Genomic DNA, 232,320 nt, shown 5'->3' on the forward strand with positions numbered 1-232,320 from the left:
ACAAGTTATAAGCACAAGCGAAAGGAAAGTGGCCCCACAGTCTCCGGGCACCATCCCAGCCAGAGCCTCCTTCCAAGTTAAGAGCGGGGTCCACTTGGCCAGGGAGGTTGACCAGGAGGTCCCAGAGTTCATCCACCCGGATGCCTGGCACCCCAGCTCCAGGGCTCAGTCAGGCAACACCTCCCATCATTTGATGAATTTGGAATATGACACATTACACGCAAAGTGGGAACTTCCTGCTCAGCCGCAATGTTGTACTTACAGCTAAGAAAGGAAAGAAAGGAGAGGTACACAGTTTGCTGCCAACCAGTTATAAAGGTTGTATAAAAAGTACATCTCCCAAGAGACATGCAGTTGTGCCAACTCTCATGATTTTTGGCCTTGTTCTTAAAGGCCGGGTATAGACAAAACAAGAGCCATGCATGCGCAATACTTTCAAGTGGGCGAAATGCTTTTGCCATGCTTTAATGGCATTGGTGTTTGCATGCCTTGGCAGTACACTGAGCAGTAATTCCAGCCACTGTAGGAAATTCGGCCATGTAATGCTCCTTATATGATTTGGGGCACAGCAAACTGAAACTCCTTCAGGGAGTTTTAGTTTGCTGTCCCTACAACTGCAGAGCGAAGCACCAGGCTCCGTGCAGCTCTGCAGAAAGCCCTGCAGGCATCCTGGCAGCAGCCCAGGAAAGCAGGATCCACCCAAGAAAAGCAGTGAGCCTGATCTTTCCCCCATCTACCCCCACCGAAGCCTGCCTGCTCGAGCTGCATTGAGACCTGGTGTTTCCCTCCGTGGCTGCAGTGCCCCCCGGGACCACCCAAGCTGGGTGCCTGTTGGCAGGTGCCATCGGGGGGGGGCACTGGCACGGAAGGAAACACCAGCCCCCCCCGCAGCCCAAGGATTGCTCCAGCCACCAGCAGCTCACCCTCCCCTCCCCGCCGGAGAGGAAGGTAAGTCAACAGGTGTGTGCATGACACGAGGTTTTTTAAAAACCCACTGCTTCAATTTAGGCCCCCTGTTTTGTCTACACACGCCCGAAGTCTGTATTTCGGGAATGTGAAAAACTTACCTCGTCCTTTCATATATATGTTATACACATGGAAGGAAGAGCTAAGATTTTTACAGTCCCGAAGCATAGGCTAAGAACAACACCACTGATCAGGAGAGCTGGCAATACCGGGCAGATGATGTAATCACCCCTCCCCCCCCCACCCCGAGCATGTATCGTAGTGAATGTTCATGCCAGAATATGGATTAGGAGATGCCCAGGGAAGGAGACTAAATTATTTTCTATTCGCAGGACAGTTTAAATACTTCATTGTACATAATATTTCTGTAATCGTCTGTGGACTCCAAGCATTACAGAGTAGTCTCACTTGTTCTCCTCACCCTCTCGTTTTAACCCTTCCAGCCACCTGCTTGCTGAAGAGAAATGGATTGGACTGATCCCGTTCCGATGTTTCTGGCATTTGCCCTGACTCTCGTGGTTTTTACAAAAATTGCAAGTTTCTGGAGTAGCCACATCAGACAGGATTTTCCCCCAGGACCAAGGCCTTTACCTATCATTGGAAACCTGCACATCTTCGACCTGAAGAGACCCTACCGGACTCTCCTTGAGGTAAATCTTTCTCTTCTCGCCTATATCATTACGGATCATTACACCACCTTGCTCCAAAAGAGAAAAGGATTTTCTGCAGCTTTTGTGAATGCCTTGTTTTTGTGAATGCCTCGTGGGATTAAGGGGCCATTGGCACATTTCCTGCATTTCAAGCTCGTGTTGCCTCTCTCCTTCCTCCTCTGCTTGCTCCGGCTGACACCGCTTTTCTTGCAGCTGGTGCACTCAGTTGCTTTCTTCTTGCTAGCTGTGTGCAAGCAGCAGTTGAGCCCTCAGCCTGGAAGTGCTCCCCCTTGACCTGCTGACTTTTCCACTTCATCTGTAAAATAGGGGACATTCAGAGCAGACGAAGCATAGTTGCTACGTTTGGCATCTTGTATAATGCCTCCCACTGGAAAATTGTCCTCCAGTTTTCCCCCAACAGATGGTATCTCTGCCAAGGATCTGAGAACCTCTAATGGTCAAGGACCTGCACTCAGTTTGTGGTGCTTGCTATACAGGAAGTCACTGGCTGTGCTCTGCTAGCTCCTGAGAATTTAGTTCTCTTAGTCATGTTGAGGAGTTCGTGACCCCTTGCGGAGCTATTCCCAAAGATGCAGAGTCGCTGTCTGTCTCAAAATTAATTCAGCATGCTGGGCACCCTGAGCGAACTCAGAGGCCCCGAATAAAACTGTTAGAGGCATGTTATAGTTTACAGACAAGATGCGCGCGCAGGTGGGAATTTTCCACTGTGAAAGAAAACAAGATATCAGGTCAGTTTGAGAGACCCTTAATTGGTTCAAACTGGTTTTTGGCTATGTGCTTGTTTTTGAAACGCTAATTAATCCTTGATTGCTTCAGACCTTAAGACGACTAAGGGTTAGTCATTCCAGAGTCTTATCAGGCTGTGTTCATGAAATGCTGAGTCTTGCTTTGTAGTTGATTTCTACAGTATTATCTATGATCTTGTTAGAAAATGTCTACAGTCGCACATGCTGGTTTTTTTACAACTGCTCATAACTCATCTTTCCCATACTAACTTGTCATGGTTCCTTTTCCAAAATGCCTGCAATGCATTTTTTCTCTCTGATTTTTATGTTTGCAATGCTTCCTTTCATCATTCATGACCCTTACAAGAAATCTATTACTGTCACTCAATCCCACATATTCTGCTAACAAAGATGGTACAGCTCCTGAGCTACTTGCACCTCTGATCACTTTGTGACCTTCTCAAGGGCACCCTTTAACTCACAGGCTACTTTCTCTGCATACACATCCCATATATCTAGCACAAATCTGAATGTGATGCCTCATCCTTCTCATATCTACTAATAGGTAAAATCAAAGCCTGATTTTAAATTAGATCTTCATTTTAATTCCATTTTTAAGTCCACATTTGCATTGTTACAAGATTTGCCCGTTACTTTGGGGTGTGCTCATATATTTGGGTCTTGTTAATTCTATCAGTGTGCTGCTTGTGTTACTTGTGTTTCTACACGGAGCTGTATCTCTCCCTTCCTCAAGCCCTCACCCCCAATGAAGCTATCTTGCAGGACTCAGTTTCAGTGGGGCTGGGTTCCTCCAGTCCCCAAATCAGTCATACACACAAACACACACAGATTAACATGACACACCTGACCCGGCCGGGTTGATCAGCATGGACAGGCTGACACCATCATATACCAAGAATCAGTTCATCAGCGCAACAATAACTACAGTCAGACACAAGCACACAGTTAAACAGAAGACCTCTGAATCCGGCTGGGTGTCCAGATGACACTGTCATGGGCCAGCATTCAGTTCATTAGGGCATGTCTGAGCCAAACTGGGTCAATCAGCCTGTACAAGCTGATCCCCTTATGTGTTTCAAACTCAGCACGTCCCAATCTTTTAGCCTCTTGATGAACAGACCCCACACAGTATTTTTGGGCTTCACAGGGATCTTTAGCTTAGGTAAAAAAAGCGTTGCTGCAGAGCAAGTAGGGAAGGAGAAGCAGAGAAGGAAAAATATACCCAGTTACCACCAGTTTGACTAAAAAGTTATTTATTGCTAAGTATATGAAATATACAACAGCACTAGTAGTAATAGACATGCAAAGGAAAGACAGACACAAACCGTTACAATATTACCCTGGTTTCACTAAGTATTAGGGGGAAACTTAACTCAAGCTTAACTAATACAGTTCAGATTCAGAAATCTCTGCTTAGAGAGAGAGAAGAGAAAAGAGAGAGGGAGAGAGCTGGGATCTCCCCAGTCCAAGGCACTCGGGTTGCAAAGCTGACAGGTCAAAGATCTCAGCACGATCCTTGAAGGGAGACGATCTGCCTCCTTCAGCCTCTTGAGAAGAAAGCAAGTGGTATCAGCACACACACTGCTGCTTCTTTTACAGCTTGTTATACCCCCAGTTCAGTTTTTTTCAAGCATTCTCAATAGTGTAAATCAAATTGTCTTTTCTCTTGACAAGGGGTTATCTGGTTGGAACATCTCAGGAAACTGATTGATACTCAGGAAACACCTACTTGGGAGCCAGCTTGACATTCCTATGGATAGCAGATATACTGATAGGATATCTCCTGGTGTCTTCAAAAACAATAGATAGCTTGCAGCATCAGGGTTTTGGATTTTTACTTGCTGTGAACAAGCCTCAGCTTAGCATGACCTTTCCAGATCTTACTATAGTCTTTTAACAGACTTAAGGCAATTATTGGAGTGTTCATAACCTGTTGTGGAGAGGACTTCCACCAATCGTCTCAGGAAAAGTAAGACAACACTTGTGGTCAGGGCTCCAACGGGCTGGACGCTGTGATGAACCCTGTACCATTGTTCAAATGTTGCCCATACCCCCGACTCAGTGTCTTGCCTCAACATTCCCTAACCCGGCAACCGAGTTTTAGCCAATTAAGTTTAAATAGGCCTCCCCTAGTGGGACCGGGGAATGTATGGCCCAAGCTGCCTATTAACCTTACTTCTGCTTAGAGGAGGGAGGGGTGGGGGGAGGAGGAAAAGTCCTTTGCAAATCCAGATTAGAACTGGTCTGATAAATGCTGAGCTGGGTGTGTGTAGATGTGGGTTGATCAGCATTTGGAGCACAGATTCCCCATCATGGCGCGCTCCCCTGCTTCACTGATCCCAGAATTCACTGCAGTCTCTCATCCAGAGTTCTCCATCTCTCATGTAAATGACTGGTCATCTGGTTCCATCTCGGATGCAAATGAGACCTAGGGCAGTTGTTTCACTCTTCTCACCCTTATCTGGAGGGTTTTAGGTGTGTCTCTCACTGCATTTTAATCAGTTTCTGTTTAGGTGGGGGGGGGGATTCTTTGTGAGTCACACAGGCTGCGTCCTGTGTCAGGGGTCCCCAGGAACATGGAGCTGAGAGGTAACAGCATTAACAAATCACTCCGCCCACAGTGGTTTCCGAATGCAGTTAACAGGCAGATCTTTATCCATGCAGCTAACATGTACAGATACCATAATGCCTCCCTAATGTAACTGAAGGGGAAAACCTTCAGGTGACACTATTTAAAGGTATGTCCTTCATAATGTTCATAAAAATGAATTGATTTCCTATAAATCAGTCAAAAGTGGGCAGAGTGATAATGGATTGGCATGTCTTTCTCTATTTGTCTAAAGTATTCTTTCCATAATGTCAATTTTTTCAAGCAAACATCTCTGCTGTAGTTTTGTTGACTTCAGTAGGTGAATTTGGCCCACTCCTTGAAATACTTGTATTTTTTTCCCCATTTAAGCTGTCAGAAACCTATGGCCCAGTCTTCAGCATTCAGATGGGGTTCACAAAGATGGTGGTGCTCTCAGGCTTCGAGACAGTGAAGGAAGCTCTGGTGAACCAGGCGGATGCATTTGCAGAGAGGCCTAAAGTCCCACTTTTTGAAGAATTATCCAACGGAAATGGTGACTTACATTTTATGGTTGCTCTTAAACTAACTTTATTCAAGAAAGTAGAAATGTTTCTCCATATAAGAAACAGATGATTGAGGTACTAATGTGCCTGTTTGCACCCTCATCCTTTTAAATTGCACCCTCATCCTTTTAAATCAGTTTTTAAAAAGGGACTTCAGTGTAGTCAGCACATGTAGTTGAAGACATAATTGGTGTGGGTGAGAGTAGAAACAACCATACTGAGCGTCATGGAGAAATAGGACTTCCTATATTTATTATACATGCCTCCCTATATGTATGTAGAAATACCTCCCTAAATTTATTATACCTAAATGTAAGGAAAACTAAGGACTAACTCATATTTAACTCACTACATGTATAATTTGGAGCTAATGTAAGGTCCTAATATAGATAGCCAGGGTCAGAGAGGCATCCTACCCAACCTGTATCGATGGTCAGTTCTCCTACACTTTCAATGGAAAGCCAGTACTCTGTGTCCCGCTGAATCCTACTTCACTCTGCAGGTGCTCACAGATCTCCCATTCATTCCAGTGAGCAGCACTTAGATGCCTCCAGATGTGAAGCCTCAGTTATGCAGTAGGTGCATGGCTTTTCCTTCACTAAAATGGGAAGTTTTAACCTGTGCGAAGCTACATCCAACATTCAACTACTCTCTGTTTGCATAAGGCATATCTGTCTTAGCAGAGCTTTGTTGGACCGGGACAGATTAATGGCTCTGTAAGAAGCATGAGACAGTTCCTCCTGCATGAACTGTCTAATGGTTAGAGCATTTGTGCAGTACATGATAGACCTGAGCTCTTCTCTGAGGTGTGCTTGAAGGAACCTTCCTGTTGAATTCTTCTGTGCAAATTGGATGTGTAGCAAGAGGTGTCACAGGAGAAATGTTTCTTCAAGAGAAGTCTGCCATTGCCAGAGGGAAAAACTCTTGGGGCCAGAAGGCGAGCATGCCATTTCGCCTTGTGGTCCAAGGGAGCTGGCACACCTGGGGAAAGGAGGGAACCCTGGTCTCTGGTCCCTGCTTCCTCTGGTCACTTGTTTTAACACCAAATGTATCACAAGCACAGATGTATGTCTGGGATCATGGGGCACTTGTACACATAATCCTCATTAAACTAAATAGGTTTATTAAATTTATAATTATTTATTTTAAAACTTTGCATCAATGTTTGCACATAATAGCCTTTCCGATGATGTAAGCCCGGTGTACAATTCCCAGTAAATTCCAGCAGGGAGAGCCACTTACCAGTCCAACTCACTGCTGGCTTAGCGACTCGATTACACCATGGGGCAGCGCCGTCAAACCAGTGATCCCTGGACCACCGGGGGGCCAGCGCTGTCAGCTTGCTCCAGGAGACCCTCCTGGTGAGCTGGACACCCGCTCAACCCTTGCCCATGCCTACAGCCATTGTACCAGCCCCAACCCCAGCCCCAGCCATTTCTCCACATACCCCTACTGCACCTCCAAACCACATTTCCCCCTTCCTTGAACCATGCGCCCCCACACTGCACCCTCAGACCATGCATCCCCATCCCTGCACTATGCGGCCCCCTCCCTCCCACCACAGGCCTCCCTCTATATCCATGCTGCACAACTTCCCCCACCTGCACCTTGCAGCCCTCCTTCCCCTGCCCAGCAAGTCCAGCTCACATCCATCATTGTGGGTGCTCCAGGTGGGCCATAGCTGGCAGGGATCCCCTCACCACATTGCCTCCCACACTCCCACTCCACTCCACCTATGAACAAAAAAACAGCACATCTTCCTTTTGAATTTTTATATTAACTTATTTTTATTCATCACGAGTATAAATTTTCAAGGAAAAAGGTAGTATATACAAGTTAATATAAAAAAGCAGCATTCATTCAGGGCAGGGGCAGGGGCAGGGACACTTATGGGGTGATGGTGCTGTTGTCACCCTCACCAGGGCATGGCCACGGGAGTAAGTGAGGGGAGCAGGGCGAGCACCCACACAGGTACATAGATGAACATAGGTACAATGAACATAGATGTTGGGCCGGGTGAACCACAGCATCTGGTGTGCAACGCCTGGCATCCAAAGAAACACATTACACCCAGTTATCAAAACAGGGCAACTAGCCTCATCCACTAGGATCTGCAATTCAAAGCAACATCTGCTGGACCAGGGGGTGAACTACAGAAAAAGTTGGGGTGCCATTTGGTGGACAAAGGGGCTCATTACACATCTTTGAGTGCATTTATATTTGCATATAATGAATCCACGGACACAAAGTTTTAATTCATGGTGACCCAAACTAAACTATGTCTGGATGAGTTTTATTTTAAAACACGAGGAAAACTTCTTAAATGTCAGGAAAACCCACACCTGCAAACAGTAACACCATTGAAATGTAAGAAAGGGCAAATTTCATTACGAGTACAAGAGCCCATGGAGTCCTAAGTCATAGCATTATTCCAGATTGCACTGTGCCAAGTCCTGTCTCTCATGGCATTGCCTCTTTTTGTGAGAGAGTCTATGGGTGTTTTTCTACCCAGGCACTAATCTAACCAAACATTGTGAAAGGAAGAGTGATGTTTTCAACATTTCTAAGCATTGGTTTAAATTATTCTTCTGACCTGAAGTCTTTGCTTTACTTTAGGAATTATTTTTTCACATGGTAAAAACTGGAAAGTGATGCGAAGATTTACCCTCTCAACCCTGCGAGACTTTGGAATGGGCAAGGCAGCCATTGAGGACCGGATAGTTGAAGAGTGTGGATATCTGATAGAAAATATTGAATCTGAGAAAGGTGGGTGGGCGCCTAACTTCACACAACCTCTACGATTTTGCTTCATGCCTCTGAAGATGCATAAAAGTACCATTGTTTCATCAAATGTTTTCCATTTAGGAACTGACCCCATAAAATCCGGCTAACTCTTTTTTCAATTGTTTGCTAGAGAAATTAAAGGTATTTTATGCAGCAGTGAGAGCAGTAGCTCTGGTGGTTTCTCTCTTCTCCTCTTCCATGTCCTTCTAAAGTCAACCCTGGAACTTCAAAAGCCCATGAACACAGACCCCCTCCATCCCTAGTCTTTGGGACCAAGAACATTTGGGAACAAGGCACCATGAGCTTGAATGGGGATCCATGAATCTTGAGTCACACTGTGATGTTAATGAAAATTGCCTGCTCCCCCAGGGCAGGTCCTCCATCAATGATAATATTTTCTCAATTCACAGCCATCAGGGATTGAAGTGGAAAGTAGCATTAGGGACAGATAAACTAGGACAAATAAAACTGACACCTTCATTCCTTATTTCAAGACAGGTCTCTCTAAATGAATTGAATGTAATGTCTCCCTGACTAGTGAATATAATATGCATCTACAGTTTTCTTCAGAATAATCCACTATAAGTTCTTACTTCTTCTTGGCTGAAGATGATTTTATGATGGTTGGAAGCAGCTTTCAATGTCCAACTCCAGGTTTCTGTTTATGATCTCCATGATTCAAGCTGATTGATGCCTGTGTGTTTGCCTCTAAATGGGGCAGACATGAAGGATCAACAACAAAAACAAAAGAATAAGAGGAATATAACTGAGCAAAACCAGTTTTTCAGGTCTAGATTTCAACTGATGTGTAACCAAGCAACTGCTGAACTCATCAAGTAAGGGGAAGAATGAGGTTGAGCATAATGGAGCAGAAGGGACTGGAAGTTATTATAGGTCAGGCTGGGCTCTGAGCAACTGTGTATCGTAGCCCAGAACTAGAGGAGAGGAAGAGTGAACCAGAGATATGATGTCCAGGAAAACTAGACCTAGGATCTGGAAAGGACACAGTCTAAATTTGAAAGAGAGAGCTCAGGAGTGGTGAGAAAACTGAGGCAGCAAATGGCATACAGGATTTTTTATTATCATTATATCACTTCTGCTTTCTAAAACAGCAACAGGTTTAGAATTGCTTCTGCATATACACTCATGCTTGCTCCAACAGTCATTATAGTTTCATAGTTTCGTACATGGGCTCTACATGCTGCATATGAATAAACTCTGGAGCTGATTACATTCAAATGGTGTGTGCAGGAGCAAAAAATTCTGGAGCACTAAGCCCCGGAGTTTATTCATGTCCCCTAATTGCACATGAAGATGCACCCTGTCTATACCAAAAAGTTTGATAGCTTTTTGGTTCAGGAGAGCAGCCCCAGAAAAAACTAGAACGTACTACATGCATCTACATCTTTGCTTTAATGCCCAGCAGCCTATTTTACCGAGCTTTAAAGTGGCCTGTAAAACAAGTGTGCTACTTTGCTACTGCACATTAGTGCAGCCTGAGGCTCATTAACTTAGTACCTCACATTGGAGGTATTAAATTGAATATGCATTAGGGAAAGTGTTTTACCTTGCCACTGCAAACTAGTAACTGGTGGCTGATGTGTAATCTTGTACCCCCTTTGGCTCATGATCTCACATGAGGCTGCTCTCTGCCCTGCTTTCAGAGTAGGTAGCTTGGGAGTAGCGAATAGAGCATTACCAGGTCTGAGGACCTGAGCCTTTGTCTTTCAGTCTTGTGTTGTAGACCAGTCCCTGCCTTGTTACTAAGACATTTCGTAGTTTCATGGTTGTTAGGGGCTGGAAGGGACCTTACAGATCATCAGGTCCAGAACCCCTTGCACTGGAGCAGGAAAGACTGCTGGGATCAGATGACCCCAGCAAGATGAGTGTCAAGACACTTTCGAAGATCACCAGGATGGGTGAATGTACCACCTCTTAGGGGAGCCTGCTCCAAACCCTCGGCACTCGATTTGTAAATAAGTTTTTCCTTATGTCTAGCCTGAAGAGATCTTCAATCACTTTGTGCCCATTATTTCTTGTCCTCCCCTGAGGGACCTGGGTGAACAGATGCTCTCCCAGGCCCTGATGTACGCCCCTGATATACTTGTAGGCTGTCACCAAGTCCCTTCTAAGTCTTCTCTTTTCCAGGCTGAACAGTCCCAAGTCTTTCAGCCTCTCCTCATATGACCTGGTCTCAAGGCCTCTAATTATGTGCGTGACCCTCCTTTGGACCCTGTTGAGCTTCTCCACATCCTTCATGAAGTGCAGTGCCCAGAACTGGACACAGAACATCAGCTGTGGTCTCACCAAGGCCGAGTAGAGAGGGAGAATGATGTCCATACCCCTGCTCGTGATGCCTCGGTAGATGCATGCCAGCGTGTGATTAGCTCTGCCAGCTACATTGCACTGGTATTCATTTTGTTGTCTATCACGACACCCAGGTCTCGTTCAGAAGTGGTGCTGGCAAGCGTAGCACTGCCAACCTTATAAGTGTGTTGTGGGTTATTTCTCCCCAAATGGAGCACTTTACATTTCTCTGTATTAAACAAAATCAGGTTGAGGTCTGCCCACATCATGTATTCTCAGCTGATTAAACTGTTACCCAGAGGAACCCCGATGTTCTGGGGAAAGTCTGCTCCATCTCTTGGAGAACCCTGGGACCTAAGACAGATGGATTGCTGATCCCACATCTAGTAATGGGGACCACACTGCGTATCTTTTCCCTTAGCATTAAACCAAGAAGCCATATAAGACAATGCCAAGAACCTGCACAGACATAGCAAGACCAAGGGCATGTGGAGCCAAACATGCTAGCCTCATGAATAGCCATCAAGGAAAAGCTCCGTGAGATCTGTACCAGTGGTAAGGCTGTGTCAGGGAGCAGGAACTCAGTATGCCTGGACTAAGTTCTTCATCGTGCCACCAAGCTCTGGTGTGACCTCAGACAAGTCACTTCATCTCTCTTGGCCTCGGTTTCCCCTCTGTAAATGACAATGATAATATTTGCTCTAATCCACTCTTTTCTGTGACAGCTTAGATTATTTATACACATGCTCTGGGAGTGTGGAGCAGAGGCGCTTTAATTAGAGCAGCTCCGAGAACCACTCTAATTAAAGCTGCCAGAGCATCTCATGTATTAGCATCTCCATGCTGAAAAATGGTGGCAGGGGCACTTTAACTAAAGCTCATTAAATTAGGTAGTTAAAGAGCCCCCACTGCCATTTTTCAGAGCTGGAGTCTGCTGGAGCTCAGTAATTCCCCTGCTCCAAAAGACTCAGTTAATCAAATATGCTCCAACACATCATGATTACAGCACATCAGAGCAGCCTTGCTGAGCATGTCTAGGCACCCTTAAATCGCAATCTCTTTGGGCCAAAAAGTATCTCTCATTTGCATGTACAGTAACTAACAGAATGATGTCCTGAGTTTGGACTGCAGTCACTATGTGCTATGGTTAAATAATAAACGTGACTTTTATTAATTATGCTTTTCTACAATCTCTTCTTTGTTTTCAATTTCTTTTTAGGCAAACCCTTTGATCCCACAATAATAACGAATGCAGCGGTCGCTAATATAATTGTATCCATATTACTTGGAAAGCGGTTTGGCTATGAAGAGCCCCAGTTTGTTAGACTCCTAAATTTGATTAATGAAACTGTCAGGGTTGGTGGATGGCCCTCCGTTGCGGTAATTTTGAGTTACTTAATCTCACTGTTCAAATACAGGCATGTTGTTGTATGACTTGTGCAGAATATTAAATCTTTCCTACGAATCAGAAACCGCTGAAATGTAGGTCCACCTGGGTATTTCCTCTCATATATGTAGCTGAGAACTTCTCGCTTTACAAAACTGAGTGAAGGATGAGAATACGTACATTTTCTGCTTATATGCCCCAACATACACACAGGAGAAAACTTATTGTTTAAAAAAAAGTCAGCGCCCTAGTTTCTGTGATGTAGCTGGGTAAGTGAGCTTGTGTGCAGCTCCCTCCTCCCACAGCTGCTGTAGGCCCTGAGCTGGATCTTTGAGAACTAGCTCCATTACCACTCCATGGCCGCCAGGTAGTCCAGAGTGATAATTAGTCAGAGTGGTAATTAGCTATCAAAGACCCTCTTTCATGCATGGCTTTATCTATTTAGAGCAAATGACTTCCAGGGAAAATGTATCTTTGAAACAAAACCCCATACAACATGCAGGCCTACTTCTTCCCTCAGGCTCACCAGTCCCTTGACCTGAGGTCCCTAGTTCCTCCCAATTTATCCATGGATCCGGTCTGTAGCACCCTGCCTAATTAGGCAGCTACACTCCACTGATCTATTAACCTCTCGACAAACACCCTACCACTTCTTGCAGGGTATTAGCTTTCATGCTGCTTTCATCAGCACTTCATTATCCTTTCATGCTGCTGGAACATAGCCCAGACAAACAAGGCATATGAATGGAGGCAGGGTTCTTGAAGCTACACTTTGGTGCATTGTTCCTCTAAATCATACCTGGGTGCTCTTACTCGGGGAGCTCCTCCATGTCTCCCCTCTCATTTTTTTCCATGTCACTTAGTGGACTCAGGCATTATGGCAGAGAGGAGATATTCTACTACTCTCATATAAGTTTTATGGTCTCTCACATACTTAGGTCCTTCCCTTGCATCTCCAACGCAGTTTACAGTGCTAGAGCATACCAGCCCCACTTCTCTCCCAGGGAACTTAAAGAAGATTTCTCTTAGATGTTCCCAGTTCAGTGTAGTGAAAAATGAAATCAGGTAAGGTATGTTTTTTTAAACTGGATACTTCCAGACATTTTGACTAGCTCTGTTAGGTAGCTTGGAGGAATGGGTCTCTCTACGTTGCCTCTGTGCCAACTCTGGGAATTACAGAGAAGCAAAGCACACCCACCTACCCGCTCCTGTCCAGGATGCGCTGAATCCTGGATGAGGCAACACAGTGCCTTGGAACAGCTCTGAGAATATGCCCCAAACACCCTGTCCCTGCATGATTACTGGTGAGCATCCAGGGTCACTTTTAGGGCAAATGCATTGCTCCATTTCTGGGACTTCTTTCACAAGAAGCAGGAGTGAGCAGGTGAAGGGCGCTTCTCAGCAACATGCCTGAGGTCTGCACAGAAGCAGAGGTGACACATCACAGGATACTCAGCGGAGCAGTTCTGGTTCCCTCTGTGTTTACACTACCAAAACGAGGCCAAATCTCACATGAAGACAGTGTTATCAGTGTCTAAACTAGTCCAGCCATGCTAAATACACGTTAGCTTGGAGAGACGGTGGCATGTAGTATAAACGGGTTGAAGAGTAGCTTTGCAATTATTGCTTCCCTCCTGTATGCTCCTAGATAAGACAGGGTCAGCTTGTGAGTGAGGGCTTAGGAGCTGTTCATACCCCAAGTGCAAGAAAAGAACTCCCTAGTGCCTCTGTTAGCTAGTTTGCAAATTAAGCATGCAAGCATTCACTCAGTTTTGTCAAGTACTTTCAGACCTTTGCTTTATTAGTATACATACATAAAGTATTCCCAACGCTTATTTTTCCTTTTTGTATCTTCTCTTCTTTTTTAGGTCTATAATATGTTCCCAGCCCTTGGATTTCTCTTGAAGGGTCACAAAACTCTTCTTCGAAATAGAGACGAAATGCGTGCTTTTGTACAGGTTACTTTCATAGAACACCTCAAAAACCTAGACAAAAATGACCAGAGAAGTTTGATCGATGCTTTCCTCATAAAACAGCAGGAGGTAACTAGGCGTCTGAAATTTTTTCAGCCTTGCATGTTTCCTTCCTATATATTGGAGTTAAAAGCACAGCTGCAAGGTAATCTAACTTGAGTGAAGTACCTGCCTGACAAGGTAGCTGAGTTACCTACATAGCTTGCTTCTGTTAGCCTTTTTGCAACCAGGGGGTTCCCTAAAAATGTTGTCAGATTTGAGGAGGGTGAGGATAGTCAGGTACTGTCGTTTCAACCCTGTTTATTTACAAATCCTGCACAGAATCCTGTTCGCCTGAGTACAGCACGAATCATATAGAAAGCGATGGTCTCTTTGCCTGCAGCTCCAACCTCCTCTCTGTCATCTTAAAGTGGTCTCTCTGAAGAATTCCTCTAAAACAAAGTCCCGAGCTTGACCAGGAGTTCGCCTGGGAACTGACTGAGGCCGCTTGCTCCAGGACCTTGGTTGTCATGGGTGACTTCAATTACCCGGACATCTTGTGGGAAGATCACTCAGCTAAATCTGAGCGGGCGCAAAGCTTTCTCTCGTGCGTGGATGACCTCTACCTGACTCAAGAAGTCTATGGGCCAACGAGAGACAAAGCGCTGCTTGACCTGGTACTGGCTACAGGGGACAACCTAATCGGCGACCTAGTGATGGATGGGAAGTTGGGTGACAGAGACCACGAGCTGATCACCTTCACCATCCGCCGTAAAGCTGGCAAGTCAGTCAGCAACACAGAAGTCCTTGACTTCAGAAAAGCCGACTTTGATAAGCTCAAGAGGCTAGTCGGTCAGGCCCTCAGGGACCATGACCCCAGGGAGATCAGAGTTCAAGAAGAGTGGTTGCTTCTCAAGGAAGCGATCCTCAGTGCACAAGCTAAATCTATTCCAACACGGAGGAAAGGCAGCAAGAAGGCACAGCAGCCCCCCTGGCTCTCCAGAGACCTAGCAGACCTACTGTGGCTAAAAAGGAAAGACTACAAAGGATGGAGGACGGGATTCACCTCCAAGGAGGATTACTCCACGCTGGTCCGGTCCTGCAGGGACCAAACCAGGAAAGCCAAGGCTGCAACTGAACTCCAACTAGCTTCAGGCATCAAGGACAACAAAAAGTCCTTTTTCAGATATGTGGGGAGCCGGAGGAAAAGCAAGGGCAATGTTGGACCCCTGCTAAACCAGATGGGGCAACTGACAACTGACGCCCAGCAAAAAGCCAACCTATTAAATACGTACTTTGCGTCAGTCTTTCATCAGTCACACGGGATGCCCATGCCTGCTATGGGACAGGGAAATCTGGGTGAGGGGGATCCCCTACCCTCCATCAATGCTGACCTCGTGAAGGAACACCTTGAGAAGCTGGACACCTTCAAGTCAGCTGGCCCTGACAACCTGCACCCCAGGGTACTCAAGGAGCTGGCGAGCGTCATAGCCCAGCCCCTGGCACGGATCTTTGAAAACTCCTGGCGCTCTGGTGTAGTGCCCGAAGACTGGAAGAATGTGGTGCCGATCTTCAAGAAAGGGAGGAGAGTGGATCCGGCTAACTACAGGCCCATTAGCCTGACTTCTATCCTGGGGAAGATCCTAGAAAAGTTTATTAAGGAGGCCATCCTTGAGGGCCTGGCCCAGGCTAACATTCTAAGGGACAGCCAGCATGGGTTTGTTGTGGGTAGGTCTTGTTTGACCAATCTCATTTCCTTCTATGACCAGGTGACCTATCACCTGGACAAGGGAGAAGAGAGTGATGTCATATATCTTGACTTCAAAAAAGCTTTTGATCTGGTATCCCATGATCACCTCTTGGCCAAACTGCCCAGTTGTGGCCTTGGCTCCACCACGATCCGCTGGCTGGGAAATTGGCTTCGTGGTCGGACCCAGAGGGTTGTGATTGATGGCAGTCATTCATCATGGTGCCCTGTGACCAGTGGGGTCCCTCAAGGCTCTGTCCTGGGACCCATCCTGTTCAACATCTTCATTAACGATGTGGATATTGGAGTCAGGAGTGGACTGGCCAAGTTTGCCGATGACACCAAACTTTGGGGCAAAGCATCCATGCCAGAAGATAGGCGGGTGATCCAGGATGACCTGGACAAGCTCAGCAAATGGGCAGAGGAGAACCTGATGGTGTTTAACACCGAAAAATGCAAGGTTCTCCACCTTGGGAGGAAAAACCTGCAGCATCCTTATAGGCTCGGCAGTGCTACATTGATTAGCACTACAGAAGAAAGAGACTTGGGGGTCATAGATTCATAGATTCATAGATGCTAGGGTCGGAAGGGACCTCAATAGATCATCGAGTCCGACCCCCTGCATAAGCAGGAAAGAGTGCTGGGCCTACATTACCCCAGCTAGATAAACATCTAGCCTTCGCTTGAAGACCCCCAGGGTAGGGGAGAGCACCACCTCCCTTGGGAGCCCGTTCCAGACCTTGGCCACTCGAACTGTGAAGAAGTTCCTCCTAATATCCAATCTAAATCTGCTCTCTTCTACCTTGTGGCCATTATTTCTTGTAACCCCCGGGGGGGCCTTGGTGAATTAATACTCACCAATTCCCTTCTGTGCCCCCCTGATGAACTTATAGGCAGCCACCAGGTCGCCTCTCAACCTTCTCTTGCGGAGGCTGAAAAGGTCCAGTTTCTCTAGTCTCTCCTCGTAGGGCTTGGCCTGCAGGCCCTTAACCATACGCGTGGCCCTTCTCTGGACCCTCTCCAGGTTATCCACATCCTTCGTGAAGTGCGGCGCCCAGAATTGCACGCAGTACTCCAGCTGCGGTCTGACCAGCGCCCGATAGAGGGGAAGTATCACCTCCTTGGACCTATTTGTCATGCATCTGCTGATGCACGATAAAGTGCCATTGGCTTTTCTGATGGTTTCGTCACACTGCCGACTCATGTTCATCTTGGAGTCCACTAGGACTCCAAGATCCCTTTCCACTTCCGTGCCACCCAGCAGGTCATTTCCTAGGCTGTAGGTGTGCTGGACATTTTTCCTCCCTAGATGCAGCACTTTGCATTTCTCCTTGTTGAACTGCATTCTGTTGTTTTCTGCCCACTTGTCTAACCTGTCCAGGTCTGCTTGCAGCTGCTCCCTGCCCTCCGGCGTGTCCACTTCGCCCCATAGCTTAGTGTCATCTGCAAACTTGGACAGAGTACATTTCACTCCCTCGTCCAAGTCGCTGATGAAGACATTAAAGAGTATCGATCCAAGGACTGAGCCCTGCGGGACCCCACTGCCCACACCCTTCCAGGTCGAAACCAACCCATCCACCATGACTCTCTGGGTGCGACCCTCCAGCCAATTCTCCACCCACCGGACTGTGCAGTCATCCAAGTCACAGCCCCTTAACTTGTTCACCAGTATGGGGTGAGATACCGTATCAAAGGCCTTCCTGAAGTCCAAGTATACGACATCCACCCCTCCTTCTGCGTCGAGGCGTTTTGTGACCACAAGATGAACATGAGCCTCCAATGCGATGCTGTGGCTAGTAAAGCGACCAAAATGCTGGTGTGCATCCATAGATGCTTCTTGAGCAAATCCCGGGACATCATTCTCCCCTTGTACTCGGCCTTGGTGAGGCCTCAGCTGGAGTAGTGCGTCCAGTTTTGGGCTCCACAATTCAAAAAGGATGTGGAGAAGCTTGAGAGAGTCCAGAGGAGAGCCACGCGCATGATCAGAGGTCAGGAAAACAGATCTTACGATGACAGGCTGAGAGCCATGGGACTCTTTAGCCTGGAAAAGCGCAGGCTCAGGGGTGATCTGATGGCCACCTATAAGTTTATCAGGGGGGACCACCAGGATCTGGGGGAACGTCTGTTCACCAGAGCGCCCCAAGGGATGACGAGGTCGAACGGTCACAAACTCCTGCAAGACCGTTTCAGGCTGGACATAAGGAAGAATTTCTTTACTGTCCGAGCCCCCAAGGTCTGGAACAGTCTGCCAGCGGAGGTGGTTCAAGCACCTACATTGAACACCTTCAAGAGTAAATTGGATGCTTATCTTGCTGGGATCCTATGACCCCAGCTGACTTCCTGCCCTTTGGGCAGGGGGCTGGACTCGATGATCTCCCGAGGTCCCTTCCAGCCCTAATGTCTATGAAATCTATGAAATCTATGAAACAAGTTCCTAGTGCTTGTGCAGACAGTGTCTTGTGTCCCTCTTCCCTCTTTCAGAGATTCAGAAGCCTTCACAAAGCAATAGTCAATGGAACACTTCTGTCCAAGGTCATTTGTACATGTAACATGTTTTTATCTTTCTTGGGCTGCAGCACCATGACTGTTTGCATGCGTGAGTGTTCCAGAAACTTTAAACATCTTTTTGGTCCATTAAACTAAAAATCCTCAGCTATAGTTTAGTTTGGCTCGCTGCTAATTAAGGTGTCACCTCCATGGATTTGTTGCATGAGAACACAAAGGCATTCAAACACATGTAATGAGTCTCTTTGCCCACTGGATGGTGCTGCAACTTTTTTTGTAATTCACCCCTCAAAATTGCTGCCACTTTTGAATTGGTGCTGGGTTGCTGGGGGGGGTTGGGGGATGGGATAGTTCTGCTGCCCCTTTTTTCTTGTGCTGTATGTTGGCTTCCTGCTCCCACAGCTGCGGGACAGGGCATGGGGAGTGGAGCCTCAGGCTGGGGAGCAGTGTGGAACCACCCCACTCTTCTGTGGTGCCAGCTGGGGACTGGACTTAATTCATTCAAAAACCTAGTATGTGCAAACGCTGATGCAACGTCCCAAAATAAACAAGTTTAAATTTAATAAACCTATTTAATTTAATGAGAATTAAACCCCGTGATATGTACAAGCATCCCATGTGTCTTGCAGATGCCTTTGTCTCAGGAGATGAGAGGTGACTAAGCTGCTGGTGTCTGAGTTTCATGGTTCCGCAAAGGACCATAACTGTTTTATAAAATTATCATGAGTGAAGGACAAATTCAAGACTCACCGTATAACTCTGCATGGGTTGACACCTTCCCTTTCTGATTTTGGAGGCATAGGGATCCACATGTGCAGTTCCCCCTGAAGCAGGACTGATACCTCCCTTGTTGCTAAGGAATTAGCAACAGGCTAATTTCAAGTTCCTGAAAAGTGTTTCTCTTTTAATGTATTTGACAGATGCTCTTTCACTTGTTGGATTAATCCATAATAATTTGGAATTCTAACTGCTTTGACTGGCTGTGGTCAGTCAGATTAGACAGAGTGTTTTCCTGTTGTTGCTACTGGTGTTACACCAGAAACCCTGGGCTTGGACAAGGACACAAAGATGATTTTGATTCCAATGAACTTAAAGTCTAAATATAAAATAAGGGACAATGAACAGGATGTGAGTTTCCATGATAGACAGGAGTCTTAGAACACCAGTGGCTTAATGTTGTCATGCTCATTGTGGATATCACAGCAAAGGAGAGCTCCAAGGATGTATCTGAAGGACAGCAATGATTTGGTTTTGTGGATGCTTATGGGGAGGAAGCCTGAAGGGACTTAAATGAAAATTGAACAAGTGGGTGATGGAGGCTGGATAACACTGAGCAAGTAGGTGCTGTGCTCCTACTTACCCCCGGCTGGGAAGGACAGAGCAGGCTGTCCTTCCTCCATCCATCTTGCCTTCAGGATCCGAGTTGGCAGGAAGTCTTGAGGACATGGAGAGCCTCACAAAAATACAGCTCACTATAACAGCAGTGATAGTAGCCTTTTTTCCTCCAAGTGCCTAATGGCTATAACAGCTGCAGAAGATACAGGAGTCCTGGGGTTAGATACATCATTTGCCTGAAGGGACATGAGTTCTTAAGTGTTTGTTGTCACCCTCTAAGGTACAGTATATTCTGGGGTTGGGCTCACTCACTATTTCCTCTTGAAAATGATCCACATTGTAAAAAATAGTTAAATGTTCATCGGGTCCTAGAGACAGAGAAGGACACTGTTCCTTAGTGATTGGGATGCACACATAGGTGGAGAGAGATTACAAATCAGTTCCTTACTGCAGGGAATATTTAAGCATTTTATACAACTTCAGCAGGAAGAATTAGGAACTGTCCATACCAGAGTACACAATATCTTGGTAGTTAAATTCCTCTTCTGTAAGGTAGGAGAGGTAGATTGCTGAGATGTGCTGAGAGGAGGGATTTGTCAATAGTTTGGCCAATAGATTATGATGGAGGAGTCTGTGATGTTAGCACCTTCTATCAACCATCTTTTGCCAGAAATTTCTTGCTTAACTAGCCTTCAGGATATTCACCACATGAACCCCAAGTGATGGAGGGTACTTTCCTACAGCCTGGATTTGTGCCTTCAAAACCTCTGTGAGAAAAATAGCTTAGGTCACATCCATCTCCCTTGCATGTCCTCCCTTCTAGCTTTCAGTGTACTCCCTTTGTGGGTCCCAGTCGTCAGACCCTGACCCCTTCTAGGTAAGAAGCAGCTGGTCAACTAAATCAGGGTGGACAAGTCCATTAAACGTCAGGCACCAAAACGTCTGTGGCCAACACATTGTATGTCATTGTGACCAAATACTCTCTGTATCTCACCCTAGCTTCTTAAAGCTGTAGATCTCAGGACTGTTATGGTTATAGAGGGAAAATATCTGTATCTACAAACTCAGTCCTGCTAAGAAGCTGAGTATGTCAACCTGATGCAACAATAGACTTAAACACGAGGACACCTTGAAGCTCAGCAGACATCCCATTGATGCTGAATTATTTTTAGAATGTCTCCTGCCATCAGTGAGTTTGATTATGTGTTTAAATCAAAGCACATGCATACATAAATGACCAAACTGGGGTCAGGATGCTTAAGGCCTGGCAGACTGAGTTTAGGTAGAGAAATCAGTGTGTTTCTCAGGGCATCTGATCACAGCCTTTTTAGTTTTTCCTTGCACTTAAATAATACAGACCTTATTTAGTACCTATTTCTTGGTTTGCTAAGATGCAAACTTCCAACAGAGACGTTGTAGTTTTAATCAATATTTCCTTTCCACTTCTTAGGAGAAAAATGGCGATGATGGTTTTTTCCACAATGATAATTTAAAAAGCCTTGTAGGCAATTTGTTTGCTGCTGGCATGGAGACCACTTCCACTACACTACGCTGGGGCTTTCTCCTAATGATGAAGTACCCCAAAATTCAGAGTAAGTGTTCTTGTAACAATTGCCATTCTGAACAAACACCATACCTGGAACTGTGGAACTCCACAGTTAATTTATGAGCTGCTACAGGTAAAATAGGTCAGGAGTACAGTGGAATACCCAGTTACCTGTGGGGGCACATTTCTCACAAGAAAACGACTCTCCCTGCAACCTCACAGTTCTGATACTCAAAGGGAATTTACAAAATACCTGTCACAGATGAGCATATGAACTTCACTTCATCAACCTACTAATACAAAAAACCATAGACTAAATATAGACATCGGATTTATGACACACTATAACCTGCCTGACATCTGACTCCCCAGGTAAAAACCTCCACTTTTACCAGCTATTCTCATTCCCTTCCCTACCACCCTCCAGTCCCTCATTCTTTGACTACAGCTACATTCATTCTCCCCTCCTGCCCCACACCGCACCATGGGTCTCTCACCTGCTGATCAAGTTACATTTTAACTGATCGGCTGTCATGCATAGGTACTGGCCTCTGGCTGTTTTACCACTCCATCCAGGAAGAGCACAGACCATCTGCAGATGGTTCCTCGGCCTGACAAAGGGTGTTTGTGCCTGAAACCTTGCTAAGAAGAATTTATCCAACTATTTGAGTTGGTCTAATAAAAGATATTGGATTTACCCAAAGAATCTTATTTGCCTATGTCCTTAGGCTACAACACGGCTACAACCTACACCCTTGGATAAAACTGCACATTCTAGAGTACTATGGCTCCATCAAAGTCTTTCTGTCTAGTACCTGTTAAACTATGGTATGATTTGGCAATTTAAAGAAGGAAGTCAGTTACCCATGTATTTTCAGAAGCTCTATATTTTTCTTTGAGTGATGAATACATGAAAATATCTGATGTTATTTGCATCACATTAAGTATAGAGGGAAAGATTTTTAGACTTGTATCCATTTAACCTATGAACTTATACATTTTATGCTGAACACATACAACACTTCTTTGGGACTTGGACGTACTAGTTTCCTTCTTAAAGGGTTAGATTTCTTTGGCAGAAAAAATCCAAGATGAGATAGCAAGAGTTCTCGGATCAAATCCGCCACGAACTGAACATCGAAGTAAGATGCCCTACACAGATGCTGTTGTCCATGAAATCCAGAGGTTTGCCAATATCCTGCCATTGAATCTACCTCATGAAACTACAGTAGACGTCACTCTCAAAGGCTACTTCATTCCAAAGGTAAGGTGCTTGTAGCATTGTTCTTCTTACCTCTTCTTCTGTGACATCCACACTTTAGGATTCCTGGCTTGGTTGCTGCTGTCAAATCAGACAATCAAAAATCAGCTGACAGTATCCACCAAGTATTCCTGCTATACCATTAATTGCCTATTACCATAGCAATGATCAAGTGGGTGCAGATGGTGTGGTGCGTCATCACACAAAACACAATGCATATTTTACCACTTTACAAAAAACTAGAAGCTTTACTAATAAGCTAGAGGCCTAGGGATGTATTCTTCATGTTAAGATCAGAGCAAAAACAAAAACAAAATGTTTCTTGGAATGTGCATGAATTTGTTATATCATATATTGTGAATAAAAAACAACAAACAAGGCAAAAATAATCAAAATCCCAAGTTTCATTAGTCCTGCAATCATTAGAATTAAATATACATTTCTCTTTCAGATTCATAAAACAAAACCTAGCCTTCATGAGCATCTTGACAGTGCATCCAGTGCTTCACCAAAAGTTATTTCCATACCCAAGTTAATTTTTTTAGCTAGAGTTAAAACCAGTCTGGAGGGCTGTGGAATATGAGCTTCATTACCAGGAGCAGCTAACAGACAGCAGCATTGCAGAAGGAAGGTTAGCCTGATTAGTTGAACATCAAGACCATTAAGGAGGGAGGCTCATTAAAACCTGTGGAATGAAATTTAGAAGGAATAGGGTAGATGATAATGAGCCACGAAGTCAACTGACTCCCTCAGAGCTCCCTGACGAGAAATGCTGCTGCTGCCAGGCAGTCGGTTTTATACTTTTGGTGGACCAGGAATGAAAGGGAGGTGGGGGGGTGCAACTGCAGCATTGTACATGCCCCTCCCCTACCCAGCCTGCATCAGCCCCAGATCGAGTGACCAGATGCCTTCACAGGAAGCTCCATGGATCTGTTTTTCAGAATACCTACATCATCCCATTGCTGGCCTCTGTGCTGCGAGACCAGTCTCAGTGGGAGAAGCCAGATGTTTTCTATCCTGAGCATTTTCTTGACTCTGAAGGAAAATTTGTAAAGAAGGAGGCCTTCATGCCTTTCTCAGCAGGTACGTTCTGTTTTCTGCTTACTGCTGCGATGAAAACAGAGCTAAAATTCAGCAGATTATAGCATAAAGTAATGGTTCTTTGCATTTTAAGCTTCATGTCCACTCACTGTACCTTGCATGGACCAGGTTTCCCAGTTTGGCTTAACTGTCCTCCTTCGCCCCACCCTCCACCCACTGATGTAAGGGCTGTGATGGCAGAGTGGTTAAGCTGTCTTGCCACAACTCCAGATGTGTGAGAAGGTAGCTTATGCTGGATTTTTCCATAGTCTGCCCCCTCTAACCAAATCAGCTGTAAGTGGGAACTTGGTTATTTGGGTTGGGGAGTCAGGTGGAGAAATGTGATGCTAGCCACATTCTCCTTCACGCGCTGTTGGCTGTGAGAACCAGGACATTTAGCCCTGCTAGCACAATGGGCTAGTAAGCCTCAGTAAATCTCTGATCCTAAAGAAATTTGATAGCCTCTGTTAACCAGGTGGATCAGTCCATATCATTATAACAGCTTCAATAATTCTATTAAAGTTATCAACCTTTAATTTATAAATTGCAGTCATTAACAGCCAAAATTCTTCCCCAAGACACTTGAGTAAAACTTCCCCTAGTGATCAGCTGGCCAAAGGCAAATGTAAAGGAACTTGCAGGAATACTACAACGATCTGGGGAACAGCATTCCTGGGAAAGGTGCCTTGTTTAGCCTAGCAAAAGGCAGTCTGAGCAGGAATAGCATGGTTGTATGTAAATGTAGTTGAGACGCAGGACCCAGTGAAGGAGAAGGGTTATATTGGCAAAGGAAAAATGGGTATCAACTGTCCATGAATAAACTTAGGCTGGAAATTAGAAGAATGTTTCTGCAGCAGCCTCCTGATATTGGAGACAAGAAATCTAAGGGCCTTTAAGATGGCCCTTAGTCATCTAATGCTGAGGCACCTTTTGGAGACACCAAACTGTCCCCAGTGGCACCATGAGGACCCTAGAGACTTATCACTTTCTAATAGGATTACCCTGGTGAGTTTGGGCACTTAGGGCACGTTTACATGTGTCCTGGGCATGGGGGCTTGAGAGCAGTGCTTTAATTAGACTTGATCCAAGAGCCAGTCTAATTAAAGCAGTGCTGCGTCTCCTGTATCAGTGTCCCTGCACTTCAAAATGGCGGCGGAGGTGCTTGAACTAATGCTTACTGAACAAGCTGTAGCTCAAGCACCTCACTACCACTTTGAAGCTCAGGATGATGATAGATGAGGTGCAGGAGGCTGCTGGAGCAGGGTTATTGCGATGCTCCAACAGACAGGTCCGACGTGCTAGAATTCCAGTATGTCGGAGTAGCCTCTGCTCCCGGGTAAAGGTGTTCTTAGTGTTTTTAAGCATTCCAACAAATAAATGAATGTAACCTGTGCCAGTATACTAAGGCACGGTGATCCATTGGATTTTGGGCCTTTAAGGTGCCAGTAGCGTTGGGAGCCCCTCAGGCAAACTACTGACTGAGAGGTCCTGTGGAGAGGTGTGTCCCTCACCACCCAGGAATTTGCTCTGAACCTGATGAACATGTTATTCTTAATTATACACAACAATTTTTATATCGTATGGAAAAAATAAACAAACAGAAAATAATAACAATAGTTAATAACAAAACTAACAATTTAGACACAATTTACAACCGCAACGTCAGGTGCATTATTCCAGCACACTTGGTGATCCCATTTGTGTTAAACAACTTAAATAACAAAATTCACCTCATTATAACCCTTTGAAATAGATTCATCCCCATAACCCAATTAATTTTCTTCTGGTCACAATCCACCCCCCATGAGCCACAGTACAGCTATAACCATGATCCACCACTAACTAGATGGCGAAGGTGAGGCTTCTGCTCCTCTGGGGAAAATGGGCTCCTTTACCCATTCCTGGTAACACAGTGAAACAAACTCTGAACAGCTGTCGCAGGTAACAGAATCTGCTTGTTTCCTTTATTGGCAGATTGTTCTCTTCAACAGTTTCCTTCTGAAAATACACTTACTCCAAACACTAGTGATTAGGTGTCCCCTCACACACCCATGCTGGTTTGCTTTCTCTCATCCCACTCCCTCTTGAGACCATCTCCCCCACCCAGCACGTCCACCTGCAGAGGTTTTCCTCTGCAGGTCTCTGACTGGGTGACTCAAGCCTTTCCAGCTGGATTTCATCTCCTCCCCCTCCTCCCCGCCCCCAGCATCTCAGTCAGACATAGCTTATAGCCTGGTCATTAACCCTTTAAGGGCTCTGCTTCTTCTCCCCCGCAAAAAACTTACCTGCCTTGTTTACCAGCCCCTCCCCACTCTTACCCTGGAACTGTGTCCCTGGTTGCACAGCTCCGAACCCACTGGGGAATCAGCTTCTCATAGGATGACACAGGCTGTCCCTCATCCTGATGCCTACTCCCTGGGCAAGCTTCAGCTCAGCCTTCCTGGCATGGGATGAGTCTGTGCCCCTTCTCTCCAGGGCTGGAGTGCCTCCTCCAAGCTTCTCTTCTGCTTTTCTTTTTTTTCCTTTTCCCTCCTTCAGCTCAATAGCAGCCAATCAGAGCCCCCTGTGTGAAATGTGGGCTCTGGTCACAATTTAAATGCTCCAATAAGAAGCATGCACCGTGCACTGCATAACCTCATGTCTGGTAAAGCTTATTCACTCTCTGCTAAGTTTGCACACTTTTCTTGTAGAGCTCTTAAGCAGAGCTCACCCACTCAACTTGCAGCCACTTGCAAACTTTGCAGCTGTTCAGAGATGACCAATCTGGATCTGCCCCAAGTGTTTGAGATCTTCAGAATCCATATTGCTCCTTTCGCTTCCTACTAATAGAGCTGTCTACTCTGATTACCGGGCAGAGACAGTGCAAAATGTTGAATGCTCTAACACTAAACCAAGGGTGCTCAACGCTGAGCCCACAGGCTTGATCCAGCCCCCAGCAATGTCATCCAGTCTGTAGGAGCCCCCAAGGTTTACTAATATTTACAAAATTTGTGAAAGTAGGCTCATAGTGTGGAAAGAGACACACATTTTTTAAGATCTCCATAGAACATGTGTTGATGATTTTAAGTTTAAAAATTACAATTCTCCTAAAGAAATTTCACACATACAGGTTTGAATGTTTATTTAAAAAGTTTCAGTTTAAAAAGAGACACTCTTTGACCCATCTGATCAACCATTAAACAACCCAGCCAAATAAAAGCCTGAAAATAGCAGAAGAAACAACAACAACCTGAACATTATACATGAAAAAAGTCAAAGGAAAAAAAAATTGTGTCTGAGGGCCCTCTCAACATTCAGGTAATGGAGTGCTAGGAACTGAAGCATGAACACAATCATGCCTCCTGCCATGCCACACATGCATGTGTCCATCCTATCATACCTTATTGCTGGTACAGGGGAAGCCCATGCACAGCTGGGGTTGCACCTGTAAGGACTCTCCTTCCCAGCAGTGCCTCCACGGCATCAGTGGGACTCTCAGTCCCAGTGCTGTGGGGTGCCTCCAGGACAGAGAGTCTTGCATCTGTGGGCATCCTGGTCCCAGTGGCCATGAGGGCACCACCAGGAGTAGAGTCCCCTCAGTTGCAGGACTCCCAGTCCTGGCTGTGCATGGGACACCTGTGTCTGGGAGCCTGTCAGCTAACGGGGCTCCTAGCCACAGGGGCAGAATCTTTTGCAAGTGCAAATTAAAGCTGGATAGCAGCCAGCTATAACATAAATACACATTTTCAAGGTCTAACTTTATACCTGACTGGACCTTTTAATGGTGTGATAGTCACTGATCTCAGTTAATTGTGCAATTAATCAGTTAATTGTACAATACCTGTAACATGTAGAGAGGGCCTGAGAAACAAAAGAGTCTAGGACAAAAAAAAAATTCTAAATTTCTGGACAATATAAATATTAAAACAAACAGAATCAAAGTAAAATGATGCCAACATTGTATCTTCTGTTCCACTTTCATTGTTCTCCAGGGCAAATTTCTTTTTCTTTCAGTGTTTCACTTACTAACTGCTGCATTTTTAGGAAAAAGTCCTGTTCTCAGCTCCATCCCTTTAAAGGGAGCTAGGTCTATCCAATCATAACACCCCATTGGCTTACTGTGGTTAAGGCATCCAGTTTCTGTGACGAATAGGCTACAAGAGAGTGATGTGAACTACACCTCAGACAGCCACCTTTAGCTTCCCTAGCCTGAATGACCTAGTACTTGTATACCACTGGGTCAACTGGGAACAGCCTCTGCCATGAGTTCTTGCCAACCTGGAATGCATGTCTGTGGAGCTGTAGCAAAACACGTCTTGAAATCTGACATAACTAGTTGTTTATGTTCTTAATACTGGTGTTTCTTGAGAAGAAAAGCTGACCTTTCCCATTTGTCCCTTCTTAGTGTTAAAGAGTCTAAAAACTGCTTTTGAAATACTTATGCTTGTTGTGCATTTCCTTGCAGGCCGCAGGATGTGTGTGGGTGAGAATCTTGCCAAAATGGAGCTCTTCCTCTTCTTCACGAGCCTCCTGCAGAGGTTCACACTTCACCCTGCCCCTGGCGTTTCCAGCTCCGACCTGGACCTTACCCCTGCAGTTGGGTTTGCTACACCACCAATGCCCCATCAGATCTGTGCAGTGCCCCGGGCTTAGGGCTTCTGCTCTGGCATCCATGTCTTACCTGTGTGGTTTCATTCCCCTCCATTCCCCACCACCCCGCCTCCCGCCACACACATCTGTACAGCTCATTGCTTTCTTCTCTGCTTTCCACTTTGTATAGAGGGTTGTTGCTTGGGTTTTATTTGGGGGCAGAAGAGGGAGGTTTATCACCACATTAGTGGCCTGGAACAAAGCCATACAGAATTTCTCAAATAGAATTTGCAATTAAGTTAGTTAACTTGACTTGATTGCCACAGACAGCAGCTGCCTATGCCTCTTGTGCCAAGTATGCCTTGAGTTGGCCACTCCTGGTCCACCACTTTTCGACCTAATAACTGTATGTAAAATGCTTATCTGAAAACCCAAACATTTCATGGTTTTCTTTTGCTTCCAGTTGATTTAAAGAACTAGTGCATGGCACAGCACATACTTTTCAGATGTTTTGAGGCTGGAAGATACTTTTAGGTAAGCCCCCCTGTATATCACACAGCTTTAACTGTCTTTTTCTGTACACATCCCAGTAATCTGTCTTTGGCTAAAGCATATCTTCCAGAAAGACAAAGGGACTGATACATGGCAATGCTGAGCATCACAGCACATCTCTTCAGGTGCCTTACCCTCCTAGCAAAACCTGCATCCCCAAGATAGATATATAGGCCCAAATGCAATCTCCCTTTATCAGGGTAAATAGTACATCCATGACCACTATTAGACATATATGTGGCATTTGGGTTTAGTTAATCCATTTTAGATCTTACTCCCCATGTTCCCAATAGCTTAGTGGATAAGACATTTTTTTAGGATGTAGGACACCCATGTTTTAAGCCCTCTTCATCCATGCAGGGTTTGAGCTTATCCCAGCAAAGTCCTTATCCAACATGTATGAAATCCAAAAGCTCTGCAAGAATAACTCTTTTTCTGGCTTTTAAATCATGATTATGCAGAGTCTATTCCAAAGTATACTTCAGTTGCAGAGCTGTTACAGCCACTTCTTGGAAACTCGAGCTCGTCCTGGACAACTTCTGTGCAGACCAGATTTGGGATGATCAATGTTGTGTACTCTTTGACCCTGGATTACCTACAGTTGTGACCAACAGAGATAACCATTGAGAAGCTTTTGAATTTGCTTCAAAAAAACCTGACAGAAGCTGATAGGAAGTGCTCAGTCAGACAAAAGGAAGTACTTGCCTGTGTATGGGCTACATTAAACTAGAGAATGTGTTCAGGTGCACCCTTCCTGGTGCTGGGGCCTCTGCACAACACAGCAGTGTGCCCCAGTGAAGACTCCTCCTCCCCTACAACCTCACCTCAGTCTACCACTATAAATGATGGCAGGTAATGATAACATAGGTGGCTCAGCATCAATAGCACCAGCAGTATCTAAGGTAGGCAAACTGAACTGTCACAGAGCCTTTTGTTTTATAAAGGAATTGACAGCAAGAAGTAAAGAGGTTGTGTTGGATATATGTTACTTGTGGTATGTGATGGCTTATCTTGTGTTTTTATATTTATATGTTTATTATGAAAAAAATGGAATAGTTAGAAAAATATATCTTAGCAGGGTTTTGGGTTGAAAAACCCTTTGTCAGATTGAGGAAGCACCTGAAGTTGGTGTGTTTCCTTGTTCTGGATGGAAGGAATAGTAAAGAAGCCAGAGGCTGGTCTGGCATTCATTGCAGACAAGAAAGTCAGTCAGTAAAAATGAAAATGGAGGAGTCAGGGGGCGAGGGGCAGGCTGGGTTTGGGGCGGGGGAAGAGGGGATGTAGCAGTACAGGTAAAAGTGCACAGGTACCTGGGGAGTCCATGGGTTTTTGTACCTGCTACCTAGGAGGCTGATGAAACACAGTTCATAGACCCAGCTCTGAAAAGTGGTTTGTACATTCAAACAGGAACACTGATCCCCTGGAACTTCTCCATTTGGTTCTCAAGTTCCCTCATTATGGGGATCACCTGGCTAAGGAGGGCATCACCAGCACTAGGGGTCTTGGTGGCCTTGAGGAAGGGCTTGAGGACCACCAAGATCTGGGAGATGGTACCCCACTCAGCTCTGTTCAGGGGACCACTGATCCTGATCTTCCCAAGCAGGCCAATCTCATGGATGGCCTTCTGTTGCTCTGCCAGCCTTTCAAGCATCAGGTATGTGGAGTTGCACCAAGTCTCCACATCCTGCATGATTTTGTGCTGCAGGATGTTCAGCTCTGTGTGTTTCTCCTGCAGCATTTTGCCCCCCTTGATACTGTTGTGGAAGTAGCCAGTCACCTTCCTGCACCAGCTGGCTTGTAGCAGTAGTGGTGGCAGTGCCATCACCAGCAGCCTTGTCTCCCTTCAAGGTATTCCTAATTATGAGGTGCAGCCTGTTTACCACACAGCGGATGCCAACAAAGTCGGCATTACGGACAGCCTTGACCGTATTGGCTGCATTGTTGGTGACCATGAACCTGTGGGTGAGATCAGCCTGCCCAATTAGCCACCCCTGCACCATGCATTTCATGGCCAGCATGATCTCCCTTGCCATGTGGGACTCATCCAGCACCTCAGCTTGGAGAGGAGCCCACCGACAGCCTGACTGATCACACCAGTGCCCTGTGAGGGAGAGGTGGGCATGATCACCACCCTGGCTGCTCCAGATGTCCGAGGTAAAATGCAAGGCTACCAGTGGACCTGCCTTCTGCAGATCCTCCTTCAACTACTCCCTGCATGCCTCATACAGGGAGGCCCCACCATCCTGCTAAAGGTGGTACGTGAGGGCACTTGGTAAGATGGGGCCGCAAGTGCCATAAGCCGCCTGAACCCTGGTCGCTCAACTACGGAGAAGGGCTGGCTATCCAGAGCAAGCATCTCCCTAATGCTCTGGGTGATTTCACTTGCCTTGGAAATGTGCCCTCCTCTGTCTGCAGCTTTCCCCCACCGCTCCAGGGTGGCCTACCTCTGCTTTGGGGTGACGGTGGCTTTGGAGTGAGCAGGGGACTTCCCTTTGGGCGTGCTCACACTGGTGCCAAGATAAGCAGAAAGAAGGGTAAGGGGGTGATACTGCAGTAGCAGTGTCATGGTGGCGAAGTGTTTCACCAGCTTGCCCCAGCTGATCTGCCTTTGGCAGCACTGGTGGATAGCAAACCTGGGATCATCTGCAAGCTCAAAATGTTCCCACACTATGCTGCTTGCTTGCTTCTGGATTGAAGGTGGCGAGCCTGCCCTAGCTCCCTCCTCAGCAGGCTGAGGCACAACAGCAGGAGGAGTTGCCTCAGCTGATTCACTTGCCTGAGTCTCCACAACCTCAACCTCCTCTGAAGTGCTGCTTTCTGGAGAAAGAGACTTGGGTCTAGGCGAACTTTGAGGGTTGTGGAGCACAAACTCTGATTCCCCCTCGGTCCCCAGAATTGCTTGAGCCAGGGTGCTCAGGACCCCTGGTTCCAGCTCCTCCTCTGGCAGTGGGAGGATCACACTGGGAGATGACATTGGGGTGGAGGAGACAGTGATTCTGGTGCTGGTGTCTATTTCTGGAGTTAGAGGAGGTGGTGCAGGTACAGGGATGTCAGGTACAGGTACTGCTCCCACTTTCATGCTTCCATTAACAGCAGAAGCCTCATGGCTGCTTGGGAAAAGAATGTGTCTATGTGTGGGGGGGCAGGGACTTGCAGCTGTAGCTTCCCCCTACCCGCTCTCCCTCCCATGCCAGAAGACCTGGCACTTACTTTTCCAGTACACTTCATATTAATCTTTCCTATGCTGCAAAAGGTATGTGTGTGTCTTGTTCCTTTTGTGTTATGCGTTTTATTCCCTCTGTGTTGTGTGCATGCACTGGACTCTGCTTTGATTATTAATAACTATAAATGATGTCTTCTTCTGTGATGTTCTATTAATGTGAATATGTGACTACTACTGTACTTCTTGTTTTTCTTGTTGTAATGTGCACCTAAATTAATATATCTCCTTCTTCTAAGACCTTGAGTTCTGTGTTAGTCTCAATCTGAATCTCTATCTGACTTCTGTGTTGCCTTCAGTCTGTCTGTATGTAAATTAACTATAATAATATTAATAACTAATAACTATATATAATCTGATTCTGAATCTCTTCTCCTGGCACCGGAGAGGGCGCTGCGTTTTGGGGTGTCCTGACCCCGGCCCCAGTGTAGGTGATATCAGGAGGAGCCCAGTGTGGGCGTAGGCAAGAAGCCCCAGTGGGGCGTAAGACCCAGGAAGGGGGTCTGGGGGCCAAGTAAGGCTGAGGTCGCCTGAGCCCCGATTGCAGGAGTGCGAGCAAGGCCCCAGTGGGGGCAGGGGAATAGTGAGTCGCGGGCAGCAGCGCGAGCAAGGCCCCGGTGCAGGCAGGGGAATTGCGAGTCACGAGCAGGGCCTCAGTGCAGGCAGGGGAATCGTGAGTCACGGGCGGGAGCGCGAGCAAGGCCCCGGTGCAGGCAGGGGAATCGCGAGTCACGAGCAGGGCCCCGGTGCGGACGGGAGCACGAGCAGGGCCCCGGTGCGGGCGACGGTACAAAGGCAGGGCACCGGTGCGGGCTGCAGGAGAAGCGGGGAGACAGGCCCTGGTGCGGACAGCGAGGGCCACAAGGCGAGACAGGCGGGCACGAGCAACTGTGGGACTCACGTGCAGCCCCAAAGGTCGGAGTGCACTGGGCAATTAGATTAGCCAAGACGCATCAAGGCACCGTGCCAAGGAGGGCAGGAAGGCAGCCTCCCTTTAACAATCAACACCAAAGATGTGGCGGGCAAGATACAGAGGGTGCATTTAAGATCAATTTGGCATGGTAGGTAGGGTGCTAGGGGAGTTCACGGCACCCCTAGGTCACCCTGCCACAGTGATGGAATCATACTGCCAGGGAAAACACCGAGCTTTCTTTTTAAAAAGTATTGCAAAAAAAGAGAGAGAGAAAAAAAATATAAATTGAAAGCAATGAATTGGATAAGTATTAAGTAGAGAGATTCTATGCTAAGCTAAGCTATATCCTATCCAATCCTTTTTAAGGACAAAAAAGAGCAGGCGACTGACTGACTAGGAAGCAAGCCAGGCAGTCCAGTACCTTTCTGACACTGTTGCTCACTCAGAACCAGCTCACAAAAGGCACAGCAAGCCTGCAGACAGAGGCTTTTATGCTGTTTCTATGTCCCTCCCCCCAGATACTGTGATTGGAAGGGGAGTCAGAGATAAGTCACAGTCACTGGCCAGCTAGAGATGTCAGTGCTTGCCCCCCTGCTCCCCCCTCTCCCTTTTCTAAGTTTCTGTTTTCCCCATAAGACTGCCCCCTGAATCTCCGAATTGCCAAATCTTTTCCAAATCTATTTGGAGCCTTCGAATCGATTCAGAAAGGTCAAAGCTTCTAGCAATTTGATTCAGATTCGGAGACTTGGCCTCCAAATCGGGCTGAATCTTCTCCAATTCAAAACACGAACCAAAGCTTCCAAGAGCCATACAGAGGACTGTCGAATGAAGTGACAGCGAGATCTGGGCAGGTGACGGGGACAGGTTCTCAAGTGGAGGCTGCTCTAAGATTCTGTGGTTTTGTTGGACAAATGACATTACTGACCCACATACAGGTCCATCGTACCCAGCACTCTGCATCTCACAGGTCCCTGCCCCATGTTACACTTAAGATGTGATTAACCAGCAGATGGGGCTCCCAGCTGAGCCAGACAGCAGGAAAAGAGGGATAAATACCCTCATGGCATGACCCCCAGTGGTTCTGGCTGGGTCAGTGGGGGGACCTCTACTCTACCCCTATTCCCCATCGCAACAGCTGGCAAGGGGGAGGGGGAGTTGCATTTCCCAGCCCAAGCTGGGCCAGTCAGCAGAAGAAGGGAGAAAGCCCCACACAGTTCACACCCCTGCCCAGCAGTTCTGGCTGGGGGAAGCTGGGATAGAGACCTCCGCTTTCTCCCCCATCCCTCCTTCCACCGCCGTTGGCAGCTGTGTGTGTGGGTGGTAGGGAAGCAGGGCTGGGGAGAGATTCTCTGCTGGCTCTCCCCCTCCCTATTACTAACATCAGGAGGTGGGGGCATGTGCCCAGCAGTGGTCTGCTGTTTGGTTGGGCTCAGGTGCCTTCAGCTGTGTCTCATGGTAGAAGGCATGTGGGAGCACCCCCAACCTGCCAGTGCAGGCATCTCTGTGCCCCCATGAACTGATGGGAGAAGCTGTTTTCTGTATCTTCCAGATCTGCTTTTTGCAGCTTTAAAGAAACCTGCAAAAGTTTGATCAATTCCACCTTGGGTTTTTTGATTGTCTGTACTTAGCCTTAGTGGGTTTTTTAGCTTTCAGTGGCAATTTTAGTACTACAGTACAAAACTGAAGAGTTGGGAACTCACTAGTTTGCACACTGTAAAGGGAAAAGGCAGGCAAGGTTCGTTGGGTAGATGAGAGAGCTTTTATTAGACTGAGTAAATAGTTGGAAAAAATGTTCTTTGTGAGCTTTCAGGCACAAATCCCCTTCTCCAGGCATAGGGAAAACATTTCATCAAAACACACCCCCCTCCTGAACTTATACATGCCTGATTTTGCAGGGAAGTCTTGAACAGTCATGCTCCACCTCCACAAGGAGTGCTCTGAACACCAGGCTAGGGACAAAACTGGGGAAAGACACTGCTCAAGACGGGGCACTGCACAAAGGAACAAAAGAGGCCTTGGGCCAGAATGCAAGCAAGCAAAAGGCAACTTCCCTCTGCAGCCCAGTAAAAAGGACATGGTAATCACCCGGTTCAGTCAACACATGAACAAGAAAAACTAAACAATTAACTCTATCTGTGGAGCGGTAGACAAGCCTCTGCAGGTCTTTAATCTCTTACTAATCAGCTAGCTAACTACTGCTTGAGGCACCATCTCCCAATTCCCAGCTCCCTCAATCTCCTTTCAGGGAATTTCTTTAAATCATAACTTTTTATCACTGCATCTTCCCTCTTAACAATAGCTGCAAAAAATCAATTCACCCAAAAAAACCATTTGCAGAGGAGAGATTACTAGCATGTCACTCTGGACTGACTTTGTACCACTTATTTTCCTATTCCTCCTTTTTTCAAGCTCGTTTAATAAGATTCTGTGAGTCTGTCAGGCTGTTTCACTTTCCTCCCCGACCAGCAAAGTATCTGACCTTCTAAGGCATGTGAGGGACCTGCTTGTTGTGATCTGGTTCTGTTTCGACGTTCAGTGCTCATGCAGGAGATCTCAGAACGACCGCAGAGCCACCCTATGCCTGAAGAAGGGTACTTGTGCCCAAAAGTTGCAAAGAACTTTGTTCCAACTACTCGGTCAGACTAATAAAAGACATCCCATCTACCCAAAGGTCCTTGCCTGCCTATGTAGACCAACACGGCTACAACCAAAAACCCTTGATATGCCAATAACGCCTTCAGAAAATCACCCCCACTGTCATATGGTTTCTTCAATAGGGGGTTTTATGGTTCAAGAGACCATTGGACTAAAGCCAATTAGAGCTCAATGTACTATGCTGAAAGTCCCAATCTTCAGGAAATTGCCCCGGAAAAGTGAGGCCTGCTGTCAACTAAACACTTCCCCTGGAATCGCCTACTTTACAAATACGGTCTTGAGGCTGGCTGTCACCGACTTCCCAGATCTACTGGACAAAGTGCATACTTCCAGATGCGGGGAATTATTGTTTGCGACTATTGTTCTTACTATATTTACCCAAATACAAAATGACCCTGAATGACCCCAATTATTGGATTCCACACATGGAAAACTTATACATTTATAAAATAATTTTCCAGGTATGGAATCTAATTATTGGAGGATCATCTTAAATCTTCTCCCCCCATTCCCCCCACACACATACTACTGCAGGTGGTGGAGGAAGAAGTGATGTGGGGGGCAGTAATGGGGCAGGCAGTTGGGGACAGACCATGGGGGTGGCAATAGTTGGGGTACATGAAAGTCCAGGCAGGGGTGAAGTAATGGGACAGGCAGTGGAGGGGCAAAGGGGGGCCAGTGGTGAGGACGGGTATAGGGGAGGTAGTAGGGCAGGCAGTTAGAGACGCAGGCAGCTTGCCCCCTGCTGCCTGTCCACCCCATACTTATCCCCTCTTGTGCCACTAATGCCCCTCGCTGTAATGTTTTCTACTAATGCCCCTCACTTTAAAATTGAACCCAAGGTAGCACTGGGGAGGTGGGGGGTGGGGTGGGGGCAGGCATGGGGGTGAGATTTGGGGTGGGGCAGATAGGAGGAAGCAGCGTGGGGACCTGAGGTGGTGGTGGGCAAAAGTGGGCATGGAGTGGGGAGAATGGGGGAGCAGGGGAACAGGGAATCGGGGCAGCCTGAGGCTGCAGGTGTGGGGGTAGCACAGTGGGGGATAAGTAGGGGTGGACAGGTAGCAGGGGGCAAGCATCTCTCACCACCTGCGCCACTACCTCCACAATACCTGTCCTCACCACTTCCCCCCTCTGCCCCTGCACTGCCCGTTCCATTACTTCACCCCTGCCTGGACTTTCATGTGCCCCCACTGTGTTTGCAATGTCATGGTTGAACCTGGGCTCGCACATCACTTCCCATGCTCCCTTTTTATGTTTCTCAATTCCAAAATGGTCCTCATGGATCTTCTGCAGCATTTCCTTTCTACCTTTAAAAACTAGCCTTTCAACGATTGAAAGTTCACGTCTGCTGTTCTAGTAAACTGTACATTGAACTTTACTTTTGTATTCTGGCCAATATTTATCTATCATTTCTTTCAAGAATCCCAATGAATTGTCCTTTTCTGTTTCTGTGGGTTGGTCTTTTTTTATTTGCTGCAGTTTCCTTTATGCTATCAGGAGCAACTTGACACTTAAGTCTACACAAGCTTTCACATCTGTCTCAAAGGTCTCTTGTAGTTTCATAACCAGCTGTACAGCTCCAGAGAGTGCAACCACAGCAAACATAAATTTACTTTGTGTGTAGGTCACAATTAGTCCATACTTTTGCACCCTGAGTATTGCTCTTTGAATCCTAAAAGCACAGTCATTTAATAGCTATGAGGGGTTCAACAATGTTATGAGGGGTTTGTACTCTATTTCTATATATGCTGCCTAGAAATTTCTTATAGGCAAACACTTTTCCACTCTCCAGTATTCAAGGATCCTGATGATTGTGCCTCAGCATGCCCCCCTTCTCTCTTTGGACCAGGTTCACCCAGGGATTCACTTGGCCCTTGATAGTACCCTGCTGATCCTATGTATCTGAGATGTAATTCCTCAGACTCATTATTCCCAGCAACTCCTCCTCAGTTTTTAATTCAGTGCCCATTAAAAAGCCACCGGATTTATTGCCAGAGCACAATAATCTGTCACCAGGATGTCTGGGTTTCTTTTCAGAGGCATTTGGCCCATGTGTTAATTTAAAGGCAATGGATGCAGGTGTTGTCGTGGACGTAGTCTTTCTAGACTTCAGCAAGGCCTTTGACATCATCTCCCACCCCATCCTCATTAAAAAACTAGGCAACTGTGGCATTGATGCCTACACAGTCAGATGGATTGCAGATTGGCTGAAGGGTTGTACTCAGAGTGTGGTGGTGGACGGGTCATATTCGACCTGGGGGGAAGTGGGCAGTGGAGTCCCCCAGGGCTCAGTCCTGGGGCCTGTGCTGTTCAATTTCTTCATCAGCGATTTGGATGACAGGGTGAAATGCAACCTGTTTAAAGTCACTGATGATACCAAAATTCGAGGTGAGGTGAGCACGCTAGCAGGGAGGGAAAGACTGCAACAAGACCTGGATGGGTTACAGGAGTGGGCTGACATAAAGAGGATGCATTTCAATACTGACAAGTGTAAGGTGCTGCACATGCGCAGTAGAAATCAGCAGCACACTTATAGAATGGGAAACTCCCTTCTTGAGAGCACGGAGGCAGAAAGGGATCTTGGAGTCATTACTGACTCCATGATGAACATGGGCCGACAATGCGAGGTCACGGTTGGCAGGGCTAACCGCGCCTTGTCATGCATCCACAGGTGCATCTCAAGTAGAGCCAGGGAGGTGATCCTCCCCCTCTATGTGACACTGGTCAGGCCACAGCTGGAGTCCTGCGTCCAGTTCTGTGCGCCCCATTTGAGGAGGGATGTGGACAGCATGGAGAGGGTCCAGAGGAGGCCACCCGCATGATCCAGGGACTATAGGGCAGACCCTACTTTGGAAGACTGCGGGACCTGAACCTGTTCAGCCTTCACAAGAGAAGGCTGAGGGGGGACCTGGTGACTGTCTATAAACTCACTAGGGGGGACCAGAAGGGTTTAGGGGAGACTCTGTTTCCCCTCGCACCCTCTGGCATGGCAAGGAACAATGGACACAAGTTATTAGAGAGTAGATTTAGATTAGACATCCGCAAGAACGACTTCACTGTCAGGGCGGTTAGGAGCTGGAACCAACTTCCTAGGGAAGTGGTGCTGGCTCCTACCCTGGGGATCTTTAAGAAGAGGCTTGATGACTACCTGACTGGAGTCATTTGAGTCCAGTCTTTTTCTCCTGCCCAGGCGGGGGGGGTCAGACTTGAAGATCTACAAGGTCCCTTCGACCCAACTTCTATGATTCTATGAAATTGGCTGTGGGGTGCAACGGTGAAAATCATGCACATCGAATTATCTAACTGTGTGAACTGTAGCATTTGCTATAGGGAGGCTCTTGACCCACCTACTCTTTATTAGATAAAGAAAAAAGCCACTTATTGGTCTGAAATCAAATCACGCTGATGTCATTACTTTCAAAAGGCTTTAGCTCAGATTCTGAAGGTGTATACTCACAAGAAATTAATTCCCCAGCACATTATCTAACAACTCCTTGAAAACCCCAAGCTGCATTATAGCAAGCCCATGTGAAGAGCTGAATTTGATTTCTGTACAGAATCATAACTGGGGTTTTTAAATGGCTCAAAGGTCCCCTAGTTTTGCTCTCTCAGAAGCCCAGTGGACTTCAATGGGAGCAGAGTTATTGCAATGCATTTTTAAGCACGGGTTGACAGTGTATTATTTAACCTGCTTGGATGCATCTCACACCCCAGCTTCAAGGGTGTGAGACTAGTTTTCTCAATCTGGAATTGAACTGATTACCTATAGCAACAAGAAAAAATGTTGTGTATCATACACTATATGTTCACACTTGAATGCAAGCGAGGGGGAAGGAATTACATTACTTTTAATCCCAAGCTAATGAAAAGCCTTCAGTAAACATAATGCGCATGTGATGGCCTCTGGGCATCAAACTGCATACACTGAAAACAGATTAGCAAGGCTGAGAGGACGAAACTAAATTATTTTGCAATCACAGAAGAGTTTCAATCCTCCATTGTGCACAATGTTTGTGTACTGGCTGGCTGGCTTTACGTTACATCTAGTGCTCTACCAGTATCTCCCCTACTGCTTGCTGAAGAGAAATGGACTGGTCTGAAACCAGTTTGATATTGCTGGTGCTTGCCCTGACTGTCCTGTTTGTTATGAATAGTGAGAGTTTCTGGAAGAGAGGCAGCAGAAAGGACATCCCCCCAGGACCGAGGCCCTTACCTCTCATTGGAAATCTGCACATCATGGATCTCAAGAGGCCCTTTCAAACTATCCTAGAGGTAAATCCTTTTTTTCGTATATGGATCACTGAATCACCTTGCCTCCTAAAGTCAAAAGAGTTTTCTACAGTTTGTATGGCTACCTGGGGTCTGACTCCATGTGTGTTATTTGGGGACTGTTGGCACTGCCCCTCCATTTCAAATTCTCCTTCCCCTGGTTGTCTGCTTCCTCTTGTTTATTTTGACACTGCTGCATGACGCACGGTTGCTGACTCTCTCGTCTCCCTTAGAAATTCATTCTCCAAATTTCCTCTGCTAGTTGGTATCCCTGCCAGGGATCTGAGGACCTCTCATGGTCATGGACCGTCACTTCTTTTTTGGTGTACCTTAAGTCATCTGTTGTGATGTTGCCAACTCTGGAGAGTTGAGTTTCTCTCTGAATAGCTTCCCATGATGACTTCTCTACAGCTGGTCCTAACTCAGCTTTCCCATCTTGGCTTTCCATCGTGCTAGCTCCAAAATACCCACAACACATTTTTCTCTTTGCTTTTTTTTATTTTTACAGCACTTGCTTTCATCACTGTTGATACTTATTAGAAATTCACTACTATCACCAGATCTGACACTTGCTTCACACAAGTATGATACAACCCCAGCACTACCCAAACCTCTGACCCCCTTCTGACCTTCTCAAATGCACTTTTTGCATCACAGACTCCTTTCTCCAGACACACATACCATCTATCTAGCAGATCTCTCAATGTGATACATCATCACTCTATGCTGTGCTAGTCGCAAACATGAAGGTCTGCATCTTCATTTAGATTCAATTTTTTGTGATCCTGAGTTTGCATTAATGAATAATTTCACCCATAATTAGCTTGAGTCAAAATAGCAATTTATTGGTACAAACAGTTATATGACTCTCTGCTGTAATGAAGGGGGCAACAGACTCTCTGCTGTAATGAAGGGGCCAAAACGTCACATGAGAAAAATTGAAGGTGTATTAATCTGTTTAAAAAATAATTTCCATTCCTAAAACCCAGTCCAAAGGAGACTGTCATTTCTTTCTATATTTCTCTTCAGGGCTCTTTCTGTAGTTTCAGCTTCAAACAAACTAAACCAAATCTACCGCTGGTGTAGCTCTGCCGACTTCAATGAATGCATTTACCCTAACTGATTTTCCTTTCTTCCCGCTTAAGCTGTCAGAAACCTATGGCCCTGTCTTCAGTATTCAGATGGGATTAACGAAGATGGTGGTGATCTCAGGTTACGAGACAGTGAAGGAAGCTCTTGTGAACCAGGCAGATGCATTTACAGAGAGACCTAAAGTCCCATTTTTTGAAGAAATATCCAGAGGAAATGGTGATTTAGTTTTATTGTTCCTCATAAACTAACCTTACGCAAACAAGTAGAAATGTATTTCCATAGAAGGAGCAGATCCCTCAGCCACTAATGTGCCTATTTGGACAAATGACCTTGGAAATCAATGTAAATGAAGGGAACTTCAGTGAAGTCAGTAGGTGTGATTTAAGGTGAAATGGGTGTGGATGAGAAGAAACCACAGTGAGTCACATGCAGAGATGGGACTGCCTACCCTTGGCTGCAGCTGGAGCAATAGGAGCAGTAGCAGCCAGGTGGGAGCCAGGGGACCATGTGTTAACAACCTGAAAACTGCATGCAACCTGCAGGCCACCAGTTGGACAGCCCTGAATTAACTGGTACACTTCCAGTGCATTGAAGGGATATGACTGCACAGGATGAAAATGCAGTCATATATGGCCTTTAGCCATGTATATAACCTTGTGCCTAGGTGACTGGTAGGGCTATCCCCACCTTCGACACTGCTGGCAACTTCTGCAGGTGCTCGGCAGCCCCATCCCTGATGCCGCCGGCAGCTTCTTCGGGTGGCCCCCCAGACGCAAGAGGCACCTGTTGCCTATGCCCTTGTGATCATTAAATGAAGCAAAGTAGCATATTATATGAGGATTAAAACTGTCCATCACCTACAGACTTTAGCAGTGAAAAAGAAGTCTGCTTTAAATCGCTATCACTTACAGAAGGGCTGGAATAAGGTGCAAAGAGTTGAACATTAAACATCACAACAGTAGCATTGCCATGTCTTTCTCTCTCCCTCCCTTTCCCCACCCCCAAAGGTTCAGCTCTTAGTTAGCTTTCTTTCCCAAAAATAAATCCCTACTCTGCTGAAGCCAAAGCATTGACCATCTGAATCCTGAAGTGTGCGTATGTTGGAGGGAGTGGTGGGGGTGAAGCATATTTTCTTACACACATCTTTTTTTCCAAAATGTAGCTCCTGGAAATTAGAGTGGACCTTAAAGTTGAGGAAATACAGTAATTACAGTTTCTGCCTCTCCCAGGGGGAAAGGGAAATTGATACTATAGTGCTGTACCTGGGGCTTTCTGGAAGTTGGATATGAACACTCTCTTCCCTCCCCTCCTCCTTCTCTCCCCACCCCTTCCCCACGTGGCGGGGCACTGTTTGTGCCAGCCACTTTAAGGGCCAGAAGACAACAGTGGGCAGGTACCTGATTAGGGCAACCATTTTAGATTCAGGGCTGTCCATATAGACAGGGCATTTTGCTGCTGGAAGGCCAGGCTACAACATTGCCTGGTTGGAGGGCTGCTGGTATCATCTGGAGGTAAGGGAGGAGCTGTAGGGGATGGTCAGGAGACTCCTGATCCTGGGCATGACCTAAAACTGCACCCTGCCAGGAATGGGCGGCCCGGTGGGGCTCTCAGTGGCACGGGAGCCCCCAGGAAATGCCAGGCCAGTTACCACCCCAGTGAAAGGTGGGCCAGGGCGCCTTAACCCCAGCTCCCACAACCAGATGGGTTACCCCCTTTGAAGGGTCTGGAAGGTGGACCCCAGTAAGAGAGTAGAGCCATATACTCACACCTGTCTGAACATCCCCTGACTGGTCAATGCTGGGGCCAGGACCAGAAGGGTCGAAGGGCCAGGGGCCCACCGCAAGGAACACCCACAGCCAAGGGCCTGGGGTTTTGACTGGCCTGGAGGTGGGCCAGGGCTAGTGAGCAAAAGGTCCCAGGGGGACCACACCCGTAAGGGGGAAGCAATTCAGGGAGCTATGTAGCCCAAAATGAAGGCAGAGTAGGCTGCCTGAATGGAGGGATCTTAGAGGGGTCCTGACTGGAGGATTTTGGGGCCCAGAGTGGGGCCGCTGATGTTGGTAACATCTGGATGACATCTACAAGGCTTGGGCTGTGGTGTAGGGGAGGAACCAAGCTGCAGATAGCGCCCCCTGGCATCAGGTCAAGAAATGGGCAGCCTCCCGTTTAATCAACATCAACTAATTAATTAACACCAAGGTGTGGCGGGCGATAAGGTGAGCGGTTAGCCCAGAAACAGGTGGGCGGGCCACAGGGAAATCGGCCCCGACAAGGCCCCCTGTTACACTCCCTACAGCAGTTGCTGTTGCAGAATTAAGAAAAGATCTATTCTTCTTCATTTTGCCTTTCAAAAACAAAATGCTTATGCCATTTGGGGGCACACTGCATGCAAGACTATAAAGCAAACAGCTGACTAGATAACCCAGTAATTATTGTCTTTGAAAAATCTTATGATTTGGGAGACTTGTCTCATGATTCTTTACACACGGGGTCTGCAATATTCAAATAGTCCCTACTCACATTAACTTTGTTCTTGGACATCATCACAGACTCTGTTCATATAAGTTTTACATAATGGGCTGCTCCTCATTCAGGACTCATTCCAATACTGGGCTAAAGGATTTCTTAGACATAGGTAGGATGGATATAAACAAGTTTAAGACAGACTTCCCTTTTCAGGAATGTTTGACATACATTAACCTTATGAATGTTTCAAGTTCCATGGAAGATAACAAAACTTGAATATCTACACAATTAAGTGCTTTGTGGATTACATATACCTTACTAAATATGTTTATAAGAAACAATATCATGCATAAGGAAACGTAGCTAATGCTCCATCAGGTTTGACCCCCAGATTTGACCCCATCTTTGCCATAGAAATTTTCTGAACAATTTTGCTTTGCAGAACAATTGCAAATATAAAAATGGTTATATAAAATGTATCTCAAAATGTAGAGACATTCTTTAATTGAATTTAATGGATTACCAAAACAATGAAGGAATCAGTATATCCTTCAATAACTATTTTGATTGCTGTACTTAATACCAATGTCTTTCAACTCATTTCAACCCAGCCCAGACCGATGATTGAAGCAATCAAAAGGTAAGAGATAGGGGCCAGGGTAACGCTGGGACTAGGAGGTCAGTACACACACCCACAGGAGGCCTCAAATGCCTCTACACAAATGCTCGTAGTATGGGCAACAAGCAGGAGGAACTCACCCTCCTACTGGCTGACACCAGCCCGGACATAGTGGGGATTACGGAAACATGGTGGGATGAAACGCATGATTGGGCGGTCAATGTCAAGGGCTATAGGCTGTACAGGAGGGACAGGATAGGAAAGAGGGGTGGGGGCGTGGCGCTCTATATTAAGGAGGAATACACATCCTCGTTAATTAGCAAGGAGCCAGGGGAGGGGCACTCTGAAGTGCTTTGGGTTAGAGTACAAGGCAGTCGAGGGGAAAGGGACTTAACGGTGGGAGTCTACTACAGACCTCCCAGCCAGGGTGAAGAGCTTGACCAGGAATTCTTGGGTCAGCTCACAGAGGTAGTGAAGGCTAAGGATGTGGTTGTCATGGGGGACCTGAATTTCCCGGACATCTGCTGGGAAGAGCAGTCAGCCAGGTCTGACCGCTCACGTAGGTTCTAGGCCAGAGTGCAGGACCTCCATCTAACCCAGGAGGTGCACAGCCCCACCAGGGGGGATGCCTTGTTGGACCTAGTGCTGGCCACGGGTGATGACCTGGTGAGGGGGCTGTGGGTGCTCGACCACCTGGGCGACAGCGATCATCGCCTGCTGGAATTCACCATCCAGCGCAAGGTGGCAAAAGCATGCAGTAAGGCAGCGGCCCTAGATTTTAGGAGGGCAGACTTCAATGAGCTAAGGAGGATAGTTGGGGAAGTGCTGAGGTCCCGGGGGCGAGGGGAGCCAGGTGTCCAAGGAGAATGGTCGCTCCTTAAGGAGACGATCCTCCAAGCTCAAAGGAAGGTAATCCCAACGAGGATCAAAGGGAGCAGGAGAGCACACAAGCCTCCGTGGCTCACCAAAAGCATCCAGGAATGTCTCCTTGCTAAAAAGGAGGCTTATACCCAATGGAAAGAAGGGGTCATCACCAGGGAGGACTATTCTGTAGTTGCTCAGGGATGTAGGGGGGCAGTTAGGAAGGCCAAGGCAGAGATGGAACTGGGACTAGCTTCCCAGATTAAGGACAATAAGAAGTCTTTTTTTAAATATGTAGGGGGTAAAAAGAAGGTCCCGCGTAATGTGGGGCCCTTGCAGGACGCCATGGGAAACTTGGTCGTCACAGCAGACGGCAAAGCTAACATATTTAACGATTTCTTTGCCTCCATCATCCTAAGTAGGGACCAGAACAGCCACCTCCCTGCTGGGCCCCCCTCAGACCCCGGGGGAGGCACACCTGGACCATGGGTTAGCGAGGATTTAGTTAGGGAGCTTCTGGAGGGCTTGGACGTATTCAACTCAGCCGGCCCGGATGTTCTCCACCCTAGAGTTCTAAAGGAACTGGCCGGGGTCATTGCAAGTCCCCTGGCAAAACTTTATGAGCACTTGTGGTGCTCTGGTGAGGTACCGGAGGACTGGAAGAGGCCCAACGTGGTCCCCATCTTCAAAAAAGGCAGGAAGGAGGACCCAGGAAACTATAGGCTGGTTAGTCTCACCTCGATCCTAGGCAAGCTGTTCGAGAAAATTATGCTGGCACACATCCAGGAGGGGCCAGCAGGGGACTGCATGCTTAGGGGCAACCAACGTGAGTTCATCAGTGGCAGGTCCTGTCAGACCAACCTGGTGGCCTTTTACGATCAGATCACCAGATCATTAGACACAGGGGTAGCAGTGGATATAATCTTCCTGGACTTCCGGAAGGCTTTTGACACTGTCTCTCACCCTGTTCTCATTAAGAAACTGGGGGGCTGTGGTGTAGACACCCACACAGTCAAATGGGTCGCTAAGTGGCTGGAGGGCCGCACCCAGAGGGTGGTATTGGATGGGTCCTTCTCAACCTGGAAGGACGTGGGCAGTGGGGTTCCCCAGGGCTCGGTGCTCGGGCCCGCGTTGTTCAACATCTTCATCAGTGATTTGGACGAGGGGGTAAAAAGCACCCTGTTCAAATTTGCTGATGACACTAAGATGTGGGGGAACGTGGGCACATTGGAATGATGCAACAGGCTACAATCAGACCTAGACAGGTTACAGGGGTGGGTGGATGAGAATAGGATGGGTTTCAACACAGGCAAGTGCAAGGTGATGCACCTGGGGAGGAACAACCGGCACCATACCTACAGGTTGGGGAACTCCCCTCTTATCAGCACGGAGGCAGAAAGGGATCTGGGGGTCATCATTGACTCCAAGATGAACATGGGCCGACAGTGTGGAGAGGCAGTCAGGAAGGCCAACTGCACCTTGTCATGCATCCACAGATGCATCTCTAGCAGGTCCAAGGAGGTGATCCTCCCCCTCTATGCGGCACTGGTCAGGCCGCAGCTGGAGTACTGCTTCCAATTCTGGGCAGGGTTTGACTATGAAGACACCCGATTCATTAGACTCCTAAATTTGATCAATGAAAACATCACCATTGCTGGAAGTCCCTCAATTGTGGTATTTTAAGTATTTTACTACGCACTGTTTAAAGTCATAGAAGTTGTTGTATGGCCTGTGCAAAATATTACATCTTTCCTTCTAAGCAGAAGCAGTTCATTACATCAGAGGATAACAGCTGGCTGTACCTTAAGGGTGCCACATTAAGGGTGCCAGAGCAATTCATAGATATTGGGTGAGGTCCCAAGTTATTGGAAAAGAGCAAATATAGTGTCCATCTCTACATAAGAGGAAAAAAAGGACCCTGGGAAATACAGATCAATCAGCCAGACCTTGCTACCTAAAAAGTTTTCCTCAAGATGAACAAAATGAGCAGGACAGATAAGTAGGGCAGCTAGCGTGAATTTACCATGAACAAAGTATGCCTGACCACCCAAATTGCCTTCTGTGATAAGGTGATGGGCACTGTGGATGGAGGAAGGACCATGGATGTGATACACCTTGACTTAACAAGCGCTTTGACACTATCTCCCATACCATTCCCATTAACAAACTAAGGATATATAGAAAGTACTACAAAGGGGATACAAAACTGGTTGGCCATTATGCTCAACAAGGAACCATCAATGACTCAAGGTTTCATTAGAAGAAGATATTGAGTGGGGGCCCCCAGGGGTCCAGTATTGTTTACTGATTTGCACAATGGGATTAAATGCACATTTAACAAATTTATGAATAACAGCAAGTTAAGTGAAGTTACAGGCAGTCCCAAGGGTGGGCTAGGAGCCAGAATGGTTTACAGTCAAGCAGTTTCAATTCAGCAATAGCAAGTGAAGCATGCTACACTTGGGATAGAAAATCGCATGCAAAAATGCAGACTGGTAAGTGATTGACTAGGCTGTATTATTGCAGAGAAGGACCTGGGGGTTAGAATGGACCATAGGCTGAATGTAAGTCAACAATGTGCTCTTGGTACAAAAAGAAGCCAATAGCATTCTGAGTTGTATTAATGGATCATCCAGTCCGAACCCCTGCCATGGGCAGGAAAGAATGCTGGGTCAAATGACCCCAGCTAGGTGATTATCTAGCCTTCTTTCAAAGATCTCCAGGGTAGGGGCAAGCACCACTTCTTTTGGAAGTTGTTTCCAGCTCCTAGCCACCCTGACTGTGAAGTAGTGCCTCCTGATGTCTAGCCTGAATCTACTCTCAGTCAAGTTATGGCCGTTATACCTTTTTACTCCCAGTAGTGCTTGAGGGAACAAGGACTCTCCCATTGCCTGATGGTCCCCCTTGGCAAGTTTACAGATGGCCACCAGATCCCCTCTCAGCCTTCTCTTGTGGAGGCTGAACAGGTTTAGGTCCCATAGCCTCTCCTTGTAGGGCCTGCCCTGCTGCCCCCTGACCATGCGAGTGGCCTCCTCTGGACCATCTTGATGCTATCCACATCCCTCCTGAAGTGCAGTGCCCAGAACTGGATGCAGTACTCCAGCTGCAGCCTGACCAGTGCCACATAGAGGGGGAGGATCACCTCCTTGGATCTGCTCGTGATGCATCTGTGGATGCATGCCAAGGTGCGGTTGGCCTTCCTGACTGCATCCCCACATTGGCGGCCCATGTTCATCTTGGAATCAATAGTGACTCCAAGCTCCTTTTTTGCCTCTGTGCTGACAAGGAGGGAGTTCCCCAGCCTGTAGATGTGCTGCTGGTTCTTCCTCCCTGGGTGCAATACCTTGCACTTGTCCATATTGAAACACATCCTATTCTCATCCACCCACCCTTGTAACCTGTCCAGATCTAGTTGTAGCCTATCCCTCTCTTCTAGCATGCCCACTTCTCCTCACATCTTAGTGTCATCTGCGAATTTGAACAAGGTGCTTTTCACCCCCTCGTCCAAGTTGCTGATGAAGATGCTGAACAGTGCAGGCCCAAGGACCAAGCCCTGGGGGACCCCACTGCCCACATCCCTCCTGGTCAAAAATGACCCATCTACCACCACTCTCTGGGTGCAGCCCTCCAGCCACTTTGTGACCCATCTGACTGTGTAGGCATCAACACCACAGTCGCCTCATTTTTTCATGAGGATGGAGTGAGAGACAGTGTCAAAGGCCTTCCTAAAGTCCAGAAAGACTATGTCCACCACGACACCTGCACCCAAAGATTTTGTGACGTAGTCATAGAAGGCAACCAAATTGGTCTGACAGGACCTGCCTCTAATGAACCCATATTGGTCGACCCTAAGCATAACCTCCCTTGCTGGTCCCTTGCAGATGTGCTCCTGGATAATTTTCTCAAAGAGCTTTCCCAGGACTGAAATAAAACTAATGGGCCTATAGTTTCCCGGGTCCTCTTTCCTCCCTTTTTTGAAAATAGGGACCACATTGACCCTTTTCCAGTCCTCTGGCACCTCTCCAGAGCAGGACGAGTGCTTGTAAAGCTGTGGCAGGGGTCCTGCAATGACCTCTGCCAATTCCCTCAGCATTCTGGGGTGAAGATCATCAGGGCCTGCTGATTTGAACATTTCTAGTCCCACCAGAAGTTCCCTGACTAGGTTCTCACTGACCCTGGTCCTGGCTGCACCTCCCCAGGTCCGTCCGGGATCCCAGTGCCTGCTCAGAAAAATGGAAGCAAAGAATCTGTTAAGGAGGTTAGCTTTGTCATCTGGTGTGACCACCAGATTACCAAGCATGTCCCAGGTTACCAAGCATGTTTTATGCAGGGGCATGTTATAAGTGATAAAATATGGTATTTTGATCCTTTTATGGCATTGCCATCACAATGCTAGGGCATATAAACCCCACTTCTTTGACATGGAGCTTAAAGCATGCTCCAGCTACTCACTCCTGCCCATCACTCTACACAAAAAACTGGAATAGAGCAACAGAGCTACCTCATGAGATCCCTGTGCACATCCCCCAGACCACTCTCAGGCTCTTTGTCCCTTTGTGAGTATTGATAAGCATTTACAGCTACTCAAGGGTACCTACATTGCTGCATTTTAAGGACTCATGGCATGCACTGCAGAAGTGAGGGGATGGAGTGGCATTCTTGAAATCTATTCAGCTATGGGGTTGAAAAGTCCCAGGGTACCCAGCTGTGCAGTTCAGATTCCACCCCAAAGGGAGCAAGAACAATCTGTGGGTGTGTCTACATGAGATGCTAACTGTGCAGTAGCATAAGCTAAGTAGGCCCAGCTAGCTCAGTTGGTAGCACATGAGATTTAATCTCAGGGTCATGGGTTCAAGCCCCATGTTGGGTGTGTGGTACCTTCATTCCCTCATTTTGCTTCTTCCTGCCCCTGGAGCAGGTGACTGGATTTGATAATCTTCCGAGGTCCCTTTCAGCCCTAATGTCTAGGAAGTCTATGAAATCTAATAACACAATGCAGTAGCATGCCAGGCAAAACCGGTGCTAATAAGGTACAGTAGTATTAAGCTACTGCACAGTTAATGTCTATAAAAACCCGTGAGCTGGTGCTACTGCACAGTAGCGCCAGTTACTGCACATTGATTTAGTAATTAGTTACCCAAATGCTATACCTAATGAGCAGTAACTACAGCACATTAATGATGCTCCCTGTTTATACTATTCCAAAATTAGCCCAATTTCACATGCATGTAACTTATTCAAATCATGCTAAACATAATTTTCCTTGTTGATATATAGAGGTAGAAGAATTGGGGTTCAGAGTAACTATGGAATTATTGCTTCCTTCCTGTGCCTTCCAGATATGTCAGGTTCAGCTTATGAGGCATGACGGTTTGTGAGCTATTCACACCTCCAGGAACAACTTCCTCTGCCTCAGTTAACAGTTAGTCTGTTCATAGCATCTGATGAAGTAGGCTGACACCTAGGAATGTTTCTGACCCTGAACAGGTTAGTCTGCAAGTCCTGCCTACCATGTCTTCTGCCTTCAGCTGATCCACAGAGTATATTGAATAAAACAAAGGCATAAAATGATTCACTTTCTTTACTCTTTTTTTTCACACCTTTCATTCATGTTACCCACTTATCTGTTCTCAGTATTTATATTTCCTTTCTCAGACTTCTCTTATTTTTTAGGTCTATAATATATTTCCAGCCCTTGGATTTCTCCTGAAGAATTACAAGATTGCTTTTCGAAACAGAGATGAATTTCATGCTTTTATAGAAGAGACTTTTGTGAAACACCCCAAAAAACTAGACAGAAATGACCAGCAAAGTTTCATTGACACTTTCCTTGTAAAACAGCAAGAGGTAATGGAGTCTCTACAATTTCTTCAGACTTGCATGTTTCCTTCTCATATCTTGCAGCTAAAAACATATCTGCATGGAAGTCTGACTTTGGTAAAATAGATACCTTAAGAAATTTGCCAAGTTATTCAAATAGCCCATGGCTCTTAGCCCTTTTTGAATCAAGGAATTTCTCCAAAATTAGGGTTCCATGTGTTGTTCAAGTTACAAGAATACATTTAGACTTTCTCTCTGCCAAGTTCCCAGTGACTGTGCAGGCTGTCTCAGATAATTCCTGGTTACCTTTTTCAGAGACATAGAAATCTTTAAATCAATAATCTCTGCCCACCTGCGTCTTGCAATTGCCTTTGTTTTAGGAGATAACAGGTGTCAGTGTATGAAATGCAGGCTGTTGGCATGAAAGATATATGATCCCGTAAACTATCTTCATAGAGTTTTTCCAGTTATCTAAAATAAAGGACCTAAATGAAATTCAGATCGCAACAATATGATTCATATACTTGAGAAATTACAGCACAATCTTGCAATGAGATCTGCATGGGTTAATACATTTCCCCCCTGACTTCAGTGGCTCAAGACCCACATGTGAAATTCTCCTTGAAGTTGGACCAATTTCTCTTGTTAGCAGATTATCTACAAGACAATTGCAATTTTATGAATAATTATAATAATAATGATAATGCTGCTGATGATGATGTTATTTCAACTTATTTGACAAATGACAAATGATGTATTTCATCTTATTTGAAAAATGCCCATCCAAAAATGTTACTTGATGGATCAATCTCGAAAGACTTGGAGTTCTAAGTCTCTTGGTTTCTTGTGATCAGTTGGACTAGCTGCAATATTTTTCTGTTACTTTTGTTACACTCATGAACCTTAGTCATGGCACTGCACAAAAAGATTAAATCAGCTGGTCCTGACGATCTCCACCCCAGAGTGCTGAGGGAATTGTAGAGGTCATTGTGGGACCCCTGGCACGCCTTAATGAGCACTCATGGTGCTCTGGTGTGGTGCCAGAGGACTGGAAAAGAGCCATTGTGGTTCCCATTTTCAAAAAAGGGAGGAAGGAGGACCTGGAAAACTATAGGCCAGTTAGTCTTACCTCGATCCTGGGCAAGCTTTTTGAGAGAATTATTCTGGTGTATGTCCACAAGGGGCCAGCAGAGGAGATTATGCTCAGGGGCAACAACACATTCTAAGGGACAGCCAGCACGGGTTTGTTGCGGGTGGTCTTGTTTGACCAAACTCATTTCCTTCTATGACCAGGTGACCTATCACCTGGACAAGGGAGAAGAGATTGATGTCATATAGCTTGACTTCAGAAAAGCTTTTGATCTGGTATCCCATGATCACCTCTTGGCCAAACTGGCCAGTTGTGGCCTTGGCTCCACCACGATCCGCTGGCTGGGAAATTGGCTTCGTGGTCGGACCCAGAGGGTTGTGATTGATGGCAGTCACTCATCATGGTGCCCTGTGACCAGTGGGGTCTCTCAAGGTTCTGTCCTGGGACCCATACTGTTCAACATCTTCATTAATGATGTGGACATTGGAGTCAGGAGTGGACTGGCCAAGTTCGCCGATGACACCAAACTTTGGGGCAAAGCATCCACACCAGAAGATAGGCGGGTGATCCAGGCTGACCTGGACAAGCTCAGCAAATGGGCGGACGAGAACCTCATGGTGTTTAACACTGAAAAATGCAAGGTTCTCCACCTTGGGAGGAAAAACCTGCAGCATCCTAATAGGCTTGGCAGTGCTACGTTGGTTAGCACTACAGAAGAAAGAGAGTTGGGGGTCATCATTTACCACAAGATGAACATGAGCCTGCAATGCGATGCTGCGGCTAGTAAAGCGACCAAAATGCTGGCGTGCGTCCATAGATGCTTCTCGAGCAAATCCCGGGACGTCATTCTCCCCTTGTACTCGGCCTTGGTGAGGCCGCAGCTGGAGTAGTGCGTCCAGTTTTGGGCTGCACAATTCAAAAAGGATGTGGAGAAGCTGGAGAGAGTCCAGAGGAGAGCCACACGCATGATCAGAGGTCAGGAAAACAGATCTTACGATGACAGGCTGAGAGCTATGGGACTCTTTAGCCTGGAAAAGTGCAGGCTCAGGGGTGATCTGATGGCCACCTATAAGTTTATCAGGGGTAACCACCAGGATCTGGGGGAACATCTGTTCACCAGAGCGCCCCAAGGGATGACGAGGTCGAACGGTCACAAACTCCTGCAAGACCATTTCAGGCTGGACATAAGGAAGAATTTCTTTACTGTCTGAGCCCCCAAGGTCTGGAACAGTCTGCCAGCGGAGGTGGTTCAAGCACCTACACTGAACACCTTCAAGAGTAAATTGGATGCTTATCTTGCTGGGATCCTATGACCCCAGCTGACTTCCTGCCCTTTGGGCAGGGGGCTGGACTCGATGATCTCCCGAGGTCCCTTCCAGCCCTGATGTCTATGAAATCTATGAAATCTATAAAACACGGGTTCATTAGAAACAGGGCCTGTCAGACCAACCTGGTGGCCTTCCATGACCAGGTCCAAAATCCTTAGATGCAGGTGTAGCAGTGGATGTAATATTTCTGGACTTTAGAAAGGCCTTTGACACTGTCTCTCATTAAAAAACTAGGGGAGTGTGGCGTTGACTCCTACACAGTCAGTTGTGTCACTAACTGGCTGGAGGGTCACATCCAGAGAGTGGTGGTTTCATAGTTTCACAGTTTCATAGTTAATAGGGTCAGAAGGGACCTGAGCAGATCATCAAGTCTGACCCCCTACTATGGCAGGAAAGAGTATTGGGGTCAAATGACCCCAGCAAGGTGATTGCCTAGCCTTGTCTTAAAGACCCCCAAGGTAAGAGCCAGCACCACTTTGCTTGGAAGTTGGTTCCAGATCCTAGCCGCCCTGACAGTGAAGTAGCGCCTCCTGATATCTAACTTAAACCTATCCTCTGCCAGCTTGTGACCGTTATTCCTGGTCACTCCTGGTAGTGCTCGGGGGAACAGGGGCTCCCCCAGTGCCTACTGGTCCCCTCTGACTAGTTTGTAACAGGCCACTAGATCCCCCTCAGCCTTCTTTTATGGAGGCTGAACAAGTTCAGGTCCCATAGCCTCTCCTCATAGGGCCTGTCCTCCTGCCCTTGATCATATGAGTGGCCTCCTCTGGACCCTCTCCATGTTGTCCACATCCCTCTTGCAATGCGGTGCCCAGAACTGGATGCAGTACTCTAGCTGCGGCCTGATCAGTGTCACCCCCTAATCTCAGCATTGCCCTGGCCCCTGTTGCTTACCTGGGTATATGTTCTGCTCATCAGTCTAGGCTAGAATGTACTTGGTTTGTGGATGCTGCTTGGTTTAGCAGTCCAAGGCTTCCTCCACCCTCATCTTCCCCTTCCCCTGATGAACCTAGTTTAAAGCCCACCAGAGGAGATCCACCAACCCGGAAGAGAACACACGTTTACCTTTAGGGGAAAAGTGGAGCCCATCCCATCCGACCATGTCTCTCATCGTGATGTGCAGGTCGTTGTCAAGGAAGCCAAAGCCCGCCTCAAGACATCATTCCTGAAGCTGCCAGTTGGTCTCTGTGATGCACATCTCATGCCGTCTTCCACATCCGCTCACTGGTAGGACAGAAGAGAATACCACCTGTGCATCTATCTCCTTCAGTACGCCCTCAGAGCGTGGTAGGGGGCATACACTTGATAGTTTGAGTGGTAGGGGGCGTACACATGATAGTTTGAGATCTCTTGAACACCAGTGTGTGGGTCATCACCTTGATCGGTTCTCTAATGGATTTTAGTAAATACAGCATCTGGATGCACACTGGTCACAAGTCATCCAATCTTCCTACAGTGTTCTGCCTGTAAAATGCTCAGTGGAAGCAGGAGAACAATCTTCCTCCTTACAGCCATATTTCTTAGGTCAGACAGGCAAGCGAGTCTGGCTGAGCCAATCTTCTTCCCCAGAGTCCCCCTGAGGTTCCTGGTCCCCCAGCCCTGGGAGTACTATCACTAAACATGGCCTCAGTCTCTGGCTCCAGGAGTAATACAAAAATCACAACAACAACAACAAAACTGAAAAGAAGAATCAGGGAGATAGAGGTCTCTCCTCCCTACTCATGTGTCCCAGCATGTTGTTGTCATATTAGTCCTTCCCTTGTCCAGTGCCTGGTGTCACTCCTGATGGAGGCAGGCTCCTCTTTGGGACTTTACCTGGCTTCAGGTACAGCCGAGTGTGCCAGCCAGGAGCATACAGCTTCCTCCAGGCTGTTCCCAGCAGCTGGCTTTTGAAGCTGACTGCTGTTGTTGATTAATGATGTCATCCCATGCCCCACCCCCCAGGCTCACTGATAAGTGGCAATGAACCATGTGGGTGAGTTCACCTAAGGTTCCCCACTTCTTGCCACCATGTCTGTGCCAGGTAAGTTTTTCTGGGTCACAGGACTTTTGGGGCTGTTTCCTTGGAACCACCAGGTTTTCCCACTGCTGCTCTGCCTGTGGAAAAGAGGTCTCCACTCTGTCATTCTCATTGCCCTGTGACAACCATAATCTGCAAGATGCTTAGCCTATCAACTGCCTGATGTGCCCACATTTTTTTGTAGACATAACAATAAAAGGAGAGTTTCAAGGATGGATTTGAGGGAAGCAATGATTCATCTCTGTGGGTGTGTTTTTGGAGAAACTCAAAAAGGGCTTGCCATCATGGCCATTCAGAGATGTTAGTCAACTGCTAAAAACTGAATTCTAGATGTATTGTAACATTCCCTAATCACCTAAATGGCTACTAGATGTTCTCCTTCTAGGCAAGCTGTTTTTTATAAAATCTTATACTCCTTATTCCTCTACTCTGTCCTGCCTTCTGCTGTTGGAGTGGACAGATCAGGTATTCCTCCACCCATCTCACCTGCAGGGGCTGAGTGAGCAGGCATTCATAGAATGCACCCACTCATTAAAACTTCACAAAAAATTAACCAGTTGAAGTGGTACGAGAGGCCTTTTCCCCATAGTCTAATGAGAGGATTGACAGGGGATGCATGAGATGTGGTTTCACATTCTTCATCTGTCTGAAGGGACTTGAACAAGCATTCCTGATTTCTTAACAGCATACCCTAACTGTTAGGCTAGGGACAGACATTCAAAAATCCTGAGCCTGAATTGATTCAATCTTTGCAGGTTAGTCTAACCTGGCTAGGCTGAACCAGTTTGCAACTGCACAGACACTCCCTCTGAACTGAAGAAATCCAGGAACATGCCTGCAGTGTCTTAGGCTAGAAGCCATGGGCTACTAGAGGAGCCCTCCCTCCTTTCCACAGTGCTGACCTGAGGATGGTGTGGCCAGGCACCAGCAGCAGGCTCTGATTGGGGTGGGGTTCCAACCCCCAACCCCCCACTGCTCCTGACCAGTGCGGAAGCCAACAGGGAGTTGATAGCAAAGCATTGAGCACCCCATCAAAAAATAAAAATGAAAAAAAGGCTCTCTCATTAATTCAAGCTCTTCTTAAACAACTTTTTCCAAGAAAGGAGCAGAGGGACATTACCAACCAACCTTTTGATTAGCTCCAAAAAGCCCTAAGCAGATACTGTCCTGTCTGCCTTTTCCTGTCTGCCTTACACAGACACCTCTCAGCAGTAGCTAGCATACCACATGCTGGCCATGATCCGCGCTGTGGGAGAGGGGAGGGGAGAATCCCTGCTTGAGCAGGGATGGGTGGGCAGGAGGAAGCCAGGCAGATGCTGCTGTGCCTGAATTCTCTGCCGGATCTCCAGCCAGGGAGCAGAGGAGCAGGGTCAGCCCTGCTCTGGAACAGACAGCACAGCCCAGAACTGCGAAGTATCTGGGATGCTGGGGGACTCTGGTTTAAGTTAAACCAGGAGGGGGTCTGGGACAGACATTACATAAACCAGTTTGACCCTAATTAGTTAAGTCTGATAACTACATTCAACCAAGTTTATTTCAAACCAGTTTCAGCCATTTTTGTTACAAGTGATAAAATATGGTATTTAGATCCTTTTATGGCATCTCCATCACAATGCTAGGGCACAGTGATTTCTGTGCACTGAATTTCTGTTCTGTTACAGGTTTAAACCAGTTTCTGATCACTTAAACTGATGTATGTGTAATGTCTGTCCCTAGCCCTAAACAATACAAGATATTCCCGCTGGCTGGGAAATTGGCTCCGTGGTTGGACCCAGAGGGTTGTAATTGATGGCAGTCACTCATCGTGGTGCCCTGTGACCAGTGGGGTCCCTCACAGCTCTGTCCTTGGACCCATACTGTTCAACATTTTCATTAATGATGTGGACATTGGAGTCAGGAGTGGACTGGCCAAGTTCGCCGATGACACCAAACTTTGGGACAAAGCATCCACGCCAGAAGATAGGCGGGTGATCCAGGCTGACCTGGACAAGCTCAGCAAATGGGCGGATGAGAACCTGATGGTGTTTAACACCGAAAAATGCAAGGTTCTCCACCTTGGGAGGAAAAACCTGCAGCATCCTTATAGGCTCGGCAGTGCTACGTTGGATAGCACTACAGAAGAAAGAGACTTGGGGGTCACCACTGACCACAAGATGAACATGAGCCTGCAATGCGATGCTGCGGCTAGTAAAGCGACCAAAATGCTGGCATGCATCCATAGATGCTTCTCGAGCAAATCCCGGGACGTCATTCTCCCCTTGTACTCGGCCTTGGTGAGGCCACAGCTGGAGTAGTGCGTCCAGTTTTGGGCTCCACAATTCAAAAAGGATGTGGAGAAACTTGAGAGAGTGCAGAGGAGAGCCACGCGCATGATCAGAGGTCAGGAAAACAGATCTTACGATGACAGGCTGAGAGCCATGGGGCTCTTTAGCCTGGAAAAGCGTAGGCTCAGGGGTGATCTGATGGCCACCTATAAGTTTATCAGGGGTGACCACCAGGATCTGGGGGAACGTTTGTTCACCAGAGCACCCCAAGGGATGACAAGGTCAAACGGTCACAAACTCCTGCAAGACCGTTTCAGGCCGGACATAAGGAAGAATTTCTTTACTGTCTGAGCCCCCATGGTCTGGAACAGTCTGCCATCGGGGGTGGTTCAAGCACCTACATTGAACACCTTCAAGAGTAAATTGGATGCTTATCTTGCTGGGATCCTATGACCCCAGCTGACTTCCTGCCCTTTGTGCAGGGGGCTGGACTCGATGATCTCCCGAGGTCCCTTCCAGCCCTGATGTCTATGAAATCTATGAAATCTAAGATCGGGTTCCTACAGTCTCTTCATCTGAAGGTCCTCTTGCTTTTGTAAAATACCTAAATGCTCACTGGGCCAGAGACAAAGAAAAGAAGGGAAAGATAGAGAGGAAGAGAAAGTGAGACTCTGTCCCTCAGTGAATAAGGCGCTCACCTAGATGCGGGGAGAATATTGTTTCCTTCCCTGTTCCAGTGAACGTTTATGTATTTTATGCAGTTTCAACAGAGTGGGAAGGTAATATAAAAACTGACTTGGAAGGTGGTTTTTAGCCCCTGAGGATTTTGAGACCAGAGACAGGGAGCAATTCAGATTCAACAGGAAGGAGTAAGAACAGCCCCCTCCAGAGTACACAACAGCCTGGTGGTTAAGTTGCTCTTTTATGGAGTGGGAGATGTATGTTCAAGTATATGTTGATAGAGGAAGGATGTGAGCCTCTCTCTCACAGTCCAGGCCAATGCACTCACCAAAAGATTAACAGGCAGGAATCCACTGCAATACCACATCCTCTCAACCCCCTTTTGTGAGAAAGTCTGACTTAGACACCAACCTCTAGGTTTAGCTTGAACACCATATGAAGGAGTGGTGCCTTTGTGTAGCCTGGATTTGGACTTCTAATTCTCTCTGAGAGGAGGATAACATAGTTCACAATCTTTTACCTCCCTTGTCCTCCATGCTAGCTTAGAAACCTCAATGCAGATAACAGTCTGCAGTGCCCAGCCCCTTCTTGGCATTGTGCAAGAAATAGGTAGATGAAATCATGGCTATTGACATCACTAGGCAGCAGGGAACGGAACAGGTGATGGTCACCAGGCCCTGGGCCTAATTCTTTCCTGGCTATCATTCTGGTTTCCTATGCCTGTAGAACTAGGCTTGTCAGGCTTAGAGAGAGAAAACAAAGGTGCCCTTGTAAACCCTGATACAAGACACTTAAGAACATAGTTAACTTTAAACACAAAGGAAGTCCCATTGATGCAAAGTCTCTTGCCATTAGTGAGAACATATGTTAAAGCAAAGCGCGTGCATATGTATTTAACTAGACTAAGATCAGGATGCTCAGAGCTTTGCCAGCTGCGCTTGAGTAGACCAAATAAAAGTGTATTTTCTGGGGCACAAAGCCTTCTTGGTTCTCTATCACACACTTATACTATAGACTTTATTTAATAAATGTTTCTTAGTTCAACTTCCAATGGGAGACCTTTGAGGTTTAATCTTTATTCCCCCCACATCATCCTCTCTTCCAGGAAAAAAGTGACACAATGGTTTTTTCCACAATGAGAATCTAAAAACCCTTGTAAGTGATTTGTTTTTTGCTGGCACAGAAACCACTTCCAACACGCTGCGCTGGGCCTTTCTGCTAATGATAAAGTATCCCCACATTCAGAGTAAGTATTTTTTGTAGGATTAGTTATTGTGGTCTGCATACATCAGGTGGGATTAGAGGTCCCTAATCTAAGGTATGAACTGCTACAGCCTGAGCTAAGCTAGCCAGGCTGTCTAGAGAGCTGAACAGTTCCCCATAGGCTCATACATAAATGCTTATAAGTTGATGTTATATAAAATATATAAGCTAATGTTAGAAAATACAAGCTTCTATTTATATGTGCTTAACATTGTCTTATATTTTCTAATTTCTTGAATCTAAATTCAGATATCTAGTACATTTTTGGAAATCTGGAGATGTTGTGTTCTTCTCAATGCAAATGTTTTCATCTTGCACCAGAAATTTGCAGGTGAAACCGGCACAGGAGGTCGAGACAGGAACCGTCCCCACAAAGGAAGCCAAGCACGTTTGAATTAAAATCTCTCAGCGCAGGTCACAATATTCTAAGCCTCCTTTATTTTAATAATTATACAGTTGGCTGATCCAGTGGCCTGATCCCAAGACTGAAAACCTGAAACTCCTGAACTATAACTTTAACTGTTTCCCACTCTGCCCCTAATCAAGACATTTTCCTGCCTTGCTTACATTTATCATGCATAAAAATATTACTTCCTGTTCATGGCAAGAGAGTGCATTTTTAGTCATTGTTTATAAGTGGCAAGAAGGCCTAAAGTAGAACCAGATGAAAGAAGATTCATTTCACATAGAATTGGAACCATTCAATAAAAGACTTCCTTTCCATGTCAGACCCAACATCACATTTTCAAAATCCTCCATGAAATAAAATTAGAGGGGGGGAATAGGGATGATCAAAACATTTATCAAAACAAAACAAAATCAAAACAATTATTTTTAAATTTGTATGTGAATGCAACACCATATTACCAGAGAGTACTAAGCATTACAAACACTCAGACAAAATGATATTTCAATCAAAAAATTGGAAAAGTACTGCTACAAAAGCATTACTATTTCCAGTAAAATAGATTCTTATTAAAATAATTAGTAATTGGGGTTTATCTTTTCAACCAAACAAAATATATAATTTAAATTTAGATTTTTCTGTGTTTCATGATAATAAGGAAAAATGCAAAATAACATAATGTTAACATAAAAACCGTAAGATTGAAATGGTGTCTATCAATTTTTTCCTGATTTTGTTCTAAAATACAGTTTTACATCAACTACAGTTTGCAAACCATTCTGATTTTGACAGAACTGCATATTATAGAGTACTATAATAATAATATTACTTTGTATAATATAAAATACCATAAAAGTCTCTCTGTCTTACTCATACTTAATTACTGAATGTTATTATGTAGTATATTAATAAAGTGAGTAGGTTACATGTGTTTTTTCAGAAACTCTCCATTTGGCTTCGATAGTCCTGAGCAAATGTAATAAGGTCCAATATTGGAGGTATACCATTATTTCAGGAAAGAGAAATTTCTGAAAGCTTATTGTATCATTATAACTTGTAATTCTGTGTATTTCATATTGGAAACATAAAACAGTTCTCAGGAATCAGTGAGTGCTGCTCTCCTTTTTTATTTTTATATCTTGTTTTACAGAAAAAGTCCAGAGCGAGATTAAGAGCATTCTAGGATCAAATCTACCACGCATCGAACACCAAACTAAAATGCCCTACACAGATGCAGTTGTCCATGAAATTCAGAGATTTGCTAATATCCTACCAATGGGTGTGCCCCGTATGACTACAGTGGATGTCACTCTCAAAGGCTACTTCATTCCAAAGGTAATCTGCTTGCAACACTGCCTTCCTTCTGTTTTGTTTTTAACATTTCCCCTTTATACTCCTTTCTGATTTGGTTGCTATTAAATCAAACTAGATTGAAAAACCACCACAGTATTTGCAATTTCATCAGTATCTATTGCAGCACTTTTCATTACCTGTTACCATCCAGGTTGCCCACTGTCTGTACATTTACAGCTACTCCATTTTTAAAAATGCTAGAAACACCTGTCAATAAACATTTTTTAAAAAAGAGTCATCCATAAAGAACAAAGCAACTAGAACTTGATTGAAGCTCTGTCCCTGGGAAGAAGATGGAAACAGTGTTGAAGGGCAAACAGAGCACAGCAATGCCACCTAGTGTCTGAGTGGAAGCACAGCACCCTGCCTGGAGGTCTTTTCAAGGCTTTCAGTAGCTCCCTCATGTCCCATCCAGCCAGGTGCTCCCACTGCAGCTGTGTCTTGTCTTCTTGTAACACCGCTAAGTTGCAAATAGGCAAACAGTATTTCCTTGGGGTCTATTCCAAGACAGGGGAAGAAGAGGCATCAAGGATTAAGCTACAGGGTGCGCTAGGGAGCAGCATAGTGTGGGGTGCAGTCTAGGTGTATCAGCCTATGGGATAAGTAGTTGACCCCTGGGGTAGGGCAGCACAGTGCAAAGCATGGGTGGGCAATTATTTCAGCTGCAGGTCTGCTTAATGAGTTTTGGTAAACTGTTGAGGGCTGCATGGATAGCCCTGCCCCTTGACAGGAACCCCATCCCCTGGTCACCGTCTTGGGGCCAGAACTCCTGCCCCTAACCTCTGACCTTTGCCACCAGAAGTCCTTTCTCTTGTCCCCATAAGTATTCCTTTTGGGAGGAGGTGGTTGCCTTCTGAACCAGAAAAAACCAAATCATATACTAAAAGTCAAACACCTACTATAACATATTTTAAGCTTATTAAAAAAAAAGATTTGTCATAGTTTGTGTTTGTGTAGTGTATATGTAGGTAACTGCATAATAGGTCAAAAACAAAATATTACTCTTATATTTTGGGTGTGGTGGGGCATAAGATGTAGTTCGGGAGGGTGTATATGTGGAGGGTTGTGGGGCCAGGGGGTGGGTATGTGGGGTCTTGTGGGGTATGAGGGAGGATTGGGGGTTGGGGGAACCCCTGACATGTTCCCTCCATGGTGCACCACTCCCACCGCTGGCAGCTGCAGTAGACACTCAGGGCTCTTGGGGCCCATGCAGGTGCTGCCACCTGGCAGCATGTGGCTCTGACCAGAGCTGTACATGGTGACAAGGAGTGTAGCCAGGATGACCCACCTCTATTGCTCAGGGCTCCATGAGTCACACGTGCAACTCCTGGTACTTGCGCTCTACCAAAAGAAGCCCCACTCATTGGAGCCAGCCACTACCATGGAAGCAGGAGGCAGGGCTCCTCATCACTTCCGGCAGAGTCCCAGCATGGTGGGGAAGGCAGCCAGCTCCATCGCATGGGGCTTTCCTTGGTGGCACGTGAGTGCCAGCAGCTGCACATGAACCGCACAGAGCCATGCATGATACAGGCTGGCCAGCCTGGCTGAGCTTCTTGTTGCCATGTGCTGTTGCCATGTGCAGTACTGTCCAGAGCCACATGCCACCAGGCAGCAGAGCCACAAGTGCCCCAAGCACCCATTGCCTGCTGCTGCCACTGCCACCAGCAGCAGGGGCTGTGCACCATGGGGGGTAGTGTGTGGGGGGGTGCCCACACCTTCCCACCCTCTCTCACACTCATACCTTGCCCATCCAAGCTGTGGGTAGCTGCACACCAGCGGGTTGGGCTGGCTCCATGCCTCCACATGGTGCTCTTGTCACTGTAGCCAGGAGCAGAACATGGAGGCATAGAGTCCCACAAGCCCCACAGAGTGGGGCATTCACCAGAGGTCTCCACCCCCATCCACCTGTTTCCTCTATGCTGCTCTGCCCCCCACCCTCAGCTGGAGGGAGGGCTGGGAAACAGCCACAGGGTCACCAGGGCAGAAGCCTCTGCTACGGAGAAGCTTCTGGTCTCCAGAAGCTGCTGGGGGCAGGGCAGGGTGGGGTGAGGCCAGCAGGTCAGGTTGGGGCTGGGTTGATCACACAGCAACCAGAGCCCAAGCTGCTTGCTGCTGCAGCTGGCGCCTCCTGCAGCCAGTGGCTCCTGCCTCTGATGCCTCATTGGCTTTTAGACAGGCAGCCAATGGTAGGTAATAATTGTAAATTTTAAGGGGGCCCCACAGGACAGAAAGACTGGCTTGGTGGGTGGGTCCAGCTCACAGGCCATATTTTGCCCACCTCTGGTGTAAAACCATTACTGTATTCAAACCGGGTTACCACAGTTACCAACCCAACATCTTTTTTTTTTTTTTTTTTTTTTTACTGACAATAAAAAACCTTACTGATAACCACTCATTTTAGGTGCCAAATTTGAACCCAGCCCATGTTTAAGGTCTGGCAGAAGGGGAGTTTTCAGTATGTAAAACATGCCAATTGAAAAGTTTGGAGAGAGTCAGTAAAAATATGTCTTTGTTTGGTAACGCTGATTGCCATAAATATAATCAAGGGGCTCTATTCCCCCATGTAATAATTCCACAAATGTGATTTCCAGGGAACCCACATCATCCCCTTACTGTCCTCTGTGCTGCAAGACAAATCTCAGTGGAAGAAGCCAAATGATTTCTATCCTGAGAATTTTCTGGACTCTGAAGGAAAATTTGTGAAGAAGGAGGCCTTCATGCCTTTTGCAGCAGGTACCTTCCATCTTATATAGAGAGAAAGATAGGTAAGATGCAGTAGTTTATAACTTTAAAAAAGTTGTTCTTTCCATTTTAAGCCAAATATCCTTTCACAGTCCTTTATGTGGATAAGTTCTCCCCATTGTGGAATTAATATTCCTCCACTGATGTAAGGTGCTGTAGTGACAGAGTGGTTAAGGCAGCTTACTACAAACCCAGAAGTACAAGCACATACCCTACTATGGTGTTCTACCACACATACTACAGGTCCACCCATCTAACCAAACAAATGGGAACTTAATTGTTTGGGCTGGGGAGTCAGAGAAGTGTGGTGCTGGCTGCAGCACTCTCCCATATGCTCTTTGGGTGTGTCTACATGTGCAAATACCGTGGGGTGGATTTACTCTGGAGTAAATTACTCTAGAGTAAACCCAGCCTGGACAAGCATTTACATGTGCAGGGATGTGGGAGCAAATTTACTGCTCCTGGCAGCAGTCTGCACCTGCTCCCTCTGGCCCTGCACCGGCCCCCTGCAGCAGCGAGTGAGAGGTCCTCTGGGTGTTAGCCCAGGGCCTGGGAGGGAGCTCAGGTCCATGAGACAGTTGTCTCCTGGTGGGCATTGGGAGATTGCTCCCTGCCCCCAGGAGCTGCAGGCAGAGCCCAAAGGGGGACACTATTCCTGGCCCCAGGGAGCTCACTGCTAGCTACCCCACAAGCAGATTGGGGCAGGGGGCTGGGACCTGCCCCTCCCCTGAAACTCTTTGGGGCAGAGGCAGGTCCCAGCCAGCTTCAGGCTCCATGGGAACAAGGTTCAATTGGTGGGTACCTGATGAGGCCACATAATAAGTCAACTTAAAAGGTGAAAATAGTCTAAATCACAGCAGCTTGCTTGTTTAGTGGAGTTTCTCACAATCACAGGGCATTCATTGATCTGCTGTACTCATCTTCTCGGGGAATTGTATGTTGATTTTGACTGAGGCTGGACAAAATAGATTGTAGTATTTACAGATATTCTACAAGTAGATTTATGTTGTCACCATAGACTGTTTCTTTTTTATTCTTTTTTGAAGTTTTTATTAGATTATTTGTTGACATTTTTAAGTTAGAAAGTCTGATTTTCTGATTTTCTTGTATCGAGTCAAATATTTGATTTTGAAAATTCAGTTTAAAAAGTATTCATATTCTGACCGATCACATGAATGAAAAACACATGCCATCCAGGTCAAAAGCTAAAAATAAAAGAAACAACAATAACAACAACAATCTGAATAGTTTAACATTTAAACAGGAAAAATAAGTTTTTCATTGAGAAACAAAAAGTTTCAGAAATTCAACCCTCCTTTCCCTGTAAATTTTGTCAGAAAATAAATGCTAGTAAAACAAATGTGGTTAAAGCAAAGCAAGATAAAAACTGTAGCTGCACCATCACTGTTCTGAAGGACATATGTCCTCTCTTCTACCTACTTCTAATATACTTCATTTCCTTTCTTACTAAGCAGGGCACCGTAGGCAGATACCCTACTCTCGGCTCCATCCCTTAAGTCAGGGGGATCAAACTCAAATCATGAAGCCATAGAAGTAAAATCCATGAACCTGTCCATGCTTCCTCCAAGAGCTGTTTGAAGTGTCAAAGGCTGAGAGCTCTAGCTCAGATAATATTCACTATTGTTACTGCAATATTCGTCATATGGCCTTTGGCCAGAAAGCAATGAAAAGCACCAAGCTCATGGCCACTGTAAGCAAGTCACCGCTTGCTTCCAAATCAGTATTTTCCTCTGAACTTTGCATTTGACTTTCACCACCAATCCTGCCTTCCTTCCCGCTATGGAGTGAGCCTTATCTGTTGCAACCCTCACTGTCCTTTTCCAATCCACTCCAAAGTTATCCAAAGCTTGGGTCAGGCTGTTAAAAATGTCTTCTCCTGAATGAAGTTTAAGATGATCCCCAATGAAGTTGTCTTTGACTGGCACAAACTCCTCTGTGACATTAAGATCTTGATCCAGATCTGGAACAAGCACAGCTCACAAAGAAATGTCACCAACCTTTCTGCTTTCATCAATTGCTACTGCAAAGTTAAAAGCAAATGCATTTGCCTTGTTCTGGAGTTGGTTTTGCAAATTATCAGAGAAGTCACAGATTCTGTCAGCTACTGTTTCTCGAGAGGCTGATATATTCACAGGCTTTCAGCTCTCTGGGCGCACCCTGTCTTCATCACACATTTCTACTAGAGCTCTCTCAGGACTTTGAAGATTTATTTTTTGCTTTTTGTGCTTTCATAACCACTGTTTGAGTTTACTTACTTTGTCTTCACATCGTCTTGATAAACTTGCTGTGCTTCATGCCATGGCACGACTCATGATGTATCTGCCTGGGGAGCTCTTTAAAAGCAGCCACTGCTTATTTACAAGCCAAGCCAAATGCACAGGGTTTCCATTTGTTTCCACAAAGAATTAATAAGATCCTGCATTTTACTAGACAGACAAGGATTGCTTGGGATGTTGTCTTTTACTGGTCCAACTGCTAGGGCTGTGCAAAGCTTCATGTGCTGATTCAATTCGGAGGAGATTCAGCTCAATTCGGTGGCCGAATCCCCAAATCCAAATCAAATCGGGATCAATTAAAAGGTCTGAATTGATTCAAAGGTCTCTGAATCAATTTGAAAAGATGCAGAGAGTTTTGGTGATTTGGGCAGTCCCTGCCTGCTGCAGCAGGGAGCTGGACCCGGACTCAATGCTGGTAAGCAGGGGGCGGAGGGGGGAAAGCTGGAGGAGGGGGAAAGGAATCATGGAGGGACCCCCACCAGGCCCCATCCCCTGCCTGCTCCTGCAGCACTCCTGAGCACCCCGCAATGCCCGCTTACTGTCCCAGCTCCCCACAATGGCTGCCCCACCTGGTCCCAGCTCCTGGTTGTTTAAAAAAAAGCCCACATGCACCAGGTGTTGCTAGGCAGGGGGGAAATCCCTACTTCCCTCTGCTGCCCCACACTGCATGGGGGGCTCTTCCATGAGCCCCCTGGTCCCTACCCACTCTCCCAGCCCCGCCATGACTGACCCGCCCGCCCCAGCTCCCAGCCCTTTAAAAAAAACCCAAACAAAATTGAACTCACTGGCTCCTGCAGCAGCCTTGGGGCTTCTGGGGGCTAATGGCAGAGCCCTCCATGCAGCGTGAGACAGTGGGGGGCAGTGGGGATTGCCCTCCCCACCTGGCAGGAGCCAGTGAGTTGGAGCTTTTTTGTTGTTTTTTTTTAAGGGCTGGGAGCTGGGGTGGCCAGGGCTGGGAGAGTGGGCAAGGGTTGGAGGGCTCATGGCAGAGCCCCCCATGCCATAAGGTACAGTGGGGAGCAGTGGGGATCGCCCCCCTCCAGCAGCAAAGAGCCAGGAGCTGGGGCTGGGTGGGGCAGCCATTGAGAGTGGGTGGGGATTGGGGCCTGTGTAATTCAGAGATTCAGCTGATTCGGCAGCAGCTGAATCTCTGAATCAGATTCAGCCAAATCAATTCGGGACAGTGATTCAAATCACCAAATTGAATTGGTGTCCCCCAAATTGGCCAAAACCAAAGTGAATACTAGCTGCTTCGCACAAGCCTACCAACTGTGTAGTTGGGATAAAGTTAGAGAAGCTTTCAAATGTGAGACATTCTTCCTCCAGTCTCCATTTTTCTTGAAAGAGATGGAACTCTTTGTCTTCTTCAAAGACATGGTATCTGACGTAGTATTTTGTGTTATAGATAACACAAAAATATAAGATGTTAACACTTGCCACACTTATTTTATTATGCAACAGATGAATAGTAACATTGTTACAAATATGGGTATAAGTCCTGTAAATAACACCACTACTGTTGGGTTTTCAAACATTTTTCCATTCCAGCAGTTGTGCTTGTACAGTGTGTCCTCATCTGCACACAACTCTTTGCTTGTGACTGTTTCTTATCAAAAATACAACTGGGTGTAACTGAGGTGTAACTGGCCAGAATTGCACCCAGGGCAGTCCTTCATCTCCAGCACCCCTTCTCCTTTATCTTCCTTCCAGATCTCTGGCTCTTGAGACTCTGGCAGTGGGCGACAACCCAGAAGCTGGGAGCTTTGCTGTTGAAGGAAGAGGTCACCACATTTTTTTGCTGCTGATACTTATATTAAGGAGCCAAAAAAATCACCAATTTTCAGAGGCAAAAACATGCGGTGACATTTTCCCCCAGCAGCAAAGAAGAAATTTTCCAGAACTAAATTTCCCAAAATGCCCTTTGCTCACTTGGATACACTCCTGTGCTACCACTGCTGCTTTGCTGCCAGAGCTGGAGCCGAAAGATGCAGAGGGACGGGGAGCACGGGATGCCTGTTCCTGTCGGGCAGCCCCACCTCAGGCAGAGCCCAGGGCTCACATGGTACAATTTGCACCACTTCTATATCATGCTTGAATATTTCTCAAAATGTCCAAGACATCCCAGTGCTCTTCCTTCCATAAAGATTTGTTCACATTACCATGAATTCCCTGGTGGGGCAGGTTCCCCCTGATTCTGGTTTGACTTTCAGCTCTAGCTTTTGATTCTTCATCCTGGTTCTGTTATCAAGGAACAGAATAGATGGGGATAGGAAAGAGACAGACAGGAGGGCTACAACAAAGCCAAGCTATGCTTATTGGGCAGTGCTAGCACAAAACAAAAGGAGGAGGCAGAAGCTGAGAAGAGAGAAAGAAAAATGGAGACAAAAACCAGGCATACACTGAGGGTGATCTAAGTAACCTTGGTCTAGTTCACTAGAGAACGCTATCATGTCTTACACTGTTAAGGTGAATGAAGTTATCTGCAACTCTTCTTCGACATTGAGCTCAGGGAGAGTCTAACAATCTCAAAAGAGAATTTCAGAAAAAAAGATGATGTGCTGGATGACCCACCTCCCTGGACTGTATATCTGGCTGTATGTTGGAGATCCGTATCTTGAAGGAAGGAAGGTCCATCCAACCCTAACACCCCAGTTGACTCCTACAGTTTAGCACACCAGTCACTATAGTCAGTGGCACACAAAGGAGTGATGTGGCCAGCACCAGATTGAGCCAACTTTAACTTACCCAGCCTAATTGACCAGATAGCTATTTACTGCTTAAACTGGGAACAACCTTTATCATGAGTCCGGAGTAGGACTTGAATGAATGCTTCCGGAGCCATAGCAAGACACCTTAATCTCTTTGATGCCACGCTCCCTAGCCATTGAGACATTGCATAAATAGATGTCTTTGTACTGAATTAACACAGGTTTTCACTGAGTCAAGAAACTCTCCTGTAGCATTTGTTCCATTTTACAGTTAAATCAACAGCTGCTTTTGAAATGCTCATACTTGTCATACCTTTCCTTGCAGGTCGGAGGATCTGTGTTGGTGAGAATCTTGCCAAAATGGAGCTTTTCCTCTTCTTCACAAGACTCTTCCAGAGGTTCACGTTCCACCCTGCCCCTGGTGTTTCCAGCTCAGACCTGGATATCACCCCTGCAGCTGGGTTTACTACACCCCCAAAGCCCCATCAGATCTGTGTAGTGCCTCTGGCTTAGGGCTTCTGACCTGGTATCCATGTATATCTTCAGGCCTCCCATATAATTGTGCCAATAGAGAGAGATACAGGCAGCCTTGAGTACACTTTGATCAGTGCTTTGTTATAGCTCTTTCCTGGCTCCTTTTTTGCCAATGTATAATCCTACTATTCCAGAGGTCTTAATGGGGTTGCAAAGTTATAACTGTGCTCAATATTTTCCATTATATTTTAAAGCACAATCTCTGTGCTTGTGCTTGGCATTAGATTGGTAGATATGGGACACTTGAAAGCAGATAGATAGATAGATAGATAGACATGCATCCATATATACAGGACACAGGGTCAAATTTCTGTTGTAGCTTTGGCATAGAAATCCTCCTGAATCTACATCTTGAGAAACCCCCAGAATGCTGATTCTGTGCCCTCAAAGGTCAATACCCACTGCAGGGATGATTTTCAGCTGGATAGGAAGTGTAATGAATCTGGGCCATAACCCTGCACCCAGCCAGTCCCAATCAACAGAGCAGGGTATGATATCTCCAGAACAAGTACCACTGGTAGCAAGCCCAAAGCGTAAAGTAGCACCTTGGTCCCAGCAAGGCTGAGTGAGGCATCAGGGCAGCCAGTCCCCTGAGGCAGCAGCCCTACCTGCTCCAGTCTTTGAATGCCAAGCCCAGCCTGTAAGCTCCCTGCCCAGGCAAAGGGGGAAGCTCTTGCTGTAGGCCTGCTGTGTGCTTCCTTGCAGGTTTTCTGGTTCTGACTCTTGGCTCTGATTCTGGTAAGACCCTTGTCATTCCCTGATTCTCATTTGACCTTCAGGTCTAGCTTTTGACTCTTTTGACTCCTGGTTAACTCTTGGCTTACCCTGCCTCCAGCTACAGCTTTTGACCCCAGTGTGCTTTGCTTTGCGTATGACTGCTGAATCCAGTTCTGACACTAGACTCCTCCATATCTCCAGCTCCCTGGGGAACTGATCAGGACAACACCAGTGCTTCAGGTTAATCATTAGGCAAGACTACCCATCTCCTTCTTTCAAAACTTTCCTCTCTATCCCTGCCACAAGCTTACTTCAGCTGCTTTAGTCTTCTTTCGTAACTAAGCTGGTTGTGGTGCTTTGCTTCATTAACACTTCTGAGCATGGTCCTCTCTAATATCTACATGCTCTAAGTTGCAGAGCTTTTCTTGCTATCTCCCAGTGATTTGGGGGTGGGGCAAGGCAGGAAGACTGAGAAATCAGTGGTCCAAACCTCCCTTTAAGCTACACCTGTGGCATTTGAGAAAGAGTCTGTGGTTCTAGGAGTGGCCGTCTTCATCATCAACAGACTCATCTACAACCCCTTCCTTGACCCCGGGAGTGATCATCCTTGACCATGAGGGATTGCTGCCACACCAAGGTATATTAGGGTTCCAATTTGCTCTTTACACAGAACTCCAGGCATACTGGCATAGCTAATCCAATGATAGAAACAGATGTCACCAAATGAAGTGGATCAGCTGTATGATGTATCATGGCACAGCTCATTTGTTTCATTGGACAAAACACATGCTGCTCCTTGTGTCACCCTTGATGGTGTAGTACAAGGGGTGATGTTATCTCCACACTTTCCCTTTTCAAATTCCCTATTGATCACCAGGGACAGGTCTAGCCAAGTGGGGAGGAATCTTTCCCTGCCCAGCTAGACTTAGGGTCTAGCTGAGTGGGGGCAACGGGGCAAGCTGGGTCTGGCTGGGCAAAGAAAAGCACTAGTTTCCCTGCTCAGCCAGACCCAAAGCACAGGTCTGAGTGGAGAACTTCAACTTCCTCACTTATGGAGAGACACCTTGAGATTCCCCTGAGTGCCCATCTATAAAACAGAGGAAGCGAGCAAGTGCTCTGGGACCCTGAGGGTTCCTCAAGCCTCCAGAGCAGCCCAGGGCAGTGGGAGGGTGCAAGCAGCTCAGGGCATTTGTACCAGTGGCAATGCATATGCATAAGGAGTGCACGGGGGTGCATGTTCACCCCCTGAGAGCACTGGTGCACCCTCTGACTGGCCATGTTCACTACTTAGGCAATGGGCAAGGTGGCAGGTGGGAGTGCTGGTGCCCCCCTGCAAGTGCTGGCAGATCGCTCCCAGAAGCAGCTGTAGTCACTCCCAGAAGCAGCTGTAATGATTGGCTGCAACAAACAGCCATCATGGGATTGGCTACAGTCACAAGGGGGGCACATGCCCCCCCACCTAAGGCGGCACCAGTCACCAATGACTTGTACTCTTCCACCACCAAGCTTCCTCTATTATAACCTTTTGTTGCACCACTCCTCCTGCTACCCCCAGCCAGCCATGTGGTGCAACAAAGGGTAGCAACATCTATTGCTCAGTATTTGTGCTGATGTAAAGATTCTTATGGTAGCAAAAGTGAGACATCAGATGATGTTTGTTTCCACCCCTAGATCTCCATCCTTCTTTTTCCTGGATCCAGTTGTACCACTAAGTTCTTGGGAACTGCGTAGAGAAAGGCTTTGGGAAAGGATGTAAATGCATCTAAACTGAATTAAAGTATTTCCTACATTATCCAGGAAGATCATTAATGTGAAGTTCATATTTGCACTCATTCCTTTTTAGCCTTTTCAAATCAAGGTATATTAGTCTCCAATTGAAATGAATAGTTTTATCACATAACATCTTAAGTATTGTATCTTATTATTGTATCTATTATTGTATCTCTGGTACTACTAAAGCACAAATTCCAGCTGGCACAAATACTGCTAATCAGAATGTGTGGTACCCTTCTCAGTGGCAGATACTGTGATCCTAATGTAATGATTATAATTAACATGGGTGTGGGAGAGTGGTGAGCTATGTGGTTTTTCTTCGAGCCTTTTTAACATTAAAAAAATATATTAACTCTACTCTAAAAAGATTTCTTTCTTGGGTACATGTTACCATAAGATCTGGTACCACTAAGGCCTATTAATGCACTTGCCTCATGGTAGCGTTACTATTTTACACATGGGAAACTGAAGAAGAGACCACACTGCCCTTGCCTGGTCCCCATGTTCTAAAACTGGGCTTGCAAGGTGATGGGGGCCCTATCTAGCATGTAGGGCAGGGGTGGGCAAAGTCCGGCCCACAGGGTTTGGCCTGCAGCTGACTTCATTTCCCAGCAGTCCCTGCCTATGTTTCTGTAGCTGGCTTCTATGGAAACCCCAGAAGGGGTGGGGCCATGACAGCAGGGCTGGGGTTTCCATGGAGACTGGCCCCAGAGTGGTGGGGTCCTTAGCTCAGCACATGGGGACCAGGCAAGGGCAATGCAGGCCCCCAGAGTGTGAGTGGCTCAGAGCCTTGGGACCTGCTTGTAACCATGCCACAAAAAGAGCCCTGCTGCTCCCCTTCCGCAAGTGTTGCTCTGATCCCACTCCCCATAGACATACCCAATAACATTTGCATGGGATAGAGCAGCACTCTGGTATCTTCAGGGCCTCATGTGGTAGCACCTTCACAACCCATGATACTCACAGAGTGACTTGCACCTTCGGGCACCTACATACCTGGGGCTGTTACTGGAGCATCCTTCTCCTCTCTCACTGGGCTGCTCTTTCAGTGGAAAATATAAGGTTACACAGAGATTTTGGAATCGCCATCCTTGAAGGTTTTTAAAATCTGGCTAGACAAAGCCTTGGTGGGAACTAGTTGAAGGAGGTCCTCTTTTGAGCAGGGGGGTTGGATTTGATAACCTTCTGTGGTCCCTTCCAACCCTCATTTTCTATAGAACAAGGGGGCAGTACCTGCACCTACAGGAGGCCTCAAATGCCTCTACACAAATGCTCAAAGCATGGAGAATAAGCAGGAGGAACTCGCCCTCCTGCTAGCTAGCAAAAACCCAGACCTAGTGGAATTCTACCCATGACTGGGCAGTGGAAATCAAGGGCTACAGGCTATACAGGTGAGACAGAACAGGGGAAAAAAAGCAGGGGGTGTAGTTCTCTACATCAAAGAGCAATCCACATCCTCGAGGATCAGGATAGGGTGAGGGGAGGGGCAAACTGAGGCACTCTAGGTAAGAATGCAAAAGGATCATGGGGAAAGGGACTTGATAGTGGGCGTCTACCACAGACCACCTCACCAGGGGGAAGAGCTGGACCTGTAACTCAGTTTACAGAGGCTGTAAAGTCAAGGGATGTGGTTGTCGTGGGTGACCTAAACTACCCAGACATCTGCTGGGAGGAGAAGTCAGGCAGATCTGACTGCTCATGTAGGTTCCTAGCTGGGATCAAGGACCTCCACCTATCCCCAGGAGGTGCATAGTCCCACCAGGCGAAATGCCTTGCTGGACTTGGTCCTTGCCACAGGTGATGACCTGGTGAGGGGTCTGTGGGTACTCAACTACCTGAGTGATCATCACCTGCTGGAATTTACTATCTAGCACAGGGTGGTGAAAGCAAGCAGTAAGGCAAAAGCTCTTGACTTCAGGAGAGCCGACTTCTGTAAGCTGAGAAGATTAGTAGGAGAGGCATTGGGGTCTCAGCCTCAATGAGATGGGAGTCCAAGATGGGTGGTTATCCCTCAAGGAGACAATCCTCTGAGCAAAAAAAGGGAGTCAGTCCCAATGCACACCAAGGGGGACAGGAGTGCTAAGAAGCTCCCATGGCTCAACAAAGACATCCAGGGATGCCTGAGGGCAAAAAAGGAGGCATACAAACGGTGGATGCAAGGGGCTATCACCAAGGAGGATTACACCTCCATTGCTTGGGACTGCAGGGATGCTGTTAGGAAGGCCAAAGCAGAGATGGAAATAGGGCTAGTGACCAGAATTAGGGATAACAAAAAGTCTTTTTTCAAATGCATAGTAAGAAGAAGGCACTGGGTAATGTAGGGCCCCCACAGGACAGGTTTGGCAATCTGGTGATTGCAGCAAAGGAAAAAGCTGACCTCTTTAATGAAATCTTTGCCTCCGTATTCCTGAACAGGGACTAGGACATTTCCCCCACTAGAACAGCGGACAGACCCAGGGGAAGCATCGCCATGCCTAGAGACAGGGATGACTTAGTTAGGGAACTTTTGGAGGGGCTGGATGTGTTTAATACAGTAGGTCCAGATGCTTTTCACCCGAGGGTGCTGAGGGAATTGGCAGGGGTCATAGTGGGGACCCTGGCATGTCTATATGTGCACTCATGGGGCTCTGGCCAGGTACCAGGGGATTGGAAAAGGACCAGTGTTGTCCCTATTTACAAGAAGGGGAGAAAGGAGGACCCTGGTAATTATAGGCCAGTCAGCCTTACCATACCATGGGCCTTGGGAAGACTTTTGAGAAAATCATCAAGGAGCACATCTGCAAGGGGAGGTAATGCTCAGGGGCAACCAACATGGGTTCATTGAGGGCTGATCCTGCCTGACTAACTTGGTTTCTTTTTATGATCAGATCACAAAGTCCCTGGACAAGGGTCTTGAGGTGGATGTCGTCTTCCTGGACTTTAAGAATGCCTTTGACATGGTTTCCCACCACATTCTCTTAAAAAAACTAAGTGACGATGGCATTGATGCCTACACAGTGAGATGGGTGGCAAATTGGCTAGATGATCACACCCAAAGACTGATGGTGGATGGGTCATTTTCGACCTGAAGGGATATGGGCAGTGGAGTTCCCCAGGCCTCAGTCCTGGGGCCTGTACTGTTCAACATCTTTATCAGCAATCTGGATGTGGAAAGTACGCTGTCCAAATTTTCTGACAACACCAAGATGCGGGGCGAGGTGGGCACACTGGAGGGGAGGGACAGAATCCAGTTAGATCTAGACAGCTTACAGATGTGGGCAGATGAGAATAGGATGGAATTCAATGCAGACAAGTGCAGGGTGCTGCATCTAGGGAGAAGGAACCAGCAACACACCAATAGACTGGGGAATTCCCTTCTTGTCAACATGGTGCCAGAAAGGGATCTTGGAGTCATTGTTGACTCCAAGATGAACATGAGCCGCCAATGCTTGGAAGCAGTCAGTAAGGCTAACTGCACTTTGTCGTGCATCTACAGATGCATCACAAGCAGGTCCAGGACAGTGATCCTTCCCCTCTATGCGGCATTAGTCAGGCCACAGTTGGAGTACTGCGTCCAGTTCTGGGTGCTGCACTTCAAGAGGGATGTGGCTAGTATCGAGAAGGCCCAGAGGAGGGCCACTCACATGGTCGGGGCAGCAAGCCAGGCCCTATGATAAGAGGCTGAAGGACCTGAATCTATTCAGCTTCCACAAGAGAAGGCTGAGAGGGGACCTGGTGGCCATTTACAGACTCACCAGGGGGGACCAGTGAGAACTGGGTGTGACTCTGTCCCCCCCGGGCACCACCAGGTGTTACTAGGAATAATGGCCACAAATTGTTAGAGAGAAGGTTCAGGCTAGATATCAAGAGACATTACTTTACAGTCAGAGCTGCCAGGCTCTGGCATGGACTCCTAAGTGGGGTGGTGCTCTCTCCTACCTTGGGGGTCTTCAAGAGGCAGCTGGATAGATATTTGTTATGACCCTGGCATTTGTTCCTACCTGGGGCAGGGGGTCAGACCTGATGATCCTGTTTAGGTCCCTTCTGACCCTAAGCACTATGAAATGATGAAACTATAAGAAATTATACCTTTTATTAGATTAACTAGGGAATTGCATGTGCCTGTTGCAGCATCTCAAAGAAGTTTCAGACACTGCAGAAGGCACAGCACAAAAATATGCTCCCTGTGCTGCATATTTGCAGTGTGGACTTGACATCTGATACTGGGAAATCCCAGTATCAAAAGAAAACAACCTGGAAAAAAGGGCGTACTCCTGGAGCCTGCCCAGAGGCTGGGTCCTCAATGCTCTAGCACCCAGACAGAGCATCTCTATGCTTGTCGCATGCCAGGGCTGCTCCAGCATGCTACTTCAGTGTGCTGGAACAGATAGAAGTGGGGCAAAGCTGGCAGCAGCGGCTCAGATATAGGCTCTGTCCCCTGTAAGCAGAGACATGAGGGTGGGTGGACTGTGTGGGGGGGCAACTGTGGGGTTTCTGGGAGGGGTTGTGGGTATGGGGTTTGTGAGGGGTATGGAGAGTTTGAGGGGGGCTGCCATGCACAACCCCCCCACCTCCCCGCGGCACACAGCCATGCATGCCCAGCTTGATGGCGCACAATTCCTGAATGAAGTGCCGGGACCCCAAACGGTGGCAGAAGCCATCCTGGTCCTGTTTAAAGGCATGTGCCAGTGGGCCAGGCCAGCTCCATTTTCCATGTGTAGCCTCTGAGTCTCAGGTGGCATCACACCACTGCAGGGCTGTGCCTGTAGCAGGCCATGAGCACCCCAACAGCCTGGCTGGCTGCTGTGCCAGAAGTAGGGGCTGTGCACCACAGGGAGGTGGAGGGTGAGCATGTGGCGCCACCCCACCATCAAGCCTCCCTGAAAAACCCACAAAACCCACACACCCACACCCAAATCCCACCCATCCACAACCACAAACCCCACATCCCCCACACCCACACGCCACGCATACCCACCCATGAAACCCACACACACCCCGCACACATAACCACCTAAGAATTCCACTCCCCGACACCCATTCCCACCCCCACAAATCCCACATCCCCCCCACCACATCTCAAACCCTGCATGCCCAGCTGCTAGACAAGATGGGACCTGCTGGTGGGAGCTGTGCCTGCAGGGGCAGCTGTCCCCACACCCTGGTTAACAAAGCGGGCAGGGGAACCTTTGATTTTTCTGTGATAAATCCCAAAGCAAACACCAAAGTGGATAGATATTTAGAACTTATTTTATTGTGTGGGAGGCACTGGTAGACTTCCAAATTGGTTTAACTGGTTAATATAGCAATAAAACATTGTCCAATTGATCAATCTCTATCTCTTTCTCTGTACATAGATATAGTGATGCTTCATTTCAGTTATGAAAAAATACAGATTTGGGGGTATTTTAATTAATGAATTTGGGATTCTTTATCAGAGAATTTGCCATTTTAAAACAGGGAACACCGGGATTCCCACCAGTGAGGCAAGTGGCAGGACCCAGGCAGAGGAGCCTGCCCAGACCTGACATCTGGGATCCAACTGGAGGGAAAATGAGGTGGTGCACCTTCTGGTCATTGGGGGCCAGGAGGATATGTTTTGACAGTTCAAAGCAGGCCACCACAATAAGTACATCTTTCAGGGGATAACTGCCCAGATAGCAGGGCAGGGGCACACATGGCAGCAGTGCTGCATGAAGGACAACCGTGCAGCCATAGCTCACTGCCAGGTAGTCCAGAGGTGCAGGCAGCTCTGCTGCAGTGCCCATACCACAGTCCAAGTGGCCATGTGGTCCCTGTCCAGATTTGACAGGTGTGTAAACATGGGGATGCAGGTCCAAGGGGTTGGATGTTGTCACAGGTGGCAGCAGGATACACCCAAGGAGCAGTCCCCACTGCCAAACTGCTGTAGTGGATAGAGGGTGCAAGGACCACTCTAGGTCAGGGCTGCTGCAGCAGTCCAGCTGGCACAGGGGGCTAGTGTCCTCAGTTAGGTTCCGGAGCAGTGAGAGATGCGCGGGTGAAAGCCCACTGCACCCCCGCTCCGCCAAAGCCCCCCAGACACCCCCTCAGCAGCCACAGAGCCCCCCACCAACCCCCAGCACACCCGGAGGTAAGCGGGCTCGTGGTGGGAAGGGGTTAACTCCTCACTCCCTGGGAGGAGGTGGCTGCCTGCAGCCGGGCTGAGTCAAGCCCAGGCCCCTACTTGGCCCAGCCCCCCAGGGAGGCACGCGACTGGAGCCACGTGAACAGGCTGCATAAACAGGCGCTCAAGTTAGCGCAGAGTTCGTGCAGGGGAGGGCGTGGGAGGGCACGAGACCCTGCCTGCAAACCCCCCAGAGTAGTCAGCCCCAGCCGTAGCCAGCCTATCACAGCCATGACATGGATGGACACGCGCCGCACCCCGAGGGTCCCCTCGGGCTCTGCAGCCCCTCCACTGGACACCTCAGAGACGGCCACCCAGACGGAGCCCATGGTTCCGGGCTCCACGCAGACGGAGCCCCTGGCTCTTGGCTGCGGGCGCTGCCTGTCCCTTTGTCAGGCACTGGGGCCTGGAAGCATGGCCACCTTCCCGTGCGGGGTCTGCTCCCTACTGGGGTCTCTGGCACGCCAACTGGAGGAGCTCCAGGCCACAGTCCAGAGACTGTGTGTCATCAGGGACTGAGAGCAGGAGATAGACTCCTACTGCCAGGTCCTTCTCCCCCAGGAGCCGCAGGGTAGAGCACCGTCTCCCTCCAGGACCAAGGAGGACTCTGGGACCTCCCGCTCTGCCCAGTCAGGGGCATGGACCAAGGTGGTCAAGGGCCCGAAGGCCCGCCGCACCAAGGCCCCTCCCTCACCGGAGCTTAGCAACAGGTTTGCACATCTTGCAGCCCCAGCAGAGCCTGCTCAGCTGCCAGCTCCCGCAGGCAACCCAGGCGCAACCACAGCTACTGCCCCCGCTCTCCACAAGACAAAGTGAAAGGTGTTTGTTGTGGGAGACTCCATCCTGCGGGCGACTGAGGGGGCAATCTGCCGCCCCGAACCCTTAGCCCGGGAAGTCTGCTGCTTCCCGGGGGCCCGCATCCGAGACATTGCAGAGAGGATCCCGCAGCTCTTCCGGCCCACAGACCACTACCCCATGCTCCTTATTCATGTGGGCACCAATGACACGGCTCGGAGCACCCCCAGCCAGGTCATGAGGTGCTACAGGGATTTGGGAGCGGGGCTTAGGGGTCTGGGAGCTCAGGTGGTGTTTTCGTCGATCCTCCCAGTCTCAGGCTATGGGCTGAGGAGGCAGAGGAGGATCCACGCAGTGAAACAAAGACTGCGGAGCTGGTGTCATCGGGAAGGCTTTGGCTTCCATGACCACAGCCCAATCTTTGGTGAGAGAGGCAGTGAGCTGCTGGGAAGAGATGGCCTCCACCTCTCCCCGCTGGGCAGGAGGCTCTTCTCAGCCAGGCTGGCTGACCTGCTCCACCGGGCTTTAAACTAAGCCCGCTGGGGGATGGGGGGACTACTGCCACTTCTGGCACGCTGAGCAACCCTTGCAAAGCCAGCAGACCAAGGCACTTAAGGGAGCCCAGCCCTGCCCCAGCCCTGGCACAATCTGTGGGCAAGGCAAGAGCCCCCAAGGGGACACTTGCCTGCCTGTGCACTAATGCCAGGAGCCTGGGCAACAAGCAAGAGGAGCTCGTCCTCCTGCTCAGTGCAAGGAATTCTGATGTCTTTGGGATAACGGAGACCTGGTGGGACTCCACCCATGACTGGACCACGGGTAGAGAGGGCTGTACCCTGTACAGGATGGATCGTGTTGGCAAAAGGGGTGGGGGTGTAGCTCTCTATGTGAAGGAAAGCTACGTGTCCCTGCAAGCTGATGTTGGCAACCAGCATGGACAGGTAGAGACCCTCTAACCTAATATTCATGGGGAATACAGCACAGGGGACACAACGGTGGGAGTCTACTACAGACCTCCCACTCGAATTCCTGAGCTTGACCAGGAGTTCGCCCGGCAACTGACTGAGGCTGCTTGCTCCAGGACCTTGGTTGTCATGGCTGACTTCAATTACCCAGACATCTCCTGGGAAGATCACTCAGCAAAATCCGAGCAGTCACAAAGCTTTCTCTCATGCGTGGATGACCTCTACCTGACTCAAGAAGTCTATGGGCCAACGAGAGGCAAAGCGCTGCTCTACCTGGTACTGGCTATGGCGGACGACCTAATCGGCAACCTAGTGATCGATGGGAAGCTGGGTGACAGCGACCACGAGCTGATCACCTTCACCATCCACCATAAAGCTGGCAAGTCAGTCAGCAACACAGAAGTCCTTGACTTCAGAAAAGCCGACTTTGACAAGCTCAAGAGGCTTGTTGGTCAGGCCCTCGGGGACCATGACCCCAGGGAGATGGGAGTTCAAGAAGAGTGGTTGCTTCTCAAGGAAGTGATCCTCAGTGCACAAGCTAAATCTATTCCAACACGGAGGAAAGGCAGCAAGAAGGCACAGCAGCCCTCCTGGCTCTCTAGGGACCTAGCGGACCTCCTGCAGCTAAAAAGGAAAGCCTAAAAAGGATGGAGGATGGGATTCACCTCCAAGGAGAATTATTCTGCACTGGTCCGGTGCTGCAGGGAGCAAACCAGGAAAACCAAGGCTGCAACTGAACTCCAACTAGCTTCAAGCATCAAGGACAACAAAAAATCCTTTTTCAGATATGGACTGAAAAAGATATGGAGCCAGAGGAAAAGCAAGGGGAACGTTGGACCCCTGCTAAACCAGATGGGGCAACTGACAACTGACGCCCAGGAAAAAGCCAACCTATTAAATAGGTACTTTGCATCAGTCTTTCATCAGTCACATGGGATGCCCATGCCTGCTAGGGGACAGGGAGATCTGGGTGATGGGGATCCCCTACCCTCCATCAATGCTGACCTCGTGAAGGAACACCTTGAGAAGCTGGATACCTTCAAGTCAGCCGGCCCTGACAACCTGCACCCCAGGGTACTCAAGGAGCTGGCGAGCATCATAGCCCAGCCCCTGGCACGGATCTTTGAAAACTCCTGGCGCTCTGGTGTAGTGCCCGAAGACTGGAAGAAGGCCAATGTGGTGCCGATCTTCAAGAAAGGGAGGAGAGTGGATCCGGCTAACTACAGGTCCATTAGCCTGACTTCTATCCTGGGGAAGATCTTAGAAAAGTTTATTAAGGAGGCCATCCTTGAGGGACTGGCCCAGGCTAACATTCTAAGGGACAGCCAGCACGGGTTTGTTGCGGGTAGGTCTTGTTTGACCAATCTCATTTCCTTCTATGACCAGGTGACCTATCACCTGGACAAGGGAGAAGAGATTGATGTCATATATCTTGACTTCAAAAAAGCTTTTGATCTGGTATCCCATGATCACCTCTTGGCCAAACTGGCCAGTTGTGGCCTTGGCTCCACCACAATCCGCTGGCTGGGAAACTGACTCCGTGGTCCGACCTAGAGGGTTGTGATTGATGGCAGTCACTCATTGTGGTGCCCTGTGACCAGTGGGGTCCCTCAAGGCTCTGTCCTGGGACCCATACTGTTCAACATCTTCATTAATGATGTGGACATTGGAGTCAGGAGTGGACTGGCCAAGTTCGCCGATGACACCAAACTTTGGGGCAAAGCATCCACACCAGAAGATAGGCGGGTGATCCAGGCTGACCTGGACAAGCTCAGCAAATGGGCGGATGAGAACCTGATGGTGTTTAACACCGAAAAATGCAAGGTTCTCCACCTTGGGAGGAAAAACCTGCAGCATCCTTATAGGCTCGGCAGTGCTACGTTGGATAGCACTACAGAAGAAAGAGACTTGGGGGTCATCATTGACCACAAGATGAACATGAGCCTGCAATGCGATCCTGCGGCTAGTAAAGCAACCAAAACGCTGGCTTGCATCCATAGATGCTTCTCGAGCAAATCCCGGGACGTCATTCTCCCCTTGTACTCGGCCTTGGTGAGGCTGCAGCTGGAGTACTGCGTCCAGTTTTGGGCTCTACAATTCAAAAAGATTGTGGAGAAACTTGAGAGAGTCCAGAGGAGAGCCACGCGCATGATCAGAGGTCAGGAAAACAGATCTTACGATGACAGGCTGAGAGCCATGGGACTCTTTAGCCTGGAAAAGCGCAGGCTCAGGGGTGACCTGATGGCCACCTATAATTTTATCAGGGGTGAGCACCAGGATCTGGGGGAACGTTTGTTCACCAGAGCACCCCAAGGGGTGACGAGGTCGAACGGTCACAAATTCCTGCAAGACCGCTTCAGGCTGGACATAAGGAAGAATTTCTTTACTGTCCGAGCCCCCAAGGTCTGGAACAGCCTGCCATCGGAGGTGGTTCAAGCACCTACATTGAACACCTTCAAGAGCAAATTGGATGCTTATCTTGCTGGGATCCTATGACCCCAGCTGACTTCCTGCCCTTTGGGCGGGGGGCTGGACTCGATGATCTCCTGAGGTCCCTTCCAGCCCTGATGTCTATGAAATCTATGAAAGCTCCTGAGGACAAGTGGCCCTGATCTGCTCACCAGGGCAGCTTTTTATACAGCTGGGGCCAGCACCTGTGGCAATACTGGTTATCCCAGTATTAAAAAAAAAAAAAAACATGCCAGAAAAAAGCAATTCAGGGAACACTGTTGGAGCGTGCCCATTGGCAACCAGAGGCTGGGTCCTCCAAGTAGATACTTTAGCACCCAGCCAGAGTGTCCCTATGCCTGCTACATCACATGCACAGTGTACAGACCCCCTCGCCCCTGCAGGAGCAGCAGCAGTGCCCATGAGCGTGCTCATGATCCATCATTGGCAGAGACCCCTGCCAGCACAACGTCATCTCAGACTGGTGGCTATACGTGGTGCCAGCCTGGCTGCTGGTATGTGCCCTCAAGCAAAACCCGGCTCTTGCTCTCACCTGCAGCTCCTGGCACTGCAAACAGAGGCCACACGCTATCAGGCTGAGCCAGTTCCTGCCTCCATGGAGCCGGGACAGCCCAATAGCGCATAGCTTCTGTGCTGGGTGCTGGGAGCCATGAGTGACAGCGAGAGCAGCCTGGTTCTGTCCAATGGTACACGCTACCAGCTGCGCCAGTGCTGTGCGGCTTGTGCAGCTGCCGGTCTCAGGTGGCACCGCACAGTGCCGGGGTCTCTGCCAAGAGTGGGTCATGGCCACCCTGATGGACACTGGTGCTGCTGCTGTGGGGGGAGTCTGTGTACTGTGCAGGGGGACAGACAGGGGACCCACCTCTCCCAAGCAGTCCCCCCCCATACCCACAGTCCCCTCCACCCAAAATACCCCCACCCCTCCACCCCAGCTCCCCCCACCCCCACAGGATGCTGCTGCTGCTGCTGTGGGAGGGGGAGGGGGAAGAGGCTGTACACTGTGCAGGGGGGTTGGCAGGGGACCCACCTCTTCCAAGCAGTCTCCCACCCCCACAGTTCCCCTACCCCCACACAGTCCTTCCACAGCCACAAACACTCCCACATTCCACCCACAAACCCCACACCCACAAACCCCCCTACAACCCACCCACAAACCCCACACCCCCAAACCTCTGCACAAGCCCCATACCCACCACAAGCCTCATCCCCACAGACCCTACACTTATCCACAAACCACCCCATACCCTTCCCCCCCACCCCAGCAACCCCACATCTCTCCCATAAATCTCATACCCTGTGTGCCCAGCTGCCAGACAGGGCAGTACCTGCTAGCAGAAGCCGCAGGTGCAGAACCAACTGTCACTCTGCAGCCCTGTCCTGTGCGCACACCAGTGCTGGGATATGAAGCCCCAGCCTGGGGGAGCTCCTGGTCTCAGGAACCACTTGGGGAGTGTGATGGGCTGGTGGGAGGTGTGGTGGAGGTAGCAGCAGGGGTGTGCATGTGTGAGAGAGTGAAAGAGGGGTCAGGAATGGAGAAGCCCTCTGGGTAAATGAAGCCTCCAGAGCCGAGCTTAGAGCCCCCTTTCTCCCTAGAGCAGCCTGTGCAAGGGAAGGCTGGCCTGGAAGGGAAGGGGCCTGCTCAGCCCAGTTTCTGAGCCCCAGTTGTGGGCTCCCTAGGAATTTCATGGGGATTGCTGGGGCCTGGGTACAGGCACAGAAAGGAGAACAGTAAAGGCTGGCACTTCTGAGCTCCACAAAGCAGCTGGTGGGACAGCCACAGCTGGACTCATGTCCTGGTGCTGGGACAGAGCTGTGGCCAGAAGGGAGCTAATGAGAGCAGGCAGAGACTGTGGGTCAGGAGTGAAAGGCAAGGGCATGGGTAGGGGCACGGCCCTGGCATCTCAGTGCTGCTCAGTGCCCCACATCCTGGTGAGCAAAGGGGGCAAGGGCAGCTCAAGGATAGCTTCTCAGTGATAGCTGCCCTGAGGGCAGAGCAGAGACACCAGAAAACACGACAGCAGTGTCACACGAAAGCCAACTGTGCAGCTATGACCTACTGGCAGCTGGCCCAGAAGTGCAGGCAGCTCTGCTGTAGTGTCCATACCACAGCCCAGAGAACTGTGCAGTCCCTGTCTAGGTCTGGCTGGCCAGCTCAATATATTCAGTCACATTAATTGCATGTGTAGACATGCTCCCTGAATACATGGAAGTGAGGAGCAAATCTGAAAACAATGAACTTGATATTAAACGTGGCTGTGACAATTGGCATATAGTACCTATGTATTTAAGTCATCCAGACTTCGTGTGTATTATGTTTTTTTGTTTGTTTTTGAAACCGCTGGAGCCTGCCAGACCTGGGCATTGTACTCAGCACAGGTTGAGGGCCCTGGCAGCAAGGGTAACTCCTCCTGCACCCCCCAGTTGCCATGTGCTCTGCCTGCTGCTCACCCTTGGATGCTGTCAGCCAGGAGCAAAGTGGAAGTTGGGCTGCCGGTGCTCTGTCCCCCTACCCCACCAATCCTGCTCTGATGCAGAGGAATGTAACAGGTCCCACCTGCTGCCTACCCTGGCCTGGCCAAAAATGAGCTGCTGCCATCCTGCACCCCACTCCATGCCACCACCAGCCCAGCCTGGCTGTTAGGAACTTGTGGCACTGGCACCCCATGCAGCCAGCTCCACCCATGCCCTGCCTCCACATTTCTTGCTGCAATCATCCCTGCCCCACAACTCTCCCCCCTTCCCTCCTCCCCCCACTCCCATGCCCCAAGACTGCAGGGCTTTTCTGTTTGCCAGTAAGTTGTTGGATGGGGGTTTCTTCTCCAGCAAGCCCACCAGAAGCACAGAGCCTGCACTTTTTCACAGAACCTGTCTGAATCCACAGTCTCCACACAAACTGCACAACTGCAATTTCAATAGATCCCTATTCATAAGAGAAAGGGGGTGTTTTGCATACATGTTGCTTAACCTGTGTTTAACATCACAAGGTAGAGAAAGCAAGAAATCCTCCTTTCAGTGTGGGATCTGTAAAATCAACAGCAGCAGAGACCACATGGTACTGCAATCACTCTGCCTTCTTCTACCATCCTTACTCCTCCTAGGACCTTGCTGCCAAGCTGGAAATCATCCATGCAGAGCACAACAACCTCCAAAGGTGCAGAGTCAGCACTGTGGGGGCTTCAAAGGAGGCCAAAGCTGTGTAGGATATTCACAATGTGTCCTGCCCCTCACGCCTTGCCTAAGCTCACCACTGGTGGGAGCTGGCTCCTTTCTTGCAAAGCAGTTTTAATTGTTGTGGTGTACCAAAACCAAGGAGAGGCAGAGATTCCCCTGCTGTGTCTTACAATAATGACAACTGCACGGCGCTGTTGTATCTGTGGACTCCTACTCAAAGAGCAGTGGGGTTGTGCACTGCCGCGTAAAGGGCCAGGAAAAGGCTTTAATGAAGCATTGGTCTACCTAAAGGACTGAATCTCACTGTATCCTCGGAGCTGCAGCACAGAACATAGATGGGAAGAAAGGGGATTTGCAAACCCTAGGACCGGGGCACTGCACAGATCTGATGGGGCATTGGGGGTGTGGTAAACCCGACTGCAGGGGTGAGGTCCAGGGCCGAGCGGGAAACGCCAGGGGCAGGCTGGAACGTGAACCTCTGCAGAAGGCTCGTGAAGAAGAGGAAGAGCTCCATTTTGGCAAGAGTCTCCCCGATGCAGATCCTCCGACCTGCAAGGAAACACACAAACAACAGGGCACGCTGAAAGCAGCTGCTTCTTTAACAGGAAAGAGAAATGAATGCCACAGGCCAGCTTCTCCTCTCACTTAACTGATGTTAATTCAGAGCATAAACATCTATGCCAGGTATCAAGGGGATGAGAGGTGAGACATCAGAGAAATTAAGGTGTTCTCCTACTTTTTCAGAGCTATATGTCCAAGCCGGACTCTGGAGCTATATCATCATGGAACAGTAGAGCTAGACGGGCCTTCAGGAGGTCATCTAGTCCAACCCCCAACTAAACCATCCCAGTCAAATACGTATCTAACCCACTCTTAAACACTTCCATAGTCTCTGTGCTCCCAGGTGACCCAGCTGTAAATGAGTCCATGGTCATCAGGGATCCTGGTTTTCTGAAATAAAATAAAAAATCCCCGATTTTCAAATTTAAAAAAAGGAACCCAGAATCCACATTTTTCCATGATTAAAATGAAGCAGTACTATACACAAGCACACGTGTGTGTGTGTGTGTCTGGGTATGTAACATTTCATTTTCATGGGGAAACGTGGGTTTTTGTGTTACTTTTTTAATTTAAAAAAAAGTTGTTTTTTTTTAAATCAGAGAAAACCAGGAGCCCCGATGGTCATTTAGCCTGGAGAAGTTAAAGAAGATTGGCTATGGGTCTGGCCATATCATTCTGCTGTGGGCCGTTTGCTATGGAAATAGCTGTTAGGGTCAAATGGACTTTTCTTTGATTATTGATCTGTTATTTTTGGATTGACCAGATTGGTCACATTTTTAAAGTCCATTTGTGAAATAAGCATCCAACTCTGCAGGTGTGTCTACATGAGATACTTTACTGTGTAGTAGATTAATCTACTGTGCAGTAAAGCATCAGCATCTACATCTACACGTATACACCATTTACCATGCAGTAAATTAGTCTGTTGAGCAGTTAGCTACTACCTATAAATACAAGTAGCAAACTAGCTGTGCAATAGACACTGCATGGTAGCGCATGTGTAGTTGCTAACTGGGGCAAATTTGCTCCTGCCCCTAGAGGACCACAGGGGACACGGAGCTCCCCCAGTCATGGTGCTGCTCAGGTCCCAGCACTTCCCAGGAGCCAAGCAGCACTGGGACAGAGTAGCTCTCTGCCCAACTCCCCTAAACCAGCATTGCTCAGCTCCTTGCTCCCCACAGAAGCCAGAAGCAGAGCAGAACCAGCACTGGGGAGCTCTCTGCTTCCCTGCACAGCAAGAGGCTGGGAGCTGTCTCACTTCTAGGGCAGCTTCTAGCCATTCCCTACCCAAATAGGCCCCAGGCACATCGAGAGTGGCCACATACTCTCTGCCAGCCCGCAGGCTAGCACCCCAGGGGAATCCTGGAGCCCCCCTGACTGCTGTAGGCAGGGTAGGAGCAGCCCTGTACCTGGCTGCTCCCATTGGGAGATTTGCTCCCAACAGGAAGCATATGTAGACATGCTCCCAGGGAAGGCTTTCTGCGCAGTATTTTACTGCACAGTAAGCTTTTATAGCATTAATAGCACATGTAGATTTGCCCCACATGTCAGAAATTTCCTATTGGAAAAATCACAGTATTTAAAAATGAAAAAATTTCAACTGTGTTTTATGGAGACCATCAAAAAAAAAGAAAGAAACATGCGTCTATTTCCACATGATGAATCTGCTTTCAAAATCTTTGTAAATCACATTTTTTTGTTCAGTGCTAGTCAAAAACAACATTTTAAACTGCCCTCAGGAGACCAGCAGTGCCAGTCACTGAAAAGAGATGCCCTGCAACTCTGATAAACTCCACCTAACAAGCAAGCTGGCATGATTTGCACTACTTTCACCTATTAGGTTGATTTATTGGGTAGCCTCGTAAAGCTTTACGTTTGGACAGATCTTATCAATAAGAATTGATTTTGTCCCATTAAAGTCAATGCACGCTCTCCTTAAAATAGGGCCACACAATACATTGTGCCAGATGGGCACTCCTAGACATATGCCTAATATATAGTTTCATAGTTTGTAGGGTTAGAAGGGACCTGAGCAGATCATTGAGTCCGACCCCTTGCCATGGCAGGAAAAAGTACTGGGGTCAAACTACCCCAGCAAGGTGTACATCAAGTCTCCTCTTAAAGACCCCCAGGGTAGGAGCCAGCACCACTTTGCTTGGAAGTTGGTTCCAGATCCTAGCCGCCCTGACCATGAAGTAGCGCCTCCTGATACCTAGCCTAAACCTACCCTTAGCCAGCTTGTGACCGTTATTCCTGGTCACTCCTGGTGGTGCTCGGTGGAACAGGGATTCCCCCAGTGCCTGCTGGTCCCCTCTGACTAGTTTGTAACAGGCCACTAGATCCCCCCTCAGCCTTCTTTTGTGGAGGCTGAACAGGTTCAGATCCTGTAGCCTCTCGTCATAGGGCCTGCCCTGCTGCCCCCTGATCATACGAGTGGCCTCAGCAGGACCCTCTCCATGTTGTTCACATCCCTCTTGAAGTGCGGCGCCCAGAACTGGATGCAGTACTCCAGCTGCAGCATGAACAGTGCCGCATAGAGGGGGAGTATCACCTCCTTGGATCTGCTCGAGATGCATCTGTGGATGCATGACAAGGTGCGGTTGGCCTTCCTGACTGCCTCTCCACACTGCCGGCCCATGTTCATATGCCCAATTCAACAATATATGCCCAACATATGCCCAGTAAAACACAATTTATATATATTCTTGCCATTAGGGACATCATAGTGTTCCATTTAGGATCAAAGGTCTGCTCAAGCTTAGAAGCCCATTGGACTAGCTGAGCAGGGGATACCAGTTTTCATAGCCAATGGTACATGACTAGGCAATGTGGCAAGGACCACACTTCACCTCTGACTCCTGAGTCTGAACCACCAATTCTAAGGACAGTTGGTTTCAGCAGAGGAGCAGCCTGTGGCAGGAGTGCAGAGTGAGGTCAGCAGAGGGGCAGCCTGTGGCAGGAGTGCAGAGTGAGGTCAGCAGAGGGGCAGCCTGTGGCAGGAGTGCAGAGTGAGGTCAGCAGAAGGGCAGCCTACGGCAGGAGTGCAGAGTGAGGTCAGCAGAGGGGCAGCCTACGGCAGGAGTGCAGAGTGAGGTCAGCAGAGGGGCAGCCTGTGGCAGGAGTGCAGAGTGAGGTCAGCAGAGGGGCAGCCTGTGGCAGGAGTGCAGAGTGAGGTCAGCAGAGGGGCAGCCTGTGGCAGGAGTGCAGAGTGAGGTCAGCAGAAGGGCAGCCTACGGCAGGAGTGCAGAGTGAGGTCAGCAGAGGGGCAGCCTACGGCAGGAGTGCAGAGTGAGGTCAGCAGAGGGGCAGCCTGTGGCAGGAGTGCAGAGTGAGGTCAGCAGAGGGGCAGCCTGTGGCAGGAGTGCAGAGTGAGGTCAGCAGAGGGGCAGCCTGTGGCAGGAGTGCAGAGTGAGGTCAGCAGAGGGGCAGCCTGTGGCAGGAGTGCAGAGTGAGGTCAGCAGAAGGGCAGCCTACGGCAGGAGTGCAGAGTCAGTTGCACATACACATAACTCTCGAGTTCTAGCAAGATGTATTAACCCCTTCATCACCACACCCCCTTACGTTAATGGGGGGGATACTGAATCCAACATGGACCTGTCCCAAAAAAGGGACAGTTAGGGAAATATTAGGCGTTGACATAGACAGAGCCACTGGATGAGGTTATAACTTGCTGACTCAGCCATCTTTCCCTCTCAGCAGTAAATAGAAAACAGAAGGTACCTGCTGAAAAAGGCATGAAAGCCTCCTTCTTCACAAACTTTCCTTCAGCATCAAGAAAATGCTCAGGATAGAAAGTATCCGGCTTCTTCCATTGAGATTTGTCTTGCAACACAGAGGCCAGCAGGGGGATAATGTAAGTTCCCTGGAAATCAAATTTGTAGAGTTATCCCACGGAGGAATATGGTCATTTGATCATTTGAAAAAGTACAGCAATAAATCCTGTCAATACTGCAGTAGGACATCTGATCCAGTCTGATTTAAAAAGAACTAACTGAGCCCGGACTCCAGAGGGTTTAAGGTTAAGAAAAATAAAGACAATAAGAAAAGAGATGCAAAGCAGTGCTGCCAACAGCTCACCTTTGGGATGAAGTAGCCCTTTAAAGTTACATCTCTTGTAGTCTCATGAGGCAAGTCCATTGGCAGGATGTTAGCAAACCTCTGAATTTCATGAACAACTGCATCTGTGTAGGGCATCTTACTACGATGTTCTATACGTGGAAGGTTTGATCCTAGGACTCTCTCGATCTCCTCCTGGACTTTTTCTGCAAACATTTGTAAATGTTAAAGGAGGAGACCAGAACTCCCTGATTCCAAAGAAATGCTGTATGTTTCTGCTACGGAATACGTGAAATCACGTTGCAACCATACAGACAACTGTCAGAAATTTCTCTACTTCCAGAAATAATGGGGTGCTGACCTTATCGTATTTGCTCAGGACTATCAAAACTGAATGGAGAGCTTCTGAAGATACATAAATAACCTACTCACTTCATTAAATTGCCAAATAATAATATGCAGCCATTTAACACAAGCTGAAGAGAGGGACTCTGATGGACTCTCAGTATCCTATACTATAAAGTTCTGTCAAAATCAGAATGGTTTACAAATTCCTTTTGAGTTTGCTAAAATGTTGCTTTAGAAGAAAACTAGAAAACAATTCTAATGAACATCAAATGTCAGCCTTTTCAGAAAAAAAAAATATGTATTTTTTATGTTGAAATGTCTGCCCTTTGTGTTCTTATGTAGCAAAAAGGCTAAGTTGAAAAGAATATTTTGATGAAATTGAAATGAGCAGCTCACATTGTTTTGGAAAAAATCTACTTCATTAACCATTTTGGAGCAAAAATATTCCATTTTGATGAATAATTGTTTGACTTTTTCATATTTACTTTTAAATATGGTAATGTAATACAGAATTAAAATCAAAATTAAAACTGAAATTGCTTTTAGAGAGATGAAATGTTTTGATCATCTTCTTTCTATATATAAATATATATTTATATGTAAATAGAGAGAGGATGATAAAACATTTCATTTCTCTCTAAAAGCAATTTCTGTTCTAATTTTGATTTTAATTCCACATTTTATTTACATACTATAATACTATAGTATATTATTAAACAGTATATATAACTTATATATATTATTAGTTATATATAACAACATGTATATTATTAGTTATATATAATGTATAATAATATATTATTAATATGTTATTACATAGTATTAATATAGATAGTAATAGTACTGTATAGTAATATGCTATAGCATTATACAGTAACATATAGTAATTACTATTTGGGGGAGAATTTTTAACAGTTGGTTTTTGTTCTGACTGGATAAAGCCTCATATTGAATTCTTGCAATTCATTATGAAACGGATCTTCTGCCACACCAATCTACTTCAAACCTCCTCAATTAATAAATGGTAACTAGTCAGACCTCTGCACCCTCCTATTATGAGCAGGAAGATGTGGTCAAAATCAGGTCAAATTTAGAGCTCAGGAGTGCCTGATTTTGCATCTCATGATCAGCACACTAGATCACATTGTCACAGCGTGGGGTCCTAGGGGTGGCAATGATCTCCCCTAGCGCCCCCTACCGTGCCAAGTTTGTCTCAAAGCACCTTCATTCTTGCCCACCATGTCTTGATCTTTTATATATATATGGGAGGCTGCCTTTTGTCTCCTTCAACACGGTGCTCTGTTGTATCCTGGCCCCTGTTCTGTACCGTGTGACTCGGTGCACCCCAGACCTATGGGCTATGCGTGGCTCCTTTACCATGCCCCAAGCCTTGCTGATGTACCGGACGTTGTTCGGTCAGTCTCACTCTCCGTGCTTTCTCTAGCTCTCCGGTGCCCTTGTCTCACAACTTGCGCCCCACCAGGGCTCATCAATCGTTGCCCCCTTTGCCTCAGGGCTTCTCTCACTGCCCCCTTTGCTCTGGGTCACTTATCACACTGCTCCCTGCTCTGGGGTTACCGTAGCCTTGGGGCTCAGATGGCCGTAGCCATGCCTGCCCCCAACTCTCCTCCTCTGAGTCTTGACCCCCTGCTGGGCTCAGGCAGCCTCAGCCTTATCTGGCCTCCAATTCTCCACTCCCCTTCTCGTGGCTGGGGTCAGTGCACCCCTGAATGCTGTGCCCTCTCTGGCGCCAGGGTCCCCATGCTACTGTGGAGCCCCTATGAGGCCTCCTCCAACCCCTAATAGCCTCACCCAGTCCTCCAGTTGTAAACAACAAACAGAAAGTCAAGCATCTTGGATAAAACATAACTTCAAGCTGCTTGACTATAACATTAGTCCAGCCACATCCCTCCCCCGGTCTCACAGCTATACCTGCGGTCTAGCCTCCCCTCTTTGGTCAGTCCGGCAGAGTTCCTTCCTCTATGGCTGTTAGCAGGGAACTAACTCCCTGTCTGGCCTCAGCCTGGGAGTTATCTAGGAGCCAGGCCCTGCCCCTTCCTGTCAGCTGACCCACAGAGGTTGCCCTAGCAACCCACAGCTGGGCTCCTTACTTACTGCTCCATAAGTAGCAGGCATCTCAGTACCCTGCTACATACCTCCCCTCATTATAGGAGCAGAGCACCGAGGTGCTCTGTGACACACATGACCATACTTATTTAGAAAAAAGACTCTTGGAGTCATGTGACCTGTGACTATGAGGGATTATTTTTCCAACGTGTTTATCTTCATTTGTGGGGGAGATTCCTGTGTTGGCCTCCTCTCAGATTCCCCCATGGTGGCCTGTTCGTGTTTGGGGTTATATACTGATTCTCTGAAGCAGCCTTCAGGAAGGAAGTTCCCTGAGTGAAATCACAAGAGGGTTATCATATGAACTTTGGAAACAGTGTTGGAAAAATGGAAACAAATGTTTCTTTATTTGTAAGAGCTAAAGAGAAATGTGACAGGGAAGGAAATTGAAAAATGGCTGAAAATATAAGGCAGCAATGGCAACAGCAGCAGTTTAGCCAGCTCAAAAAGGGATTGGAGAAAAGGGGAATCAGTAGCTACTGAGCATGATAGTTAGGGATACAGTGTTAGAACTTCCTAGACTAAAAGCTGGAGGCTGCAAATGAGAGAGAAATAGAGAAAGAAACCAGGGGTGTGCAAAGTGGGCCCTATTCGATTCAGATTCAGCCCAGATCAGGGACAGTGATTCGATTCGCTGATTCGGATCACTGTCCCCGATTCGATTTGGCCAAATCTGAATCTGAAGATATGATGCTGATTCTGGGAATCGGTGATTCTGACACAGACACAGTTTTAAACATTTTTTCTACATACCTTGAGGTATTTATGTGGTTTATGAATACTGCAATGCTGGGGCAGATGGAACTTCCCACAAGAGTACGGGGGAGGGGCTGTTCACGTGCTTGGCGGTCAGCCACGGAGTACTTCCAGTCCACTTCCAAGTCCACAGGGGAGCACGCTGGGGGACCCCCCCCATTCCCCTCTGGCTTGGTGATCAGCTGTGGGGGGACAACAGGTGCCCCCCCAGACCCAGGAGGCACCAGTCACTGAGCCAGGGGGTGCCGGGGAGCCTCCCAGCACGTTCCCTGGTGGACCCAGAAATGGACCAGAAGTGTTTCTGGTCCACTTCTGGGTTGCTGCCAAGTGCACTGGGGAACGCCCCCCCCTCCCCCGCACTTCTGTGGGACACTCCATGCATCCCAGCATCACAGTGTACATAAACCGCCTGCTACCTAGAGCTATGTAGAAAAAACATTTAAAGCTGTGTGTATGTCCAAATCTCCGAATCTTTCCAAATCTCTCCATAATGATTTGGAGGGTTCCAATTCGATTCAGAGAGATTAGAGGGTCCTCTGATTCAGTTTGGATTCAGAGATTCAGCCTCCGAATCAGGACAAGTCTCTGCTGTATTGAATCAGGGACCAAAGCATCACACAGCCCTAAAAGAAAACCTGGTCATACACATTTCACTCTCCCTTTTGGCATCCACTCTCTGCCACTGTGATACAGGATACTGGGTAAGATGGACCTATCATCTCACCCAATAAATTGCAATTCTTTTGTTATTTTATATGTCCTTATAACAAAAGCAATAATTGTTGTGTTCAAGAGCCAAAGTCTGGATCATCCAGTGCATTATTGACCCTTTCCTTCAGCAAATGAGGGGTAACAGCCCTTAACCCGGGAGAGCTGTGTTGATGTAGGTAGACTGAATTTTATAAAGTTGCAAGAGGAAAGCACTTCCATTGACCAGCACCCAACAGCTCCATATTTACATAGGTGTAACTGGGCATGTCTACACGTGTATTAATGTGCCATGGTTACTGTGCATTAAGTTTAGTACCTGTAATAACAGGTATTAACTAAATGTGCGGAACCACAGCTTTTGCCGTGATGCGCTAATGCGCAGTAGAATTAATCTACTGCACATTTAGTGTCTCATGTAGACATGCCCACTGAGATAAAAATCTGGCTGCAAGGAAATAAAACCCTAACTCATTCACAAGCTGAGCCACAGAGGACATGGAGTTATTAATGGCTCTCTACTGAAGGGCTTCACTGTCTTACCTCAAGCTACTAGCACCTTGGTTTGGGGGTTCCCCAGTTCAATATGCAGTGTGCTGAGCACCACTGTGTTTTCCTAAAAGCACTTACGCTGAATTTCAGGGTACTTCATCATTAGCAGCAAGCCCCAGCGCAGCGTGGTGGAAGTGGTCTCCAAGCCAGCAGTAAACAAGTTGGTTATGAGGGCTTTTAGATTGCTATTATGGAAATAACTATTTGTGTCATTTTCTTCCTGGAGGCAAAAAATAAGACTTAAAGGTCTCCATTAGAAACAGCCCATGATGGAGAGAGAGAGAGAATGGGGGTACAGTTGTACTGAATCCCCAACCCTGGGAGGCACACACAAATTATGATAATTTTCTTTCTTAATAGAAATTAAAATAATAGTGTAATAATAATTGCAATTTACCTATGTGTAAATAAACCAGAAGCATTATTATTTTGGAAATATGTTATTATTATATTAGTATTAATAATATAGTATGTATTATTAATATAATAGTATTAACTGCATGTATTATTAATAATATATACTAATAATGTATGAATATTTTCTTATTATATTATTTTGGAAATATAAGCTTCATTGCTGAACAAGAAGGAAAGATTTGTTGAGCGTCTCTGCCTTCCTGACACCACCAGGGATGAGAACAACCTTATCTACACATCAAAGACCAACTCACACAAAAGACTCTCACAGACCCAAGGGAACAGACTTCCAGCCTCAAAGCTCCCCTGTGCAAAATTAAGTTTATTTTCTACGTAAGAGGATTATTACTATCTTGGATTTGTCCAGCCTGAAGAAAGGTGTGTGCATCCAAAAGCTTGCAGAAAAAGATTTTTTTTGCGATTTCTTAGTTGTTCTAATATAAGGTATCATCTCTGAACCAAAAGTTCTAGAGTTTTGCATTCCAAGAAATGGATTTCAACATTTACAAACTGAGCGTAGAATTCAAATATGAATTTCTCCATTTCCTGTTTCCAAAAGGGGAGGTGGGATGCTCCCCCACCAGCAGGAAATAGTGAGACCCAAAATCTCTCTCACCAGCCATGACTGGGAAGCTGTAACTTAACAAGCTAAGAAACATTATTTGAATATGTTTCAGTGGTGGCCAACATTTCAGCAAGCATGCCACAAGCCAAGTCCAAAGTATAAGAGTGTCAGTCTAATGAGTGACTTTGACCTTTGACTTGGTGTCCCACAAGGCTCTTAAGGTAAAACTAGGGGACTATGGGCTCAACAATTCAACAGTCAGATGGGTGGGAAACGCTGCGGGGTTGGACCCAGAGAGTACTAATAGATGAATCTATGTTGATCTCGTGGAAAGTAGCCAGGGGGTCCCCCAGGTTTTGGTACTTGGACAAGTGCTTTTCAACATCTTCACCAATGAACTGGATGTGGGGTGAAAAGCACACTGGCAAAGTTTGCCAATGACACAAAGCTCTGGGGAAGTGCGGCCACGTATCAGGGTAAGCTGATGATCCAGGTGGACCTAGACAGATTAGTTGGCTGGGTGGACCAGAACCAGATGCTGTTCAACACTGAGAAGTATAAACTGCTCCATCTGGGAAGGAAAAATCCACAACAAACTTACAGGCTTGGTGCTGCTACGCTAGTTAGCACCATGTCTGAAAGGGACCTGGGGCTCATAATTGACCATAAAATTACTACAAGCCACAAGTGTGATGCTACAGTTTGCAGAGCACACAATACACTGGCATGCTTTAACTGATGTATCTCAAGCAAAATTAAGGAAGTTTTTCTGCTTTGCATTGGTGAGGCCACAGCTGGAGCGCTGCATCCAGTTCTGGGCATCACACTTCAAGAAGGATGTGGAGATGCTTGAGAGAGTCTAGAGAAGAGCCACTCATATGATTAGAGGCCTGAAGAGCAAGCCATGCAAGGAAAGGCTGACACTTCTGGGACTGTTCAGTCTGGAAAAGAGAAGACTTTGGGGGAATTTGGTAGCAGCTTACAAATATATCAGGGGAGAGCATCAGGGGCTAGGCAAACAACTATTCACCAAAGCACCTCAGAGGAAAACTGGGAGCAATGGTTATAAACTCCTAGAAGAAGGTTTCAGACTGGATATAAGGAAAAACTTCACAGTTTATGTAACCAGACTCTGGAACAGCCTCCCAGTGGGGGTAGTGCAGGCATCTACCCTGGAGATCTTTGAAAGGAGACTGGATGCACACCTTGCTGGGGTTATTTGACCCCGGCAGTCTTCCCTGCCCAGAGCAGGGGGGCTGGACCTGATACTCCCCCAAGGTTCCTTCCAGCCCTAAACTTCTGTGAATCTTTGTGAATCTGTAATAATCATCGCCCAGTGCCGACAAATCCCATTGCCACCAGAATGTGGCAACAATGAATTTGTCAATACGTACCCCACAGCTTTTTTGGAGCCAAACCCTCAAGCCAGCAGTGACCTCTGACTTCTGTCCCTTCCCTATTTGCCACGCTGATCCCTTTCCCCTACCTGCCCTGCCCTTTACGCAAGCACCACTCTGATTTCTATCCTCCCTTGAGCATTCCTTTGATTCCCTTACTGTCCCCAAGTGCTCCTTTGACTCCCACTGCTAGCACCCCCACCCCCCTTTAACTTGGTACCCAGGGATCATGTGCCATGATCATGTTCAAGTCTGCTGGTCCGGACGATCTTCACCCTAGGGTTCTACAGGAACTGGCCGAGGTCATTGCGGGACCCCGGCGCGGTTCTATGAGCACTCGTGGGGCTCTGGTGAGGTGCCGGAAGACTGGAAGAGGGCCAATGTGGTCCCTATCTTCAAAAAGGGAAAAAAAGAGGACCCGGGAAATTACAGGCCAGTTAGTCTTACCTCAATCCCGGGTAAGCTCTTTGAAAAAATTATCCTGGCACACATCCAGGAGGGCCTTGCGGGGGAATGCATGCTCAGGGGCAACCAACATGGGTTCATCAGTGGCAGGTCTTGTCAGACCAACCTGGTGGCCTTTTACGATCAGGTCACCAAATCATTAGACGCAGGGGTTGCTGTGGATGTAGTCTTTCTGGACTTCCGGAAGGCTTTCGACACTGTCTCTCACCCTGTCCTCATCAAAAAGCTGGGAGACTGTGGTGTCAATGCCCACACAGTCAAATGGGTCGCCAACTGGTTGGAGGGCCGCACCCAGAGGGTGGTAGTGGATGGGTTCTTCTCGACCTGGAAGGACGTGGGCAGTGGGGTTCCGCAGGGCTCGGTCCTCGGGCCCGCACTGTTCAACATCTTCATCAGTGACTTGGATGAGGGGGTAGAAAGCACCCTGTTCAAGTTTGCTGATGACACTAAGATGTGGGGGGATGTGGGTGCACTAGAAGGGTGCAATAGGCTACAAGCTGACCATGACAGGTTGCAACGGTGGGCGGATGAGAATAGGATGGGGTTTAACACTGATAAGTGCAAGGTGTTGCACATGGGGAGGAAGAACCGGCACCACACTTACAGGTTGGGGAACTCCCCTCTTGCCAGCACGGAGACGGAAAAGGATCTTGGAGTCGTCATTGACTCCACGATGAACATGGGCCGGCAGTGTGGGGAGACAGTCAAGAAGGCCAACCGTACCCTGTCATGCATCCACAGATGCATCTCGAGCAGGTCCAGGGAGGTGATCCTCCCCCTCTATGCGGCACTGGTCAGGCCGCAGCTGGAGTACTGCGTCCAGTTCTGGGCGCCGCACTTCAAGAGGGACGTGGACGATATGGAAAGAGTTCAGAGGAGGGCCACTCGTATGATCAGGGGTCAGCAGGGCAGGCCTTATGAGGAGAGGCTACGGGACCTGAACCTGTTTAGCCTCCACAAGAGAAGGTTAAGGGGGGACCTTGTGGCCTGCTACAAACTGGTCAGGGGGGATCAGCAGGTATTGGGGGAGTCCCTGTTCCCCCGTGCGCTCCCAGGAGTGACCAGGAATAACGGTCACAAGCTGGCGGAGGGTAAGTTTAGATTAGATATTAGGAGGCGCTACTTCACAGACAGGGCGGCTAGGGCCTGGAACCGGCTTCCAGGGGAAGTGGTGCAGGCTCCTAGCCTGGGGATTTTTAAAAGGAAGTTAGATGAGCACCTTGCCGGGGTCATCTGACCCCGGTGCTCTTTCCTGCCAAGGCAGGGGGTCGGACTAGATGATCTACCTAGGTCCCTTCCAACTCTATCTACTATGAACTATGAACTATGAACATCAGCTTCTTGTACTACTAGTGGCAGTTGTGGCACAGGTTGGTCACGACTGGTCTATATAATAAAAAGTGAGAAAAAAGACTTTGATCCAAGAAGGCTTTGATCACATGCCCTGAGAAATGCAATTTTTTTTTCTGCACCCAGGTTTAGTCTACAAAGGTCTGAGCTCTTGACCCCATACAGTCATGGATGTATGTAAAGGCTTAGACTGAAGCACTAGATTACTGGGCATTTTTACACATGCTCCAATACATTCCAATTAAAACACATCAGAGCAGACTCAATTAGTTAGGCTCTGGAGTGGTGAGAGATGCGCGGGTGAAAGCCCGCTGCACCCCTGCTCCCCCAAAGCCCCCCAGACACCCCCTCAGCAGCCGCAGAGCCCCCTGCTGAACCTCAGCACAGCCGGAGGTAAGTGGGCTCATGGTGGGAAGGGGTTAACTCCTCGATCCCTGGGAGGAGGCGGCTGCGTGGAGCCGGGCCAGGTCAAGCCCCCGCCCAGGCCCCTACTTGGCCCAGCCCCCCAGGGAGCCATGCGACCGGAGCCGCACGAACAGGCTACATAAACAGGCACTCGAGGTAGTGCAGAGTTCGCGCAGGAGAGGGCGTGGGAGGGCACGAGACCCTGCCTGCAAACCCCCCAGAGTAGTCAGTCCCAGCTGTAGCCAGCCTATCACAGGCATGACACAGATGGGCACACGCTGCACCCCAAGGGTCCCCTCGGGCTCTGCAGCCCCCCCATTGGGCACCTCAGAGACGGCCACCCAGACGGAGCCCATGGTTCCGGGCTCGACGCAAATGCAGCCCCTAGCTCTTGGCTGCGGGGGCTGCCTGACCCTTTTTCAGGCACTGGGGCCTGGGAGCATGGCCACCTCCCCTTGCGGGGTCTGCTCCCTACTGGAGTCTCTGGCACGCCAGCTGGAGGAGCTCCAGGCCACAGTCCAGAGACTGTATGCCATCAGGGACTGAGAGCAGGAGATAGACTCCTACTGCCAGGCTCTTCTCCCCCGGGAGCTGCAGGGTAGAGCACCGTCTCCCTCCAGGACTAAGGAGGACTCTGGGACCTCCTGCTCTGCCCAGTCAGGGACATGGACCAAGGTGGTCAAGGGCCCGAAGGCCCGCCGCACCAAGGCCCCTCCCTCACCGGAGCTTAGCAACAGGTTTGCACCTCTTGCAGCCCCAGCAGAGCCTGCTCAGCTGCCAGCTCCCGCAGGCAACCCAGGCTCAACTGCAGCTACTGCGCCCGCTCTCCCCAAGACAAAACAAAAGGTGCTTGTTGTGGGAGACTCCATCCTGCAGGGGACTGAGCGGGCAATCTGCCGCCCCGACCCCTTAGCCCGGGAAGTCTGCTGCTTCCCGAGGGCCCGCATCTGAGACATTGCGGAGAGGATCCCAGAGCTCCTCCGGCCCACAGACCACTATCCCATGCTCCTTATTCACGTGGGCACCAATGACATGGCTTGGAGCACCCCCAGCCAGGTCATAAGGCGCTACCGGGATTTGGGAGAGGGGCTTAGGGGTCTGGGAGCTCAGGTGGTATTTTTGTCGATCTTCCTAGTCTCGGGCTATGGGCTGAGAAGGGAGAGGAGGAACCACGCAGTGAAACAAAGACTGCGGAGCTGGTGTCATCTGGAAGGCTTTGGCTTCCATGACAACAGCCCGATCTTTGCCAAGAGAGGCAGCGAGCTGCTGGGAAGAGATGGCCTCCACCTCTCCCCCCTGGGGAGGAGGCTCTTCTCAGCCAGGCTGGCTGACCTGCTCCACCGGGCTTTAAACTAAGCCCGCTGGGGGATGGGGGGAATTCTGCCACTGCTGGCACGCTGAGCAACCCTGTACACTAATGCCAGGAGCCTGGGCTACAAGCAGAAGGAGCTCATCCTCCTGCTCAGTGCAAAGAATTATGATGTCATTGGGATAAGGGAGACCTGGTGAGACTCCACCCATGACTGAACCACGGGTATAGAGGGCTATACCCTGTACAGGAGGGATCGTGTTGACAAAAGGGGTGGGGGTGTAGCTCTCTAAGTAAAGGAAAGCTGAGTGTCCCTGCAAGCTGATGTTGGCGACCGGCATGGACAGCTAGAGACCCTCTGGGTAAAAATTCATAGGGAATACGGCACAGGGGACACAACGGTGGGAGTCTACTACAGACCTCCCACTCAAAGTCCTGAGCTTCACCAGGAGTTCACCCGGGAACTGACTGAGGCCGCTTGCTCAAGGACCTTGGTTGTCATGGCTGACTTCAATTACCCAGACATCTTGTGGGAAGATCACTCAGCAAAATCCAAATGGTCACAAAGCTTTCTCTCATCCATGGATGACCTCTACCTGACTCAAGAAGTCTATGGGCCAACGAGAGGCAAAGCACTCTTTGATCTGGTACTGGCTATGGGAGACGACCTAACCGGTGACCTAGTGATCGATGGGAAGTTGGGTGACAGCGACCACGAGCTGATCACCTTCACCATCCGCCGTAAAGCTGGCAAGTCAGTCAGCAACACAGAAGTCCTTGACTTCAGAAAAGCCGACTTTGACAAGCTCGAGAGGCTAGTCGGTCAGGCCCTCAGGGACCGTGACCCCAGGGAGATGGGAGTTCAAGAAGAGTGGTTGCTTCTCAAGGAAGTGATCCTCAATGCACAAGCTAAATCTATTCCAACACGGAGGAAAGGCAGCAAGAAGGCACAGCAGCCCCCCTGGCTCTCCAGGGACCTAGCGGACCTCCTACGGCTAAAAAGGAAAGCCTACAAAGGATGGAGGATGGGATTCACCTCCAAGGAGGATTATTCTGCACTGGTCCGGTGCTGCAGGGAGCAAACCAGGAAAGCCAAGGCTGCAACTGAACTCCAACTAGCTTCAAGCATCAAGGACAACAAAAAGTGCTTTTCCAGATATGCGGGGAGCCGGAGGAAAAGCAAGGGCAATGTTGGACCCCTGCTAAACCAGATGGGGCAACTGACGCCCAGGAAAAAGCCAACCTATTAAATAGGTACTTTGCGTCAGTCTTTCATCAGTCCCTTGGGACGTGCATGCCTGCTATGGGACAGGGAGATCTGGGTGATGGGGATCCCCTACCCTCCATCAATGCTGACCTCGTGAAGGAACACCTTGAGAAGCTGGATACCTTCAAGTCAGCCGGCTCTGACAATCTGCACCCCAGGGCACCCAAGGAGCTGGCAAGCGTCATAGCCCAGCCCCTGGCACAGATCTTTGAAAACTCCTGGCGCTCTGGTGTAGTGCCCAAAGACTGGAAGAAGGCCAATGTGGTGCCGATCTTCAAGAAAGGGAGGAGAGTGGATCCGGCTAACTACAGGCCTATTAGCCTGACTTCTATCCTGGGGAAGATCTTAGAAAAGTTTATTAAGGAGGACATCCCTGATGGACTGGCCCAGGCTAACATCCTAAGGGATAGCCAGCACGGGTTTGTTGCGGGTAGGTCTTGTTTGACCAATCTCATTTCCTTCTATGACCAGGTGACCTATCACCTGGACGAGGGAGAAGAGATTGATGTCATATATCTTGACTTCAAAAAAGCTTTTGATCTGGTATGCCACGATCACCTCTTGGCCAAACTGGCCAGTTGTGGCCTTGGCTCCACCACGATCCGCTGGCTGGGAAACTGGCTCCGTGGTCAGACCCAGAGGGTTGTAATTGATGGCAGTCACTCATCGTGGTGCCCTGTGACCAGTGGGGTCCCTCAAGGCTCTGTCCTGGGACCCATCCTGTTCATCATCTTCATTAATGATGTGGACATTGGAGTCAGGAGTGGACTGGCCAAGTTCGCCGATGACACCAAACTTTTGGGCAAAGCATCCATGCCAGAAGATAGGCGGGTCATCCAGGCTGACCTGGACATGCTCAGCAAAGGGGCAGACAAGAACCTCATGGTGTTTAACATCGAAAAATGCAAGGTTCTCCACCTTGGGAGGAAAAACCTGCAGCATCCTTATAGGCTCGGCAGTGCTACGTTGGATAGCACTACAGAAGAAAGAGACTTGGGGGTCATCACTGACCACAAGATGAACATGAGCCTGCAATGCGATGCTGCGGCTAGTAAAGCGACCAAAATGCTGGCGTGCATCCATAGATGCTTCTCGAGCAAATCCCGGGACGTCATTCTCCCCTTGTACTCGGCCTTGGTGAGGCTGCAGCTGGAGTACTGCGTCCAGTTTTGGGCTCCACAATTCAAAAACGATGTGGAGAAGCTTGAGACAGTTCAGAGGAGAGCCACGCGCATGATCAGAGGTCAGGAAAACAGATTTTACGATTGTAGACTGAGAGCCATGGGACTCTTTAGCCTGGAAAAGCACAGGCTCAGGGGTGATCTGATGGCCACCTATAAGTTTATCGGGGTGACCACCAGGATCTGGGGGAACGTTTGTTCACCAGAGCGCCCCAAGGGATGACTAAGTCGAACGGTCACAAACTCCTGCAAGACTGTTTCAGGTTGGACATAAGGAAGAATTTCTTTACTGTCCGAGCCCCCAAGGTCTGGAACAGTCTGCCAGCGGAGGTGGTTCAAGCACCTACATTGAACACCTTCAAGAGTAAATTGGATGCTTATCTAGCTGGGATCCTATGACCCCAGCTGACTTCCTGCCCTTTGGGCGGGGGGCTGGACTCGATGATCTCCCGAGGTCCCTTCCAGCCCTGATGTCTATGAAATCTATGAAATCAATTAATCAAGTTCTAATGAGAATGCTCCAGGGTGCTGCAGCATTTCATGTATTCAGTGTCTCCGCCTTTCAAAATGGTGGTGGGGGCACGTTAAATAGAGCTCATCAAACAAGCTTTAGTTAAAGGGCCGCCACCACCATTTTGAAATGTGAGCTGCTGAATGCACAGGACACTGTGGGTGTTTTAATTAAAATCAGCTCTCAGCTGAAAGTCCAATGTGTAACAAGGCCCTGAATCCTGCAAGAGGCTGAACCCTTAAACCTTGATACAATAGAAAACATGTAAGACATGGAAAAGTCGCATTGACACTGAGCTGTTTTTTAATGGTTCTTGCCATCAGTGTCATCCCATTGACACCTATACACATGCTCAGTGGAGGGGCAAGAGGGAGGGGGAGAGCTTTAATTAGAGCAGCTCTCAGGAGCTGCTCCATGTCAATGAGCCCCTAAAAAATAGCTGAGTGTCAATGGGACTTCCCATTGTAAATGTGCTCCTGAATCGACTTACTGTGCAATATTTTTAGTGTGCAGTAAGCCTATTTCAAATTCAATGTGCATGTAGACATTCGCTCCTTGGTTAAAAAAGGGCTAACAGCAGCAAGCTACTTGTGAAGTTTGGCTAGTTTGGTAGGTACATGCTTTCCCTAAACTCTTTACTATCAGGTCTGAAAAGGAAACATGCAAGTCAGAAGAAACTGCAGCGCCATTACCTCCTGCTGTCTTATGAAGAAAGCATCAATAAGACTGCGCTGGTTATTTCTGTCCAGTTTGCTGAGATGTTCTATAAACGTAACCTGTGAAAAAGCATGTAGTTCATCTCTGTTTCGAAGAACAACCTTGTGGCCCTTCAGGAGAAATCCAAGGGCTGGAAATAGATTATAAATCTAAAAATAAAGGAAGTTAGAGAAAACAAAAATAAGTGCTGAGAATACTTCATGAGCAGGTAACTTTTATAGGCCAAAGCACTCCACCAAAGAAAGTGAATGTTTTTATGCCTCATTTGCTGACCATATAACTGAGGCACAGTAAGCTCATGTGTTGAGAACTTGGGGTGTAATCATCAGCCAAGCCCTTACTCCTCATTATGTGAGCCTTCCTAGAGTGGCCCTAGATGCTTGCTAATCCACACACAAGAGCAGGGAGCCTGAGACTGATCAGAAACATTTATTCAGCGTGGTGCTGAAGCAGCTATGTCCCCCCACTTTCAGATTTGAGGTCTGCTGAGTAAGAGCAAGTCATTTGGATGTACATCTCAACGCCCCACCCTGGCTTGGCACAGGAGCTGTGTGGACAGGCCCCATCCCTCCACGTGCTGACTTGAGCTAGCCAAATCTAAAAGTCTCAAGTTTCAAACAAAATCCTTTATCACATTTCACTTTCCAGCATGCTTTATGAGGAGCAGCTGCAGGAATTCTCCTTGAAGGTCAGTGAGACCGATATGCCTTAGAACTGTGAATACTATTGGAGACATCATGGAAAGGTACAGCCACTGGGAAAGACCATATGACTATGATCAGTTGACCAAATATTGTCAACTGACTAGTCAATTGGCCACCTATTATTTAACTGCAGTCAAAACTGTCAAAACATTCCATGAAATCAAAAATTGTGCAAGTAATGGCCTACCATTTTTTATTGCATTATAGTGTTACCTATTAGCAAGAAGAGGCATGAGAGCTCTGTGCTCCTCAGTCCTGCAGGAATCAGGACACACACTTCACTTAGAAACAGACACCCACCCACTTGGCTCCCCTCTCCTGAACATGTCCAGCCTTCTTCCCCTTCCCCCCATTAAGCCACAAGAGGCTGAAGAAGTTACTCTTTGCTGGGGGAAGAACCAAACACAGCAGCATAGAAAAGCTTCTCTCCTGACCATCTGCTGTGACTGCAACCATCTCCAAATACAAACATCAAAATGAAAAAGAGAACTGTTCAGTTTAGAATATCATTCACATTTATACCCAACTAACACCAGTAAGGCTAGGGACAGAAGTTGCCCACAAACTGGTTTAAGTTACCAGAAACTGGTTGAAACCTGCAACAGAACAGAAGTTCAGTGCACATAAACTAGTTTGAAAATAGCCCAAACTGGTTTAAGATAAACCTGGTTGAATAGTATTAGACTTAACTGATATGGGTCCAACCAGTTTATGAAACTTTTGTCCCAGACCCCTTCCTGATTTCAAGTTAAATTGGTCCCCCAGCATGCTTTGCAGCCCTGGGCTGAGCAGTGCTGTCTGCTCCAGCAAAGAGGGGTTTGGGGAGGGGGGAACAGAGGCGAGCACTGTCCCCCTCAGACAAACCTTGGCTGGGGTCTGGTGCCAGGGAGGGGGCTCCAAACCCCTTTCCCCTTAAATACAGAGTTGCCTAGCCCTGCTAAACTTACTGAAGCTACTGCTGGCTGCAACTGTGGACTACAAATCCCAGAGGCACCTGGAAGCGGGAAGAAGTGATGAGCAACCCTGCAGAGTCCTGTGGCTGTGATTCTGGAGCGCAAATCCCAGAGACCTCAAGGGCAGCAGGAAGAGAAAGTAAACGTGCACAGCCCATGCTGGCTATGTGCCCAATTCCACGTATTGTAAGTGAACTTGGCAACACTGGCCTAGCTCTTGCCCCCCCTCCCCCTCCACCCCAGCTTCTGACCTGAGCTACTGCAGGCACATGGCTGCATTTTCTGAATTAAAAGTAAATGTCTGTCCAGTTGTTTCTCAGTTTAATCTCTGCAGCTTAAACTAACCTGCAAAGACTGAATTGACTCAGCCTCAAGACTTTTTGGCTGTCTGTACTTAGCCTAATAGTTATAAAAAGGCATTACAACTTTTTTAATTTAATATCTTAAATAACAATAACAGCTAACTAACCTGGGTTTTTTTGTAATAAGGATATGCATCTAACCTACTGCAGATTAAAGTCTCTCTATTAGGAGGGGAGTAGGAAGAGGTTTTGTGTACAAGATGGGGATTGGGACGCTCCATTGCAGTGCACTAGAGGGTTTGTACTCTGAAGTTAAATTCTCAGAGAAGTGAGAACGAGATGGGACGGGGTGCAGTTTCAAGTTTTAGGTTGTGAACTGAACTGGGGAGTCTGGTGTTGTTTCTTATCCTATGAGCTATTTTCAGTTATTGTGCACTATCCTGAGCCTTTCTGGAGAGACCAAAACATCATCATCATTAGTATTCATGATAATACTGATGATAAGGATAGATAGTGTGTACACACACACACACACACACACACACAAATACACACACACACACTGTTGTTGATGTTCATGTGCTTGTCATTACTACCACTCTGGCTATGACTTCATGATTTGATGCAGGGGCCGTGGAACGATTCTGGAGATACAGCCTGCTACATGACAGGAACTGCAGCACTCAGTTTTGTAAAGCAAGAAGTTCTGACCTGGACCTGTGTATTATCCTCCAGTTTGTTGGACTGCTTCTGATTAATAGGAAAGATTAACGTTCTGCAGCGGCCATACAACAGGATGCATTGATTTGAACGGTAATATTAAAATATTCAAATTTACCACAACTGACGGACTTCCAGTAACCCGCACATTTTCATTGATCAAATGTAGGAGTTTAACAAATTGGGGGTCTTCATAGTCAAATCTCTCTCCAAGTAGTATGGATACAATGATATTACCCACCGCTCCATTCATTACCATAACGGGGTCAAAGGGCTTTCCTAAAAATGTTCAAATCAAAGAAGAGATTATGGAAATAGGATGGTTAATAGGAGGTTATTATTATTCTTCATCATATGACTGTAGCACATAATGTTCCACGGTAAGATCAGGACACTATTGTGCTTGGCACTGTGCACACTCGTAGTAAGAGCTACCCTTGCTCCACAGAGCTTGCAATCAAAACAGATGAGACGTGTATACGAGGAAAACAGGGATCAAGAGAGATTAACAGTGACATTCTGCTCTTTCCAGGTCATCTAAGTGCCTGTGTTTTTCTTGTCTATGGAGAGTTTTTGGCACTAACATGCCCAGAGGAATTCTACGCTCAGCTTTGCAGTCAGGCAGACTAAGCAAGTGTGGTTGTTGAGCACATACATACACGTCTTGTGGACATAAGGGATTGGTCAAAATCCATGACTGCCAGACTTAAGCTGAGGACAGAAGAGGCATGTGTATGTATCCTTTGCTCTCACAGTTCACTGGCCTTGGAAGCTGGAACCCCAAGCATCTTCAGGAATTGAAGCATACCTTCTCCAAAACTCTGCTATCAAGGGGTTACACTGTTTTACAGTTTATTAACCAGTCAGGGGTACATAAGCATTGGCCTTTGACCAGCGGATGTGACCATTACAACCAGTGTGACAGTATAAACAGAAGGAATTCCAAACCAATTGCTTTTTTCAGACAGCACAAGAGAGAAAATAAGAAAAAATAATTAAGAAGAACCCTGCATGCCATGCCTTGCCCCAATTCCTTATCACCTTTGAACAGTCTTGGGGGGCATTTGTACACCTGCTCCTGACATATCACAGGGCACTTTTAATTAGCACGCCACACTAATTAAAAGCACCCACGCATCACATGTATCAGTGGCGTAGCATGCCTCCGCATTGAAAAAATGGCTGCATTGTGCTTTGAACTAAAGCACAAATGTGTGTTAGTCCACAGTGCGCCATCACCATTTTCTCAATGCTGAGATGTGCCGTGCCATGGATACACGTAATGCATGAGGCTGCCAGAGTTTATCAATTTACATGCTTCAGCAGACTCAATTAATCGAATCTAGTCTAACGTGCTGGACGTCACAGCAGCCTTGCCGCATATGTGTAAGCACCCTGGGATTTCAACGGTGTCCTTTTAAGGTTCTAGCTCTAGTCCTCCTGAACCTCATGTCTCCACCTCCGTCTTCTCTTTGAATCCTGAGCTACAAGATGCAGTTGCTCAGACTACGACTGGACCTTTTGTAATTTCCAGTCCACTCTGCTATGTGACTTTCCAGGTCAGTCTCAGTCTGGCCCCAGGGAGGACAAGACCTCCCAACAGATGGTCAGTTTATTTGTTACCTCTAGCTGGAGGCTAGACGTGAAAAAAGTATTTTTCCCTCTGTTACATTCATCCTGTCATTTTCCTAGAGAAACACTTGGTACTTTCTGAACAATCCTTAATGGCTGTACCATTCAGAGCTGGTTATTTTGGCATCAGTATCCCTATACTTAAACTATGAAGCATGGGGAAAGTGCTCAGCAAAAACCAGCCATAAGGGCATACACATATGGAGATCATACAATCAAACAGAGCCCAGAAACTGGACATAGAGAGATGCTCCAAGCCATCACATCTGCAGAGCCATCTCTAATCATATAGCAACTGCTTACTGCAATGCACAAAAATGGTAAGAACTAATACTGCATTATGCTAAGGAAACCTGTAAATCTAAAATATATTCCCCATTCAAAGAGATCTTTCAGCCAGGGGACTTCGGAGGTTTGTGATAAAATACAGAGCAAAAAGTGTTTATTATATTGTCTTCTGCTCCTAAATTTCCTTCCCACTTCAATTCCTGATGGCCCTGAACGGATCAAGATTTATCACTAATGAAAGAGCTGCACCCAAAGGGGACATATCATTTCTGCTAGTGTCACACTCTGGCCCCTGGTTCCTGATTTATTGATCATGGTTAGAAGAGTACAGGGTCCTATGTTTAAGTCCCTAAAATTGGGGATGGAGCAGGGGCAGTGTTTTTGGCCTTTCACAGTTCCATGGTTGGCTGCCCCCGAGAGAAAAATGTGGCATCCATGTGCTGTAAAACTCTCTCTTTCATAAAATGGCTTTCGCTTCTTCCAACAGTTGCAGAAAAAAACCAGCAAGATTCGTGGCATTTACTAAATGGGGGAAGTTGGATGAAACAAAAGCAGCTGTTAAGTAGCACGAGCCAAAATTTTACAGGTTTTCTGAACCTAAGCTCCAACCTACCTTTCTGAGATTCAACCTTTTCTATCAGATAGCCACACTCTTCAACAATCTGGTCCTCAATGACCCTCTTGCCCATTCCTAAGTCCCGTAAGGTTGAGAGGGTAAATCTTCGCATCACCTTCCAGTTTTGCCCATGTGAAAAAATAATACCTGAAGTGAAGGGAAGGTTTCAAGTCAGAAGAGTAATTCAAAGCAATGCTTTCTTAGAAATACAAAAGACATCACTCTTCTATCCACAGTATTTGTTTAGGTTAGGGCCAGATGGTAAAGCAACACTCCCAATGCACAAACCATGTAAAAGTTTGCAAGTCTGTATTTGTTTCAGTGGAGGAAACAAACCCTCAGCAACAGCATGCTGTAGAGCAGGGGTGGGAAAAATACAGCCTGAGGGCCAGATTTAGCTCAAAAGGCACCTGGCCCATAGGGCCTCTCCCAAAACCAAAAAACAATTAGCACTGGCCCTGGCCTTTGGCTGCCCCTCTGAAAGCTGGCACCTCTGTAGAGAAGGTGCCTGTGCCAGTGCCCCTGCAGCAGCATCTCCAGCTCTGCTTCCCGAGCAATAAATCCCGACCCCAGCCTGCCTTGACCCACCCCCAGCTCCAAGGGAGGGGTGCTAGCAACAAGAAGCATCTGCCTGGTGACCCTGTTGCTGTTTCTCAGCCCCACTGGGTAAGGACCCCACTAGACCAGGGATTCCTAGTGGGGGAGGGGGGCTGGGAATGCAGGGAGTCATTCAGTATTGGGTCTGGCAGGGCTGGCCCCACACATAGCTGCTGCTATGTTGGGTTAGGGACTCCTGTGGGAACGCATGAGCCACATGCTATGGGGCCAGGTGGGGCTGCATGCTGCTGCCACGTGGGGCTGGGGACTCCATTGGGAGCATGGGAGCTGTGCGCTATGGGGCTTGGCAGGGCTGGCCCCACATGCTGACCCCACATCAGGCCAGGGACTCGAGCAGAGACCTACACGCTATGGGTCTAGGCCCAGGTAGCACCACACGTTGCTGCCATATGTGGCTCTGGAACCCCCACTCATCCCCACCACCCCACATACACCCCAGCCCCCACACACACCCACACCCTCACAGACATTCCCATGCACCGCACCCCCCACCAGACTCATACATATATACCCACACCCCCACCCTACCCAGACCCCACACACACCTTCCACACCCCACCACATACACCCCCCCACTCCCCAACCCCACACTCCCCCAACCCCACACTCCCCTTGATTTTGAGCTATTGTGCAATCTCCTCTATATTCTCTATACAAACACACATAGATCAGGACAAAAATATTTTTTAAATACAATTTAAATATATTATAGTAGATGATTGACTTTTAGTATGCAATTCTTTTTGTTTCTTCCATTTCCAAGATGGCAACCACCCCTCCCAAAAGAAATACTTCTGGGGCAAAGGGAGGGACCTCCAGTAACAAAGGTCAGGGGTTAGGAGGTGAGTTTTCTGGTCCCAAGATGGTTAGCAAGGGGTGAGGCACCTGTCAAGAGGCAGGGCTACCCTTGCAGGACTGGACAGCTCACCAAAACTGGTTAAGCAGCCCTCCAGCTGAAATGATTGCCCACCCCTGTTTTAGAGAAACAAAGCATAGCCCAAGAGCGATCCAATTGCAGCTGTGTACTGGGACATGGAGCACACTGATTCCAGCCATTATTCGGAAGACAGGTGAAGATGGGCCAGCTATACTCCCTAAGCAGTCTCCAACCACCTGATTAAACTTGACTTCCTTCCTCAACTAAATTTGGTCTATGAAGAAGAAAACTAAGTTACCTTTTCCTTTGGAAAAATCTTCAAATACTGGGATTTTAGGTCTCTCTGCAAATGCATCTGCCTGGTTCACCAGAGCTTCCTTCACCGTCTCGTAACCTGAGAGTACCACCATCTTTTTGATTCCCATATGAATGTTGACAACTGAGCCATAAGTTTTTGACAGCTTAATTGGGAAGAGAAGAAAAGAAAAACATTTAAAGCAGTGGGCCAGATCCATCCATTGGAGTCAGTGGAGCTGTATCAGAGATGGAGTTGGTCCATTTTGCTTGAAAAAGTTGAAATGCAGAAAGAATACCATCTTTTTTTTGCATTTCACACACATCTTCCCCCAAAATCAGCCCCTCTCCCCACCCATCTGCCACAGCCACATGTATTAAGCAGGGAAGCTGATTTTCTGCCCAATATAGAAGCACCCTACTTTGATTTCTGCTCCACAGTGCAGCAGTTGTGGTATTACAGTTCAGGAAGTTGAGAGGGTCACTTGACTTAATGACTCACTCCACAGCTGTTAATGATCTGCTCTTCTTTTTAATGATCTTGATATTCCACTAATCAAGACAACTTTTCTTAGGGAAATTTTGCTTTCTACCAGATGCTCCTGGTCTCTTTCCTTCTATTTCACAGCCCTAAACACTCTTCATCTCTTTTCAGAATCATAAGTCCATCCATAGACACCAGTCTTTACCAGAAGCCAGGGCTTCACCTTTAGTTAAGCAGGAGAGGGAGGGTGAGTCAGCTGAAGATTAAGCTTTGACCCTACTCTATGCAGAATAGAATCTATGATTCTATGATTCTGCTCTATGCAGCCGAACACTAGAAATATTTTTTGTTCCCCGCCTTTTAAAAATAATGCATATAGTATGTACCCAGGTGTGGTCTAGGTGATAAAATACAATAATTCACACACCTACAAGAAATGGCAATCCATTACCACTCTGCCTCCTTTGGACCAGTTTGTGGGAATGGAATTCATGTTTGTGGGCACCTTTAAATATTTTCACTTGTGCTGGCAGGAATTGTAAGGACAGCTCATAAAAGGACCACAGTGGGGAGCAGTGGCTGCAGGAAAAATGGTGCCACCACAAGCAGGGGAGGAGAAGCCAAGGAAGGAGCGTCATTAGGAACTTAAAATAGAGTCACTATCACATTGGGTCCCTAAACCCACAGATGGAGCCAGATCCCAGGTATCCCCAAAAGCTGTACAAAATCCCTTAGCATCTAAATAGTTATGGAGAAGAGAGAAGACTTACCTCAAGGAGAGTCCGGTAGGGTCTCTTCAGGTCTATAATGTGCAGGTTTCCAATGATGGGTAAGGGCCTTGGTCCTGGAGGGATGTCCTTCCTGCTACTGCTGCTGCTCCAGAGCCTCCCAATTTTCATGATAAACAGAAGAGTCATGACCAATGCCAGGCATATCCCAGTGGGATCAGTCCAATCCATTTCTCTTCAACAAACAGTTGGCTAGAGAGGTTAAAATCCAAAATTGAGAGAGAAAGAGAATAAATGGTCTTTGCTGGAAAACCAAATGCAGAAACTCACTAGCAACTACATAAACATTGCATATAATAAAGGACTCAAACTCTCCTGTGACTGCAAAATCATTTAACCCGCTCCCACCTCACCTAACAATTCACATTCAGAAGGGAACAGGCACCACTATGTAATACAAACAGCGTGTTCCTGATTCCTGTTTCAAATAGCCAGCATAACAAGGCAGCAGACAAGTCTGTAAATGTTTCATTTTCTTGGATAAACATGCAGCCTCCTTGGCAGGAGGCTTGTCCAGTCAGCAGTTTGTATGAGAGGAGTCAAATTCCAAAAATTCAGCAAACAATTGGTTATGTTTCCTAACTAGACCCTGAAGCTGGCATGCCAGACCAACATGCACAAGGCACCAAATGAGTGTCTGTTTCCAACTTTTCTCTGGAGCAAAGTGCCTAATTCCCTTAGGCTTCTTTGAGAATGAGCGCCACACAAACTGCACACTCACTATTTTCACTTGCTAATTTTTCAGATGTGGGATTAAAGCTTTTCACCCACGAATCTGCCTGAGTTAAAAGAGCTTCCTTCACGGCTTTGGATCCTAACTGCCTTGCCATTTTCTTGGTTTCCTCCTGAACACTGGATTAAATGTAGGGGGAAGGGGAAAGGAAGGGAACCCATGTTTCCATATCACTTTTGAAAACATGTTCAGGCATCATTTTGATTTCAAGGCATAGAGATTTAAATGTTGGGGTTTTTTTATTTCCTTCTTTTCTCTTCCTGCAAATACATCTGAATGAGCAGGTGCCAGGTTTAGTGTTTGAAGTTACTCGCATGACTGAGCTTCTCCCATTGAGTTTCACTGGTTATTGCTGAATTTTAGGCTTTGCTATAAAGTAGTAGGCATCAAATTTAGAAATACTGGGAGCAGAGTCCGATTCAAAGGTTACACATACCCAGCCACGTAGCCGCATTTTCTGGCTCTTCTTCAGTTTGGGACTATGTCCAAAGTAAGTTTGCCATGTGTGTATCTGCCAAGGGGAGGGTGTTGCAGCCCCCAGGAACACTTCTTCCAGTCCCACAGCTGCAGGTTCACTAGTGAGTAAAAGAAACCAAATAAACATCAGACAACCTTTATCAACTGCCACTTGGTCAATCCACCTGACTGGGAAAATATGTGGGGGACACACAAATCCATAGCTCCCTAGGAACCATACAGCTTTATAATATATACGAGCATCCAATCGCAAGCTAACAAGTGGATGCACACCGCTAGCCTTTCTGTTGCCCATCACTGTATTACCATTTCAATCCACCTTCCACATTCCTGGACCATATGTCTGATTTCCAAATCATTCAGGAGACTCTACCTTGAAGTAAGTGAGATATTATTTATAATCAGCTCTTAGCCACTTAAGTCTGACACCGTTCGGTCATCCCAGGGACTTCACCACATTCTTCATATTTTCCTTGGGTGGGTCTTTCAAGCAGTCTTGAAGGTTTTTTCCTAATTACCAACAGAGGACCTGCCACCAAGTAGCCCAGTAGACTAGTGATTACTAGTGATCTATCAGTGGTAGATCTGGCATCTAGGCCCATTCCTCAGCATAATTCAGTAACCACCATGTCACAATCTAGGCGTTGCCCAAACATCTCCCCAGCCTTCCCCCACTGAAGCTAGCTTTGCCACCTTTTCCTAACATCAATCCCGGACACCTGACCCCCCCCCAAAAAAATCACATTATGTATGTATTACTTGTTGCAGGGAATTGGATGAGACTCGAGATTGGGTTCAAGGGGAGCTCAGGGCTGGGGTGGGAAATCACCCCTGGGGAGAGAGCAGAAGAGAGGAGGCTGCTCCGAGGTGAAGGGGTAGGGATGGGGGCAGAGGGGAGTCTGTGGCTAAGACCAAGGTACATAAACAGTATCGGTGTTGGTGACTGTGGTCCTTAGGGTAAATAGTGGCCGCAGTGCCCAGAACAAGGGAGGCCTTGTCCATGCCCTTTCACAGAATCATAGGAAATGAGGGTTGGAAGGGACCTCAGGATGTCATCTAGTCCAACCCCTGCTCAAAGGAGGACCATCCCCAACTAGATCATCTCAGCCAAGGCTTTGTCTAGCTGGGTTTTGAAATCTCCAAGAAGATTTCACCACCTCTCTGGGTAACCTGTTTCAGTGTTTTACTACCCTCCTAGTGATAAAATTTGTCCTAATATCCAACCTAAGCTTCCCTTCCTGCAACTTGAGCCCACTGCTCCTTGTTCAGTCATCTGCTGCCACTGAGAACAGTCCATCTCCATCCTCTTTCAAACCCCCCTTCAGGTAGTTGAAGGCTACTATTAAGTTCCCTCTCAGTCTCTTCTTCCCTAGCCTAAATAAGCCCAGTTCCCTCAGTCTTTCTTCATGAGTCATGTCCCCCAGCCCCCTCAGCATTTTTGTCACCCTCCACTGGACTCTCTCCAATTTATCCACATCCTTTCCATAGTGTCCCGGAGCTGGGGAGCCAAGCTCACGGCGTCATGGTGGGGTGGCCGGGTGGTGGCGAATTGGACACAGAACAGGCGGGAGTTTCGGCAAGGGAGTCTGAGCGGCACGGAAGCGTAACGGTTTCAAATAAGAAGGTTTATTTACTCACACTGTGAAGCAGAGGCGCAGTGCTGCTTTCTTCAGTTACAGTTGAAGAACGACTATGAACAATTAACAAACAAAGGGGTCTGTTGGCCCACGAGGTTCACCGACAGGGCAAGCCTGTCGGATAAGTCCCAGGGCTGGTCAACAGCTCATAAATGGGAGTAAGCAAACAACAAAATGTAAACTGTAACACGCTGCGCACGGTGAGTCGTGTGAGGCCAGTCCCGTAGGACAACGATGAGAAGCGGTGGTATCGGAAGCCGAGGTCAAAACCAGGTGAGTCAAGCCGAGGTTGCAACCAAAGTCCAACGGGTGATCCGGAATCATAGTCGATAGTCAGTACCAAGGTGTTGCACAAAGGTGGTTCATTTCTTTGGAGGCTTGCAAAGTATCACAGACACACACTCAGCCGCCGGCATAAAAGGTTGTATTTGTTTGCAAACAAAGGTCAGAGCAGAGTCAGGTACTCAAATTACTCTGACCCTGCATTGGTATTTGCAAGTGGAATTTATCTTCTCTCTCCTGAGCACGTGTGCAGACACCGGAACTCTTACAGCTACTTCCGTTTCATACAAGCATACATGTAGTTACATCACTACATACATCGCATGTATAGTATAATTATCTACTTAAGTATGCAGGGCGGAGAGGTAAATATGCATCAGCTAATTAAGCATGCCCAGAAACTACAACAGGTCGCCAAGAGTTCAAATCCCCCCCTTCAAGGACACAGATAATTGAATTCCAGCTTCTGTAATCAGCATGACTAGGGAGAAGCTGGGGGGAGGTAAGAAACCTTGAGTAGCATTTCTTCCTATCAAGAGAGAAATGCAGGCTGTGCATTTCTAACAAAGGTAAGTCAGAAGCCAGGTAAGTAGAGTCAAAGCCGTAATACAACAACACAAGCAACGCGAAACGCCAAGTGAAGGAAGAGATCGATAGGCCCTAAAGCCTGACTGAGAAACAGTCCCTGCAGCACCAGCCTGTCTCCAGCTAACGCGATCTCCCCCCCCAAGGGAGGGGTGTACTGAACTTTTATATGAATTTAGTGGCCAATCAGAACGCTCTCAGCAGAGAAATTTCTAGTTAGATTACCTCATGTCAGGTTCTGACTGAGCATGTTCTTAGTCAGAAGCTGACACAGTCTGAGCACGTCTGTGGGGAAAGCAGGTCAACGATGATTGACAGGTCCGCAGGTCACCCAGGGGGCAAGGGCTGGGTGAGCCTTGGAGCTTTCCACTCACAGAGTCCAATATGCATGTCAGTCTCAATCTTCTGTGTTGGCAGCATTTAATCAAAACTTTGCTCTGACATGCCCCCTTGGTGTCAGCACAGAAGCTAAATGTGCGAATTATACCTCCTCCTCGAGGTTACCATTGTTCCAGAAGTTTTCATACGAGGGAACGGTGGAATACATGTAGACGGATAGATTTGCATGGGTACACTCACACTTCCCACACCCTGCTGTCCCATCTCATCATCCCCAGTGTCATTAGCCCACAATGAGAACAGGTGCAGAATAGTATTTCTCGAGTGATTGAGCTCTGAAGCCAGCCTGATTGGCTGTCCAAACAGAATAATAACTATGTACATTGTCACTATGTTTGCGGTTAACATTCCTTCGTCACGGATTCGCAGGTGCAAGGGTGCAGTGCTCTTCGGCAATTCGGGAATTTGGATGGTTGCTCGGCAAGGTCTGGTCACGCCCTACTCTCAACGGCTTGGTGATTCTGCAAAATAAAACAAAATGGGACAGAACAACCTCCTAACAAAATTATTTAAATTATAAATCTAAGGGCCTATTTAACAGTGGCTGCCGTAGATCGCCTCGCCAACATAGCGTTATACTGCTTTTCAATGGTATTCAGGCGAGGTTACCTCATAGTCACTGGCGCTAAACAGCGTTGACGCATTCTTCGCTAAATACTTTAAGAAATCATGCAGGTACTTCAATAGTAAAGTCAAGCTCTTCTCATCCAGGGGTGTATAAGCAAGCATAGCTCCAATCTTCACAAAGAGTCGTAGCAGATGAGGTGCACCGTAGACCTGGGACATGGGAGCGTCCGGATGCTCTGCTAAGATTTCAGCATACTGGGGCCTCTCAAATTTGTACAGCAGTTGAGTTCCCAGCATTACATTGAAGTACTCCTTAATCCCAGCAACAACTTCATCAACAGCATATTCTCGGTTATCAGTGTTTCCTAGCGATTTTTCATAGTTCACATAATCTTCTAGAATGGAATCAACCTTTTTTTTGGCAGGAAGACAAAAGAGTTGTCTTTGCCTTGTGATCAAATTGCAGTCATCAACAAGCTGTTAGAAATATTATTAAAAATGCATTATGAATAGTGTTGTTAGAACAGCACAGCTGCCAGCTCTCCCTGGTGGGAGGAGGGGGTAGAGGAGAAACTACCAAGGGCTCTTTGTATTAAGGTATCACTCCCTTTTCTTCTTTGGCAAATTTACTATCTCTTTGTTACACTAAATCACACTCCCTTTCATGCTTTCTTCATTTTCTCATGCAGATAAGAGTAATTGCAACTTTTAATGATCCTGTCCTTGGGACAGAGAAAGTTTGAACTTTTGGTAACCTAAAGAGCTTTCTAAGCATGCGTAATCAGCTAATGCATATAAGCCTATCCGCCCCGCATACTTAAGTAGTTAATTATAATACACATGCGACGGATGACGTGACGTCATTTCATATATGTTTGTATGAACCGGAAATGAGTTGTAAGAGTTCCTGCTTTTGCACACGTGCCCAGGAGAGAGGGGATAAAGCCCGCTGAGAAGTTTTCCCAGCGGGCAGAGTGTGGTCTTTTGTCTTCGCTCTGACCCTATTTGCAAATATACCTTTTGTGTTGCTAATAGCATGTGTCTGAGAGTTCTTTGCCTCCCGAGAAACGAACCGCAGCAATTTCTGCAACAAAGCCACGGTTTCAGCTTTTCTGAAATTTTAACCTTTACTTTAACCCTGTTCATAAATGTTTCTTCCCTTTTAACTGTGGGGTCTACTCGAGCTCTTTTCTTCTTAGGAGTCCTCCATTTGTTCTTTTCCGTTTTCATATAATACCAAGGCTTGGTCAGTGCCATTTCAGCCTTCTCTCGGGTCTGTTGTCATCTCCACTGGAGAGTAAGAAGCGTCTTCTGTCGCCTTCGGCAGGTCACAACAGTGGAGCGGGCATTGCACCTTCGCTCGATCGACGTTTGATTATCACACACTTAGGGCTGTTGTGACCTGGAAAACAAACAATACACACACAGCTTTTATTCTTAAGTCTTTGCAACATACAGTTCTTTTTAAATTCCCTCAGCTCCTTAATTTCCTCTTCCAGGACTTCGTTTTTCTCCTTCAGGTTCTTTATAGTATTCTGGGCTTCCGCTAGTTGCGACTGTAGCTTCTTACTTCAAAGCTCCTCCTTCATTTCTTCCTGGGCTCCTGTATCTAATAGAAACTTGGCAATTGTGATATCGAGTGGATCATCAGGGTTCTGTATTTCTATTGAGGCATACAGTCAAGAATCATTATCGAAGAGTCTTGTATGGTTCTTTACTACCACTATCTTCCTTTCCCCATTTCGAGTTTCAGTTTCATAATCAGTTCCTCCAACTCTCTCCTGCACTCCTTTAGACAAAACACTATTGATTGCTTTAAGTTTCATTTCTGGTTCATTTTGCTTCTCTTTATTTCGTTTCAATTCATTTCGTCATTTGGGTTCGCTTCGTTGAGTTTCGCTTCATGTAGATTCGTTACGCTTTAGTTCATTTTGTTCTGGGTTACGTCGTTTCAATTAGGTTTGTCCGCTTAGTTTTGCTTCATCACGTTTAAGTTTGCTTCGTTTTGGTTTGTTTGTTTCTTCGCTTTGTGTTTTATTATTGCAGTTCAGTTCGATTTCTATTTGCTTAAGCTCATTTTGTGTTGATTTGGTTTTAGGGTCCATTTTCTGTCTGTCGTTCTTCTCTCTAGGATTGCTGCAGCCGTCGATTGCCGGACTCACGCCGACGGCGGTCACTCATTTTTTGGCTTCTGGTTGCTTTCGCTAAAGCCTAATACCCTCGCGAGTGCTCGTTGTCCTTCATCCCCCAGGAGTCGCAGCTTCTCTTTAGAGAGGCCGGATTTTCCTAGGAGGAATCTGAACATCGCTCTTTCCAGCAGGGTCCTCTGAGGAGGTGAATAGCTTGTTTGGTTCCTCGGTTGAGGTGGGTGTGAGTTACGCGCTTGGTATCTTTTCGTAGTCAGTGGCGAAGTCCGGGTTGGTTTTCTTTGATATGCTTTCTGGTTTACCCATTGTGAGTGGGTGGCAAGCTCTTCAATTGGATATTTAGTTCTCGGTTCTCTGTCAGAGACGGGGTAAGCACTTCTTTGGGGCTTGGGTTTCATTGCCCCTTGCAGCTGGTCTAACTGCCCCAAGGTGTGGATAATGGGGCCGTTGACAGAAGCACTCAGTAGTAGACAGGCAGTAATGCTCTAATTCCTGCCATAGATTTTGGTGGCTGCTTCTACAGCTTTGGCCAGGCAAGGTACATCCCCAGGTGTGGTAGCATACCGGTGCGGCCATGCTCCTTGCACCTGGGCAGGTGTTAGATTTAATGCCTGTTGCGCTGGGTTCCAAAGCGCATAGGAAGTCCCGATCACTGTGTAGACTAGTGAAGTTGCACTGACACAACCTGCTGCTCCCTCGTGCCAGGTGTGAACCTTTCATTGCAGTGCTTCTACTGCTAGCGCTGGCACGCATATTCGCCAGTAATAATTGGCCAGGACAGGAACCGGGTCGACCACTTTTGCTCTACTCCATGCAGAGCTTCTGATTAATTGCAATGCCTCTTCCTGGTTTATGGTCTCACTACCAGCTTCAGGCACCAGACGTCCCAACCAAGTGATGGGTGTCTCATCACTTCATATGGATGTATCCTTTTTCAGCTCGCTCATTTCTGAGCAGGTCCTTGATCGTGTGGTTACCGTGATTCTCGTTCCCCCTTGAGGGTCGGTCACTAACTTCTGAACTGTTATCGGGTAAGCAGTTACTAGATTCATCTCTGGTGGTTGCTCAGATTGGGTAGTTACGCTTGTGGTTTCATTCGCTCCATTTGTTCCATTGTTTGGCATCGTATTGGGTACGGTAGTGGTTGCAGTTTCACTTGTGCGGTTGCTGTCCTCCCGTACATCCTCTAGGTGTCGTTGATCGATGTACGGGGGCGGTGACGTAATCTTGGCGGGTGGCGCTGTTGCGGGAGGTGGATTCCAAACAGGTGGGGCGGTAGTGGAAGGCAGGCTCGGGACGGGTGGATCTGCTGGTGACGTGGGCAGGGTTTTTCGCGCAGTTTTTGGTGCTCTCTCGAGTTGGCCAGCGCCATCTTGTAATGGCTGCTCGGCCAGGGTTTTAATGGCACCCTCCAGTTTCTTCCCCTGATCCATGAACTCCCCCAATAAAGAAATATACTCATGGAATAACACATTTATTATTCTGCCCTTCTTCCACTTTCACTGTCCGGTCCACCTGGTTGTCTTCCCGTCCTTTTCCAAGGCCTCACAGAGCTGCGTTACGAACTTGTGGCCTTTTGAGCCGACCACGAGGTTCGGGTATTGGAACATGGGTGGTGTTGGTTCCTTCCCGCTCTCCGCTACGTATCTCACGCACCGAGCCAACTCTTGGGCCGGGCTGAGGCTTGCCGTGGCTGGAGATTTCCCACGAGCTGGAGAAGAGGCCTCATTTTCCTCCCTCGGGTGATAAACAGCCCAGGAGTCTTGTAACACGCAGCCCAGGGCTCCCGGACTGAGCCGCATGGCTCTCTCCTTCCCGCTTATCCCGTTGAGGGATAGATAGCCGTGGATCATGGCTGAGGCCAGGTTTGTGGCCTGGTGGAACGCAACATGGTTCCATAGGTCCTCCAGGTCGGTGGTTGGACAGACCCCGCTGCGCCATGGGCAGCTCTTGATCAACTCAGACTCCATGCCTCCCATGTATCCTGTTCGTGACGCCATGTCCCGGAGCTGGGGAGCCAAGCTCACGGTGTCATGGTGGGGCAGCCGGGTGGTGGCGAATTGGACACGGAACAGGCGGGAGTTTCGGCAAGGGAGTCTGAGCGGCACGGAAGCGTAACGGTTTTAAATAAGAAGGTTTATTTACTCACGCTTTGAAGCGGAGGCACAGTGCTGCTTTCTTCAGTTACAGTTGCAGAATGAATACGAACAATTAACAAACAAAGGGGTCTGTTGGCCCATGAGGTTCACCGACAGGGCAAGCCTGTCGGATAAGTCCCAGGGCTGGTCAACAGCTCATAAATGGGAGTAAGCAAACAACAAAACGTAAACTGTAACACACTGCACATGGTGAGTCACGTGAGGCCAGTCCCGTAGGACAACGATGAGAAGCGGTGGTATCGGAAGCCGAGGTCAAAACCAGGTGAGTCGAGCCAAGGTTGCAACCAAAGTCCAATGGGTGATCCGAAATCATAGTCGATAGTCAGTACCAAGGTAAGTCAGAAGCCAGGTAAGTAGAGTCAAAGCCGTAATACAACAACACAAGCAACGCGAAACGCCAAGTGAAGGAAGAGATCGATAGGCCCTAAAGCCTGACTGAGAAACAGTCCCTGCAGCACCAGCCTGTCTCCAGCTAACGCGATCTCCCCCCCCCAAGGGAGGGGTGTACTGAACTTTTATATGAATTTAGTGGCCAATCAGAACGCTCTCAGCAGAGAAATTTCTAGTTAGATTACCTCATGTCAGGTTCTGACTGAGCATGTTCTTAGTCAGAAGCTGACACAGTCTGAGCACGTCTGTGGGGAAAGTAGGTCAATGATGATTGATAGATCCGCAGGTCACCCAGGGGGCAAGGGCTGGGTGAGCCTTGGAGCTTTCCACTCACAGAGTCCAATATGCATGTCAGTCTCAATCTTCTGTTTTGGCAGCATTTAATCAAAACTTTGCTCTGACACATAGTGGTGGGCTTTGCGCCCTGGCCCCTTGCTCTGTGGAGTCTACACAAAGCTTCTAGATCTTAAGGACCAATTCCAAGACATTGGGCACCCAGGGCTGAAGCCCAGCATGACTCTGGGCAAGGATTCCCAGTGCTTGTACTTTCTGGATGAAACCCGGGCTGGTGGCACCCTTTTTTCAATCTGCCCCACTCTCTGGGCAACTGCCTCAACCACTATGCTATTGCACTGAGACATGAGGAGGGCCTCGTCCTCCATCTAAGACCTGCTGATTGTGGGTTTTCTGCGACTAAAATTTAAGGACTTACCCCACCTCACATATATACCTAAACCATTCGATTTCACCACACGGCTGCCTGGCCAGAGTGTAGACCTCCTGACCATGCAAGCCTGTCCATGCAGAACTGAATCACAAACTGTGTGCAAATGCTTCAAACAGGAAATGAGGTTGCTCAACACATGTCATTTAGGCACATAAAAACATAGGCTTAAGCACTGAATGATTTTGCCTACACAGTGTTTTCTTGCATTAGGGGAGGGCTATCGCCCCCTTTTATAAGTAAGTAGCTGAGACACAAGCAGCACAGACAGAAGTGACAATTTTAGTCTAAACTGGCCATGGAAAGTTTCATAGTTTGTAGGGTTGGAAGGGACCTGAGCAGATCGTCAAGTCCGACCCCCTGCCATGGCAGGAAAGAGTACTGGGGTCAAATGACCCCAGCAAGGTGATTGTCTAGCCTTGTCTTAAAGACCCCCAAGGTAGGAGTCAGCACCACTGTGAAAAATGTGAAATCAGCAAGCTCCACAAAAAACAGCGGGCTTGCTGCAAAAATCAAACCAAAAAAAACCCCTTACCTGCAAGCAGAGAAGAGAAAAGAGCAGGAAGCACTTTCAGTCTTGGAGCACAGGGGGGAGGAGGGGGTAGAGGCAGAGGGCGGTGGGGATGAGGAGTGAGGAAAGGGCTGCTTACAGTAGGAGGTAGGGAGGCTATAGGCAGATTGCACCAAGGTCCTGGGCTGGCTGTGATAGGCAGCCAGGAAGCTGTACCACAATCCACTGAGGCTGACCGCAGCTCATTGCATCCATGTACCTGCCACCAGCAAGGAGCCAGACCAGGGCTCTGCAGATGCCAGTGCAACCTTCCAGATGCCTGCCACAGCCAACCCAGGACCCTGGTGCAGACTTTCTGGTTGTGGATTGCCCAAACTGGGCTTAATTACCCTGATTAAGCCCAGGGATGCCATTAATCCATGCTTAATAACTCATGGATTAATGGCATCCCTGGGCTTAATCATGGTAATTAAGCTGCAGTCTTAGGCCATCTGGCAATTTGCAGGGAGGGGCGGGACTGACGGGCTCCTCACCCAATTAGAGGCACGGAGGAGGGGCGTCCCCACTATGCTCAGCCCATGAAGATGGTAGTTGGCCCCAAATGGCCCATGAAATTATCAGGCTACCTCCTCAAGTTTGGTAGACCCCTAGTCATTCAGCATGATGATTCAACCAGTTATGCATCCATCATACAGTACTTTTGATCAAACAGGTATGACTTGCTCTTGGTGAACCCAATCCTAGCTGTTCCTGATCACCTTTCTGATGCTTCACAATAAATTTCTGGAGCATAACTTTCCACATATTGAGATCAGGCTGACTAGTCTGTAGTTCCCTGGATCTGCCTTCTTGCCTTTTTTTAAAGATAGACACTATATTTCCCCTTTTTCAATCATCCAGGACCTCACCCAACTCATTCAGTACCCTGGGGCATACATCATCCAGTCCTCTCAATTTCAAAACATCAAGCTTCTCTAAGTAATCATTAACCAGTTCTTCCACTACTCTAGCCTGTTGGTCTCCCTGCCCTATCTTAGCTGCCAGCTTTGCTAATCATCTGTTAGCTAACTTTTTGAAGACTGAGATTAGAAAAAAAGTGTTAAATACTTCATCTTTCCTCTCTCATCCAGAATTAGATTGCCTTCTCCATTCCGTAAGGAATCTAAGTAGTCTGGTCTTCCTCTGCCCTGCCTTTTGCCTGATCTCAGCTTGCTGAAGCTTGGATGAGAATGAAGCGAAAAAAGAAGTTAGCTGTATCTTGTGAAGGTGTAATTCATTGTATGCCAGCCCAGGCATAATTCAAAGCAGCTTGGGGGTTGCTCTGAACTAGTTGGATTAGCCAACAAGTAAACCAATCAGATTTTATGAGGCCCAGCAGCCCCCACCCCCATCCATTTCTATGTGAATATAGGGTGGTGACCAGAGAACAATGGTTTCTACCTCTAAGGCAGCGACAGTCTTCTCCCTGCTAAACGATATGCCACTAGTCATTAATCCAAATTAGCTTAGTTTTGCATTTGAAGTCCCAATCCCGCTTCTTATTTTACCACTTACCTTGTTTTGTTCATCTCCGCTATCAGGATCAAATTTGCTTCACTTTCATTACTGGCTAAAAGAGGCATGCAGGTTGTGTTTCAGAGTCTTTATTTAACATTAAACATCTCATGACATGTCCCTGAACAAGTCTCTTTGCACACCAGATTTCACAGACCTGTTTTAGCTAAGCTTGAATTTCTTTGTACAGAAGATATTTTCAGATAACTGAGTATCAGTGCCCTTTACTGTTTGGAGAAGTATCATTGTTTTACCCAAAGCAATTGAATAAACAAGAACAAAGTTCATTATTTGGTCCCAGGAGTAGGAGATGTACAGTTACTGGTGAAAGAATGAAGATGAATATAGAATTGTAATAATATAAAGCTAGTTGCACTTGTATAAAATCTAGGGTAAGTTCTTTTATGGTGAAGCAGCTACTTCAGATTTATGCTGTAACCAGAATTTGATAAAATCAAATTCAATTCCAATATTGCAAAGGCTTTTGAGGTTTAACGTGTACTTACGTAGGTGGCAAGTGTACACTTGTCTTTAGCTGGGACAAACTGCTTGGGCTGAAATCATCCATTGCTGTCCATGGCATTATACCTGAGATGTAATTTGGCCTGGTTTGCTTTGAAAAATCTTATGTGAAATCCAGGATTTGGCCCACAGAGCTATTGGATCCAGCTCCCAGAGTGGGAGTTTTGCCTATGCTATGCTGTTCGTGCCATGACCAGGTAGCCAGGGCCCTTTCCCATGTCACATAGCAGCTGGACCACAAATAGAAGGGGTAGCAGGGAGAAGTGGCAGTGGCAATGGCCAGATCCTAATGCCAGCCCACCTTCAGACCAAGCAGGGTCTTTCCAGACCACTCCTGAAAAGCACTGGAGACACCTGGTTCAGAGGACTAAATGTATGTACTTTTCGATACTTTTGAAGTGAAATCTGAATTGAACAGGATGGGGCTTGAGGACATGGTTGTTACTGTCATGCAGACACTCTTCATGGCTAGAAACAGCTGATTGTCAAGACATGAAGCCCATTCACATGACTACATTTACCTACATCTGACTGCCATGCACAAGATTCCCAGACAAAGCGGAGCAGCACTGGAATAGAATTCACAATGAGGACTGAGCTAGGAAAGTTGCATATGTGCATGACTTAACTGGATGAGTTGCCTAACACTTAACTTGGACCTGGACACCTCAGATGTAGGCACGGAAATGCAGAGGGTCTGATCCTAGTCTATCCTACTCGAGTCTCTGGAAAACTGTTAACAAAAATATAGGAAAGTCCTTACCCTCCTGTGAGAGATGGAAGAAGCCAGCAGGCTCCCGGGCTAAGCGGAGGGCCCGCAGCCCCAAGGAGCCCGGCAGAAAGTTCCCTTACCCAAGTGTATTGGGAAGGGAGGGGCCGGTACTTCCCCCACCGCTATAAAGGAGAGGCCAGGACCGGAAAGTGGCAGCAATGCAGAACCGGAAAGAGCACGAGGAGGAGGTGGAGGTGGAGGTGGAGCAGGCCAGCGCATGATGCGAGGGACACTGAAAGCAACGCTGAGTGCTGGTAGGAGCCTTTGGCAAAGAACAAAGCCCCAGCGGGGTTTCTGAACCCAGTCTGCTAGCCCCTGCAGGGGCTAGGACTTTGTTTACCAGCCGGCAGCCAGCAGAGCCCGGCAAGAAAAGGGTACCGTAGAAGCCCTAGCAGAAGGGCACACTTGACATTGGGTACCGTAGAAGCCCTAGCAGAAGGGCACGCTTGACGTTGGGTACCGTAGAAGCCCTAGTAGAAGGGCACTCTTGACTCGTGGACTAAAACTGTTAAAAGGGGATCTTGTCAAGCCCCACAAAGGGGGCTGTCCGAGAGCCAATAAGGGGGCTCGGCCCCTCGGAGGGCAAGTTTGGATTGGAAGGCGGCAGCTGACGGTCGGAGCAGCAGCACAGATCAAGGGAACCTTCTTGGTCGTAGTGCTTGTTTTGATTTTTCTTTTTTTTTTGTGGATTGTCTGAGTGGACGTGAGGATACGTGGCCGGACCAGCCAGTTGGCCACCACCCAGTGGAATGGGCAAGGGTGTAGGGGTGGCAGAGCCCTCAGAAATTCGGGACCTCATGAGATGCCGGTGAGACTCGTAATTGGACTGCATGTGTCAGACATCTGAACCAACTCCATTACCATCAAAGTCGTGGCAGGTGAAATGTACATGTGTGACACCCCAATTATAGTTGAGGACACACTAGGCAACTGTCAGGCAGCGCTGGTCCGGCCTGCGGGGGACAGCGATACCCGACACCACCTACTGCCATTTTGTAATGGGGAATATGGATAAACTGGATCTGGTCTCAAGACTATTGTCAAAATATGAGCCCAACCCCACTCCCATTCAACATGCAGCTACCCTGCAATGGAGGTATTGGCATCCTATGCTGCTGCTCTTGAGATTGTCATCTCTGGTGTTGTGTGAGAGTGCTTGGGTGGGTTTTATATTTTGGCAGCCATCGTAAGAGTGGCGTGCAGACCTTAGTCTTAAAGGCTGCCTATATACATGCTGGTTCAAGTTCTAATTAGAACATGTCAGAGCAGACTTGATTAATCAGATCTAATTGGAACACTCCAGAGTGACCTCACCAAAATGTGTATAAGCTCCAGTGCATTTAAAAATGGACACTGGGGCACTTCATCGAAACCTTGTCTAATGCGGTTGAGATAAAGCATCCTGTTGCCATTTTTAAACCTGCAGGGGCTTAATAAACCTGAAGGTGAGTTGTTTAATTAGAGCGGGTGTCCAAGAGTTTCATAGTTTCATAGTTTGTAGGGTCGGAAGGGACCTGAGCAGATCATCTAGTGCAACCCCCTGCCATGACAGGAAAGAATACTGGGGTCAAATGACCCCAGCAAGATGTTCATCTTAGTTGCTCTAATTAGCATGCCCCCCACCCTGGAGTACGTGTATAGGCAGCCAAAACAACTTGAGCTTTAAAAGAAGGTACGGTACAAAGGTGGACACATGAATGATTTTTCCACCTAAGTGATATGTAGCTACCTATTAGGCATCTAAAGGATTTGGCACTCTGTCACTTTGCCTCTGTGGTACTTGCTCAGTATTGTGTAGAGATTACTGAGTTCACAGAAAGTGGAGATGGATGTTGCCTTTCCTCACTTTTCTGCCACCATGAAATTTTTTTATGGCAGCACAAAGCAAAAGCAAATAGATGTCCATGCCTTTTGGTGGGGGGTTGGGGATAAGGGTCAGAAGCCAGAAGTATACAGCCAAAATGCTAAGCCAAGGTCAAGAACCAGAAATCAGAAACCTAGGGCATCCTTACACATGCTTCATGGGGGAGAGGGGGTGCATTTTGATTAGAGCACCTTTTGGGATCCACTCTAACTAAAGCACCAGCAGCATCTCAAATATTCAGTTAAAGCACCGGGCCACCATTCTGAAATGTGGGGACACTGAATACATGTGATGTCAAGGCTGCTGAAGCGTGCTAATTAGAATGCATCAGAGCATGTGTTGGGCCCCTAGTTACCAAGTCTGAAGGATAAACCACAAGGTTTATCCAACAATAAGCCAGGCAGAGGGCAGAGGGCAGGGGGCAGGAGTCAGGAAACGGATCAGCAGGGAGACTCCAAAAGCCAAGAGCAAGCCAAAGGCAGGGTCAGGAACCAGGGAAGCCAGAGATGTTGCTGGGACAGGAGCTGCTCAGAGACTGAAGACCAGTTTGTTATACAGCAAGGTCTAGGTGCTGGAGGAGTCTCTTAAATGCAGCTTCAGAACCAATCAGCAGGAAGGGGTTTGGGGCCACATGGCCTTGATTAATAGTAACTGGGCATGTCTACCCAAGATGCTTTACTTAAGATTAGAGCTAATTACTATGCAGTAAGCATCACCACCAACATGTGCAGATGCTTTAATGTCCAGTAATTTGCTCTAATCATGAGTAAGTTTTCACTATCTGTAAATAAAAGTAGTACATTTACTCCAATTACTTAGCGCACGTGGAGTACCTGTAGGTGGCCAACCAGGAGCAAATGTGCTCCTGGGCAGCATGGGATAGGAGCTTGCTCTCTGTCCCTGAAAGAGGACTGCTGGCAGGGTGGGCTCCAGCACTAGAGCCCACGTGGCGAAAATGTCCCTCTGCCCCAACAGCAGGGACCTCCCAGCACCCGCTTTCCAATCATGATCAGGGAGCAAAGACTGGGAGCTACCTGCTGCCAGGGCAGGAAGACATTTTCCCCACCTGGGCACCAGTGGTGGAGCCCACCCTGGAAGCAGGCTGGGCCCTGGAGGCAGGGAGCAATGTCCCAGTCCCCCCAGGAGACAGCTGTCTCCTGGCCCTGGGCTCCCTGCCACCCCCTGGCAGCTGCAGGGGCCCGGTGCAGGGCCGGAGGGATCAGGAACATTCTGCTGCTAGAAGCAGGGATTTCCAGGACACATCTGAGAAAGTGGGGAAAGTCATCCGCATTTATGAAGATGCACACCTGAGATCCCAGGGACACCACCTTCCCTATTTACCCAGACAGGTCCTGGAGTTCCCACAAATGCATCTAGGCAAACGGGGAAACTCCAACTTTCCCCACTTACCCAGATGCATTCCAAAGATCAGATCCATTGACTTGTGTTATGAAGGAATATATCTCTTTTACCTTCCCATCCTGAATACTAGAAAAACCTTTCCTGTTCAGGGTCAGAACTCCAACACAATGTTTTTTCCCTTTCCCAGAGGAAAAGCACTTTCCACATTTTACAGCAGAGCAGAAATAGCTTTCTGTTTATTTTAGTAATCAGTAACTGGGGGGGAAAGTAATGATTTAACTGGACTTTAAAAACAAGCAACCAGCACTAACTCACCAAAATTCCCTTTTTGTATTCACGTAATGTTTCTCGTCCATGCAGATCATTGCCTGGTTCTAGGAATACAGCTGTCAGATGCATTCTCCTAGAGGTTGCTTCACCCTGGGGAAGGTCAAGTGAAGACATAACTGGCAGAAAATTGAGCTGAGGGATCTCTATTTTATCCTCAGTAAATAGGTGGGAGGTAGTTAATATTCCAGAGTTATCCTTCTGACAGCTTATAGATGTAAGGTCTTTTGTCTTCAATGATAGTGAGTGAGAACCTAGATTTGCAAGGTTACAGGTTTTCATATGTGTGCAAGCACAACACATTCACATTTCAGATCCGTCTCACCTGGCATTTGTCTGGGTTTTCCTCATGGTTTTGCTATTCCTTTGGGCAGTTTAGTTTGTACCAGGGCTGTCAAGGTTAGGCATCTGTTATCCAACACTATTTACCCTGCAGGTGTGTGGGGAGTGTGGCTGTGTGTTGGGGCATAAGGTATGTTGGGGGGGTTGTGTGGCATTTGTGGGGTGTGGGTGTGTGGCTATGGAACACACTGTCCTAGCCTGTAATAAATACAGGCAGCACTGGGGGTGGGGGCGGGTTGTATGTGTCTGTGTGTGGTTTGTGGAGAAGGGTGGGAGGGGTGTAGGGACCCCACACACTTCCCCCTTGGTGCAGCAGCAGGTGGGGGTGCTGGGGCTGGGCCCTAGGCACCCTCACCCCACAGCCCACCACCCTAGGAGGGCACATGTGTACACAGTTTGTATGAGGAAGAAGTTGTTTTATTGGTGGTAGGTGGGGTGGGTGATGAAGGGGTGTTGGGGATGGAGTGGGGTCTGTTTCTGTGAAGGAAATAAATTGCTTCTCAGAGAACTGTCTGCAGTGAGTGTGGTGCTGGGGGTGGGCAGTTGGACAGGGGTCCATGGATGGCTATCCAGGCAGGCTACAGCAAGGAATGCAGGAGGAGATGGTTGGCCAGAGCCTCTTGCACCCAGTACCCTGGCCTCCACTGGTGAGTGTGTGGCTCGCCCAAAGCCTCAGTGCAGGGGCTTGCCACTGTCACTGCTGCCACAGCTTGTGCTCCTGTAGCCAGGCATCTTCTGCCAACGGTGCCTCCTCTGCCCACGCCTCATTAAATGGTTCCCCCTGGGCCTCACAGATGTTATGCGGCATACAGGCTCCTACAAAGTCCTGGGGGATGTTGGCCTCAGTGAACTCCAAGGTGGGAACCCACCACCACACCCAGCAGGAAGTCCAGCACCCTCAACACAATGTGCCTGCTCTGCACTAGGGCTGGCAGGATGGAGTTCTAAAAGATGCAGGTGTCATATGCACTGCCCACCCAGCTGGTGCTCACATTCATGAAGGCACCACAGTGGTCAACAATGGCCTGGAGCACAATGGAGTGGAAGCCCCACCACCTGAAGTAGGGATGATCACCACAGGGTAGGCATATGATGGGTATGTGAGTCCTCTGCAGGGCCCCAATGTACTGGGGGAATCCACCACCACCAAGGGGGTCGTGCACACAGAGCAAGTTGTGCCCCAGCATGTTCTGGAGGGCACACCTCCAGGATGGCCTCCCTGGCAGTGGCTTTGCCCATGCCGAAGAGGTGGCCAATGTAGCAGAGTCTGGGAGATGTGGCCAGCTTGAGCAGGGCAATGGCCAGCCAGGAGTCTGCAGGGAGGGGCTGCCACATGGTTGTGTTCTGCCACTCCAGGAGATCCAGAAAAGTGGCCTGAGTCATCCAGAATGCCTCCAGCTCTGGTTCTCATGGAGGACTTCAATCATCCTGACATTTGCTAGGAGGGCAATACAGCAGTGCACAGACAATCCAGGAAGTTTTTGGAGAGCACTGGAGGCAACTTCCTGGTGCAAGTGTTGGAAAGACCAAGTAGAGGCCATGCTCTTCTTGACCTACTGCTCACAACCAAGGAAGAATTGGTGGGGAATGTAATAGTGGATGGCAAGTTAGGAGACAGTGACCATGAGATGATTTGAGTTCAGGATCCTGACAAAAGGAAGAAAAGAGAGCAGCAGAGTAAGGACCCTGGACTTCAGAAAAGCAAACTTTGACTCCCTCAGGGAACTGATGGAGAGGATCCCCTGGGATGCCAGACTGGGCACATCTACATACACATTTGATCCAGGATCAGTTTACCTACAAATAAACTACTTGAGAGTAAACACTCCTGGGCAGGCATCTACACATGCAAGGAAGGGGGAGCAGATTGGCTGGTAATGGGGCCCTGCATGCTTCCTGGGGCCCTGCAATGGGAGGGGATGGGGAACAAGCTGGGGAGCTTGTGCCCCACTCAGTTCTGCCAGCACAAAGTTCTGCTTGTGCCCCTCACTCCCCAATCACAACGGCAGAGGTAGGGCCGGGAGATAAGGATCTCCCAGTCCCCACTCCCCAGTCACAATCTTGGAGCAAGGGTCCAGGCTCCAGTAGCAGGGCCCACCCTGGTAGCAGGCAGCTCCCGGGGGCAGGGAGCAATCTCCTGCCACCTGGTGGAAGGCTGACTGGGAACAGATTTGCTCCCAGTCAGGTGGCTACATGAGTGCTACTGTGCCATTACTAATTGAGAATAAACTTGCTACTTGCATTTGCAGGTGGGAAATTTACTCTTAGTTAGCAAAGTTTACTGTGCAGTAAGCATGTGCATGTGTAGAAGCACATGTTTACTGCACAGTAAACTATGCTAGTGCACAGTTGACTGTCTCATGTAGATGCACCCACTGAGGGGTGGGGGGGAAGGAGTCCAGGGAGCTGGCTGTGTTTTAAAGAAACTTGACTGAGGGCACGGAAACAAGCCACACCAGCGTACACAAAGAATAGCAAATATGGCAAGCAACCAGCTTGGTTTAGCAGGGAACTCTTCAGTGAGCCTAAACACAAAAAAGGAACCTTACTAGATGTGGAAGCTTGGACAAACAATTTGGGAGGAGTATAAGAGCGTTGCTTGGGTATGCAAGGATGAAGTCAAGAAGGCCTAAGCACAACTGGAGTTGCAGCTAGGAAAGGAAATGAAGGGTAACAAAGAAGGGTTTTTTACAAGTATGTCAGCAATGAGAGGAAGGTCAGGGAAAGTGTGGGTCCCTTACCGAATAGAGGAGGCAACTTTGTGACAGAAGATGAGGAAAAAGCTGAAGTACTCAATACCATGATTACCTGGATCTTCACAGGCAAGGTCAGCTCCCAGACTACTGCACCTGGCAGCCCAGTTTGGGGAGGAGGTGAGCAGCCCTCAGTGGTGAAAGAACAGGTTAGGGACTACTTAGAAAAGCTGGATGTGTACGAGTCCATGGGGCCAGATGCAATGCATCTGGGAGTGCTGTGAAGTCAACAGCTGATGTGACTGCAAAGTTGCTGGCCATTATTTATGAAACCTCATGGCAATCAGGGGAGGTCCTAGATGATTGGAAAAGGGCAAATATAGTGCCCATCTTTTAAGAAAGGGAAGAAGAAGGATCCAGGGAACTACATACCAGTCAGCCTCACCTCAGGCCCTGGAAAAATCATGGAGCAGATCCTCAAAAAATCCATTTCTAAGCACTGGAGGAAAAGAAGGTAACTAGGAACAGTCAGCATGGATTCACCAAGGGCAAGTCATGCCTGACCAACCTGATTGCCTTCTACGATGAGATGACTGGCTCTGTAGATATGGGGAAAGCAGTCAACATGATGCACCTTGATTTTAGCAAGGCTTTTGATACTATCTCCCAAACCATTCTTGCAAGCAAGCTGAGGAAGTATGGGTTGAATGAATGAACTTTAAGGTGGATAGAAAGCTGGCTGGATTGTTGGGCTCAACGGATAGACATTGAGCCATTGATTACCATCTGGCAGCTGATATCGAGTGGAGTGCCCCAGGGGTCAGTCCTGGGGCTGGTTTTGTTCAATGTCTTCATTAATGAGCTAGAAGGTGGGATGGAGTACACCCTCAGCAAGTTCAGGGATGACACCAAGCTGAGGGGCATGAACGGTGCGTGTCTCCAGCCGCTGGGGGGGGCGCACAGCTGCACTGGCGTCAGCAGGAACCTGGTGGCAGTCAACATGGAGCTTCTGCAAGTGCCACTGACACTATCAGCAGTGCCTTTTTGCAGGAGTTGCACTGCCATGCTCAAGGGGTGCAATTGCACCCCCTACACATTGCCCCTGCTGGAGGGTATAGTAGATACACCAGAGGGTAGCATTAGGATTTGGGGTGACCTAGACAAATTGGAGAAACGAACCAAAAGAAATCTCATGAGGTCCAACGAAATCCTGCACTTAAGACGGAGGAATCCTATGCATAGCTACAGCCTGGTGACTGACTGGCTAAGCAGCAGCTCTGCAGAAAAGGACCTGAGGGTTACAGTGGACAATAAGCTGAATATGAGCCAGTAGTGCGCCCTCGCTGCATTAGTAGAAGCATTGCCAGAAGATCGAGGGAAGTAATTGTTCTGTTCTGTACTGGCGAGGCCACATCTGGAGTAGTGTGTTCACTTTTGGGCCTCCCACTATTGAAAGGACATGGACAAGATGGAGAGAGTCCAGCAGAGGGCAAAAAAAATGGGGGCATGTGACTTATGAGGAGAGAATGAGGGAACTTTGTTTATTTAGTGTGCAGAAGAGAAGACTGAGAGGGGATTTAATAGTAGCCTTTAACTACATGAAGGGGGGTTTCAAAGGAGACAGGGCTGGACTGTTTCTAGTTGTGGCAGATAAGACAACAAGGAGCAATGGGCTCAAGTTCCTGCAAGGGAGGCTTAGGTTGGATATTAGGAAAATTTTTCTCACTAGGAGAATGGTATAGCACTGGAACAGGCTACCTAGAGATGTGGTGGAATCTCCTTCCTTGGAGGTTTTTAAGACCCAGCTAGACAAAGCCCTGGCTGGGATGATGTAGGTGGAGCTGGTCCTGCTTGGAGCAGGGGTTGGACTAGATGTGACTTCCTGAGGTCCCTTCCAGCCCTCATTTTCTATGAACACAAAGTCACATCCATGTATCTTAATAACATTACAACTACACAGATTACCGCTACTGGCTGTGGTTTCATTATAGTATAGTAATAACAAAAAATGGGGAATGAATGTTGCCCAACGTGTACCACAAAAAATTATCATGCTCCTGTGGTGATACCAGTACAAAATAACATGTCTAAATTCAAACATGCATTTGTGGGATCTACAGCCCAGTTTTCATCAAGGAATTTCAGTCCTTGTTTTATGATGCATCTTTTTAGACTGATTGTTTTTAACCTTTTTGACATGTTGGCTATTTAGTGAGGGGTATGCATCCACCTAAACCATCCAGTTTCTAAGATCTGTGTAAAAACAAAACAACGGGGTTGTATGGTGTGAGTCGGTGTTTCCAAAAAGCCCTGCCTCCCAAGATGGAGGGATCCCCCTTATAACCTTTCTGACTTCTTCACCAGGTTGCAACCAAATCAAGTATTTTCTGAGCCCCACTGATGCTGACCAGTCAGTTTTGAAAAATGTCACCACTGCCATGTGGAGTGACCATTGGCTTAAGACCAGCCTCCCAGGTCAGTGGCGGGACGTTTAACAAAGGGACCTGGACAAAGGAGGAGGAGTGGGTTACCTCTCCCTCTGTAATCTTTACATGTAGTCACTCTGTGGTATACTAAAGTGTGGGGGGAGGGGCAGGTTTGGGCTGCAGCCCTACAGCAGGTGAGACAGGCAGGGAGGTTGATTCCTCCACACATGGCTCTGCATTTTGAGCACCCTCATGCCCCAGCTAGCCCCTCCACCGCCCAACACTGCTACCTGAAGCCTGGAGCTGACCCTCTGTGCCTTGTGCCCCAGGCCCTGGTGTAAACTGCTCCACCCCAGCTCAAATTGCTGTTATCCCGGGAACACATGTAGACGCTGTGCCCAGGAGTACTTTACTCCTGCTCAAACTGCCCCGGAGTTTATTGCTTCGTATTAATTGCATGTGTAGATGCACCCAGTAGAACTAGCTTTGGTAGCTTTACTACTTTGACAGGGCTAGCCCACACAGAGCACACGGCATGTGCCTTTTCTTGATAGGCCTCTTGATAGGCCTGGTACATTACTTGATCTTCAGTTTCTTATTTTAGAAGCCCAAAGCATTTATCATTTTGGTCTTGGTTCACCTCAAGGGCCACTGCCACTTGTCCATGGGTGTCGGAGACTGCCTTTAACATTTGTTATAGCTATTTATTAGTTAAAACTCAGGGGCTGCCTCCCCCCACACCTCTACTCTGGGTGTTGCATCTGCATGGGACAGCTAGAGTCTCCCCTTCCGACAACAGTGTGAGTATCCTGATTCAGAGGCTGTATCCTTCACTCCCATGCTGAATAGCTAACTGATGCCCCTTTCCTCCAAGAATTTATCCATCTCACTAAACTATCAGCTTTCACAACATCTGGTGGCAATGAGTTCCACACTTTAATTACATGCTGTGTGAAAAAGAATCTCCTGTTATTACTTTTAAATTTACTACCTACTAGTTTAATTTGGTGACCCCTAGTTCTTGTGTTGTGTGAGCAACTAAATAATAAATCCCTGTTGATTTCCTCTTCACCATTTAGTATTTTGTAAACCCTTTCATTTCCCACCTTTAGCATCTCTTTTCTAAACTGAACAGGCCTAGCCTCTGTAGTCTCTCCTCATATGGAAGGCCCTCCAGACCACTTATCAGCCTTGTTGCCCTTCTTGGGACCTCCTCTAGTTCTTCTGTCTCATTTTCTGAGGTGTGGGGACCAGAACTGGGCACAGTATTCAAGGTGTGGATGCACCATGAATTTATAAAGGGGCATGGTGATAACTTTCTGTTTTGTTTACAGTTTCCTTCTTAATGATCCCTAGCACTTTGTTGGCCTTTCTGACGGTCGCTGAGCACTGAGCTGATGTTTTAACAAACTGACCACAATGACTCCTAGATTTCTTTCCTGTGTGGTATGAGCTAATATATAGCCCATCATAGTGTAGGTATAATTTGGATTGTTTTTGCCCATGTGCACCACTTTACCTTTTATCTATGTTGAATTGCATTTGCCATTTAGTTGCCCATTTACTCAATAGTGCCAGATCCTTCTGTAGTTCCTCACAGTCCACCTTGGTCTTTACCACTTTAAATAGTTTTGTGTCATCTGCAAATTTTTGGCCACCTCACTATTCACCTGTTTTTTCCAGGTCATTTAGAAATGCGTTAACTAGCACCAGACCCGACACAGATCCTTGGGAGACCCTGCTGTTAACTTCTTTCCATCCTGAGAACTGACAATTTATGCTCGCTCTCCACTTTCTGCAGTGAATGCCATCAGGTCTTCTCATAGAATCATAGAAGTCGGGTCGGAAGGGACCTTGTAGATCTTCAAGTCCGACCCCCTGCCTGGGCAGGAGAAAAACTGGTCTCAAATGACTCTAGCCAGGTAGGCATCAAGCCTCTTCATAAAGATCCCCAGGATAGGAGCCAGCACCACTTCCCTTGGAAGTTCGTTCCAGATCCTAGCCGTCCTGACAGTGAAGTAGTTCTTACGGATGTCTAATCTAAACCTCCTCTCCAACAACTTGTGACTGTTATTCCTTGTTATGCTAGAGGGTGCTAGGGGAAACAAGTTCTCTCCCAAACCCTTCTGGTCCCCCCTAGTGAGTTTATAGACGGTCACCAGGTCCCCCCTCAGCCTTGGCTTTTGAAGCCTGAACAGGTTCAGGTCCCGCAGTCTCTCATTGTAGGGTCTGCCCTGTTGTCCCCAGATCATGCGGGTGGCCCTTCTCTGGACCTTCTAAATGTCCACATCCCTCCTGAAGTGGGGCGCACAGAACTGGACACAGTACTCCAGCTGTGGCCTGACCAGTGTCGCATAGAGGGGAAGGATCACCTCCTTGGCCTTACTTGAGATGCACCTGTGGATGCACAAGGTCCGGTTAGCCCTGCCAACCGTGACCTTGCATTGTTGACCCATGTTCATCTTGGAGTCAGCAATGACTCCGAGATCCCTTTCTGCCTCCGTGCTCTCAAGAAGAGAGTTTCCCATCTTATAAGTGTTCTGCTGGTTACTACTGGCCAAGTGCAACACCCCTGCACTTGAAGCACATCCTGTTTTTGCTAGCCCACCCTTGCAACCTATCCAGGTCTTGCAGTCTTTCCCTCCCTACCAGCATGTTTACCTCACCCCAAATTTTGGTATCATCACCAAATTTAAACAGGTTGCTTTTCACCCCATCATCCAAATCGCTGATAAAGAAATTGAACAGCGTAGGCCCAAGGACCGAGCCCTGGGGGACTCCACTGACCACTTCTCTCCAGGTCAAATGCGACCCGTCCACCAACACTCTCTGAGTATGACCCTTCAGCCAATCTGCAATCCATCTGACTGTGTAGGCATCAATGCCACAGTTGCCTAGTTTTTTAATGAGGATGGGGTGAGAGATCGTGTCAAAGGTCTTACTGAAGTCCAGAAAGACTACATCCATGGTGACACCTGCACACAATGCTTTTGTGACCTGATCATAAAAGGCAATCAGGTTGGTCTAACATGACCTGCCCCTAAGGAAACCATGCTGGTTGCCCTTGAGCACCATCCCTGAAGCCGGCCCATTGCAGACATGCTCCTTGATGATCTTGTCAAAGAGTTTCTCTAGGATTGAGGTAAGACTGATGGGCTGTAGTTGCCTAGGTCCGCCCTCCTTCCTTTTTTAAAGGTGGAGACCACATTAGCTATCTTCCAATCATCTGGCACCTGGCCCGAGCACCACGAGCACTCGTAAAGCCGTGCCAAAGGCCCTGCAATAACCCCTGCTAGCTCCCTCAACACCCTGGGGTGGAGAGCATCTGGACCCACTGATTTGAACACATCTGGCCCCTGCAGAAGCTCTCAGGTCCTCCCCAACCTGAGATCTGGAAGCATTCCTCTCGAGCCCGTCTTGCATCACAGTGAGAGTCCCAGTTCCTGCTCAAGAAAACAGAGGTGAAGAATTGGTTAAAGAGGTCTGCTTTCTCCTCTGGCGCAACCACCAGATTGCCCAGAGAATCTTGCAGGGGCCCCACATTACCCAGTGCTTTCTTCATCCTCCCTATGTATTTGAACAAGGACTTTTTACTATCTTTGATTTTGGACGCTAGTCCTAGCTCTGTCTGCCTTAGCTTTCCTGACAGCCCCCCCTACAGGCCCGAGCAGAGGAGGTATACTCCTCTATGGAGATAGCACCCCCCCCTTCCACTGGGTGTATGCTGCCTTTTTGGCAATCAGGTATTCCCGGACACCCTTGGTGAGCCAGGGGGGGCTTTCGGGCATTCCTGCTCCCCTTGCTTCTTGTTGGGGTGGTTACCCCTTGGGCCCTGAGTATCAATCTCCTTAAGGAACAACCACTCATCTTGGGCACTGAGTTCCCCTGCCTCTCCCACTAATCTCAACTCGTTGAAGTTGACCCTCTTAAAGTCTAGAGCTACCACCTTTTTGCAGGCCCTTGACACCCTGCGCTGGATGGTGAATTCCAGCAAGCGATGATCGCTGTCACCCAGGTGATCAAGAACCTGGAGGCCCCTTACCAGGTCATCACCCGTGGCCAGGACTAGGTCCAACAGGGTGTTTCCTCTGGTGGGACCGTGCACCTCCTGGATTAAGTGGAGGTTCTGTATCTCGGCCAGGAACCTCCGGGAATGGTCCGACCTGGCTGACTGTTCCTCCCAGCAGATGTCCAGGTAATTTAAATCGCCCATGACAACTACAACCCTTGCCTTCATAGTTTCATAGTTTCTAGGGTCGGAAAAGACCTGAGCAGATCATCAAGTCTGACCCCGTGCCATGACAGGAAAGAGTACTGGGATCAAACGACCCCAGCAAGGTGTACATCTAGCTGCAAGATGTACATCTAGCCTTAAATGCCTCTGCAAGCTGGCCTGAAAATTCCCAGTCTAGCTCCTCCCCTTGGTTTGGGGGTCTGTAGTAGACCCCCACTGTTAGATCCCTCTCCCCACAGCCCCCTTGTATCTTGACCCAGAGCACTTCAGCTTGCCCCTCCTCTGACCCCATTCTGCTGACAAAGAATGTGTATTGCTCCTTGACATAAAGCACCACACCCCCACCTTTCCTTCCTTCTATATCCCGCCTGTAAAGCCTATAGCCCCTAATGCTGACTGCCTAGTCGTGGGATGAATCCCACCACATTTCTGTAAGCCCTATTATGTCTTGGTCTGAACTGGCTATTCTGAGGGTGAGTTCCTCCTGTTTATTCCCCATACTATGAACATTGCTATATAGTCATTTAAGGCCTTGCCTAGCTGCACGTGCCACCCCCTGATTTGGGAGACTGTCTGGACCCCTGTTTCTTACCTGGACACTCCTTGCATTTGTCACTTGTCTTGCTCGGGTGGTGTCTCCTCATCTTCCTGTGGCCCCCTGCCCCGGCGAGGCTAGTTTAAAGCTCGCTGTACGAGATCAGCCAACCTGGAAGAGAAGACACGCTTGCCTTTAGGAGAGAAGTGAAACCCATCCCACCCCAGCAAGTCCCCTGCCCAAAAGCATGGATCATTATCTAGGAACCCAAAGCCTGCCTGGAGGCACCAGCTGCATAAGCGCCGGTTAACCTCAACAATGCAGGCCCTGTGTCACGGTCTCCACCTACCCACTGGAAGAGAGGAGAATACCACCTGTGCCCCTGTTGCCTTAAGCTTGTCCCCCAGAGCCTTGAAATCCTTCATAATGCAGTCAGGGTTGCCCCTGGCCACACCATTCATCCCCATGTGGATGACAACCATGGGGTACTGGTCTGCAGGTTGGATGTAGGCCAGGATCCTCTCCATGATGTCTCTAACCCGAGCCCCAGGCATGAAGCAGACCTCTCGTGTCATGGGGTCAGGCCAGCAGATGGGACCTTCCAGTCCTCATAGGATGGAGTCTCTGATGGATTCTTGGTGATCTGCTACTGTTTATTTTATTGATTTCCTCTACAACCCCATCTGCTGAAACCTCATTTCCGGTCAGCTCCACTGACTTGTCCCTAAACAAGTATGGATCTGCCGAGGGAATTTCCCTAACTTCTTCCACAATAAAGACATGCAAAAAATGCATTTAGTTTCTCAGAATGGTCCCATCATCCTTTAATGCCCCTTTTACATCCTGATCATCCAAAGGCCCAACCAACTCACTGGCGGGTTTTCAGCTTCTAACTTCTAAATAAAGAATTTTTTATTGTTATCTTTTATGTCTCTAGCAAGTTTCTCCTCAACTTCTTTCTTAGCTTATTACAGTTTTACATTTGATTTGCCAGAATTTATGCTCTTTTTTTTATTTCCCTCAATAGGATTTGACTTCCACTTTTTAAAAGGAACCTTTTTTCTGCTTATTGCCTCTGCAGCTTTGCTACTAAACCACGCTGCCTTTCTTTTGGTGTGCTCTCTATTTTTTTGATTTGCAGTATGAGTTTGCTTTTTGCCTCCAATATGGTGTTCTTAAGCCTTCCCCATGCTGCTTGCAAGTTCTATACACCCTTAGGGGCCCCTTTTACTTACTGTCTAACTAGCTTTCCTGATACATGCCAAAGAACTTGACCCATAAAGAAAACCTCACAGGAGCAAGAGCTAGCTTTGTTATAATGAACTTTGCCTAAATTCTCCCATGCTCTCCAGTGCAGAGATTTTATAGCAATCGTTTTACCCATCCAGAAGGAGCAAGATGATGATATAGAAAAAATGCCCTCTTTTTAATCGATGAACAGCTGCTGCCCCCTGACTCAAAACACAAGCCCTTACAGAAGGAAGAAAGTGCTAGATCAAGGACAAGCAAAGCTTGGCCCATGGGCCGGATTGGGCCTGCAGTGGACTCCATTTCCCAGCAAACCCTGCCTGCATTGCTGCTGCCGGTTTCCATGGAGACCCCAGCAGCAACAGGGCTGTGACAGCTAGGGCTAGGGTTTCCCTGGAGACCAGCCCCAGCAGTACTGGCAAGACACAGGGATCAGGCCTCCAGTGGGCTCCATTCCCAGCAACCCCTGCTCACATTGCTGCAGCTGGTTTCCATGGAGACACCAGCAGTGATGGAGCTGTGACAGTGCATGGACAGGGTTTTCATGGAGACCAGGTGCAGCAGCACTGGCAGGGCATGTGGCTGGGTAGGGAACTGCTCCAGGGCCAAGGCTACCAGCTGTTTTGAGTCTGGGACCCCACTGCTGGGATCTCCATGAAAACCGGCTGCAGCAACACTGGCAAGGGCTGGTGGGAAATGCAGTCCAGCCACCAGCCAGATCCACTATTTTGCCAACCTGTGCCGGATGCCGTGCATGCTCCAACAGGGAACTTGCTTTTGCTGTCTTGAAAAGTTTCAGTAAGATGAACCAATACATCTCCTCTTGTTTTTTTGCTTTCCTTCATCTCTGCAGCATCTCTTTGGGTCTTAATCTCATCTGATTGTCTTGTAGCATAAAGCCCTGTGCCTGTGCCAAATCCTTTAGGAGCCTATTCCAGCAATCCTCAGTGCAAGGAGGGGGCTGTAAACTGACAGAAAACACCTTGTATTATCTAGCTATAAAACACCTAATTCTTTATTTGTAAGAAACTCATAATAAACAGCAGCAGCAGCAAGTAAAATGAGCTTCCATTCTGCAAATCCATTTTGTGGTGCAGGGGAAAAACCTGGGTTCAGTTCAATTGGTTACAGATAAAAAAAATGTTCTTGTGTAAATAGAATCATAGAACCATAGAAAGTGAAGGTTGAAAGGGACCTCAGGAGGTCATCTAATCCAACTCCTTGCTCCAGGGGGACCATCCCCAACTAAATCATCCCAGCCAAGGTTTGTCTATCTGGGTCTTAAAAACTTCTAAGGATGGATGTTTGACATTTTCATCAAAACCTGAAAAACAGAAGGTTTGTTTTGTTAACAAAACAGCCTGAACATTGATGATATTTAATTAAAAACAATAGTGTTGAGGTTGTGGGGGGTGTGGTATGAAATAGAAATTGTTTCCTCACTAGCTCTAAGGTGCTATGCTATCTGTTTCTCAGGCAATATATGCAATTGCACCATACAAACAAAACAAATGAATCCCTCTACATATTTTCTCCACTTCCCAAAAACAATTCCTAGGGAAACAGAGAGCATAGCATTTGCAGAGCCTCTCACTCTCTCTCTCTCTCTCTCTCTCTCTCTCTCTCTCTCTCTCTCTAAAGGATGCTTACAATGGTAAAGAACTGACATATATATCACAGAAGTTAAAGCAACGTCTGTCCAGTGACCATAAGGTAGGTCAGTAGCCTGGACCTGAGATCTTTGTCAAGTCACTTCGTGTCCATTTGTCACCTGTAAAATGGGGATAAGAGCCCTCCCCTTAAGCAACAGAACATTGCCACTGGAATTTGATTGACTATATCAGTAATTCAGCTAAAATCCCTTTATCAAATCCCAAGGCAAGGAGCAGTTGTGCAGTTACTTTACGCTATCAGGCCTCTAATTGGAAATCTCTGTTGGTGGCTTAGGAGCCACCTGACTGAAAGGGTGTAGAATGAACTGAACTAATGTAGCTGATGTTAACGAAGAGTGTAATAGTAGTAACTGGAACCATGTTAGTCTTGTCCTGTAGGTAATTTGAAAATTCCATTGTGTATTCTTTTGCTTGACATAAGTGAATAAACTCGGCATACCCTTTATGTATGAGTGTATATGAAAGGGTGAATGGTGAGAGAATGGCATAGAGACAGGAAAAGAAGATTTAACTATGTGTTGTAAGCAACAAGGCACCAAATATGTAAGTTAACAGCCAGTAAACTAATAGATGGCTGAAGAATCCCTTTGAGGCCTAGGGCACAAAGGAGATAACAAGGAGGAAGAATGCACATATCCTGCCAGATGGGCAACAAGGACACTGCAAAGCTGAGATACCAACTTTTACAACCCAACTGACCTCAAGCTGAGATAAGCAGAAGATGGATGAGAAACAACTGCAAAAACAGATACTGGGTATGGAAAAACCCCAAAGTGCAAAACAAAGGATGCCAATCCCCATAAAAGAGGACTCTGGAATATACCAGGTTGAGTGAGTCTCTCTCAACTGCTGCATTTTCAGAGCACAGATGCATCTGTTCACCCCGCTCCAGCCTGCTATCTGCATCTTCTCTCAATAGGCCTGGGCTGATCACCCATTACTCCTATTGAACAACTGCTGCTGGTAACTATAATATCTGAATGGAATGGTTGTTTTGTGTTTGTCTGAGTGTAATGATGTGTAGGATGATTGTATGTGTCATGTGAGTGGTGTGTCCGAACCTCTATATCTAATTCATGTAATCAATAAATGAAGCATTTTGTCTTATCCCCCCTTATAAGGTCTTGCTCTTGATTTGATAAATTGGTAATTCAAAGTAACAAGGGGCAGGGTTTAAGAGGCATATAAGCCCAGGGCCTCAGCAAGGGCAGTCAGTCTGACTCTCTGCAAGCTACAGGGAGAAGAGCTCTGCAGCAAAAGTGCTGAAGCAAAGCAAATGGCTGAGGTCCTCTTACCTCTGGGACTTGCAAGCAAGGAGCTGAGAGCTTGCAGGGAGCTAGAACCAAGGTTGAGGACAGTTTTGTCATATAGCTGGTGAGCCTGAAGTTTTGTTACAGCCAAGCAGTTTGTATTTTGGTTTGCCGTTTGTACCAGTGGTCTGGTTTTGGACTAGCAGGGGAGGTAGGAGATCCCAGTAGTGTCTGAGGGGCATGTGATTGCTTTGAGCCCTGCCAGGGGCTGAGATGAGCAACCAGAACAGGGGCCCTGGACTTGTCATCCAGTTCAGTCCACCTTGGCTTCTGTGCTGGCTTCCCTGCTTGACCCCTGTTTTCCTACCTATTTAGACCTTCCTAGTAACAAAGGGAGAGTTCCCCTGTTACAAGGCTGGCTAGAGCAGAGTAGTTTACTGCCAGAGTAACTCTTTCTCTTGCTTCATTTTATCTTCTCCCATCCCTCATTACATCGTCTTCCTCTGAGTTCGATGAACTGATCAAACCTAGCCCCAACCTCCCGTACAGGCCTCTCTTATTGTTCCCAAAACATAAAAGCTTCTTCTACATTCATTTTCCTTCTGACTAGAGGTTTCAAAAACATGGGCTGGATCTGGCCTGTGGAGACCTGTCATCTGGCCCCCAAGCTGCCCCTAGGTGTTAAGTGGACAGGCTGAGTCATGTATGCTGAATTGCACAGAGTTGGCCCGGTTTCACACCCATAGAAACCCCAAGAACTTCAATGGGAGCAGTTACTGCAGAGGTGAGCATTTCTAAGCACCTCACCCACAGTGCACTCTTCCATCATTTGGCTGCCCCTGACACCTACCAACACACACCCACTGAGAATGGGATGACCAGGCTGCTGGACTAGTGATTTGGATTTTAGCCAGATAGATTCAGGTATCTCTGCCAAACTGCTCCTAGCATAAGCCAGCCCCCATCCCACAATGTGCTTTGCAGCAAATGCTCGCTCTTGCCTGAGCATGAACTGACAGCTCAGGTGGGGAGGAGACTAACTATTTTGCAGTCCCTAGAGAGATTAAATCCTTCTCTATGCTAGTTGTTTGTCCAGTAGACGCTGCACTCAGTGAAGGGAAATGGAGTGGACTGTTCTGACTGGGATATTTCTGGTGCTGGCTCTGACTCTTGTGTTTATTATGAATATCAAGAGTGTCTGGAACTGCTGCAACAGGGGGGATTTTCCCCCAGGCCCAAGGCCCTTACCTGTCATTGGAAACCTGCACATCATGGATTTGAAAAGACCCTCCCGCACTCTCCTGGAGGTAAATCCATCTCTGGTGTAGCTTTGCTGACTTCAAATGGGTAAATCTGGCCCACTACTTTAAAAACTCTTATTGTCTTTCCATCTAAGCTGTCAGAAACCTATGGCCCAGTCTTCAGTATTCAGATGGGATTCACAAAGACAGTGGTGCTCTCAGGCTATGAAATGGTGAAGGAAGCTCTGGTGAACCAAGCAGACGCATTTGCAGAGAGAGCTGAAGTCCCAGCATTTGAAGAACTGTCAAGAGGAAATGGTGACTTCAGTTTAATTGCTACTCATACTTGCTCAAGCAGATAAAAATGTTTCTTTTTAAAGAGCGCTCAGGTGCTTATATGCCTATTTGGACCAGCACCCTTGTAAATCAATGTAAACAAGGGCAACAGCAGGTAAGTTGGCTGATTTAGTCAAAGGTGAAATTGGTACAAGACAGCAGGAACAGCCTGGGTGAGCTATGACCTCTTTCCCCCTGCACAGCTTAATCCGGGCTGGGCTATACTGCTGTTGAGGAGTTCGTGACCCCTTGCGGAGCTATTCCCAAAGACACAGGGTCGCTGTCAGTCTCAAAATTTATTCAGCATGCTGGGCACCCTGAGCAAACTCAGAGGCCCCGAATAAGACTGTTAGAGGCGATTTATAGTTTACAAACAAGATGCGCGCGCAGGTGGGAATTTTCCACTGTGAAGGGAAACAAGATGTTAGGTCAGTGTGGGAAAACTCTTAATTGTTTCAAAACTGGTTTTTGGCTGCGTGTTAATTAATGGCGGGGGCTGTATCTCTGCTTTAGACTTCAAGGCGACGACGCCTGTGTCTTATCAGCCTGTCCTTGAAGCACTGAGCCTGCTACACTATTATTTATGATCTTGTTAGTAAAATTTCTACACTGCCTCCCCACCACCATTGCTGAATCAGGGTTGGACCATACCTCCTTTCCCCCACTGGGCCGGGGGGGCCTGCCCCCCACTGTGGGTGTTGGATTGGTGCCACTAGCTGAATCCAGCCCACAGATAGACCAGGCACTGCCCATACGGCCCACCGAGCCAAAAGGTTGAGCACCACTTCTTTAGACCTCTAAAAACTGTATGTCTCCAACATATCTTAGCATGGAATAAGACATGTGTCCTTGGTTGGAATCCCTTGCTGCAAAGCTGGAAGAAAAAACAAGGACTTGACCTTTAAAACAGCAGCACTACCTGCTTGCTGTTTCTGAAAAACCTTGAATCCAGCTGCCTGGGTGGAAATAAGCAGTTGAGCAGGCAGCCTAAGATTTCTCCTCTTTAAAAATCCCTTTAAAATTTAGGCCCTTGAGTCATTATTTTTTTCATGTTTGAGATTTGCAACTGGGAAATAATCTCCACTCATCTTTAAATTTATTTTTCTCATGTCTCCTCTGACTTCTTGGACATCCAAAATATCTTGGACATCTTGGCCTGCAGCTCCGCACTCGCTGCAGGGCGCCCTCCACTCCCGGCGGAGTGCGGGGACCTGTGCAGCAGGGAGTGGGAGAGGCAGCAGGCTCCAGTGCAGGCCTTCCCCCTCTGCGAGTGCTGGAGCTGCACGCACGTGGGGCAGAGCCCCAGCGGCAGGGCAGGCTCCGCTCCCTCCTTCCACGCAGCGCTGGCTGGAGCCGCGCCCCACTGGGCGCCTGTGCCGCATGCAGGTGCCCTGGCCTCCATGCCTGCTGCTGCTGCCACCCAGCCTTAATCGAAGCAAATGCTATCGAAGGCAGTGGTGCATCTTTTATTGTTTAAGAACCATTTTTTTTTTTTTTTTTTTGTCATTCTTATAACATGACGTTGTCCTTTCACTTCAGGTATTCTTTTTTCACATGGTGAAAACTGGAAAGTGATGAGAAGATTTACCCTCTCAACCTTACGAGATTTAGGAATGGGCAAGAGGGTCATTGAGGACCATATTGTTGAAGAATGTGGCCATCTGATCGAGAATATAGACTCTCAGAAAGGTCAGTGGGTGCTTAACTTCATCAAAGCTCTGAGATTGTGATTCCTACCCCATTAGGATACACAAGAGCTTCTTTGTTTCATCAAACTTCCTCCTTTTAGGAAAACCCACTAGCTGTTGTATGGTAGTGTTGGAGACGTGTTGGAGACATGATGGTCCAGGGAATGTGCAAGAGGCAAGGATCTTTGGGAGTGATACCTTTTATTGGATCAGCTGCATAGTTGGGAGAGAATTAGACACGCTTTTTAGGACAAGGCACTCTGGTGATAATCCTTGATCAATTCAGGATCACCGGGAACTAAAATGAGAAATAACTTTAGGAGTGGAGAACCAATAAAACAAACACCTTTGCTCCTTATTTTAAGCAAAACTTCTAAAGGCCTTTAGATGCAATATACCCTTTGAACAGGGAATATCATACACCTCTATCATTTTCTTCTGTGTTATCTGGTATTTTTACCATTATTGTAAATTGCAGCAAGCTGATGCTGTGTGATATACCTGGTTACACCATCACATTTGCAAAGAGCAGCGTTTTGCAACCTGTGGGTCACAACCCAAAAATGTTTTGCAAGAATATATGAAAGGGTCATGAATGAACTTTAAAAATGGATTCTCCCTTAAAGGAGAAACACATGGAAAACTGTGGCTTTTCCCTTGCAGGTTGGCAGAGCTCAAGTCTGCAAAGGGCTGCTTGGGCCCCCCGCCCCCTGCCCCATACACCACCGCCCCACACACCCCCCCCCACACACACAGTGCAGGCTGGGGCAGCAGGTCAGGAGTGAGGGGCACTAGGTCAGGACTGGCCATCGATGTTTACAAATGGGTCCTGGTACAAAAAATGTTGAGAACCACTGGCTTAGAGCACCTGCCTAAGTCTATCTTTTGGGTTATGTTAGATTTCATGATTTCCCTGATTATGGCCTTATGACTGGATTTTGCTCTACCTTTGTACCATACTTCATGAATTAAGGGCAGGGAAACTGATGCCTGGGTGTCTGCCCCTGAATGGGAGAGTCATTAAGGATTAGCAACAACCAACCAAGCTTCTCCCCAGCAAAAGAATAGGCTGGAAAACCTAGGAAAACCAGTTTTTCTTGCCTAGACTCCCATTAAATGATAACCAAGCCACCAACCACCTGATAGGAGACTTGATCACCTAAGGACAAGACTGTGACTAGCTAGAAATATCACAAAGCAGAAAGGGCTGGAAGGCATAATAGGTTCAGCTATTTTCTGAGCAGCTGTATCTATTAGCCTGGTCTCACTAGAGAATATGGAGCTGGAGACACGAGCTGCAAGAAAACTGGTCCTGGAGTCCTGGAAAGTCATGGTCCAAAATCCAAAGACAGTTCAAGGGTGGAGAAGAAACTGAGGGAGAAAAAGGCGGATGGGGAATAGCATATCATTATTGTGTCTCGTGTGCCATCTCAAAGGTTGATTGGTTTAAGAATTCCCCTCTGCACCACTCTCAGGTTTCGCATGCCCTCACACATTTCTGTGATCAGGTATTCGAGACGGGCTAAAATGTAAACCCGAGGACCCTGAAGGGTAGACCTGGGGGGTAGGCGTGTTTCATCTGCTGGAGAATCTTGGGGTTCAGGCCTATTTTGGCAGCCCAGGACAGATAAAGTATGGGTTCGAACTGTGACACAGTGCCTTGGCAATGAATCTAGAGGCCAAAGAAGAAGACGGTACCAGGAACTCACCCAGACTGAAGGAAGCTTAAAAGCACGTGGCACATATGGCAGCCAAGTGAATAGCCATGAAGAAAACGCACCCTTCAGATCCGTAAGAATAAGTGAGGCTCTGTGGGGGAGAGGGAATACAAGGCACCTGGACTGGGTTCTTTACTGTGATACTGAACTCTGAATTGACCTGCTGCAGGTCACTTAATCTCTCTTTAGCTCCATTTTCTATCTGCAAATGGAAATAGATAAGGATAATGTTTTTTAGTTTGTTTACCCCTTATCGTGTCTGTAGATAGCAAACTCTATGGGACAGGGAGTGTCTCTTGTGGGTATGTACACCACAGAGCACAGCATAGTCCTGCTCTTGACTTTCTGTTAGCTTAACTACCTATTAACCATCCAGTTTGCAACATCTCTTCTTTCACTCAAACATTTTTTAGGAAAGCCCATTGACCTGACTATGATAATGAATGCAGCCGTTGCTAACGTCATCGTGTCCATATTACTGGGAGAGCGGTTTAGCTACACAGACCCCCGATTCACCAGACTTCTACATCTGATCAATGAAACTATCAAGCTTGCCGGAACTCCATCGGTTATGGTAATGTTGGATTGTTGTGTGGCCTTTGCGGGATCTTAAATTTTTCCTAGTAATGACTGAGAAACCCAACAAATGGGAGGCTAATCCATAGGTCTATGCAGGTGAGTGACCCATCACATATACAGCTGGGAGTGTCTTGCTTTAAAACATCTTAATTTAGTTATACCCAGAGTGACAGTCAGTTTTCAAAGACCCTTTTTAAGGCAAAAAAAAAAAAACAATTCAAAGAACGCACATCTTTGGAAGACCCTGCCTGACACAATGACCTAGCTCCACCCTCAGAGGGCATATGTGAAATTATTGTGATGCAATAAACTCCAGCATACACTATGCTGCAGTTTATTGCTTCTGGGCATCACATTGGAACATGCACCTGGGACTGCAGCACATTGAGCTGGGTCAGAGTAGCCCTGGCTGGCAGGGGGTCAGCCTGCCAAACTAGATCTGCTCCGACCTGGCTCAGTGTGCCACAGAGGGACTGGCTGGGACAGGAAGGTGCTACAGTACGGAGGCTGGCCAGCAGGCAGCTCCTACACTGAAGCATCCTTTTGCCCCAGCCACCTATGTCAGCATGTACATGTGTGCTGCTGCGCAATAAAGAGCACTGCCATGGAACATGTTTACAAGTACAGTAAAATCCCTGTTATCTGGCACAAGTGGGGAAAGGTGTGGGAGTGCTGGGTATCTAAAAATGCCGGTTACCTGAGGCCAGTGGTTTTTGGCTGCATACGGAGCAGGAGGCGGGGGGGTGGCGATGACAGTTGTGTCGGCGTGGCGGTGACGAGTGGGGAGCTCCTGCAGGTGGCCGCGGCAGTGTCAGTGGTGGGGGGTGGTTGCAAGCGCCAGCTGGTGATTGGTGACCACCCACAGACACCACTGGCAGTGGCAGCAGAAGCCAGCAGCAATTGGTGACCACCCGCAGACACCACCGGTGGTGTTGGCGGGGTGGGGGGTGTTGAGCAGTAAGCACCCAGAGGCGCCACAGACAACGCCAGCGTGCACCCCCTACATGTCACCAACGCCTACAGTCGAGTTAATTAGCTTACTGAGGCCTAATAGGGCCGCACATGTAGATACTAAGACTTTACTGTGGAGTTAATTAGGCAACTCTGCAAAAAACATCTCGTATAGATCATAGAATCATAGAAAATGAGGCTTGGAAATGATCTCAGGAGTTCATCTAGTCCAGGACCATTCCCAACTAGATCATCTCAGCCAAAGCTTTGTCTGGCCAGTTCTTAAAAACCTCCAAGGATGGAGCTTCCCCCACCTCTCTGGGTAACCTGTTGAAGTGTTTTACTACCCTCCTAGTGAGAAAGTTCTCCCTAATATCCAACCTAAATGTCCCTTGCTGCAACTTGAGCCCATTGCTCCTTGTTCTGTCATCCGCCACCACTGAGAACAGTCCAGCTCCAGCCTTTTTGACGCACCCAAAGTCACAATTCCCTGGATCAAAGAACTCCAGATGTTCTTCCAACTCTCCTTGGATCCTGTCTGTGGCAGCCTGCCTTCCCAAACAGCTACCCTCAAGTGATGCATACACCACAATAACTAACAACCCCTTGCTCTTCGAATGTGCCTCTCAGCTGTTCAGTATCCTTTTAATCACCTGGCTCACCCAGGCAAATCAAGGTTTGTGGAGGCAGGATTCTTGAAGCCAACAATTTCGGACATTGTTTTCAGTATTGTAACTAGGGGGCAAGAAGGTTACAAGCAGATACCCTGTTCTCTGGCACTGAGCATCTCTCCCCACCCCTGGACAGGGAAGTTTTGCCTAGAGTATGAAGGTCATTAGTTATGCCACTGATTGTTCCTGTACAACAGGAGTATCAAACATCCAGCCCACAGGCCTTCTTGTAGGCTGGACCACCCACCCCTCTGGGCTAAGTTCAGTCCATGGGGCTCCCAGCTCTGTCAGTGGCCCCAGAAGTATAAAATCATAGAAAAATAGGCCTGGACGGGACCTCTGGAGGTCATCTAGTCCAACCCCCTGCTCAAGGCAGGATCATCCCTCTCCAAACCACCTATACGAGTCCTTTTCTAACCTATTCCCACTGCAAATGTTTTTAAAAGCACGTTTGAGAGATCCAAGAAAGACGGCCCTGCTTCCCACTATAAAGGAAGCTAAATTTCTCCACAGTCCATACCAATCTGTCTGTGATGAAAAAGTCCTTCCTGATCCCAAACGTGGTGATCAGCTGGACCTTGGACAGTGGGGAAAGACACTTCTTCTTTGGGAAATTAGTCCCAGTAGTGTAATCAGGAAGGTGAAGAAATCAGGAACCTCCAGGTCTTAGTCCTAGTTCAGCTAGTTGTCTGTCCACCTTGTAGGCATTTTAGCTAGCCCACATTTCTCCCATTTGTATATGAGAAAGTCATGCGAGGCTTTGTCAAAAGCTTTGCTAAAGACCAGATACTAATCATTTCTACCCAGGAGAACTTTTACAATCTTTTCTGTAATGCCCAGTGAAGGGTGCTTGTGCCCAAAAGCTTGCAATTAAAGACTTTTTTGCAAAAATCTCAGTCTAATAAAAGATATCACCTCTATTATGAGTCCCAACTGTCTTTTCCTCTAGACCAATACGGCTACAACCTGGATACCAGATACTAATTGGTGCTTTCACTACATTTATGGCATTCCCTCCATCCACTCAGCTACTTACTTTGTCAAAGAAAATCAAGTTTGTTTGACACTCACCTTCCCCTATCCCTTCACCCACCACCACAATCAGGGATTTTAGTCTCCCTTGACAACTAAGATTGGTGACAGGGGAAAAAAGGAAGATGAGCAGCAGCGGTCTTAGCTCCCTGTGGGGATTCACATTGTCACGGGGGCTGCTCATGGGCTGTCCAGCCCACAGGAAGCCCTGCAGTCCAGATCTGGGCTGTGAGAAGCTGCACATCTTGCAGGGTCCAGCATGCAGGGCCAATGAGTTTGACACCCCCGCCCCATAACATACCTGGCTGCTCTTAACTGCTCCTACCTGGGACCCTGTCACGTCTATCTGTTCTTCCCATGTCACTTACTGCATTCAAGCACTATGGGCACCGAAGAGGTATTCCCTTACCCTCAGATACATGGCATGGTCTCTCACAATGGCTAAGTTACATCCCAATAAATATGGATCCTTCCAAGGTATCTCTGACAAGAGATCACAATGCTATGGCACACGAGCCCTGATTCTGTTGCACTGAACTTATATTTCTGTTAGCTGTTCCTGGTGGAGTGTGTTGAGAAGTGATCAGGGCAGGTTTTTTTGTGGTGTATTTTACTGGACCAACTGTATAGTTGGACGATCTCTTGGCATCAGGAGATCTCTTGGCTTTCAGGCATCAAGGGCTCTTTTCCAAGTCCTTGAAAGAATGAAATGAGATTAAGAATTTTATCTTAAATTTGATACCTAAAGATTCAACTAACTCCAGCCAGCAGCACAGGAGGAATGGATCTGCTTACACAGCCTCTGCCCCTAACCTGGGATGACCACTGGGATGTGCACACCAAATGCTCACTCCTACTCAGCTAGCACCAAATCCTGGAAATACGGCGATGTCTGTGCCTCAAAACAGTCCTGAGCACATGCCCTAGGCTACTCCCAGGCTCTCTGGCATGTGGAGCTGGAGCCCATGTGGGATATTCTTCTCACGCAGCGCTCCCAAGGTCAGGACAGAGGTGGCATGGACAAGTTCCCGAGTACTCAGCTGTACAGTTCACTTGTACCCAGAAAAGAGCAAGGATGCTAGGTTTACATTATCCAAAGTGCTGCAATTGTAGCAAAATTAGACCCAATCTCACTTGCTCATGTCATGCCAAATATATGTTTGCTTGGTGGCATGCTTGCACATGGCAGAAACAGGGTAGAGAGTAGTCTTCCAGTTATTGCTTCCCCCCTGTGCCGGCTAGATATGGCAAGCTTAGTGTATGAGGAGATAAGGTTTATGAGCTGTTTGAAGCCCCAACAACAGCTTCCTGTACCTCAGTTAGCCAGTCTGAAAATTGGGCATAAAAACATTGACATGTTTTAGTAAAGTTTTTTCAGCCCTTTAACCTGCATGTGTTACCCTCTTGTTAAGTATTCTCAGTACTTATTTTTGCTGTCTCTGACTTCCTTTGGTTTTTAGATCTATAATCTGTTCCCAACACTTGGCTTTCTCCTGAAGGGTCACAAGACTCTTCTCCAAAACAGAGATGAGCTTTATGCTTTTACACAGGTTGCTTTCACAAAACACCTCAAAACACTGGACAGAAATGACCAGCGAAGTCTTATTGATGCGTTCCTCATACGGCAGCAGGAGGTAACTGAGTCTCTACGTTTCTACAGACTTGCTTGTTTCCTTCTTGCACAGTGGAGGTAAAAACATACTGCACAGAAGCGTAGCACTGCCAAAGTACACGCCTACCAAAGTAGCCGAACTGTGCAGATAGCTTGCTGCTCTTGGCTCTTTTGTAATCAAGGCATTACCCAAAATTCAGGGCCTTGAGAGTCACTTCAGAAAGGAAGATACATTGAGGATGGAGTCACAGTAACGCTGACTCAGCTTTGGTTACTTGCAAATGCTGTACACAATCCTATTTTCCTGATTACAACAGAGATGAAAAAAAACAGAGGTCTCTTTGCTTGTAGCTCTGAGCCTGTCTCCATCATTCCCCAGCCTAAAGCATTTTTCCCTTTGGTCTTTCTCGAGGTCAGGTTCCCAATGCTTGCGCAGGCTGTATTTCGTGCTTCCTGGTTTCATATACAGGCACAGAAGCCCTCACAAAGCAATAGCCAGGAATGATGCTTGTGTCTCCATCAGTGCCTTAGCTGTCCGGTTCAGCAGCAGTCTGAGACTGACAACTGAGAGGTTTCCTAATGCAACGAATCAGAGACATTCCAGTTCCCTTTAGCATTGCAGTACAGATTTTACTTAGTAAATACTTATTACCTCACTGGAAATCTTTTAGTTTTAATTTTTTTTTCCTTCTTTCCCCAGGAGAAAAGTGACACCAAAAGTTATTTCAACAATGACAATTTCAAAAGCCTCATAAGCAATTTGTTTTCTGCTGGTATGGACACCACTTCCACCACGCTGCGCTGGGGCATTTTGCTAATGACGAAATACCCTAAAATTCAGCGTAAGTGCTTTTTTGACAGGCCCCATGGTGGCCAACACTACACCGATCCTACCTATTTATTGGTTTGTTGGATTGATGAGATGCCTGTTACAGGGTGAGCTGGCCCTGGGGAACCCTCAGCCCTCTGGAGGAAGCCCAGGTGGGGGACATTTGGGTAATGAGGGAGCTTAAAACCCCAAGGGAAAGACTGGGAAGAGGAGCAAACTGAGAGGGAACAATATGAAAACAGGAGGAAAGCTATGAGCAGAACGAGCTTGGAGCCAGGCTTGTCTTTAGTCTGCAACAATAAATAAATAAATGTAGTTGTTCGTTAAAAAAAAACACTAAGAAACTGTGAATTTGATTGAACATCTGTCATTGGAATGAGACGGGATGCAAGGGTGGATAGACAGAAAGAGCAGAGCAGCACCGCCTTGTGTGCTTGGCAGTCGGCAAGGATGTCTTCTTCAGTGCTTTATGGCTCACAGGAGCCTCCCCTACTCGACTTTCCCCCAGTCATCCCCACCAACCACATGCTGCTTCAGCCTCCCATTGGTTGTTACCTGCCTATAACGGCTGCTCAGGGCTGGACACAGGCTTGTGCGAACTGGACAGCGAAGCTGGGGCCCAGACAGAAAGATGGCCCAAAACTGGTAATTTTTTTTTATACTTATCATTATCTCTGGCCAAAGTGGGGCTGATACTTAAAGTTCACCCAGAGCCACCAGGAGTCTAAGTACAGTGCTACAGCTGCTAGCCTTGAAGGTAAACTGGGCTACGTGGCCCATGGCAGTCTGAGGCAGCAGGCAGGAAAAGTAAAGGAATGGTAACTTTTGACATTATATATAAAAAAAAAAAAGTCAGCGTAAAAAAGATTGGTTGTCAGTAAAAAAATATTTTTTGACTTGGGAATGCTGGGTGACTCACCCATGTCAGAAGGCCGGCTGCTTCATTCGGCAGCAGCTGCAACTTCAGTCATCAAGGGTAGCCCCCTGTAGACCACAATGTAGTAGTCTAACCTTGAGGTCAACAGAGTATGGTTGATAGTTACCACGATCAATATTTAAATAAAGGGTCTCAGCCAGCTCACCAGAGGTAGCTGGTGTTTCTTGCCACTGCTGCACCTGCAGCAGGGGATTCAAGAGCCACCCTGAAGGCTGTGAACCTAAGCGAGAAGAGGAGGCTAAATGCCATCAATAATAGGTGTCCCAATCCTGCCCCACCCAGGTCAAGAAGTCTTCCCACCACAGTCATCTGTCTCGTGCCTGGATTCAGCTTTCCAGCTACTCCTCGCTTAACATCATAGTTACATTCTTGGAAAATGCAACTTTAAGCCAAACGATGTTAAACAAATCCAACTATGTCACAGTAGTTACCTACTAGCAGGCGGCAGCCAAACAACGTTATAACTGAACATTGAGAGACTTTAAACAAGTATGTTCCCTAATAGATCAGCGATGTAATAACAAAACAACATTAACGGGGACAACGTTAAGTGAGGAGTACCTGTAATTGGTTCAACCTCATCCAATCTCCAATTGCAACCATGCTCTAGGAAAAGACTGAGACTGACACTGCATGGTCCAGGTCATCATCATTCTGATGGCGCTTCACTCCAAATGTCTGCATAATCTCACTCAGTGACCTCATATATATGTTGAACAGGAAAGCCAACAAGATGGAGCCCTGGGGAATCCCACAAGAAGGATCCCAATGAAATAATGAGGACACATCTTCCCCCGCCATCCCTGGGACCTCCCTGCACTGGAGAATCCCACAGCTAAATCCTGAGCTGCTCTTGCTTCAGCTAGAATAGCCAGGTTCTCCAGCAGGAAGCTGTTATGGCTCCTTTTTTCTTTGAATCATGTACAGAGAGGAACATGAAACATCAGTTTATGAGTGGGTTTATGCATTTATTTATTTGCAGCCAGATTCCAATCTCAGATACACTTATGCAAGCCTGGAGCTGCTCTCTTCTAGTCACTGGACATGCTTTTGTCTTGTGCTAGGAATTTGCAACTTAGCAGATTTCAGCATGTTCACCAGAGAACACATTGGAGAAGTCAACCTCTGTTCTCCCTGCAGGTGCCATTCTCGCCAGAAGGAGAATGCCCAAATTTCACCATGTATAAAAAATGCTGCTTCATGGCAAGAGGGTGCACAAGTTTCATCCGTTACCACTACTTGGTTGTAAGTGCTCAGAAGGCCTACTTGGCACTTCAATGAGAATACGGGTTTTCTTTGCCCTTCTAAAAACTCTCCATTCACTTTTAATAGTGCTGAGCAAATGTGTTAAAGTCAACTATTGTCAGCATCCCACTTGTATCTGGAAAGAGAGATTTCTGAGACTGTACCATATTATTTTTTATATACTGTTATGTATCTTTTGTAGCAGAAAAGTCCCATACTTTTCCATCATTAGTGAATGTTGGTCACCTCGTGTACAATTTTTGCAGAAAAAGTCCAGGAGGAGATTGAGAAAGTACTAGGGTCAAACCCTCCACGCATGGAATATCGAAGTAAGATGCCCTACACAGATGCAGTTGTCCATGAAATTCAGAGGTTTGCTAACATCCTGCCAATGAACTTGCCTCATGCAACTACCATGGACGTCACTCTCAAAGGCTACTTCATTCCAAAGGTGAGCTGTTGGCAGCCCTCTTTTCCTTCAGTCTTCTCCTGTGGTTTCATAGATTTCATAGACGTTAGGGCTGGAAGGGACCTTGGAAGATCATCGAATCCAGCCCCCCGCCCAAAGGACAGGAAGTCGGCTGGGCTCATAGGATCGCAGCAAGATCAGCATCCAAGCTCTAGCTCCAGTCTTGGTTAGTTGCATTAAATCAGAGTGGATCCACAGACCCCGGACAGTATTTGCAATGGCCTTATTAACAAGATGTGTATGTTGTACTTTTCAGTACCTATTCCTATAGCAGTGGCCAAGAGACCATATTCCTCCATGGGATAACTCCTCAGTTGTGATTTTCAGGGAACTTACATCATCCCCTTGCTGGCCTCCGTGCTGCAAGACAAATCTGAGTGGGAGAAGCCGGATGCTTTCTATCCTGAGCATTTTCTTGATGCTGAAGGAAAGTTTGTGAAGAAGGAGGCCTTCATGCCTTTTTCAGCAGGTACCTTCTGTTTTCTATTTACTGCTGTGAGGGGGAGAGAGCTAGGATCCGGCAGATTATGCCATAACCTAGTGATTTGTTCCATTTTAAACTTCATACCCTCTCATTTTCTTCCTTTGGAATTTAACAATTTCCCCATTAATGGAAGGGGCTAGAGTGGTGAGTTGTTAAGCTTTCTGGCTACAAGTCTAGAGGGATAAGCATGCACTTCACTCAAGATATTTTCCCTTTAATGCCTGTCTATAAATGGGACATTGGCCCTTTGGACAGGGGATCAAAGGTGGAAAAATGTGGCTCTGGCCACATCACTCCTTCGTGTGTTGTCAGCTTTGGAAACACACATGCATCAAATCTGCTAGCCCCATGGTCTAGTAAGCTGGGAAGACCTTTGACCCTGACTCTAAATATAAGCCTGTAATGCTCCAGAGAGCATGTATTCACCAATAGTAACCCAATTTGGGTATTTCTCATTCCACTACAATAAGGATCTTGTTTCTATGAGCAATGCCTTTGTCGTCTCGGTATTGGGCTACTACAATGCATTGTATAACCCCAATTAAGGAAAACATCATTTGACTTGAAGGGGCTGAAATCAGTTCTTTATTATTAACTTCTGTCCTGAACCAGAGCCTGAGGAGGCCACATCAAATGTCAACTCGGAAGGTGAAAATTACACAGATCGTGGCAGCTTACCTGTTGAAATACATTTTTTCACAATCACAGAACATCAACCCTCGGTGATGTGCGCTCAAATCAGTTAAGATGTAGCTTTTAAAACTGAGCAAAAATTTTACAAATATATACAAAAGTTTGGAAAGTAGATTGTTTCTTGCTATAGAAAGACTTTTTAAGGTTTTAAATAGAATGTATGGGTTGTTGTTTTTTTATTTGGTCTTTTAAATGTATTTTTTCACATGTAGACTCAGATGCTCATTTTAAAAATTCAGTTTAAATCTAGTCATGCCTTGATCTGTCAGGTAAATTGATGAAAAAAACCCAGCCAGATCAGAGGTGGAAATGAAAGAAGAAACAAGAACAAATTGAAAAGTATAAATGCAAAACAAAAAAAATGAAGGTGTTGCTGAGAAACAAAAACTTCACAACATTCAAATTGGTTTGATGCGTAAGACTTTTCAGAATATAAATATATCTGGATTAATTAAAAGGATATGTAAAGTACGTCTATGATTGTACCATCACTATTCCATAGGACAAATTTACTCTCTTTTTAAATGCTTCTAAGATATTTGTGATTTTCTTTACAAACCGGCACATTTTTAGGAAAACGCCCTGTTCTCAGCTCCACCCTCTTACGAAAGGAAAGGCCATCCAACTCAAGCGGTCCTTTTAGCTAGTAGGATTAAGGCACACCTTTTCAGTAGCCAGTGGTATCTATCTGAGGGTTTGATATGGCCAGCACTTCGTCTGGCCAGCTTTGACTTCCCTGGGCTGAATGACTAGGTATTCATGTTTAGCTAGAGCATTTGGGAGCTGCCTTTAGCATGAGTCCAGAAAACTTGACCACGTTCCCCTGGAACCATAGCAGGATGCATTAGCCACTCCCCGTGCCATGAAAACTCTCACGAAGAGATGCTTCTGTTCTGAATCGTTACATGAGAAGAGGAGTTGGCCTGTGTCAATAGGTCCTTCCTATAGCTAAAGCAGCCACTGGTTCTGAAATGTTGATGTTTGTCATGCCTTTTTTTAAAGGTCGGAGGAGGTGTGTGGGTGAGACTCTCGCCAAAATGGAGCTCTTCCTCTTCTTCACAAGCCTCCTGCAAAGGTTCAGTTTGCACTCTGCTCCTGGTGTTTCCAGCTCAGACCTGGACCTCACCCCTGAAGTTGGGTTGACCTCAGGGCCCCTGCCGCATAAGATCTGTATGGCAGCACGGGCTTAGGGTTCCCTTTCTGGCATGCCTATCTTATCTGTGTATCTTCAGTCCTTCCAATGCAGCTTTACACAGGCCTTTGGCTATAGTTCAAGCAATGCTTTGCTAGCCTTTGCTTGATCCCTCTCATAGTAGTTCACAGCCCCACGGAGTCAAGTGACCTTAGTGAGATTCCACCGTTATAAATGTGCTGTGCATTTTTCATTATAATAAAAAAAACAGGCACAAATCTCTGTTTCTTCCCTTGAATCATTCACAACTAGAAATACTGCTTTGCAAAGGAGACCCAACCTCCACCAGCCAGTAGCCAAGACAAACATCATGGGTGGCTGCAGGACGCATGGTCAAGCATCTTGGGCATCTTTGGCACAGAAATCCTGCTGATGCTGGCTCCTTTGAAGCCCCAAAGTGCTGAGCCTGCGATCTCAGATGCCATTTCCCTACCACCCCTTCACATTTATGACTTTCAGCTTGGCAAGAAGGGCCTAGGAGAAGTCAGGACTGCAGCAGAGATAGGCAAAGTGATTACAGCTCCACAAAGCCTCTGCTGCCATTCAGTCTGCCGCTCCTAAGTTTTCAAATTTGCCCCAAACTTCTCTTGCTTCAGAGATGAGTAAGGGTGGAAGAGACCAACCTGCTGATCAGCACAGGATCACCCCCGACTACTCTGTCCCAGGAAAGTTTTTGTCTAAACTGCTGTTAAAAACTTCCAGGTGTGGAGATTTTACAGCCTTGCTTGGTAATCTCGTCCTGTGCTGAAACACCTTGTTGGTGAAGAAGTTCTTCCTAGTTTCCAGCTAAAATTTCCCTTGCTGGAATTTAAGAACATTTCTCCTTGTCCACTTCCCTGCAGCCACAGATAATAATTCATTACCATACTCTTTTTTCAGATTGATACCAGCTTGGGTGAAGTAGGAGACCTTCTGGAAGGGAGGACTAGGATCCACAATGACCTAGATAAACTGGAGAAATGGTCCAAAATCAATCTGATGCAATTTAACAAGGACTATTGCCAGATCCTGCACTTGGGATGGCATTATTGTATTAACACATCCACACTGGGGAATGCTTGGCTCAGTTACAAGAGTGCAGAGAAGAACATGGGGGTTATAGTGGAAGATAAGCTGAATACAAACCAACAATGCGCTCCTGTTGTTAGAAAAAGATAAAGGCCAAGAGCATTCTGGGTTGTATTAACAGCAACATCTCTGAAATCAAAGGAACTGATTTTTCCAACTTGTTCAGCACTCCTGAAAACTCCCCTGGAGTTCTGTGCTCAGTTTTGGGCATTGCGCTTCAAGAAAGGTTATAGCAGATTAAAAAGAGTCCAGCAGAGAACCCCAAATTGATTAATGGTCTGGGACTCTAGCTTGGAGAGCTAGAGTTATTTAGTCTGGAGAAGAGACAACTGAAGGGAGATTTGAGAGCAACCTGAAGGGAGATTATAAAGAGAATGGAGATAGCCTTTTTTTCTGTGGCTGGAGGGGACAGACTAGGAGCAATAGCCTCAAGCTGCAGCAGAGGAAATTTAACTGGGGATCAGAAGGAACTTTCTGACTCTGAGGATGGTCAAGCAGGGAACAGGCTCCTTGGAGAAGTGGAGTCTCCATCCCTGGAAATTGTCAAGTGCAGGTTAGACAGACACTTGGCTGGTATGGTTTAGTCAGTAGGGCTGTGCGAGTAGGCAGCTATTCAATCCAGCTTTGGACCCAGCTGCTTCAGATGCCAGGGATCCGATCCAGAGCTTGGGACCAGGTTTCCACTTTGATCTGGCCGAAGCAGCTCCAAAGCTTCGGAGCTGCCTCAGAGATCCAGCCATAGGGTATAATCGGGAATCAGTGAAATATCTATAACCTTATTGTTTTTCGTCTGATTTGGATGAAACTTGCAGGAGTGATAGCTTGATAGCATGAAGCTGATCAAGTTTCAAGAAGATCAGTGCAGGGGTTTGGAGGAAACTGTAACCCAAATTCTTGAAAGCAAAACTCATGTCACGTTACACCACAGGGGGGGTGAAAACTGCAGGGGTGGTAGCCTCTGCTCAGCCCACAAAGCCTCCTGATTTTCAAGAAGATAGGTGCAGGGGTTTAGGGGGATCTGCACGGCAAGCTGTTGACAGGCAAAACTCGTGACATAGGTGACACTGTGTGTTAAGGCGCAGCAGGGTGAAAGCTGCAGGGGTGGTGGCCCCTGCTGTGGCCATGATGCCCCAGTTCTCGAGGAGATCGGTGCAGGGGGATTTGGGGGCCCTCCACCTCTAACTGCTGACAGGCAAAACTCGTGACATGGGTGCTTGTGGGACTGACTGTGTCCGTCTTGGTGCCAGAGGTGAGGGGGGGAGACACTACCGCAGGCCTGGCTGCTAAACTACTGTGTTACCAGTTACCAATCAATCACGATTCACCCAGGGGCCAGCTCAATACACAGTAGCTAGCTAATGTAACCAGTTAATTAGCAACAATTAACACCTAGAAAACCAGAAATTAAGGAGAGGAAATAATCAATATAGATAGTCAACTGCCCCAAGACAGAGACAGTCAGTTGCACAAGCACCCATGGCACAAGTTTTGCCTGTCAGCAGCTAGAGGTGCAGGGCTCCAGAAGCCCTGCACCTATCTCCTTGACAGGTGGCAGGCTTCATGGCTGCAGCAGGGGCCACCGTCCCTGCAGCTTTCACCCTCCTGCGCCTTAACTCACACAGGGTCACCCATGCCATGAGTTTTGCTGGTCCGCAGCTTGAGGTGCAGTTCCTCCCAAACCCCTGCACTTATCTGCTTGAAACTTGGCAGGCTTTGTGGCCTCACCAGGGGCTACTATCCCTGCAGTTTTCACCCTGCTGTGTTGTAACATATACATGTGACATGAGTTTTGCTTTTAGGGATTGGGGGTGCAGTTCCTCCCGAACCCCTGCAACAATCTTCTTGAAACTTGGCAGACTTCATGCTCTCAGCAGAAGCTACCATCCCTGCAAATTTGATCCAAACCAGACAAAAAACAACAAAGGTGGTATAGATATTTCATTGATTTCCCATTATATTCCATGGCCGAATCAGCTCCAAATCTTTTCCCAAGTGATTCAGAAGCTCTGAATCAATTCGGAAAGCCTAACACTTCCAGCGATTTGATTCAGATTCATAGATTCAGCCTCCAAAACATCCAAATCATCTCCAAATCCAAATCATGATCTGAAGCTTTGCACAGCCCTATTAGTTAGGGATGATCCCACCTTGATCAGGAATGACCTCATAAGGTCCCTCCAACCCTATTTTCCTATGATTCTTAATAATCACCCTTCAAGAATTTGAAGTTAGTTCTGAAATCCCACCCCCCTCAGTCTTCACTTCTCCAAACTATATAATCCCAGTTCTTCCAATCTCTACTCGTAAATCATGTTTCATAGACCTCTAATCAATTTTGTGGTGCTCTGCTGGACCCTTTCAAATTTGCCCCTGTCTCCCTGGAAGTGCAGTGCTGAAAACTGGACACAGTATTAGAGATGAAGCCATACCAGTGCTGAATGGAGTGGAAAAATCACTTTCCTTGGCTTTCAAGCAAGTCCTATCAACACAGCATAATATGCTATATGGTTTGTTTGTTGTTTTTTCCCCCCCAAAAAGAGCAGTGTTAACACATATTCAGTTTATTGTCCACTGTAACCCCCAGATCCTCTTCTGAAGTACTACAGCCTAATAAGTCATTCCTCTTTGTGTATGCTATTTTTCCACCCCAAGTGCAGGACTTTGCATTTGTCTTAATTGAATTTTATTCCATTAATTTTGGACCATTTCACTAGTTTATCAAGGTCACCCTAAATCCAAATCCTACCCCCCAGAATGTCTGCAGCTCCACCCAGCTTGGTGTCACCTGCAGATATGCTAGACACAGTAATGTGTGTCCAAAAAAACTGTTACACGGTGCCCTAGATCTGGGCCCACCAGTGCTGAACAGAGAGGAAGAATTCCCTCTGTCTGCTGGCAATGTTCCTACTAATGCAGCCCAGTATGTCGTTAGCCTTCTTCATAAAAAGGACACACTGTTGACTCATATTCAGCTTACTGTGTCTAAGGTTGCCAAAAAGGTCCTGATCAAAGTACGAGAGAAAACAAAATCGAAGGTATGAATTCTCTGTGTGAGATTGCGAAGAGAACCAGGGGATCGAATCCCAAATTGCTCTCTACCTCGCAGTCCCTGCTGAAAGCAGCCTCTGCTACAGATAGCGCATGGTCTCTCACTCTCTCACCAATGACACCCACACCAAGGTGAGGGTTCACTCACTAATATAGCAGCCCCTTAGCCAATCAGGCTGCTTGACTGTTAGAATTTTCTAGTACGATTACATCATGCCTTTTTGAACTGAGCATGTGTGAGTTAGAGCTCTATGTTGTAACTGAGCATGTGCAGGGCTGAAAAGTAGGTCACCGGTGATTGACAAGCCAACAAGTCACCCAGGGGGCACATGCTGGGCACGCTGTGGAATTTTCCATGAGCTAGTGTTATCTGCGCATGATCAGACTTAACTCATGTGTTGCCAGCACCTCTTTAGAATTTTGTTTGGACAAAGTTCAGTGCAGTTCCAAAGTTTAAGACAAACCTGGTTGAACATATTATCGGACTTAACTGATTTGGGTCAAACTGGTTTATGAAACTTCTGTCCCAGACCCCTTCCTGGATCAAGTTAAATCACAGTCCCCCAGCACCCAAACATTCTCTCCAGCCCTGGGCTGGGCTGGGTGGTATGTCCCAGCAGAGAAGGGTTGGGGAGGGGGAAAGGCAGGGACTGCCCCCTGCCAGGCAAACCCCAGCTCTGGTCTGGTTAAACACCCGCTTCCCACACAAAGCTGCCCTGCCCTGCCAAACTTACTGCTGGCTGTGACTGTGGACATGGCACAGAGGCACATATCCCACATATCCCAGAGGCACATGGAAGCAGGAAGAGTAAGTGATGAACAACCCTGCAGAGTCCCGCTACTGTGATTGTGGACTGCAAATCCCAGAGACCTTGGGGGCAGCAGGAAGAGGAAGTGAACACACAGCCAGAAAGCCATGTGCTAGCACTTGTTTAATGACCTAGTACTCTGCATATTACTTCTGACCTGAGCCACTGCAGGCATGTGGCTGCATTTTCCTGAATCAAAAGTAAATGTTTGCTCACTTGTTAGTCAGTTTAATCTCTGCAGTTTAGACTAACCTGCAAAGACCGAATCAATTCAGCTTTGGGCTTTTTGATGGGCTGTACTTAGCTCTAAGGTTCGGTATTTGATCAGTCAAATAAAGCTCAGTCAATTGATCAGTCAAATACTGGTCAAGAATTGTAAAAACAATTACCAATAAGTCCAGATAATACACAGAAAAAGCACAAATGTTCCATTAAGAAATGTGTCAAAAAACAATAAAAAATCGTATTTCTGTCCAAAAAAACTCCAAAATTGTAGTTTTTCTTGTAAAAATGCTATAATCCTTGACCAGTCAAAAACTATGCAGTCACTTAACCAGTCATTGAAAATATTTGACCAGTCAATTAACTGGTTTGCTAACCCTAGTAACAACAAAGATTCTGGATCACTACATATAATGTGACACGTTCTGAAAGTGTGGATTATAATGAACACAGGCAGTTTACATACCTGTTACAGGATTTTTTTGTAAGCAATCCTTTAAAATTTAAAAAAACTTGTCTAATATAACAGGACCTCTCTTTATCTTGGATATATATATATACTTGACTCCCTTAACATGATATCTGAATACTTCTCAGTCCTAATATGCTTACCTAATCCAGTAGAAAAGAGTCTGCTTTACAGAACTGAAACCAAGACATTATTAGAGGGACTAAGGGCAAGATCTTCCAAGACATTTAAATATGGGATTCTTATTAACTTAGGCACCTCAGTGGGTGTTACATGCCTAAATACATCACAGCTTAAGTGATTCATCCAGGGTCATACAGAAAGATTGCTGTAGAAGCAGCTCTCCCACATCCCAGCTTCGCATCCTCGCTACTGAATCTTCCTTTCCATTAGAATTGTTTGGTATATTCCATATTATTCCATATGGCAACCTACTATACTAATATAGAGTGCTCATAGACAGAGTGGCTGAGCTCAGCTAAACTGGGGCAACATTGTGCTTTTTGTAATACCCAAGCAACTTTGGGCCAGATCCTATTCAGCGCCTAATTAGATCCCTCAGGGTGACCTTTTCTTGCTCTGATCCTCAAAGAAGCATTAACTCACCTGCTTTTGTAACATATCATCACGTTAATTTTAAGATGAAATCACAGGAAACAGCAAGAAAGAGAACAATCTGCCCACTTTTTGTATAAACTGTTTTCCAGGGATCCAAGCAGGGATCAACTTAGATCTTGCTAAGGTGCCTAATACGTGGAGTAGGACCTGGCCTTTTAAATATAAGCCAGCTCTTCATCTGGGCCAAATTCAAGGAATTTAGGTAACCTAGTCATTTTTATTAGGAATTTATAAGGGTTTCCTTGGTTATCCTATGTGTGTCCTACTTATATTTTCCGTACCCTCATGCACACCTAATTTACCACTTCTCCTGCCAATTTCTGCTGATTGAGAAATTTTTAAATCCTTACAATCTTATACAAGACCCAGTTTTGAGCTCTACGTACACAGTAATTTCTCCAGCTGGCCTCATTCCAAGTGGCTATTCTACCATGTTAAAATATTTTCCTTCTATAGAAAGATGATTCGGTTCTTATATGCATATTCTTACATTTATAAGCAGGTTTCCTCCTATGAATCAGAACCCCCTGACATGCAATAAAATGTGGGAAATGTGGCAGATGACACATAGAAAAAAACAATATTGCAGAACAATGCAGAATTTTGATCAAATGCAGCAGGTCAAATCTCTGCTTTTGTAGTGTAATGAGACCCATTAAGCACAGGACTAAATAGAAATTAGACCCTAATGAGTACGGCACAGCACAGGTAAAGTACTGTGTGACCAGATAGAAGTGCAATTCCAAAAATTATCCTGTATGTATTCACGTAGGGAGTTTTCTCATATGAAGCATCTTTTAAAGGAGGATCTGTGCTATCTTACTGCCTGAGGAGAATTTATTTCAATGTTACAGCTTCTGAAAGAATCATAATCCCTTCCTTTAAGATCACAGCTGTGAAACCTTTGAAGCACCTGAGATCTAGTTCTTTTGCATATGGTTGAGCATATTTTTTATCCTTGAATCTTTCTTTAGATGTCGATGAGCATGTAGATGAGCAGATCTGTCATCAAATGTACAAAGGCTAATATAATTACCTTTCCGGTATCCAAGTAAAATGCTGCTAAATATGTTTACTGCTAGTAGGGGTGACACACGTGAGTTCAAGTTCTCCAATAGTAGGATTGACACACATGAGTTTCAGTTCTTACGTTCTGTGGACAACTCTTACAACCTTTCTTAACAAAAGAGGTAGAACTATTTTATCACTTGGTTGCTGCCTAACTTGAAATTACGGTAATGATTGCAAAACTGCTATGCATTCAAAAGAAGCTATGAAAAGAATAAACAGACAAGGAACATAGTGACTTGCTAGATAACAATATTGAGTATAGCCTTGAAAGAAACTGGACGGAGCTGTTAACTTCAAGGATTCTGCTTCCAAAGATTTGCAAACCATGTATGGTCACAACTGGAATTACTGGGACAAATTATTGCAGGCAATTAATTTGTCCTGATTACTCAGGAATGTAGAGAGGAATGTAGGGAATGTAGGGGGGGACTAGAGATGCTAGGGGCTGTGCAGATAAGTGTAACAGGGCAAAAGCTGATATAGAAACAATCTAGAGGCAAAGTCTACAGCAATTTACTGCTTCTAGGGCCCCCATGTGAAAGATGGGTGCACTAGATATGCATGTTGTTTATTTTACTGTCTAAGAAAAGTTTCCTTTAAAATGTTTTTATTCTAAATAAATGATACTTTGTTTTAAGGAAGCTGCTTGGTCACTGATTACTTCTGTCAGCCCCAGAAGGAACAGAATTGCTGTCTGGGCATATATCAGACTTGCTGATATAAAACAGAGTTGATATGCAGGGGATTATAATCCAAGGCCTGGTACGAAAAGAATCAAAAAGGGGTGAACTCAGGAAGACCAGAAGGGGACAGAGCTAGCGTTGGCCCCAGAATTGTGACAACGAATATACAACACAGATAGGAAAACTAGAGGAATCATTTTTCAGTCAGAGGAAATGGGTGAAACGTCATATATGGTTGAATTGCTATGGCAAAACAGTAGCCCTGAACCCATTCTTATCTGGCTTTGATTTGATGAGTTATCCAATCCTGAATAGTTATTTGGATAGATCAGCTTCATAGTTTTTTATGGCCAGAAAAAAAATCACGTAAGGTGATCTTCCATATAAGAGAGACCATTGAATTTCACCAGTAAGCCCTGTAAAGGAGGAGGTGAGTGAGTGTTATAAAACTCAGTCGTTTGTACCTCTAACTCAGGTCTTGTAACTGAGGACTATAGGTGAGGTACAGCTAAGAAACACAAAGGAGTGTGGATGACTCGGAAAAAATGACAGGGAAGAAACTGAGCATTCATACTTTTCAGCAATGTTATAGAAGGTACATTCTTCTCCAGGACATTACCCTGAGCTGGAAAGCCCTGGCTATGTAACTTCTTAGCTAATATGGTAGCAACAAGTCGGTTATAACCCTTTCTGCGGTGCTCCGGAAGGGTATAACCATGAATCATGGTGGCAAACTGGTCAGTTAGACCCCAAGAGACGGGCTGTCCGTTGTCATCCAAGACACAGATACTGGGGAAGCAGCAAATGAGGTTAGCAAGGTACCTCCGGCATTGCTCAGTGCCTCCCCGTGACCAGGTTTCACTGAGCAGGCTGGCGTGGGAGATGTCCAGGTAAGCCAGTCTCGGTGCTGGGTCCATCCTAGGAAAAGTACAGGAAAGCAATTGGACACATTATTGGAAAAAATGGGGCATCAGTAGCTAGTGAGCATGGAAGTTAAGCCTCTGAATCAGAACTTCCTAGACCTTAAATGCTGGAGGCTGCTAGTGAGAGGAACTGGGGGAAAGCCCTGGTCATAGCCAGTTGAGTCTCCCTTTCAGTATCTACGCCACAACTGAGAGACACGGGATAAGGACAAGATGGACCTGTGGTCTGAATCAGTAAAAGGCAGTTATATTATTCTGTTACTTAAAGGCATTAGGAAGTTATAAACCACAGTTCTGAGAGCAAAGGCAATTTAAAGCCATTGTTCTCAATATGAATGAGTTTTCCATTCCACTGCACAAAAAAAAAAGCAGAATAAAAGAAGATTGGGTAGGGTAGGCTAGCTGCTTGAGGGAAATAGTGCCATTGTTACTGAGTGCAATCTAGTAGTCAATGCACAGGTTTTAAATGTCCTTTAGGCATGATTTTAATTGCAGCATTTTCAGTACAAAAAATGTTTGTTGGACTGCACCAATCCAGAAGCCGGTAGAGGTCTGGAGCTGGAGACGTGTCTGAATGAAACTTCAAACATAGCGGACACAAAGCAACATGCCTTACGGTCTCTTGAAGCCAAATGTATACAGTTCTCTATTCTCTTTCCCTCCATGCCTTGGATACGGGGGAAAGCTTTGGGAGTGCTCAGTGAATTCTGAATCCACTACTAAGAAATTGCATCTAGGAAAAAGAAAGCCTTTGTTTCTTATGAACACTGCAAAATGGTGCTGTCTCACAGACATCCAACCTGTGGAGGGACCGTGAGAAAAGATAAGCTCCAAAGCGGTGTTGGAAGGTCCCTGTGGAAAGATACATCTATTTCTTAATATTAGGGCATTAATAAAAAAGGGAAAGATGAAAAGAGAACAGGCTTCTGGAACTCATGCACGTGACAAGAGAAAAGAAAGAGGGAAGATATTTATTCTGGAAGATAAAATAGCAGAAGAGTGATATAGGTCAATAAAAAGATGGATAAGAAAATGGAACTTTTACACCTCCAGCCCTCCACTGTGTTAGTTTTCATGTAGCATTTGGTTTAATGACCTAGTAGTCTGCATATTACTATTTCAATAGCAGCATGGAAGGATGCGATTAGACATACTGAAGTCTGACGTCCGGCAGTGTGTCAGGGTCTGGGTGGATAACCATCTGGAAGGAGGATACTTTCACATCAACCTGCTTAGACCTAGCAACAGCTATGGATGTTTCATATATTCCTGCCTGGAGCCCTGTGTGTACAAAGAGAAATATGGAAAATCAAGGCTTGGATTCATTGGTTCATCTGACATCTTTAAAGGTCTTGGTGTTATTCAAAATGTCCACCCTCTTCTACACCTTCTTCTTGACTTCATGGATATAGGATTTTCTGCCCAGTATATGTCAGACCCTCACACAGTAATTATATCTCTAGCTCTTGCCTTCTATTGAGTTATAATATGATTTTAGAAAGACATCGAGTCCTGACTCTAAGATTTAAATGGGCAGAGTATCCACCTGACCCCTAGCTAAGTTAAACATATGCACATCATGTCTCCTCTGAACTTGTCAAGCCTCAGCTTCCAGGCCCCGGGTCTTATTATGTCTTTATTTTCTGGATTAAAGAGCCATCTACTACTGTCATGTGACATGTTAGTTAGCCAAACATTCTCTAGGGATCTGTGGCTTTAACTGAGAACAGACTATGAAAAAAATTAACATCTTGTGAAACAAAGATTGGGACCCATATAACTGAAGGCAGAATTTGACCAAATGACAGAGAAACCTACAGGAGGCATGAAATGCAAAAGCCAGAAAGGTTGTGCCTGACTCACTTTTCCTGCATCCTGCGTTTCACATCTTTACAAGGACTCCTTATCCAAAATGCGGTGCATGGCCTATTTTCCCTTAGAATGTTTTACATCAGTTTATACCCTGTAGCTGAAAGATCTGTCCCCAGTTGATGGTGTCTCTCTCTTCTAGTAGCTCCCGGTAAGCCTGGAGGTCTCTGTAGAAAACTGCATATGCATTGGTGTAATGGTCACGGTCATCCACCTTCTCAATAGAAGAATAAATTAAATTGCTAAGAAACATTCTTCCTTTACCCCTTATCTAACAAATCAAAGCTCAGAGACATCCCAGTAAAAGATCCAATAATCAGATCTTCAAGGCTTCTCGAATTAGAACATACTTTTGGGGTATTTTTATGGTGGAAAGTAGTTAAGTAATTCCACAGTGAATGTCAGGATCAGGTAGAAAAACAGATATTCATTGCTATTCATGTCCCTGCAACAGCTGATAGTTGTGGAGGAGGAAAGACCTCACCTTTCCAAGGTAACCACCTACCCTGAGCCCAGTGGCAGCTTCTTAAGGCTCCTGGATATTGGGTTCATTTTCCTGCCAGCTGCTTCTGGTCCCTTTGTCTGTCTTGTAGAGATGGGCCCAAACCAGCCCTGGCATAAACAAGAGCCCACTGATGTTACTGGGCATCACAGGATTAATTTAACCTGCTACATTTATCTCTGCAAGTCCCACTACTGAGAAACATGTGGGTTCCCAGGGCTGAGCCCAGGACATGTCTACAGCAGTTACCATGGCAGGAGGGAGCATGCTCAGAATACACTGTGCTGCTGATAGGTGGCAGAAAGGGGGAGCTAACAGGGATTAGCACCCCCAAACATGGGGCAGCAGTATGGCCCTGCAGGAGACATGGGGAGGGGTACGCACACGGCAACGAGGGAGGGAGTGGGGCTCCAGGCACTGCACAGCCGGGGTGGGGTGAGGCAGGGCGTGAGACACGGCTATGAGTTGTGGGGGCACAGCCCCATGGGGTATGGGGGGCATAGCCCTGCTGCTACATGCACCCTGGGAGGTATTGCAGCATGTGCCCCCAGATCTGCACAGGGAAGGGCAGGCTACCACTGGGGATGGGGTTGTATTGGATTCTTCCCAGTGTGGGGGGAAGAGGGGACTGGGCTAGGCTGTGCTTGGGGCAGGCAGCAGTGACCCTGGGAGGGGGGCTATGGGTGGAGGAGGCTGCAGCCACCCCAAATTCACCGTAGCCCCCCAAACCCCCTCCCAGCACCGCCGCTGCCTGCCCCAAGTGCAGCACGGCCCAACCCACCACTGGGAAGAGCCCGGCACAGCCCTGGCGCCAGCCCACAGTGGCAGCCTGCCCTGCCCCATGCACAGGTCCAGGGCACATGCCCTCCCAGGGTGCGTGCAGCAGCAGGAGCCACCACCGTCTCCCCACACGCCCACAGCTCGCAGCTTCATCCCATGCCCTGCCCTGGCTGTGCAGGACCTGCCCCAACCCCGCTCCCTCCCACCACTTCCCCCAGACTTACCTGCTGCGGGGGCATGTGTGCACATGCATGCACATGATCAGCCCCCCACATAATTTTGTCTCCCTACACCTATGGTGCTGCTGCACACCAGCCACTCTCCTGAACCAGAAGCAGTGTAGTCATTTTCACAAAACTGCAGGTGAGCTAATTTACACGACTTCAGGTTCAAGTAGCAACACACACCGATCATTGTTGCACGCTGAAGCATGCTGCTGACTGCCATGGTAAGCTTGTGGTGTAGCCATACTCCACCAAGTGTTAGAGAGTGCAGGTTTTGCTCTGTTCTTCTTCCTCAGGGTGTATGCCCACCCAAATCTTCCAAGATGCTAGTAGAAGAGACAGTCACAACAAGATCCACACCTTGTAAGCTTCTCTGGAACTTGGACTAAAACCAGTTGGATCTACCTCCCTCTGTCGCCGGGTAATGACAGCTTTGAAATCTGGCCACGAATCCACCACCACTTCCTTCCTGAAGGGATTCCCTCTGTTTATGTTCATCACAGCTCCATAAACCTGCCAGATAAGAGCCAAAGATAAAGGAACCAGTTTGAGACTTGCCCTTGGACACCCAGCACATACAGCCATACAGTGACAGAAGATGACTCTGAAACAAACCCTAGGCTGCAGCCAGATGTGCAGGCATGTCCAGTTTGTGGTGCCGCACTTGCATGCAAACCTGCATGCATGCTGACTACTGGGTTACGCTACTATCAGATGATAGCTTCCCTGACTAGCATAACTAGTCCTACGCTAGTTGTGGGGGAGGTCCTGTTCTTAAGGAATGTGAATTTGGGTTTCTAAAAGTTACCAGATGGACAACTCCAGAGACTGAAACTTTACGTTCTGTGTGGCACCACAAGCAGCACGCCTGGAATGTTAAAACGTGCTCTGCGCTGCAAAACTGCAGCAGAGGGGCAAATTTTCTACTGGGAAGTCCCAGTAGAAAAAACAAATGGCACAAAAAAACTGGCATGTGTACACTCCTCTCATGTGCACCAGCAGACACGGAGGTCCTCCTGCGAGATGCTGTGGCTATTGGCCAAAACATCTCCACTCCTTTAGTTGTCCCCTGGCTCCTCCAGCATGCCAGGAGGCAGGAGGAGTGGGGAAAGGGCAACTGCCCCAAAGCAGGGCAATTTGCTCCACACCAAAACACACATGCAAGGGCATACATGGCAGCACAAATTTGTGCTGCTACTATTTTTGCCACTGCAAGTGCACACCCCTGCATATGAGGATGCACCCGTATTCTCTGTCGATCAGCCACAAAAAGGAAATGCCCAACCTATACACACTAACCACTGGGTTATACCCAGTGCTATCGGATGATAGCTTCCCTGACTAGCATAACTAGTCCTGTGCTAGTTGTGAGGGAGGGGAGGTCCTGTTCTTAAGGAATGTGACTTTGGGATTCTAAAAGTTACCAGATGGACAACCCTGGAGACTGAAACATGATATTCACCCCCAGGACAAAAACTGTATAACACCCAGAGGGGTGGTTAGCCATCTTCGTCTTAAGTCAGACAGAAGGCAGAGCAGGCTGGCACCTTAGGGCATGTCCAGATGAGCACGCACATGCATTTCCCTGGGGACAAATAGCAATGGCACATAGTTGTACCGCTGTTACTTGTCCCTGGGGAGTGCCAATGCAGGCATGCTCTGGCGCACAGCAAGTTACACTGGGTGAGGTACGGGAGGCTGGAGCCAGCACCTAAGCTGGTCTCTGCAGCCTTACCTGAGGTCCTGGGGGCATACTGCAGCTCCAGCAGTGGTGATCCAGGCACGTGGAGCCTGGTTGACATCCAGAGTGTGGCTCCGGCCAGCCAGGCTCTGGTTTTGGGTGGCATATGCTGTTGCCATGTGCTCAGCCTTGCTTTTATTTTATTTTTTTGGGGGGGGGGCTTTAAATCAGGATGTCCTAGCATAAAAAAACCCCACTGTGCTGCAAATTAACAGTGCAGCGAATAACTGCATGTGCAGCGCGTGTGGTTTCCAGTGCTTGTCTGGACACACCCTTACTAACCCATTCATAGATCCTAAGTTTTTATGGGTAATGTCCTCCTTTGTCAGATGCTATAAATGGACTTGCAGAGAGCAGGGGTGCTATATAGAAAGGAATAAAATCATTTAAATACAAGGAGAGGGGGAGGAAAGGGAGAGGGCCCTGCTGAGAGAGGAGAAGATAAATTGAAGAAACCAAAAGTAGTAAACAAAGCAATTCATCCATTGACAGACATAGGGTTATAAAAAATAGTCCAGGTCATGTGAATTTGAGTTCATCATCCAGATGTCAGAGTTATAAAAACTAGTCTAGGTAATGGGATAAGAATCTAGAGCAGTGCTTCCCAAACTTTTCTTCAGCATGACCCCATTCAAGGCCCCATTTCCTCAGCAAGGCACCTCACTCCCAACCCACAGCTCCACTCCCACGACCCCATCCACTGATGTTGTGACCCACAGTTTGGGAACCACTGATCTAGAGTCTCTTTTGAGAACATAATTAACATGACCCAGTCTGTGGATGATTTCTTGTTCCACAATTTCCTATTTGGGATGGATTTTAGACATAGGTGATGCATGCTTCCTGAGGCTGGGGTGGGGGGCACAGCGATGGCAGGCTGAGTGAGGACCGTCTGCAGGTGGCCACGGTGGTGTCAGTGGTGGTGGGGGGTGTCCCCCAACAGCCAATCAGCCAGTGGCATGCTGGAAGTGCCAGTAGCACTTCTTGGAGGGGGCACACCAGCACTTTGCCTGCCCCCCTACCCATCACTTTAGCCAACAGTGCTCGCTTTCAGGGGGGCACCAGTGCTCTCAGGAGGTGCATGTGCACCCCCTCTGAATGCTCTATGTCACCTACGGTTTTAGAGGTTTTGTTGTTTAAGAACAGCTACTGTGAGGTCAGTGATGGAATATCTGGGGAGGTTAAAATGAACGCCGTGTGCCCCTGGAGGCTGGGAGGGCATGGCAACCGCCTGCAGGCAGCGGTGACAGTGGCAATGATGCGGGCATGCCGGTAGTGACCTCCTGCAGTCAGCCATGGCAGTATCAGCAGCAGGGGTCGGCCCACCAGGGAGCTCGCACAGGCAGCCACAGTGGTGTCAGCAGCAGGTGTGGGGAGAGTGGCAAGCACCAAGCAGAGGTCGGTGACCACCCACAGATGCCACCAGCAGTGGCAATGGTGCCCAGTGGCGACGGGGATTGCCTGCAGACACCGCCAGCCGTGTTAGCAGCGAGGGGCAGGGGGTGGCGAGCTGCAGGGGTGCATCACCAAGCTCAGGGGGTGCACGTGCACCCCCTATGCATCGCCAATGAAGGTTAAAGTGTTCAGCCACTGGATTTTGAATCTTTCTGGATTTGATGCCAAATCAGTATAGAAGGAGCAGTAATTGCAAAGAAGTTTCACCCTACCCTGCTTCCATCTTGCATAACGTTCTGATTCCCCAAATGAAATGGCACAGAAAAGGTGCAGATTAGATCTGTGTTACCTTCAGGGATTCAGGGAAGCTCCCCATTAATATTTTTTCCAATAGCTGTAGCTTTGTGGAACATTTCAGTACTGGCATCTTTCCAAAAGCATTTAGCAGAAGCCTGGGTAGAAACAGATATGAAACAGCAGAGTAGCCAGCTGTCATTACAACAACATATGGGGAGAAGCTGACTAAAGCAGATAATTGCACACTCTGTAATAGATAATTGCTCTGGAAATATCTGATAATCACCTACTGCAGCGTTTTTGTATGAAGTGTATTTTGGGACTCAAATTTCTTTGTCAATAGAGTGGATTTAGTGCTACATTTGAGAAGGAAGAATGTCTAGTGGTTAGAGCTGTTGACCCCCCCCCCCCCCCCCCACACACACACACACACAACAGAGTAGATTTGGGGATCATTTGGCAGGCCCTGTGCTCATACAAAATGAGTCCTTCAATGGAGTGAACATAGAAGCAAAGTTTATTAGAATTTCTAATCATGAATATTGCTAGTAAATGCAGAACACACACACACACACACACACACACTCTTCTGTTCGAAGCAGAAATAAGCAGTTTTAGGACTGGGAATATCTACATCTTACAATCCTGAGAATGTCTAACTGATGGCCGACCTGTTTGGGAGATCTTATAAATTCTGAGACAATGTTCCAAAAAGGCATTGGATCTTCGTTAAGTTTGCAGACAGGAACTTCAGCAAAGGTGCCAGACGAACACATCTCAGAGCACTGAGTCCCTTTTTATCCCCCTCCTCAAACAAAGGTTTACAACATTACTTAATAAAGACTTTGACAAATACGGTCAGAAAGGAGATGCTCGTGTTTTATCCTGTTGGTGCAGCCAGAACACAGACCTGGACCCTTAATTGAGATACAATATCCTAAGTCTAGCTAGTCTTTTCGAGAAGTTTCTTGCCTATGACTCAGGTGCTTTTCACTGCTTCTCTTAGAATGCAGGCTAAAAAGATTCAGTCTTAACACAAAGTTAAATAAAGCACTGCATCAAAACGCAGAGAAATAAGCAGTCAATTTTCTGCTCCATCTTGCCTCCGGTAAATCACAACAGAATAGAGCAAATTCAGGAAAGGGCTTAAGTCCTTATGACCGATATATGGAAGGAGACTGGCATTTACAAACCTTCACCTCACCATGTTGGTGCCTAAGTCTCTATGGGCATCCTTACACATACTCCAGGGGCAGGGAAAAGGGTGCTTTAAGTGGAGAGGGTCCGAGATCCACCCTAATTAAAGTGCCCGCAGCATATCATGAATTCAAAATCCTGTGCTTCAAATAGTGGCGGGGTTGCTTTATCTAAAGCTTGTTCGATGAGCTTTAGTTAAAGTGCCCCCTCTGCCATTTTGAAGGCTGCAGGAGCACGCTAGTTAGTGTGCTCCAGTAAGTACAGCACATCGGAGCAGTGTCCCTCCACATCTACAGGCACCTTATAGGATTGATCACATACACAGTCTGAACTGTATTTTACTTCAGGATGTGTACCACCTCTATACTGAGTGAGAAATACTGGCAGGGCAGATTGAGCTACTGAATTGCTTCTTCCAAGGACAAATGAAAATCACCTCTTTACTGGAATATTTCTTCATAACCCCTATTACGTAGTACCCGAGCGCCTCATAGTCTTTAAAACATTTCTCCTTGCAGCACCCCGCTGGGCAGGGCACTTCTGTTACCTCCATTGTTAGAGATGAGGAACTGAGCTACTGGGAGGCTAAGGGAGGAACCCAGTACACCTGGTAGGCCTTGCCCTGGCAGGATCGGGACGATCAGTTTGGAGGCAGGGAGCAAACACCAGCACACATGGCTCGCAACAGCTTTATTCAGAATGGAGGCAGCTTCGGACAAGGGTCCCTCACAGACACACAGCCCGTGAACCAGGGGACCTGCACTGAACAATAGTTTTTTTTATACACTTTGGTTTATACTCATTAACAGTCATTCCACCTCTGTCCCTCCTACGTTCCACCCATTTCTCCTCCCATCTCAAGCTCCGTCTCTGTTTACTATTTGCTTCATTAGCATGGAATTGCCTATGCATTTCACGCACTTGCATGTCTTTTTGCTATGAGTGCATGTCTAAGACCTTGACTCCTGCTCTTTGGTCAATGGGTAGACTTTGACCAAAACCTGGAAGCTTCTGAAGGCTCTCTCACCGATCACCATTCACCTTTTTGCATATGCTCATCTCGGGTTCTGTTACCAATTAATTACGTGTTGTTTTTCACGTTCCAGTCTGTTTTTCTATCCCAGGGTGTACCATCTTCACATTCCTAAATCATCATCTCATTCACAGCACGCAGACTCACTTGAAATGGTTGACGCAGTTAACATGGCTCCTTAGCATAAGCAAATGGCTGGCTTAGATATCATTCTGCCTTGTGGTCGGCAGCTCTGCTAAGCCGCAGGTCATGCCTTTATTCAGCTGCAAATCCAGTGCTCCCCAAAAATCCACAGTGTTACCCTAACACGGAATTTCTGGAAAAGAGGGAGTGGGATGTGCTGGCCCACAGCCATCTTTAGCTGATTTTCAGCTATGATTTCTGACTTGCGAGTCTGAGATCGCTTGGCCCTGGGGTGTGTTTTTCTCATCAGTTACCCATGAGTAAATCTTACCTCTTACTCTAAATACCCACACTGCTATCTGTGAAGCTTTATTTACTCCACTGATTTATCAATACAGAATTTACTCTGTCTTTTGCATTTTGTAACATGCATTTTTTTCTCCACTTTGACTCAAGGCACTTCTCAATCCAATTGCAGCTAAACAAGGCTACACATAATGCAAAGTAATGCTGCGACTGCCAACAAAAGGCTGAGTGAGTGCCACTCTCAACAGACCAGCCAAGGGCATTGAACAATGTCCTCACACCAAAGGTAGCCCATCCGTACCCCTTTCCCCCCAAGGTCAGTGCTAAGATATTTGAACAGACAAGTCTGGAGAAAAGTATGCTTGCGCTGCCACTTATTCTCTATATGGCTACTAGCAAAACTTCCATCATGCAGGACCATCAATATGGCATTTTTCAACAGCTTTAAAACCTTCCAATCTGCACCATCATTCAAAATGATAAAAACTTTGTTTTTCCCTTTCCTTCATGTATACATGTCTCTACGTATGCTGATGAGTGAACAAGTGTCTCTCCTTCCATCTTTTCTCCATCTTAAAGATGCAGACAGCTTCCATACCAGAGTAGCTCTGCATCGAACTACATCAACCTCCATAAGACCAATTTTGATGTATTCTTGGATATACAGCTACCCTTATAGTATCAACATTTGCTTTAAAAAATATATATACACACAAAAACAGATACAGTGCTGAGACAAAGAGCATATGGATAGATCATTTACCTGCTGTCAATATTGTAGCTTGTTGTTCAGGCTTACAGTGATCTGCGTAGGGCTACCAGATAGCAAAGCATCAGCTCAATACCTTCTTTAATGTGGGGAACAATAGAGAAACTGGAGTGCTCCTAATATGTTGGTTTTTCTGTCCTTTTGTGGGTCCAGGAAGGAAAAAAGGAGCAATAGCCACACCCACCGAAAGGGAGGGGCTCATGTGGCACAGTTAAAAATAAGCTTCAAGGAGCAGGTTGAAGAGCATATCACTCCTGCAGGCGGCTTTCTCTGTGCTCAGTACGACACTTAATCTGGCCATATTGGTATCAACTAATGATCCGCTTTGCGCATAGTTACAATGCGCTCTCCATCTCCTCATTCATACAACTAAGGTTGTTCACATTGTTCTCAGAGCTGGTCCATTGGAACAAGCAAACTGAGTTAAACAGACTTTCTCTTGCCACAGAGGAAACTGATGCAGCTGAGCGATAAAAGCAACGTTGTGAGAAAAAAGCACTTAGGTTTTCCCTGTTACGTCCCCCTTTGCCTTCTCCTCCAAATGTCAGACAAGCTAAATTCTAGTAAGTGCTGCTCTATGATTCATTCTGTTTGGGCCCAACTCCTCCTAGACAAAAGATGGAACATCTTAAAGAAAAGAATATTTCATACCTTATGGGAGGACACGTCTCAATGGCATTATATATCATCTAGGAGGAAGACCAAGTGTGGTGATACCATACAACTCGGGCTCAGAAGTGATCTGCAGCTATTTACAAGGGTTCCAGAAAACTGGCCTTCTAGCCTAGCCAAGCTAAAAATGAAGGCTCAAGAAGAGGCTACATAACCAGTCTAATGCTATCAGATGCATGGCAGATGAAATAAGGCTTACTAAACCTCCCACATTAGTCATAGTATTCCTTTTGGGCCCATTAGAGACTGAGGAGTCTGCTTGACTTACCTAGATACCAAATATTGCATTTTGCACCTCTGTTCCATCCCACACTTCCATTCACCATAACTTCCAAACCTGTGCATAAGCAGAGCTGGATACAACAATAAAGGACCCTTTTTCATTATTGTTTCATGCAGCCATCAAAGCAGCATCTATTTGAATGACATTACATTTAACAATGCACAAATAGGCCCATGATGATGTAGAAGGGTTTGGTTTTAGTAGAATGCCTACTACCAAATCTCCAGTCACCAACATTGCTGACCACAGCACAGCAGCTTTCATCTGGAGATCTATTAGCACAAGAGATCTAATCAGATCACAAGCAGAGGTTCTGCTCTCTGGACTTTTTTCCCTAAGAGACATGTTGAAATATCTCAACACCTTTTTTCTCGATACATCATACTGAACATAAGTCACTGATTTATGTTCCTTTAGGATTTGGTATTTCCTTCAGGAAGTACTAAATGATGGCACAGTAACAACCGTTACTGCACCGTGCTGGCAGTGCATGGTTATTTTTAGACATTACATCACCATATCAGTGATGGAGCACATTGCTATGGTGACATAGCTGCGGCATCATGGTTTGTACCCATCGATGCTACGTCACCATAGTGCATCGCTACAATGATGTAGCGTCTCGTGTAGATGCACCCTGTCAATTAAAATGAATATTCTATTTGCTCACACCCAATAGCTCCTCCCAAATTAAAAGACATCAGCACCAGAGCTAATGACATATTAGTGCATTCAGAGTGCCAGGTGGGATTGCTCATTAAGAAATGCAATGAGGCACATACATTGAAGACTATACATTGAAGACTATGTTGTAATTTAGTTCATTGAAGGATGCTTCCAATTAAGTCTGCTAGAACACTTACATTTGGGCATACTCACACGGGACACTAACTTACTGACACTGGCACATCAATAAAAGATATCTCAATTTATTAACTGACCAGGCACAAGGGATAACAACACAACTAGTCCATAATTGAATAATGGTTATAGAAATGTGTGCTCTGTCATATTGCACGTAATAGTTTGAATTCTTGTAATAACTGCCCCTTAGCCAGTTTAGACAAAAAGGCAAGGCTCATCTTATCTAGGCCATTGCTTGCTTTGCCTGGCCCTGCAACAAGTTTATTTAAAAGTCTTAGGTTCTCAATCTTACTTTAGAGGCCTTTAACAAGTTAACCTAGGAGCAAGAAAAACGACCCTTAAGCAAACATTCTGAGAGGTCAAACCCTAGAAGCTTTTGAAAGGGGGTTGGGAAAGATGGGTCACTGCACTGTTGTGGAAAATTTCCCAAAAAACAAGAATTTAAGATAAACTGAATAGTCAGTGGACAAATTCCATTACGGAAGACAAACTGACCACCCAGTAAAAATCTGTTGAGTAAGAGCCGAGCCCAATTTGGGAGTAGTGACAGGTTTGGGCAGGAGGGGCCCAAGACGGCAACTCACCCAGTATATAACCTGTAACCTATAGCCCCAATTTGGAGGTAACCTCACTTGCAGAACACTGAAGGAAGAATTGCAAGTGCAGGCCAGATCAGACTGATCACCTGAACCATCCTCTCCGTGAACAAGAACTCCCGTTCATGCTGAAGCTGCGGAGCGCCCGAGTGGGACTGAAGGGGATTTGTTCCTATCACTGCTGAGACCAACCCTAAAGAATGAAAGTATCCTTGGGGATTTGGTTTCTCGGAATTCTAGGATTGTATCTGTTTTTGTAATACTAATTCTTACAGCATTGTTTGGGAAGGAAGTGCATTTGGAGCATTGTTTCTAATATATGTAGTTATTGTGTTTTTGATGTTTGTGGTATTTCTTAAAGCTAAACAGTATGATATGCGTAGCAAGGAGTTTTAATAAACATATTAAAGGAATAAAACTCATGATCATTGTGAAAACTAACAGGGCTCAACCTTACCCCACCAGCATACTCATTTGAACCAATATATCGTGTGGGACTTCTCTCTATCCTGTCAACCCATAAGAGACATGCTCGTTTCCACTGCTGACCATATATTTTGAAAAACAGATCAAGAAAAGTTAAAACACAAGCTTCATTTGGCCCAGTCAATGCAAAGAAAGTGTTCTCTGCTCTGTATTTCCAGTTCCTATGCACAGGAACTACGTGATGGTTTTTAATCCCCATAGGGTTCAAAAACAATTAAATTATCCTCCTTACCTCATTAAGAGAGACAAGCAGACTATAAAGGAGAGGTTCCCTGATAGGTCACTATCAAGTCAATGTCACTATTTGCCAGGTGGGAATTCAACAGGGGAAGTACTTTTACATAACAAGATGCCTTAAGAAAAAGACAAAAGCTGCTTGCAGATGAGGGGGGGGAAAAAAAAAAATCAAAACACAAAAAATGCACTTTAAACCAAGTCTGTTCCTGCACTGAGCCCAGCACATGCCCAGAAGAAGCAGCGTGTTAATTTGACCTGGCTCTGCAGCATCTGTATAGATTGGGTGCTTTAATGGGGCTTTTTTGAAGCTTTCATCTAATAGTTGATTGAATTATCTTTAAATAAAAAGTGCCAAAAAGCCCCACTGATGCACCTGATCTATACAGGTAGTGCAGAGCCAGGTCAAACTAATACACTGCTGCTCCCGGCAAAGCGCAGTTTTGTTGTTTTTTTCATGTCCACAAGCAGCCAAAGTGACAAAACCCATGAGAAACGCACATTTTGTGGTACCTCACTTTTCCAAAGCTAAAGGCGACCTGGCAATTAAGGAAACAAAAGATGAGTACACAACTTTGAGATCAGAGATCTGCACAATAATCTGCAATTATTCCCAGCCCATATCATTTGAGGAAAACCAGGTGCAACTGTCTTTGTTAACAGTGGATTGAGAATGTAAAGAATCCTGTCCACCTAATAAAATGAAATGTTGATCCTTTAACTTTGATTTCCCACATAGGCTTTTGATTTACATTTCAATAACACTCAATTTTGTTTGAAAAAAGGACATTTATTGTGGATTAGCAACTACTCATTAAAAAAAATATCAATTACATGGTTCACCTTAAAAGAGGAGCATTAAATCCTGTTTGAAGTGAACGTTGGGCTCATATGAGATGGTAAATTTACAACCCTGACAGGAGAGGTCTGATACAATGAGACAGAAGTCCTTGCCCACAAAAAAAAAAATATTACAAAACAAAGAATATTAAGAGCTAGTGAAATCTGCTGTTTGTCCATCAGTTCTCAAGATGGTTCTCTAAAGAAAAAAAAAGGCTTTCCAAAAAGGTAAATGTGAATTTTAACTGTGTTGCATTAATAAAGCCAACATATACACTGTAAATGTCTACACGGACAGATTAGTTCTGCTTATCTTATTCCAGTGGGAATGCAGCATATCAGTGGCATCCCACTGAGCACCCGTCAACATATTTTTCTGACATTCATCTGATAAAAGTTTGACTAAGACACCTAGTTATCATACAAGTTAAGTCTTTAGGAGCAAAAATCATTGTTACAGGACCAGCATTTGTTAGCACAAGATAAAGTTGTCTTAAAGGCAGAATTCAGTGTATGAATTCCTCAAAGGGAGTCCACTTTTTCATAGGCCTGTTTAAGCAGACTCAACATGTTCCTCATCTCAGCTGAGTGCTGGATGGTATTCAAGTTCTTCAAAACTCCTGTCTGGTTTGGGATCTTCAAAATCTCCTCCTAAAGAAGGAAGAAAGAAAGGAAACATGAAAAACATATGAGGGGAACACAAAACAGATTTATTTCTATCAGGGGTTTCAACCAATCAGACTTTCAACCAAGACACCCCCATATACCCCAGGGTCAAAAATACAGAAAGCATAAATTATCTTTACTTAGCACTTAAATAGGAATAGTTCAGGAGGGACCATTTCAGAAACTACTCTCCGTGGCCACAGATGGGTCAAGCTGATTGATCGTTACTTGAACCATTTGATGGAGTATTCAAGCACAACTATACTGCTCTGGTTAGGAGAGAAAAAGTGAAAACCACTCCTCCCGAGGGGGCAAAGTATACAGTTTCTGTTGTTGCGTCCTCATTGCCAGAAGAGTGTCTGAAAAGATGGTGCCCTTCCCCTGCTCACCTGCAGAACGGGTGCCTCCAGACTGTTCGTTGGTAGCTCTGGGAGGTTGAGCACACCTCTGCCACTTCTCTGGAAAACCTGAAGGCCAGATAAAAATCAAGTCTTCAAAAACACGTTTGTTTTCATGCTACCATCCTCTTATTTGTTTCATCTTGAAATACAGACATGCCATTAAGAAAGTCCTGGAAATAATCTTTCCTTATCCCAAAGAAGTCTCCCCTAAATAAGACTCTCAATGAAGACAGCTTTTTTCTGGAGCTGGTCAGAACAACCACTCTGTGGCTCATTACAGCAAGTTTTGCTATAAGTACCGATTCAGCCTTGTTTTCCTCTTCCTCTAACTTGCTCTGGAGCATCTGAATTTTGCCCTGCAGACTCCGAATATTCTCATCTGTGTGCTCTGCTGCTTGCACAGCTTTCTCAATTTCTTCCTGGGTCAAAATGGAAAGTGGAAAATAAGCATATAAAAAGCCAGCAAAGCATTCATACACCAAACACTATGCTAGGATTCAATCAAGCATGGCCTAACTTTACCTTTCCTAGACACAGAAAAAAATCTGAACAATCAAGAAATAAGAAATCATTAAAAGATCATCCCAATATAATTCTAAAGGATCAGGAAAACAGCTCTAAGAACTGGATGCCAATTTCTGTGTTTGAGTCAGTGAACAATGGAAGAATCAGCTTCACCCTCTTCCAGCACAGCTTCACGGTTAGATACAGCTGTTCCGATGTGCCAAACAACGCTGGATACAGCCTTGCTTAAATGCCACTATAAAAACCATCTTACATCTGGACATTTTTTCTGGAGGAAACCAACCAGGAAAAAATATTCTGGGAATCTGTAAATTATATTTTTAAATAAGTTTTATGAACTATGGGTGTTAAGTTCCAAGACTCTATGTAGAGACGCAGAGCTTTTTTGACTCACAATGACAGACAAACTGAGCCTATAACCTATTAGCTATAGTTTAGAGGTACAAGAGTTTGTTGCCAACCCAAAAATTCAGGTTATTTCTAAGCTGAAAGTTAGACATAGTCCCAGGCCCATGTTCATACCACCCACACTGTAAACTCTAACCCCATATCCTGGTGCAGGTCCACAACAGCTCCATCAGCTCTCTTCAAACTTCTCAGTAAACACACATCAGCCACAACGCACATCCCTCCATACATAAGTATTTTACGATGTGGTTGCAACACAGCCACACGCTGCAACACATGAATACCTCAAAACCTTCAGTTACTCATTCACAATGCCCTGCTCCTGTCTTTCAGTCATTTGGCTCTAGTCCTCTTCCCTTTAACTTTCCAGCAACTAGGTTGTCCTTTTACTCCCTGTTCAGTGTTTAAACTCATATATGTTCCTTACAGATTTTTCCATAGTGATTAGCACAACCCAGGGCAATCCCTGCTCTTTAACGAATGCTATCTCATTTGGCTGAGATGCTGGCTGGCCTGAACTGCATAACCGAATGATTTTGAACATATGGAAGAACAGGAAGCACCACAATGATATCTGCAATAGTCAAACACACAGCATGTTTGCTCAGCTAAGCATTCACTAAACCAAGATTCAGGGCTACTAGCCCAAAGTTGTGAAGCACTTCTACAAGGCTGCTAGAGACACTAATCAGCTGGTCCAGTGATACCCCAGCTACACAGAAATGGATAAGGTACTCATCTGCGTGTCCAAGCACTAAGCTCCTGCTTCCCCTTACCTCATTCAGAAAGGGGATTCCTAAGTGGCAAAGAGGCAGACAATGATTACCAAATTGTGCCAGAACGCAACTGTTGAAAGAAAAGACTCTGGGCACAAGCATGACATCAATGGACCCAGCGTAGTTGGAAAGCCAACTCCATGAAAGCCAACTAGTGTCACAAGTACATCCCTGATACTTTCTGATAAACAGCTTTCATAGCAGAAAAGCAGATCACCACCACTGAAGCCACGGTCGGTCCCTCCCATACCTACAAAGCAATGTGCCTCCCCTACACTGCACTAGTTATGCTCCAGAAATGCAGTTCTGTGCTTGGAGTTAGGTCAGCAATGGCAGAATGCACCATTTTGGCCAAATCTGGTTTAAATGCCTCCCACTCTCTGTTCTCTGATGGCCTGCTACCATTTGCATCCTCTATAAAGAATCCTGAAGACCACTCCAGGGCATCTTTGTAAGACTAGCCTGATGTATAAGCACTTGGGCTGCAATCATGGAACACCCCAATGGATCCATAGTTCAGGCACACTGCTATAAACATGCTTAATGAAGGTACATGCTAGGCTAACAAAGTTGCATTCTATAAGGGCCACAGTAACTTCTGCCCTAGGCTTGTGGCACAAAGACGACTTGATTGCAAACTAATTCCTAAAAGGATCCCATGCTGCATAGCATAAAGAAGTGTGGAAGACAGCATAGTGCTTCTTGGAACTTGCAGGCAGTGCTATAAGCATGGATTTGGTATGTAATGTATTAAACACCATGCTTGAGTGATGGGTGGGTAGCATGAGACAGACCCACATGACAAAAACTCAGAGGAAAAATCTTTAGGAACAGCAAACACAAGACAAAGTTAACATTAACGTCACTATTTGCTTTGTCATTTAAGTAAATAATAAAGGTAAAACCTTGGGAAAGAATACGTTTCGATCAAATCACATGCAATGGGAGCAGGCTGGGTTTGCCATGTGTTTACAGAAGCACTTCTACACTTTTTGTTGGGAGGGAAGAAAGTGAAGGAATACAAAACTTCACAGTGGGTTTGTCCCACAAAACCAAGAAGGGATACCTCTTGCTCACTCTCACTTCTAGGAATGAATAGAGGATGCAAAATCCAATGGAAGCCAGACACACAACTCAAAGATATTTCAGAATCTTCCTGCTTAAGGTGCTAACAAACAGAAAAACCTCCCTCCTCCCTGCCCTACACCACAGGCTGTTGATCTGTCCAGTTACCCAGCTCATCTGTGGAAGGTCCAAATTGGGTAGATTAGCCCCTGGAGCATGAGAATATGGAATAATCCAATCTTCATATAACAACTGTTGCTAATAAGAAGAAAGGCAGGGAGAGCTTTTATGGTCAACATGGTCTGAGTCCCGGTGGTCATGAACGCCATTTTGCCAACATTCACAATGAAACTTGATGGGCAGAAGAGAGAGAACACACTGTATATTCTGTAGCCCTCCTGTGACACTACACGTGCAACATTGCATGCTCATCTCCAAAGTAAATAGGGTATGAAATTAAAAACCTCCCTGTAGTTTTTGAAGGGATGAGAAAACTGAAGTACCAATCAGTCAGATCAGAGGATCACCCTCATGAAACCCATCTATATTTCAAGTTCATAACCAAATACCAGCAGGAAACAGGAAAGATGATTATTAGTGAATTTGCTTCAACTCAAAACATTACAATAAGAATAATGTCACATCAGAAACTTGCTCAGATATTATCGTGGTACAAATGAGAACAAATTTACAATGGAGGTGAACAAGAACAGAATAAAACGAAGAGATTAAATCTCCTTCTTTTCCCAGAAAAGCATATTCTCACTAGTGCATTCTCCTCCAACCCAAGTCGATGGTGCTTCCACTAAAAATTTAGCATGTAATGAGGAGCACTACCACAAGGACAGATATTCTTTATTCCCTTTTCATTCCCTCTTTAGTCCTATATTTCCCTTACCTGCAGTAAGGCCACAGACTTTTCATTGGATGTGAGCTTCTGTTTTTCCAGCACCTTGAGGTTCACTACATTTTTCAAGTTGCCCAGCTTCCCCGAAGGCACCTTTAGGTTCTTGAAATGTCTCTGTAGCCTTGATTATAATAAGGAAAGCACAACTCATTGGTCACTTTAAAAAAATGAAAAGGTAACCCACAAATAACCCAGCTGGGGAGAAGTAATATTCATCAGCAGCCAATTCCGGAGCTGCCATTCCTGAAATAAAGTGTCCAAGATATTTAACCCAGAAACAAATGAGAGAGTACAAACACAGAATGGAGAGCCTAGAACTTCAGAGGTCTAATCCTGGCTATCAGACTCATGAGCCTTCTGGTCCCACTTCAACTGGCTGAATTTGCCATCAGTAAGAGAGCTAATGACTATCCCCAGGTCTTCATTAGAATTAACTAATGTCTCTCGAGTACAAAAGATCAGCATTATTATTTAAACCCTGAAAGAGAAGTTTTGATTGATTACTTGATTTTCACTGAGGATTCTTATGCATAAAACAGGTTTCCTGCCTGAGTTTGATATGAATGCCAAAAGGTCTAGTGATTTTGCCCAGGTCACAACATGAAAAAGTCTTTTTAAGTAGAAATGAACTGATATGAAACAATTTTCAGAGTTAGTACTTGCTCAGACATCATTTTATTATCCATGAAAGCCCAAACCCTCATTTTGGGCAAAGGAATGCAATTTCTCATAAAAGACTTTGCCTTTTTAGTACTAAATCATTACAAGTCTTCACTGAAGTAATTTCTGGTTTTAAAAGTCCAGGGTGCAAGTCAGAGACAGTACTCTGTAGCCAAGTGAGGACCAACCTTTTTGGCCAGCATGCCACAAATCTGCCCCACACCCGCCGCAACTGCCACTCCAATTGTTTTTCCTTGACTGAACTGCTGCTCTGCTTTCTGGCCCCTGCCCTATCTCCCACTCTTCTTTCTTCTCCCTGGTCTGTGCTCCTTACCTGATATGCTGCAGTTTTCTGCTATCTGCCCTATCTGCTGGTTACATCTTTAACCAGTCTGCAGCATGCCACCTGCTGGCCACCCCTGCTGTAGTCAATGTTCTTAAAGACATTGACCTATTTCAGCAACATATTGCCTCTGTGAAATATTTACGCAGGCTCCCTATAAAATTTTGCAATAGGATCTAAGTGTCATTATTTACATTAAATGAATACTAAGTTTGTGCTGGTTTCAAATACTATACCCCCACTTTCAGTTACAGAGATCAAAATAAGCACAGCTGTTAAGTGCTTTCAGTATAAAAGACACTAGATACTAGGTTTGGCTTGCGGCTACGTTCCCTGCCTATGAACCTATTTCTAAGTAACGTCTGAACTATTCCCACTTTTTGATATAAGACTAATAGCAATTTTATCTGTTTCCAAAAGGGGAACATTTCAAATGAGTAACCCAACACCATAACTCGTGCCTTTATTAAAGATGGTGCACGGTGTAGAGATGCATGACAGAACAACTTCTTCAGGCTTTAAAGGAGCCATTGATTTCGGAGGCATACAAGACACCTACGGTACAATTTACATATAGGCTGACATTGCACAATCCCCACTGAATTCAGCTGAAGATACGGAAATTAGCACTTCTGAAAAAACAGGCCCAAGATTCCTTAATTCAGCACCGCAAAGAGAAAGACATCACTTTAAAAACTTGTCTCTTAAATGTTTAACACAGAAAATGTCACTTCTAATCCAGACTACTGTTTCGAGTCTAATATTCTGCTTCTGATAGTAGCCAAAAAAAATCCCAGATCTCTTACTTGCAAAAAGAGTTTGACAATAGCACTTAGATACTATATGTCAAAACACTTGGCATTTATCCATCCCTCTCCATACATGCTAATGATTGGCAACATTAATTTAAGCCTACTTACTGAACTCCTTGTATCACAAAAGCAGACTGTCATGAATTGCCAAACTGAATGTCTTGCTTTCAGATACAATTCACAATTCTCAAACTTGGAATTTATGAAAGGAGCTCCCAGGAATACTGCTTCTATAATATGATTAGAGTGAGTCCTGATACTCTGAGGAACTCCTATACATCCTTTTCAGGGGATGTGCTCTCACAGCAGTGGCTTTCCTTCGCCAAATGATGACCGCCCTCCCCCCCATTGCCATTAAAATGTTACTGAGAGCACTTGACTCTCTTCTGACTTCTTCTTTATACCACATTCATTACCTTTCCTTCAAGAGGTTGAGATGCTTTTGAATATCTTCTTTTTCTATTAGTTCCTGACTCACAATAGATCTGGAAGAAGGTAAAACAGTTACTTTCTATTACAGAATCTATGAAAGAATTTCCTGGAATAAATATCCCACTCACTCCTGTCTGGCATGATGGACTAGCTGACTATTTCCATTAAATTAAACTGCTGACCTGCAAGTACAGTGTGTTTCACTGCTAGTTTACTTGGGTATGCATTTATTATTCCATTGACCTCTTCTGATAGCTGTGTCTGCAGGCCTCTTTTCACCCCATGTTGAGCACTTCTGAAGGCCACATTTCTGTACTGAAAATAATTTTGCAAGACACTTTCTAAACAAAGTATTTCAGGTAGAAAGGATGTTATATGATCCTGTTTAAAATATTCATCAGCTAGTGGCACAGTTCAAAACAGTTTCAGAATTTCTTTTTAACTAGTATGACATAAAAGATTTTATTTTACTGTGTGGAGAAACAGAAAAAGAATATTCCTGGTCTTATATTATCGAAACCCTGGCTGAGGAATTAGATTCAGTGGGGCTGAAATGTTCAGCACTTACAGTATTACTGAGTCCATCATCGTATCCAAGATCTCCCTGCTGCCTTCTGAAAGAGGCTGCCATTCTGCTGTTTTCCTAGTAGCTATTTTCACCCTTTTTGCTCTCCCAGATCCCATTTCTGTTGGTAACAAGAAGACAGGGTGAGAAGAAGATGCAATTTGTCAGGCTTGGATAGAAAGTTGTATAGTAAATCACTCAGCTGAATTCGAGTGACTAGGCTATCAACTCGTAAGTAGATTTTCTGCCCCAAAAACACAATCCTTAACCCACCAACATTAGCAAAAGTATTTATTATTTATAAATTCCCAGCTATAAACTGTGCAGACGATGGCACAGTCCTTGCCCCAAGCAGCCTCCATTCTGAAGTGATTAATTATATTAATGAAAGGATTAAAGAGTAAGCAAAAAAGAGAAGCCATGCCAGTTACTGCTCCCTAGCATACCCGCTTCCCAGCTCCATGAAACATTTCAGCTATGGATACTCACTACATGGGAGACCCAAGTTAGATTTCCAGCCTAGGTCTCTAACCTACTGGCGTAGCAAGAGTTGGAAGTACTTCAGAGAAAGCACTATTTTTCCAGAACAAGCAGTGAGTGTTTTCTGTCCCCTAGCTAAGACTTCACCAGCTGTTCCTTAACCAAAGTTTTAAAGGAAGGCCTTTCCTTTAAATTAAAGGATTAACTCTTTTTTTTTTCTTGCATTTTATACATTAAGTACACCAGTCTTCAGTCAAAAGGATATTGAGTACAACTCTATGACACAGGAAACCAAGGAATCGGAAGCAAGATAAACATGAAGACACTTCTACTCCTTAAAGAGACAAAAGGCCCCACCACATACCTACGTACATATAAGATACGTACCTAATTAAGATATTTTTATTCTTCATCCTTCAGAGAAAAAAATCCCTGCAATCAATCTTATAAGCAGGGATCTGGGTTTTCCATTTCCCATGGAGTAAACCATGGATTTTACCTTTTACCAGAGGCAAACACGAATTTCTCATTTCACTGGAGAAGCCTGCAGATTTTGCAGTTTTGCAACAAGCCCCTTGCAAGATGGCAGCGTTCCAGCCTGCAGGGGGCTGGGAGGAAGGCGAAGGAAGGTGGTCAGGCAATGGATGCCATGCACATGGCCCCAGGCAGCCTGGACAGCAACTCCCTGAAAAGTGGGAGTCAGAACTGAGCCCCTGTAAGGAGGGAGGGAGGGAGTTGGGCAGGGCTGGCACTGGGGCTGCTGCCCAGCCAGGCGGTGTGTGGGGCTTGGGGCCATGATGTGTAGTTGCAAGGCCCCAGTGGGGAGTGTGACGGGGCTCCCTGCTGCAGTATGCACTCCCAAGGGACAGGGAGGACTTGTGCAGCACGCCTTCTAAGCTGCATGGTGTGCGCAGCCATGCAGGCATGTCTGCCAGCGTGGCATGAGCGTGCTTGTGCAGCCATGCACACCACACAGCTTAGAGGGAACACTGGACCTGTGCCCCCCCAGATCTGTGCGTGAAGTGGTAGCAGGGCAGGCGCAGGCGCAGGCTCCCCCCTGCTGCCCTACCCCGGGGCCTCTGCAGGCCAGCGGGCACAACCTGGTGCAACAGGGAACAGCAGAGCTGCAGAGAGGCTGCTTGCCGCTGCAAGACACAAGCAGGGCCAGTGGGCTGGGGGGTGGGAAGTGAGAGGCACAAACAGGGCCGGGGGCTGTGGAGGGCCTTTAATTATAATCACAATTTTGGGGTTTAATCAGAGTAGTTGTGATTTTTTATCAGGGAAAACCAGGATCCCTTCTTATGAGTTACACTTCCTGTTCCTGGTATTGTTTCAGAGCAAGGATTTATGGGGTGAAAAATACAACACTGTGCGCAAGATCTGTTCATGGGGAGAAAAAAATATTGGTACCTTCAGGGGATTGCTCCCTGTATTGCTTTCCTCTCTTCTTAGCTGTCTGTTTGACCTGGTAAAAAAAAGGAAAATTTACACTGGAGCCATGCACATCTAGCAAACATTCTCAAATTACATATTTCATGCACGATTTCCAGGCCATAGACCACACCTATCTTCCCTGTTCTCCAACAGAAAGTGAAAACAACTCATAAACCACCTTAAATCCTCCTCTTACAGATGTGAAACTAGTGATGAGAAAATGCATGGTCTTACCACTTCCCATTTCTTTTCAGCAGCAGCTGGGGGTTAAACAACCCATAAGACCAGCTATAAGGTGCAAGATTTCTCAGATATAAAGTTATTCCCATCAATATAACATGACTAGCCAGAAACAGCAAACTATCTCCAGGGAATGACTGGACTAAGATTGTACTGCTCCATTCAAACAGTCATTATCCAGTTCTAGAGTACTGAATAGCTCATCAGCTTTCTATTTTGCTAAGGACTGGGACAACAGTGCCCTCTAACGGCCTAGGACATAAAATGGAGATGACTACTTTTTCCTGGCTCAAAAGATTTCCTTGTTTCTTTTTCAGTTACTCAAGTTCTCTCAGGAAGAAGAGCTGTCCATTCTGAAACGACTGAATATCTTGCTCACGATCAGGGGCCCCAATGCATTAAAGCACTTAGGCTGCACACCTCAAGAGACACATGGTTTCTTCCCTCCTGAGCCCTCTTACTTCTCTGGGTTGTTTGGCCTGAAATTACTAACCTCTCCCTCTTGTGTCGGTTTCCTTTTTCCTCCATCCGTTCCTTTTCTTTTGCTGACAGTTTCTGAGGGCTGTTGTAATTTACTCTTGGATCTTGCTGCTCCCTCTTCAGCTGATTTTCTTGCCTTACTGGCAGGAGCAAGATGACGCTTCATGGCCTGTAACACAGCGGATAAAGCCAAAAAAACCACCAGAGATTATAATGTGCAAACCACACGCCGTTCAGTAACAGGCGGGTATGTTCTATGTTGCGTATAGCATAGAGGTTTCTCTAAATGCAGCCATTCTTTGACAACTACCTGGAAGTACTGTCTTCTGGAGAAGTTACTGAATACTCTGCAACTACTTTTAAATCCCTAAATCCACCAGCTACTATTTCTATTGGACAGAGAATCAGAAAACACTAACAACATCATCCATGATCTCAGCAGCATGATACAGGGATGGTATTCTTAATTCATGACACCACTTCCCACAGCAATGACTGCTGCAATGAGGGAAATTAGGTTACTATTTTGATATATTGCATAGTGTCAATCATGACATTTGTTTATTCGTTAGATTTACCATATTCTCTCACATACCACACACTCCAAAATACAAGCCTTGTTTGTGAAAAGCAAAAGTGAAAAAATATTTTTTTCCAGGGTTATAGCTAAACAGAGCAGGGACGGAGCCTAATCTTCAGCTGACTCATCTTCCCTTTCTTGCTTAACTAAAGCTGAAATGCTAGCTGCTGCTGAAGACCAATCTCTATTGGTTTATCTATGATTCTGAAAAGAGCTAGCCTCCAACACTGTGAAATATGGGAAGAGAAACGAGGGCAACTACCAGACAGCAAAATTGCCTTAGGAAATGTTAACTCGATTGGAGGAACCTCAAGACCATTGAAAAGAAGAGAGTAGTATTAACACCTTTGGAGCAAAGAACACAACATTAAGGCAACGGACTTTATACTTGGATCCTTCTGTAAACAAAGAGAGACCCTGGCACGTGCCTATCTTGATTGTACCAGGATGCAACCCCTTAACCGCCTCCTCACAAATCTCCTGCTTTGGTGCTGGCTGCACTACTCCCTGTACCTTTTTGTGTACACACTCCCCATCCACGGCCCAGCTGAGTCCTAGGACCTCCCGGTCAACCTCCTTTTGGCCCTAACTAAGCTAGGCATCTATCTGACAAGCACTGTCCACTGTATTGTGCTTGGTGTCCCTGCTTGGTAAACTTATTTTAAAACTTTGACCTACACTCCTATCCCCGTTTTGTTTTATGTTATTCCCAAAATTCAGTTGGGGCATAGTCAACAGCCCCCTAACACAGGCCTGGGGGAGGGTGGCACTAACCGTTGCCCTGTGACGTTAAGCCCACATTAACTCTATGTCTCTGGACTGGGTTTCACTAGGCAGTGTCCATTAGCCCCCCGGACTCGTGCAAGAGCCAGAAGACATTGGCCACTGCGTTGTGCTCGGTGTCCTCGCTTGCAGCACGTGGTTGTCACCTTTGCCCCCCACCGCCACCGCGGTTTTCACCTTCGCTGCTGCACAATTAGCCAACTCCTTAAATAACGGGGGAGTCCAGCAGGTTCTCTGAGGGCTGACAGCTACGACTCGCACGTCAAACAGACCCGAAAAGCAACACGACGGGTGCTGCAGGACGAAGCAGCCATCAAAGCCTACTCCAGGCAGGACATTAGCTGTGCAGCTACATGCTGATTTGGGAGGGAGGGGCCGATTTGGGGCACAGGGGGAAGGTGTGCATGGGACTTGAGATGGTATAGTGCACGCAAAGCCCCCTAAATCACATGGAGCGGTGACGTCACGGCATCGAGAAGACTCCAACTCCCGGCGGGCATCGCGCCGCGCATGCGCCCTGCGCAAAGGAGGGTGCCGGCGCATAGCATGCTGGGAGCTGTAGTCCTCGTCCCCCCAGGTCTCCTACCCCCCACCGTTCACTGGCAGACACCTGTCGCTGACCCCTCGATCCCCCCCTTCCCCCCCGGGGACTCACCGCCAGGCTCCCCGCACACCCACCACCTCCCGCTGGGAGCACGAATCGTTGTGAGAACGGTTTTCCCGCACTGCTCCGCGCATGCGTGGCCTTCCGGATGCGCCTCCGCCTGCAACCGTTGCTGCGCATGCGCGGGACTGCTAATGGTGTCTGCAGCCTGGGCCGCGACGCTGCAGGTACGAGTCCCCGTCAGTTCGGTGTAGCCCGCCGGAACAACGGGCGGGAGCGTCCTCGCTGCCTATTGGCTGCCCCGCTGAGGCAGGGGGGGTTCGAGAACCATTTGTTTAGCCAATGGGGGTGCCCGAGACACCGGGGCTCTGCTGGGTGTTGGCGGGAATCCTGCCCCTCCGCGACAGATGTTGCACCGAGCCAAATCGGTTAAGGCTGAGACTGCGTTTAACCAGGTTGATCTCAAACCGGTTTCAGCCATTTTGAAGCTGATTTACATGCGCTGAACGTCTGTTCTGTGACGGGTTTATACCCGCTTGTGATCGATTTAAACTGGTTTATGGGTAATGTCTGTCCCTGGCCCTTGAGTCTGAAAGGACTGAAACTTACAGATTGAGATGCGGTCCCTACCCTAAGTGGTGCCCGGATACACATTGCACATTTTCTAGCTGGCTTTCTGGTTCCCCACTGCCTGTTAAAAAATGAATTGGGATCCTTTTCGGTGTTGGGTTTGGTGCGTGAGTGGCAGGCTCTTCTCATCTCCACCTTTTCGGGAGGAGAGCAGTCAGGCATTGGAGCAGGGAATCTGCAATTTCTATCTGTAGAAAATGTCAAAAGCAGGTTAGGCAAATACCTGGCTGGGCTGGTGTAGTTAGGCATGGTCCTGACTTGAGCAGGGCGCTGGACTTGATGACCTTGTAAGGTCCCTTCCAGCCCCATTTTCCTACGATCCTGTGACTGGTGTAATGTTCATGATAAGAACTGAGATGAGCAACACTAAAGGATTGTGTGTTACCAGGGTATGGGGAGAAGAACAGTTTTTGCTCCTTTGATTATGCTGACCCCGAACAGGAAAATCCATTTCTCTTCAGGTTATTGCAAGAGTTGCATCTGGGTTAGGTATTGAGGTGTGTTGTGAGGAATGAAGTCATTAAGGCAGCTTACAGACATTAACACCCCCCCCCCCAACAATGGCACTTTACTTGAAACTCCATGTGCCCCCATACTAAATCCAGCACATGCCCAGAAGAGGCATCATGTTAGTTGGACTCAGTTCACCCAACTTCTGTATAGATTGGGCACTTTAACGGGGCTTTTTCGGCATTTATACAATAGCTGATTGAATCAGCTTTAGTTAAAAACGCCAAAAAGCCCTGCTGAAGTGCATGATCTATGCTGATGTTGCAAAGCCAGGCTGAATTAATGCGCTGCCTATTCTGATAAAGCATTTTTTTTTTGTTCTGTTTTGTTTTTCCATGTCTGTCAGCGCCGTAAGTGGTTAAAGCAGGTGTTGGCTTCTTTTCTGGTTTCTTGTCAGTGACCTGCTTTCTGACTCGAGACAAGCCAATTTGGGGCTCCGTTTCTCTATTTGATATGTTTGCAATGGAAAGTATTTACTCTTTTTTTTTTTTTTAACTGGTCTTTCTGATTTTCTCAGCTCATCTGATATTGGTCACCCACAGAACCAGACATGTGGAGAGTCAAAGATTGGCCCTTGCGCTTCTGGCCCCGCCACTCCATACAGATGGCGGGGCTGGGAGCTTCCCGACTCATGACCCGCTGCCTGCACCCAGAGTGGGCTGCTATAGCTAAAAAGCAGCTGAAAGGGAAAAACGCTGAGGAGTTGATGTGGCATACTCCAGAAGGGATCTCCATCAAGCCTCTATACTCCAGCAGAGACACAAAGGACTTTCCTGAGGAGCTGCCAGGTGTGATGCCATTCACACGGGGGCCATACCCCACAATGTATACACACAGACCGTGGACCATCCGCCAATACGCTGGCTTCAGTACGGTAGAGGAGAGCAACAAGTTCTACAAGGACAACATCAAGGGTAAAGTTTAACCTACCCATGTTAGAGAGGAGAAAAAGATGGCCTGTAAAATGTCATTGCACAGGAAACCAGTATGATTATTTAGCCTCATATGGACTGAATTCTGACAATTTTTGTTGTACCACTATTTTAATAACACCTAGAAACCTTTGTTTCATTTGGCTAATGAGACAGAGAAAATTTATGTTGTGAATGTAATGATTAACTTTTAGCTCCTGCCAATGTAAAGGTATTAATCTAGCTGTGTGCCAAGCTTAAGTTAGCAAGGAGACTGCCAAGATCCTGGAACAAGTGTTGTGACCATGACGGGGGACAGATTTGTGGCATAAAATCAGTTAAACTTTGTGAGTTTCACTAAAGCTCTTTCACATTAGTGCATCCTGGCACTTTTAAGTTCAAACATCATAATGTATATTTCAAACATACCGGGAACGTCTACATTTGATGCTACATTGCTGTAGCAATGCACTACAGTGCCATAGCATCGGCTGGTACAAACCATGACACTGTAGCAACATGCTTCATTGCTTCAGTGCATCACTACAGCAACATAGGGGCTAAAAATGACTGTGAGCTGCTAGTATGACATAGTAACAGCTGTTACTGCACCGTCATTTAGTACTTCCAAAAGGAACTACTAAATGATGGCACAGTAACAATGGCGTTATAGGGGTACATGTAGATGTGCCCACTGTGCGTTACTAGGTAGGCCAGTTTCCTAGAAGTGACATTTTCAGTGACTGAATTTACACAATTCCAAGACCAGAATTTTTTTCTCCATTTAATAAAGAGGAGAAACGCCCCTAGTCTTGGATTTGAGCATGAGGCGGTGGGGGCTCTGACCCTGGAAAAGAAGGAATCCTGGAAACGCTGTACTTACCATTTACTGTGTTAATCTTCTTGCAGCCATAGCTATTGGCTGAGCACTATAACTTGTGTCAGAAGCCACAAGTAAGCTGCTGGTGGTATCTTGTTGAGGCTTGTGATGTGGAAACAGCACTTTATTTCCAGGAACATATTAAAGAACAGCTTATAGCAAAGAACTCACAGTATTGCTACTGCCCTTGCAAGGGTCTGGGGCCTAGGCGTGTGAGACAGAGTAGCTCCTTCTGGACATAGAACAGGGGTCGGCAACGTATGGCCAAATCTGACCTACAGATGGGGGACTTCTGTAGCTATATTGATCCGGTTCAGGTCAGGCGGAAGGGCATGTGGAGGGCCACTTTGCCCAGCAGCTGTATAGGGAAAGTGGTGGCAGCATCTGGATCCTAGCACCCACCTGCTTTTCACCAGCCCCAAATTGGGTCAGTTCAGCCTGCAACCTGAAAAGTTTGCCGACCCCTGACAAAGGTTGAGGAAGTGTGACATACCAGGAAACGATCTAGGTGAGACAGCTGGCACCAGAACTTCTTGGTTCCACACTTCCTGGACACACTGTATTCCCAGGAGGATTTACTCTGTTACACAGTTGGACATGACCTTTTTTCCACCCTGTGTTCCGCTTTCCAAAAACAAGATGTGTTTTACTGGGTGTGGGAGGAGGAAGTTGTATGCAAGAAAATAAGGTATTTAAATGATACAATATCATAACAGGCTGGATATTGGATGTTACTCGGTGTCTATACACATGCCTCCACTTTTGGGTTGGAATACAATAGCTGTTGTCTCTCACCAGCTATTCAACCCATCACTTTTGTGAGGGAAAGTGAGTAATGATTTTTTTATTAGTCAAAAAACCCAAAGATATCTTTCAAATTAGTCATCTGAAACTGCTTCCTTTGTGTCTTAAAATACAGATCCTGTTTGTATCTGATTATTATAAGATGTTTGCTCCCTTCTGCCCCCCCCTTTTGTGATTTTTTTTTCACTTGGCTTTTCAGTGTTAGTTAATATAAAACTGATTGGGATTACATTGTTAACAGTGTTTAGGCTTGTATATATTTAGTGCTGGAAACATTTAATCTTTTAAGATTTACAAACAAATTACTCCTTAGATTTTTTTTGCATGAATTTTCTGTGCCTAACAAGGGTGCACCATGGAGCAAAAAAAATCTATTTGTATACAAGTCTTTAAGTAGTTTTCTGGTCTAGTGGTTGGAAGATGAATTTGCAGTCATGGGTTCCCTTGCCTCTTTTTGGCTCTGTCACTGGTTTATAATGTGACTGTCAACTCATGTCTGAATAGGTATGTTACTGTGGAACTGTCTAACAGATCCTGAATCTTGCCTAATAAATTGTAGACCACTTGGGAACACTGAGGCAAAACTTTTGTTTAATGGCACTGGATTCTGAAAGAGCACTTGATCTCTCTACACAGTCCCAAAACTTTAGGATGATCCTGTCAGCATGATCTCCAGGGATCCGGGTTTTTCATTTGCTGTGGAGTAACGGGCACCGGTAGAATAGGAGGCTGCAGAGCAGGAATGAAGGGCACCAGTGGGGTGAGTGACTGTGGGTTGGGAGTAAGGGGCAACAGCATAGGCAGGGCACCAGCATCATGGTCGTTCAGCACCACAAAGCAGTAGAGGGACAGTCACAGCTGGCCCCACATCCTGATGAGTGAAGGAGGCGGGGGGGGGGCCCTGATTTTCCATGGCAAAAAATAGTATATATTGGTATTTAGATTTTTTTTTTTTTATAATGATTGGGGCATTGGTAGGCTTCCAAATCACTTTAAAATGGTAAATGTATCAATAAACCATTGTGTTAAATTGGCATCTATATATATAGTGGTGTTTCATTTTCATTGTGGAAAAATGCAAATTTTGGGGGTTTTAATTGGAGAATTTGGCAATCTTTAATCACAACATTTACAGTTTTTAAACATAGAAAGACCCCTGATGATCACCTGTGAAGTAAACAAAAGTGTGCTTTAAATTACCATCTGCTGTTGTGCCCAGGAATTGTGGGACTGGCTGGAATGTGGAGAGCTTAACATTTTGGATTTAAATTATGGTGCGTCTTCTGGCTGCTCCAGAGCATTGCCTTTGTAAAGCTATTAAATCTCCCAAATGACACTTCACCATGCAGCCTGTTTGTGCTGCCAACTAGAGTCATGGCAGCTCCATTGTATACAAGACCTTTCATGCCTCTGAATGAGGTTATCAGCATTTGACTCGTAAAGTGTTGGGGTTTTTTTCATTCTTTCCTACAACAGACACTGTACTGCATCCATTTGAATTCAGAACATTATGCTCCAAAGAAGTCTAGGGAGGGGACACAGTGTGACACTACAAATTGGATCACGCCACACCCTGACTATGAAAACTAAATTAGACTCAGTTCCTAAAGCATGCCTGTTTTAACTGTTGTAATTCATCTTTCTTTTATGGGGAACTCAGCTGGCCAGCAGGGATTGTCAGTTGCTTTTGATCTGGCAACCCACCGTGGCTACGACTCAGACAATCCTCGAGTCCGCGGTGATGTTGGAATGGCTGGAGTTGCCATTGATACGGTGGAGGACACCAAGATCCTTTTTGATGGAATTCCTTTAGAGAAAATGTCTGTTTCTATGACAATGAATGGGGCAGTAATTCCTATCCTGGCAATGTTTGTTGTAACTGGGGAAGAGCAAGGAGTGCCTCAAGCCAAGCTGACAGGGACAATCCAGAATGACATACTGAAAGAGTTCATGGTGCGAAACACTTACATTTTCCCTCCAGAACCATCAATGAGGATTATTGCAGACATCTTTCAGTACACATCAAAGGTATCATTTTATTGTAATTCACTCACTTCTACTACTGTTACAATAATGAACTGTTTATGCAGTGCACAAAACACTTTTCAGAACAAAGACACCACAAGAGCTATTAACAAGCAATGAGAGGATTGGCAATGGAGTGGGATTGGACAAGGGTTACAGTAATAAGATTGTGGAATTATTTTTCAATGGGATATGTACATCTCTATTACTATGCAAACGTTATATATGCTATTTATGGATAACAAAGAAAATTGGAGATTTGGGAAGGGCTTGAATGATTAAAGGAGAAAACTTCATGCATAGGGATGCTACTCTAAACATAGAGGCCAGCACAGAATAAGATATTCTGCTAGTTGGAAACAATGGGTAGTGGTGAAGGTTAGGGCCAGTTGTGTAGAATCTCGAACACAAGGACAATCATTTTATTTTTGAAAAGCAGAGCAAGGGGGAGCTAATGAATCTATAACTGTTGCTTTTTTATTTGTACAGCATATGCCAAAATTCAATTCCATTTCTATCAGTGGGTACCATATGCAGGAGGCAGGTGCTGATGCCATTTTGGAATTGGCTTATACTATAGCTGATGGTTTGGAGTACTGCAGAACTGGGCTACGGGCTGGCCTCACTATTGATGAATTTGCACCAAGGTAATTAAAATAAACTTTTAAGTAAACTATAAATAATCTCTAAAATAGCTTACTTTTGGAAACTGAATAAAGGTACAAAGCTAATATACTTATCGTGTGTTGACTACCTGTTGTATAACTGCAAAGTAAAGGGAGTGGCACAATGGACGCTTAGGACCTTTATACACATGCTCTGCATTCCTTGGTAACCACTGATTGGAACAACTTAATTAACAACTTTTTCACTAGTAAAAATTTGTACTTCATGTATCTTGCCTCTACTAATCTTTGCCTCACTTCTGTGGAAGCATAGAAGTTACAGATGGTAAAAATTTAAGTAGATCAACCAAGACATGGAGCTGGACCAGGTTGTCCCACACTTCATCTGCATATACACTTTTTTGAGAATTGCAGGACTTGTGACAAGGAAATCTAGTTCCAGTCATGAGTTGGGGGACTAATTAGCACATGGATCCTTTGTTGGGTGGTATCTCGAGTACACACACATACTGAGCAGTTCTGAGCTGTGGGGTCACCATGGCTTGAAATGCTAATGACTCTGCTGGGGTCTGGCAATATATGATAACTCATGAAACTTGAACAGTATGATAAATCATGAGATATTTGGCTCTGAAATAATATCATGCATCGTCCCTATTGTATCTAAGTAGGTACACAAGTTTTGCTTACGAGTGTGTTTTTGGAGTTTCTGTGCTAAAACTTGCAGCATTTTCAAAAAAGTAAAATGCATAAATTCTGGATGAGCTAAGTTTATGGGTTCCTGCAATAATTTGCCTGTATTCATGTTATTGCGGGTATGTTTATTTCAAGGTCAGTGTTTTCAATTTTGCCCCTCATTTCCATGTGCTCAGGGAGAGAACGATCTGACAGGAGGGGAGAAGGGGCTGCAGGGGAAAAAAATTGGAGGGGCGGGGAAGAGGGCAAGGGGGCTATCTGAGGGCCTCCCCCAATTTATTTTCGCTGCTATGGCAGTAGGAAAGGGACAAATTCAAGGCAAACCTCCAATATTTAGATTGTGTAACTGGAAAATTATAACAAATTAATACATTTTCCATATATAGAATCTAATTATTGTGGAGTTGTCTTATATTCAAGGAAATATACTAAGCCTTCCAGAAGATACTATTTCACATAGTCCTTGTATTCTATAAATATAGGTAGTGGATTTTTCACTTGTACTATTGTTGCCATTTTGATGTCCCAGGAAAAAAAATAGACTTGGGTTCACTCACAAACATAGAAAATATTTAAATTTCCATGGACTGTCCTGCTGGCAGTTAGAGTTTGAGAGGGTAACTTATTCTTCACATCTGGTCTATACTTGTCCCTTTTTCTAGAAATTGATTTGTTTTTAAAGGCCTCACTAATTTTATTAGGAAATTCTTATGCTAGTTAAATCCCTCAGCTCACCTGCCTGGTAGGTAGTTTGTCTGTTTATATATAGGGAGACTGAGGCAGAGAATGATCTCATGGGGTTTTTTCCCCAAACTCATCTGATTCTACAGTAGAGAAAACTATAGAAGCATGGAGAGCTCATTCCTGGTTTCCCACCCCAGCCACTAAGCAGTTGAAATTGTGACTAGTAGAAAGTGCTGGGACCATTACATAGGCTACCAGTTGAAAATAACTGTCATTGGAGCTATGTAGTTGAAAGGCCTTGTTCCCCATTTGTCCATGGATGAACCAGGGACCCATTTCACCCCAGTTATTTGGGCATATTTTGGGCGCACCATGGAACTTACTTGATTAATTATTCTCGCATCTACTGGAGAATTCTAGGTACTAGCTCATCACATATTATTCTATACAATTAAAGTCCTGTTCGTGTACTCTTATTGCAGACTTTCCTTCTTCTGGGGAATTGGTATGAACTTCTACATGGAAATAGCTAAGCTAAGAGCTGGGAGACGACTGTGGGCTCACTTAATAGAGAAAACATTTCAGCCCAAGGACTCCAAATCTCTTCTTTTAAGAGCTCATTGTCAGACCTCAGGATGGTCACTCACTGAGCAGGTTGGATTTTAAATTTCAGATGACTTCCAAAAATGAAATCTTCCATGGAGTAAATCAGCTCTACCTATTGAATCATGTATGCTAACCTGTGTATCTGTTCAGTGTTTTTCTTGACATGAACAGTATAGAAAATCCTAATAGTTTTGGAGCTCTGTGGTGTTCTGTGTGGCGTAGGATGGCTTTGAGAATGAATTTGAGAGAGCCAAATTTCACTTATTTAAAAGTTTGGATTACTTTGTTCTGGAAAATGTTGGTATGTTAAGTGTAGGGAAGTGAATAGTTAAATTGATCAGCCCACTGATCACTGATTCTAGTTTACCGGTTATCGTTAGCCCAGGCCCAGGACACAGTCCAGGTGGGGAGAGGGAAGCCCTGCAGTGCCCCAGCAAGAATTGGAAGCAGAGAGAGAGGAGTGGGGAGAGGGTGGGGTGACTAGTACCTAATAACTAGGCTCTGGGGACCCTGGTGCGGCTGCTTGCAGCCTCCCTGCTATGAGCAGCCCAGGTTCCAGGAAGGCACTTGCTGCCCACCATTGAACCCATCCTGTTTGTGGCAGGCAGTGGGGAGACTGCAAATGGCTGCACTGGGATCTGTAGACCCTAACTATTAGGTACTAGTCAGGCTATTAGGTACTCTCCGTCCCCACTCCCTTTTGCGCTGCTGCAGCTGGCCCAGAAAGTTGTACGCTGGTGGCTGCAGCAGGCTGGTAAAGCCCTTCACTTGCTGTTGCTGCCCACAGCTTTCTGGGTAATGTTGCCTGCTTTGGCCCCCGGCTCCCAGTGCAGCCCCTTCCCCACAGCAGGGTGGGAAGGGGCAGGCATCAGACCCGGGCTCTCCTCCCCATCTCCCATCAAGCCACAGACTGGAGCATAGCATCACCGCGCCTGTCCCCATCCTTGCACCCAGCCAGATGCAGTGTTTTCTGTTGCTACAGCTGCTGCAGGGCCTGGCAGGAGCAAGGTGGAAATAACTGGGTGCAGGAAAACTCCCCTGGGCCTGTGGCTCAGCCCCACAATGCATCCAGACCCAGGCTCAGAGAGGACCCATCTCCCTGCCCAAGTTGTTGTGACAGACAACCCTAGGGAGCCACTGAATCCCTACTGTATCTCGGGGCTGGAAGCACCCTGCTGTTGCCGGGCTGGGCACCCTGCTGGCTGAGTCAAAGTAGCCCCATCTGGGCCAGGTTAGGAGTTGCCATACTGATTAATCTTTCAACCATTGTAATTACAACAGGTTAAATGGATATTTCTTTAATCAGTATTTACATCCCTAGTTAAGAGCCTTCTGTTGCAATTTGTTTGTGGTTAATTATATCCACGCAGTTTATCTCTGAAATGTATGGTGTAGGCTGCACAAAACGGTCTGACCTTACTAGTAAAGATGCAGCAATACATACAAGTTACATTTTTCACATGATCAGTCCCCTGAAAGCACTTTATGGCCATGCCATAACACACATGCATGGCTGCAGGGCACTCTTAAAGTGTCTGATCAGATGAAAAATTAACCCTCAATCAGATGAAGGTGCTCTGTTTTAGAGCACCTTAGGGAACTTATGTTCCCTCTGGTTAATTTTTCACACATTCAGGGCTGGGCTGATGCAGCCCAGTCCCATCCCCAGGGCTGTCAGCAGAGAGGGAGGGGGAAGCCAGCAGCACTGAGCTGCCACTTAGGCTTTGCCCAGCCTGAGCTGGGGGGGTGGGGCTAGATTGTAGGTGCCTGCCCGCCCCCCAGTCTCCCAGCTGGGTACTGGGGGGAACTGGGCAGGGAGCTCTCATCCACACCCCCTCCAGCTCAGGCTGGCAGCCCTTGCTGTTCCGCTCCTTTCCACCTCTCCTGCTTTGCTGAGCCCGACCTGGAAAGGATGCGGGGGGCATGTATTGGAACCCCCTGCCTCGCGAGCCCGGCCTGGCTGCCCCCCCATACCGTAGCTGGGGAGGGGGTACAAGGCTGGGGGGGCTCCTATCCACTGACCACCCCCCTCCAGCTCAGGCCAGGCAAAGTCCAGCTGGCAGCTAATTCCTGCTGGCTTCCCTGTCCCTCCCTGCTGGCAGCCCGAGATCTGGGGGGATTGGAGAGAGGGGCCACTCCTCACTCTTTAACTTGCTGCTTGTCTGCAGGCAGGTTTGATTTCCCCATGCCCCCCACAACAGGCAAACGTCTGTTGTGGGGGAGGGCTATCTAACTCATATACATGTATAATACAAAGTGCCATGAGTTAGATCTGGGAGCATCTGTCAGCACCCTAGACATCTAACCTCCCCATACAATGCCAGAAAAGAATTTTGTTCCTTAGACCTTGCTGGCAGCTGTGAATCCTAGTGAATACAAAACTGCCTGTAATGGCAAGAAATTTAGGAGAGGGTTATGTCTTAAATCCTGCTCATCACAAGGGCTTACGCACCTAAATCTCGGCTGGGGGTGGTGCATGTGTTACGCTGGGTTTCCCAGCCCAAGACCCTTTCCTGGATTTAGATGCCCAAACTGTCTCTTTCAAAAATGGAGCCAAGAACTTTCTGTTCTTTTATCAAAGGTTAACGAGAATTGGAGGAGGTGTTGGTCCCCTGCTTTTGCACAGTAGCTCAGCGGTTGTGGCTGTGCCCACAGAATAGGAAACCTGGGGCATACCCCTTTGTCAAAGTGGAGGGGGTTCAAACCTATGTTTTTCAGTTCTCTTCTGCCAAGCAAATAGTTTGGTCTGGGTTGGACCTCCCTGCTGCTGAAGTTGTGCCACTTTGGGATGTGGGGGAGGAAGATTCATTGTCAAAGGGACAGTCACTTCACTTCTTTACAGTCATTTCACCTCCAAACAGTCACTTCACTTCTCTACTTCAAAATAAATGAATTACTTTCTTATCTCACAGGAAGGCCATGAGGCTCTGTGAACTACCTTTTAAATGAGGACTTTTTATGTCCACTAATAAAAGGTGCCCTATTAATACTAATAATCTGCAGTTATACTAGTGGTACTTTTTATAAATAAAGCTCCATGTAGACATCAGAGAGAGGTTTGTCACACAGATAATCAGATCTAATGAACACAGGATTGGGGTTACTGAATCCAGTTGCCTGCCTGCTATTGTGGGCACCTATGCTATAAGGCCCCTTCCAAGATGGTCAAGGTCCATCCTAAAAGCAACTGAAAGTTTTGCCTCCACTGTTCGTATTAGAAGGGTGTTTCAAAACTTCACACCTCTGACTACAGACTTTTTCTTATCATGTCTAACCTAAATATAGTCAGTGCCAGCTTATACCAATTTGTTCTTGTGTAAACATTGTCCTTTAAATAGCTCTTTACTCTTCCTGAGGTCCCTCTTACCCCCCAGCCCTACACTGTATTGATAGTCAGTCATCCCTTCTCAACCTCATCTTGCTAGGCTAAACAAGCCTTCTCCTCTAGTCTCTTCGTATGCAATAGGCTCTCCATTCCCTTAATCATCCTAATAGCCCTTCTGTGTGCCTGTACCAGTATATAGTCATATTTCTTGGACATGTGCAACCTGAGCTGTATTCCAAATTGAGGTTTCACCAGGCCATATACAGTACCATTAATACTTTCCTTTATCTAATGAAAATGCTTCAGCTGACTTTTTCTAGGGTTGCATTTGTTTTTTGTGTCCACATGTGTGTGTTTTACATCTCTGACGTGTCAGTGGTCCATACATCCTGGACCGTTGCAACTGGCTTTTCTTCAGTTGTCTCCGGCTTACGAGCTTCCAACTTATGGCAGGGAACAACACCAAAAATATTAAGTGCATGACCTAGTACTTTTCATTGTCAAACCTCACCTATTTCCATTATCTCAGTCCTCAAGGTCATGCACTTAAGTTTGCTTTTTTGCTGTAATTTGTGGGGGGGAGGTTGCTGTATAATATGCTGACACTCTTGTTTATTGATGATACCTGTTAACTTTAGCTAGACAACTTGCTCCTACTTTTTGTGTAGAGGTCTTTAATGAAAATATTAAATAGGGTGATCCCAAGACTTTTTCTTGAGGAATTTTACTTCCACCAGTAAGTTTCCTCTAGCCTGATGTGTCTGTTTTCAGCACTGTTGTTGCAGTTTGTTTAAGAACTTTGGAGTGGGGGTTGCGTGGTTATCTCAACTCACCTAAACTAGGGATAAGAGGGATTTTGTTTTTGTTGGAACATTTAAATATTTGATGCGTATGTACTTTGGTGGTTTGTTTATAGGTTCTTCATTGTAATCTCCATAAGATCATTATGAAAGACCTTTCACCTAGGTCACGTTCATATCATTTGTACCTTTACTTTTTTAAGTTAGTTGGCTTTTGTATAATGTAGCTATGATACAATTTTTGTATTGACAACTGAACTCTATTTGCATTGTACTAGCATGCAGATGGAAGAAACTGTCTAACTTCCATTGCAGGTTCCTCGCACTTCAGAGCTTTTTGCTTTCTTCTTTAGGATCCCTACAACAATATTATCCGTACTACAATTGAGGCAATGGCAGCAGTCTTTGGAGGTACTCAGTCACTGCACACAAACTCATTTGATGAAGCATTGGGTCTGCCCACAATAAAAAGCGCTCGGATTGCTCGGAATACCCAGATCATAATACAAGAGGAGTCTGGCATTCCTAAAGTGGCTGATCCATGGGGAGGTTCATTTATGATGGAATGTCTCACCAATGAAGTCTATGAAGCTGCTTTACAGGTCAGTGTTATATGTGCATCTTGTGGGGCCACTAATTGTTTCAAGGACTGTCTTTTAAGTGTTTACTTGTTATGCTGGTAGATTGGAAGAGGGAACTGAATTTCTCCTAAACAGCATATTTGCATATTTATTTTCACATTTAAACAGCGTATTTGCTTTCACATTTAAGATCCCAACTTTTAACATTCTCAATCCAGCAATATACATGCTTAAAGGAAATGCAGGTGAGACACTTATAATGCATATGCTTACTTGTTGCAGCAGCTATTTAGTTGAGACTGTAATCACCCATAAGGAGTAGGAGTATTTGACACTAGAGTATTGCACATCTACTTCCTGTAAATCTGTGGGCTTGGGTTTAGGATCTGTAAATATGTTACACGAGAGGTTTCAAATTAGTTTCCATCCACCTTCCACCCCAGCTTCTAGGCTGGATTGGAATTTGGTGATCCTCCGGGGCTGGATCCAGGGATGAACATATTAGGGAGTCCCAGGGATTAATGCAGCTATCACTCACACCCTGCTGCTTAAACGCATCTCCAGTGGGGTTTCATAGCATAGATTTCAGCAGTGAGCCCTGTGCCCAAATTCCCAGCCCCTCCTGAAGTCTGACAGTTCAGATGATGGAGATGTATGAGCAGTATGTTTGACACCTGTCTTACACTATCGGTATGTAGTAGGCGGGAGGTTTTAGATGGAGAGTTAAGGCTGTGGGGAGACAAGCAACAGGCCACAGCTGGCAGCACAAAGAGAAGGGCCTGAAAATAACACTTGACCCATAAAAAATACTTCTTATTCTTGAATAGAACTTAGCCAGAGTTTAGATGCAAGTCTGATGACTTTTCTTTGTGAATCTTGCCTATTCACTCTCCCTTCTTGCTTCAGTTGTTAGATGTCACTTATCCTTTTTTAGAGTGCTTTCCTACAATATTTGTACGTGCGAGTAACATTGTGCCTGAGCACTGTCACTGATGTCAGTGGAACTACTTGCACAAACCAAAATTATTTAAATATTATTTAAATATTAAGATTATTGACTTGAACAATTACATTATTATTTAAATATGTAATTATTTGAAAGACTGGGGCTTAGGATCTAATTCAGCAGTTGTTTGTACATGAATAGATTGCTCTGCAGAGCCCTATCAAAACTGGTGTAGCTTTGCAGAGGCATACAGATGTGTCCGCAGGGAGCCAAGAAATAGGATCACACCCTCGAATTGCAAACTCTTCATAGGAAAAGGACTGATAACTCCATACTGAATAAGTTTGTTAGTAATGATACACTGTTTAGCTTCCTTCCATTTACAGAAAAAGCTATGATACAATCATAAAGTTAGTTTCATGAACCTTGTTGCAAACGATCCTCTTAATTTGTTCTTCTTGTCTTCCTTAGTTAATTAACGAGATTGAAGAAATGGGTGGAATGGCCAGAGCTGTAGCTGAGGGAATTCCCAAACTTCGGATTGAGGAATGTGCTGCTCGCAGACAAGCCAGGATTGATTCTGGTAGGTTCATCAAGGGGATGATGCAGACAAGAGAAAATGAATAGAGCTTCAAAGTATGCTGTTTTCAAGTCCATTTAAGCAGTGTTTTAAATACATTTTGATTTTTAGATTTAGGAGTAAAGCAGCAAAGGAAAATGGGAGATTTTGGTTGAATATCAGTGAGAACTTCCTGAAGGAGGTCTGCCACTGCACAAAAGCTTTCTAGGAGAATTAGTAAAAGCAAGATTAGTTTTTAGGGCTTTGCCTAGTCTACACTGTGAAGCAATATCATGTGTTAACTGCTAATGAGTTCATAAATCATCATCGATGAAGTAAAAAAATAAGAGAAATATAGTTTATTCCAGATAGTATAGTAAGTAGCTATGATTCTGACTCTATACGTAAGTAAGAAATGCCATATATTTTACATCACTTTTCAGCATACAAATCAGAGTTCCTATACATAATCGTCTCTCCATGATAAAATATGGCAAAAATAAACGATTCCTTCCTTGAGAGAGAAATTTTAAAAATAAAAATAAATGTAGGATGATAAACAATATGGTATTACATTTAAGTTATCAAACAAGCACTTAGCTGCATAGAATACCATGAGCTTTCAAAAAGTAGCTCTGCAGTTTGTGCATATATTGTTAATATATCATAAATTCTTGGTCTTTGTATTGGAAACCAGGATCTGAAGTAATTGTTGGAGTAAACAAGTACCAGTTAGAAAAAGAGGACTCAGTTGAAGTTCTGGCTATTGATAACACTTCAGTTCGCCAAAAGCAGATTGAGAAGCTTGAGAAGGTAGGTACTGCATTTTTGAAAATCTAAATTCTTGCACTGAGAGACAAAGGAAAGGTCATCAAAAGTTTTGTTCTGTAGATCCAGTCCAATACCATTAGCAAGAAGAGGGGTTCTGCACAGTAACGTTAGTGGCACTGGATTAGACACCCTAGAAATAGAATATTGAAATCCAAACATGGTTGTTGTCATTTTTCTTTGTAAAAATCACAGAAATCGTTCTGCTATGCATATTATAAAGAGAAAAGCATATACTGCATTTATAAAACTGTAAAACCTAAGATTTTCACACCTGAAATTAACATTTTCTCAATTGTAAAAATGATCCACCAATTTGACTTTCAAAAATATTGAAAGCAGTTATGGAAAACAAAGTCAATCTTCTACCTGAGGAAGTTGTTTGAATCATTCTTGTTCCTGTTTCCATGCTACTTCAGTGTTTTGGAAGCTCCAAGAAAGACTTAAAGCTCTTAAAAAGAGTGTGTCAGAATGTGATGCTCTTAACTTTTCTCAATACCAATTCAAGAAGCATAATTTCCTTAAATGTGGGTTATTATTGTTTACTTTTGAGATTTAGGATAACAAGGAAATTAAATTGAGCTGAAAATAAACTATGACTACTTAGAAGAATGGAATGGTATTATGAGTTCTTTTTCCTTTCCCTCTGAAGGCTTGATTTTTAATTTCCCTTAAGTTTCAGAAAAATAAGTTTTGTCTCATCACAGTTCATACTGGCTATTTGTCAAGATAACATGAAAAAGATCACAATTTAGCACAATTCGTATTCTCTGCAGAGAAGATTCAACTCTGGGGTGGTGTTGTTGGCCACTTCGGAAGTGCACGCATACTGTAGTTGTTAGAAAGTCTTATAAATAAATTGTCTGTTCTATGTATGCTTAGATATACTGTTAAGGGAGGATTAGAAACAAAATTTTAGCTATGTTAAAAAAAAAAGAAAAGTAGGTACCTCCTTCAAAAACTTACTGAGATATACCACCTAACACTGCAGCTCTAGTACTGATTGAGCCATAAAAGTGCTAGCTGAATACAAAAAATAACAAAGATTTAAGGAACGAAGCCAAAGATGAAGGAAGGAGCAGCACAACTATATTTTTGGGTAATAATTGCATCTGTCATTTGGTACATTCGTTTTTCTTGTTGGTACATCACGAGGCTTGTGTTGCTTTGTTTAAAAAAAAAAAAAAGCATTCCCTTGAATCTGGTAAATCTTAAAATGTCCCTGATTTGCTGAGGAACTGAGCAGGCACATTCTGGCTGATGCTTAGGTATCTGTGCATCTAGGACAAGGTGGATCAATTTCTGTCAAACAATTAAATTAAAAGAATGGACCTCTTATAGCTTTAAAGAGTATAAGTGAGAGTATAAGAGACAGAAAGAAGTACTTTAAAACTGTAACCTGTAATAAGGTTTCTGCTGAAGGCTAATGTGCCTAAAATGCTGTATTCAGAAGATTATTTTATTCCCATGTAATTTCTAATTTTTAATGAAACAGTGAATTTTCAGTTTCTTCAGTATTTGGCCACAATAGTTCATATGAGCTGTAATTATTTAAAGTCTCTGCATTGTAGAATTATTTTAAAAAATAACTGTGCTCTGCTAACTTAGATTTAGTGTAAAAAAATTAGCCAGTGTCAGTTTACTTATTTTAACATTGCAGTTGTACATATCAAGTTTATATATTTGTCCTTGCATCATAATACATAGTTTTGCTTCTTGTAATACATAATAGCCTTTCTGGACATTCATTAAGCATAGAATTAATGTTCCTATTTAAGTCTGTTCAGTGTATCTTGTGCATTTATTGAAACAACCTTTTTTTGGCATTTTAGTAGATTCTGGTTCCTACATTGTTAGGGCTACATAGTTTTTAGCCCTAACACTAGGGTGGCCACTGATGCTGACCCAAGCTATAGGTCATCCTCTGGGTCATCCCCCTTGGCCAGTTGGCAGTGGCCAATGGATCCATTGGCCAATCAGCAGCAAGTGGCAGGGTCACCACAAAAAGACTGGTATTTGTCCATGAACCCCACTCTGATGAACACATGGCACCCTGTGAAACAAGGGAGAGCAAATGCTAGGATCATCAGCAAGTCCATAAGCCTTTGCAGTTCTGCCAGCAGGGAGCTCACCTGGCTCCCCCTGCATCATGGTTTCGGGTACCCCATGGCTCCGCCGTTCTCTCCAAACCATCCAGCCATGAAAAAACATGGCATAGCAGGTGTGAGGCATGAGCACCCCCTCCTCGCGCTGGGATCCGGTCTCATTCCATTCCAGTTCCACGCTTGAGAGCCAGGAGTGCACACTATGCAGGGACCTTATCCTCCCTTCCCCCCATCAGCATTTAGCACAGATACTGGGCACCCAGGACTCTACCTTAGCCACATTCTGGTCAGGGCTGGGCTGAGCAGAGTTGGTGGGTGTTGGATGCCTGTGGCAGCGCAGCCAGCTGCCCAGTGGTGACCTTCCCTTCCTTATCCAGGGGACAGACAGGTTTGCCTATCCCAAAGGAGAAATAATGGCTTGGTGAGCTGACTCTGGAGCCCAGAGGCCCCTCTGCTCCCCCTCCCCGCACAGCAGGACATCCCACGGGCTCACTGGGCTGCTCTGTGGATGTGAAGACAGTGACAAGAGCCTCCTGCCAGTACAGCAGATACAGATCTGTATCCAGCAGATAGAGTTCCATCTTCCTGCTCAAAGCCATTACCTTATGCTGAGGCAGTGCACTCGAGCATGCAACAGAGTCTTAGCTCTTGTTGTGCCTGCACATGCACTGCAGCCACGGCTCCTCATGCAGGTAGAGAGCAACCAGCCCCTGGGATCCTCCACCTCCCTTCCTCCCTGACTGGCTCGGAGCCCTGCTCCTCCTGGCTGTGCACTGCCATACGTCTAGGCACAGCCAATAGAATTGTGAAGACAAATGATGGACATGCATTTCCACCAATGAACTGAAAAACAGGATTTTTTGCAGTTTGTTTCTCATTCAGGAACGGACAGGGAGTTAAAAACAGGACGGTTTAGTATGAAACAGAACCAGTGGCCACCTTAACACATATTTTAGTTTTCTGTCATATTTTTTGGAGATAATGTAAGTGAGCGTAGCACATGCTTTCTTATCTTGAAAATTGGACTAATGTAGACTTAAGGTCCAGGCAGACAAGGTTCTTTGGGTAGGTGTGATATCTTTTATTAGACCAGCTAAATAGTTGGAAACATTGCTCTTTGCAAGCTTCCAGGCACAAACACCCTTCTTCGGGCATAGGGAGAGTCTGCTGGTGTTTTGTATACTCTCCTGGGTGGAATAGAAGCCAAAATGTGAAATGTAGATCTTTAAAAATGCAAATGTGTGGCAGTGAGGATCAGAGGGAATGGGAGACAATATGTGTGAGATAGATAGGTGGGGGAGAAAGGGGAGAATGTAGAATTGATGATAGAATGTAGCTGGCATACAGGTTGCTTGGGTTATCAGATGTTAGGCAGGTATAATGTGCCATAAATCCAATGTCTATATTTAGTCTGATTTTTTGTATCCAGTACATGTTTTAAGTGAAAGTCATAGGCTCATCTACGAAAGTTATTTTGTAAATTCCCTTTGAGGTTTAGAACTGAGCGATTGGAGAGAGAGTAGTTGTCCTGTGAGAAGTGTGCACCCACAGGTAACTGGATATTCTTTGATTGATTTTTGGTGTGCAAGGATTTTCCATATTGGTTCCAGGGAAGAATGGTATGTCATACTAACAGTGTGCAATTTGTGGGAATTGTAAAACCTGCAAACACATCTCCACCACTACCACAATAGCTACATCCCACAACACAACCATCACCATTCCTGGATCTCACACCTGCACGTCCAGAAATGTAATATGTCTCATCCAATGAACCTCAAGAGGTATTTAAAAAACACCTTTCATAGATAAGCCTATGAACTTCACTTCATAAATCTACTGGGTACAAAAAATCATGGACTCAATATAGATATTGGATTTATGGCACATTGTAACCTGCCTGCCATCTGAGAACCCCAGGTACCCTGTCTGCATTTTTACCAGCTACATTCTCCTGTCACCTTTCCTCCCCCACCTGTCTTGCACCTGCTGTTTTCCACCCCTCCTATCCTCACTGTCATATATTTGCATTTTCCCAGACCTGTAATTTGCATTTTGGCTTCTATTCCTACACAGGAGAGCATACACATTCACCAGCAGACTCTCTGTATGCCCGAAGAAGGTTGTTCATGCCCAAAAGCTTACAAAGAGCAATTTTCCCAACTATTTAGTTGGTGTAATAAAAGATATCACATCTACCCAAAGAACCTTCTCTGCCTTTGTCCTTAAACTAACATGGCTACAACCAACAACCCTGACGTAAGAACCAGTGTTTTATGAAAGCTGGGTCCAGAAACGCATGATATTGTTGTCATATATTGTGTGTGATGCTCTTGTAACATACTTTAATAACTTGGTAGATATTAGAAATTTTAAAAGTATATTGTTGATAGGGCTGTGCGAAAAGGCACCATTCCGTTTTGACTTGCATTTCAGCATTTTGATGGAACAGCATTTCATTTCAAATTTTGTTTTGATTTGAAACCTCTGTTTCGTTTCATTTCATCGAAACAGTGTTGACACTGTTTCGAATTTCACCCATAAGCTGTAATGGGTAAGCACGAAACAGCCTCTCTCATCAGCAGGCAGATCAGGGGCCCGCAACCCCAGGAGGGCTATGGGGGCTGTGCCAGTCCTCCCGGGGTTGCAGGTCCCCGATCTGAGTGCCAGATGAGGGTTGGAAGCTGGGTGCTGCTGCCTGGGACTGGTGCCAGCATGCTGCCAATCCCAGGCAACACCACCCAGCTTCTCTCATCTGGTAGGCAGCTTGGGAGCCCCAACCCCAGGAGGGCTGCAGTGGCTGTGCGATCGGGCCTAGTTTCCTTCCCCAGCCCGATTAAGCTGGGGAAGCGAACTGAGCCTGATCACTCAGTTCCCTTCCCCAGCACTACGATCCATCAGGTTGGGGAAGGGAACTTGGCCCAGCAGAGCTGAGTTCCCCTCCTCAGCCCATTCCTAGTGCTGAGGAGAGGAACTCAGCTCAGCTGGGCTGAGTTTCCTTCCCCATTTGGATTGTAGTGCTGGGGAGGAGAACTCAGCCGGGCTGCTTCGAAACTCAAAACATTTTGAAATGTTTCGACTGTCCTCGTTTTGTTTCCAGGCTGTTTCAAAGCCCTTCATTTCATTTTGATTTCATTGTTTCAAGCTTGAAATGAGTTGAAACAGCATCAAAATGAAACAGCCAGCAAAATTTCACAGAGCCCTAATTAATGATGCTTAATACTGTGGTGAGAGAGAAAGAGAGTTTATATTGTTTTCTTCACTTGCTTTCCTGCATTGTTATAGTAATTATCTGCAGCAACTAGAGTTAGAAATTATTGCTTTATGCCACTTTGTGAATCCCAGCTTTCAAACAAAACCATTTGAAGCCTCACTTCTTCTGTTTAGCAGTGTAAATTAAACTGATTGGGGAAAGCTGTCACAAAAATACCAGGTTGGTTTACTTGTGTGAATACTTTCAGAACCAGGGTCTTATGCCAGCTCCTTCAAAATATACTGATAATGATACAGGCAAGAGAACCTTAGCAGGAATGCGTTGGAACTGTGGAATACTATTTATTTGTATGCTTTAACCAAAGATTTTCTTTTCTGCATTTAAGGTGAAAGCTTGCAGAGATAAAGCAGTTGCTGAACAATGTCTTAGAGCTTTAACAGATGGTGCTAAAACAGGTCAAGGCAACCTCTTGGAGCTTGCAGTAGCAGCAGCACGTGCAAGGTATGGAAAAGAAAAAGCTTCCTTTCTTCTTTCAGAGTTCCAATAGTTCTGGGCAATGTTGGCTATCAAACTGAATATGTATACGCTGAGATTTTTGAAGAGGAACCAGGATAATCTTTGTTAAATATACTATATAATATCCTTGATAAAATGATATGCAGGATAGTTCTTCAGTCCTCCAAAATGTTTCGGAGGTGTAGGTAAACTTTGCCAAACCACAGTCAAACTTGTTTTTCTTTTCTTTTTCTTTTTCTTTGTTTTAATCAGGCATCAATACTTCTTAGAATTTTTAAAGCTATGTTTAATTTCTTTTTAAAGCACATTGCTAGGAACAAACCTAATCTAAAACAGTTCTGTTCCCACACTTTCTATTTACAGGTCACTTAAACAGTTTAGAACACACAGGTTATTTCTGAGGTACTGCCCTGCAGTGTCATAGGTGAGAGAGCTTGCAAAAAATACCTGAGATGGAAAAAAGAGATAGAAAAATCTTTATTGCACTTTGCTATTTAACCTTTGCACCACCAACTGGCATGAAGCATTTTTATCTGATGTAAAAACTCGTCTCTGTTTTAAAGACAATAAGTGCTTCTAAACAGGATGTACAGCACCTTCTGTAGCTTTGGGACGTTAATCCCATTCATCTAACAGTGATTTTGTTGCCTTTTCTGACAGTGTTTTGGGCTTTGGAATGCCACTTCTCACTGCATTATACCAGGGGTGTCCAACCTTTTTGAATGTGGGGCCGGATCATGAACTTTTTATCACCCAGTGAGTGGGCTGGCAAGAGTGGGCACTTGCACGGCCTGTCCAGTCCAGCCATGGTCTGGGGATGCAGGGGTCAAGGGGCACTGCCTGACTGTGCCATGTCCTCCCTGCCATCTGGGCTGCCTTGAGGATGCTCCCACACCCGCAGACCTGGGCTAAACAGCCAGGAGGACATGCAGGGACCCTACAGGGGAGTGCGGGATGTGCAGGGACACTCCCCTGCTCCCTCTCTCCCAGGGCAGCCCGAACCTGACTGGCAGGGCTCCCACCTTCCCCGAGGCCCGCGACTCACCACCCCCAGCATGATGTCTGCAGGTGTGGGGGGATGCGGGGAGGCAGGAGTGGTGCCATCTTCCTGCCCTGACAGCCACAGCAGCAGAGGCAGCAGCATCTCCCTCAGGCCCAGCTACAGCATCCCTCTGAGCCAGCATCTGCACCCTCTGCACCTGCCCGCCCTCTCTCACCGTGACTTGCTCCAGTCTGTGCAGCCTGCGGGGACAGGCGCAGGGCGGGGGCGGTATGCAAATGAGGAAGGGAGGGCGGGGCTAGGAAGGGACACTCTCAGTGTAAATGAGCTAGAAATAAGGCACCCCAAATCATCCTTATCCAAGTCCTGGAGAGAGGCCATGCCACCCTGTCTTTATTCTGATTTGATTCTTTTCCATTTAATTCATCCTCAGCAAACACATGTGCAACAAATCTTTCTCCAGAATATGATTTGTCATGGCTCTTTCCAAAGCATGTCAGCACCACTCTTGAGTTGCAGAGATCATTAGAGTGAAATGTTGGACTTAACAAGTTAACCTTTTTACTACAGTATTTCTGCAGTTAGCTCCTAGTATCTATCTCTGTTATGAGATCACTATCACTATTGTGGCAGTGCACAGGAGCACTCACAAAACTAGTACCTCCCTGCCTCAGGCACAGGACAGATCAGAAACCCACCAGTCCTTTTCCTGCCTCCACTCCAAACAGCTTACAATTTACATATAAGGTGAGATAACAGATGGATAAAGACGGAGCAGCAAATGAAAAGAGCGATACAGGATTGGCCAATATAAGGTAGTAGTTAAAGCTTGCCAGTAGTCAAGTTGTTCACTGACTTCCTGCAGAGCTTTAGGAGAAATCTGAAGGAGGATAGTGGAGTAGCTTTGTGAGTCATATCAGGAATATGCTCCCTATGTGTGAGAGGCAACAGGGGGAAGACACAGAGGTGCTTTAGAAATTTAACGCATAGGTGATCTCCCAGCTTTATCCCCCTTACATACCAAAACATGGCACATGGGGACATCTAGTGGCTGAACGAAGTACCACGAATAAACATTACTAGAGAGCTTTACTTTAGCTCAGGGGTGTCGAATTCACCTGGTCCCACACTTCCAGGGGGGAGGGGGGAGTGATGATGATGAAGGAACCAGTTGCAATTCATAGCTGTAAAGGGCAAATTGAAGGCATGAGGCCAACTCCAAAGTCTTTCAAAAAATGGCAGACTACTTCTAATAGAATCACACCCTGCTCAGAGTTACCAATGAGGATCTGTAGTCTCCGAGTCTTTAATAAAGTTTGCTGGAACACTGAGAAGGAGAGCACCCAGCAGCAGGGAAAGCAGCAGTCCTGGGCAGGAGGGCAGGAGAGATGCCATGCCATAATGTCACTAGGAACAGATAATTTCTAATGTTTAAAATCCCATCAAAAAGAAAGCTTCCCTATGAATATGTCACCAGAATGCAAATACAATTTATGAAGTCAAAGAAGCTAAAAAACTGAGATGAAAATGATTTCTTCCATTGCCCTCCATTGGGCATAACATTTTTATATTTTATCAGTGTGCAGTTACATAGCTGTAAGCCAGGGGTGGACAAAATATGGCGTGTGGGCTGGATCCGTCCTATGAAGGGATATTGTCAGGCTCGTAGCAGGTCCCTTGGTCCCGCCTAGCACAGGGGGCAGCCTTGACCTTGGTGTATGCATCCAGTCCTATTGCCCCAGGGCTTGCAGCTGGACTCCATTTCCTAGCAGCCCCAGCGGCAGCAGCTCCTTCCAGCTGCTGCAGTCACTGGACCTGGTCCCACTGCCTGGGCACCCTGGCCCGTCCATTCTGCACCGACCACCAGGGCTGGGACCCATATAGGCAAGGTGCTTGGCCAGGTGACTGCAATGGGGCCACAGGCAGGCAGGCATAGAGCAGCATCCCGGAGCAAGATGGGTGGGTGGGGCTGAGGAGAGCCTGGGATCTTTGGGCAGTGACAGCATAGGGCCAGGCCCACCCATCCCATTCCCAAATGCTGTTCCCTGCTCACCCACGGCTCCATCCCACATAGGGAGTTTTGGTGAGCAGTTGCACCATAGAAGGATGGGTGCTGACCCATCCTGTATAAGCTCAGCAAAAGTCTCTACATGGCCCATGGGTCCAAATAATTGTCCACTCCTGCTGTAAACAAGCATGCTGCTGTTTCTGTTTGACCATTATGAGCACAGGGTGTGGGAATCCCATGGAAATGAAGGGGATGATTTAAATAGCAATGACAGCCACTGAAAAACTTTATATCTGGGTTTTCAGCTTTTGGATGTGCTTTAAATGTATGCTTTAAATGAGCATATTGATCACTGACCATATCACTCGCATTCAGATTACATTTGGCCAGTTATGGGATGATTTGGGTTTTACGCAAATTTAAAACCTATAGGAGAACAAGAAAATAAAAAGTATTAATATGAGATTAGATTTCTCAAAGCTAAATGGATTTTGGTTGCAAAGTGATAAGGAAATGGAGTTTGTTAATCCTAGGAGTAGGTCAATAGAAGGACTAATGTTCTGGCCTCCTGAGGCAAAGAAGAACTGTCCATTCCAAGGGTGAGTTGAGTAGTGTGGGAAAAAGATAGCAAGGATAGCTGGGGATTTGCAGAAAGTAAAGAGATTTACATGAGACTTATTAGAGGATTCCAGTTAATACACCAGAAAGTCATCTTCAGGATATACTGGATGCCTGACAGCTTGCATAGGTCTGCAGTTAGAGATAGTAATAACTCTTGGACATGTACTAATAGAAGTTAAACTGAACATAATTTCTTTGGCTGGTTAACACAAGAGCATAACTGCCTTATACTGGGTCAGACCCTAGGGTCATCTTGCCCAGTATCCTGTGTCGCACAGTGGCAGAGAGTAGATGCTGAAAGGGAGAGTGAATTGGGTATGACCAGGGTTTTTTCCACTGCTTCTCTCACTTGCAGCCTTCAGCATTCAAAGTCTAGGAAGTTCTGATTTGAAGGTTGTATCCCTGATTCCCATGGTAAAAGCATAAGAGCAAGAAGATGTAACATGCCCAAATGTGACTTCAAACAGTGATATCCTAAGTCCTCAAAGAAGCTTGTATTAGAGGATTTGAGATTTAGGCTTCAAAACCAATTTTGGCTTCAAGCATTCCTTGTAGCTACATGTAATATAGTAGAACAAATGTATTTTCCAAATGATTTAATAAGATTAAGTGTGTCAAATGTTATGCATGCACTGGTGAATTGGCCAATGTAGGTACAGTTGAAAGAAAAATATACTTGGATGGGGCACGGTTGTTATTTTTGCTTCTCTGTAATTAATGTCTCTTGAATATAAGTTTTGTGTCAGTTGCTTTGCAGCAACTTAGATGCATTTCTTTGTGAAAGTGGTATTTGCTTGCAAATTACCCAAGTTTTGCATATCTTTATTTTATGGATACTAATAAAAGCTCCTAAGCTAGGCACTGTGTTGTCAGTAATCACTTAGAGCCAATTGGTCTGACAGAGGCCTACTGCATTTAGTAGCCAATCAACTGAGAATTCAGGATTACATAGCAAAACCTGTGCTTGCAGTGAAGTGTAAAATAAACTAATATACTTGTCACTTGAAATTTTGCTTTTTGAATAATATGGTTGCTAGTTGGTTCAGTAGCCCTCCAAGCATCATTACCTAGAACCATTTTTTGATCCATTTCTTAACCAGAGCAAGGAGCACCAATGAGGCAGAGCTAATAAATTAACTGTTTAACATTTTTCCAAGGAGTAGCTTTTCTTGTTTTCAATGGCCTATTTATTTCCTTCAAGTTTAGGTTGCTGGTTTGTTCCATTGTACTTTGCCGAGTATTGTCCAGATTCTATACTTTAGATTTAGAGAGAGAGAGAAGCCTTTTTTCACAGAATGGTGGAATCCACTAATATTAGTTGTAAGCCCATCTGGGAATGACTGTCATATGTTACATTCATACAGTACAGTAACCACAATGAGACCCAGCCACACTTGTAGCTTTCAGATGGGGCTTCAACCTAAATATTTCTTATTAGCAGGGATCCTGGTTTTTGCTGATTTAAAAAAAAATCCCCAATTTTTGGATTAAAAAAGTAACCCAAAATCCACATTTTTTGTGATTTAAAATGAGACGCCATTGGCATATAGATACATATATAGTAGTGTTTCATTTTAATCATGGAAAAATGTGGATTTTGGATTACTTTTTTAAATCTGAAAATTGGGGATTTTTTTTTAAATCGGAGAAAACCAGGATCCTCGCGTATTAGTAACAAGTACATGGATGAACAGACACTAGCTCTCCCTAAGTTGTCCTATTATGAAGCAAAACATTCTGGAGTGAGAAACTGGGAGATAAGAAAAAACAGCAGGAAAAGTAGAATGGAAGAAAATGAAAAATGGCTAATAGAATAAAATAAAGTATCCAACAGAGTTGTATCTCTGAGCAGATCTGTCAGGCAAAGCAGTGGGCTGCTGTCACAGACTGGATGGAAGCCCTAGTGCTGGACACGGACCAGGTTTTTGTGTTTCAGCCTCACGTGGAGCCTGTACGCTCTTTTGCTTCCTTTCATTGGAGTAGGCTAGAGCTCCATATCTTTCTTTGCCTCCTCTGACATGCTTCCTTTGTGTTACCCCTTTATGGATACTGGACTGTGGAGCTGAATCCCAAAAACAGTGCCGATTTTCCCCCACTACCCACAAGCATGCCTTTTCCAGACCTCCCAACTGGTTGGCACCTTAGGTTTATAGTCCACCTGTTCCAGGACTTGTGATATAGTGGAAGAGCATCGACTTTGTAATGGGTCCAAAACCCACCACACTTTATGAGAGAGAGCACAAGAAATGTATAGCTGCAGATAAAGCAGTGAAATAACTGGATACATTTCTCTGCTTCACCACTGTTGGGTGTTTTTTTGGCCTGTATCAGAGCGCATGCTTCTTCCTCTGCATTATGAGGTCTCTTGTCACTCAGGTAGCCAGTACTTTACTTCTAGTCTTTTCTCCTATTGCCCGGGAATTCGAACTTAAACAATTGTTTTGAAGGGCAGTAGCCATCTCTTTCTGCAAGAGTGCTTTATGTAAATGGTCAGTCATCAAATTGAATACTGTTCCAGGTGCAAAGGGAAGAGCAGGGAACCCAAAAGAGTCACACAATCAAAATAGAATTTGAATCCTATTCTATATAGATGCTTTATGGAGGTGTTAAAGTGAACTTAACACCATGGGCATTTGTACACATGCTTGCGCTGCAGCGTTGGGCACCTTTAAAAGTGCCCAGTGCAGTGGCACATATATTTATATAAATGGCGAAATGCACGTCAATGCTGAGAAAATGGCAGTGGCACACTTTTAAACTAAAACACATCAGAGGTGTTTTAGTTCAAAAGTGCACCAACGCCATTTTCTGTGTGTTGATGCACATTTTGCCATTTATACAAATGTGTGTGATTCAGAGCTGGGCACGTCAGCTTGGATGCAGAGCTGACTTGATAGATCTCCGGCACATCGGAGCAGAAAAAGGTGTGTGTATAAATGCCCATGTTCTCTGAGCACTCTCCAGTAGTGCTTTACAGAGAAAGCACTGCCTTATTTCTGGTGAATGTTTATGTATCATCTTCCCCTCACATTGAGAAAAGTATGCAGTGGAATGTATTGTTATGGTGCAAATTTTCTTTGTTTTTCTATGTTTGTATTATTGCTTATATGTGTATTCCTGTGCATAAATAAGAGTAGCAGTTTGGATTGTTGCCAATGACTTCTGTATCTTACTTTCATTGCATTATCCTCACCCTATTGCAGATGCACTGTTGGAGAAATAACAAATGCAATGAAGGAGGTGTTTGGGGAGCATAAAGCCAATGACAGAATGGTGAGCGGAGCCTACCGCCAGGAATTTGGGGAGAGTGATGAAATTCTTCATGCCATTAATAGGTAAGAGTTTAACGTTAGACCAGGAGTTGGCGACTCTCAGCACATGGCATGTGAGGCCATTTTGCGCAGCATGCTACAGCCAGCCTGAGCTCTGAGCAGCTGCTACAGACTGCAGAGCCCAGGCTGCTCACAAGAGGCAGCCAGGAGGCTGCAAAAAGGTGCACCCAGCTCCAAAGCCCTGGCCAGGCTCCGTGGTGGTGGCAGTTGTACATGTGCTTTTGGGCTTACAGCCAGGAAAGGAGCCTGGGGCTGGGACAGCACAACCACAGCCCCTTCCCTACTGTCCACAGGCATGTGTGCAGCTGCCACAGCCACATAGCAAGTGCCAGGGCTCCAGACCTTGGTGAAGCTGTTTGCAGCCTCCTGGCTTCCTGCTGCAGCTAGCCAAGGCTCTGGGCAGCTGCTGTAAGTGGCAGACAGGCTGCCAACAGCTGCATCAGGGTCCAGAGCTCTGGCACCAGCTCCATGGCAATGGTGAGTGCACGTGCAATCATGGTACTTGGCAGGGGAGGGCCTGGAGCAACACAACCCCACCCTCTCCCCCATCATCCACCCAGAGGCGCGCATGCAGCCACCCCCAGCAACAAGGATTGGGCCCCTTGCGGCTCCCCTGCTGTCTGCCTCTGACACGCCAAGTCGAGGCTTTGGTCAAAGTTGGGGTGTTTTGGGCACTCCAGGCAAAAAACATTGCCAACCAGTGTGTCATACAATCAGTACATATTGTGAGCCCTCCATAATGGGTGACTCTTAAGAATGTTTGCAGACTTACAGACTAAACAAAAAGGGTTTTTGTAGGTTGTGCAACTTTCTTTATTCTCAGTGTTCATAATATTATAGGGATATACTGCATTTTCTCACAGGCTGCACACCCCAGCATATAAAGTGCACCTTGTTTTTGAAAGGCAGAATGAAGAACAAAAGATTTTTCCAGTGTTAAGGCTGCAAAGAGCAGGGATAGATGCTAATCTTCTGCTGACTTACCTTCACTTTCCTGCTAAATGAAAGCTGAATCCCTAGCTCAGGGGTGGGCAAAATACAGCCGACAGGCTGGATCCAGCCTATCAGCTAACTAGGACCAAGCCCCATCTGCTTTTTCCCCCAGGGCAATGTGCGCTGCGTTCCCACCCTCCTCCACCCCAGCCCTGGCCCTGGCCCTAACTAACTCATACAGCTTCCAGGTGGAGCTGCTGCTGCCACTGCTGCAGCCACCAGGGAACCCACCATTGATCATGCAAAGTAAAATATTGAAATGGCATACATGCTGCACATACCAACCAACTTTGATCTTTTAATGTAATTTGAAATCGTTCTATAATAGCAGCAAGTACCCTGTTGTCTTGTAAGTATGCTTTTAATTAACAGTGGTGAAATAGAAGAGTTAAATGTCCTTTCCTTTTTTTTTTAATCAGAGTTGACAAGTTTATGAATCGTGAAGGACGCAGACCTCGTATCCTTGTTGCTAAAATGGGTCAGGATGGCCATGATAGAGGAGCCAAAGTTATTGCTACAGGATTTGCAGACATTGGCTTTGATGTAGACATAGGTCCACTCTTCCAGGTATTATTTAGGTGACAGCGTCCTTTAAATGTATTTTGAATGCAACCATTTTCCTTTTAAATACTTGTTCCTTACTCACTATAGTGCTGATTTCAGTTTGCCACTTCATCTTGTTTCTCTTTAGACACCCCGGGAAGTGGCCCAGCAGGCTGTAGATGCTGATGTGCACTGCGTAGGTGTGAGCACATTAGCAGCGGGTCATAAAACTCTTGTTCCTGAACTCCTCAAAGAGCTAAAGACTCTTGACCGTCCAGACATTCTGGTCATTTGTGGAGGCGTCATCCCCCCTCAGGTACTGCTTTGACATCTATTTTTGGTAGCTATTTTTTATGCAATCTTAATGTAATACAGTGTTACAGTGCTGCTGGCTTTTCTGCACAATTGCCAGGGTCCATTTCAATTTGTGTTGCAAGCCTGGGTTTTTTACCTGTTGTTACCTATTATTTCCCTTCCCCAACCTCTTTGTACTCTTAGATCTTGAGCGATCTGTCATTCTTGATTATTGGACACTGATATGGCTATGTTATAATACTTTGGCATGACTGTGCTTTGGAAGCCTTGAATCTAAAACTGAACTGCTTCCACTTAAATACAGCCAAGTTTGTATGAAATGTAGCTACTGTTTTTAACACTACTCAGAAATGCACGTTAGGGAGGGAAATGAAGGAATAAATAGCCACATCCCTAGTTCATTTGAAATGTTGGGAGATTCTAGCATTAAACTGACGTAACCTTTTTATGTACATATTTTTTAGACTGTATTCTGTTTGGCTTCTCTTTGCCATGCCTAGGGAATGCTGCTTGTTTCTGGGGGTAGATGCAACTCCTCCTCCAGTCTTACTGTTCTGCAGATACACCCTAGATACTGTAAGGGTGTGCTTTACGTTTCACTGTTCACTATTTATTTACATTTTTCTCTAAACAGGATTATGATTTCCTCTATGAATCTGGCGTGTCCAGCGTGTTTGGTCCTGGGACTCGAATTCCAAAGGCAGCGGTCCAGGTGCTTGATGATATTGAGAAGTGCCTGAATAAGAGACAGCAATCTATGTAACAGTGAAATTTCCCACGGTGCTGTCAGCCTTATAACGACTATTTATAGAATGTGATCATCAGCTAAGAGAAGCCAGCTACATAAATTTGGTTGTAATATCCAGTGTCGCATGCTTTCTAAGAAAGTTGTAAATTCTTGGGTATTTATGCAAGGATGATTTCTATACATAGGCGCATGAAAATATATGTCTAAATGGAGTTCAGTAAAAGTCCTTCAAGAATTTTGAAAAAAATAAATTCCATTCTAACATTTTTGGCTAGTAGTGGTTGATTGTTTCAGCGGTCTGGTTTCCAAGTGGAGAGTACCTTCTTTCAAATTTGAAGACTTTTGTATTTGACGGACACTTCAGGCAAAACCACCAGCACTCAGCACAAAGGTCTAGAATAGCAAAATGACTGGTAGTTACTGCTTACCCAGTAAAATCTAAAGAACAAAGCTCTATTTAATTTGACTTGGTTTGGAAAGACACAGAAATAGAGACGGTGACATGTAGCCCCCGTTGGACATTGTCATAAATGATAAGTGCTGCACTGCCTCCTTGCCCCTCCAGGACCACAGGAAGACCTAAATGCAACACAGGAAGTGCAATATTGCTGCATCGGGGGGACTAGACTGTTGGAGAAGGGGCTGCACAGCTCTGTGCCAGTCTGCATCTCTCTCTATGCAAGAGAGCTTTTCTGCCTCCTCTCCAATCACATATGATGCCATCCTCAGGGTCTAGGTTGTAGCCGTGTTGGTCTAAGGACATAGGCAGACAAGGTTATTCGGGTAAATCTAATATCTTTTATTAGAGCAACTCAAATAGTTGGAAAAATTCTTTGCAAGCTTTCGGGTATAAATACCCTTCGTCAGGCTGAGGAAGCATCTGCAGTTGGTCTGTGCTCTTCCTAAATGTAATAAAAATCCTCAGTGGCTCACATTTTCTCCCTTCTTTGCCTTTTTTCATTGTGGCTTCTGCCATCCTGGTCTGAACGCTCACGTAGGTTCTTGGCCAGAGTGCAGGACCTCCATCTAACCCAGGAGGTGCACAGCCCCACCAGGGGAGACGCCTTGTTGGACCTAGTGCTGGCCACGGGTGATGACCTGGTGAGGGGGCTGCGGGTGCTCGACCACCTGGGCGACAGCGATCATCACCTGCTGGAATTCACCATCCAGCGCAAGGTGGCAAAGGCATGCAGTAAGGCAGCGGCCCTAGATTTTAGGAGGGCAAACTTCAATGAGCTAAGGAAGATAGTTGGAGAAGCGCTGAGGTCCCGGGGGGGAGGGGAGCCAGGTGTCCAAGGGCAGTGGTCGCTCCTTAAGGAGACGATCCTCCAAGCTCAAAGGAAGGTAATCCCAACAAGGATCAACGGGAGCAGGAGAGCACACAAGTCTCCGTGGCTCACCAAAAGAATCCGGGAATGTCTCCTTGCTAAAAAGGAGGCTTACACCCAATGGAAAGAAGGGGTCATCACCAGGGAGGACTATTCTGTAGTTGCTCGGGGATGTAGGGGGGCAGTTAGGAAGGCCGAGGCAAAGATGGAACTGGGGCTAGCTTCCCAGATTAAGGACAATAAGAAGTCTTTTTTTAAATACGTAGGAGGTAAAAAGAAGGTCCTGGGTAATGTGGGGCCCTTGCAGGACGCCATGGGAAACTTGGTCATCACACCAGACGGCAAAGCTAACATGTTTAACAATTTCTTTGCCTCCGTTTTCCTCAGTAGGGACCAGAACAGCCACTTCCCTGCTGGGCCCCCCTCGGGCCCCGGGGGAGGCACACCTGGGCCACGGGTTAGCGAGGATTTAGTTAGGGAGTTTCTGGAGGGGTTGGACATATTCAAGTCAGCCGGTCCGGATGTTCTCCACCCTAGAGTTCTAAAGGAACTGGCCGAGGTGATTGCAAGTCCCCCGGCACGGCTTTACGAGAACTCGTGGTGCTCTGGTGAGGTACCGGAGGACAGGAAGAGGGCCAACATGGTCCCCATCTTCAAAAAAGGCAGGAAGGAGGACCCGGGAAACTATAGGCCGGTTAGTCTCACCTCGATCCTAGGCAAGCTGTTCGAGAAAATTATGCTGGCACACATCCAGGAGGGGCCAGCAGGGGACTGCATGCTTAGGGGCAACCAACACGGGTTCATCAGTGGCAGGTCCTGTCAGACCAACCTGGTGGCCTTTTATGATCAGCTCATCAGATCATTAGACGCAGGGGTAGCAGTGGATATAATCTTCCTGGACTTCCGGAAGGCTTTTGACACTGTCTCTCACCCCGTTCTCATTAAGAAACTGGGGGGCTGTGGTGTAGACACCCACACAGTCAATTGGGTTGCCAACTGGCTGGAGGGCCGCGCCCAGAGGGTGGTAGTGGATGGGTCCTTCTCAACCTGGAAGGACGTGGGCAGTGGGGTTCCCCAGGGCTCGGTCCTCGGGCCCACGCTGTTCAACATCTTCATCAGTGATTTGAACGAGGGGGTAAAAAGCACCCTGTTCAAATTTGCTGATGACACTAAGACGTGGGGGGATGTGGGCACACTGGAAGGAAGCAACAGGCTACAATCAGACCTAGACAGGTTACAGGGGTGGGCGGACGAGAATAGGATGGGCTTCAACACAGACAAGTGCAAGGTGATGCACCTCGGGAGGAACAATTGGCACCATACCTACAGGTTAGGGAACTCCCCTCTTGTCAGCACGGAGGCGGAAAGGGATCTGGGGGTCATCACTGACTCCAGGATGAACATGGGCCGGCAGTGTGGGGAAGCAGTCAGGAAGGCCTCACCTTGGCATGCATCCACAGATGCATCTTGAGCAGGTCCAAGGAGGTGATCCTCCCCCTCTATGCGGCACTGGTCAGGCCGCAGCTGGAGTACTGCGTCCAGTTCTGGGCGCCGCACTTCAAGAGGGATGTGGACAGCATGGAGAGGGTCCAGAGGAGGCCACTCGTATGATCGGGGGCAGCAGGGCAGGCCCTATGAGGAGAGGCTACGGGACCTGAGCCGGTTCAGCCTCCACAAGAGAAGGCTGAGGGGGGATCTTGTGGCGTGTTATAAACTAGTCAGGGGGGACCAGCAGGCATTGGGGGAGTCACTGTTCCCCCGAGCACTGCCAGGAGTGACCAGGAATAACGGTCACAAGCTGGCAGAGGGTAGATTTAGGCTAGATATCAGGAGGCGTGACTTCACAGTCAGGGCGGCTAGGGTCTGGAACCAACTTCCAAGAGAAGTGGTGCTGGCCCTTACCCTGGGGGTGTTTAAGAGGAGGTTAGATGAACACCTTGCTGAGGTCATTTAACCCCAGTATTCTTTCCTGCCATGGCAGGGGTCGGACTAGATGATCTGCTCAGGTCCCTTCCGACCCTAGAAACTATGAAGCTATGAAACTATCCCAGCCTGTCAAGTAGCTTCTCTCTCCTCAGGCAGATAGATCCCTTCTAAATATCTCACTACTGCTGCCTCCCATGCAGGGAAAGGCATTCCATTTATGCAACTGAAATGGAGAAGCAGAGATCATTATAAGTCACAAAGGGAAAAAAACATTTGTCCCTATGCTGTAAATCTTTGTCCAATCTCACCCCATGTCACCCTTTTGTTTGATACTCTCTGTGTCAGCTTCAAATAAGATTCCAGGCTCCTAGGGGCACCTGCCTTCGCACACTATTCTTCTGTACAAAGCTTTGGCACACTTCAACAGGCTCAGTAACTCCATTCTTTGAATAAATTGAAATCTACAGCTGGATGGCTTCCCTGCAGAAATTACAGATCTTGTCAATAGCATCTCCTGCTGCTTTCAAGAATTGCAATTGATGAAATCCTTAAAATAAGCCGTCTGATAGAGCGTGTGCCGCTTAATCCCAGCACAGCTCAGCAACAGACAGGCCAGTTGACCTGCTGTATTCTTTTCTCTGTCTTCTTAATTAAGGTTAATAATATTGATCCCAGCCAGAAATCTTGCCTCAAGACTCCGTAGGGTTTTATCCTTGATTATATGTATCCTTTTCATTCTCTTTATGGAAGGCATATAAACCAATTTTGAGGCCTGATCCTGGACGTCTAGAATGGGAGCAGGAAAAAAAAACCTCTTTGTCTTTAGAACAAAGCAGTCTCTGGGCAAGCAGCTAGAGGCAGACCTAGTCAGTGTGCCATGCATTTGTGACTTCTGTTTAATTATTGCATTGTGGCATGCACCTTCAACTCAGCAAATATTTGTAATGTATATCTCATAGCAATACACATTCATGTTTGATTTCTCTGTGAGGCACTACCCTTCATCGGTACTAATGAAGTCATGCACTTCATTAATAGTCCTGCTTAATAAGTTTGTGCTACTCAGTGAACACTTCAATTACTTTTAATATGCTACTTTGTGAAAATGACTGTTAAAATAATGGATGAAAAAATATTTTGCACTAACCTGAATAAAATCTTTTTTTTCTGTGATATGCAAGAAAACATTTCAGCAAAAAGAACTTTACCAATTGTCCCCCTATGTATTTTTTCTGTATTTTATACATTGTTACATTATATTATATTCACATATACATACATATTAGCTAGGAGGGAAATACTTGGACTTCACGTCCAGTTCTAGGCACTGCACTTCAAGAGGGATGTGGCTAGCATTGAGAGGGTCCAGAGGAGGGCCACTCGCATGGTCAAAGGGCAGCGGGACAGGCCCTACGAAGAGAGGCTAAAGGGCCTGAGCCTATTCAGCCTCCACAAGAGAAGGCTGAGAGGGGATCTGGTGGCCATTTACAAACTCATCGGGGGACCAGCGGGAATTGGGGGAGGTTCTGTTCCCCTGGGCTTACTAGGAATAACGGCCACAAATTGTTAGAGAGAAGGTTCAGGCTGGACATCAGGAGACATTACTTTACAGTTAGGACTGTCAGCCTCTGCAGTGGACTCCCAAGGGAGTTGGTACTCTCTCCTAACTTGGGGGTCTTCAGGAGGAGGCTGGACAGATATTTGGCTGGGGTGATTGACCCCAGCACCCGTTCCTACCCAGGGCAGGAGGGCAGACCTGATGATCTGTTTAGGTCCCTTCTGACCCTAAGTACTATGATACTAAGTTCGGTCAACTTAACATGACCAAATTTAATTTTCCTTGCAATAGGGCTCAGTGCCATGCAGAGTGCCATGGAGCCAGTCATGGGCTGGATGGGGTGGGAGGCAGAGCGACCGCACCTGCACTGCACAGCTGGAGCGAGCTCTGCTGCATGCACCCCCTCCCCTTCCTCCCTGCACCTCTGGCTATCTCCTGGGACTTAGTGCATGAGCTGCCCCCACACACACCTACCCCCTCCCACACACCCCCACTCACCCATACAACCACACAATTCCCACACATACAAGAGTAAGACTATTTTGAGTTGTTATGCAATTACCCCTCTATCCACTGCTCAAGCATACACTCAGACATGAATTTATGCACTACTCAAACATAGTCAAACACTATGCATTGCAGCTGGACTGTTCTCAGTGGTGGCAGATGACAGAACAAGGAGCAATGGTCTCAAGTTGCAGCAAGGGAAGTTTAGGTTAGATATTAGGTAAAACTTTCCGTTGAGGGTAGTAAAACATTGGAACAGGTTACCCAGAGAGGCGCTGCAATCCAATTACTACCCCATAGTCCTAATCTACGTGGGCACTAATGATGTAGCCAGGAGAAGCCCTGATCACCTGATGACGGACTACCATGCTCTGGGGGGCATGCTGAAGGAGATAAGGGCACAGGTGGTATTCTCTTCTGTCCTACCAGTGAGCAGATGTGGAAGACGACACGAGACGTGCTTCAAAGAGGTCAACTTGCGGCTTCAGGAATGGTGTCTTGAGGCGGGCTTTGGCTTCCTAGACAACGACCCACACATCAGGACAAGAGACATGTTTGGGTGGGATGGGCTTCACCTTTCCCCCAAGGTAAGCGTGTTCTGTTCTAAGTTGGCTGATCTCCTCCGGCGGGCTTTAAACTAGGTTCATCGGGGGAAGGGGAAGACAAGGGCAGAAGTAGCCTTGGACCGCTACACCGAGCGTCACCCACAAGAACAGCCCAGCCTAAACTGACAACGAGTGGAACAAATACCCAGGTAAGCAACAGGGGCCCAGGTAGTACTGAGATTAGGGGGCCAGTGCATGCATCTTCAGGAGGCCTCAAATGCCTCTACACTAATGCTCGTAATACAGGGAACAAGCAGGAGGACCTTACCCACCTGCTAGCTAACACCAACCCAGACATAGTTGGGCTCACCGAAATGTGGTAGGACCCAATGCACAACTGGGGGGTGAACATCAAGGGCTATAGGCTGTACAGGAGGGATAGGACAGGGAGGAAAGGTCAGGGTGTGGCACTCTGTCGTGGAGAAATACACATCCTCAACGCACTGGGTCAGAGGAGGGGCACACGGAAGTGCTCTGGGTTAGAATACAAGGAAGACGAGGAGAAAGAGACTTAATGGTGGGGGTCTACTACAGACCACCCAGCCAAGGGGAAGAGCCCGACCACGAATTCTTAAGTCAGCTCATGGAGGTAGTTAGGTCAAAGGACGTGGTCATCATGGGTGACCTGAACTTTCCAGACATCTGCTGGGAAGAGCAGTCAGCCAGGTCTAACCACTCATGTAGGTTCCTAGCTGAGATACAGGACCTCTATCTAACCCAGGAGGTGCACAGCCCCACCAGGGGAGACGCCTTGTTGGACCTGGTGCTGGCCACAGGAGATGACCTGGTGCGGGGGCTGCGGTGGCTCAACCACCTGGGCAACAGCGATCATAGCCTGCTGGAATCCACCATCCAGTGCAAGGTGGCAAAGGCCTACAGGAAGGCAGCAGCCCTAGATTTCAGGAGGGCGGATTTCAGTGTGGTAAGGAGACTAGTCGGGGAGGCACTGAGGTCCCAGAGGGGAGGGGAGTCGGGTGTCCAAGAAGAGTGGTCATTCCTTAAGGAGACGATCCTCCAAGCCCAAAGGGAGGTAATCCCAACATGGATCAAAGTGAGCAGGTGGGCGCAAAAGCCCCCACGGCTCACCAAAAGCATCC

At 46.5% G+C, this 232,320-nt stretch overlaps 7 protein-coding genes and 1 pseudogene across 11 annotated transcripts; 4 read left to right on the forward strand and 4 right to left on the reverse strand.

Annotated features, from left to right (window-relative positions):
* Nucleotides 1–869: 869 nt before the first annotated feature.
* Nucleotides 870–28,182, forward strand: LOC149872528 (cytochrome P450 2K1-like). Its single transcript, XM_090030810.1, has 10 exons — nucleotides 870–948; nucleotides 1,410–1,616; nucleotides 5,343–5,505; nucleotides 8,132–8,281; nucleotides 11,826–11,986; nucleotides 13,862–14,035; nucleotides 20,983–21,124; nucleotides 22,158–22,342; nucleotides 23,281–23,422; nucleotides 27,864–28,182. Exons 2-10 carry the CDS (start codon nucleotides 1,431–1,433, stop codon nucleotides 28,049–28,051), a joined length of 1,491 nt encoding a protein of 496 aa, XP_089886936.1. The 5' UTR covers nucleotides 870–948; nucleotides 1,410–1,430; the 3' UTR covers nucleotides 28,052–28,182.
* Nucleotides 28,183–43,775: 15,593 nt separating this feature from the next.
* LOC149872529 (cytochrome P450 2K6-like) lies at nucleotides 43,776–69,120 on the forward strand. The gene is made up of 8 exons (XM_090031689.1): nucleotides 43,776–43,795; nucleotides 46,189–46,309; nucleotides 50,309–50,482; nucleotides 55,093–55,105; nucleotides 58,956–59,084; nucleotides 60,658–60,842; nucleotides 63,452–63,593; nucleotides 68,933–69,120. The coding sequence occupies exons 1-8, from the start codon at nucleotides 43,776–43,778 to the stop codon at nucleotides 69,118–69,120; spliced, it is 972 nt and encodes a 323-aa protein (XP_089887815.1).
* A 16,277-nt stretch (nucleotides 69,121–85,397) lies between these two features.
* LOC149872530 (cytochrome P450 2K4-like) lies at nucleotides 85,398–113,314 on the reverse strand. Of its 2 annotated transcripts, none has more exons than XM_090030832.1 (10): nucleotides 113,290–113,314; nucleotides 112,103–112,312; nucleotides 110,853–111,015; nucleotides 109,057–109,206; nucleotides 106,642–106,802; nucleotides 103,820–103,993; nucleotides 94,339–94,480; nucleotides 89,791–89,975; nucleotides 89,434–89,575; nucleotides 85,398–85,701 (listed from the first exon to the last, which is right to left on the reverse strand). In XM_090030832.1, exons 2-10 carry the CDS (start codon nucleotides 112,289–112,291, stop codon nucleotides 85,514–85,516), a joined length of 1,494 nt encoding a protein of 497 aa, XP_089886958.1. In that variant the 5' UTR covers nucleotides 112,292–112,312; nucleotides 113,290–113,314; the 3' UTR covers nucleotides 85,398–85,513. The 2 variants fall into 2 exon arrangements, with proteins under 2 accessions (XP_089886958.1, XP_089886949.1); XM_090030823.1 differs by lacking the exon at nucleotides 113,290–113,314 and adding an exon at nucleotides 112,474–112,594.
* Nucleotides 113,315–116,806: 3,492 nt separating this feature from the next.
* LOC149872531 (mortality factor 4-like protein 1 pseudogene) lies at nucleotides 116,807–118,057 on the reverse strand (annotated as a pseudogene).
* Nucleotides 118,058–143,159: 25,102 nt separating this feature from the next.
* Nucleotides 143,160–159,417, forward strand: LOC149872532 (cytochrome P450 2K4-like). 3 transcript variants are annotated; one of them, XM_090030857.1, is made up of 10 exons: nucleotides 143,160–143,246; nucleotides 144,727–144,840; nucleotides 144,930–145,092; nucleotides 146,650–146,799; nucleotides 148,930–149,090; nucleotides 153,210–153,383; nucleotides 154,062–154,203; nucleotides 156,639–156,823; nucleotides 157,169–157,310; nucleotides 159,021–159,417. In XM_090030857.1, exons 2-10 carry the CDS (start codon nucleotides 144,805–144,807, stop codon nucleotides 159,206–159,208), a joined length of 1,341 nt encoding a protein of 446 aa, XP_089886983.1. In that variant the 5' UTR covers nucleotides 143,160–143,246; nucleotides 144,727–144,804; the 3' UTR covers nucleotides 159,209–159,417. The 3 variants fall into 3 exon arrangements, with proteins under 3 accessions (XP_089886983.1, XP_089886969.1, XP_089886975.1); XM_090030843.1 differs by lacking the exon at nucleotides 143,160–143,246 and having other exon boundaries at nucleotides 144,625–144,840; XM_090030849.1 differs by lacking the exon at nucleotides 143,160–143,246 and having other exon boundaries at nucleotides 144,625–144,840; nucleotides 153,300–153,383.
* Nucleotides 159,418–167,689: 8,272 nt separating this feature from the next.
* Nucleotides 167,690–178,407, reverse strand: GLYATL3 (glycine-N-acyltransferase like 3). Its single transcript, XM_090031347.1, has 6 exons — nucleotides 178,352–178,407; nucleotides 174,982–175,084; nucleotides 171,902–172,009; nucleotides 170,084–170,207; nucleotides 169,276–169,402; nucleotides 167,690–168,116 (listed from the first exon to the last, which is right to left on the reverse strand). The coding sequence occupies exons 2-6, from the start codon at nucleotides 175,057–175,059 to the stop codon at nucleotides 167,690–167,692; spliced, it is 864 nt and encodes a 287-aa protein (XP_089887473.1). The 5' UTR covers nucleotides 175,060–175,084; nucleotides 178,352–178,407.
* A 3,845-nt stretch (nucleotides 178,408–182,252) lies between these two features.
* CENPQ (centromere protein Q) lies at nucleotides 182,253–194,699 on the reverse strand. Of its 2 annotated transcripts, none has more exons than XM_090030892.1 (9): nucleotides 194,067–194,270; nucleotides 192,540–192,695; nucleotides 191,783–191,837; nucleotides 189,896–190,013; nucleotides 189,312–189,380; nucleotides 187,072–187,201; nucleotides 183,699–183,818; nucleotides 183,388–183,465; nucleotides 182,253–182,983 (listed from the first exon to the last, which is right to left on the reverse strand). In XM_090030892.1, exons 2-9 carry the CDS (start codon nucleotides 192,690–192,692, stop codon nucleotides 182,855–182,857), a joined length of 852 nt encoding a protein of 283 aa, XP_089887018.1. In that variant the 5' UTR covers nucleotides 192,693–192,695; nucleotides 194,067–194,270; the 3' UTR covers nucleotides 182,253–182,854. The 2 variants fall into 2 exon arrangements, with proteins under 2 accessions (XP_089887018.1, XP_089887010.1); XM_090030884.1 differs by lacking the exon at nucleotides 194,067–194,270 and adding an exon at nucleotides 194,545–194,699 and having other exon boundaries at nucleotides 182,254–182,983.
* Nucleotides 194,611–225,563, forward strand: MMUT (methylmalonyl-CoA mutase). The gene is made up of 13 exons (XM_090030872.1): nucleotides 194,611–194,720; nucleotides 196,151–196,547; nucleotides 199,889–200,256; nucleotides 200,743–200,900; nucleotides 202,742–202,913; nucleotides 207,344–207,592; nucleotides 208,989–209,100; nucleotides 209,774–209,889; nucleotides 215,609–215,724; nucleotides 222,572–222,703; nucleotides 224,113–224,260; nucleotides 224,385–224,552; nucleotides 225,186–225,563. The coding sequence occupies exons 2-13, from the start codon at nucleotides 196,184–196,186 to the stop codon at nucleotides 225,312–225,314; spliced, it is 2,232 nt and encodes a 743-aa protein (XP_089886998.1). The 5' UTR covers nucleotides 194,611–194,720; nucleotides 196,151–196,183; the 3' UTR covers nucleotides 225,315–225,563.
* Nucleotides 225,564–232,320: the final 6,757 nt, after the last annotated feature.

Source organism: Crocodylus siamensis, chromosome 1 (assembly GCF_052110815.1).
Source record: "Crocodylus siamensis isolate JL-2025a chromosome 1, ASM5211081v1, whole genome shotgun sequence".
Lineage (NCBI taxonomy): Eukaryota > Metazoa > Chordata > Crocodylia > Crocodylidae > Crocodylus > Crocodylus siamensis.

What these genes read in the sequence shown, in the direction of transcription:
- LOC149872528 (XM_090030810.1), top strand. Translation starts at nt 1,431, where the DNA reads ATGGATTGGACTGATCCCGTTCCGATGTTTCTGGCATTTGCCCTGACT. An exon ending in CCTACCGGACTCTCCTTGAG is followed by an intron (nt 1,617 to 5,342) that starts GTAAATCTTTCT and finishes TCCCCATTTAAG; the next exon opens with CTGTCAGAAACCTATGGCCC. An exon ending in AAGGCTACTTCATTCCAAAG is followed by an intron (nt 22,343 to 23,280) that starts GTAAGGTGCTTG and finishes TCTGTTTTTCAG; the next exon opens with AATACCTACATCATCCCATT.
- LOC149872529 (XM_090031689.1), top strand. Translation starts at nt 43,776, where the DNA reads ATGATTGAAGCAATCAAAAG. An exon ending in ATGATTGAAGCAATCAAAAG is followed by an intron (nt 43,796 to 46,188) that starts GTAAGAGATAGG and finishes GGCACTGGTCAG; the next exon opens with GCCGCAGCTGGAGTACTGCT. An exon ending in CTGGAAGTCCCTCAATTGTG is followed by an intron (nt 46,310 to 50,308) that starts GTATTTTAAGTA and finishes CTTATTTTTTAG; the next exon opens with GTCTATAATATATTTCCAGC.
- LOC149872530 (XM_090030832.1), bottom strand. Translation starts at nt 112,291, where the DNA reads ATGGATTGGACTGATCCCACTGGGATATGCCTGGCATTGGTCATGACT. An exon ending in CCTACCGGACTCTCCTTGAG is followed by an intron (nt 111,016 to 112,102) that starts GTAAGTCTTCTC and finishes TTCCCAATTAAG; the next exon opens with CTGTCAAAAACTTATGGCTC. An exon ending in TTTCATGCCTTTTTCAGCAG is followed by an intron (nt 85,702 to 89,433) that starts GTACCTTCTGTT and finishes GTTTCCTTGCAG; the next exon opens with GTCGGAGGATCTGCATCGGG.
- LOC149872532 (XM_090030843.1), top strand. Translation starts at nt 144,655, where the DNA reads ATGGAGTGGACTGTTCTGACTGGGATATTTCTGGTGCTGGCTCTGACT. An exon ending in AGAACTGTCAAGAGGAAATG is followed by an intron (nt 145,093 to 146,649) that starts GTGACTTCAGTT and finishes CTTTCACTTCAG; the next exon opens with GTATTCTTTTTTCACATGGT. An exon ending in GAATATAGACTCTCAGAAAG is followed by an intron (nt 146,800 to 148,929) that starts GTCAGTGGGTGC and finishes AACATTTTTTAG; the next exon opens with GAAAGCCCATTGACCTGACT.
- GLYATL3 (XM_090031347.1), bottom strand. Translation starts at nt 175,059, where the DNA reads ATGCCAGTACTGAAATGTTCCACAAAGCTACAGCTATTGGAAAAAATA. An exon ending in TTACCCGGCGACAGAGGGAG is followed by an intron (nt 170,208 to 171,901) that starts GTAGATCCAACT and finishes TCTTCTATTGAG; the next exon opens with AAGGTGGATGACCGTGACCA. An exon ending in CTGCCGGACGTCAGACTTCA is followed by an intron (nt 168,117 to 169,275) that starts GTATGTCTAATC and finishes TACTTTTCCTAG; the next exon opens with GATGGACCCAGCACCGAGAC.
- CENPQ (XM_090030884.1), bottom strand. Translation starts at nt 194,673, where the DNA reads ATGCGCAGCAACGGTTGCAGGCGGAGGCGCATCCGGAAGGCCACGCAT. An exon ending in CTCAACCTCTTGAAGGAAAG is followed by an intron (nt 187,202 to 189,311) that starts GTAATGAATGTG and finishes ATTATAATCAAG; the next exon opens with GCTACAGAGACATTTCAAGA. An exon ending in AGTCTGTGGCCTTACTGCAG is followed by an intron (nt 183,819 to 187,071) that starts GTAAGGGAAATA and finishes ATTTTGACCCAG; the next exon opens with GAAGAAATTGAGAAAGCTGT.
- MMUT (XM_090030872.1), top strand. Translation starts at nt 196,184, where the DNA reads ATGTGGAGAGTCAAAGATTGGCCCTTGCGCTTCTGGCCCCGCCACTCC. An exon ending in TCTTTCAGTACACATCAAAG is followed by an intron (nt 200,257 to 200,742) that starts GTATCATTTTAT and finishes TTATTTGTACAG; the next exon opens with CATATGCCAAAATTCAATTC. An exon ending in ACATAGGTCCACTCTTCCAG is followed by an intron (nt 224,261 to 224,384) that starts GTATTATTTAGG and finishes GTTTCTCTTTAG; the next exon opens with ACACCCCGGGAAGTGGCCCA.